This window comes from Hylobates moloch, unplaced genomic scaffold (genome assembly GCF_009828535.3).
Source record: "Hylobates moloch isolate HMO894 unplaced genomic scaffold, HMol_V3 SCAFFOLD_5, whole genome shotgun sequence".
Lineage (NCBI taxonomy): Eukaryota > Metazoa > Chordata > Mammalia > Primates > Hylobatidae > Hylobates > Hylobates moloch.
This window is the reverse complement of record NW_026652280.1, coordinates 20,565,583-20,824,804: the sequence shown is the minus strand read 5'-3', so window position 1 is coordinate 20,824,804 and position 259,222 is coordinate 20,565,583. Positions and strand designations below refer to the sequence as shown.

The 259,222-nt window shown below is 44.3% G+C and overlaps 2 protein-coding genes, 1 long non-coding RNA gene, 2 other non-coding genes and 1 pseudogene across 21 annotated transcripts in view; 4 read left to right on the top strand and 2 right to left on the bottom strand.

Annotated features, from left to right (window-relative positions):
* The first annotated feature begins 15,085 nt into the window (after positions 1–15,085).
* Positions 15,086–15,192, top strand: LOC116469980 (U6 spliceosomal RNA). The gene has a single exon (XR_004248427.1). It is a non-coding gene; the product is annotated as a U6 spliceosomal RNA (small nuclear RNA).
* Positions 15,193–25,573: 10,381 nt separating this feature from the next.
* LOC116468072 (uncharacterized) lies at positions 25,574–46,744 on the top strand. Its single transcript, XR_004247981.1, has 3 exons — positions 25,574–25,768; positions 44,129–44,230; positions 46,565–46,744. It is a non-coding gene; the product is annotated as an uncharacterized LOC116468072 (long non-coding RNA).
* On the bottom strand, positions 30,707–30,840 carry LOC116470043 (U8 small nucleolar RNA). Its single transcript, XR_004248474.1, has one exon. It is a non-coding gene; the product is annotated as a U8 small nucleolar RNA (small nucleolar RNA).
* A 31,496-nt stretch (positions 46,745–78,240) lies between the features above and the next one.
* ZNF532 (zinc finger protein 532) lies at positions 78,241–201,902 on the top strand. 17 transcript variants are annotated; one of them, XM_032152142.2, is made up of 11 exons: positions 78,241–78,484; positions 80,788–80,869; positions 80,954–81,063; positions 134,759–137,121; positions 150,337–150,518; positions 155,240–155,416; positions 163,905–164,067; positions 169,308–169,589; positions 195,026–195,138; positions 197,434–197,581; positions 199,933–201,902. In XM_032152142.2, exons 4-11 carry the CDS (start codon positions 134,776–134,778, stop codon positions 200,425–200,427), a joined length of 3,906 nt encoding a protein of 1,301 aa, XP_032008033.1. In that variant the 5' UTR covers positions 78,241–78,484; positions 80,788–80,869; positions 80,954–81,063; positions 134,759–134,775; the 3' UTR covers positions 200,428–201,902. The 17 variants fall into 17 exon arrangements, with proteins under 17 accessions (XP_032008033.1, XP_032008039.1, XP_032008035.1 ...); XM_032152144.3 differs by lacking the exon at positions 78,241–78,484 and adding an exon at positions 78,992–79,169; XM_032152143.3 differs by lacking the exon at positions 78,241–78,484 and adding an exon at positions 78,992–79,233.
* Positions 142,514–142,681, bottom strand: LOC116470135 (U2 spliceosomal RNA; annotated as a pseudogene).
* An 11,484-nt stretch (positions 201,903–213,386) lies between the features above and the next one.
* The window catches only part of LOC116467778 (O-acyltransferase like protein), a 73,756-nt gene continuing 27,920 nt past the window's right edge, over positions 213,387–259,222 (top strand). The window contains 8 exon segments of the mRNA XM_032151465.1: positions 213,387–213,537; positions 236,120–236,259; positions 237,873–237,951; positions 244,039–244,180; positions 246,719–246,945; positions 252,582–252,708; positions 252,710–252,750; positions 253,847–253,949. Of these exon segments, the coding sequence (XP_032007356.1) occupies positions 213,387–213,537; positions 236,120–236,259; positions 237,873–237,951; positions 244,039–244,180; positions 246,719–246,945; positions 252,582–252,708; positions 252,710–252,750; positions 253,847–253,949 (1,010 nt within the window).

Here is a 259,222-nt window from a genome sequence, read left to right as displayed (position 1 = left end):
AACTGTGATTTAGAAAACAGCAGCATCATTAGCCTGGGCAACATGGCAAGACCCCATCTTTATAAAAAATAGAAAAATTAGCTGGGTGTCATAGCACACACCTGTAGTCTCCAGCTACTCAGGAGGCTGAGGTGGGAGGATCACTTGAGCCTGGGAGGCAGAGGTTGCAGTGAGTGGAGATAGTACCACAGCACTCCAGCCTGGGCAACAAAGTGAGTCCCTGCCTCAAAAAAAAAAAAAAAAAAAAAAAGGCAGCCGGGCACAGTGGCTTACGCCAGTAATCTCAATACTTTTGGAGGCCAAGGCGGGCAGAACACCTGAGGTCGGGATTTCGAGACCAGCCTTGACCAACATGGTGAAACTCCATCTCTACTAAAAACACAAAAATTAACTAGGCATCGTGGCATCCACCTGTAATCCCAGCTACTAGAGACACTGAGGCAGGAGAATCGCTTGAACCCGGGAGGTGGAGATTGAAGTGAGCCGAGATTTCACCATTGCACTCCAGCAAGGGCAACAAGAAGGAAACTCCATCTCAAAAAAAAAAAAAAGAAAAAGAAAAAGAAAACACTAGCCTCAGGCTTAGAAATTTTGCTGAAAATGAAGAATGAAGATTTTCTAGGCACTACTTAGACCTGTCAAATGAGAATCTTGGAGGCTTCGGGAGAGCCGAGGAAGGGTGTTCTTCTTTTGTTTTGTTTTTGTTTTGTTTTGTTTTTCTTAATTGAGACTGAATCTGGCTGCGACGCCCAGGCTGGAGTGCAATGGCACAATCTCAGCTCACTGCAACCTCTGCTTCCCAGATTCAAGCAATTCTCCTGCCTCAGCCTTCCAAGTAGCTGGGAATACAAGCACGTGCCGCTATGCCCAGCTAATTTTTGTATTTTTAGTAGAGACGGGGTTTCACCATGTTGGCCAGGCTGGTCTTGAACTCCTGACCTCAAATGATCCGCCTGCCTCGGCGTCCCAAAGTGCTGAGATTACAGGCGTGAGCCACCACACCTGGCCCAAGGAAGGTATTTTTTTTCAACACCCTCTGCAGGCAGTTCTAAAGTAATTTGATCCACCTGTTAGGGACTAAATGTTTGTGTCCCTCCCCGGCAAATTCAAAGGTTGAAATCCCTACCCCCAAGGTAATGGTATTAGAAGGTAAAGCCTTTGGGAGGTGATTATGTCATGAGTGGAGCTTTGGGAATGGGATTAGTTCACTTATACAAGGAAGACCCCAGAGAAGTCAGCATCTGCAACCTGGAAGAGAGACCTCACCGGAACCTGACCACGCTGGTACCCTAATCTCAGACTTCCAGCCTCCAGACCTGTGAGAAACAAAATTCTGTTGTTTTATAAGCCATGCCATCTATGGTACTTGGTTATAGCAGCCTGCACCATCTGAGTGGATGTTTGCTTTCTTTAAAGTTTCTTTGGCCGGGCATGGTGGCTCATGCCTGTAATCTCAGTGCTTTGGGAGGCCAAGGGTGGTGGTGGATCACTTGAGGTCAGGAGTTCAAGACCAGCCTGGGCAAAATGGTGAAACCCTGTCTCTACTAAAAATACAAAAATTAGGCGAGTGTGGTGGTGCACACCTGTAATCCCAGCTACTCGGGAGGCTGAGGCAGGAGAATCACTTGAACCCGGGAGACAGAGGTTGCAGTGAGCCGAGATTGTGCTGCCACTCTCCAGCCCAGGTGACAGAGCAAAACTCCATCTCAAAAAAAAAAATGTGACCACTCAACCCCTCTGTCCCAGCCTTGCTGTCCCTGCTGGTCCTTCCCCACTCCCTCCTTCTTATATGTGCCCAGGAACCAGAAATAGCCTATCAACCCTGAAGGAGTCTAGCAGGCCTTGCCCCTTACCACCAGTCCCCAGCAGATCTTCCCAGAATCATTGTCCTCTCCCTTCCCCTTGTTCTGTTTTCTCTTTCACTTTCCTAAGCTCTTTGGCTAGGACTGGCTGCAGAAGTTGATTTGCATAATTATTTAACCCTGGTAAGAACGAAAGCTGTAAACCAAATTAGGTATGCCAGCAGGTAGCAGGTATACAAGAAGAATCACGGGGTACATGTGACCCTTGTCCTTGCTTCTCGTGATCCTAGGTAAGTTATGTTATTTAAACTCTGTAAGCCTCTGTGTACTCAGCTGTGAAATGGGGATAGTCACACCTGTTCATGGAGTTGTTGTTAAGAAGTTTAAAAATAAAATCAGCTTTGGGAGGCCAAGGTGGGAGGATCACGAGGTCAGGGGTTCAAGACCAGCCTGGCCCACATGGTGAAACCCCATTTCTACTAAAAATACAAAACTTAGCTGCACGTGGTGACAGGCACCTGTAACCCCAGCTACTCGGGAGGCTGAGGCAAGAGAATTGCTTGAACCTGGGAGGCGGAGATTGCAGTGAGCCGAGATCGTGCCACTGCACTGCAGCCTGGGCAAAAGAGTGAGACTCAATCTCAAAAAATAAATAAAATTAAAAATAAAGATGAAATCCATATCTATGCAAAGCACCTGGTGCCTGTATGGTAGGCACCATGGATCACATGGTTGCTAAAATAGCTATTACCAACCTGAATCAAATAACCCTTAGAAAAAAAGATCTGAGGCACAGTCTCAAACTCCCCCATTAGTAATAATAAACTTAATATTAAGTCTTCTCCCCAGATTTTCCAAGTTAGTCCCTCTCAGGTTAAGGCCCAGGAAAGTGACGTTTGGCAGCCACTCGAGATAACTCTGATCACACTTTGAGAAACTCTAGTCTAAAGCTTTGATGAGCAAGACAGAAATAACTGCAGTTACTGAGTTCTCCTACTTAGTTTATTACTAAGCAATCAGCCATTTGTATTGCACAACATCGCAGTTGGCTAAGGTTTGGTTGATCTAAGCTGGGCCCAGCCAGGCTTGGTTCCAAGCTGGGGTTTGCCTCCAGGTGTGTTCCATATGTCCCTCATCCTTCCTGGACCAGCAGTTCCCCAAAGCACGTTCCTCTCACGTCACCACTGCTAACATTCCACCAGGCAAGCAAGTACAAGCCATGCCCAACATCCATTGGGAGAAGGAATGAATATTGTAACATACCTCAGAAGCATAAAGAAAAATTGGCCAGGCATGGTGGCTCGTGACTAATCCCAACACTTTGGGAAGCCGAGGTGGATGAATCTCTTGAGGCCAGGAGTTCAAGATCAGCCTGGCCAACATGGTGAAACCCCGTCTCTACTAAAAATACAAAAATTAGCCAGGCATGGTGGTGGGCGCCTGTAGTCCTAGCTGCTCAGGAGACTGAGGCAGGAGAATTGCTTGAACCCGGAGGCGGAGATTGCAGTGAGCCAGGATCACGGCACTGTACTCCAGCCTGGGCAACAGAGCGACACTCCGTCTCAAATAAATAAATGCTTGCTTCTGCAAATCAGGAATCAGCACGCTATAGCCTGCAGGCAAATCTGGCCTGCAGCCTGTTTTTGTACTATCCACAATTAGGAATGGCTTTTCCATTTTTTACGGCTTGTAAAGAAAAACAAAATGAACATGCAGCAGAGACCATATGTGGCCCACAAAGCCTAAAAAATTTATTACCTGGCACTTTAAGGAAAAAGTTTGTTGATCTCTGCTATTTGCCATCAAAAAGTCAAGGGTTTTTTCTGTCCTTTGCCTTCCTGCACAAATAGAGGTGGGTGGTTTCATATTTTTGTTTGTTTTTAAGTTAAAGGGGATTTAAAGATGTTTCTAAGCATGGAACAGAAGCCAGTGGCGATAAAGGATGGGAGCAGTTGGAAAAACAGAAGAGAGGGATGTTAATTAAAGGAGAATGGTCTTGAAGAAGAATGGTTTGAAGAAGCAAGTGGAGGGGAGGAAAAATGTATTTTCCTCTGCCATCTTACATTCATGGCAGCAGCCCCTATAACAAAAGAGAAAAGCATACAAATGTATTTAATGTAACTTTACCATGGCATGAGGCCTTCAGAAGAAAACAAAAACCCAGGGCGGGTGCAGTGGCTCACGCCTGTAATCCCAACACTTTGGGTGGCCGAGGTGGGCGGATCACGAGGTCAGGAGTTCGAGACCAGCCTGGCCAACATGTGAAACCCTGTCTCTACTAAAAATACAAAAATTAGCCGGGTGTCGTGGCACGCACCTGTAGTCCCAGCTACTCGGGAGGCTGAGGCAGGAGAATTGCTTGAACCCGAGAGGCAGAGATTGCAGTGAGTCGAGATTGCGCCACTGCACTGCAGCCTGGCAACAGCGAGACTCCGTCCCAAAAAAAAGAAAATGAAAACCTAACGAAACAGTTAAACCTGAATATTTTAATGCTAGATTTGATGAAGGGTATAGTCATGGAGAAATATGAGGTAGCAAAAAAGTGTGATCTAATGGCAATAAACTGGCGAAGGCTTGGCAAGCTTGTTCAGATTCTCTGCCTCCCTGGGTCTTCAGAGATGAAGATGCTCTTGTTCTCTGTGTAGAAGGAGGGTACCTGTTACATGAGGATTTCATGACCTGCTTCGGGGAAAGGTCAGAAAATCCTTCCTAGGTGTTACATAACCTGCTTCAGGGAAAAAGCAGAGAAAGTCAGATCTTCCTGCACAAACTCTTTTTTTTAATTAACTTTTTTTTTTTGGAGATAAGGTCTTGCTCTGTTGCCCAGGCTGGAGTGCAGTGGCACCATCATGACTCACTGCAGTCCCAAGCTCCTGGGCTTAACCCATCCTCCCACTGCAGCTTCCTGGGCAGCTGGAGCTACAGATGCACCACTGTGCCCAGCTAATTTTTAAATTTTTTGTAAAGATGGGCATCTCACTATGTTGCCCAGGCTAGTCTTAAACTCCTGGCCTCAAGCAATTCTCCCACCCTGGACTCCCAAAGCACAGGGATTACAGGCACACACCACTGCACCCGGCCCACACATTATTTCAGCTTAAAATATTTGAGGGTAGAATGTCCTGAATCCCATCAAAGGGACACCTCTTTCTCTAAGGCTGGTGGAAATGGCTTAGGATCTCGTCCAATGGAGAAGACGCTGGGATGGGAGGAGTGGGATAAAGGTGCGATGGGCATGTCAAGAAGAAAAGGAAAGCCGGACGCTGTGGCTCATGCCTGTAATCCCACCACTTAGGGAGGCCAAGGCGGGCAGATCACCTGAGGTCAGGAGTTTGAGACCAGCCTGGCCAACATGGTGAAACCCCATCTCTATTAAAAATACCAAATTAGACCAGCCTGCACAACATCGTGAAACCCCGTCTCTACTAAAAATACAAAAAATTAGCCTGGTGTGGTGGTGAGCACCTGTAATCCTGGCTGCTCGGGAGGCTGAGGCAGGAGAATCGCTTGAACCTGGGAGGCGGAGGTTGCAGTGAGCCGAGATCGTGCCATTGCACTCCAGCCTGGGCAACAAGGGCGAAACTCCATCTCAAAAAAAAAAAAAAAAATACAAAATTAGCTGGGCATAGTGGCATATGACTGTAGTCGCGGCTGCTTGAGAGGCTGAGGTAGGAGAGTTGCTTGAACCCAGGAGGCAGAGGTTGCAGTGAGCTGACATCACGCCATTGCACTCCAGCCTGGGCGAGAAGAGCAAAACTGTCTCAAGAAAGAAGAAAAGGAGGGGAAGCCAACAAAGGCAGGCAAAGACAGGACTGTCCATGGGGCAGTGGTGCCCACCTACTGGGGGTCAGGAAAACCTGCCAAAGACTTGCAAATGGGCAAGAGAATCCTGGTGACCTTGTAGTAGAGTGCCGGGTGTTTCTAGAGGGCCTTCCAGGAATGATCTGACTCCAGAGGCATGTGTCTTGGGTTGTTTGTGATTGGCTAAGCTATTTAACAATTCTGTAGGGATAAAGTTGTAGAAAACTGACAACATAAATTTTCCTTGACCATCGGAACGCACAGATTCCTGTTCATAGCAATGCAAAGGAATCATGTCTTTACAGAATAAAAATCTCTAAATTAAATTCTCAATTGAACCAATTTTAGCAGCTTACTGGTTTCCACATTCACCAATGAATTAAAATCTTTGACACATGTTCATTTTATATTTGCATGAGTCAAGATTTTACTTTTTTGAAAACTAGAATTTAGCATAGGTCTTTTAAAAACAACAGTAGGCCAGGTGCAGTGACTCACGCCTGTAATCCCGGCACTTTGGGAGGCCGAGGCAGGTGGATCACCTGAGGTCATGAGTTTGAGACCAGCCTGGCCAACATGGTGAAACCCCGTTTCTACTAAAAATACAAAAATTAGCCGGGCATGGTGGTATGCACCAGTAATCCCAGCTACTCGGGAGGCTGAGGCAGGAGAATTGCTTGAACCTGGGAGGCCAAGTTTGCAGTAAGCTGAGATCACACGACTGCACTCCAGCCTGGGCAACAGAGCGAGACTCCATCTCAAAATAGAAAATAAATAAAAAATAAAGAGAAAACAGAAAAAAAAAATTAAAAAAAGACAAAGAGTCTTGGAGATTAAAAACAAAACACAAAAGGTAAGATGGGGCCAGGTGTGATAGCTCATGCCTGTAATCCCAACACTTTGGGAGGCCAAGGCAGGAAGATCACTTGAGGCCAGGAGTTTAAGAGCAGCCTGAGCAGCATAGTGAGACCCCATCTCGGCTAAAAATTTTAAAATTAGCCAGATGTGGTGGCACGTGCCTGTTGTACCAACTACTTAGGAAGCTGAGGCAAGAGGACTGCTTGAGCACAGGAGGTCGAAGCTGCAGTGAGCCCTGATGGTGCCACTGCACTCCAGCCTGGGTAATAGAGTGAGACCCTGTCTCAAAAACAAAAAGGTGGCTGGGCACGGTGGCTCATGCCTGTAATCCCAGCACTTTGGGAGGCCGAGGTGGGCGGGTCATGAGGTCAGGAGATCTAGACTATGGTGAAACCCCGTCTCTACTAAAAATACAAAAAAATTAGCCGGGCGCAGTGGCGGGCGCCTGTAGTCCCAGCTACTCGGGAGGCTGAGGCAGGAGAATGGCGTGAACCCAGAAAGCGGAGCTTGCAGTGAGCCGAGATCGCGCCACTGCACTCCAGCCTGGGCGACAGACGGAGACTCAGTCTCAAAAAAACAAAAAAAGCAACAACAACAACAACAACAACAAAAAAACATGTGATTTATTAAGGTTTAATAGGCCGGGCAGCCTCCTGCCACAAGCACTGTGTGTGCCACACATTGCCTAGGAATTAAGAAAACTACAATTTAGGGCTGGGCGCGGTGGCTCACGCTTGTAATCCCAGCACTTTGGGAGGCCGAGGCGGGCGGATCACAAGGTCAGGAGATCGAGACCACGGTGAAACCCCGTCTCTACTAAAAATACAAAAAAATTAGCCGGGCATGGTGGCGGGCGCCTGTATTCCCAGCTACTCGGAGAGGCTGAGGCAGGAGAATGGCTTGAACCCGGGAGGTGGAGCTTGCAGTGAGCCGAGACTGCGCCACTGCACTCCAGCCTGGGCCACAGAGCGAGACTCCGTTTCAAAAAAAAAAAAAAAAAGAAAACTACAATTTGCACATTGCTTTCTCAGCCGTAGGAGCTGTTTTTCAACCCTGTGAGTTTACAAAACTGATAGTAATGATTCCTGCACAGACATGCAAATGAATTTTGTCCAGTTGAGGTGCAATTGATCCCAACCTGCTACCACCACCACCTCTGAAGCCAGTTTTGCCTCTATTAATAAAGGCACTCAACGTTCCTAATTGACTATATATTTATGTGTCTTGCTGTTCAGCGTCTCCTTCGAATTGGTTTTTAAAGCTTTACTGGCTCCCCCATTAATTAATGAGTTAAATAAAATCTTTGACACATACCTATTTTATAGCTGTATGAAACTCATTTCATTTTTTAAATGATTTTACAATGTTTTTAAACAAAGAATCTGTCAGGAGTCTCTCTGAACCTATTCTGGTTCAGGAGGCTGCCTGATTCACAAATTTAAAGAAAAAAATTCTCTGTTGGCCGGGCGCAGTGGCTCATGCCTGTAATCCCAGCACTTTGGGAGGCCGAGGTGGGCGGATCATGAGGTCAGGAGTTCGAGACCAGCTTGGCCAACATGGTGAAACCCCATCTCTACTAAAAATACAAAAATTAGCTGGGCATAGTGGCGGGCGCCTGTAGTCCCAGATACTCGGGAGGCTGAGGCAGGAGAATCGCTTGAACTCGGGAGGCAGTGGTTGCAGTGAGCCAAGGTTGCACCACCGCACTCCAGCCTGGGTGACAGAAAGAGACTCTGTCTCAAAAAAAAAAAAAAATCTGTCAACTACATCTAAGGTATCTCATTAACGAGTCACTACAGCCTTGTGAGGAGATCTCGACTGCCATTGTTATACCCCCATTTTGAGGATGACATAATTGAGGCGCCGAGATCTTAAGGTCACATTAGCAGAGAATAGCAGAGTCAAGGCTGGGACTTGGGAGTTTCTGACTCCAAGACTCCTGTCCTTTCCACTGTTAAGTTAAAAAACAAAAACAAAAAACCACCCCAGGGATATAACTTCTTGGCCTGCCAAAAGTAGACAGCATTGGAAATTAATAAGACTGCAGCTGAGGAAAAGTACCAACAAGAAACTGGTATCTACTTATTTTTTTCTTCTCTAATAGGTTCACCAAACCCAAATTCTCAAAACCTGAATGTCTCACAAGTACTTTCCAAAGTCTTTTTTTTTTTTTTTTTTTTTTGAGACAGGATCTTGCTCTGTCATCCAGCCTGGAGTGCAGTGGCACATCATAGCTCACTGCAGCCCTGACCTCTCAGGCTCAAGCGATCCTCTCACCTCAGCCTCCCTAATAGCAGGGAATATAGGAGGATAATTTTTTTTATTTTTGTAGAGACAAGGTTACGCCATGTTGCCCAGGCTGGGCTCGAACTCCTGGACTCAAGTGATCCCTCCTGCCTCAACTTCCTAAAGTGCTGGGATTACGGGTGGGAGCCACTGCACCTGGCTTTCAAAGTCTTACTGTTTTGTTTCCACTACAAATAAACCCTCCTCCGATGTATGTTAGCATTTTGGGTTACTTCACTCAGAAGGGCTCTGCATTTTTCTCAGTGTGTTCACTTCTTTTCCATGAGAAGCCCAAGATTTAATGAGCACCTTAGGAGGATAAGCCAGACATTGTGCAGGACAAACACTTCACACATCCCATCTACAGGACAGCCCGTAATCTCTACTGCCCTTCAGTCAGCAAATATTAATTACAGAAGAGTAATAATGTTAGCAACCCAAATATGAAAACGGGCTGGGTGTGGTGGCTCACATCTGTAATCCCAGCACTTTGGGAGGGCGAGGCGGGTGGATCACTTGAGGTCAGGAGCTCGAGACCAGCCTGGCCAACATGGTGAAATACTGTCTCTACTAAAAATACAAAAATTAGCCAGTCGTGGTGGTGGGCACCTGTAGTCCCAGCTACTCAGGAGGCTGAGACAGGAGAATTGCTTCAGCCTGGGAGGCGGAAGTTGCAATGACCCAAGATCGCACCACTGCACTCCAGCCTGGACGACAAAGCAAGATTCCACCTCCAAAAAACAAATATGAAAATGAACAAAGCAACAGAGGAGCTCTCTGTCAACTCGCAGGGTTTAACAGAGAGCCTCACAGACGACTGCAGTCCACTAAGCCAACCAAGGGTTGGTGGGAGCATGAGGGATCTCATCATTGAAAAGAATCATGGAAAGCTTAATAGAGCTAGAGTTTATGTTGAGACTTGAAGAATAGGTGGAAATTTGCCTAGTAAATAAGGAGATGTCAGGCTGGGTGTGGTGGCTCATGCCTATAATCCCAGCACTTTGGGAGGCTGAGGCAGGCAGATTACCTAAGGTCAGGAGTTCGAGACCAGCCTGGCCAATATGATGAAACCTCGTCTCTACTAAAAACACAAAAATTAGGCCGGGCACGGTGGCTCATGCCTGTAATCCCAGCACTTTGGGAGGCCGAGGCGGGCGGACCACAAGGTCAGAAGATCAAGACCAGCCTAGCCAACGTGGCGAAACCCTGTCTTTACTAAAAATACAAAAATTAGCTAGGCATGGTGGCGCACACCTGTAATCCCAGCTACTGGGGAGGCTGAGGCAGGAGAATTGCTTGAACCAGGACCCGGGAGGTGGAGATTGCAGTGAGCTGAGATTGAGCCACTGCACTCCAGCCTGGGAGACACAGCGAGACTCCGTCTAAAAAAAAAAAAAATTAGCCAGATGTGGTGGCACATGCCTGTAATCCCAGCTACTCGAGAGGCTGACACAGAAGAATCATTTGAACCCGGGAGGCAGAGGTTACAATTGCACTCCAGCCTGGGCGATGAGCAAAACTCAGTCTCAAAAAAATAAAAATAAAAAAGAAAGAGGAAGAGAGAGCACAGGGTATTTAGGAGGCAGAAACAGCCCAGAGTGGCTGCAACAATTGATAGGTAGGGGAGACTCTGAATGTGAAACTAGACATGTTCAGGAACAGGTCATGGCAGGCCAAGAGGAGGAAGCGTCTCTGCAGACAAACATGAAGTGAGGCTGAAGCAAGGGCTGAGCATACGTCCTGCACAAAAGTTCACACAGGATACCTGCCAAGGAGGGAAAGGTGCCTTCAAGAATACAGTCATGGCTGAGCGCAGTGGCTCACGCCTGTAATCCCAGCACTTTGGGAGGCCGAGGAGGGCAGATCACGAGGTCAGGAGTTCAAGACCAGCCTGGCCAACATGGTGAAACCCCGTCTCTACTAAAAATACAAAAATTAGCTGGGTGTGGTGGCGCTTGCCTACAAACCGAGCTACTCGGGAGGCTGAGGCAGGATAATTGCTTGATCCTGGACCCCAGTTGCAGTGAACCGAGATCGCGCCACTGCACTCCGTCTCAAAAAAAAAAAAAGAATACCGTCATATCCTGTAACTGAATCAACACCAGGCCATCTCAACTTCCCACCCACACCCAAACCCACGATAGGTTCCACGGTACTCAGGGCAGATATGCAGGTGAATGGAAGCTAAGAAATTGATTTGTACAGTTGTAAATATTTTCTGTCACTGGATTATTTCTTTGTGATCTGAGGTCTCCAATCTTTTTTTGAGACAGAGTCTCGCTGTGTCACGCAGGCTGGAGTGCAGTGGCACTATCTCGGCTCACTGCAAGCTCCGCCTCCCAGGTTCACGCCATTCTCCTGCCTCAGCCTCCCGAGTAGCTGGGACTACAGGTGCCCGCCACCATGCCCGGCTAATTTTTTTGTATTTTTAGTAGAGACGGGGTTTCACCATGTTAGCCAGGATGGTGAGGTCTCCAATCTTTTGCTATGATATTTTAGGTTGGGAAAGAAGAGGGAACATGTTCTGTGAACCTGAAGGAGAGATATTGTCCTAACAAAGCAAACTGGTAAATGTAACAACATTAGTCTGGGCAAAGTGGCTCACACCTGTAATCCTAACACTTTAGGAGGCCAAGGCAGGAAGATCGCTTAAAACCAGGAGTTAAAGACCAGCCTGGGCAATGTAGCATGACCCTGTCTCTATAATTTTTTTTTTTTAAATTAGCTGGGTGTGGTGGTGCATGCCTGTAGTCCCAGCTACTCGGGAGACTGAGGTAGGATTGTTGCTTGAGCCCGGGAGGGCAAGGCTGCAGTGAGCTGTGATCACACCACTGCACTCCAGCCTGGGTGACAGAAAAAAAAAAAAATAAAATAAGGGGAATGGATGTTTTTGCCATCCATTTATCAAGGTCTTTGGGATGCTAATTGGCGGGATGCAGACGGCCCCCTTCTGAGCAGTGTTTCTGGGGACCTCTCAGGCCATAGTTCAGTGAGCAGTGCTTCTTTGCTTCTTTTCCCTCCGCCCGTCTGCCATTGCCCAACCTCCCTGCCATCCCTCCCCACCTCTCACCCTTCAGAGAGCAGAGAAGTTGATAGTTGGAATATTTTCTTCGCTGACATCCTCATCTTTCGGAGGTCCTGGGGAAGCATGTGCAGAGATAAAAAGAAGAAATTAATCTGTTCTCAAGAGAGGGTCTGCCTCAGCTAGCTGACAGCTTAATCTCCCCAGGGTTCTTAAACATTCCTTTTATTTTAATGTGCTGGCTTTTTATAAAATACTGTTGAAAAGAAACAGAATTTTGGATAATTGGGCAGTAGCAACATCTTTTAAAGGAAAACGGATACAGTCTATTAAAGGTATCTGTAATCAACACCTTAGGGAACAGCTCATTAATTTTTAGCAACAGGAGCCATTTAGTCCTATATCCTCTCCTTAACCAAATTCTTGCTTCTTAATTTTTTTTTCTCCCATTCATTTTGATGTAAAAAGGAAAGGGAGGACTCGCTCTTCTATGCGTGCCCATCTCTCTATAGAGCATCTTTGGGGGCCCAGGACCACCTAAATGTTGGGGGTTATGTTATAATTGGAGCCACCAAGCTCATCCCTGATGCTATCCTTATCACCACATCCCATTGCCCCTTGTCTTTTTTTTTTTTTTTTTTTTAAGATGGAGTCTCACTCCATTGCCCAGGCTAGAGTGCAGTGGTGTGATCTCGGCTCACTGCAACCTCTGCCTCCCGGGTTCAAGCGATTCTCCTGCCTCAGCCTCCCAAGTAGCTGGGATTACAGGCACCCGCCACCATGCCCAGCTAATTTTTGTATTCTTCATACAGGCGGGTTTTCGCCGCATTGACCAGGCTGGTCTCAGACTCTTGACCTCAGGTGATCCACCCACCTCGGCCTCCCAAAGTGCTAGGCGTGAGCCACTGCGCCCAGCTGCCCCACATCTCTTCTCAGAACATCTCTGAAGTGATTTTTCAGTGATTTTCCATGCCCCACTCATCTGAACTTTAATCCTGCATTTCTCTGTGCCAGCCTACATTTGTTGTCCTCACAAGATTAAAGGTTGTTGACTGCACCTGCTATGTCTCTATTTCATCCAGCCCAATGTCTGACTCTCAGAAGGTTGTGTTAATTTTCCATTGCTGCATGACAAATTATCACTGCCGGGCATGGTGGTGCGCACCTGTAGCCCCAGCTACTCAGGGTCTGAGGCCAGAGGATGTCTTGAGCCCAGGAGTTCTGGACCTTAGCACGCTATGCCAATCATATGTCTGCACTAATTTTGGGATCCGTATGGTGACCTCTCGGCAGTGAGGGAGCACTAGGTTGCCTAAGAAGGGGTGAATCAGCCCCGGCCAGAAACGGAGCAGGTCAGAATTCCCATGCTGATCAGCAGTGGGAACGTGCCTGAAAATAGCCACCACACTCCAGACTGGGTAACATAGTGAGACCCCTTCTCTGAAACAAAATAAAAATAAATTACCACAAACACCAAATAGGTGTTGAAACCGGCGCCTATTTTAAACTCACAGTTTTGTAGGTCAGAAGTCTGGGCAGGCCCATCTGGGTTCTCTGCTCTGGTATCACAAGGCTAAAACCAAGACGCTGGCTAGGCTGGACTCTAGGGAAGAAGCTGCTTCCAAGTTCATTCAGCTTGTTGGCAAAATTTAGTTCTGTGCAGCTGTGAGACTGAGGTCCCTGCTACCTTGTGGGCTGTCAGCCATGGGTCACTCTCATCTCCTAGAAGCTGCTCTTTGGTCCTTACCTGTGACCTCCTCCATCTTCAAGGTGCTTCAAATTCTTATGCTTTCAATCTCTCTGACCTCCCTTTTTGCCATCAACTGGATAAAACTCTCTGTTTGTAATGGATTTGTGATTAGATTAGCCCCCCCACACGAAAGTCCCCCTTTGATTAACTCTGAATCAACCGATTAGTGACCTTAATGACATCTGCAAAATCACTTTTTGCCAGATAATGGAGCCTAATCAGGGTATTCCTAGACCATGGGATGAGAACAGGACATTTCATGAATGGGGTCACTTTAGGATTTTTCCTACCACAAGTGTCTCGGAATATATGCAAGAGCAAGAATTATTGGGGTAGAATGATCTCCACCCAAGCAATTTCTGTCTACTGTCCTTTCTATGACAAATCCTGACCTGGCCCATGACCGGCTGACAACTGTGTAGACTTAACTGGATGCCATGATCCCAACTGGGTACCTCATGTACACAGTAGAGGGAGCCAAGTGACACCAACACTCACAGCTGGTTCCCTCTGGGAAGTCCAAGGGTTATCTAATGCACTAGCCCCTCACGCACACTCAGAAACTGCTCTCCTAAATTGGGACAGAGATCATTCGTGATCCTTTAGCTTTAAAAGACACCATTTCACCTTCCCTAAACTCATCCCCTAGAGCCTAGACTCTAGACTGGTCTAGGGTCCTTTGCTTGATAGTAAATCTTTTCCATTCACCCCTCAATCCTTGGTTTCTTAGTCTTTTAATTTATATTTTGTAGCTGGGTGTGGTGGCTCACACCTGTAATCCCAGCACTTTGGGAGGCTGAGGCTGGCAGGATCACCTGAGGTTGGGAGTTCAAGACTAGCCTGACCGACATGGAGAAACCCCATCTCTACTAAAAATATAAAATCAGCTGGGCGTGGTGGTGCATGCCTGTAATCCCAGCTACTCAGGAGGCTGAGACAGGAGAATTGCTTGAACCTGAGAGGTGGAGGTTGTGGTGAGCCGAGATCACACCACTGCACTCCAGCCTGGGCAACAACAGCGAAACTCCAACTCAAAAAAAAAAAAAATTATATTTTGTTTGTTGGACCAGAGATCTCCCTGCTCTTGGATCTGGTGTCCTTACCCATTGTTGCATACCCTCCCCTGTACCCACAGCTCCCTTCCTTCTCCTCTCTGCAGATCCCAAAAGCCTTTCTTCTTCTCTACCTACAGGTGTGAGAACCTCCACTCCCCACCCCAGATGCCCCTATTTCTGTATCTTGCCACAGATCTCTCTTGCTAACTCTGTATGTCAAATGCCTGGCACATGGCGGCCTTCAGTTTATATCCTCAAATTGACTAAATGATTGAATGTATGAATGAATTGGTGAGTTGGGTCATCTATTACTCTATCAGCACCACGGGACTGCCTCTCTGTTTATAGGATCATTCATTCGTTTATCCCTAGGAATACGAAGATAAATGTGAATAGGATAAACATTTTTCCTAGGCTGTTGAAGAATTTGTGCTCAGTATAAGATCTGGGGCATTTCATCCCTTTGGGTTAAGTTTTCTGAGCCCAAAAATGTCTTTAAAAATCAACTTCTGTGCTTGCTTTGGCAGCACATATACCAAAATTGGAACAATATGGAAAAGATTCGCATGGCCCCTTTGTAAGGATGACACGCAAATTCATGAAGCATCCCATAGTTTAAAATAGTAAAGTAAATCAACTTCTAGAAGCACAAGCTACTGTCAAATTTAATCATTAAGACTCCAGGTCTGCCAATCCAAAGAGTGATCGAATTTCTTTCTTTTGTGAAATACAGCATTCTCTTTGTTTTTCACTAAAAGAGACACTTAAATTTGCTTCCCACCAGGTCTGAAGCTGGTGCCTAATGTGGCTGAAAATGTTATTGAGCCCAGTGAGGAAATCCAATGCCCTCGGGCTGCCGGGCTGAATGGCAGCCCTGTTTCCAAGGGCATCCTCCTTTGTCTGCCTGGAGTCTCAAATGACATGTTTGGACACAAAGCCTCTTAGGTAGAAATTACTACATTTGCAGGCATTCCTAATTTGCAGCTAGGTTTATTATTTCAAAGTCTTTTATCACGATTAGACTTCAATGAGCTTTTACAGCTGAGCGGCAACCCTCGTTTGGAAATGTTTTATTATGCTGTTTATTGGTTTTCTCGTTTATCTTTCTTTTTTAAGGTCTCCTCTTTGAAAGACAGCCATCTGCGTTGAAATTTTCCAGGGAGGATTTTACTCTCTTCCCATCAAAGTCATTTTGTAACCTCTCTGAGATACTTATCACTATGAGTTTAAAACCTTTCTATGTGAAGACAGCAGAGAGGAGATTGCTGACAGGGCCTAGGAAAGCCAGAATCCTTGTGGAGCCGGGGGAAAGAGAGGCCATTTTCCTAATGATTATTATTCTTAGGCTGGAGGTTAAGTAGTTCCTTATATAGGCAGCTTTAGGCCAAGGAACTCTGGAGCATAGGAATCATAGGAGAGCAGGTGTGTTTCCCCCACTCACTAACTGCATTGACTATATTTTATTATGATTATGATTATGATTATGATTATGATTTTTTTTAAAACTGAGTTTCGCTCTTGTTGCCCAGGCTGGAGTGCAATGGTGCAGTCTCGGCTCACTGCAACCTCCGCCCCCTGGGTTCAAGCAATTCTCCTGCCTCCGCCTCCTAAGTGGCTGGGATTATAGGTGTGCACCACCACACCCAGCTAAACCCCACATGGAGACGGGGTTTCTCCATGTTGGTCAGGCCGGTCTCGAACTCCCAACCTCAGGTGATCCACCCGCCTCGGCCTCCCAAAGTACTGGGATCACAGGCACACCTGGCCAATTTTATTATATTCTTTTTTCTCTCTTTCTCTATTTTCTCTTTCTTTCTTTCTCTCTCTCTCTTTCTTCTTTCTTTCTTTTTTTTTCTTTTTTTTTTTTTCTTTTGACAGAGTCTCGCTTTGTCGCCCAGGCTGGAGTGCAGTGACCCGATCTCAGCTCACTGCAAGCTCTGCCTCCTGGGTTCACGCCATTCTCCTGCCTCAGCCTCCCGAGTAGCTGGGACTACAAGCGCCCGCCACCACGCCCGCCTAATTTTTTGTATTTTTAGTAGAGAGGGGGTTTCACCGTGTTAGCCAGGATGGTCTCGATCTCCTGACCTTGTGATCAGCCCACCTCGGCCTCTCAAAGTGCTGGGATTACAGGCGTGAGCCACCACACCCAGCCTCTCTATTTTCTATATTCTTGATGCTCTGGTATCTGGGGGCTCGCTGATTTGGAATAGACTGCCTTTCCCAGGGTTAGCCAATTTTTAGAGACAGCAAACTCGTCCCCTGGTAGTGGGCCATTCATATGCAAACTAACGGATCCAGATCCCATACTCCAAGCCACCTTCTTTACCTGGCTCTTACACTCCAGGAGGCAAAATTCTTTTGCCCCAATCATCCCAGGGCCAGATACCAGATGACTCGAGACACCCTCTAAGCCCCAGAGCCTGCAGAAATTATTCCAACTGGCCAGTCCTAAACCTGCCTTCTCTGTTGACCCTGCCGTGCCCAATCCCTCCTGTGAAAACCACAGTAAAGTTTCTCACCCTCGATTTCCCCTGGCCCTTTCTGCCTCCTGACCCACCTGGTGTTACTCGATAGGCTCCTGAATGCTGGGCCGAGGCTCCTGTTTCTAAGGAACTCTGAGTATAAAAGCTATCTTTTCAATGGTAGTCACCTCCTGATCTGTTGGCCTCACCATACCTGAATAATAATAAAACCTACGTCTTAAAACACAGCTCCAATCTCACACTCCCAGAAAGTGAGAAACAGAAAAAAAACCAAAACCTATGATTACCAATTCAATCCAGAACACTGAGAGACAGAGGAGGCTCTGATGGAGAAGGGCAGGCGACCAACATCTTCTGACTGTGAACACTGTCCAAGTCAGCTTCATCAAGAGCTTGGAAAGTGGACATTTTGTCATGCTCATTTTGCCAATGGGCAACTATTGTTATGGGTGGTGAGTCCCTACCGGTCTGCAGCAACCTCACTTCTTGCCTCCTCAGATAAAAGAATTCGACCCAGAGGCATAAGGCAGAGGAGAGACCCAGGCAAGTTTTAGAGCAGGAGAGAAAGTTTATTAAAAAGCTTTAGAGCAGGAATGAAAGGAAGGAAAGTACACTTGGAAGAGAGCCAAGTGGGCAACTTCAGAGATCAAGTGTGCAGTTTGACCTTTTGACTTGGGGTTCTATACACTGGCATACTTCCGGAGTCTTGCATCCCTGCTCCTGTGATTCTTCCCTTTGGGGTGGGCTGTCCACATGCGCAGTGGCCAGTTAGCGCTTGGGAGGGGAGCATGCGCAGTGTGTTTACTAGAGTTGTACCCATGCTCACTTGAGGCGTTCTTCTCTTACCAGTTAAATGTCCCTATTAGGTTATATACCAGTTAAACTCTGCCATTTTGCTTCTTTTTTTTTTTTTTGAGACGGAGTCTCGTTCTGTTGCCCAGGCTGGAGTGCAGTGGCGCGATCTCAGCTCACTGCAACCTCCAACTCCCGGGTTCAAGCTATTCGCTGCCTCAGCCTCCCGAGTAGCTGGGATTACAGGCACCCGCCACCGCGCCAGGCTAATTTTTGTATTTTTAGTAGAGACAGGGTTTCACCATGTTGGCCAGGCTGGTCTCAAACTCCTGCCCTCAGGTGATCCACCCACCTCAGCTTCCCAAAGTGCTGGGATTTCAGGCCTGAGCAACCAAGCCCTGCGTACCATTTTGCTTCTTAATGCGCATGCTCAGGCCCACTTGCCCACCTCCTGAGATCTTATCGGGAAGCTGCTGATCACCAGCTTTAGGTATTTCTGTTTATTGGGAGGCTGCCTTTCCCTGGTGCTGGCTGGGACCAATTATTATTTCGAGAGACGGCTAACAACCACCTGCCCATCACCTGATGGTTGCCTGACATTCCTGGTGTGTGGGTGGGTGGGCAGCACTCTCTGCCCTGCTCATGCCTGACTAGCTACCTACAGTAACAGTATGACTTCAGGAAGTTAAATAGTTTGTCCAGGGCCACAAAGCCACACTAGTAAGCACTACAGCCAAGATGAAAACTCAGTGTTACTTAATCGGTACTCAGTGCTAGCCCAACTCCAATCTTTATCTCAACTCCTACCCTCTGCACCTCTTACTTCATATGGGAGCTTCTCCTGGGTTCTATTCCTGAATAGCTCTGCTGTCTGTCAAATGCCTTAAAATGGAAGAGATGACTACTTATGGTCTTACGTCTTCTGCTAATTGTATTTCAGACAATCAGTGGTTTTTCCTGATATCTGATGTCCTACAGTGTAGACTTCTTTGAGCTACATGCAGCAGGGGAAGAGGAGCGCTGGGCATGACTTATCTGCATAGAGGCAGTTTAAAATTGAATCAAGGACACACAATGAACACAACAGAAGCAAGACTAGATAATACAGGGGAGCAGGCCAGGTGCGGTGGCTCATGCCTGTAATCCCAGGACTTTGGGAGGCGGAGGTGGGCAGATCACCTGAAGTGAGGAGTTCAAGACCAGCCTGGCCAACATAGTGAAACCCCGTCTCTACTAAAAATACAAAAAAATTAGCTGGGCGTGGTGGGCACCTGTAATCCCAGCTACTTGGGAGGCTGAGGCAGGACAATCTCTTGAATCTGGGAGGCGGAGGTTGCAGTGAGCCGAGATTGTGCCATTGCACTCCAGCCTGGGCAACAAAAGTGAGACTCTGCCTCAAAAAAAAAAAAAAAAAGATAATACAGGGGAGCATTTAGTCAGCTGCCAAATTGTGAGGTACAAAATATACAAGTAGAAAGAGTAGAGGAGACCATTGAGGACTTCCTGGACTAGATCAGGACTTTAAAGGATGGGAAACAGTTGGGTAAAGAAAAGATAGAAGGATTGTTTTCGGACGATATGGTGGTTCTTCAAAAATTGAATTACCATACTATATGGTTTGGCTGTGTCCAAAACCATATATTTTCGGTACCTCATATAAGTGGAATCATACAGTATTTGTCTTTTTGTGACTGGCTTATTTCACTTAGCATAATGTCCTCAAGGTTCATCTATGTTGCAGCATTTGGCAGAATTTTCTTTTTTCAGGAAGAATAGTATTCCATCATATGAAATAATGTTCCATAATATTCCAAAATATGTATGTCACATTTTGTTGATGTGTTCATCTATCAGTGGATGCTTGGATCGCTTCCACCTTTTGGTAATTTTTAATAGTACTGCTATGAACATGGATGTACACTAATCTGTTTGAGTTCCTGCTTTCATTTCTTTTGGATTATATACCTGGAAGTAACATTGCTGGATATATGGTGTATTAGTCCATTCTCATGCTACTAATGAAGACATACCCGAGACTGGGTAATTTATAAAGGAAAGAGGTTTATTTTATTTATTTATTTACTTATTTTTGAGGCAGAGTTTCACTCTGTTGTCCAGGCTAGTGTGCAGTGGCCCCATCTCAGTTTACTGCAACCTCCGCCTCCCCGGTTCAAGTGATTCTCCCACCTCAGCCTTTGAGTAGCTAGGATTACAGGCGCCTGCCATCACACCCGGCTAATTTTTGTATTTTTAGTAGCGACAAGGTTTCACCATGTTGGCCAGGCTGGTCTCCAACTCCTGACTTCAAGTGATCCGCCTGCCTCAGCCTCCCGACATGTTGGGATTACAGGCATGAGCCACCACTCCCGGCACTAGGGGCTTGTTGAAGGCCAAAAATCGTTCAAGGCCTGCTCAGAGAAGCAGTTTCCTAATTGCCATGAGGCAAGTACCTCCAGGCAGAAAAAGGATTTTAGAATTAGAATTAAAATCAGATCCTGGCCTGGGGTGGTGGCACTCACCTACAATCCCAGCTCAGGAAGCTGAGGTAGGAGGATCCCTTGAGCCCAGGGGTTTGAGTTCAGCCTGGGCAACATAGTGAGACCTGCATCTCTAGAAATAAATAAAGCAGGTGGGGCGTGGTGGCTCGCTCCTGTAATCCCAGCACTTTGGGAGGCCGAGGCAGGTGGATCACTTGAGGTCAGGAGTTTGAGACCAGCCTGGCCAACACAGTGAAATCTGGCCTGTATTTTTTTTAACATAAAAAATAAATTAAATTTAAAAAAACAAAAAACAAATCCCAGTGTGATTATTTGGATGTACTGTTTCTTGAGCTAGATTGCTTAATTCTCTTTTTTTTTTTTTTTTTTTGAGACAGAGTATCACTCTGTCACCCAGGCTGGAGTGCAATGGCATAATCTCGGCTCACTGCAACCTCCGCCTTCTGGGTTCAAGCGATTCTCCTGCCTCAGCCTCCTGAGTAGCTGGAATTACAGGTGCCCGCCATCATGCCCAGCTAATTTTTGTATTTTTAGTAGAGACAGGGTTTCACCATGTTGGTCAGGCTGGTCTTGAACTCCTGACCTCGTGATCTGCCCGCCTCGGCCTCCCAAAGTGCTGGGATTACAGGCATGAGCCACGGCGCCTGGCGCTTAATTCTCTTTATTATTATTATACCCTTGTCTCAACACCCATTGCTGGGCTCATTAAAACCCTCAGGTCATCCTAAAACCACTTTTCAAAATTTCTTGACCAGTTATTTCTCAAAACCCCCTAGCAAGAAGCTAAAATAGACTTTCTGGTCTTCCCTTGTTTCCTTACCAATCCCTGAAAATCCAGCGACAGAGGCCAGTAGCAAAAATGAGGAAAAGTCAGGATGCAAGCAGAGAACCCATCTGGGATTTTAAATTAACTGAGAGTTATTTATATCAGTTTTTATTCCAGAGAGTTCCTGGTATCTTGTTAGCAGATGATGAGTATGCAGTTTGACAATTTTTTTTTAATGAGCCTGTTTTTTTTTTTTTTTTAAATTTTTTAAAGATAGGAGTCTCATTATATTGCCCAAGGTGGCTTCGAACTCCTGTGCTCAAAGGATCCTCCTGCCTCATCTTGCTAAGTAGCTGGGAAAATGGGCCTATTTTGAAAACAGTCAATTGTACTAATGAAGCTTGATAACTTTATAATAGATTTTCTTTTGAAGTTGCTTCTGCCAAAACATGGTGAAATAATAGGCACATTTATCTATTAGTCATATTTATAGTCTCTACCCCAGGTAATCCGGGATTCTTCGTGAGCAAATGTCACTCTCCATTCAGGCTGCTGTGGAATATCACCTATGTTTGCAAATACTTACTTTCACACCTCCCATTTCAAGTGAGTTTTCTAACAATTTAAGCCCTTGTCCACCCTTCTTTGGGTGATCCACCACACCTGGCCCCACTGCAGGTTTCATAATTTTATTTTATTTATTTATTTATTTATTTATTTATTTATTTATTTATTTATTTATTTTTCAGAGACAGAGTCTTGCTCTGTCGCCCAGGCTGGAGTGCAGTAGTGTGATCTCGGCTCATTGCAACCTCCACCTTCCAGGTTCAAGCAATTCTCCTGCCTCAGCCTCCCGCGAAGCTAGGATTATAGGCGCACGCCACCGTGCCTGGCTAATTTTTGTTGTTGTTGTTTGTTTGTTTTGAGACAGAGTCTCACTCTATTGCCCAGGCTGGAGTGCAGTGGTGCAATCTTGACTCACTGCAACCTCCGCCTCCCAGGTTCAAGCAGTTCTCTTGCCTCAGCCTCCTGAGTAGCTGGGATTACAGGTGTGTGCCACCACGTGCAGTTAATTTTTGTATTTTTAGTACAGACAGGGTTTCACCATGTTGGTCAGGCTGGTCTCGAACTCCTGACCTGGTGATCCACCCACCTCGGCCTCCCAAAGTGCTGGGATTACAGGCGTGAGCCACCGTGCCTGGCCAGATTTCATAATTTTAAAGCATTAACTTAATCCAAACATGAGCAAGAGAGGATAGTAGTCCCCCATTATTTGCAGGGGGTACACTCCAAAACTACCAGTGGATGGCTGAACCACAGATGGTACCAAACCCAACTGCCATCAATAGAAACATGTTTGATACTATGGAGACAAAGTGGAAAAAAAACATAATTTTTTTTTTTTTTTTGAGGCAGAGTCTTGCTCTGTCACCAGGCTGGAGTGCAGTGGCACGATCTCGGCTCACTGCAACCTCCACCTCCCGGGTTCAAATAATTCTCGTGCCTCAGCCTCCCAAGTACCTGGGATTACAGGCACACGCCACCACACCCAGCTAATTTTTGTATTTTTAGTAGAGACGGGGTTTCAGCATGTTGGCCAGGCTGGTCTTGAACTCCTGACCTCATGATCTGCCTCAGCCTCCCAAAGTCCTGGGATTACAGGCGTGAGCCACCGCGCCCAGCCAAAAACGATAACTTTTTTCTTTTTTTTTTTTTTTCAAGACAGAGTTTCACTCTTCTTAGTCAGGCTGGAGTGCAATGGCGTGATCTCGGCTCACCACAACCTCTGCCTCCCGGATTCAAGTGAGTTCTCCTGTGTCAGCCTCCTGAGTAACTGGGATTACATGCGCCTGCTACCACGCCCGGCTAATTTTGTATTTTTAGTAGAGATGGGGTTTCTCCATGCTGTTCAGGCTTGACTCGAACTCCCAACCCCAGGTGATCCACCCACCTAGGCCTCCCAAAGTGCTGGGATTACAGGCGTGAGCCACCACACCCAGCGAAAAACCACAATTTAAAACAGAATATTATAAATAAATAGTAAAAAAATATGTATTTTTTATATATATATATATGTTTGTTTTTTTTTTTCATGAGGCTGCAGCCAGGTGCGGTGGCTCACAACAGTAATCCTAGCATTTTGGGAGGCCAAGGCAGGTGGATCACCTGAAGTCAGGAGTTTGAGACCAAATGGCCAACATGGGGAAACCCTATCTCTACTACAAAAAAAAATACAAAATACAAAAAAATCAGCTGGCCATGGTGGCGGGTGCCTGTAATCCCAGCTACTCGGGAGGCTGAGGTGGGAGAATTGCTTGAACCCGGAAGGCAGAGGCTGTAGTGAGCTGAGATCATGCCACTGCACTTCAGCCTGGGCAACAGAGTAACACTCCATCTCATAAAAAAAAAAAAAAAAAAAGAAAAGAAAAGAAAAAGAAAAAGAAAAGAAATGTTTGAGTTCATATCTTCCACCTACAATTTTAATGCCTTTTTAAAATCTTAACTAAACATTTATCAAGCAGTGTGGCCATAACTTCTGCAGTTTGAGGTGCAACAGCAAAACTAGCATGAATTTCTTTTTCCTCCTTCACAATTTCATGGATATAAGATCAGCAATGGCTTTTTTCTTTCCTTATTAAGTCAAGAACTTTCACCTTTTCACTTAAACTAGCACTTTACAACTTCTCTTTGGCATATCCAAATTTCCACCATCACTATTCTTTTCTTTTCTTTTCTTTTCTTTTGAGACAGGGTCTCACTCTGTTGTCCCAGGCTGGAGTGCAGTGGCACGATCTCAGCTCATAGCAACCTCCACCTTCTAGGCTCAAGTGATTCTCCTACCTCAGCCTCCCAAATAGCTGGGATTATAGGCATGCACCACCATCCCTGGCTAATTTTTCTATTTTTAGTAGAGACAGGATTCTACCATGTTGGCCAGACTTGTCTTGAACTCCTGGCCTCAGGTGATCCACCCACCTCAGCCTCCCAGAGTTCTGGGATTACAGGTGTGAGCCACCACGCCCGGCCAGCATCAGTATTCTTGCTCTATGGGGCCATCATGAAGTGAAATAAGAGTGACTTGAACCCAAGCACTGCAATACAGAGACAGCCGATCTGATAACTGAGAAGGCTCCAGTGTGGCTCATGAGTAGGGATATCTATGGCATGGAGATGCTGGACAAAGGGAGGAATCCCGCCACAGGTGCAAGACTTCATCACACTACTCAGAATGGCAGGTGCAACTTAAAGCTTATGAATTGCTTATTTCTGGAATTTTTCATTTAATATTTTTGGACCTTAGTTAACGGAAGGTAACTGAAACCGTGGAAAGTGAAATCATGGTTAAGTGGGGCTATGGTAAATTATGACCACCAAAAACAACAGAATTCATAACTGGCACGATGCAGCTATTCCTCCACTAAGGGCCCTGAGTGTTCTTTGAGTGTAAAATTTGTGTTTCTATTTTGGTGGTTATCTAAAAAAAAGCTAGCATCTGTGTGTTGCAAATCATCTGGCTGATTACCGCACAGCTCGAATTCTGCCTCATGATGCCTGCATTCACATTTTGTCTTGGATTCCCAGCTGTACTGGCACTACTGAGATGCTGAAAGCTCGGGATCCCCTATAACCATGCCTTCTTCCTCACCAATCCAAGAGTAGGACTGCAGCATTGCAAAGCCAGTTCTTCTGTATAACATGCATATTTGATGATCAGTGTCCACCAAATTACAGGCTTTTATCTTTTTAATCTTTGGGAGTGAGAGTAGTTGACTTTTAATTTATGAATTTGTAATAAAAGCAAAAATGTCTGGAGAAAAGCAGTAAACTGGAAATTATGATTGGTGTAATTTACAATAGAAATAGGCAATTTCGGCCAGGCGCGGTGGCTCACGCTTGTAATCCCAGTACTCTGGGAGGCCGAGGCGGGTGGATCACGAGGTCAGGAAATCGAGACTACGGTGAAACCCCGTCTCTGCTAAAAAAAATACAAAAAATTAGCCGGGCGTGGTGGCAGGCGCCTGTAGTCCCAGCTACTTGGAGAGGCTGAGGCAGGAGAATGGCATGAACCCGGGAGGCGGAGCTTGTAGTGAGCCGAGATTGCGCCACTGCACTCCAGCCTGGGTGACAGAGCGAGACTCCATCTCAAAAAAAAAAAAAAAAAAAAAAGAAATAGGCAATTTCGAATAAAGAGCAGAAAACCATACCTAATTTATGCATGAGGACAGAATGCATACTGAAATTAAGACAAGATTGACACTGAAAGTCTAGGCAGAAAAAAACAGGACAGAAAAAGAAGAGAAAAGTGGTGGAAATGTCAACAGATTCCTAGTGGAAATATTTGCTCACAGCCATCAAGCTGTACAAGTTTGAAAAAGTAAGATCAACAAAATATATTACAAGCATCTTTCTGAACTGGCTCTCAACCTTTTCTTTTTCCCTCCTCCCGTTCTATTTATACACATCACAGTCCCAAGAATAACACAAGAAATTCTCCAAGTTTCCAAGAAGGGAAGATGGAGTGGAGGGCGCTCACCCTATCTCCAGTGGACAGCCCCTGGGCTACTCCTCTCCAGATGAGAAAATGCTCACTTCAGCCAACTGCAGAATGGTCCCCTTTATTTTCTTGGGTATCATTGGAGAATGAGTTCCTTCATGTAAGTGAAATTTCACTGTCACTCATTAGGATGGCTAATATCCAAATAAACAGAACAGAAAATAACAACTGGTGAGGACATTGGGAAATTGGAATCCTTGTACGTTGCTGGTGGGAACGTAAAATGGCGCCATTGCTGTAGAAAACAGTAATGACGTTCCTCAAAAACTTAACCCTAAAATTACCATATGATCTAGCAATTATGCTTCAGAGTATGTTCCCAAAAGAAATGAAAGCAGGCACTGATATGGCATGGCTCTGGGTCCCCACCCAACTCTCACCTTGAATTGTAATCCCCACATGTCCAGGGAGGGACCTGGTAGGAGGAGGTGATTGGATCATGGAACCAGTTTCCCCCATGTTGTTCTCATGATAGTAAGTTCTCACGAGATTCGATGGTATTATAAGGGGCTTTCCCTTCACTCACACTCTCTCCTGCCGCCTTGTGAAGAAGGTGCCTGCTTGCCCTTTGCCTTCCACTATGACCATAAGTTTCTTGAGGCTTCCCCAGCCATGGGGAACTGTAAGTCAATTAAGCCTCTTTTGTTTATAGATTACCCAGTCTCAGGTAAGGTATCAGGCAGTATCTTTACAGCAGTGTAAAAATGGACTAATACAGGGACTCAAACAGATACTTGTACTTCCACATTTCTAACAGCTAAACTGTGGAAGCAACTTAAGTGTCCACTGATAGACCAATGCAGAAACACAATGTGGAACATACATACAGTGGAATAGAGTTCAGCCTTAAAAGAGAAGGTCATTCTTTTTTTTTTTTTTTTTTTGAGACAGAATCTTGCTCTGTCACCCAGGCTGGAGTGCAGTGGCGCTATCTTGGCTCACTGCAACCTCTGCCTCCTGGGTTCACGCCATTCTCCTGCCTCAGCTTCCCGAGTGGCTGGGACTACAAGCGCCCGCCACCATGCCCGGCTAATTTTTTTTTGCATTTTTGGTAGAGACGGGGTTTCACTGTGTTAGCCAGGATGGTCTCGATCTCCTGACCTCGTGATCCACCCGCCTCGGCCTCCCAAAGTGCTGGGATTACAGGCGTGAGCCACTGCGCCCAGCCTTTTTTTCATGACTTTAATACTGTAAGGAATGGCACAGCTCCAAATCCTCACAAATATACCTCATTCTTCGTAGTATATGTTTCTCTGCCTTATGAAACTGTATGCTCCTCAAGTCCAAATTAATTCCAACGTCACCTTGGTTGGTCCCACACTGACCTCTAGCCTAAATTAATCACTCTCTCCTCAGGAGATTCAGCATATTTGTTTCTACTTTGGATGACCTTTGCATAAGGAACCAACCGGCTGTTTGCTCAGAAGGAGGCTGTGGCAGCATAGGCACTTACACTGTCATATTCAACACACTAAATTCTAGACACCTGCCTGGCTGTCTCTTCTGCTACAAGATCAAGTCTTATTTAGTTTTCTGTCCCAGTGTCTAGCACAGTGCCTTGAATGGGGAGACACTCAGCCATCATTTACTAAATTGAAATGAATTGTTGAGAATGCATTGCAGATGCACCTGAATTGGGAGTTACCAAAAAGAGAGAGAAGAGGAAATTGTACTGGAGCCAATGATAAATTTAATGTAATTCATAGTTATGAACACAGAGATCGTGTCAGCATGTGAAACTCTAGTGAATGAATTAGGGCAGCAGTCCCCAACCTTTTGGGGACCAGGGACCGGTTTCATGGAAGACAATTTTTCCATGGACCAGAGGTGGGGAAGATGAAACTGTTCCACCTCAGATCATCAGGCATTAGATTCCCACACAGAGCACGCAACCTAGATCCCTCACATGCGCAGTTCACAATAGGATTCCTGCTCCTATGAGAATCTAATGCTGCCGCTGATCTGACAGGAGGCGGAGCTCAGGCAACAATGCTGGCTCACCAGCCGCTCACCTCCTGCTGTGCTGCCGGTTCCTAACAGGCCACAGGCGGGTACCTTCACAGAAGAAACAACCTGGGCCCCTCGCCTATTGTTGGTGTGTCCCTTCCCACAGTCACACCCTCTTTCTTGTACCTGTCCCTGGGAGGAAAACACAAGGTGTCAGTAAGTTTGAAATTTCCCGGCCAGGCGCGGTGGCTCAGGCCTGTTATCCCAGCACTTTGGGAGGCCGAGGCGGGCGGATCACGAGGTGAGGAGATCGAGACCATCCTGGCTAACACAGTGAAACCCCCGTCTCCACTAAAAATACAAAAAATTCTCCGGGCGTGGTGGTGGGCGCCTATAGTCCCAGCTACTCCGGAGCCTGAGGCAGGAGAATGGCGTGAGCCCAGGAGGCAGAGCTTGCAGTGAGCAGAGATTGTGCCACTGCACTCCAGCCTGGGCGACAGAGCAAGACTCCGTCTCAAAAAAAAAAAAAAAAAAAAGAAATTTCCCATCCATGAGTTTTTCATTTTTCCATCTTCTTGGTGCAGGGAATTCCAAGTATTTAAGAAAGCAAAATGAGGCTGGGTGCAGTGGCTCACGCCTGGAATCAATCCCAGCATGTTGAGAGGCCGAGGCTGGTGTATCACTTGAGGCCAGGAGTTCAAGATCAGCCTGGCCAAAATGGCGAAACCCTGTCTCTAATAAAAAATACAAAAATTAGCTGGGCATGGTGGTACGTGCCTGTAGTCCCAGCTACTGGGGAAGCTGAGGCAGGAGAATCCCCTCCTCCTTAAACCCAGGAGACGGAGGCTGCAGTGAGCCTAGATGGTGCCACTGCACTCCAACCTGGCGACAGAGCGAGACCCTGTCTCAAAACAAAACAAAACAACAAAAAAAAATTCCGTACACATCTCTTTTGTACTGCATGCATACAGATGGATGGATGGATGGACGGACAAGTATTTTACTTTGAATAATTCAAAAGAAGTATTACCTCTGTTGCCGAGCACGGTGGCTCACACCTGTAATCCCAGCACTTTGGGAGGCCGAGGTGGGCGGATCAGAAGTTCAGGAGTTTGAGACCAGCCTGGCCAATATGGTGAAACCCCATCTCTACTAAAAATACAAAAATTAGCTGGGCGTGGTGGCGGGCGCCTGTAGTCCCAGCTACTCAGGAGGCTGTGGCAGAATTGCTGGAACCCGGAAGGCAGAAGTTGCAGTGAGCAGGGATCATGCCACTGCACTCCAGCCTGGGCGACAAAGCGAGACTGTCTTAAACCAAAAAAAAAAAAAAAAAAAGAAGTATTGCCTTTCTTATATCTCCCACAGTCCAGAATGCTGTAGCTCCATTTCTAGGCTAAACAGAAAGATGGGTCTTCCTGAAAAAATGATTTAAAAATAATTTCTTTTTAGGGCTGAGCATGGTGGCTCACACCTGTAATGTCAGCATTCTGGGAGGCAGACCAGCCTGGGCAACAAAGCAAGACCCCTTCTCTACAAAGTAAATACATAAATAAATTAGCTGAGCATGGTGGTACACACCTGTAGTTCCAGCTACTCCAGAGGCTGACGTAGGAGGATCGCTTGGGTCCTGGAGTTTGACACTGCAGTGAACTACGATCACACTACTGCACTCCAGCCTGACAGCCTGGCTCCTCCCTAGTATTTCTAACGTGCATCCAAAGTCAAGAACTACTGCATATAAACAGTTCTGCAGCTTGTATTTTTGTTTTGTTTTTGTTTTTCTAACAATATGTCTTATAGATCCTTGCATAGGAATATATGAGTGCTCTCTTTGTATTTTTTTTATTTTTTATTTATTTATTTATTTATTTATTTATTTATTTATTTATTTTTGAGACGGAGTCTCGCTCTGTCGCCCAGGCTGGAGTGCAGTGGCGCAATCTCGGCTCACTGCAAGCTCCGCCTCCCGGGTTCACGCCATTCTCCTGCCTCAGCCTCTCCGAGTAGCTGGGACTACAGGCACCCACCACCACGCCTGGCTAATTTTTTTTTTGTATTTTTTAGTAGAGATGGGGTTTCACCGTGGTCTCGATCTCCTGACCTCGTGATCCGCCCGCCTTGGCCTCCCAAAGTGCTGGGATTACAAGCGTGAGCCACTGCGCCCGGCCTGAGTGCTCTCTTTTTAATAGCTGCATAGTATTCCACCAGATGTTAGAGTATGAAGGCATTTATGGACATCAGATAGTTCTCTTTTTTTCTGAGATGAAGTCTCACTCTCTTGCCCAAGCTGGAGTGCAGTGGCACAATCTCGGCTCACTGGAACGTCCACCTCCCGAGTTCAAGCGATTCTCCTGCCTCAGCCTCCCGAGTAGCTGGGACTACAGGCATGCACCACCGTGTCCGGCTAATTTTTTTTTTTTAGATGGAGTCTCGCTCTGTCGCCCAGGCTGGAGTGCAGTGGCGCGATCTCGGCTCACTGCAAGCTCCGCCTCCCGGGTTCATGCCATTCTCCTGCCTCAGCCTCTCCGGGTAGCTGGGACTACAGGCGCCTGCCACCACGCCCGGCTAATTTTTTGTATTTTTAGTAGAGACGGGGTTTCACCATGGTCTCGATCTCCTGACCTCGTGATCTGGCCGCCTCGGCCTCCCACAGTGCTGGGATTACAAGCGTGAGCCACCATGCCCGGCCTAATTTTTTTTTTTTTTTTAGTAGAGACGGGGTTTCACTATGTTGGCCAGGCTGATCTTGAACTCCTGACTTCATGATCCGCCCGCCTCAGCCTCCCAAAGTGCTGGGATTACAGGCATGAGCCACCACACCTGGCCTGATAATTTTCAATATTTTGCTCTCACAAGAAATGCTGAAACAAATCACCTTTTATATCTATTGTTTTGCACATATGTATGTACAGCTGTTAAAGTCCTACAAATACCATTGCTGGGTGAAATAATAAGATCACTTGTAATTTTGCTAAATATTTATAAGTTTGCTATTTAGTTAACTACTTGTAATTTTGCTAAATCTTCCATGATAAACATTTGATAGACATTATTAAATTGTGCTATGAGGTTTAATTTTTTTTCATGACAAATCAGATACGAACAATCAGAGTTTGCAAGTCCTGATTACACAGAGACATTAATCATGGATCATGCAAACTCCAATTATCATGTTCTATCTGCCCTCCATAACGAGGAACAGGTAAGGATTATCCCACCTGATGATAGGATTAAATTATTAATCCAGGTTTATAAAAAGTTTTTAGAGTGACAAAGTGTGATTTTATTTTAGAGACACATATGTGAAGACATGATTACTGTGTTTGGTTTAAATTTCAAAAAGTGACAAGAGATTGCAGAAGTGGATCGTTTGTCATTCATTGTTACGGTTACAGTGTCTTTCCTGATAGGGCTGGTTGGCGGCTCAGTTTCTTGTTCTTTCTTGTCATTAAAGAGTTTTGTTCTCAGAAAGGAAATAATCTGTGCTCTTTGATGTGGTTCAGAAAAAAGAGACCAACACCACATTTTAAAACTCTTTGTGGCAGATCGTCCACAAGCAGCTCTTTAAGAGAAGCAGCTCACAGAGCTTTGGCTCAAACAAGAGAATTTTTTAGAGAACATGGAGAATGTCTGACTCTGGAAGAATTTCCTCAAGAAAACACAAAAGCAAAGAATGGAAAATGCAAACACAATTATTCTTCCTCTGATGGGAATAACTTTCCAGCTCAAATGAATATTTATTTGTTTTTGTGTGTGTGAGAGACAGGGTCTCACTCTGTCACCCAGGCTGGAGAGCAGTGGCACGATCTTGGCTCACTGCAAACTCCACCTCCCAGGTTCAAGCAATTCTGCCACAGCCTCCCGAGTAGCTGGGACTACAGGCACCCGCCACCATGCCCAGCTAATTTTTGTATTTTTAGTATAGACAGAGTTTCACTGTGTTGGCCAGGCTGGTCTCAAACTCCTGGCCTCAAGTCACCTGCTTGCCTTGGCCTCCCAAAGTGCTGGGATTACAAGCATGAACCATCTCCCCCGGCCTCAAGTCAGTCTTAACTTTGAGGCTATGCCAGAAGCTGAAGACAGTAAATCAAGCACTAAATTAGAAACACACTCTTCAGATGGGCACAGTTGCTCATGCCTGTAATCCTAATGCTTTGGGAGGCCAAGGCCAGAGGATCGCTTGAGTCCAGGAGTTTGAGACCAGCCTGGGTGACACAGAGTGTAGAGACCCCATCTCTACAAAATAAATAAATAAATAAATAAAAAGTAAAAAAAAAAAAAAATCAGCTGGATGTGGTGGTTCCCTCCTGTAGTCTCAACTACTTGGGAGGACTGCTTGAGCCCAGAAGTTTGAGGCTGCAGTGAATTATGATCGTACCACAGTACTCCAGCCTGGGTGACAGAGCCAGACCTTGTCTCTGAAAAAATAAATAAATAAAAAGAAACATCCTCTTGTACAAAAAAGTGTTTTGCTTTAGAGCAAAAATAGACACCATTTGGACGTTTCCACGTTTATATACGATTGAGGATTCCACTCTATGTCTCTCTTCTCCTTCCTTCTTGAATTCTCCTTTCTCCTCCTCCTCTGAGAGAGAGACAACAGACAGACACAAAGACAGATACATGGAGATACAGAGGGAAACAGAACAGATCTTCTGGCATGACATGTTTTTAAAATAGCTGTCAGGATGTGCTGAGAGAAATGGACCATCATAAAACAGATCATTTTTATGTCAAACGAGTGTTACGATACGTTTATATTTCTGTTTTTTTTTTTTTTTTTGAGGCAGAGTTTCACTCTTTCACCCAGGCTAGAGTGAACTGGCCTGATCTCGGCTCGGTGCAACTTCTGCTACCTGCGTTCAAGCAGGTAGCAGAGGTTGCCTCCTGAGTAGCCTCAGCCTCAGCCTCAGCCTCCCAAGTATCTGGGACTACAGGCATGTGCCACCATGCCTGACAAATTTTGGTATTTTTAGTAGAGCTGGGGTTTCGCCATGTTGGCCAGGCTGGTCTCGAACTCCTGACCTCGGGTGATCCACCTGCCTCAGCCTCCCAAAGTGCTAGGATTACAGGCATGAGACACCATGCCCGGCCAGATATTCATATATATATATATACACACACACACACATATATACACACACATATATATACATATAAACACACATGTATATACACACACACACATATATACATATATATACACACACACACATATATATATATATTTTTTTTTTTTTTGAGATGAAGTCTTGCTCTGTCGCCTAGGCTAGAGTACAGTGGTACGATCTTGGCTCACTGCAACCTCCACCTCCCGGGTTCAAGCAATTCTCCTGCCTCAGCCTGCCGAGTGGCTAGAATTACAGGCACATGCTACCCTACCAGGCTAATTTTTGCATTTTTAGTAGAGGCGGTGGTTCACAATGTTGGCCAGGCTGGTCTTGAACTCCTGACCTCAAATGATCCACCTGCCTCGGCCTCCCAAAGTGTTGGGATTACAGGCGTGAGCCACCGTGCCCGGCCTCCTATATTTCTTGAAGAAATTTGAGCATCAGCCTTTGAATTGTATCAGTTGAAGTTCTGTGATAGAAAGCAATAGAAATTGACTCATGAATCTAAGCCAAAAAAGGTTATTTCAGTGACACTGAGAAGCTCACAAAATTAAAAGCAGGAACCAGGACAGGTCTGGGAACCATAGTGGCAGAGGCCTGTAGAAGCTTCTGTTGAGGATCTTGCTATCTAATGATTTATTCAAATTCCCAGGAAAAGTAATCTGATTGCATTAGCTTGACCACGTGCCTACCTCTTTTTTTTTATTATTATTATTTATTTATTTATTTATTTATTTTTTGAGACGGAGTCTCTCTCTGTCGCCCAGGCTGGAGTGCAGTGGCACGATCTCGGCTCACTGCAAGCTCTGCCTCCCGGGTTCACGCCATTCTCCTGCCTCAGCCTCTCCGAGTAGCTGGGACTACAGGCGCCCGCCACAACGCCCGGCTAATTTTTTGTATTTTTAGTAGAGACGGGGTTTCACCGTGGTCTCGATCTCCTGACCTCGTGATCCGGCCGCCTCGGCCTCCCAAAGCGCTGGGATTACAAGCGTGAGCCACCGCGCCCGGCCGACCACGTGCCTACCTCTTGTGATCAGGGGCTGAGTCTGACACCAGCAAGGGGAGAGGGAAGTTGAGAAATATGATGGCCAGACTGCAAATGCTGCCCCCCAAATCACTCAGTAATTTATAACCATACATATTGGATCTGGGTAAATAAAAGTGTTATATTGAGATGCTGATCACAGCTATGACTTTGCTCTTCATGAAAATGGGTAGAGGCTGGGTGCAATAGTTCATGCCTGGAATCCCAGCACTTTGGGAGGCCAAGGTGGGGGTATCGCATGAGGCCAGGAGTTCAAAACCAACCTGGCCAAATTGGCGAAAGCCCATCTCTAATAAGAATACAAAAAATTAGCCAAGCCTGGTTGCACACGCCTATAATCCCAGCTACTAGAGAGGCTGGCACACGAGAATCACTTGAACCCAGGAGGCAGAGGTTGCAGTGAGCCAAGATTGTGCTACTATACTCCAGCCTGGGCGACAGAGCAAGACTTTGTCTCAAAAAATAAAAAGGAAAAGAAAATGGGTAGAAATCTTGATTAGGATTAGACCTGGACAAAGATATTTCCAAAAGTCCCTTGTGAAACTGAAAAGTAATAAACATGTTTCAGTCTTCAGACTGTGTCTATCATTTTTTAAAGTGTTTAAAAAGTAATGTGCCAATCTTTGTACTCCTGTGTTCACAGTAGTACTACTCACAATAGCCAAAGGATAGAAGCAACTCAAGCGCCCCTTGTTTCTTCCATTCATGAATGAATAAACAAAATGTAGTGCGTACATACAATGGAACATTCAGCCTTAAAAAGGAAGGAAATTCTGACACATGCTCCAACATTGATGAACCTGGGAGACATGACGCTAAGTGAAATAAGCCAGACACAGAAAGACAAAGAGTGCACGACTGCACTTGTATGTGGTATCTATGATAAAATAGTCAAATTCATAGAATCAAAGAGTGGAATGGTGGTTGCCAGGGACTTGAGTAGGAGGCAGTGGGGAATTATCGTTTGATGGGTACAGAGTTTCATTTCAGTCGTTGTTGTTTTTTTGTTTTTTGTTTTTTGTTTTTTTTGAGACAGAGTCTTGCTCTGTTGTCTAGGCTGGAGTTCAGTAGCGACATCTCGGTTCACTGTAACCTCCACCTCCCAGGTTCAAGCGATTATTTTGCCTCAGCCTCCAGAGTAGCTGGGATGACAAGCGTGCGCCACCATGCCCAGCTAATTTTTGCACTTTTAGTAGAGACGGGCGTTTTGCCATGTTGGCCAGGCTGGTCTCAAACTCCTGATCTCAAGTGATCTGCCCACCTCGGCCTCTCAAAGTGCTGGGATTATAGGCGTGAGCCACTGGGCCTGGCCACATTTTTTTTTTTTTAAGGCAGTGGGCAATAGTAGAGATGCCTGCAGCACAGCTAAGGAGGGTGAAAAAGGAGGTGGGAGGACTATTGTCAGACAGCCTTCCTATACCACGGATTTCTGCAATGGATTGGCTTGGCTGATTCCAAGTATCATAGTTGGTCATTCTTTAATTTATAGAATAAAAAATCCATGAGTTCTAAAGGAACATTTCGAAGCCAGGAAAAGACTTTTATTTTATGTATGTTACAAGTCTATCTAGCTGGTAATCCAAAGCCCTCCTGCATTGACACGGGCTTTCCTCTCTTGAGTTGCTCTGCAGAGCCCAGGAAAATAATAAAACCTTTATGACCAAGAGTACTATTTCATTTCCTTTCTAAACGAAACCCATGAAAGGCCACCCATGCTGGCTGGTGTGGATGCAAGCGAAACTTAACTGTGAATTGAAGCAACTATATTTCTTCTGCCTCTATGTTGAAAAAGCAAACAAAAAAAGAATAAAACAATAATGAATATAATTTAAATATACAGCAACTACTGGTTTTCATCTTAATAATTTACAATTGATGAAGCTGGGAGATTAGCTATTGGTTTTTCATGTGGTTAGTTTCAAAATATGACTTATCCTCTCCAGGCCGTGGCTTTCCGGCTGGTTCAATTTACTTCCCCCAGTTCTTTGGCCCCTCTTCTGCACAAATGCCCTCCCAGCCCTCAAAGGCCCTCCCCGCTTCTGAAACGATCTCCCACAACCATCAAGATTCTTTCTAGGCCGGGCGCGGTGGCTCACGCCTGTAATCCCAAGCACTTTGGGAGGCCGAGGTGGGCGAATCGCCTGAGGTCGGGAGTTTGAAACCAGCCTGACCCACACAGAGAAACCCCATCTCTACTAAACACACAAAATTAGCCAGGCTTGGTGGCACATGCCTATAATCCCAGCTACTTGGGAAGCCTGAAGCAGGAGAATTGCTTGAACCTGGGAGGTGGAGGTTGCAGTGAGCCGAGATCGCACCATTGTACTCCAACCTGGGCAACAAGAGCAAAACTCCGTCTCAAAAAAAAAAAAAGATTCTTTCTAGAAAGACTTCTATAGAAAATCTTTTCTAGGCTGGGCATAGTGGCTCACACCTGTAATCCCAGCACTTTAGGAGGCCAAGGCGGGCAGATCACTTGAGCCCAGGAGTTTGAAACCAGCCTGGGAAACATAGCAAAACCCTGTCTCTTCAAAAAATCCAAAAATATTAGCCAGGCATGGTGGTGCTCACCTGTGGTCCTGGCTTCTTGGGAGGCTGAGGTAGAAGTATTACCTGAGCCTAGGAGGTCGAGGCTGCAGTGACCTCCAATTATTGTGTCACTGCACTCCAGCCTGGGTGACAGAGTGAGACCCTGTCTCAAAACAAAAACAAAAACAGAAAAAACACACAAAAATCTTTTCTGGAAAGTCTTCTTGGACCTCTTCAGATCTCTTCCTCCAGTGAATTCTGTAACACTAATTACTTTTTCCCCCCATGATACATAGGGCTTTGGGCTATGAAAGTATAATTTTCAAAAAGATAAAAGCCTGACTCTCATACAAATGTAGAATGAACACATGTCAATTATGTATGTAACTAATTCACAAGGGTGCCAGGAGGATGTAAAACTAGTTCAAAGGAGAATTCAAAGAACAGAGCTCTATGTAGTCAGACAGGAAAGGCAGCCAAAAATAAGCTTTTTTTTGAGATAGTCTCGCTCTGTCGTCCAGGCTGGAGTGCAGTGGCACAATCTTGGCTCACTGCAACCTCCACCTCCTGGGTTCAAGCGATTCTTCTGCCTCAGCCTCCTGAGTAGCTGGGACTACAGATGTGTGCCACCACACCCAGCTAATTTTTGTATTTTTAGTAGAGACGGGGTTTCACCATATTGGCCAGGCTGGTCTTGAACGCCTAGGCTCAGGTGATCCGCCTGCCTCAGCCTCTCAAAATGCTGGGATTACAGGCATGAGCCACCACGCCCAGCCAAGAATAAATTTTCTAAATCACAGGCAAAATTGGTTAATGTCTTAACAGGCAATAGAACGGTAACCTTCTGAGTTATCTTGGATACTCTTGGAAATCTACTAGTTAACATGTAACTTGAGAGAATCTGAGCCTTCGTCATTAGTAAATAGCAAGAAAACAAAAGTGTATCTCCCAGTATTAAATAATCCTTGGGCGGGCTCTGGGCTAGATATGCTCCAGTATGATATTGAAATCTCCCAGTATTAAATAATCCTTGGGCGGGCTCTGGGCTAGCTATGTTCCGGCATGATATTGAAAGATATGCAGGAGTCCTTTCAGCTTATATCCAGGTTTTTGGATAATTTGCCTTCACTGGGTCAATCACCCCGTTTGATAAGAGGAAATACAAGTCTTGAGAGATTAGTTTACTTGATCACACAATTGGTAGGAGCTGAGCTAGAACATGAAACTAAGTCAGTGTGGTTATAGCTTATACTTCTCCAAATGCATACTAAAGGGTTACAGACCCGCAGCCAGTGGAGTTAGCAGAGAACACGTCTCACTTGTGTGTGCACATGGGAATCCAGGGGATATGAAATTTTTTTTAACCAGGGGATAAAAAATTGTTTGTTTGTTTTTTTGAGACAAGGTCTTGCTCTGTCACCCAGGCTGGAATACAGTGGTGTAATCACAGCTTGCTGCAACCTAGACTTCTGGGGCTCAAGCAATCCTTCCACCTCAGCCTCCTGAGTAGCTGGTACTACAGGCATGCACCACCATGCCCAGCTTATTTTTTTATTTCTTGTGGAGATGGGGTCTCAGTATGTTGCCCAGGCTGGTCCCAAACTCTTGGGCTCCAGCCACCCTCCCGCCTCAGCCTCCAAAAAGCTGGGATTACAGGTGTGAACCACCATGCCTGACCGACAAATGCTTATTGATTGTTGTGAAAGTCCAGTGGCCGGCCAGGCGAGGTGGCTCACGCTTGTAATCCCAGCACTTTGGGAGGCCGAGGCCGGCGGATCCCGAGGTCAGGAGATCGAGACCACGGTGAAACCCCGTCTCTACTAAAAATACAAAAAAAAAAAAAAAATTAGCCGGGCGTGATGGCGGGCGCCTGTAGTCCCAACTACTCGGAGAGGCTGAGGCAGGAGAATTGCGTGAACCCAGGAGGTGGAGCTTGCAGTGAGCCGAGATTGCGCCACTGCACTCCAGCCTGGGCCTGGGCGACAGAGTGAGACTCCATCTCAAAAAAAAAAAAAAAAAAGTCAGTCCAGTGGCCTAGCTAGACTACCTTTCAATACCACTGGTGAGAAACAACAGCTTAGTAACTAGCCGATCTTAGGTGCCATTTAGCAAAAGAGTTAAATGACGGTATGTTTTATTTTATTGGCTAGATTATAATTTTGAGGCCAGGTGTTTGAGACCACGTATTTGGAATTCACGCTTACCCAGTATTTGTTGAGTACCATCTGTGGCAGATTACATTCCTTTTTTTTTTTTTTTTTTTTTTTTTGGCTGGAGTGCAATGGCACAATCTCGGCTCACTGCAACCTCTGCCTCCTGGATTCAAGCGATTCTCCTGCCTCAGCCTCCCACGTAGCCAGGATTGCAGGCATGTGCCGCCACGCCTGGCTAATTTTGTAGTTTTAGTAGAGACGGGATTTCCCCATGTTGGTCAAGCTGGTCTTGAACTCCCAACCTCAGGTGATCCGCCCACCTTGACCTCCCAAAGTGCTGGGGTTACAAGTGTGAGCCACTTCACCCAGCAGATTATATTTTTTAAAGGTAGCCACACCTACATATTTATCCCACCTCACATGCTCTTCCTACAGTGGGAATGACACCCTTTCCAGGGAAAGGAAACCCGGGTTCCCCCACTGCTTGTATCTGAGCAGTGATTGCTCTAAGGGAACACAGCAGAAGTGATGCAGTGATGCTCCCTGATTTGTGAGGCTAGGTAGTAACCATGAGGGAGGAAAATAGGGTTTAGACAAAGGGAAACTAAGGCAGATTCACACTGACTTCCTGGAACTAAATCAAAAGGAAAACCCCAACTTTCCATACCTAAGTAATGAAAGGACAGGAGGCTCCTCCCTTTGCAAACCCTGCCCTCTTTTTTCTGTGATAGATGAAAAATCAAAAGTACCTCTGATTGGTTGCTTTTTGCAACCAATCAGCCTGACTGTGGGCCACTACTTCGTATACATAGAGTGTAACCAAGTATGTCTGAAATAATCCGTGAGTTCTTGGTCTCGCTGACTTCAAGAATGAAGCCATGGACCCTCGCGGTGAGTGTTACAGTTCTTAAAGATGATATGTCCGGAGTTTGTTCCTTCAGATGTTCAGAGGTGTCCAAAGTTTGCTCCTTCTGGTGGGTTCGTGGTCTAGCTGACTTCAGGAATGAAGCTGCAGACCTTCATTGTGGGTGTTACAGCTCTTAAAGGCAGTGCATCTGGAATTGTTCATTCCTTCCAGTGGGTGGTCTTGCTGGCTTCAGGAGTGAAGCTGCAGACCTTCGCAGTGAGTGTTACCATTCACAAGGGCAGCAAAGACTCAAAGAGTGTGCAGCAGCAAGATTTATTGCAAAGAGCAAAACAACAATACTTACACACTGCACAAGGGGACCCAAGCAATTGCCACTGCTTGCTCTTGCAGCCTGCTTTTATTCCCTTATCTGGCCCCACCCACATCCTGCTGATTGGTCCACTTTACAGAGAGCTGATTGGCCCATTTTACAGAGAGCTGATTGGCCTGTTTTGACAGGGTGCTGATTGGTGCATTTACAAACCCTAAGCTAGACACAGAGTGCTGATTGGTGCATTTACAATCCTCTAGCTAGACAATAAAGTTATGCAAGTCCCCACCAGATTAGCTAGACATGGAGCACTGCCCCTGGGGGAGGTGGGTGAGTCCCATGGAGAATTCCAGGGCGGTGTGGTAGGACCGGCAATGCTGGGGGACCCCGCGCACCCTCTGTAGCTGCTGGCCCTGATGCTAAGCCCCTCACGGCCAGGGTGCTAAGCCCCTCACTGCCTGGGGCCGGCAGCGCCAGCCTGTGGGGCCCGCGGAGCCTGCGCCCGCTCGGAACTCATGCTGGCCCTCGAGCACCACGCGCAGCCCTGGCTCCCGCCTGTGCCTTTCCCTCCCACACCTCCCCGCAAGCAGAGGGAGCCGGCTCCAGCCTCAGCCAGGCCAGAGAGGGGTTCCCACAGTGCAGTGGCAGGCTGAAGGGCTCCTCGAGCGTGGCCAGAGTGGACGCTGAGGCCGAGGAGGCGCCGAGAGCAAGCAAGGGCTGCTAGCACGTTGTCACCTTTCACAAGGAACCAATGGAAAACCTTTACAGGGTATTTAAACCCCAAAAAATTCCGTAAAGGGGCTCTTGAGCCCCTATGCTGAGCCGGTTCCCACCTTGTGGAGTGTGCTTTTGTTTTCATTTGCTTTTGTTGCTTCATTCTTTCCTTGCTTTGTGTGTTTTGTCCAGTTCTCTGTTCAAAACGCCAAGAACCTGGACACCCTCCACCAGTAACCAAACGGTTATAGTATCACCTGGTTCTCTATCTTTTCCTCTCTCCAGATGCTTGCCCTTTGAACCTAACCACCACATTGTGAGGAAGCCCACTTGGAGAGACTCTGTGGATGTTCTGTTCAACGTCCTTGGGCCCCCAGCCAGGAGCTCCATGTGATGAACCCCAGACGTGGGAGTGAACAGGGCTTCAGATTATTTCAGCCCACACCCTTCAAGTCTTTCCACGGAGGCCCAGACATCGTGGAGCAGAGGTCAGTTACCCCTGCTGTACCCTCTCTAAATTCCTAACCCACAGAAACCAAGACAGATAATAAAGGACTTTAGTTTTGTTTCAAGCTACAATGTTTTGGAGTCACTTCTTCCGCAGCAATAGGTAATTAATACACCAGCTATGTTCTTGGCAGTTTGGCATTGCTGGTTTAACTTTTCATCCGCAGTTCAAATGTAAGCGTCGAGGTTTTTTAATTTCAACTTCGCCAAGCCATGAATTTGACCCTTGCCAGGAGCAGGGGCTCACGTCTGTAATTGCAGCACTTTGGCAGGCTGAGGCGTGAGGATAGCTTGAGCTCAGAAGTTCAAGACCAGCCCGGGCAACATAGCAAGGCCCCTACCTACAAAAAAAAAAAAAATTAGCCTGGCCTGGTGGCATGTGCCTGTAATCCCAGCTACTTGGGAGACTGAGGTGGGTGATTTGTTTGAGCCAGGAAGCTGTGTTCATGCCACTGCACTCCAGCCTGAATGACAAAGAGAGACCTTGTCCAAAAAATAAAAAATAAAATAACAACAACAACAACAACAAAAAAATTCTGCTAAATGACATTTCAGCAACTGTTCCAGCCAACGCATAATGACATTTTATAGGGAACTGCTTTGCTAGAGGGGAGACATACACACTTGTAGCATTATGAAGGTCTCCAGAGGTATCCCTTTAAGCTCTCAATGGCCAACCGTGCTTCTTTATGTTTTCCCAAGGCTCTGAGCTCAGAAATTCCCAGCCTGTGAAGTATGAGAGTTTCCCAAGTCTTCTGCCAAAGAACCTCAGTTCAGGAGAAAAATAAACTCAAGAGTCCTCTGATCAAACCAGTCTTTATTGCAGTCTGACTTGGAGCTTTTGGCCTTAGTGGCAAAGAAGGTGATTAAGTAGTTTTCCCAGGAATAGGCCTAATTCAGCTAAAGTGGACTTTCAGGAATATTCTGTTTAAGAGCATGAGCACATAATACTGCAAAGAGCTGCTTTTTTTCTGTTTTGTTTTTGTTTTTGAGACAGGCATCTCACTATGTTCCCCTGGCTGGCCTCAAACTCCTAGGCTCAAGAGATTTTCCGAGTAGCTGGGACTTCAGGTGTGCACCACTGCACACGGCCCTAATCCCATTTTACTTACCCATGTGTTTATTTACTGTCTCCCCCACTAGGATGTTGTATTAGTCTGTTTTCACCCTGCTGATAAAGGCATACCTGAGACTGGGCAATTTACAAAACAAAGAAGTTTAATGGACTTACAGTTCCACGTGGCTGGGGAATCATGTTGGAAGGCAAGGAGGAGCAAGTCACGCCTTACATGGATGACAGCAGGAAAAGAGAGCTTGTGCAGGGGAACTCCTCTTTATAAAACCATCGATCTCATGAGACTTAATCACTATCACAAGAACAGCAGGGGAAGAGTTGTCCCCATGATTCAATTACCTCCCACCAGGTCCCTCCCACAACACGTGGGAATTCAAGATGAGATTAGGGTGGGGACACAGCCAAACCATATCAGATGTGAACTGCATGCCAACAGGAACCTCTGTGTTTTCACTTATGTATCTCTGGTGCCAAGAGGCTATCAAATAATAAGGGCTGAATAAATAAATGATCCATTTTCACATACTTTTAGGTCATTGTGTAAACATGCTACTGCTACTACTACTAATAATAATATCAATAATACCAACGTGGGCAACATAGCAAGACCTCACCCCTACGGAAAAATAAAAAACATTAGCCAGGTGTGGTGGCACATGCCTGTGGTCCCAGTTACATGGGAGGCTGAGGTGAGAGGATTGCTTGAGTCCAGGAGGTTGAGGCTGCAGTGAGCTGTGATCGCACCACTGTACTCCAGCCTGCATGACAGAGCAAGACCCTGTCTCAAAATTAATAATAATATCAACAGTAACAACTGTTTCATATGGTTAAAATAAAGAGATGGTCAAAAGTATGATTTCATGAATCACACAGCTTATTGCCATACAAAGTTTTTTTCTTTATCAAAACGCTAAACGGGGAAAAATAAAAATCTCACAGAGGCCGGACGCAGCTCACACCTGTAATCCCAGCACTTTGGGAGGCTGAAGCAGGCAGATCACCTGAGGTCAGGAGTTCGAGACCAGCCTGGCCAACATGGTGAAACCCTACCTCTACTAAAAATACAAAAATTAGCCAGGCATGGTGGTGGGCACCTGTAATCCCAACTACTCAGGAGGCTGAGGCAGGAGAATAGCTTGATCCTGGTAGGTGGAGGTTGCAGTGAGTCAAGATCACACCATTGCACTCAGCCTGGGTAACAAGAGTGAGACGCTGTCTAAAAAAAAAAAAAAAAAAAATTACACTTGATAGATGAAGTACATTAAAAAAAAATTACACTTGATAGACGAAGTCATATAGTGAGTAAGTTCCAACTTCGAGTCCAATTGTTAAAATGGAGTTGCCCAATTAGGATGGAGGCAGTCTTCTGTGGATGCAAAGTCTAATCAATTTTGAGGTGTAACTTTTTTTTTTTTTTTTTTTTTGTGATGTCGTTTCGCGCTGTTACCCCGGCTGGCGTGGGCGTGGGTGCGAGCTGTGCTCGCGGCAAGCTCCGCCTCCCGGGTTCACACCATCCTCCTGCCTCAGCCTCTCCGAGTAGCTGGGACTACAGGCGCCCGCCACCACGCCCGGCTAATTTTTTGTATTTTTAGTAGAGACGGGGTTTCATCATGGTCTCGATCTCCTGACCTCGTGATCCGCCCGCCTCGGCCTCCCAAAGTGCTGGGATTACAAGCGTGAGCCACCGCGCCCGGCCGAGGTGTAACTTTCTAGGAGAGGTTCTAGGAAGAGATGGCTTGACCAATGCAGCAGAGATCCATGACAACACATAGGCCCCTCAGTGCTGGGGGCGGGGACAGTTATTCTCACAGTTATTCTATGTAGATATTACTACTCTGCCCATTCTACAGTAAAGAAGTCGAGCTTTAGAGATAGTACAAGTTGGATATTCCTAATCTGAAGATCGGAAATTTGAAATGCTCTAAAATTTGAAACTTTTTGAGACTGACAATGCTCAAAGGAAATGCTCATTGGAGCATTTTGTATTTTGGATTAATGATGCTCAAGTGGTATAATGGAAATATTCTAAAACCCAAAAAAATCTCTAAAATCTGAGACATTTCTGGTTTCAAGCATTTCAGATAAGGGATGCTCAATCTGTATTTATTTTTCCTCAAGTCACATGATTGCAAGCAGAACTAAGCTCAGGCCTGACTCCAAAGCCGGTTTTCTTTTCTTTTAATTTCTTTCTTTTCTTTTAGATGGGATCTCCCTGTGTTGCTCAGGCTGGTCTCGAACTCCTGAGCCCAAGCGTGCATCAGCCTCCCTGTAGCTGTGATTACAGGCATGAGTCACCACTCCTGGTAAAGCCTATTTTCTTAAAGTCATACAATGCTGTCTCCCTGCCTAAAAAACAGTTTGGAAATCACTGCTCTGGACAGAGAAGCCATTAATCTTTGTTGGTTGATGATGAAGCACTGTACTTGGCAATGGCAGTACCATGTGATCTAGCTCTGGTTGTATTAATCCTTTTTTTTTTTTTTTTTTTTTAGACAGAAGTCTCGCTCTTGTCCCCCAGACTGGAGTGCGATGGCGCTATCTCGGCTCACTGCAACGTCTGCCTCCCGGGTTCAAGCGATTCTCCTGCCTCAGCCTCCTGAGTAGCTGGGATTACAGGCGCCTGCCACCACACCTGGCTAATTTTTGTATTTTTAGTAGAGACGGCGTTTCACCATGTTGGCCAGGCTGGTCTCCAACTCCTGACCTCACGTGATCTGCCTGTCTTGGCCTCCCAAAGTGCTGGGATTACAGGTGTGAACGCCCGGCCACATCTGATACTTTGAATTTTCCATCTGCCCAGCCGAAAAGGGGGAGGGGTTTGCAGTAGTCTCTGGTGCATTTGTTACTTAGGTGTGGAAAGTTGGGGTTTTCCTTTTGATTTAGTTCTAGGCAGTCAGCATTAATCGGCCTTGGGTTCCCTGACTCCAGACCCTGTTCTTCTGCCTCAGGACCAGGCAACTAGAGGCCACTGCTACAGACCCAAACCCTCTGGAATTATTTAAGATATCCAACCCTAAGCTGTTGACTCTGCCTGGCCTGGCCTTTCTCGAGGAAACTCCCGTACATGCCCTGGCTTCGGCTTTCCCCTCACTCCCACTTCCATCTCCTGACCAAAACCTGGAGCTTCTCCTGTGGCCCTGTGCGGCAGGGTATGCCCCCTTCTCTCAGGAAATCTCTCAGATAAAAGCCATCTGTGAATGACATTGGCCTCTCTGTGCCATCACTCAACCATGTCCACAAATTCTAATCCCACAGGTACAAATTTCAAAACACGGGACACCTGAGTTAATTGGGGGAGAAGCTGATTTAGGAGGCTTCCTGCAGAACTGAGTTGATGGTTTCCAAAACTCCTCTTTTATTCTACCACAGTAATACCTTCATAGTGATATGCACTCATTTATCTGTTTCAGCTCAACTTGGAACCTGTAAACTCTGAAATAAGATATTAAAATCAGTTTTGTAAATATGGAACTATACCCATCAAAGTATTTCCTACTCTATTTCTTGCCTTATTCAACATCTTCTTGTTGATTGATTCATGTAACTGCCAAAGCCCAGAGTATTTCAGGAGCAGAGACTCCTTAGTTTCCAGAAATATTTTTCTCATTGTTCCCAGTAATAAAATTTTAGTGGCGGCTGGGCACGGTGGCTCACGCCTGTAATCCCAGAACTTTGGGAGGCCAAGGAAGGCAGATCACTTTAGATCAGGAGTTCGAGACCAGCCTGGCCAACATGGCGAAACCCCATCTCTGCTAAAAATACAAAAAATTAACCAGGCATGGTGGCGCATGCTTGTAATCCCAGTTAGGAGGCTGAGGCAGGTGAATCACTTGAACCCAGGAGAGGCAGAGGTTGCAGTGAGCCGAGATCACACCACTGCACTTCAGCCCGGGTGACAGAGTGAAACACTGTCTCAAAAAATATATCTATATATATTTATTGGAGCACACAGGCACCCAGAGTAAACATTATATTCGCTGACCTCCCTGGCAGCCATGTGTGGCCATATGGCTGAGTTCTGACCAATAGGATGGATGGGTGCAAAGTCCATGTGGCTCACAACCCATCTCTTCTCTCTTCCTCATTGTCCCTTCTTTTTTTTTTGAGATGGAGTCTCGCTCTGTCACCCAGGCTGGAGTGCAGTGGCGCGATCTCGGCTCACTGCAGGCTCCACCTCCCAGGTTCACGCCATTATCCTGCCTCAGCCTCCTGAGTAGCTGGGACTATAGGTGCCTGCCACCACACCCGGCTAATTTCATTGTCCCTTCTTGCATCCTGGATGCTGGGAATGCTGATGCCACCACATCGGACCATAAGGACTGGTTCCTGAAAACTTCTGGGAGCAGATTGCTTATGCTTCAATTTGTCATCTTGTTAAACAACTGTTAGCTGGGGTTTTCTGCCACTCGCAGAAAAGCCAAATCATTACTAATTCAGTGGCAAATGGTGTAAGTGAAGCAAGCACTCGAGGTGGCAGTGAGTGACAAAATTAATAACTACATGGCTTAGCTGAGATTGCATCCTAAGGACAAGAAAAGCAATAGTAATAATGGCTTGCTTTTTATAGTGCTTTATAATTTTAACATACTTTCAAATGCTTTCTCTCTTTTGATTCTCATAATAACCTCCTTGGCCAGAGAAATAACAGGACTTTGGTGCTGTTGTCCAAGCTGAAAGCCGTCCTCTTCGGCCCTGAGGACACAGCTTTTTCTGCCATAGCCCACTGTCTCCACTGGCTCAATTGGCCAATTAGTGGCATGGTAGAGGGCTGAGATGTTACTTTTTAGGTTCCAATAAAATTCGCAAGTTGCTTTCAATTCTCCTTATAATGATGATAAAGTCAAAGCTCAGAGGAACTGAACGATGGCCTTAAAATTTATATTTTGAAGCCCTAACTCCCAATGTGAATGTAGTTGGAGATTGGCCCTCTTTAAAGAGGTAATTATGGTTAAATGAGGTTACAAGGGCGGGACTTAAGGCAATAAGACTGGTGTGCTGAAAAAAAGAGGAAGAGGCTGGCCGCAGTGCCTCACGGCTGTAATCTCAGCACTTTGGGCATCCAAGGCAGGGGTATGAGACCAGCTTGGGCAACATGGTGAAACCCTGTCTCTACAAAAAATTTAAAAATTAGTGTAGGGGGGTGCCAGGCGTGGTGGTTTACACCTGTAATCCCAGCACTTTGGGAGGCCAAGGCGGGCAGATCACCTGAGGTCAGGAGTTCGAGACCAACATGGCGAAACCCCATCTCCACTAAAAATACAAAAATAAGTGGGGCATAGTGGCATACACTTGTAATCCCAGCTACTTGGGAGGCTGAGGTGGGAAGATTGCTTGAGTCCAGGAGTTTGAGGTTACAGCGAGCAATGATTGGGCCACAACAGTCTAGTCTGGCAACAGAGTGAGACACCATTTATAAAAAAAGAAAAATAAAATTTTGAAAATAATATAAGAACAAAACATTAATAATTCCACCAGTGTCAGCAGATAGAGACCTAGGCCTCTCAACTTCCAATCCAAGATCTTTCCAGCAGCCCAATCTGCTTCCTTGAAGGTGTAAAGATAGGCCTCCCACCGTCCCAAATCCGCATCCCGTCATTTAGATGTTTAGGGGCTGATAGCATCCTATGTGTAGGCATGAACACAAACACATGCTTAATTTTGAACTATTATTAATCAGAAAAATAGTTTTTTTATAGAAATAATTGTAATCAAGGTGTGTTTGAAAGTCAATAAATTTGTCAAAATAAATGGAAAAGAAACCATGGGGGAAATCACAAGAAGATACCACTTCATACCCATTAGGGTGACTATAATTTTTTAAAATGGGAAATAAGTGTTATTGAGCATGTGGAAAAATCAGAGCCCTCAGACATTGCTGGTAGGGATGAAAAATGCTGCAGCCACTGTGGAAAACAGTATGGCAGTTCCTCAAAAAGTTAAACATAGAATTGCCATGAACCAGTGGTTTCACTCCCAGGTATATACCCAAAAGAACTGATAACAGAAACTCAAACAATTATTTTACATGAATGTTCACAGCATTATTTACAGTGGCCAAAAGGCTAAAACAACCCAAATATCCATCAACTGTCGACTTACTGGATAATCACAATGTGATATATCCATACAATGGAATATTACTTATCTATAAAAAGCTACAAAGTGCTGGGCACAGCGGCTCACACCTGTAATCCTAGCATTTTGGGAGGCTGGAGCGAGAGATCACAAGGTCAGGAGTTCGAGACCAGCCTGACCAACATAGTGAAACCCTGTCTCTACTAAAAATACAAAAATTAGGCCGGGCGTGGTGGCTCACGCTTGTAATCCCAGCACTTTGGGAGGCCGAGGCGGGCGGATCACGAGGTCAGGAGATCGAGATCACGGTGAAACCCCGTCTCTACTAAAAATACAAAAAATTAGCCGGGCGTGGTGGCGGGCGCCTGTAGTCCCAGCTACTCGGAGAGGCTGAGGCAGGAGAATGGCGTGAACCCGGGAGGCGGAGCTTGCAGTGAGCCGAGATTGCGCCACTGCACTCCAGCCTGGGCGACAGAGCGAGACTCCGTCTCAAAAAATAATAATAATAATAAAAAATAAAAATAAAATAAAAATAAAATAAAAATACAAAAATTAGCCGGGCATGGTAGTGCGCGCCTATAGTCCCAGCTACTTGGGAGGCTGAGGCAGGAGATTCACTTGAACCCGGGAGGCAGAGGTTGTGGTAAGCCAAGATCGTACCACTGCACTCCAACCTGGGCAACAGGGTGAGACTCCATCTCAAAAAAAAAAAAAAAAAAAGATACAAAGAGGCCAGCGTGGTGGCTTACGCCTGTAATCCTAGCACTTTGGTAGGCCAAGGTGGATGGATCACTTGAGGTCAGGAGTTCAAGACCAGCCTGGCCAATATGGTGAAACCCTGTTTCCACTAAAAATATAAAAATTAGCCGGGCATGGTGGCACACGCCTGTAATCCCAGCTACTCCAGTGGCTGAGGCAGGAGAATTGCTTGAACCAGGGAGGTGGTGGTTGCAGTGAGCCAAGAGTATGCCACTGCACTCCAGTCTGAGCGACAGAGTGAGACTTCACCTAAAAACAAACAAACAACCACCAAAAAAAACAAGTAAAAAAAAAGGTACAAAGAATTGATACATGTTACAATGTGGATCAACCTTGAAAACATACTAAATGAAAGAATACAGGTACAAAGGTCACATGTCATATGATTCCATTTACATGAAATGTCTAGAATAGGCAAATCCATAGAGACAAAAAGAAGATTGATGATACAGAGTGTCAGTTTGCAAGATGAAAAAGTTCTGGAGATTTTGGGCCAAGTGAGGTGGCTCCTGCCTGTAATTCCAGCACTTTGGGAGGCCAAGGCAAGCAGATTGCTTGAGCCCAGGCGTTCAAGACCAGCCTGGCCATCACAGCAAGACCCCATCTCTATTAAAAATAATAATTTTAAACAAGTCCTGGAGATCTGTTTGACAACAATAAGAACATACTTAATATACTTAACACTTGGTTAAGATGGTAAATTTTGTTGTATTTTTTCATCACAATGTTTTTAAAAAGTATGAAACCTAGACTTTGCCCTCTGTGTGGCCCCAATTTCTTGGGGGTAAATGGCAAGTAATTTAGTACTATTTACAAACTACTTTCATATACATGATATATCAGGTGCTCCAGGCAGTCCTTGAGATAGATAGAATAATCCCTCTATATCCATGGGGGTTGGTTCCCGGACCCCCGAGGATACCAAAATTCACAGAAGCTCAAGTCCTTTAAATAAAATGGCATAGGACAGGCGTGGTAGCTCATGCCTGTAATTCCAGCATTTTGGGAGGCCCAGGCGAGCGAATCACCTGAGGTCAGGAGTTTGAGACCAGCATGACCAACACAGTGAAACCCCGTCTCTACAAAAAATACAAAAAAATTAGTGGGCCTGGTGGCATGTGCCTGTAGTCCCAGCTATTCAGGAGGCTGAGGCAGGAGAATCGCTTGAAACTGGGAGGCGGAGATTGCAGTGAGCCGAGATCGTGTCACTGCAGTCCAGCCTGAGTGACAGAATGAGACTCCACCTCAAAAAAAAAAAAAAAAAAGCATGGTAATTTGTATATAACCTATGCATATCCTCCCCTATACTTTAAATCATCTCTAAATTACTTATAATATTTAATACAATGTAAATGCTATATAAATAGTCATTATACTGCATTGTTTAGAGAACGAGGATAAGGAAAGAAGTCTGTATCTGTTCAGCACAGACACAACCATTCTTTTCTTTTTTTCTGAAAAAAAAATTTTTTTTTTTTTTTGAGACAGAGTTTCACTCTTGTTGCCCAGGCTGGAGTGCAGTGGTGTGATCTTAGCTTACTGTAACCTCCGCCACCCAGGTTCAAGCAATTCTTCCGCCTCAGCCTCCTGACTAGCTGGGATTACAGGCACCTGCCACCACGCCTGGCTAGTTTTTGTATTTTTAATAGAGATGGGGTTTCACTGTGTTGGCCAGGCTGGTTTCAAACTCCTGACCTCAGGTGATCCACCCACCTCGGCCTCCCAAAGTGCTAGGATTACAGGCATGAGCCACTGCGCCCGGCCTTCTGAATATTTTTAATCCACAGCTGGTTAAATTCACAGATATGGAACCCATAGTTACAGAGGGTTAATATCATCAAACACTTTTTTTTTTTTTTTTTTTTTTGGAGACTGAGTCTCCCTCTGTTGCCCAGACTGAGGTGCAGTGGCATGATCTCGGTTCACTGCAACCTCCGCCTCCCAGGTTCAAGCCATTCTCCTGCCTCAGCCTCCTGAGTAGCTGGGACTACAGGCAAGCACCGCCACACCCAGCTAATTTTTGTATTTTTAGTAGAGACACAGTTTCACCACATTGGTCAGGCTGGTCTTAAAATCCTGACCTCAGGTGATCTGCCTGCCTTGGCCTCCCAAAGTGCTGGGATTACAGATGGAGCCACCGTTCCTGGCCTCATCACACACATTTGCATGAACTGAGGCTGGGATTCAAAGCTGGATCTTCCTGGTGCTCTGTACAATCCAGAATGTGACCTTGCCCTCCTGGACAGGGCTGTGTACATTCCATGTGTTCTGATGGGCTTTGGTCCCAGAGGGGTGACTTTATTTCCATATGACTGACAGTCTCAGGAGGACTCCCAGAATTGGCCACAAGCTGCTGCCCTGGGACACACCTCTCCTGAGGCTGGGGCAGCCCTGAGGGAGTCCACAGCTTCTGAAAGCTTCCCCCTTCCCAGGCAGCCTCTGGGCTAGCACTGTGCCCAGGGGCTAACTGCTCTGTCGTTGTGGCACCCCTCGCTCCTGCCCGGTGTAGGCAAGGACCTAGCAAAAAAAGCTCTTCCAGGCAAGAATCAGCCAACACCATTGGATGGCCCAGTAGCAGTTGTCCCAGTAGCAATTCTTGGCAGCAAGAGATGGGGAAAGAAAGGAGTCCAGGGACAATACATTAAATAAAGATATCACTTCTGCATTTAAATAGTGTGCTAATGAAGCCCATGGGCCAGACTCCAATTTCTGCAGTTTGGAGGATCTTTGTTCTGAGTGCTTAAATGGTGGTGTGTTTGTGGGCTATTAATGTAAACTGGTTCAGAGTTGAATGTCTACATGTTTGGAGAAAGAGAGGCCTCAGCTTGGGCACCAGAGCTCCAAGGCCCCCATTTCTCAACTAAACACTGCCTCTTTCTCACTGCTGCTGCCCCCAAGCTGAAAAGGATCCTTTCCCTTTAGCTTTTACTGGAGAAATGCAGGTGGGCCAACCATTCAGAGTACTTTGATCAGCAGTCCCATCAGAACCACACAGGGCCAGGGGAGAGTGTTTCCCAACAAAAGGAGGGGCTGTTCAGACAACAGCACCGTCTTCTTCCAGACCATCCCCCCTCCACCTGAGTCCTCATGGAGACTACGCTCCAGCCATGATACCTACAGTAAACCTTTTATTCAAGAGTCTGAGAGTCTGAACTCAGAAGCATCCAAACAATAGATCTATTCTTTTTTTTTTTTTTTTTTGAGACCGAGTCTCGCTCTGTCACCCAGGCTGGAGTGCAGTGGCGCGATCTCGGCTCACTGCAACCTCCGCCTCCCAGGTTCATTCGATTCTTCTGCCTCAGCCTCCTGAGTAGCTGAGTAGCTGGTACTACAGGCGCACACCACCATGCCCTGCTAATTTTGTATCGAGCTCACTGTAGCCTTGACCTCCTGGGCTCAAGGGATCCTCCCATTTCAGCCTCATGATTAGCTGGGACTGTAGGAGTGCACTGCCATCCTCCGCTAATGTTTTCTTTTTTGTAGAGACAGGGTCCCACTATGTTGTTCAAACTGGTCTTTAACTCCTAGGCTCAAGAGAGCCTCTTGCCTTAGCCTCCCAAAGTGCTGGGACTGTGGGCGTGAGCCACTGTGCCCAGCCATGATTCATTTTCTAAATAATACATGAGCATTCCAGTTGCTCCACATCCTCTCCAATATTTGGTGTTGTCAGCCTTTTAAATGTTAGCCATCTCTGGCCGGGCACAGTGGCTCACGCCTGTAATCTCAACACTTTGGGAGGCCGAGGTGGGCGGATCACGAGGTCAGGAGATCAAAACCATCCTGGCTAACACGGTGACACCCTGTCTCTACTAAAAATACAAAAAAAAAAAATGTTAGCCATCTGGTGGACATAAAATGATATCTTCTATGATTTTTTTTTTTTTTTTTGAGACAGAGTCTCGCTGTCGCCCAGGCTGGAGTGCAGTGGCGCGATCTTGGCTCACTGCAGGCTCCGCCCCCCCGGGGTTCACGCCATTCTCCTGCCTCAGCCTCCAGAGTAGCTGGGACTACAGGCGCCTGCCACCTCGCCCGGCTAATTTTTTGTATTTTTAGTAGAGACGGGGTTTCACTGTGTTAGCCAGGATGGTCTTGATCTCCTGACCTCATGATCCGCCCGCCTCGGCCTCCCAAAGTGCTGGGATTACAGGCGTGAGCCACCGCGCCCGGCCATCTTCTATGATTTTAATTCGCATCTCCCTGATGACGCATCACGATGGACACTTTTTCGTGTGTGTATCGGCCATTTGGGTTTCGTTTACTGTCTGTGTGGGCACAGCCAGTATATGTAGTCACTGTTTGGAGAACCATCTCATCACCAAAGCCTGTGATGTGAAAAAGAAATAAACATTTTTTTTCTTTGAGACAGAGTCTTGCTCTGTCGCCCCGGCTGGCGTGCAATGGCATGCTCTCAGCTCACTCTGCCTCCTGGGTTCAAGCGATTCTCCTGCCTCAGCCTCCCGAGTAGCTGGGACTACAGGTGTGTGCCATGACGCTGGCTAATTTTTGCATTTTTAGTAGAGACGGGGTTTCACCATGTTGGCCAGGCTGGTCTCTAACTCTTGACCTCAAGTGATCCACCCACCGTGGCCTCCCAAAGTGCTGGGATTACAGGCGTGAGCCACTGCACCCAGCCAAACTACTTTGTTAATCCACTGAAATGTGGTCCTGTTTCAAGAGTTAGAGCATTAAGTACCCTGAATAAATACAATCCCCTCAACTCTTTCTTTTCTCAGCATTTAGTTTGCCTTTGCACCTCAGTAGTAGGCCTTTTGTTTTCACCTCTTAGATCCAATGCACTTTCTTTCTCCCAAATCTGGGGGGGAAATGTGTTTAAAAAAAACCCATAAGAGGCCGGGCGCAGTGGCCCACACCTGTAATCCCAGCACTTTGGGAGGCCAAGGCAGACAGATCACCTGTGGTCAGGATTTTGAGACCAGCCTGGCCAACATGGCAAAACCCCGTCTCTGCTAAGAATACAAAAAAAATTAGCGGGTGTGGTGACAGAGTGAGACCCTATCTCAGAAAAGAAAAAACAAAAACAAACAAACAAACAAAAAATCCTCTGCTGCTCAGGTCACTGGAACATTTATTCTGTTTTATGGAATGAAGTGTTACCTGATTCTAGAATCGTAAATAAAGCCAATTAAGATCTTTCAAACTAAGTTTGTTGTAATTTTGTCATTTGACAAATGTAATGGTTATATCCTCAAAAGATAGACAGGAGTCAGGGACTGGCCAGAAAACTAAAAGTTTAAGCCTGGATTCAGATTATAGGGACCAAGGGAAACTTCCCCTTCAACCTCTGAAGGCTCACTGAAAAATCAACTCACAGAAGGCAGATTAATTGGAGAAAAGGCATACACATTTTATGAACTGTACACGGGGAGAAGCACAGAGTGACTGCCCAGGCCCCAGGGTGGTTCGGAAGCTTATATTCTATCCTGGCAAAACAGTTTATGGGAAGGGGAAGGAAGACGAATTCTGTTGAGGGGTTACTAGGAAGGATGAATGGATCAGGGAACAGAGATTAATTTGTACAGTATTTCGTGAAAGTTTCTGTTGGTGTGGCTGGATTCTTGGTCTTACAGGGAGGGGAAGAAAAAGCAATTGTTTATTTTGATGGGTCTGGTTCTTAGGCAGATAAAGGTTTTGGGAGAGATGTTGAGGGAGGATATCAGAAAGACCTTGAGGCTTCTTCAGTTCAGCATGTCAAAGCGCCACATTCGGGTGTATTGGTCTCTTTCTTTTCTTTCTTATTTTTTTATTTTTTTTAGACAGCCTGGCTATCTCGTATTTTTTTTTTTTAACTGTAGTCTCGCTCTATCGCCCAGGATGGAGTGCAGTGGTGCAGTCTCGGCTCACTGCAAGCTCCGCCTCCTGGGTTCACGCCATTCTCCCGCCTCAGCCTCTCCGAGTAGCTGGGACTACAGGCGCCCGCCACCACACCAGGCTAATTTTTTGTATTTTTAGTAGAGACGGGGTTTCATCGTGGTCTCAATCTCCTGACCTCGTGATCCGCCCGCCTCGGCCTCCCAAAGTGCTGGGATTACAAGTGTGAGCCACCGCGCCCGGCTGTCTCGTATTTTTAAAGTACTTTTAAAAAAGGAATTTTTTGGTAGGGTGAGATGTTTTGCTGGAGTGCAGTGGCATGATCACGGCTCACTGCAGGTTGGAACTCCTGGGCTCAAGTGATCCTCAGCCTCCCGAGTAGCTGGGTCTACGGGCTTGTGCCACTGCACCTGGCTACATTTTTGTATTTTTAATAGAGATAGGGTTTCTCCATGTTGGCAAGGCTGGTCTAGAACTCCTGGCCTCAAGTGATCTGCCCACCTCAGCCTCCCAAAGTGCTGGGACTACAGGCATGTGGCGCCACATCCACATAATTTAAAAAAATTTTTTGTAGAGACGAGGCCTCATTATGTTTCCCAGGCTTTAGGTTCAAGAGATCCTCCCACCTCAGCTTCCCAGTTAGCTAAGACTACAGGTGCGCACCACCACGCCTGGCTAAGTTTTTTATTTTGTAGAGATGGGGGTCTCACTATCTTGCTCAGGCTGGTCTCAAACTCTTGTTTTCAAGCAATCCTCCCTCCTTGGCTTCCTAAAGTACTAGAATTGCAGGCATGAGCCACTGTGCCCAGCCGGGTCTTGGTTTCTGAGCCTCATCAAGATGATAATCGTGAAAAAGTAAGACTTCATGAAGGCAAAGTCAACAGGACTTAGAGATTAGGATGTAGAGAATGAGGAAAAATAAAAACAAAAATGACACCGAGGTTTTTTTTTTTTTTTTTTTTTTTTTGAGACGGAGTCTTGCTCTGTCCCCCAGGCTGGAGTGCAGTGGCGCATCTCGGCTCACTGCAAGCTCCGCCTCCCGGGTTAACGCCATTCTCCTGCCTCAGCCTCCCGAGTAGCTGGGACTACAGGCGCCCGCCAACATGCCCGGCTAAAGTTTTTGTATTTTTAGTAGAGACGGGGTTTCACCATGTTAGCCAGGATGGTCTCGATCTCCTGACCTCGTGATCCGCCCGCCTTGGCCTCCCAAAGTGCTGGGATTACAGGCTTGAGCCACCGCGCCCGGCCAACACCGAGGTTTTGAACTGAATGATTGGGTGAAGTTAACAGCCCTTCCTTCCAAAGGAAGATCTGATTTGAGGGAAGGTAATTTATGGGTTGGACATGCTGGTGGGATATCCAAATGAGAATTGCCAGCAGACAACTAGAAATGTGGGACTGACGTGTGCTGTGTCTCATCTTCCATTTCTTCATTCCTGCTTTTGAATAAAACTAATCTGACTAATCAATTTGAACTAAGTATATTAAGAAATGATAAACTGGGCGTGGTGGCGGCTCACACCTGTAATCCCAGCACTTTGGGAGGCCCAGGCAGGCGGATCACCTGAGGTCAGGAGTTCGAGACCAGCCTGGCCAACATAGAGAAACCCTGTCTCTACTAAACATACAAAAATTAGCCGGGCATGGTGGTGGGCACCTGTAACCCCAGCTACTTGGGAGGCTGAGGCAGGAGAATTGCTTGAACCCGGGAGGCGGAGGTTGCAGTGAGCTGGGATCATGCCACTGCACTCCAGCCTGGGTGACAGAGCGAGACTCTGTCTAAAAAATAAAAAAAGCTCTATGTCCAAATATAATCACATTGAGGGCTAGGTCTTCAAGAAGATATGAATTTGGGAGGCAGATACAGTTCAGCTCACAGCATAACATTTGTTTGTCAAAACTCATAGAACTATACACCAAAAACGGGTGAATTTTTAAGCTGTATATAAATTATACCTCAATAAATATAATTTGAAAAGTAAAAAGAGGCCTGGTGCAGTGGCTCATGCCTATGATCCCAGCATCTTGGGAGGCCGAGGTGGAAGGATCACTTGAGCCCAGGAGTTCAAGACCAGCCTGGGCAACCTAAGGAGACCTCGTCTGTATTGCAATAAAAATAATCAGAAAAAAAATGGAAAGTGACAAAAATGGTGAAGGGGGAGTAAATCCTGAGAAGACAAGAAGCCAGACAGTGCTGAGCTGACCCTGGACTTCCAAGCATGCCTTCCACCTGGAGCGGGCTCTGACCCTGCCCTTTTGTGTAGGGATTTCATCCTACACAGTTCACTGGTAAAATTAACTAGATTGGGCTTCTTTCTAGAATGAGTTGCATGGATGTTTTTAGGCCTGAGGTGAGAAATTGAAATAGAGAAATTCAGATGGGTGGAATTACCTAACACTATCAAAAATCCTAGCTCCCATGCTGTTAATCCGGGAGACAGTCATAGGCTTTAGTGTCACCAGCTTCAAAATAGCTCGGGTCAGCGTTGCCTGGGAGCTGCTGATTCAGGGCTGCCTGCGCAACTGTCGAGGTCTCCAGGAGCTCTGTTGTGCAGAGGTATTCCAAACCCTCGGAACTGTCCTTGGCTGAACTGCCTACTCCCCCAGGCCTTCTGAGCTCTATTTGAAGAGCTTGCAATTTAAAGAAGTGAAGAACCAGCAAATACATAGGGGTGAAAATGAAAAACATTTTCTCCAGGGTTAAGCTAAGTCCTGGGGTTAAGACTTGTTAGTGGAGCCCACCTGCTATCCTTTTAAATAGATAAAAGACTTTTCAGTCTCTTACCGTGAAAAACTACATTCACTCCCCCGCCCCTGCCACTCTCCCACACCCTGCTTCCCCCACCCCCAAAACCCTATAATTAAAAAGGCTCTTTTCAGACTGGAACACAATTCAAGCACAATCATTATGAAAACCCTGCCCTGTTTCAGTGGTTACTGACAACTCCCTTTGTGTAAATCTCATTAAATCAAACCAGGGACTCTTATGTTTTTGTGTGTGACAATTTCTAGGAAGAGAAAGCTATGTGGATTTAAGAAATAATGTTGCAAATCTTAGGTATGAGACTTCTTTGGATTAGAAAGTAATATTATTTATCTCTCTGAAGCCACTAACAAATCAACCATGAAAAATAGATTATTGTCACCCAGCATCCTTTCTCTACCCTGGCCATGTTCTCTATGTTTAATAGGAAGGGGAAACAGAGTGCTTTCCTTGATGGGCTATTTTATTTTTCAGGCCTTTAAGAAGACAAATGAAACTACTAAAAATATTGCCTTAGAAAGTATTTTCAATTCATTTTCATGCTATACGTTTGGTACTTACAAGCTATTTGCTTCTATTTGATAAGAAAAATGATTCTTCTTCAAAACATACACGACAATGGATTTTCTTTACACCCTGAAAAGCTTGAAAAGTAAAATGATTCTTACATCAAATTGAAGACAACAGTGAGATTCCCCTGAACCTTACAGAATAGCTTACAACATAGACTACTTACACATTTTTTCTGGGCCTTGAAGTTGTGGTAGCTGTTAATTATCTTTTCTTTTCCTTTTAATATTGTTATTTCTTTTTTCTTTTTTCTCTTTTTTTTTTTTTTTTTTTTGAGACAGAGTCTTGCTCTGCAACCTCTGCATCCCAGGTTCAAGCCATTCTCCTGCCTCAGCCTCTCGAGTAGCTGGGATTACAGGTGTGTGCCAACACACCCGGATAATTTTTGTATTTTTAGTAGAGACAGGGTTTTGCCACGTTGGCCAGGCTGGTCTCGAACTCCTGACCTCAAGTGATCTGCCCACCTCAGCCTCTCAAAGTGCTGGGATTACAGGAGTGAGCTACTGCGCCTGGGCAAATTTTGTTATTTCTATGCCCATTCCAGAATTTCCAAAGTTCTTAGCTGTAAAAAGGTTCCTCTTCTTTTGTATCTTTTTCCATCAGTGGATATAAATGGCTTTGACACTTCCTTACCATCAAATTTCTAAATAGACTACATTGGGCACAACTGGGTACTACCAAAAAAAGGGCACTTGTACGACCTCGTGTTCTGGTTTCTTGAGCTTATAAATGCATGTGCCGGCCGGGCGCGGTGGCTCACGCTTGTAATCCCAGCACTTTGGGAGGCCGAGGCGGGCGGATCACGAGGTCAGGAGATCGAGACCACGGTGAAACCCTGTCTCTACTAAAAATACAAAAAAATTAGCCGGGCGCGGTGGCGGGCGCCTGTAGTCCCAGCTACTCGGAGAGGCTGAGGCATGAGAATGGCGTGAACCTGGGAGGCGGAGCTTGCAGTGAGCCGAGATTGTGCCACTGCACGCCAGCCTGGGCGACAGAGCGAGACTCTGTCTCAAAAAAAAAAAAAAAAAAAAAAATGCATGTGCCTTTCTTTGTTTTCTTTGGCTCTTTCTTGCCACTGTGCTAAGTCCTAGTGACTGGAACAAGCTCCTAGAGGGGGTTCATTTAAAGGATTAATGTCTGCTTACTCACACGTCTTATGGGGATCTTCCTCATACCTTGCCTCACCCAAACGCATGCTGATTTTCTAACTTTCCACATGGTTCTGCCGTCAATAACAAATCTTCAAGTTAAAAAAGAGGGGTATAACCAGGATGAGGAGAAAAGAGGTGCATAGCTAGAATGGAGCCTCTGAATGCCAAACAGCCCAGAGGTGCCCCTCTCTCCACATCTCCAGGCTCCTCCTGGTGCCTGCTCTCCAACCCCCCATGTTCTCCCAGGGCTTCTGCCTTGTACTTCTATTTGCATGGATTTCATTCCACCATTGATTTTTTTTTTTTTTGAGACAGAGTCTCGCTCTGTCGCCCAGGCTAGACTACAATGGCATGATCGCTGCTCTCTGCAACCACTGCCTCCAGGGTTCAAGCGATTCTCCTGCTTCAGCCTCCCAAGTAGCTGGGACTACAGGCATGTGCCACCACGCCCAGCTAATTTTTGTATTTTCAGTAGAGATGGGGGTTTCACCATGTTAGCCAGGCTGGTCTTGTACTGCTGACCTCAAGTGATCTGCTCATCTCAGCCTCCCAAAGTGTTGGGATTACAGGCGTGAGCCACCGCGCCTGGCCTCATTCCACATATTGTTGCGGAGCGTGTTTCCCTTGTCTTTATCCTGCACCAGACTATAAGGTGTCATCCTTCTGGGTGCTCGCTCGGCCCCAGCACACTGCTCTGGCCACAATGCCCATGCGATGAAGAGAATCTTTTAGTATCAAGGAAGTATTGATGCCGGAGAATCTGCAGCTGTTGAGCCATGGTCAGATACACTTTGCAGAAAAAAAATCACCTTCTGGTAGAATAATCTTCCAAGAGAAATACAGCAAGCATTAGATCAGAACCAGAAATATCTCTACCCTGAATGAGATCTTGAAGACCTAGGAAAACCTTAGGAGGCTTAGGAGTTGAGAAAAAAAGAGTCTCAGACAAAGGGAGGAGGGAGGAGAGGGCAGAAGGGTGCAGGATTACAGGGCCACACCCTCATGAGATTGCGTAGTGATTAGCACAGTGATGATGAATATTTATGAAGGCAGTACTGATTATTTTACAAGGATTCATTTGAATAATCATGAATATGTTTCCATGCATTTGCACCTAATGGGATGGTTTGCAGTCTTTAATGAGGCATTGGCGTGTGTTTGAAGAGCAAGGGAGGGCAGAGAGATGGGAAAGAACAATGCAGGTCACAACGTTCATGCAGCGTTTTCTTACTGTACTGACCTCTTGTCCCTGAAGTCCTGTCTGTAAAGAACGAGGTGGGAAATGTCTAAAGCATGCCTCGGGGTGCCTATCCGTGCATAGGCTAAAATGCTTTGCTGTTTCTTCTAAGCCTACTCTGTTCTTGAAGAGAGGGAAAACCTTGACACTTTCTTTGACCTCTCAGGCCTTCCAGTTTCAGGAATTTTGCAAGGTCACATGGCTATACAATGGCAAAACCTTTTACGCCGGGCACGGGACTCACGCCTGTAATCCCAGCACTTTGGGAGGCCGAAGCGGGGGGATCACGAGGTGTGGAGATCGAGACCATCCTGGCTAACAGTGAAACTCCGTCTCTAATAAAAATACAAAAAAAATTAGCTGGGAGTGGTGGCAGGCGCCTGTAGTCCCAGCTACCCGGGAGGCTGAGGCAGGAGAATGGCGTGAACCTGGGAGGCGGAGCTTGCAGTGAGCTGAGATCGCGCCACTGCACTCCAGCCTGGGTGACAGAGCAAGACTCCGTCTCAGAAAACAAACAAAACTTTTTCCAAGGTCACATGGCTATACATTGGCAGATCCATGCCTTCAGATCCCTGTCTCTTCCAAGCACCGGGGGTGAAGCGCCACCTTTGCCAGGGTCAGTGCTGGGTTGCGGGATTGTCCTACCCTAATTACTAATGGGCTGCTCCTTTCACTGGCAAAATTGTAACAGAGTTTTAAGTAATCTGTTTTGTTCAATGGTTTGAGGAGAGCAATAGTTTCTTTTCCCTTCAGTCCCTTGCAGGATGTTAGTTTTTAAGGGAGAACTGTCAGGAAGGCAGGGTGAGGGGGAGCAGGAAAGGCCTGGAGGGACAGGAGCATCTCTGTGACCTGGGGAGTAGCTCAGCGGGCGGGAGGAGCTGGGGCCGCAGGAGGACTCCCGAAGTGGATTAGTTTCAACCTTCACATACTGAGATGACTTGCATCGCAGGAAAGGCAGACCTGAAATCAGCCCGCAAAAGGCAGGGGCCTACACCGCAAGGCCCATTTAGTTAATTTCTACCAAGAGTCCCAAGCATGCTCGTGTGGGCGGGACAGGCAACGGGTAGCCAGCTGATCCTGCACCGGGAGCTGGGCCATTCCAGCTCTTCCCTTTCCGGTGTCTGCAATTTGACCTTGGACGTGCCCTCTAGCTCTGCAAGCTTCCCCAATTGGAGACTGGGCTGTGTGAGGCCGAAATGCAATTTAGGCTGTAGGCAAGTGCCTAGCCCGGGTGCAGACAAACACAAGGGAGCTATTATTAGGCAGTTTCTGTCGGCGGAAGCGGAATTGCAATCGGGTCGCCAGCTCCGCGGGAGAGGGAGCGGGGGCGGTAGGCGGCGGTTCAGCTGGCGGCTGCGTCCTTCCCCACGCGGGGATACACCTGCCACATCAGCTGGCACCTCCTGTAGGGAAAGGTTCTGGGTTCCTCACGGTCAAAGCAGGATTCCGACTGTAGTGTATTTTCCCAGGTTCTAAACTCACCGACCCCCCCTTGTGATTGACACATTCTTTCTTTAGATATGCTAATACCTTCAATTAGATTACTGTCTAGGCTTGCCTTGGCCGGCAGGCTTTGTCTCCTAAGGGGACTTTGCCCATCTCAGGCCTTTTACATTAGATTTTTTTAAAGTTCACCTCTAAGAAGGCACATAACCTTAATTCTTCAGTGGTATCTTAATCCGGATATTCCCAGCCCCGACCTCGGTGCATCCATTCGCGTGTTCATTCAACAAAGGCTTACTACTGTGACCTTAGGCTTTTTTTCTTTTTTTTTTTTTGAGACAGAGTATCAGTCTGTCGCCCAGGCTGGAGGGCAACCTCCGCCTCCTGGATTGAAGCAATTCTGTCTCAGCTTCATGAGTAGGTGGAACTTCAGACACACGCCACCACGCCTGGCTAATTTGTATTTTTGGTAGAGACAGGGTTTCACCATGATGGCCACGCTGGTCTCAAACTCCTAACCTTGGGTGATCCACCCGCCTTGGCCTCCCAAAGTGCTGGGATTACAGTTGTGAGCCACCTCGGCTGACCCAGCCAATTTTTTTACACAGAAGAACCTCCATCTAATTTTCCTAATCTAGGAACTGGGTTTTTCGGTATGTTGTTATGAAGATGAAATAAAGTAATCCTTGAAGAAGGATTAAATGAGAAAAGCTTGAGTACCATAGTGTATGGTGTCTAGCAGGCACTGGATAAATGTGTTCAATGGGTGAATGAATAAACTTTACCTGTGATTCCTGTCACTCCTGCAGGGTGCCTCTGGCACTGTGCTACTACTCTTTGGGGAAGTAATGGTGAACCAGACACAGGAGGTCCTGCCCTCAGGGAGCCTGTAATCTACTCTGTGAGGGATAGAGACAAATAAAGCAATCCCAGGGCTGGGGGATAAATGCCAACAACTTGCAAAATTCTGAGCTGACTGGAGCTCCCATCAGGAGGACCTAACCAGTGTAGAGGTCTCCACAGCTCCCAGAAGGAAGTGGGCTCTAAGCTATAACGCAAATGGTGAGTAAGAGTTAGCCAGGCAGAGGGGGAGGATCTGAGTGATAGTTAAGGGACCGCCCTGATGCAAAGGCCTCCAGGCAAGAAAGTCTTTCTTTCAACCAAAGAGACACTGAGGAACTATAGGAATGTTGCTTGCCAGGGGATTTGGGCCAAAGAGGCTGGGGAGGTAAGCCAGGGCTGGACTTTGGGGGGCTGGGTAAATCCTAAAGTCTTAGGATTTTATCCTAAGAGCTATGGAGTGTTTAGGAGATAGGGGTCCACAGGCTCAATAAAAATTGGAATATGGGGCCAGGCACGGTGGCTCACACCTGTAATCCTAGCACTTTGGGAGGCTGAGGCGGGCGGATCACCTGAGGTCAGGAGTTCAAGACCAGCCTGGCCAATATGTTGAAATCCCTTCTCTACTAAAAATACATAAAATTCGCTGGGCATGGTGGTGGGTGCCTGTAATCCCAGCTATTCAGGAGGCTGAGGCAGGAGAATCACTTGAACCTGGGAGGCGGAGATGGCAGTGAGCCAAGATCATGCCATTGTACTCCAACCTGGGCAACAAAAGTGAAACTCTGTTTCAAAAAAAAAAAAAACTGGAATATGGTAATCCCAGCTATTCAGGTAGCTGAAGAGGGAGAATCGTTTGAGCCCAGGAGTTTGAGAGTTTGAGTCCAGCCTGGGCAACATAGCGGGACTCTAAAAAATATATATTAAAAAAAAAAACAAAACCGGAGCCTGGAGGAAGAGGTAAAGGACTGCGATGACTCAGGGCTTTCAAGTTCAAACTCCAAATCCAGGAGTATGCAACAGATCAGGGCGCCAGACTGCCTGGGATTGAGAGTGACTCCTTGCTTGAAAAAGTGACCTAACCTCATTTGCAAACTTGGCTCATCACAGGCCCCAAGTCGTAGGTTTGTGAGAGACAGTGGGTGAAATAGTTACAGAATGAACTACTTACAACAGTACCTGGCATAGAGTAAGTGCTCCATAGTGTTGGCTATAATCCATTCAACTCAGTTCCCAGAAGTCACAGGTCCTGCAGACCCAGCTATTTTTATTTATTTATTTGAAATGGAGGCCGGGCGCGGTGGCTCACGCTTGTAATCTCAGCACTTTGGGAGGCCGAGGCGGGCGGATCACGAGGTCAGGAGATCGAGACCACGGTGAAACCCCGTCTCTACTAAAAATACAAAAAATTAGCCGGGCGTGGTGGCGGGCGCCTGTAGTCTCAGCTACTCGGAGAGGCTGAGGCAGGAGAATGGCGTGAACCCGGGAGGCGGAGCTTGCAGTGAGCCGAGATTGCGCCACTGCACTCCAGCCTGGGCGACAGAGCGAGACTCCGTCTCAAAAAAAAAAAAAAAAAAAGAAATGGAGTCTCTCTCTGTCACTCAAACTGGAGTGTAGTGGCGTGATCTCAGCACATTGCAACCTCTGCCTACCTGGTTCAAGTGATTCTCGAGCCTCAGCCTGCCAAGTAGCTGGGACTACAGGCGCCTGCCACCACGCCTGGCTAATTTTGGGTTGTTTTGTTTTGAGACAGAATCTTGCTTTTGTCGCCCAGGTGGAGTGCAATGGCACAATCTTGGCTCACTGCAACCTCCGCCTCCCGGGTTCGAGCAATTCTCCTGCTTCAGCCTCCCAAGCAGCTGAGATTACAGATGCCCAGCACCACGCCCGGCTAATTTTTGTATTTTTAGAGAGACGAGGTTTCACCATGTTGGCCAGGCTGGTTTCAAACTCCTGACCTCAGGTGATCCGCCTGGCCTCGGCCTCCCAAAGTGCTGGGATTACAGGCATGAGCTACCATACCTGTACCCGGCAGAGCTGGCTATTTAAAACACCGGGGAGGAATGCAGGGGGAGGGGGAAATTTACAAACGGCAGGATGATGTAAACTCCAGGAACTGCGAACTCCTTTTATAATCGTTTAGTCATGGTCCTTGCAAATTTGGTTGATTGATATCAGTAGCTGATTAGAAAGGAGAAGCTGCCAAGCAGGTCCACTAGGAATGGCAGAAGCAGTAATTCCTTCTTCTAGGAGTACAGTTCAAGGAAAACTGTGGAGGTACCATAAGGAACAGAGGCAAGACCCCAGAAGTATAGCAAACTAGCAGATGGTGGTCATTTAGAACAGAGGGCAAGGGTCTTATGCATCCAAAGTACACTGAAGACTTCACTGTGTTGTGGTACAATTATTGAGCACTTAAAGGCTCTGTTCAGATTCCAGCTTGCCCATTAGAGTAGGAGGATGTTTCACGAACTTGAGAAATAACATTATGTTGGACAATGGAATCAGACCAGGCACGGTGGCTCAAGCCTGTAATGCCAACACTTTGGGAGGCCAAGGGGAGCGGATCGCTTGAGGCCAGGAGTTAGAGAGTTAGAGACCAGCCTGGTCAACATGGCGAAACTCTGCTTCTATGAATAATACAAAAAAAAAATTAGCCAGGCTTGGTCGTGTGGGCCTAGAGTCCCAGCTACTCGGGAGGCTAAGCCGGGAGAATCACTTGAACCTGGGCGCAGGCGGAGGTTGCAGTGAGCCAAGATCACATCACTGCACTCCAGCCTGGGCGACAGAGTGAAACTGTCTCAAAAAGAAAAGAGAAAAAGGCATACCTGACAATTTATTTGTATGAAGTCAGATGTTTTCTAGTGTGTTCCCTCCCTTAGTCCCCTGGCGGGGGTGAGATTTGAGACAGGCAAAAGAAAAAGGAAATTTGGCTTCCCTCTGCATGAAAACTCTTAAAATTCAAACCTTGGCAAGAAGCATTTACTTTCTGCTGCTGGATAGAAAAGGGGTGCTTTTGGGGCTTTAACCTCCTTTCTGGCTTCCTGCCTCTGTAAAATGCCTATGAGAGGAATGCCAGGGGTCACAAGAGTTACTTAGCTGAGTAAATATACATGAGTGCTTGAGAGAGAATTACAAAGTCTCCTCTAAGTAATGGAGTCAAAACTAACAATACTCAGTTGTCAGAACATCTGATGGAGCTGCCCAAACTATCACCCTAGACACAGCCAACTATTTTTAAAGACGAGCCTTTGAGGACAATATCTGATGGATATAGTTTGGTTTTCTAGCTTATGGGAACTGAGCTCAATGGACAGTAACAGTGAAAGAAGTTGGAGGAAGGAAATGCAGTGATTATGGGTGGGGGATACTTGGCAAGACAAAGAATGAATAGGGGTATGTTTAAAAAATTATTTTTACTTCCAAATTTATGGCTTAATTTTGATTTGTGTTAGTAGGATTTGTTAGCTGTTATTTGCCCGGGGTTTGGCAGTTTGGTATGTACTGGTGGTCTTAATCTGGTATCTGGACCAGAAAGCAAATGTTTGCATCCTTGGAATCCCTGTTACAATTGAAAAATTTCCGAGGAGACAGCCAAGGCCAGATGGGAATGCAGCATGAATTGCCCCGTTTGCACTTAAATCCTCTGTTGGTGCAGTCTTGCTTTGTGCTTTCTTTCTTCATTCCTTAACACTTAGCAGTGCCCAGCCTGATAAGGACTCAGAACACTAGATGTTGGGGATTAGAGCAGTGAATCCAATAGACCACACCTTTGCTACATCTGCTGAGGGCTGTTTGCATCATAATATGTTGGAAGGCATCACATGGCGAGAGACTGACTGCCTGTGAGAGTGCAAGAGGGGACCAAACTCACTTTGTTTTTCTTTTTTTTTTTTTTGGAGATGGGGTTTCACTCTCGTTGCCCAGGCTGGAGTGCAGTGGCGAGATCTCGGCTCACTACAACCTCCACCTCCTGGGTTCAAGCGATTCTCCTGCCTCAGCCTCCCTAGTAGCTGGGATTACAGGCATGCGTCACCACGCCTGGCTAATTTTGTATTTTTAGTAGAGACGGGGTTTCTGCATGTTGGTCAGGCTGATCTTGAACTCCCTACCTCAGGTGATCCGCCTACCTCGGCCTCCCAAAGTGCTGGGATTACAGGCATGAGCCACCGTTCCCGGTCTGTTTTTGAGATAGTCTCTGTTGTCCAGGCTGCAGTGCAGTGGCACGATCTTGGCTCACTGCAATCTCCACCTCCCAAGTTCCAGCGATCCTCCCACCTCAGTCTCCCAAGTAGTTGGGACTACAGGCGTGCACCACCATGTCCAGCTAATTTTTGTATTTTTTTTTTCTGTAGAGATGGGGTTTTACCATGTTGCCCAAGTTGGTCTCGAACTCCTGGGCTCCCCCAAGGGGGGAGAACTGCTCGAGTCCAGGAATTCAGAAGCAGCCTGGGCAACATAGCAAGACCCCATCTCTACAAAAAAATGTAAAAATCAGCTGGGCACAGTGGCATGTGCATATAGTCCTGGTTACCCAGAAGGCTGAGGTGGGAGGATCACTTGAGCCCAGGAGTTCCAGGCTACAAAAATAAAAGAAGCCTGGCTGTGGTGGTTCACACCTGTAATCCCAACACTTTGGAGGCCAAGGCAGGAGGATCACCTGAGCCCAGGAGTTTGAGACAAACCTGGGCAACACAGTGAGACCCTGGCTCTCCAAAAAATTTGTTTAAATTAGCAAGGTGAAGTGATACACGCCCGTACTCCTGGCTACTCAGAAGGATGGCTTGAACCTGGGAGGTCAAGGCTACAGTGAGCCGTGATCACGCCACCCACCACACTGCTGTCTGGGTGACAGAGTGAGACCCCATCTCAGAAAGAAAGAGAGAGAGAGAGAGGAAGGAAGGAAAGAAGGAAGGAAGGAAGGAAGGAAGGAAGGAAGGAAAAAAGAAAGAAAAAAGAAAGAGGGAGGAAGGAAGGGAGGGAAGGGAAAAAGTGCATATTTGCTATTTAAAGGACAGTAATAAAAAGGTGTTTGTTTGTTTTTTTCCCCTCTGTGACGGGTTTCCTACAACAGAGACAGGGACAAACCAAGAAGTGTGGTGCCACTGAGTAACAGGCTGGTGGTGGAGGACAGAAGAGGAGGAACTACATTTTTGGACCTCCTGAGTTGGGAGTTGTTGTGGGACACAATGCAATTCATTGTGATCTAGAATTAGAGGAGAGATCTGATCTGGGAACATAGATGTGGAATCATCAGAATAGACCTGAGGCCCTGAGAGTGAATGTGTTTCTCCAAGAAATGCAGATTTCAGAAAGAAGAGGGCCAAAGATAGACCCTGGAGAACAGTCCATATTTCACAAAGGAATGCAGGAAAATTAGCCAAGGAGGAAGACTGAGAAGGAATGGCTTTATGGAAAGAGAGAAAGTTGTCTTGGAAGCTAAGGGAAGAGAATTTTAAGAATGGGCTGGTGTGCAGTGCTCCCTGCAGAATTCCCTAAGTAGGGGGAGTCTTTCAGTCTATACAGTTATGTAGTTTCCCTGAGGGAGACAGCCAAAAAAGGGGCTAGGGGCTTATCCTATGCCCCAAGAGAAAAGGCCTCTATTCCTTTTAACTTAGTTTGTATTTAAAGGATAGGTGTAGGATGGACTAGGTAAAAGAATGGACAGACGCCAGGCATGCTGGCTTACGCCTGTAATCCCAGCACTTTGGGAGGCCGAAGCGGATGGATCACTTGAGGTTGGGAGTTTGAGACCAGCCTGACCAACATGGAAAAACCCCATCTCTACTAAAAATACAAAAATTAGCTTGGCGTGGTGGCGTGCGCCTGTAATCCCAGCTACTTGGGAGGCTGATGCAGGAGAATTGCTTGAACCCAGGAGGCAGAGGTTGCAGTGAGCCAAGATCGCACCACTGCACTCCAGCCTGGGTGACAGAGTGAGACTCCATTTCAAAAAAATAAAAAAATAAATAAAATTAAAAAAAATCCCAGCTACTTGGGAGGCTGAGGCAGGAGAATCTCTTGAACTTGGAAGGCAGAGGTTGCGGTGAGCCAAGATCACACCATTGCACTCCAGCCTGGGCAACAGGAGCGAAACTCCATCTCAAAAAAAAAAAAAAAAAAGGAATGGACAGATGGACAGAACCTGCAAGGGCTTATTTAATGCTTCTTTTTCTTTTCTTTTTTTTTTTTTTTTTGAGATGGAGTCTTGCTCTTTCGCCCAGGCTAGAGTGCAGTGGCACGATCTCGGCTCACTGCAAGCTCCGCCTCCCGGGTTCACGCCATTCTCCTGCCTCAGCCTCCCTAGTAGCTGGGACTACAGGCGCCCACCACCGCACCCGGCTAATTTTTTGTATTTTTAGTAGAGACGGGGTTTCACCGTGTTAACTAGGATAGTCTCGATCTCCTGACCTCGTGATCCACCCGCCTCGGCCTCCCAAAGTGCTGGGATTACAGGAGTGAGCCACCGCGCCCGGCCTAATGCTTCTTTTTCAAAGTTACTTAGTACTACTATTATTTTTTTTTTAAAGGAAGTCTCTCTCTGTTGCCCAGGCTGGAGTGCAGTGGCGCGATCTTGGCTCACTGTAACCTCTGCCTCCCCAGTTCAAGTGATTCTCCTGCCTCAGCCTCCCGAGTAGCTGGGATTATAGGCGTGTGCCACCATGCCCGGCTAATTTTTGTATTTTTAGTAGAGACAGGGTTTCACCATGTTGGCCAGGCTGATCTCGAACTCCTGACCTCGTGATCCACCTGCCATGGCTTCCCAAAGTGCTGGAGTTACAGGCGTGAGCCACTGCACCCGGCTCAAAGTTAGTGAGTTTTTTGTTTTGTTTTGAGACAGGGTCTCTTTCAGTAGCCCAGGCTGGTGTGCAGTGGTATGATCACAGCTCACTGCAGCCTCGACTTCAGGCTCAAGCGATCTTCCCACCTCGGCCTTCCGAGTAGCCGGGACCACAGGTGCACACCACCACGCCCAGCTAATTTATTTTTATTTTCTGTAGATACGGGGGGGGGTCTCCCTATGTTGCCCAGGCTGGTCTCGAACTCCTGGGTAAATGATCCTCCCACATACCTTGGCCTCCGAAAATGTTGGGGTTACAGGCATGAGCCACTGCACCTGGCGCTACCTGGTTATATGCACAGTGCAGGGTGCCCAAGGCCTGAGGTGGCTTAACTGGTTGTAGTTTATGCTCTAGTTTTTTCACAGGCTACAGTCAAGTTAACTGACTGTTATGTAGGATGGCCTCGGTTGGACAAGATGGTGAAAGAGAAGAGGCACTGCCAGAAGGGGGTACCCAGGAACTCTTTTTTTTTTTTTTGAGACAGAGTCTTGCTCTGTCGCCCAGGCTAGAGTGTAGTGGTGTGATCTTGGCTCACTGCAATCTCTGCTTCCCGAGTTCAAGTGATTCTCCTGCCTCAGCCTCCCTGGTAGCTGGGACTACAGGCACCTGCCACCATGCCCAGCTAATTTTTGTATTTTTAGTAGAGATGGAGTTTCACTATATTGGTCAGGCTGGTCTTGAACTCCTGACCTGGTGATCCGCCCGCCTCGGCCTCCCATAGTGCTGGGATTACAGGCATGAGCCACCGTGCCTGGCCTAGGAACTCTTTTTTAATGGTGCAGTGTAGACTCTTGAACAGTTGGTCAGAGGTTGAGATGGAAATTCCAAAAGGGTGTGGCGAGAATATATTACTTGTGCTGTTCATGTGGCCTTGTCAAACATAGCATGGGTGTGATATATTTCCTTTTTTATTTTTCCTTTTTGAGATGGAATCTTGCTCTGTCACCCAGGCTGGAGTGCAGCGGCACGATCTCAGCTCACTGCAACCTCTGCCTCCTGGGTTCAAGCGATTCTCCTGCCTCAGCCTCCCGAGTAGCTGGGACTACAGGCGCCCGCCACCACGCCCTGCTTATTTTTTTGTGTGTGTTTTTAGTAGAGACAGGGTTTCCATATGTTGGCCAGGATGGTCTCGAACTCCTGACCTCGTGATCCACCCACCTCGGCCTCCCAAAGTGCTAGGATTACAGGCATGAGCCACTGTGCCCAGCCTTAGACAATTTTTCTAATCTAGTGACCTTTGTAGTCTTTGGATCACACCTCAAAATTTTTTGAGTATTCATCTCAATTATTCACTTATAATTTATAAAAATTAACTTACAGCTTAAATACAGTTAGTACTATCCTAATATGTACATTACAAAAGATATACAAAAATAGAAATTAAAAAACGTTGAAATGATGATGGACTAAACAATACCATTAACATTTAATTTTATTTACTAGCAGTAGAAAATAATTTGCTCTTACTACAATGCTTAATATTTGAGGTATGATTGAATATGCTTATCTTTTTTTTGAAATATTGGCATAATAGTGTGATAAAATGATTTGAGGATTTTACTCTGTTTAGTTTTTTTTCAACCTTGGTTGTTTAAAGGGCTGTCCTAGTGGGAAAGGATGCCTTGCAAAGTTTTCTGCCAGTAGGAAGAGATAGATTATTTTTACCATTTACTTTTTTATTTTTATTTTTTGAGATGGAGTTTTGCTCTTGTTGCCCAGGGTGGAGTGCAATGGCGTGATCTCGGCTCCCTGCAACCTCTGCCTCGCTGGTCCAAGTGATTCTCCTGCCTCAGCCTCCCGAGTAGCTGGGATTACAGGCGTTCGCCACCACACTCGGGTAATTTTTGTATTTTTAGTAGAGACAGGGTTTCACCATGTTGGCTAGGCTGGTCTTGAACTCCTGACCTCAGATGATCCACCTGCCTCGGCCTCCCAAAGTGCTGAGATTACAGGCGTGAGCCACCTCGCCCAGCCATTTTTACTGTTTACTTAATCATAATGCTCAGGCCGGGCGCGGTGGCTCACGCTTGTAATCCCAGCACTTTGGGAGGCCGAGGCGGGCGGCTCACGAGGTCAGGAGATCGAGACCACGGTGAAACCTCGTCTCTATTAAAAATACAAAAAATTAGCCGGGCGTGGTGGCGGGCGCCTGTAGTCCCAGCTACTCGGAGAGGCTGAGGCAGGAGAATGGCGTGAACCCAGGAGGCGGAGCTTGCAGTGAGCCGAGATCGCACCACTGCACTCCAGCCTGGGCCACAGAGCAAGACTCCGTCTCAAAAAAAAAAAAAAAAAAAAATCATAATGCTCATTGCTCAATCTCATCCATCAGCTATGCAAAAGGTTTTAGTTGACATTTGGGTGGTGAGTCGCTGTTTGCCAATATCACTCAATTGTTTCTGCAATGTAAATTGGAAAGTGTTGAATTTGCATTTTGATATTTTAACTGAATTGGTGATACATTTTGTGTGTGTTGGAATTTTTGTAATTTAACCCCAGAATTTTAAATTCCTGTATAGAAGCTATTCCATTCATGGTTACTGTTCCTGTTCTAAATAAAATGATATAATGTTTTGATTAAAGAGATCATTTATTGTTGATAATATACCTTCTCTGCTAAACACTTTTTTTAGTGGCTCATAAAAAATAAGTGTTTTCAGGTGTGTCATCGTGAGAACAGGGGCAAGCAGATACCTTAAGCAGAGGCATTCAACAGTTGCACAAACCTCCCACACTGTGTAATCTATTCTAACGTGTGTTTCTTTAAATCTACAGCAATATTTTCTTTCTTTTTTTTTTTTGAGGCGGAGCCTTGCTCTGTCGCCCAGGCTGGAGTGCAATGGTGCTATCTCGGCTCACTGCAAGCTCCGCCTTCCGGGTTCACGCCATTCTCCTCCCTCAGCCTCCCGAGTAGCTGGGACTACAGGCACCCGCCACCGCATCCGGCTAATTTTTTTTGTATTTTTAGTAGAGACGGGGTTTCACCGTGTTAGCCAGGATGGTCTCGATCTCCTGACCTCGTGATCCGCCCGCCTCGGCCTTCCACAGTGCTGGGATTACAGGTGTGAGCCACCGCGCCCGCGCCCGGCCTTCCTTTTTTTTTTTTTTTTTTTTTTTGAGACGGAGTCTCACTCTGTTGCCCAGGCTGGAGTGCAATGGTGCAATCTTGGCTCAGTGCAAGCTCCACCTCCTGGGTTCAACCGATTCTCCTGCCTCAGCCTCCCAAGTAGCTGGGACTACAGTCGCCTGCCACCACACTCGGCTAATTTTTTGTATTTTTAGTAGCCAAGATGGTCTCGATCTCCTGACCTCGTGATCCGCCCTCCTCGGTCTCCCAAAGTGCTGGGATTACAAGCATGAGCCACCACACTTGGCCTACAGCAATATTTTCTAAGCATCTTCCAACTGTTTGCTGACAAATGACTGTATTTTATGTTGCAGCCATATTTTCTGGTTATTATTTCCATATTTTAGCATTTGTTTTATATGTCAATTATTATTATTTGTTTTTAAACTTTTCCAGAAATAACCACTGTTTTCCCAGTGACATGTGACTTCTAGTCTTTTGATAGTAAATAAGAAACCTCAAAAGAGACTTCAAAATAGTCATCATTAAGTTTGGCAGAAAATGTTAAAGTATTTGATCATCTTTTATCTTTGTCATTGGAAAAAAAACCCCAAACCTTATAGGTGTTCTGAACACTTAACTTTCAGATTTTTTTTTTTTTTTTTTTTGAGAGACAGAGTCTTGCTCTGTCACCCAGGCTGGAGTCAAGTGGCGTGATCTCAGCTCACTGCAACCTCCACCTCCCAGGTTCAAGCAATTCTCTTGCCTCAGCCTCCCACGTAGCTGGGATTACAGGCACCCGCCCCCACACCCAGCTAATTTTTGTATTTTTAGTAGAGACGGGGTTTCATCATGTTGGCCAGGCTGGTCTTCAACTCCTGACTTCAAGTGATCCACCTGCCCCGGCCTCCCAGGATGCTGGGATTACACGTGTGAGCCACCGGCCTCCCAGGATGCTGGGATTACACGTGTGAGCCACCGCACCTGGCCAATACACAGGATTTAGATGAGGAGGTGGTGAAGGGTGAGGAGAGTCTTCCAGAAAGCGGGGCTGGCATGTGCGCAAGCCTGACGGTGACAGGAAGTAGGTGATATTCAAAGAACAAAAAGGCAAGCCTGGATCTTGAAATGTGAGGATGGAGGGGCAGGGATGTGGGCAGGCAAATGGGTCGAATCGTGAAGAACCTTCTAAGTCACAGTTATAATCTGGACCTCATTCTAAGGACAATTGAGTCATCTGGAAACATTTGAGCAGAGGAGTGACAAGATGGTATCGTTGGAAAGATTCCTCAAGGTTTAGTGTGCAGAATGCATTGAACGTTGGCCAGGTTGGAGGCAAGGACTCAGTGACCAGTTCCACACTGGGATGATGGGCCTGAGGTTGGGTGTGTGTCATGTCAGCTGAGAGAAGGGATTGGGATCAATAGACACTTGAGAGGTGGAACCCTCCCAGCCTGTGGTGATGGAGCAGATGAGAGGGAATGAGGGTCGTTTTCTGAGAGGGCAGGTACTGCGGAGATGAATCTGGTTTGGGTGGGTGTCTCGGGCTGTGGTGCTGGAAACAGATCCTGAATAATCTTTGGAGATACACTTGTGAGAGACTGAGGAAGGCAGGATTAGAAAGGAGGAGTTGACCCACAATGCTATGGTGATTGAGGCCTCGGCCAATTTACAGGGAGCTCTGGGGCTGGGATGACCCTTCAGAGTCGGCCCAAATAAAGGCAAGGGGGCCAAGTTTTTCTATCTCTACATCGGCCAGATGTTGGCTGCTTCTTGGAAGTGGGTGTAGCCTTGGGCAAGACAGTTTCCAAGAACTGTCACAAGACAGTGGCCAAAGCAATTTGCAGTGAGGGAGTCAGCTGTACGTAGTCAGCAGCCAATATTCTTAGCAGCTAGGGGATGAGGGTGTATGCTCTGAAGAGAGAACCTAGACAAAACACTACTGTATCCACCACGATAGCAAAAGAGCTTAGGTTTAATTGGGGACATATTTACTTTTAGGTGACTCTGGGTTCATTTTTTTTTTTTTTTTTCCGAGACGGAGTCTCGCTCTGTCGCCCAGGCTGGAGTGCAGTGGCGCATTCTCGGCTCACTGCAAGCTCCACCTCCCGGGTTCACGCCATTCTCCTGCCTCAGCCTCTCCGAGTAGCTGGGACTACAGGCGCCTGCCACCACGCCCGGCTAATTTTTAGTATTTTTAGTAGAGACAGGGTTTCACCGTGGTCTCGATCTCCTGACCTCGTGATCCGCCCGCCTCGGCCTCCCAAAGTGCTGGGATTACAAGCGTGAGCCACCACGCCCGGCCTGACTCTGGGTTCATTATCCATTCCTTAGTTCACTGATAATGTCAATTATGGGATGTACAAAGCATTGTGCCAAGTGGTGGCGATGGCAGGGATGATGAGGGCAGGATGGGAAGATGAAGTCAATATTAGTGCATGCATAGTGCTCAGGGTAGTGTCCGCACTGCAGGAGACCAGTGAGATTCCCTCTCAGGAGGAACTGGGTCCCCATTTCCTGTGCGTTCCCTTCTCCTTCAGGTAGGCCCTCAAAGGATTAAGCCTTTTCCTTTCTCAGATACCTCCCTAGGTTCTTCTTCTTTCTCTTCCCCTCCTCTAGGACTTGGAGAGCAGAGAACCAACCCAAACACAAGTTTCTTTTAAGGAAGCCCAGATATAATATAAAAAAGTTACAAAGGGTTAGGAAATCTTATAAAGTTCTCTACAGATTTCTCCTTTGACCCAGTTTCTGCAGATGAATCTTTACCAGGATCCCAATCCCCGTACTTCTGGCTCTCCTTTGACTCCTGAAGGGAGGGCTCATAGAAACTACCCATTTTTCTCTGTCCCTACCCTTCTCAACTATTTCCTTGGACAAGGCCAGCTTTCCAGCATTTAGGCCTACAGAGACAGCAGGAGGTAAGGATTAGTGGATTCATCCAGTAGCCAGGACCTAGGAGGTCATTCAAATATCGAGGGGCCTCCTAAATAATGCCCAGTGCTGAGCCCAACCCCCACCCGCTTCGCGTCTCTTGGTTAAAGGCCTTTGCAGGCATTTCCAAACTGAGGTTCAGAAAAGGAGAGGTGGTTTTGCCACAGAAATCTATTTACGAAATCACGAACAAAGGATAAGGGGAATCCTCTACAGTCTATTTCTGGCAGGCTAATAATAATTTAAACTTGGTTATGATTTCTTTCAAGGGTATGTTTTTGAATATAAAAAAAACCTGATTCTATCCATATTTTGATGTTCTCAAAAAGAAAAGGTAGATTTTTGTTTTTTCCTTTTTCTTTGCTGGCTACCCTGCTACAAATCTTTAAATTATGGTGCTAGGATTGAACGGTGTAATAATTTCTTTAAAAAGAAGCTAACACATTTAACATATTAATCTCTCTATAAACCCCCAGGCTTAGCTTGGTTTCAAGCTAAAAATGTGTAGTTCAAGGTATGAGACTGCTCGGTTTAGTAGTTAGTTCCACAGGGCCTCTGGATGGTGAGATAAAGAAAAGGTGTTTCCTTTTTTCCTTCCACTTTCCCTCCAGGAACACACCTTTTGTGCGCTCTACCTAACAAACGAATTTCCTAATTTCATAAGGGCATTTGGAGGGAAAGTATGATGATATTTACATGCTTCTGCAAAGCCGGCTTCCAGCCACAAAAGATTAAAGAAAAAAGCTAGGATTTTGCAATACACTGATTGGAGGAAAACCCAAGACATTGAGAGTTAGCAATAAAAACAGCAACAACAAAATCCCAAAGGGTTTGGAATTCCTTTAGTTTCTATTTGGCATAAGAATCATATGATTTCTTTGTTCTGCCCTTCCTTATCGACTGCACTCAAATGATAGTTTTATTTCATTCTTGCAGTCAAGTGACTGATTCTATTGTTGCTCAAAGCAGAGAGGTGCACAAGAGAGCCTTACATATGTAGAATAATAGAATGAACCTTTTTGTATTGTGTTTTTGGAAGAGGGGTAGTGTCCACTTTAAAAAAAAAACAAAAACCCCAGAATAAATGCTGTCTTTTCAGCTGTGAAATTTAGTGATTTTGCAAAATGGACTAAGACGGGTGCTTTGCTTTTAACTACTGGTCTACCTGGCAAAGGGGTTTCTCTGAAATTCTCTTTATAAAAATAGAACTGAGATAACTTGCAATAAAATATCTTTTACTTTTTGTTTATGATATTTAAAAGCAGATGCAATGTTATTTGTTGCCATTTGTGCAAATGATCAACTGTGCTTCTAGACCAAATTTCTTCCAGCCGAGGCTCCGGCTAAATCACTGGGCTCTGTACAAAGCCCTACTCAAAAAAGTGTTTGGCATGGTGAAGCCACAAGGCAGTTGTGTAGCTGAAGGCTCTTTATGATAAGCATGTCAGACTTTAGTTTTGGTAGTACAACTCTTGTAACCATTCAAATGCTGCTTTGCTGTCATTTCAACTCTTAAAAGAAGGGAATGGGGGAGGGGCAAGAGAGTCTTTTAAGTAAACAAAGATCCCAAATCCATGAAATCTAGGATTTATCATGGTATGTACATTATGAAATTCCATATATTGTAAACTGTGTAGCATGTCAAGATTTCAAATTAGCAGGTCCTAGTGTACTCTTCAATGCACATATGGTTTTTATATGCATATTAATAAAGGCCCATCTTTGGGAGAAGAAAAAAGGCTCCCTTTCAAATGAAATCAAGCCCAGGTAAAGCTGAAACCCAACCCACAAAGTACTGGCACCGTTTTCAGGTCAAAAGAAGACAAGGGTTTCAATTTCATCATCTTGTAATGCTGATAAATGGGATGCTGTGACTGGCAAAATTTGCAGATTACATAGGTCTTTCTAAACGTGTGTAAATATGCAAATATGTATTCCAATTTATGTGCAATTCCAAACAATTTGCTGTTTGAAATTAAAGACCAACAACTCTTCTCTGAGACAATAATTCGGGTCATTTACATGAAAAGTCTTAAACAGCGAAAATGCTACTTGCAATTTACATCATACAGTGCTCCCATTACAGAGAACAATGGCTTCCTCAATGGAAGTTAACGCGGTAGAGAGGTATACTGAGATTTTTTTTTAACTTTTCAGCCCACTTTGCAAATACTAACCAATGAATCAAATTTAAAATGAAACAGAAATGTTTCTTATGCTTGGAGTCATTACTGCTACTTGAGTGTTATTTTTGTGTCTTCAGATTCCGATCAAACAGGAGTGAACCTTTTTAACAGGTTATGGTGACATTTTTTCAGATCCTTCCATTTTGTCCTATTCCCAGTGTCAGCACAATTAGCTTGACTTGGGCGTTTCTGTCTGGTTTTAAAAACCTTTCAATGGAGTGCACGTCTGTGAACAATAAAGGAACGAGGACACGGGGCTGAGAAGACAGTATACCTCATCTGGAATGGAAATCTATCGTCTCTCGCCCTTGCACGGGTCACGATTGTACACCTTCGTGACCTTTAGCGGGCTTACATATGTATCTTTCTGTGTTCCGTAGGCTATGACCACCTGCTGTATGTACAATATGTGCTTGTTACATTTGTACACCATCTCCCTTCTAGAATTTAAAGACCTAGCTATTACATCTTGTTTACTCAATATCATTCCCCCATTAAGGAAAAAAAAAACCTACATGAACTGAACATGCCATGTTTCAATCTGGCCCCAGTGGCTTTTTCTCTGAAAGCAAACGTGTGTCTTTTACACCAGGGCTTTCTCCCCACCCCAGGGGGTGTCTTCCATTCTTTTGTGGCTCAGTTGAAGGCGAAAAGGGCTCCAAACCACTAACTAACCAGAGGAGAGCCCCTTCTTCCACCTCCAGGGAGAATTTCAGATTTAATTTGTCCGAAGATAGCGTGCTCTCTTCTTACTTATTTGCCACCATTACGAGGAGAACAAAACACCACCTTGGCTTCAAGATCCTGGGTAGAGGCTCACGGTCTTTTCAACCATCTTTGGCGAGGCCTTGCTTCCTTCCACTCGAGTAAGTCGCGGCTTGGGGCCACGGAAAGGACTGGGTGAGAGCCCGCAATGTCGTTGGAAAAAAGCAGCCCTCCCTGCGCCCCCTCACCAGCCCCACCACCCCGCTCCGCTCCCGGGACGAAGCCGCGAGCCAGCGGCCCCGTATGGGCGAGACTTGGCAGGTCCGCGGGGCGCCTTCTCGCCGCCGCCGGACTCGGGGATCCGCAGCGGCCGGGCGTCGGCGCCCGCCGGCCGCGGGGCTTCGCGCTGCCGCCGCCCGGCTCCCGGAGCCTCCCTTCCCCCATCGGCCGCCCCCTCCCCCTCGCCCGCGCTCCCTTTTGTTCGCTCGCCGCCCGGGCCGAGCCGCCGCCGCCGCCGCCGCCCGGGCCCGCACCCCCAGCCGTAGGCCCCGGCGTGGCGGGCCGGCCGCCGCCGCCGCCGCGCGGCCTAGAGCGCGGTGCCCGGGGAGGCGCGGGGCCCGGGCCGGGCGCTGGCGAGGCCCGGCGGCGGCGGCGGCGGCGGCCGGGGAGCCCGGGAGGCGGCGGCGGTGGCGAGGCCGCTCCACCGCACACGCACACACAGACCCCGGCAGCGGGAACGCAGATGACACGCCCGTAACATGGAAGCCGCCGCCGCCGCCGCCGCCGCTCCGACGACAGCAGCAGCAGCCACAGCAGCAGCCGCCGGCGGCGCCGCGCTGAACAAAGGTCATCCGAGCTGCGGCCCAGACGCCCGGGCTTGACCGCCGCGAAGGCCAACCCCGGGAAGGGGGTGGGTGTGCGCCTCTGGGGGTGCGGGGCGGCGGGAGGCGGCCGGGGCGAACGAGGGGCGCAGGGCAGCCGGACGCAGGGGCGCGGGTGGGCGCCAGGCAGAGGCGGGGTGCGGCCCCTCGTGCCCACTCCTGCGGGCCGGGGTGAGCGCGTGAGGCTCAGGCCCCTGGGCCTGCCCGCAGTGGCCTGTTCCACCCTGGCCTTGGGGACAGCCGGCCTTCGCGCCCCGCCAGCTGGCTTGGGGGGCCGAGGAGGAACCGCCCGGGCTAGGCCCGGCAGGTTACGAGAGGGGGGCCACGTGAGCGCGGCTCTCCTACTCCCCCCGCCGGCGCCGGCCGGGCACAGATGCGTTTCCAGAGGCCTCCGTGCCCCCTCTCCCACTGGCCCTGCCTTCGCCCCCCGCCCCCTCCCCAGACAGCCCCAGTTTTCTTCCCCCGAGGTGAAGGGATTTGGACTTCTCCCCCCAGGTGCTTGAAAGAAGAGAAGGTTGGAGGAGGAGGAGGAGGAGACTGGGGGGCTGCTGGTGGTGGTGACAGGGCTGGGAGAGAGAGGAGAGGGACGGAAGGGAGGAGGGGGCTGGGTGGGGTGGGGGTGACAGCAGAGAGGAGCCTGGTCAACAAGCCAGCACCACTGTGCTAGGAGGCCAGGCCGGCTCTGCAGCCGACGCATCCCGTGTGAGCAGACACACATAGCTCGCTTTCTTGGGGGCTCTTTGTCAGCCACCAACAGAGAGAGCACACACTGACACACACGTACACAAAGATCTGAGCCAGGTTGTGGGAGGTAAGTGGGGGAAGGAGAAGGAGGGGGAAACAGTGTCTGCGGTGGGCTGTGGGGTGGAGGGGAGGGGGGATGGGCCCTGAGGGGCTCTGGGGTGCTTGCGAGGTGAGCATTTCCAAGGCTGTGTGCTCGTGGGGTGGGGGGACACACGATGACCTTCTCCTCCTCAGGAAGACCTAAGAGGGAAGAGCAAACCCCAGCGAGATCCCCCCTGTGCTGATGATTTTCAGGGACTTGTTGGCAACTCAGCGAGGGTTGCCATAGCTTTTTTATGTAGGGTGACCAGAACCGGCTGAAACTGGTTTGAGGCAGATCAGCTCCTGAACACAATGCAGTCACTGAGCTACTACAGTAGGATAGCAGCTTCCTCCCTTCATGGCAGCCAAAAGCAGAGGAGCTTGCAGGAAGGTACCATCCCTACACAGTATGTGAATGCACACTTAGACACCACACAGCACTGGTACGTGACTAATGGAGCCCTAAAAGATTCTGGGTAGAGAAGATGGAAAAAAAGGTGCAGGTTTGCAGGGTCTGAGATTACTTGGGCTTTTCCTGCCTTTTTCTTTTGCTTAAGGGATGGACAAGGAGCTGAGATTTATGACCCTTATTAGAGAAAAAAATGTGCCTTGCTAGGGTGGGGACACTTGGTTGATGCAGTCTCTCTCTCTCTCTTTCTCGGTGTTTATAACAAAACAAAACCAAACTGAACTGAGGGGTTTGTAATGGTACTTTGTTGCTGGAGAATGCTACTTTGCATGCTTTTTTTCTCTTGCAGGCTATGTTCTGTCTTGTGCTTTTTCTTTTAGAAGCTACTAAAGGGTGTTGGGGATGCTTCTGACTATTATGAAGGCCAAAAGGTAACAATATTGTTCTAGGAAATGAGCATAAATGCATTCCAGTGATGCTGTTAGCCATACATGCTGTCTTTTTTTTCCTTGTAGGCCTGTTGACTGGGGCTGCTTTTAACCCTTTCCTATTTGCTGAGAATGCAGCCGTGTGACAGTAACTGAACATTGGTCTAAAGTCTTTCCAAAAGGTCAAGGTTCACAAGGTGAGATACGCTGTTTTGAGCATGAATTTAAATATTTATTTCAGATCCATTTAGACACAGACGGACCGTGGACTGCTACCCAGGAGATAAAATTGGGTTCAGAGTGGAGAAGAAATGCTCTTAATGTTATCCCAGTTTAATGGGATTAGAGTGACTTTATGATGGTGTTGCGATCAAGGCGAAATCTGAATGCCTTCATTAAATCGCATGTGTCTGGGCAATTGGGAGAGTCAGGCCTGGAAGGAAGCGAGTGTGGAGAATGGTAGGCGTCAGGGCCTTGTGGAGAATGTGCTGTTTTGCATAAGACGAAAGCAGTACACATGTGGCATTTTCCCGATGATTATAAGACAAGGAAGGGCTTCACCAAATCGAGGCAGCCTAGCCACCTTTTTAGGATTTGAGGAGTCTGAAGGTAGATTTGCCTTTTGTTCATTCATCACCTTTCTTTTACCTTGCTCTCTTGTGTTAACCTGAAAGGTTTTTCACTCCGACTCCAGTGGTGGAATGTCTTTTATTGATTTTGGGGGCTGTTGACGGTGAGTTCGCCATTGGATTCTTTGTGGCATATGTTTAATGTGGAATACTAATGCAATACCAGGAGGAAGCCGGGTAGTCTGGCTTCATCTGTGAAAAGATGCCTGTTAACTCAAAGCTGTACTGGAATGGGTGGTAGAAAATGTCTGATGCCTTTAAAGATCGCAATTAGGTTTGAGCAGGCATTTTAATGCACCTTCCAAAACCAGAGGTTGGAGAGGAGAGGAGAGAATGAAGGAGTAAGGAGAGTAGCAAAGTGAAGAACAAAGGCTGAGGGGGCTTACAGGAGAACACTCAACATTTTGCCTTGGGTTCCTTGTGAAAAGAACTGCAACTTCCCCAAACAGGAAACCAGCAGCTCCAGAATGGGATCCAGTGTGATCTCAACAACAGATAGAACTGGTCCGGCCTTTCTGCTGGTTTTTGGTAAAAGTACAGTCAAGAGGAGCCCATAGAAGACATGACTGAAAATAAAATTTTCCCCTACTTCAAAGTGGGCATTTTGTTCCTCTCCGTGTTCAGCAGAATAGGGGCTTTTCAGCAGTGCCGAGGATCTTAGAATTGGTTAAGTTGTGTGCTGGCAGTTGGTGGGCAGGATATCTGCAGTGAAGGACGTCAAGTATGCAAGGGTTTTGTTGTTAAAATGTTTTTCATTTGGCTACAGAACATCCACTATGTGATAAAACTGGCAAAAGGGAAACAAGAGTGCATGGTTAGCTCAGGATACTTTTATGGAGTATTTAATAGAGATAAATGTAATCTCGGACGGATATACCAGTAAATAGCTTACATGATGGAACAAAATTCTTTACAAATCACTGTGCTAAAATTGGTTTTCATTTCTCCATCATTTCTGACTGCCAGAGGTTCTGTGTATGAGTGTGGCAGGAATATGCTTGCGAAGCAGATCCGAATCCACGCTGCGCGTGGTGTGCTGCTTCTGCGTTTCTGATGTCAACTAAAACTCAGATGGCTAATATGATAAACCTTAATTAGCTTAATACAATAAGCTGTTTTATTATTTAGTCCTTCATTCTTGTCTTTTGAGAGTCAGTGATTTTTGTTTAACTTTGACAGCTAACCCCTTGCCACGGCTATACAGTGCGAATATATTAAAAAAAAACCTCTTCATAGGGCATTGCATGTCATGGAATGTTCTGGTTTTCTGTCTTGGTGGTTTTTAGCTTTGTTCCTCTCCCTCCCCCTTGAAGTCTCCTGAAGATAGCATTTGTTTTGCATTTAGACCAGTCTTTCCAGCTGCAAATGCTGCTAAGGGTTGGAGAGCTGGTTCTCTGGGGCGGGAGTCATGAGCTCATCTTGGATTGGAGCTTGTCTCAGGTGTTGATCTCATGCTGAGGTATAACAATGTAGCAGGCCCAGGCCTCCCTGGAGTGGGGAGAGTCTTCTGGGCTGGGGAATGTGGATGTGAGTGTGCAGGATGAGCTAGGGCATGTTCCTTCCTGGGAGAGCCAGGGGGGACCCGGTGCCTGCAGTTCCTGTCACTGTGGAGCCCAGAGCCCAGCCCCTGGTCGGCAGTGCCTGTAGCAGGCTCTAAGGATGACCTGCGGTCCATCCCCTCCGGAGCAGGAATGTGTGGGTTTGGCTGAGGAGAGCACACTGGAAAGAAAGTGTAACTGGGTGTTGAACCCTTCTTGTTTTTATCCTTTGCCTATTCAGTCATTTTTTCCATGTTAAAGAACATTGGAGCCAGGGCGTTTGGAACTCTCAGCGCAACCTGGTTCAGGAGCACACACGCTCTCTTTTTCTTTTGCTCTTTTTTCTCAGCGATTCCCTGCCCCCACCCACCTTGACTCATTTTAAGGAAGGTCTAGGAAGGAGGTTGCCAACTTGTCAGTAGAATCTTCTGATGCCTTTGACTGTGAGTTAGAATTTTAGGGTTTGTGTTCTCCGATCTTCCATTTATTTCTTCTCTTGAAATGTTCCCTTGGACTTTTCTGTGCAATATAGTCGCTCTGCAGTTGGCTTTGAACAACCTTTACTGTATCCTTGGTAGAACGCCAGCTGGCTGTTCACAGCTGGAGCAGAAGTTGCCAATACAAGGGAAACTGACTCCTTCATTCCCCGTCATCTACTCCTAATCCCAGGACCATCAGAAGAAGAACTACAGACTTGATAAACATGGAAACACACACCTTTGTGTTCATTTTATTTTAGGGCTGATCTTTAACCAAGTCATGGTTAAAGAATTAGCTTAGAAAAATTTAAAATTTGTATACAGGAAAATTTACTCTGTGGTGTACAGTTCTGTGGGTTTTGACATATGTAGAGGAGTCACTTATCAACCACCACAGGCGAAGCAAAACAGGCCCATCACACCAGAGCATTTCCTCTTGCCGCCCCTCTGTAGTCAGCCTCTCCTACCCCTGGCATCCACTGTCTCACTATAGGGACATGGTTCTGTCTTCTTAGAGTTTGGGCTTTCTAGAATGTCAGATAGCAAGATGCGTTTCAGATTCATCCATGTTGCTCTGTGTTTCGATACTTGATTCTTTGTCATTGCTGCTGTATGGATGTACCACAGTTTATTCATTTGCTGGGTGAAGGACATTAGGATTGTTTCCAGTTTTTGGTAATTGTGAGGAAAGTTGCTGTAAACATTTGTGTGAACAGGTTTTTGTGTGAACGTAAGTTTTTATTTCTTTTTGCTAAATGCAGTCACGTGTTGATTAATACAGGGGTACATTCTGAGAAATGTATCATTAGACAGTTTTGTCATTGTGCAAAGGTAGAATGTACTTACACAAACCTAGATGGTGTAGCCTGCTATAGCCTACTGTATACCTAGGCTATATGGTGTAGCCCATTGCTCCTAGGTTGTAAACCTATACAGCATGTTACTGTACTGCATACTGTAGGCAGTTTTAACATAATGGTAACTATTTGTGTTTCTGACCAATCTAAACATATAAAAGGTACGGGAAAAATATGGTATTATAATCTTATGGGATCACTGTGTATGTGGGCCATTGTTGACCAAAATGTTGGTTTGTGTTGCATGACTGTTCTTAGAATTGGGGTGGCTGGATCATATGGTACATACATAAGAGTTAGAAGTTTGAATGAAAATAAATCCAACTTGTAACTCACAAAAAAGATCTAGCCTTGACAGCTGCAGTTAAGACTCCTCGAGAAAGAGATCGTAGTGAACATTGTCTGAAGACACGCGAGAGATGATCACGATAATAGAACACTCTCTAATGGGATGACATGCTTTATAACCCTGAACTAATCAGAATTAGCCAAAAGTGGAAACAAAAAACTGCAAGTGGTAAAATATCCCTTATTTCCTGCAGCAATTATTTTTAATCTCTTCAGAAACATTTGGCAGTCTAATTTTTACATTCAGGTTCAATAAAACACAAAACAACAATAGAATAGAAATTTTGGAAAGTGATACCACAGATCTTTGTTGAAATCTTAGTTGTGTGTAAACAACTTCTGAATTAGAATTTGATTTATGGACTGCCAAAGTATTGGGGTCATTTTATTAATAATATTTGCAGTTACTCAGCTTTTATGTGTTTTTAGGAACTGAAAATGTTTAATCAATATTCAATGAAAGCAGTGAAGAGGGGAGATTTTGGAAGATCCGGTTTTTTTTGTTTTTGTTTTTGTTTTTGTTTTTTTTGAGTTGGGGGTCTCGCTTTGTTGTCGAGGCTGGAGTTCAGTGGCATGATCTCGGCTCACTGCAACCTCTGTCTCCCAGGTTCAAGCGATTCTCCTGCCTCAGCCTCCTGAGTAGCTGGGATTACAGATGTGTGCCACCATGCCTGGCTAATTTTTTGTATTTTTAGTAGAGACGGGGTTTTCACCATGTTGGTCCGGCTGGTCTCGAACTCCTGACCTTGTGATCTGCCCGCCTCAGCCTCCCAAAGTGCTGGGATTATAGGTGTGAGCCACTGTGCCCGGCCCAGATTTTTTTTTTTTTAAGGATAAAATAGCTTTCAGGATTGGAAAGAACAGACACAGGTAATGGTGGTACAGATGGAGGGGAGCCCAAGAAGTGGCACATGATGTTAACCTGGGGATCGCCTTGTCATTTAACAAACACTTACTGAGTGTTTAAGCACTGGGCATTGTGCTAAGCATGGGAGTGCAGAGGGAAAAGGGCCCCAGGGAGAAAAATCTAGTGGAAGGAGCCCCCAGAAGCTATGATAGGAATGTGAATAGGCCACCTCATGCCAAGCGTCCACAGAGGAGCTGTGAAAGACCGGTAAGAATATGTGAGGCAGTCAGAGCCTGGGAGAGCATGTAAGTCCATGCAGCACACGTGGAAAGGCCTGGAGAGAGCTTGGTGTTTCGAGTGGGGTGTGGGTGTGCGAGGGGATGGAGCTGGAAGGCAGTTGAGGGCCACCTAATGAGGCCTTTTGGTGCAGTTCCTTGAGGGTGGACTTCTGTGTAGGCAGAAAAGACGGACCTTTCGTTATAAAGGTCCTGTGGCAGCCCCATGGAGGATGGAATAGAGGCTGTACAGGCTGGAGGTGGGGAGGCCAAAGAGGGAACCAGCAATCCAGGAGAGAAAGGATGAAGGTCTTTCATCCCAGGTGTTGTTTGTGGGGATGGAGTGGTAGGTGGGGGCTGCTTCAGGGGGCCAGGTAGTGCCTGATTGGAGGAGTAAGGCTGCTTCTTAGGTGGCTGTCTGGGGGTTGCTTGGAGACTGGGTGTTCCTGTCTTTGAGATAGCAAATTCCGAAGGCAGAATAGATTTGGAAGAGTGGAGGTGGAAGGACTTGATACAGTGAGTTCAGTTTTGGGCTCCAGTTGCCTCTGGCTCTGTGAGTCTGGAATTTAGGAGGGTTGCTTGGGCTGGAGGTCAAGATTGGTAGAGCATACAACAGACAGGATAGAAGAAAGGTATTTTAAAAGGGGTTGGGTTTGGGTCCCCTAAGATAATGGCTTACGTAGTAAAAACCATAAACGAAGCAGCAGGGGTGGCTGAAGAACTTAGAACCTGTGCTTTAGCAAGTTGGAGGGCAGAAGATTCCCAGGTAGTAAAACCTGCAGATGCAGTAGGTAGGTGATGGATTTGTCTTTATCCCTTTTTTTTTTTTTGAGGCGGGGTCTCGCTCTGTCGCCCAGGCTGGAGTGCAGTGGCGCGACCTTGGCTCACTGCAAGCTCCGCCTCCCGGGTTCACGCCATTCTCCTGCCTCAGCCTCCCAAGTAGCTGGGACTACAGGCGCCCGCCACCGCGCCCAGCTAATTTTTTGTATTTTTAGTAGAGACGGGGTTTCACCATGTTAGCTAGGATGGTCTCGATCTCCTGACCTCGTGATCCGCCCGTCTCGGCCTCCCAAAGTGCTGGGATTACAGGCGTGAGCCACCGCGCCCAGCCCCATTTTTCTGATTTTTAAACCTTTTCTTAGAGATGGGGTCCTGCTATGTTGCCCAGACTGGACTCAAACTAGCTGGACTTGAACTCCTGGGCCCAAGGAATCCTCCTGCCTCGGCCTCCCAAGCAGCCAAGTAGCTTCACTGTAGGCATGCACCACCCCACCAGCTATTACGTTACCTCATTCGATACCGAAATGATGAGAGGAGCTGTACGTGTTTATCCCTGTGGTACCAGTGGGGAAACAGACAGAGACCCTCCCAGCTCGTAAGTGGAAGTGGAAACAGGATTTGAAACATGCTCCTTCTCACTGTGCTGTTCTGCCTTGGGGGAGCACAGTTGGTGGACTGAGGGGTGAGCATGGAAGCTGTTTCAGGGTGTGGAGGTGCCCAGAGAGGGCACAGCAGGTGCTAAACAGCAAAGACACTGACGCCGTTCACGTTGGAGGTGATAGCTGATGACTGCCAGCGTGAGAATATGCAGTGGAGAAGTTTGAGGTACACTCAGGGCCTTTGTATTTAGCCAGATTTCCCTAATTGTAGTCAGCATAGAGAGCAGAGCATCTGTATTTGCACCAGAGACAGCTCTAGAAATAGCATGTTGAAAAGACTTATTTTATTGGGCACTGGGGTGAGGATACAGATTGGAGGGGAGAAGGGCTAGAAAGATGTGTTTGTTTTATGTATTCTTTGAAAAGGCTGAGAAAATCAAAGCAAATTGAAAGTGGTGCCGAGAAGAATCTTTTGTTCCAACAATAAATAAACACAGTTTAAAGAATTCTTTGAATCATCTTCTACGGCAGGAAGTTCTATATTCTGGCTGTTTTATAATGAGGGAGAGCAAATTCTGTTTAAATCTGGAGACTGAAATAAGTAATTTTTAGACAGACGCAGAGTGGCTTTTTTAGCTGTCTCACATATTCCTTACGAAGGATCACTCTTTAAGGATGGTCTTCAGGGGCCCCAAATGCAGATTTTGTATTCTTCTGTTTTCAGTCAGTTATTATTACAGCTTTACATAATTAGAGTTTTTAGACATCTTGAGTGATCCATGGAGACCTAAAGATAAAATCAGGGCGTTGTGGTTCTTGAACTGTTTTCTTACCATCAGCTTTTGCATTTTGGGACACAAACTCCTCCTTTCCCCAAGGCTGACTCCTGGGGCTAGTAATGGGTATTGATTTTATCATTTTCTTTTGTGAGGAACAAATTCTTTCTAGGGATTTGAATAGTAAGAATTAGATCATTGAAAAACCTAATAAGGTTAGAAAATTCAAAGCCCTCTGTTTTAAAGGACCTCATAGCTGGAAGTGCTTCACACATTTGTAGTTATCTCATTTTCTACAGCGAGCCCACATTGGAGGGTGGGGCCATCAGGTAGCCAATAGCAGGTTTAGAACTGCAACCCAGCACTATAGTCCTAGCCCAAGACTGCATTCATCATTACCTTCTCTCTGCTTTCCAACATTTATCTTTTTTTTTTTTGAGACTGAGTTTTGCTCTGTCGCTCAGGCTGGAGTACAGTGGCGTGATCTCAGCTCACTGCAACCTCCGCCTCCCAGGTTCAAGCGATCCTTCTGCCTCAGCCTCCTGAGTAGCTGGGATTACAGGCATGTGCCACCACACCCAGCTAATTTTTGTATTTTTAGTAGAGACGGGGTTTCACCATGTTAGCCAGGGTGGTCTTAATCTCCTGACCTTGTGATCTGCCCACCTTGGCCTCCCAAAGTGTTGGGATTACAAGCGTGAGCCAACACGCCTGGCCTAAAATTTATCTTATGTTTTATTTTTTTGAGGCAGGGTCTCACTCTGTCACCCAGACTGGAGTGCAGTGCTGTGATCTTTGCTCACTGCAGCCTTAACCCCCAGGGCTCAAGTGATCCTCCTACCTCAGCCTCCCACCTCAGCCTCTTGAGTAGCTGGGACCACAGGCACATGCCACCACGCCCGGCTGATTTTGTTTATTTTTTGTAGAGATGGGATCTCTCTATGTTGCCCAGGCTGGTCTCAAACACCTGGGCTCAAGTGATCTGCTTTCCTTGACCTCCCAAAGTGCTGAGATGAGAGGTGTGAGCCACTGCACCCAGCTATCTTATGTTTTGATGGTATTTAATCCACCTCCTATTTATAATCTTTATGTGAACCTGAAAACATTAGTTGATTAAGTTAAGCTTTACCCAGGTACTTGTTGAGAAGCTGGTCTTTAATGGTTTTGCTGATTTTCTTTTTCTTTTTTTTTTTTTTTCTGGGATGAAGTCTTGCTCTGTCGCCCATACTGGAGTGCAATGGCGCAATGTTGACTCACTGCAACCTGCCCTGGGTTCAAGCAATTCTCCTGCCTCAGCCTCCCAAGTAGCTGGTATTAAAGGCGCCTGCCACCATGCCTGGCTAATTAATTTTTTGTAGTTTTAGTAGAGACGGGATAACACCATGTCTCTGTCTCCTGACCTCAGGTGATCCACCCACCTCAGCCTCCTAAATTACAGGTGTGAGCCACCGCACCTGGCCAGTTTTGCTGATTTAACCTAGCAGGAATGGGAGAGGTAATTTTAAAACTGATTTTGTTTTGTGTTCTAGTGAAATCTGGGTGATAAAGGCCATGGAGATTTTCACTTGCCTTTGCCCAGCTCTCAATGATATAAACCTGATTACCTAACTGTCAATGATGTAAACCTGTGTTTTGCCACTTACTAGCTGCGGGACCTTGAACAGGTTATGTAAGTTCTAAACCATACGTTTCCTGAGGGTTGGTTGTTAGGAGGATTAAATGCATATAAAGTGTTTAGCAGAATATGTGTGGTAAGTCCTTCCTACAATCTTAGCTGTTGTTTTGTGGTCTTTGGTCTCTGTTTTGGGAGAGCAGCCTTAGTCCCAGCACTTTTTTTTTTCTTTCTTGGAGGGTACTGTCTCCTGTCCTGCCTTACCTCATTGGCAAGTATATTTGTTTTTGACCACGAAAACAGACTGTGTGTCTCCTCCTTGTCTCTAGAGCTTTAGTTACAGCTGCCCTATATCAGGTTAAAAGTGGGTGAAGTAGGCACAAGGGTAGTGTATTTGTTCCTACTTGGCTCTACTTTGATTTGTGGTTGGAGAATCTTGTCTGAATTTTGTATTTATTTATTTATATTTTATTATTTTTTTGAGACATAGTTTTGCCTTGTTGCCCAGGCTGGAGTGCAATGGCACGATCTCGGCTCACTGCAACCCCTGCCTCCCAGGTTCAAGCGTTTCTCCTGCCTCAGCCTCCTGTGTAGCTGGGGTTACAGGCGCCCACGACCATGCACAACTAATTTTTGTATTTTTAGTAGAGACTGGGTTTCACCATGTCCGTCAGGCTGATCCTGAACTCCTGACCTCAGGCGATCCACCCGCCTCGGCCTCCTAAAGTGCTGGGATTACAGGCGTGAGCCACCGCGCCTGGCCTGAATTTTGTATTCGTAATGTAGTACTTGAACATTTTTTTGCTCCTGGAAAAATTTTCCACTGAGTGGCTGTACTTTAGCTTGTCTGTGGGTGCAATTTACGTTGACCAAAGTTTAAAACAAAACAAAACTTGATTGTGAAAATATGCCAGGTTAGCAAAAGCCTATATTCTGACCCTTTCCCCCGGCACTTCGCTTCCCATGTTTGTTTGACCATGCCTAGATACTTACATTCTGCACACTGGGATTTGAGGGTGATAGAAGGGTGAGTGGAGAAGGATCTATGAATAATTATTTTATTTCTGGAACTACTCTGTTCAGTAGAATGGTAGCCACTAGCCACATATGACTATTGAGCACTTGAAATATGGCAAATCCTAATTGAAATAAGCTGTAAGTATAAGATATGTATCAGGTTTTGAAGATGTAATGAAAAAAAAATCAGAATATCTTGTTAGTTTTTTATATTGAGTACGTGTTGAATTCATAACATTTTGGCTATTTCACCTTCTTCCCCCCTTTTTTTCTCCTTTTCAAAAAATTGAAACTTTTTTTCCTGGAGATGAGTGTCTTGCTATGTTGCCCAGGCTGGTCTCAAACTTATGGACTCAAGTGATCTTTCCCACTCAGGCTCCCAAAGTGTTGGGATTATGGGCATGAGCCACTGTGCCCACTCCTTTTTTTCCTCTTTTTAAAATATGACTGCTAGAAAATGTAAAACGATACGTGGCTTTCGTTATACTTCCCTTGGACAATGCTGTTCTGGAATGGTGGGTGGACATTTAAATAAATTTAGCAATGAAATTTTTCTGGTGCCCTACAGTAGTCATATTTGTTGATAACATTGAGTCTCTCCTCCTGTTAACAAAGATAGTGCTAGTTTGGGCCCTTTTTCTCTCTCAAGTGTTCCTAATTCACCTGTCTCCATCACAGGTCTACACAGCCACGCTGGGTTGGTGTTTGCTTCGTTATGGAAAGGGAACCAGTATTGATCACAGGTTTGCTGTGTGCTGGATGCCTTATACTTACTGTCCCCTGTAAGGTTATACTTCACATCCCTGTTGAGATTCACAGCTTGAGTGACGAGCTGAAGAATGCTCCACTAGTAGGTGATGAACCCTAGATTTGAACCAGGGTCTGGCCAGCTTTGAAGTTCTTTTCTGTTTCTACCACTTTGTGCATCTTTTCCGTGTAAAAGCTCTGGCTTGCTGCTGGTGTTCTGTACCTCTCGGGAGCCCTTGTTGTCTAGAGTGTACTTCTCACACTTTAGTTTGCATACAGATCACTTGGGGATCTTGTTAAAATACAGATAATGATTCAGTAGGGCTGGAATGGGCCCAAGACTCTGCATTTCTAAGTAACCTCCTGGTGCTGCTGACCCTGTTGCTCTCCGCTCCTTCCTTGGTCTCGGACCTGCTTCCTCTCTGCTTCCAAAGTGATCAGATTCTCCAGGCCTTCCCTGATACCACAGGGACTTACGCTCTAGCTTGGCATGTGGTGCTAGCAGTGAGCAGACATGGGGGCCAGGACTGTTTTTTTGATCACAGATGCCCAGTTCTGGCATGAATGCTAATTTCTGAGTACTCAGGATCTGACTGGATCCTGGGTTTATTCCTCTTCCTACGTTCCTGCATTACTCCACCTTTGATATTGTGATCGCTTTGACACTTGTAGTCTGATAAGATGGAAGATAATTTTAATATTGTGATTGCATCCATGAGATGTGGCAAAGGTGCCTGTTATGACTTCATGAAGACTGTCAGGCCTTAGATCAGCACAGACAAGTGACTTTGGGCCTAGTGCAATGGCTCACACCTGTAATCCCAGCACTTTGGGAGGCTGAGGCTGAGGTGGGAAGATCGCTTGAGGCCAAGAGTTTGAGACCAGCCTGGGCGACATGGTGAGACCCTGTCTCTAAAAGAAATAAAATTAGCTGGCTGTGGTGGTGTGCACCTGTAGTCCTAGCTACTTAGGAGACTGAGACAAGAGGATCACTTTAGCCCAGGAGTTAGAGGCTGCAGTGAGCTAGGATCACACTACTGCACTCCAGCCTGGGCGACAGAGTGAGATCTTGTCTCAAGAAAAAAAAAGCAGAAAAGAAAAGTGACTATGCCATGTTTGGTTCACGGATTCAGTATCCAGTGAGAGATGCAGACTGAAGGCAGTTAGCCTGCCACCGTTTCTGCCCCCCTTGCCTGATGAGGAATAGAGGTGACTTGGGAGTTTTCCTTAGAATGGGGGTTAGAAGAGCCACTTCGTGTAGCAGTGTTGGAAAATGGCTAGTCACATCACCTCTCCAGCACGTGATGGAGACAGCCACCATTGGGTCCTTGGGTGAAGCTGTCCTGGGGAAGGTTGCCTTGGGGCCTGGACCAAACAGGAGATTGAGTTGCAGGAAGGAGTTCACTGTGTTATGTGTTTAAACTCTTAGGTAAGAGACTGGAGAATTTTATTTAGTGGGTTTATTTTACTTTGGGAAGGCACATTGATTAAATCAGCTATAGCAATAAAACAATGTCTGTTGCATGAGGTCAGTTACCTTCCCCATCTCTCTACAAGAAAGTCTGCCATTTCACAGAAATTCTAGTTGAAATTTAGATCTTATTGGACATCTGGGCACTGAGAGTTCTGTGTTATATGAATCTGGCATATTGAATTGGATTTATTAATCATTGGCCAAGTCTGTCAGCTCCCTGTGCTGTGCAGAATCCTGTGCCTGGCATGGTGACAGTATCTGCTGTGGGCCTGTGAGTGTGGCCCTTATGGAGTCACAGATTGTTGGAAGGGGAGTGGAGTGGGGTTTGGAAGAATAGGGACAAGGTTGGGTGTGTCCTAAGGATGGTCAAGGCTGTGGGGCCAGCCATGGAGGAAGGAAGTGGAACTATGGAAGTTAGTCACAGTTGGGGGTGAGTTCAGAATGTAGCTAGGGCGGAATGTTGTCATAGCGTGCCAAGAGTCAGGGTAAGTTAGGAGTCAGAGACTGGGCAGGTTGGCTGGGCACAGTGGCTCACACCTGTAATCCCAGCACTTTGGGAGGCCGAGGTGGGCAGATCAATAGAGGTCAGAAGTTCGAGACCAGCCTGACCAACATGGTGAAACCCAGTCTCTACTAAAACTACAAAAAATAGCTAAGTGTGGTGGCATGCACCTATATTCCCAGCTACTCGGGAGGCTGAGTCAGGAGAATCGCTTGAACCTGGGAGGCAGAAGTTGCAGTGAGCTGAGATTGAGCCACCGCACTCCAGCTTGTGCGACAGAGCAAGACTCCATCTCAGAAAAAAAACGCTGGGCAGGTAGACCTTCAGAGGACGTCAGAAGGCCAAAGATGATGGGCACAAGTCTGGTGAAATAGGCAAGGACAGGAACACATACAGATGCAGGACAGATGCCTGTGCACAAGTGCAGGATGGCAGGAGTCGGCAATCTGAGAGATCTGTGATCCGTGGTGCTGACAGGAGAAGCCCCCTGCAGGACGACCATGGAATGAATGAGTGAGTTGGTGAATGAATGAAGACTATATGAGCTACCAGTTCCAGTGATCACTGGATAACTGCAGCCTGAAGCGGAGCCAACTTCACCCAGCTTTCATGTGGAGTGGTAACTGAGGGCCCACCTGGCCCAGGTGGCTGAGGTGAGGGGTGTGCATTGGGAGAGGCAGTAGCTCCTTGCCTGGCAAAGTTCATATGAGAAGGCTCTGAAAGACTAGATTGTTTAGAGTGCATGATTTGTAGGACATGATCAAGCTATGCAGTAAGAAAGGCAGCTCATTCTGAGGCCCAGGGTTAGCAGCTGTCAGGAGGACCTGACATCAAGAACTCAAGCGTCATCTTGCACTAAGCTTACTCCACATTCTTTTGAGGACCACATACCCTTGGTTGTCTCTTTTGCTTCTGCTTTAGAACTTCTTTCCTATACACATGGCCAAACAATGCTGTTCTACAGCCCCTGTGTCTCCATGTCCTCATTTGAAATACTAGTGGACATCATCCGTAGTCCTCTGTCCTACTTGCAGTTCTCAAGGCCAAAAATCTCACTGGGCCTGGTCTAATCAGCTGTGGAGGGCAGGTTGTTCTTGTTCTTAGCCCTAAATAGGCGACAGTAGCCTTCAGTGAAGGTGGCCAGTGGGCTTGTGAGACACGCCTGGCGGGGCCAGTAGGAGCCATAGAGGCAAATCTGATACATTAGCGTCTCCTGTGTCTGGCCAAGGCATTCCTTATTTTAAAATGCGATGCTTTCTAGAGAATGTCATTGTGAGAAAAAAATCTTTGTTCAGGCATTGGCAAAACAATTAAGTAAATGAGTAAAGTCAATGAGAAATGAGCTGTGCATGTTTATTGGGTAAGTGTAACAAGCTGGCGGCAAAAAGGCAATGCAAGTGGCGGCTGCCTTTTTTATTGTTTCGAGAGGGAGTCTCGCTCTGTTGCCCAGGCTGGAGTGTAATGGCACAGTCTCTGTTCACTGCAGCCTCCGCCTCCCAGATTCTTTTGCCTCAGCCTCCCAAGTAGCTGAGATTACAGGCGCTTGCCACCACGCCTGGCTAATTTTTTTGTATTTTTAGTAGAGACTGGGTTTCACCATGTTGGCCAGGCTGGTCTCAAACTCCTGACATTGTGATCCACCTGCCCCTGCCTCCTAAAGTGCTGCAATTACAGGTGTGAGCCACCACACCCGGCTGTTGGTGACTGCCTTTTTCTATAGCATGTACTCTAGTTCATACATTAAAAATAACTCTGTTGGCCAACGATTTTTTTTCAGTGGTAGGGATGTATTTTCCTTGGTTCATTCCATCTTTCATCTGTTCTCCTTACAGCCTTCAGCACAGAGTTGTTACTTGACTGTACTGTTTTGGGGGTGCAGTTTGTAGCTTTGCTTTAATTCATTATTGTGAGAAAAGAACTTACCCGTAAGTAAATTGGATTTGTGTCCTTAACTTTTAACACTGTTTTCTGACATGCTTACGTGGATTCTTTTTTTTTTTTTTGAGATGGAGTCTCGCTCTGTCGCCCAGGCTGGAGTGCAGTGGCGCAATCTCGGCTCACTGCAAGCTCCGCCTCCCGGGTTCCCGCCATTCTCCTGCCTCAGCCTCTCCGAGTAGCTGGGACTACAGGCGCCCGCCACCACGCCCGGCTAATTTTTTGTATTTTTAGTAGAGACGGAGTTTCACCGTGGTCTCAATCTCCTGACCTCGTGATCCGCCCGCCTCGGCCTCCCAAAGTGCTGGGATTACAAGCGTGAGCCACCGCGCCCGGCTGCTTACATGGATTCTAGGGGCAAGGACAGGATGAATACAAAAAGGAGAAGGATTGGATCCTAATAGAGGTTCTGAAAAAGATGTTTTGGTGGAAGTGTGAAAAAAGAGAGGGATGGAGTTGGACAAAAAAGAAAGGTGATCCAGAGAGGGAATGGTGGAACACTTACTTAGCAGGAGAAGAAAGTGTGCAGAGGCCGCTGAGCATAGCTGTCTGGCTCGATAGACATTTGTTTGCTAAGAAATGATGAAAAGCAAGAGTTGCAGTGAAGATGAGCTAACGGGTGACTTGGTCACCTTGGTAAGATAGATGCAGCTAAGGAAACTCTGTTTATTTGGAGCCATTTTGAGATCTAAGTCGTTAGGCCTCAGAGCAACGCTGGGAAGTGGGTCATCTTATTATCCCACTTTATTCCTGAGAAACTTGAGGCTCAGAGAGGTTAATGGATATGCCAAGGCTAAGTTGGATTGGCATTTGTACCCGGGTCTTTCTGACCCTGAAGTCTATAACCTTTACTGTTCTTTAATACAATTGCCAGAGTGGATGAGCTCTTTTGAGTGTGGAAAGTGAATCTTTTTTCTGTTTTCTGTTGACTCAGAAATCACAAAAACAGTATGTCTAGCTTGCAGTATTAGCTCCATAAATGCATAGCAAATGCTGGTTGTCTGAGTAATGTATGGACTGAGACATTGAAGGTAGGAAATTTGGCCAAATGACTGGTGGAATTGTTCAAACCTAAAGTTCAGGGTCTTTTATAGGTACATAGATGTATATTTGAGCCCTCTTATAGGCGTGCGGGCGTGTGTGTGTGTGTGTGTGTGTGTGTGTGTGTGTGTGTGTTTGGGGCCCCTCAGAGGTATATATCTGGCAAAATGCAACTCTGGTTTATCTGGCCAATGTTAATTTTGGAAAAGATTAAGCACATAGTTTAGCACTTGATGTAATACTGTGATTAGGCTTTACTACTTTTGATTTAGATGGCTCAGGATTTTAAAAAAATTCTCTTCTAATCTTGAGTGTTAGGATATTACTGACTTCAGCTGAAGTTTCAAATTGAGCTATAACATCTTTGGTTACACAGTGGTCTAATTTCAGGTCACTGAGGATAGGAAAAATCTGTTCTGCATCTGTTTTGCTTCTTTTTTTTTTTGAGACAGAATCTCGCTCTGTCGCCCGGGCTGGAGTGCAATGGTGTGATCTCGGTTCACTGCAGCCTCTGCCTCCTTCAAGTGATTCACTGCAACCTCTGCCTCCTGGGTTCAAGTGATTCTCGTGCCTCAGCCTCCCGAGTAGCTGGGATTATAGGCTCCTGCCACCACGCCCAGCTATTTTTTTTGTATTTTTAGTAGAGACGACAGGGTTTCACCATGTTGGCCAGGCTGGTCTTGAACTCCTGACCTCAGTCGATCCTGCCTTGGCCTCCCAAAGTGCTGGGATTACATGTGTGAGCCACTGCACCCAGGCTGTTTTACTTCTTAAAAGACCTTGCTGGGTTGTGTATCTGCAAGGGGCACGTAAGTTGAGGATGCTATTTATCATATTGCATGTGGTTGTTGTAAATTTTGAGGACATCTATCTTGTTATCACCTATGGAAGTTAAGTCACTTGGTTAGAATTTTGTAACTTCTAAAAGGCAGAGCTCATCTCAGTTTGTCTTACTACAAAGTAGCCCACGCTTTTAATCACCTACAGTGTCCTGTGGTTTATAGGTGTCAATTTTATAGCTAATTGGTGGCAGGCTCAGATACCTTTGAGGTTCAAAGCCACTGCTAGGTCAACCAGTATTTCTCCTATTGTCAAGAGCCATGAGGTATTTCTTGCTTCAGAAGACTGATGTGGCTGTGGCTACTCAAAAGTCCATAAACATTAAGAGATCTTGTGCTTTTATTAATTGTTCTTCCTTTACAGTATATATGTGTGCCCACTTGTGTGCATTTTACAATACAAATAGCTTCTTTTTGGAAATACTTCTGGAACCATCAAACAAGGTTTTTTTTTCTTATTTTTCGAGACAGGGTCTTGCTCCGTCGCCTAGGCTGGAGTACAGTGGTGCAGTCTCAGCTTACTGCAACCTCTGCCTCCTGGGCTCAGGTGATCCTCCCACCTCAGCCTCCTGCGTAGCTTGGGACTATTAGGTGCACGCTGCCACGTCTGGCTGATTTTTCCGTTTTTAGTAGAGATGGGGTTTCACCATGTTGCCCAAGCTGGGAACATAGTTTTTATGATCATTTCTATGGCATGAAACTTTAGGTGGTGTCTCTTTAGAAATACTTCTTCATTCTTGCTCTCCCTCCATATTTGGCGATTTGTTAACTTGTTCTTTCCTTAAGTCATCTTGGGTTAATGCAGAGGTGTGTCTGGAGAGGAAGTACTGCCAAGAAAAGCTTGGAGTTAGAGTTGTCAGGAAAATGGGCTCGAAGCACCTCCCTCACATGATAACTGTAGGATGCATGCCTGTTTCCTAAAACCAGTTCCTAAAGAGAATATATTTTTAAGAGGCAGGGTCTTGCTCTTTTGCTTAGACTGGAGTGCAGTGATGTGATCTCCACTCATGGCAGCCTTGAACCTGTAGGCTCAAGCAACCCTCCTGTCTCAACCTCCCAAGTAGCTGAGACTGCAGGCGTGCAACACCATTCCTGGCTAATTATTATTTTTATTTTTTGTAGAGATGGGGTCTTGCTTTGTTGTTCAGGCTGGTCTCAAACTCCTGGCCTCAAGTGATCCTCCCATCTCGACCTCTTAAAGTGTTGTGATTAGAGGTGTGAGACACCATCCCCAGTCTCCAAAGACAATAATTTCTTAAACCTGGCTTCACGTTTGTCCCAGAGATATCTCATCCTGAAAGATTCCAGCATCAGATAAGCTTGGGTAACGCTAAAGCCCTGGATCCCCACTTTGAAGATTCACATTGGAGGTTCATGTTAGCTCTGGAAAGTTCTGAGAAGCCTTGAGGAAAGAAATCAGGCTGTGTGTGTGTGTATTTGATCTAACAGTTCTCAAATTCCTAGACTGTAGAACCCCTTCTTCCCCTTTCTTGGGTGGAAAGTTTAGTAACAGGAGAAACATTCCTGGGTAAATATTCTTCTAAGCTGTTGGTGTCTTTGATGAAATTAATGAAAACTGAGAGAGGGCCTTGTGAGGAAGACTCAGAGAGTTTCATCCATCCTCTTCTCAATATAACATAATGATTGATATACCGATATAATTAATTTTCTTTCTCTGTGTTTTTTTTCCTGTTTTCTGTCTACTCCAGGAAGAGAACTTTTAAATGAATTGATTTTTAAAATCAACGGCAGTGGGCATTCTGTGGGTGATCACTGTGGGGGATGCTCTCAGACATATTTTTTAGATGAAAGGACTGTGTTTCAGAATTCCAAAAGTGTTTTAAGTGAATTTGGTATCTAGTGAGAATTGTTTCATGATTAGCCAGTGGCATCATTTTGGAGGATGAGAACAGCTGTGATACATGTGCAGGGAGCCTATTTGTCCACTCCCTCAATTCGTGGGAGAGGGCCAGGGTCAGGGTTGGCTGGAACAGGGAATTGCTACTGTCTGTATACTAGGACATGGCTCTGGCATGAATGACCGAAGCAAGCAGGTTTATTATGATTCCAATAGGATTAAGTATTGGTGGGAGGAGGATAGGGTGATATAGGGAAGGTGTCCCTGCTCACATAAAGCAGAGTTTTTTAACCTCAGCACCGTTAGCATTTGGGGCTGGATAATTCTTGGTTGTGGGGAGGGCTGTCCTGTGTGTCTTAGGCTGTTTAGCAGCATCCTTGACCTCTACCCACTATATGCCAATAGCATGCCTCCTCCCCCAAGTTAGAACAACCAAAATGTCTCTGGACATTGCTAAATATAATTGGTGATAGGTCATCCCAGTAGAGAGCCACTGCTTGAAGCCTTGTAGTAAGAACAATACTTCAAAACTTCAGGGGATGAAAATTGCAAAAGAAAGACCTCTGTTGAGGGAAGCAAGCCAGTCAGCCTCGTGGACCTGTAAAATCCCCAGAGAAGTACGTTACCTTCAGCTACTAGTTTTCTCTTCCATGTTTTCTAATGCTGGAAGTCTCAAAAAGTGTTTGCAAATGTTAACATTTTAAATTTAGTGCTTAAAATTAAAAAATTTGGCTGGGCACAGTGGCTTATGCCTGTAATCCCAGTACTTTGGGAGGCCACGGCGGGCAGATCACCTGAAGTCAGGTGTTCAAGACCAGCCTGGCCAATATGGTGAAACCCCATCTCTACTAAAAAATACAAAAATTAGCTGGGTGTACTGGCACGCTCTTGTAATCCCAGCTACTTGGAGGGGTGAGGCAGGAGAATCACTTGAACCTGGTAGGTGGAGGTTGCAGTGAGCCAAGATTGTGCCACTACACTCTAGCCTGGGTGACAAAGTGAGACTCCGTCTCAAAAAAATTTTTTTTTAATTGACAAAGTAAATCAGAAGAAGCAGCGACTATTGCTGATAGTTCGGAGCATTTCAGGGACAAAAGCTGCTGTGCAGGATTTAGGACTTACGCACAAAAATGTAGAAGGCTTATTCAGGTGACAAAGGAAAATTACTTTGAAGTTATTCTTTTCCTATACTCAAAACATCACTTCTAATGTAGAAAATCAATATTTTGAAGCTACAGTTTTTAGAGATGCTACTAAAAAGCATGGTACTTACAAAATGCCAAAGGAATGCTTCTAAAGTTGGTATGAGTTTTCCTCCTAAACCAGGAATCCCTTGTTACTAGTATTCACACAGGTAAGTAACTTCTTAGTGGTTTTTTTTTTTTTTTTTTGAGACGGAGTCTTGCTCTGTCGCCCAGGCTGGAGTGCAGTGGTGCGATCTCGGCTCACTGCAAGCTCCGCCTCCCGGGTTCACGCCATTCTCCTGCCTCAGCCTCCCGAGTAGCTGGGACTACAGGTGCCCGCCAACACGCCTGGCTAATTTTTTGTATTTTTAGTAGAGATGGGGTTTCACCGTGTTAGCCAGGATGGTCTTGATCTCCTGACCTCGTGATCCGCCCGCCTCGGCCTCCCAAAGTGCTGGGATTACAGGCTTGAGCCACCGCGCCCGGCCCAACTTCTTAGTTTTGAAATACTAAAATTCATCAAACATGCTTCATTAAGGGAAAAAAAATGGCAGTTTGTATCTAAACAGTAAAGAAATTTATAAATTTTTTCTTGTTTTCTCATTGTGAAGCTATTTGAATAACCCGTTTCAAGCAGAAGTTATTATGGATTTTCCTGAAGTTTATTAAAAGTGACAGGTTTAGCCTAGACCCTTTCAGTATTTCTATAAACTCACTGATGAATCAGTAAGCTAACCAGTACAAGGGTTGTGTTTTTTTTTTTTTTTTTTTGAGATGGAGTTTCACTCTGGTTGCCTAGGCTGGAGTTCAATGGCGCAATCATGGCTCACCGCAGCCTCCGCCTCCCGGGTTCAAGCGATTCTCTTGCCTTAGCCTCCCGAGTAGCTGGGATTGCAGGCATGTGCCACCACGCCTGGCTAATTTTTGTATTTTTAGTAGAGACGGAGTTTCTCCATGTTGGTCAGGCTGGTCTCGAACTCCCGACCTCAGGTGATCCGCCTGCTTCAGCCTCCCAAAGTGCTGGAATTACAGGCATGAGCCACAGTGCTCAGCTGGGTGTTCTTTTTTTTTTTTTTTTTTAAGGTTAAAAGAATGTATATCCAGTGGAAAACAGAGCTTGTACGAAAGTACTTTTGACAGAATTGCCAGGATTGATGATTGTGGGAAATTTATTATTATCTTCATTTACAGATACACATTATGACCTTCAAAGTTTGTAGGAAATTTAAATTTCCACCTCCTGCCTTTTGTGCACATATGAGATTTTGAAAATGTAAACCTATACTTACGTGAATTTTGAAAAAATTCTTTTTAGTGTTAGAAGAATACAGTTGGGACCGGGCATGGTGGCTCACGCCTGTAATCCCAGCATTTTGGGAGGCCGAGGAGGGTGAATTACTTGAGATCAGTAGATCGAGACCAGCCTGGCCAACATGGTGAAACCCCGTTTCTACAAAAATACAAAAATTAGCTGGGCGTGGTGGCAGGCTCCTGTAATCCCAGCTACTCGGGAGGCTGAGGCAGGAGAATCACTGGAACCTGGGAGGCGGAGGTTGCAGGGAGGCGGAGGTTGCAGTGAGCTGAAATCGCATCATCGCACTCCAGCCTGGGTCGAGACAATGTCTCAAAAAAAGAAAAAAAAAAAAAAGTTGGAAGTAGAGAGTAAAAGCTCAAAATTTCCCTCACCCCGTTTCATAGCCTTTTAAAGCTGGGGGTCAGGATCTGTGGTGGCATCCTTCTGAGCCTTCCTATGAATTTTACTTTATTTATTTGTTTATCTTTTTTGAGACGGAGTCTTGTTCTGTCATCCCAGTGGCACCATCTCAGCTCTCTGCAGCCTCTGCCTCCCAGGTTCAAGCGATTCTCCTGCCTCAGCCTCCTGAGTAGCTGGGACTACAGGTGTGTGCCAGCACACCCAGCTAATGTTTGTATTTTTTTAGTAGAGACAGGGTTTCACCACATTGGCCAGGCTGGTCTCGAACTCCTGGCCTCAAGTGATCCTCCTGCCTTGGCCACCCAAAGTGCTGAGATTACAGGTGTGAGCCGCCGCACCTGGCCCTTTCATTCGATTTTATGTATCTAGGAATTTTACATGTCTATATGCTTAAATATAAAAACGTATGCTTATCTTATTTTAAGGTAGTGTATGTTTTGTTTTGTGACCTGATTTTTTTTTTTTTAACTTAATGTTCAATCTTGATTGTTCCACTTCAGTACTTACAGTGACTCTAACCTCTCTTTTAATCAGGGCATGGTACTCCATAAAAAAGGAATGTGCCAAAAATGATGTGAATGCACTTAACACTGTTGAACTGCGCATTTAGATATGGTTACGATGGTAAATTTTATGCTATGTGTATTTTTACCACAGTTTGAAAAGTAATGTACCATGATTGTTACATAATCGTTTATGTACCATTGTCATGGATATGTACATGATTTCTAGTGCTTTGCTATGTTACAAATAACTGCATCAAACGTTTTTGTACATGTGATCCTCAATTTGGGAGATTTTATTTCTGTGGTTTAAAACATTGCCCCTGTGCCCTGAGATCAATGACGTGTTACCCAGATACAGCACATAGAGGCCTTGCCCATTTTTCTTTAGGAATAACTAGGGGAAGAGTAGGTTTTTTTCTATGTGGATTTTGAGAATTTATTGGTTGTGGGTATGTTATTAGAGAGAGACTATCCTGTAGTAATCTCCTTAGTTGGAGATGTTCTTTCATTAGCTTGTAATCTCAGTGAGTTCCTGGGCAAGCCTGCCCAGAGCTCATTTTCACTTGTCCTTTACTAGATACCTGCAGGGATGGTCAGCTCCGGTAAATTACCTGGTTCCTAAGGCTTTCCTGGCGGTGAAATGAAGAACACCCTGAGGGAACACAGGCAGATGATGGAGTTCTGATAGCTTTGTTAGGTGGCTTATTCCATAACACAGTTGTGTAGGGGCCTGAGGGGCCTGAGGGGCCCTGGGCAGAATCCAGGCCTTCTGGTCTCCTGCAGTGGTTTGGTATTTAGTAAACTCTTCTGTGTTTGAATTTTTCTGTGCAGAACCATGGTTTTGAAATGCTAACCTGAGGGCAGTCTTGCCCTTTAAATGTACATTTTGTTTTCTGAAGAGAAACACGGGGCAGGTATTTTTGGAGGCTTTATATATTCAGTAAGTAGATATTCCACTGTTCAAGAACCTTAACGCTCACAGCAAGTCAGCACAATTCTATTTTTGACTTTTGAGCAAGAAAAAGAAAACACTGGTCACGTGAATTGGCTGGTGTTGCTTAATTTGGTTATTGTTCGATGCATATGTACCTCCGGGGTGATGCAGCCCTTTGCCTGTCATGTGTTTGGGGTCAGTTGGGTGGTCTGGTGGGAGAAGAGGGAAAGAAAATGGGTAGTCTGCTGCATCATTGTGTGACCTGTCATCTTCCACCTGGGCTTAACACAAAACCACAAACCAAAACAGAACCCCCACGCTCACAGGAGGGACCGTCATGCAGGACTAGGCAGTATTGCTGGTTGTGGTTAGTGTCCTCTTCCCAATCCTAGGGCCTATCTGAAGGCTGGAGACCACACCAAGTCAGGGCGAGCTGCGGTCAGTGCCACTTCCTGAGGAAGTGACTGAGGCAGCTGGGCTTTGTGAAAGCTGCTTTATCCCTGCGTCTCCCGGGGCGGAGGGGAGCAGAAATAATATGCCAATGGCTTTTCTTGCGGAATTAAAGGAGCCCTCCCCAAACATCTTTTTATTACGTTAGAGCTTTGCGTTCATAAATTATTTCTAACTGCTGTCCTATTCTAGTTCTCAGAAAATGGAAAGAGCAGAACTTCATATCTTTAAGGATTTTCTGGGATTATGCTGTAATCTAAATTATGAAAACAATATATTTTAAAGGAATTTACTCAGTTGAATAATAAACCACAATCATCATGAGTATTTTATTTTATATAGGCAGACAGCATAAAACTTTTAGATAGTTCATTAATAGAGGAAAATTGAGCATTTTGGAACTTTCATGTGATTTTAGCAAACTGCAAATCAGTCAAATATTAAATCCGCTAACTCCATGTGAAAGTAAAGAATCGTTAAGAATGTACAACGTTGGCCGGGCACGGTGGCTCACGCTTGTAATCCCAGCACTTTGGGAGGCTGAGGTGGGCGGATCACGAGGTCAGGAGATCGAGACCACGGTGAAACCCTGTCTCTACTAAAAATACAAAAAATTAGCCGGGCTTGTTGGCGGGCGCCTGTAGTCCCAGCTACTCGGAGAGGCTGAGGCAGGAGAATGGCGTGAACCCGGGAGGTGGAGCTTGCAGTGAGCCGAGATTGAGCCACTGCACTCCAGCCTGGGCAACAGAGCGAGACTCCGTCTCAAAAAAAAAAAAAAATGTACAACGTCATGTTTTCTAATTTTATAAATATAAAATCAAATATTTTCATTTTAAGTTTTCTTTTTAGAAATGAAAATATGGCCGGTGCAATGGCTGATGCCTGTAATCCCAACATTTTGGGAGGCCAAGGTGGGCGGATCACCTGAGGTCAGGAGGTCGAGAGCAGCCTGGCCAACAGGGTGAAACCCTGTCTCTACAAAAATACAAAAAATTAGCTGGGTGTGGTGACGCACGCCTGTAACCCCAGCTACTTGGGAGGCTGAGGCAGGAGAATCGCTTGAACCTGGGAGGTGGAGGTTGCAGTGAGCCAAGATCACACCATTGCACTCCAGCCTGAGCGACAAGAGCGAAACTCTGTTTCCAAAGGAGAAAAAAAAATGTATATATATATAATTCATACAGGCTGAGTATCCCTTATCCGTAATGCTTGGGACCAGCATTTAGGTTTTCTTGTTCCAGATTTTGGAATATTTACGTTATATTCACCAGTTGAGCATCTCAAATCTAAATATCCAAAATTTGAAAGTTCCAAATGAGCATTTGAGTGTTAATTCGGCACTCAAAAAGTTTAGGATTTTGGAGCATTTTGGATTTAGAATATTCAGTGTACTTCTCCCCCAAACCCCTTACAAATCATGTTTTCTCTTTCCATGATTTTCTTTATTTCTCTGTCTTTTCCAAGCATTTTAGATATGTATGCCTAAGTAGTTAACACATAGAGTTAAAAAGCTCTGATGTTAGCTAGATAGAGGTGAATAAGCCCTCCTTGGGCGCTTCCTGTTTCCAGGTAACTGCCACAAATAAAGAGGGATGCTTGTTCCAGGTGTACCTGAAATTTATCAGGTTGTCTTTCTTGAGCCATATAACACATATCCATGTACTTTACTTTTACTTTTTCTATAAAATACAGTTAGTAAGAACACAGCACTTACATTAACTTGTACTTTCTACTTAAAAGGATATTTTTCCAGAGTGTTTAAGAAATATAAACTCTTGGCCGGGTGTGGTGGCTCATGCCTATAATCCCAGCACTTTGAGAGGCTGAGACAGGCAGATCAGTTGAGGTCAGGAGTTTGAGACCAGCCTGGCCAATATGGTGAAACCCCCTCTCTACTAAAAATACAGAAATTATCCCAGCTACTCGGGAGGCTGAGGCAGAAGACTCTCTTGAACCCAGGAGGCGGAGGTTTTAGTGAGCCGAGATCACGCTACTGCGCTCCAACCTGGGCGACAGAGTGTGATTGCATCTCAAAACAAAAACCAAAAAAACCCAAAAATTTGGCTAGGCGTGGTGGCTCACGCCTGTAATCCCAGCACTTCGGGAGGCCGAGGCGGGATCACCTGAGGTCAGGAGTTCGAGACCAACCTGGCCAACATGGTGAAACCCTGCCTCTACTAAAAATAAAAAATTAGCCAGGTGTGGTGGCATGCACCTGTAGTCCCGGCTACTCAGGAGGCTGAGGCAAGAGAATCGTTTGAACCCAGGAGGCGGAGGTGGTGGAGAGCCGAGATCGCGCCACTGCTCTTCAGCCTGGGAGATGGTGAGACTCCGTTTAAAAAAAAAAAAAAAATTAGCCAGGCATGGTGGCACACATTTGTAATCTCAGCTACTTGGGAGGCTGAGGCAGGAGAATCACTTGAACTCAGGAGGTGGGGGTTGCAGTGAGCCGAGATTTGGACACTGCACTCCAGCCTGGGGAGGTTAAAAAAAAAAAAAAAAAAAATATATATATATATATATATGAAATACTTATATAAATATATTCTATGTATATATATTTATATATATATATAAAAAAAACTCTTAAGTAAAATTAAGTACCCTGGTCAGTACTGAACTGTTACAACCTGGCTTTATCAAAATATTTGCTTTTCTTCTACCCAGAGGGCCGTTATTGTGCCTTTGACTCCAGTTTGATCCTTATTCTTTTTTTGATACAAAGGTGGTTCCATCATTATCTCCTTAGTGACTTCTGGGTTTTTTTTTTTTTTAACCTTAAACTGTATCTGGTATCTCCTTGCGAAAATCCCAATGACCTCGCATTGCTCTGTTACAGGAATTATTTTCCCTCTGTCCTCGCAGTCACCTCCCCCGCTTTTTTTTTGAGAAATTTAAAATGTAAGGAAGGACATGTGAATTAGTTATTAAGTACTACCTGTATTCTCACCAGTCACTGTAATGTGACTCTGTATGCCTGGTCTGTTCCCTCTCCCCTTCTTCTTCTCCATCCTGCCCTCTAGCTTCTTCCTCCTCCTCTTCCACTCCAGCTCTTCCTCTTCCTCAGACCTCTCCACCTCTTCTTCCCTGTAGGTAAATGGTTCCTCTCCTTCCTTTTTTTTTTTCCTTTTTAAACTATTTTTTTAGATACAGGGTCTCTGTCATCCAGGCTGGGGTGCAGTGGTGCTATCACAGCTCACTGCAGCCTCGACCTCCTGGGTTCAAGCGATCCTCCCACCTCAGCCTCCCAAAGTGCTGGGATTACAGGCGTGAGCCACTGCGCCCGGCCTCTCTCTTTCCTTTTAAAAGGAACCTGGAGGCCTGGCCTGGTGGCTCACGCCTGTAATCCCAGCACTTTGGGAGGCTGAGGTGGGCAGATAACTTGAGGCCAGGAGTTTGAGACAAGCTTGGCCAACATGGCGAAACCCTGTCTCCACTAAAAATAAAAAAATTAGCTGGGCATCGTGGCGCACGCCTCCCAGCTACTTGGGTGGCTGAGGCACGAGAATCGCCTGAACCCAGGAGGCAGAGGTTGCAGTGAGCTGAGATAGTGTCACTGCACTCCAGTCTGGGCGACACAGAGAGACTGTCTCAAAAATGAATGAATGAATGAAACCTGGGACGTTGTACTTATGAACATTTAAAAAATCAGGTAAAATGGATCATGCTTTGTGTGATTAAAAAGACTTTTTACTGTTGGTTTTGGTCTGTGTTCTTGCATGTGTTTTAAGCTTTTTACCTAAAATAGGAATTTATTTATAATGAGTTTGACTAAGGACCTCTTAGAAAGTTGGTTAACCTTCTCTGTTCTGACCAGCCCTCGTTTTGTTGTTGACCGTGCCATCCCCTTTCCCACCCTGGTGTGATAGTAAGGGCCAGCCTATGCCAGTCTGCCCTCCCACCTAAAGCTGGATAAACTCCTGGGTTCACGTTTACCTTGAGTTGGGGGAAGTAGTTTATTATTTGGAATAGAACATTTCCTTCAGGCCAAGATCCTTTAGGAAAATGAAAGTAAAAGTGCTAAAATACCAGCCCCCACTCACCCATAAGCAAGGCTGGTTTACTGTGAAATCAAGAATATATAGTATCTTGATGGATAGAGTGACAGAAGGTATTCTTTGAGACATTTTAAACATTAAAAATTATGATTTAGGAGCATGAGTAAATTATTTTAATGTCTCCATTTCTCTCATCTTTCATTTTATCGTGAGTTAAACATATATCTTCAGGATTTTAAAGCAAAAGAGTGAAACACTGTGTCTCAAAGGGTTTTTTTGTTTGTTTGTTTAAGAGTTCTTATTTTTGTAAGAATTTATGAAAAAAGGTTGTTCTTGTGGTTACTTGCTTTGGCTTTAAATTCTCTTTGGAGAATATTACAATCTAAATTTAAAGAGTACTCTTGAAAACGCTGTTGAATTGACACGGAGTGTCTGATTTGATGGAAACCCCGTAGAACTGGAACGGTATCTGTGATATGTTGCTGAGTGTGAAAATGCCTGTGTATGTGTATGTATATTTATGCTTATGTATGCATTTAGAAATCTGTATTCCAAATGTTACCAGTTGATCTCTGGTGAGGAGGCCTGGGCCTTTGGTTTCTGTTGCTTATACTTCTGGGTGTTACTCTTATAATAAAATCCAGGAATGAAAGAGGTACATTTGAACAAAGGGCAGCCTGTCGTCTAAATAAAGCGCTTCACAACGATGCTACTTTGGCATTCAAGTTTGAGCAGTTGTAATGCGGAAGCAGTGTTCGTGTAGAGATTTTGAATCTAAGAGGTTCTGTTGGCTGAAGGTTCCCCAAGTGGGGGTGTGGCAGAGACAGGAGGGGAACCGTCATTACTGCAGAAGAACTCATAGAAGAGAATTCAGTTTTCTGCTGCTGGTGGGTGAAATGATGAGATCTGTGACTGCTGTTTCTGTAGTACTCTGCAAAGAAAGTCCCAAGGAATGCTTGTCAATTAACTGAGAGCAAATACTCCAGATTATCAACTCAGCAATTTCTGATTTGTACTTTTTTTTTTTTTTGAGATGGAGTCTTGCTCTATTGCCCAGGCTGCAGTGCAATGGCGTGATTTCAGCTCACTGCAGCCTCCACCTCCCAGGACCAAGTGATTCTGCCTCAGCCTCCCGAGTAGCTGGGATTACGGGTGTGTGCCACCACGCCCAGATAATTTTTGCATTTTTAGCAGAGAGGGTTTCATGTATTGGCCAGGCTGGTCTTGAAGTCCTGACCTCAGGTGATCCGCCTGCCTCGGCCTGCCAAAGTGCTGGGATTACGGGAGTTTTGAGTCCCTCTGAGTTGATTTAGAAATCAATGAATCTCTTGCTATTATTATGTTAATAGTTTGCTTTTAGAAATGAGATAACTAAGGCCGGCGCGGTGGCTCACGCTTGTAATCCCAGCACTTTGGGAGGCCGAGGCGGGCGGATCACGAGGTCAGGAGATCGAGACCACAGTGAAACCCCGTCTCTACTAAAAATACAAAAAAATTAGCCGGGCGCGGTGGCGGGCGCCTGTAGTCCCAGCTACTCGGAGAGGCTGAGGCAGGAGAATGGCGTGAACCCGGGAGGCGGAGCTTGCAGTGAGCCGAGATTGCGCCACTGCACTCCAGCCTGGGTGACAGTGAGACTCCGTCTCAAAAAAAAAAAAAAAAAAGAAATGAGATAACTAGTTGCCTGGTGCTTGGAGTGGCGGCTCACGCCTGTAATCCCAGCACTTTGGGAAGCTGAGATGGGGATCACTTGCCCAGCCTGGGCAACGTGGCGAAACCCTGTTGCTACAAAATATCAAATATTAGCGGGGCGTGGTGGCTCGTGCCCATAATCCCAGCTCCTCGGAAGGCTGAGGTGGGAAGGATCGCTTGAGCCTGGGAGGTTGAGACCACAGTGACTCATTATCACGTCACTGCACTTCAGTTTGGGCGACAAAGCAAGACTCTGTCTCAAAAAAAAAAAAAAAAAAAGAAATGAGATAATTGGGAAGCTATGTGAATTTTGGACCCACATGCTTATTATATTGATCTGTTAGGACTGCTTAAGAGCTAACTTGTCACCTGTGAAATGGTTGGCTTGATATTTTGATATTTAAAGGTTTGCATTTTGCTTCTCGGGGGTACAAGCCAGAGAGAGCAGTGGTTACACGGGGGCAGAATGGCGACTTGTTTTTACCTAACTGTGGATCAGCTGGGTGGTTCCTGAATCTCCTCACTGGGCTGATTGTGGCTGGTCGCTTGTCCTGTATTTACTGTCTGTGGTAGTGAGATAGAACCACCATGTTCTTCTGGTTCTAGACTCAAACAACGGAGAGAAAGAAGAGATGTGTCTGGCATCATTTCTGTGTTGGAGTAACTTTGTGGTAGATTGCTGTGGCCTTTCCTTATGGCCTGTCACTTGTCTTACATTCTTCAGAGCATTTATGCACAGGAGCATAAATATATGATTTTCATCTTGCCATTGAAAGTAGACTTTCCAGCCGGGCGTGGTGGCTCATGCCTGTAATCCTAGCACTTTGGGAGGCTGAGGTGAGCAGATAACTTGAGGTCAGGAGTTCGAGACCAGCCCGGCCAACATGGTGAAACCCCATCTCTACTGAAAATCCAAAAAAAGTTAGCCGGGTGTGGTGGTATGCACCCGCAATCCCAGCTACTCGGTAAGCTGAGACAGGAGAATCGCTTGAACCTGGGAGGTGGAGGTTGCTGTGAGCTGAGATCGCACCACTGCACTCCAGCCTGAGTGACAACAGTGAGACTCCATCTCAAAAAAAAAGAAAATAGACTTTCCTTGGTCTAGGAAGAGTTTAAATAATGGAATAAGTGAAAAGGATGTTCTTACTAATCAAATCCAGTAAACCATGGCTCGTTGTGCGTATTAATTTGCTAGGCTTTATGAATATTGACCTCCTTATTCTTCCCTAAGGAAGTAATTAATCATTTGCCTTTTGTGTGGTCTTGAGCTTCCTTTTATGCACCTTGTTTTCATTAGACTTGAAGTCATCTTCGATTTTCAGGCATTACTTGGCCTTTTACGAACAAACTACCCTGTCAATTTTTCTAGTTATTTTAGCATATTTTCTAGGTTAATGTTGTTGTCTACTTGGAATATTTAGAGATTAATGTACATGAACATTTTGGGAGCTGGACATGGTGGCCTGTAGTCCCAGCACATGGGAGGCTAAGGCAGGAGGATCATGTGAGCCCAGGAGTTTAAGACCAGCCTAGGCAACATAGGCCTTGTCTCTGTAGTTTAGAAGAAAAAGCATTGTGGAACTCAGAGAAAAGTTACTATCCCACAGGAAAAGCCAAAAGAAATTGTGCCTGAGCCATTGTCCTTCTTTTCCCCCATCCCTGTGGCACAGAGCCATTGGCAGAGGCTCTAATTGGGCTTTTCTGTGTAAATTGTTGCTAAAGTTTGACCTAAATCGGCTTGCCCAACTTCAATTTTCTGCCAGGGTGCCAGTCACAGATGGTATTGGTGGCCCTCCACTGAGCAGTAGCTGTGTCGTCTTCTAGATGCTTGCAGCCTCTGTCTCACGTTTGGCTGCAAAGGAACAGACCATGTCTTTAAGGCAGTATTTCCCAAAAGGGCACGTACACCTCCCAGATGCTGTTAGGGAAAAGAGAGTCCAGAGGTCAGATAGATTTGATAAATATTTTATGCTCTAGCCCTTCTTGGGGATTCAAAATGTGCTTTAATATATTAAAGCTCTCAAAGTGGGTTGGGGATAAAGATTTGGGGAACTCTCGTGGCAAAGAAACCAGTTTAAACTTTGTTTAACCATTTGACCCTAAGATCTCCTTTGTTCCTAATGTCTATAAACATTCTGGGAGACAGTGACGGATGTGCCTGCCTGTTGGAGCCGGCTGAGGCTGGCTGCCAGTCTATATCGTATGTGTCTCTTCCCAGCTCCACCAGGACATCTTATTAGTAGCTTGAAATGTATCCCAGTGGGAGGATCTAAGTCACAGAAATGGGCAAAGCCTAAAAATCAGGGCTCCCCACCCCTCACACTCCTTGTTGCTAAAGGTTGCTAGCATGTTGCTGATATTTATCAGCCCATTTCCCTAAAAGTGTCACAAGGGATGCCAGACATTAGAATACAGTGCATTTCTCAAATCTTCACTGTCTTTTTTTTTGTTTTTTTTTTTTTTGAGACATTCTCACTCTGTCTAGGAGGCTGTACTGCAGTGGCATGATCATAGCTCACTGGCAGCCTTGAGCTCCTGGGCTCAAACGGTCCTCCTATAACTTAGCCTCCCAAGTAGCTGAGACCACAGGTGCATGCCACCACGCCTCACTAACTTTAAATTTTTAAAATAGAAATGAGGTCTCACTCTGTTGCCCAGGCTGGTCTCAAACTCTTGGCCTCAAGCGATCTTCCCACCTTAGCCTCCCAAAGTGTTGAGATTACGGGTGTCACCCAGCCAGATCCTTGCTTTTCAGTGCAATGCAACTTTCTTCCCTGTTAAATCTAGCAGTGTTTTTGTTGTTGTTGTTGTTGTTTGTTTTTTAAGTAAAATATACATAATATTTGTCATCTTAACCATAAGTGTACAGTTCAGTGAGATGAAATATGTTACCCTTGGTAAAACTTTTTCATCACCTTCAAAAAAAGCTCTGAACCAAATAAATAACTCTCCCTTCTCACCTTCCTCCTGCTTGTGGTAACTTCTCGTCTACTTCCTGTCTCTTAATTTGCCTATTCTAGGCACTTCAAGTAAGTGCAGCAGTTTTTATCTGGCCAATCTGCTGTGACCCAGTCAAGCCACCACCTATGTCTGGGCTGGGAAGGTGGGGAAAGAGGCTGCTGCACATGCTGGGGATGTCTTCAGCCATGTGCATCTGTCCATCTGTTCATCCACCCATCCGTCTGTCCCTCCGCCCACTCATCTATCTGTTTATCAAGGTATAACAATACAGCTTTTTTATTCCTCTCTCTCTGTACCCTATTTGGGCCTTATTTATGTTTCTCTTCTTATAAACCACCTCAGATCTTTCTGTAGAGGTATTTATTAAGTAAAACAACAATACCACATGATGAATATAAATATTGAAAAGACCAATCAATTAGAAGGATTAATTAGTAAAGGGAGGTGTTTTCAGGGGCTTTAGACAGGAGGAAGATAGCCTAGACTGACAAATGGAGCAGATGAAGATAAATCGGCAAAATAAGTAGGGAGACAAGATCCCTGTCCCATGTGACCATGCATTTGAAAGCAGGCAGCCCAGCGAGGTAGAGGCATGAAAGGCTGTATGGACTGCGCTCTTCAAAGGGCTGTGGTTTTGTTCTGGGGTTTAGTCTTAGGTTGTAAGCTTTTTTCTCTTCTCTTTCTGTTTTTTTCCCCCGGGGCTTGAGCAGAGTCACGAAATATTCTCAGGGTTGGAATTTCTCTTTGATTCTGGTCTTGGTTAGCAGGGGTTGGGGGGATTGTTATGAACATTTCATTTGGTGTGTGTGCTCTTAGATATGGTCAGTTTGACAGAACAGTTGCTCTGTTTCTGCATTAAGAACATAATTTTGTAAGTTTTGTAGCCTTTTGGAATATAAAGTAGTTGAATACTTAAAGCTCCCCCTGTTGGGGGGAAAAAGACCTATAAAAGAAAAATACACTGAATAATACTTTCGACATATACACGAAACCTGATTTTGCAATCTAAAATGACTGTTTTTGAGTTTTCAATTATGGAACATTTTCTGACAAATAATAGAATTTGCTGTATTTCACTGTAAGCAGTTTTGAGAATGCACTAAATGCAGCAGTAACCTTAGGATTAGTTATCACGACAGATTGGCATTAGGAAAAATGATGACTATATTTTATGTTCTGGAGGAATGCGACTTGAAGAGCAGAGCAATTTTTAAGTTGTTTACATCGAGGGAAGAGATGTAGAGTTAAGATTGGCTGGGCGCGGTGGCTCATGCCTGTAATCCCAGCACTTAGGGAGCCCGAGGCAGGCGGATCCCCTGAGATCAGGAGTTTGAGACTAGCCTGGCCAACATGGCGAAACCCCATCTCTACTAAAAATATGAAAATTAGCCAGGAGTAGTGGCAGGCGCCTGAAATCCCAGCTACTTAGGAGGCTGAGGCAGAAGAATCGCTTGAACTCAGAGGTGGAGGTTGCAGTGAGCCAAGACCATGCTACTGCACTCCACCCTGGGTGACAAAGCAGTGGGACTCTGTCTCAAAAATAAATAAGTAAATAAATAAATGAATAAAGATTATTACTTAACTCCTGTCAACAACTTAAAATTTTTTGTCAAAGTAATACATGTACATAGATTAAAAAAATAGTACTTTACATCATAATTCCCTTAGGCAGTGAATTTGAATTATTTGGTTTGTTCTGTTATTTCTAAATAATGTGCTTACACTGCTAAACTTGGACTTGTTCATTTGAGATAGTACCTGCTGACTGTGTGTGGTCAGAGAGAAGGTGACAGGCCTGGACTGTGGAGGCAGAATCCTCTTGCTCACTAGCCATGTGTCCTTGAGCAAGACACTTCTCTGTCTTATAGAATAGGAATAATTACCACCATCATCATAATGGCTCCGAGGCCTACCTTTAATGTTTGTAGGGCCTGGGGCAAGGGTACTAATGGAGACCAGATGGCTAAATATTTAAAAGGTATATTTAAATATTTACAAGATATATATGATATGCCTGAATATTTAAAGGGTTCAAATCTAGCTCTGTCTATGGCCTGGCCCCTGTGTTCACCCAGGGCCTTGCAGCCGACTCTCCCTCAAGACCAGAGGCTAACAGACAACCTCACACTTGGACCAGCCCTGAGCCAGGCCCCGGCATCTGCCCCGGCAGCCCAGCCTGGATGCCGCGCTAGACCCACTGATCCCAGGTGTAGTCTTGGCAGCTCAAGCTTCCCAGGAGCCTGTCTCCATCTAGGGTGATTTTATCGTATTCCCTCCCACCTTGATGTCTGATTTGCAGACACTTCTAAGCACCTCCCCAAAACTGTACCATCTGTGCTGGGGAAATCAGGGAGCCTGTCCTGCCTAGACACCCACTTTTTCTCTGGTACCCCAGGGCAGGGGCTGTCATCTGCACATACATGCCCCCCCCTTCCCCACTCACCTGTCTCTCCCAGAATTCCTCCTTGTTCAGCCAGTTTCCAAAATTAAAAGGGAATGAAACAAAACTTTCCCATGAGACTGAGAAGCACAGTCTCTCTGGCTTTCAGCGCTGGAGAGAAACGGGTTGTCTACCACGCAGGCTGGGGCAGAGCCCCCTTTGTCTGGAGGCATAGGTGCTGAGTGCGCGTAGATTGCTGTGGGGATCCATGCGCTCACAGCGGCAAGCCTCTTAAAATAGAGCCTGGACACAGCGAGACTGTGTGATTGTTGGTTCTGCTGCTTCGCTTTTTGGAGCTCTGTAATTTCACTCCAGTGTGGACTTCTTTCCACCTCTTATGCTGGGCCAGCAGAGTAGAGAGTTGTCAGACTTAGCAAATAAAAAATACAAGATGCTCAGATAAACAGTGGAACATCCTTACACTACAAGATGATTTGTTTATCTGAAATTCAGATTTAACTTGGCATCCTCTATTTTTCTGGCAGCCTAATGAGGTCCTTTCTTTTTTTTTTTTTTTTTTTTTGAGACGAAGTCTCGCTTTTTCACCCAGGCTGGAGTGCAGTGGCTCAATCTCGGCTCACTGCAAGCTCCGCCTCCCGGGTTCCCGCCATTCTCCTGCCTCAGCCTCTCCGAGTAGCTGGGAGTACAGGCGCCCGCCACCACGCCCGGCTAATTTTTTGTATTTTTAGTAGAGACGGGGTTTCACTGTGGTCTCGATCTCCTGACCTCGTGATCCGCCCGCCTCGGCCTCCCAAAGTGCTGGGATTACAAGCGTGAGCCACCGCGCCCGGCCTATTTTATCTTTTATTTCCGTTATTAATACTTATAATTTCCAAAAGTTCCTTCATAACTTCCTGTCCATTTTTCTCTGAGGATACTAATTGTACATATACTCTTTTCTTCCTCTCCTTGTAGCATCTCTGTCCTCTTGATTTTTGATTTTTGTTTTGATTCGGATCTCTTTGTCCAGAGGCTTTCCCATGCATCTGGCGATCGTTTAGGGATAAGGCTGTGGAGAGCTGCTGGGGAGCTCTGTCTGCGCAGCTGCGGCCTGTCCTCCAGGGGCTTCTCTGATTCCTCGTGGAGCTGGACTCATTGGAGGATCACAGCAGTCAGCATCCGGAATCTTTTCACTGGAGCTTTTGTTTTCCTAGGAGACTTGTCCATGCCTCTGCCTGGGGGATGAACTTGGCTTTAGGCTGTAAGGCTGGAGGAAATGGAGGCCAGGCTCTGTTTTGGTTTCTGTCTCATGCTCACCCTGTGGTCCTGAACCCTGCACTTCCACGGCTTTGATAGCCCAGAGATTCTCCTCTCCCTCCTCCCTAGCTTTCCCAGCTGATGCAGGGTCAGGGGCTCCCTGTTTCCAGCCCTGCCCCGCTCCCTGCTTCCTTTGCTGGCTCCAAGGCCTGGGTGTCTCTGCAGCTCTAGGACTGACTGTCCCCACCTCCATGGCAGCCTCCTACCAGACCTTAGGACAGAGCTTCATGATCTGGCGGTCACCTGCCCCTCCCTGTCCTCCTCTTCACCAAACTTTGTTGATGCCTCACCTTGGCTTTGACTCCATTCTCACAGCGTATTGTTTTTGGTAACCATTATTGAGATATAATTCACTGCCGGGCGCGGTGGCTCACGCTTGTAATCCCAGCACTTTGGGAGGCCGAGGCGGGCGGATCACGAGGTCAGGAGATCGAGACCACGGTGAAACCCCGTCTCTACTAAAAATACAAAAAAATTAGCCGGGCGTGGTGGCGGGCGCCTGTAGTCCCAGCTACTCGGAGAGGCTGAGGCAGGAGAATGGCGTGAACCCGGGAGGCGGAGCTTGCAGTGAGCCGAGATAGTGCCACTGCACTCCAGCCTGGGCGACAGAGCGAGACTCCGTCTCAAAAAAAAAAAAAAAGAGATATAATTCACATACCATGTCACCCGCCTCTTTAAAGCACACAGGTCAGTCATTTTTAACATGTTCACAGAGTTGTGCAGTCACCACTAGTCAATTTTAGGACGTTTTCATCACCTCAGAAAGAAACCCTGTATCCTTTAGCTATGATGTCCAGTTCCCAACCCCCAAGCCCTAAGCAACCACTTACTTCCTGTCTCTGTTTGCCTATTTAAATTAAAAAAAAAAAAACTTTTAATGCCATCTTTGTAGGGTTTCAGGAGAGAAGGGAAAGAAACTCGTGAATTCACTCAGCCTTGTTTCATGGGCAGTCCTTACCATGTATAAAATATTAAAATTCAGAAACCATTCTACCTGTTTCTATTTCTGCCTTCAGAGTATTGACCCATGGCCGAGATGGGCCCTTTCCTCTGGGTCTCTTTCTTTCTTTTCCTTCTTATGCCCTTGTTTAATGTCTTTGCTTGACCTGAACTTCTCTTTTCTGGAGCTGGGAGTTGCGAAGCCCACATCAGTGGCCTTCGTCTCCTCTTGGCTTCTAGCACTTTTCTTTTTTAGAGACGGAGTCTAGCTATGTTGGCCAGGTTGGTCTTGAACTGCTGACCTCAGCCCTCCTGCCTCAGCCTCCCAAAGTGGGATTACAGGCGTGAGCCACTGCGCTCGGCCTCTGGCAGTTTTCAGGTGTCTGTAGAGCTGTTGTGCAGAGGAGTTGCCTTGGGGAGCTGGAAGACCAGCTTGAGTCCAGGCCCCTCCAATATCTTCTTGGTTCAGAAGTCAAGGCTGTGGGCTGTGTAAAAATAGATAGGACTTTTAGTCACTTAATGTATTTTACTATGATGCATTTGCTCTTTAGCCAGCACCTGCTCTTTGGAGAGCGCTGCTGTGGGTAATTTTGCAAAATGGAATCTGGAACTCTAAACCAGCGAGGGAGAGAAGACGAATATACAAGCAGACAACAGTACTTATTACAAGTGACGATGAGTGCACCTGCGGGGGTGGAGTCACCAGTTAGCATGGCCTAAGGATTGCCCTGAATGGGTACTGGCCTCTTATCATCCTGGCTGCTCCTGGGGAACCCTGTCCCCATCTCCTCTGGAGCTCCAGGATTTCTGTGTTGGCTTTGCACTCCACCCTGCTCTCACAGCCTGCCTGGCTAGTGCTGACTTGCTGGTGGCCTGGCCAGTGGGTACCCACTGGCTCCCCTCCCTGAGGCTGCCTCCCTTCCAGAGAACTGGACAGCTAGGAGTAGACCCCTTAACAGCATGGTGAGGACTTCTTAGCCCACTTTCTCTTTGTCTTCTCTTTAACAGCAGTTTCTCCATGCCTGTTCTCCTCCAGCTTCTCTTAGAGTGTTTGTTTCGGCGCATGGGTACCACTGCTGTGGTTTGGGGTTCCTGGCCCATGTCACATTGTGGCTGCGCATCCCCAGTGCTCTGCTCTGTGTGGGGCCTGGTCTGTGAGCCCGGCCGTGTGCAGCGATGTTGTCTGTGTCAGCATGGTGTGGAGGTGTGGGGTGGGCAGGGTTAGATGGGGGTGGTTGAGATCATAGCCCATCTTTGGTTAGTGCTTGATGGGGAAGACACAGGTCTTAAAGTCAAAAGCAAGAGTCACAGGGGACCCCGAAATGCTGAGATGTTTTGTGGATTGATGAAATTTTGTTGCCCTTTTTTTGAGATAGGGTCTCCCTCTGTTGCCCCAGACTGGCATGCAGTGGTGCGATCATTTTGCTGCCTTTTAAGAGAAACATGTGCATTCTTTTTCGTTTCTGAGCTCCAGGTGACCCTTCTCCTTTTTTTTTTTTTTTTTTTTTTGAGATGGAGTTTTACTCTTATTGCCCAGGCTGGAGTGCAATGGTGTGATCTCGACTCACTGCAACCTCCACCTCCGGGGTTCAAGCGATTCTCCTGCCTCAGCCTCTCGAGTAGCTGGGATTACAGGCATGTGCCACCACACCCAGCTAATTCTGTATTTTCAGTAGGGACAGGGTTTCTCCATGTTGGTCAGGCTGGTCTCGAACTCCTGACCTCAGGTGATCTGCCTGCCTCGGCTTCCCAAAGTGCTGGGATTATAGGGGTGAGCCACCACGCCTGGCCCCAGGTGATCCTTCTAGTGGCCGATACCTAGAGTAGGACTGGAGGCACATCCACATTAGGAGAAAGGCTGTGCTTTTGGAAGTGAATGAAATGCACTAGGGAACCGGTGCCAGCACTCTGCGAAGTACCCAAGGATCCCCTCGTTTTTCTTTTTCCTCTGATCATACCATCATCACCTCACAACTTCTTCACTTTCTCTTCTCAAGAATATTAATGTAGTTTTTCCTGTTTGATTTTTAGAACAAATAAAGGAAGAAAATAGCCTTTTAATGTCTGTGTGCTTGGTGCTTTCCATGTTACTTGTTTCCATTTGTAGAATGACCCTGTGATACGGCTGTTAACTATTAGTTCCCCTTTTGGAAGATGAGGAAATTGAGGCTCTTCCTTCAGTAGAACCTGAAGAATGAGTTCTTCATACTTGGCTAATGGAGATAAGTGTGTGTTGGGGGAGGCATTCCAGGTCAGAGGCTATCCAGAAGGGCAAACCAAGAAGGAAAGCTGGGCCTGCGAAAAACACATGCGGAACCGCAGCAGCTCATGGTTGGGGGCAGATTGTATTGGGAATTTGGTGTGAGGCCAAGGAGTTTGGACTTAATTTGGAAGGTGATTCCAGGATTTTTTTTTTTTTTTTTTTGAGACCTAAGACTAAGGCCCCCACCACCCCGTAATTTTTTGGATTTTAAAAGGGGGTTACATGGTCTCGATCTGACCTCAGATCCCCCCCTCTTACAAGCGTGAGCCACCGCGCCCGGCCAGATTCCAGGATTTTTAATAGGAGGAGTGATAGCTATAATTAAAAGGAATTTTAGAAAGATTTATCTGGAAATTCTGAATGAGAGGCTAGAGACAGGGAGAACAGAGCATTGGTCTTGGTGTGAGGTGAGATGGTCAAAATGGAGGACTGACTGATTACAAAGAGAATGAGGGTGCATCTGCAAAACAGTGCCAGGGAAGCGGGCAGGGCCCAGGGAGAAGAATTGGAGGTGAAATTCTTAGTTTTAGAAAATAATGGTATTGAAAGAGAGGAGTCTGATATTGAGTAAGAGATGACGAAGTTAGTTTAAGAAAGCTGAAATGGTTGTGGGATATCTGATTGTAAATACCCGCAAGGCACTTGAACTAGATATCTCAAGAAAAACAAAAACCAGATTTGAACCTCTCTGAAGTGAAGTGACTGTGGTTTGATGTGGGGGTGTTTAGTGAATACAGTTTTAAAAAATCAGAAGTCTGAAGTTTAAACCTTGTACAATGTGTGCATTTATAGATTGCCCTTTAGAGATTTAAAAAATTTAAGAAATTTTCAGCATACATTGGGAACGGTTGAACTAATTTTTTAAAACTTCCCCTGCATGTCCTCCCTTAGTAATAATAGGTGGCCTTTTTGCTTTTATTGTTTAATATGTTCTTCATATAAAAATTAAATGCGGCTGGCCGTGGTGGCTCACGCCTGTAATCACAGCACTTTGGGAGGCCGAGGCAGGCAAATTGCTTCAGCTCAGGGGTTTGGGACCAGCCTGGGCAACATAGACCTTGTATCTACAAAAAATAAAAAATTAGTCAGGTGTGGTGGTGTGCACCTATAGTCCCAGATACTTGGGAGGCTGAGGTGAGAGGAATGGCTTGAGCCTGGGAGGGGGAGGCTGCAGTGAGCCGAGATCACGCTACTGCATGCCAGCCTAGGCAACCTAGCGAGACCTTGTCTCAAAAAAAAAAAAAAAATTAATGTATATGGTTAAGATGGTAAATTTTATGTTTTGTGTGTTTTACCATGATTAAAAAAAGTTAAATATACACCTGGCTATATTTTAAAGGGAAACGGTAGTTCCTATTTATGGGTGTTAATTTTTAGAATTGAAAACCCAGTTATATTGCTGTTGCGGAAGGAAAGGCTGGCATTGTTAGAAGATACCTGAAGGATGGAGAGAGAGAAATATTTCTTTCCTTGTGACCCTTATAACCAAATTCTTAGGAGGGACCTATTTTTTTTTGATAAGCTGTTATTTCATATATTAAGTGATCAGTGATCCAATTGTTGTGTTGCCTACCATTGGACAAAAAGATAAACCAAATAAATCATTTATCATCTCCGGCTATGGACTGGGGCTGGCTGTAGTCGTGGAAGATCATCTCAATGATTTTGTGTGCAGAAACCATAGAGAATTCAAACTTTTGAAATTCTATTTTTTTTGAGACTGGGTCTCACCGTGTCACCCAGGCTGGAGTGTAGTGGCACGATCTTCGCTCACTGCAACCTCTGACTCCAGAGTTCAAGCAGTTCTCGTGCCTCAGCCTCCCGAGTAGCTGAGATTACAGGTGCGTGACACCATGGCCGGCCAATTTTTGTATTTTTAGTATAGACAGGGTTTCACCGTGTTGGCCAGTCTGGTCTTGAACTCCTGGCCTCAAGTGATCTACCTGCCTCGGCCTCTGAAAGTGCTGGGACTACAGGCATGAGCCACCAAGCCCGGTCTGAAAATTGTGTTTCTAATAACCTATGGTTTAAAAGTTGCTACATTATTTTGATTAGTCACTGACCTTGAGGCAGTTTACTGGTGAGAGGAGAAAATGGAAAGCCAATATCTACATATCCAGAGCTGTTAAACACTGTAGGAATTACTTCTTTTTTTAGGTTGCTTTTCGCCAATATTCTTTGGAAGTAAAAGGATTTTAGTATGCAACGTCTCATCCCAGCTCTCCCCTGCATTTTCACACTCCCAGGTTCTCCTTTTTTTTTTTTTTTTTTTTTGGAGACAAGGTCTGGCTCTGTCACCCAGGCTGGAGTGCAATGGTAAGAACATGCTCACTGCAGCCTCTGCCTCCAGGGCTCAAGCCATCCTTCCACTCCAGCCTCTGGTGTAGCTGGGACTATAGGTGCACTCCACCATTCCCATCTAAATTTTGTATTTTTTGTAGAGATGGAGTTTTGCCATATTGTCCAGGCCAGTCTCAAACTTGTGAGATCTTGGCCTCCCAACATGCTGGGATTATAGGTGTGAGCCACCATGCCTGGCCAGTTCTCTTTAACTGTTCACTATTTCTATCTTACTTTAAAAACAGCCAACCAACCAACAACAACTAAAGTCTGTGCCTTATTTGGATTTCCTTAGTTTTTACCTATTGTCCTTTTTCTATTCCAGGAGTCCATCTAGGATATCACATTACATTTAGTCTTCAGACTTTACTTGGCCATGACCGTTTCCCAGACTTCCCTTGTTTTCGACGACCTTGGCAGTCGTAAGGAATACTACTGGTCAGGGATGTTGTAGGAGGTCCCACCGTTGAGATTTGTCTGATGTGTCTCCTGTGGTCAGGCTAGGGTAGTGTGTCTCTGGGAAGAAGGTCTCAGAGGCAGTGTGCCAGTCTCATCACAGCCCGGGGACATACTGTCTGTGTGACTTACCGCAGTTGATGCTGACCTTGAGCACCTGGCTGAGGTGTTCATCAGGTTTCTTTCTCCACGGTAAAGTTGCTTTTTTCTCCCCTCTCCGTACTGTCCTCGGAAGAAAGTCATTGAAGGGGCGGGGAGTTCTTCACTGCATAAGGGTGGGGCGTCTACATAAATTACTTTGGAACTTCTGCACAGGGGATGGTTTGCATATCCAGTTCAGTTATTCCATCATTTATATCAGTATGCATTCATGGGTATTTATTTAATATTTTGGGTTGTAACACAACACTACTTTATTTTGTTGCTCGGATTGTTCCAGTTTTCCATGGGCTTCTATGTCCCTTTGACACGCCCCATCAGTGTAGTTTTTTTGGTTTTTTTGGAGGCAGGGGGACATTCAGCTCTTTCTTACTTTCTGACACTATAAGATTCATTGGTAGGTGCATGTCCTACCCATTCCTAGATCGGTCATTTCTCCGAGGAGCCCTGGCTTCGTTCAGTGGAGAATGGTGTGGGAAATGCAGCTCCGGGCAGGTTGTCTTCCTCACTTTTGGTTGTTGTCAGGCACCTGCACCGGTGCTGGGTTCACCTTCTCCCATGACCTCACTTTCTTCTTTTTCCTATCTAATCTTGCCATAGATTGCCCAGCTCTGATTTTTACAGCTGTCAGATTTTTAGAAGACGAAGCTAAGACAAAATTATTATTACTTGAATGAGAAATTGGCTGCTTCCTTATGTGATCTGAATTCCAATATTAATACTACATAGGAATCTGGCTGTAAAGATTGAATTTGGATTGATAGTGTTTTTGGACTGTCATTTATCTTTTATTACAACGTCCAGGAACTTTACAGATTTGTGAACCATAGTGAAATAGTTAAAAACTTATTAAAGTTAAATTTTAACAAAGACCCAAATCTCAGAATTTTGCATTTCTGTGTAATTCTTGGGGTTCCCTTGGGAAAACTCACTTGCAAGGTTCCTGAGGACCTGGAAAAGATGGCTCACAGGTCTCACCTCCTCCTCCACCTATCTACAGAGGAGACAGCCTCATGTTTTGCAGGGCGCAGAGAAGCATGGGTCCTTTCAGATATGACCATTAAGGCTGCTGCTGCTGCTGCTTATGAGTTTTTTTTTTTTTTTTTAAAGACGAAGTCTCGCTCTGTTGCCCAGGCTAGGGTGCAGTGGCATGATCTCAGCTCACTGCAACCTCCGCCTCCTGGGCTCAAGCAATTCTCCTGCCTCAGCCTCCTGAGTAGCTGGGATTACAGATGCGTGCCACCACGCCTGGCTAATTTTTGTATTTTTAGTAGAGATGGGGTTTCACCGTGTTAGCCAGGCTGGTCTTGAACTCCTGACCTCGTGATCCCCCTTGCCCACCTTGGCCTCCCAAAGTGCTGGGATTACAGGTGTGAGCCACTGCACCCAGCCGAGAAGTTTTTTTTTTTTGAGATGGAGTTTCACTGTTGTTGCCCCAGGTTGGAGTGCAGTGGTGCGATCCCGGCGGAGAAGGTTTGTACACAGTGAAGTGTTGTGTGTGTGTATATTCATAATTTTGTTGTCATTTGGGGGCTGCAAAGATCAGGAGGGTTCAGGAGACGATGGTCAGGTAGCTGTGCTTCCGGTCAGCATGTCTTCCATCTGCCTTCCAGGTTCTGACCTGGTAGATTGGTCATTTGTGCCTCAGCCTCTTATTCTGATCTCTCCCAAGGCTCACTCCCAGCCACTGAGTTCTGTTTTTGACAAGGTGAGCCCCTGAGCTTCCCAAAAGACTTCTAGCACCAGCCGTTCCCCGTAAGGATGATGCCCACTTACCTTCTTTCTTTCTTTTCCTGAAAGCCGCGGTCTGACTAGGAAGGTTAATAAATAAGATGAACACAGACTTTCCTGAACGTGATTCTGGCCAAATAGGTCTCCTGCCTGGTTGTAGGTCTCTTTTCTGTGATTCTGAAATGAAAAGGGTAGGAATATTCTTTGACATTCTCTAACCACTGGTCACTCATTGTTTGAATGTTATGCTGTTTTGTGCTGTGTGTTTAATTATGACAAGGCTCCCTCTAAATATCAGTAGCCCCTTTCCGTATCCCTGGGGTTGAGTGTATGCTGTTATCCTCATTTTTTAGGTGGAAAATTTTTGGACACAAAGAAGCCAGGAACAAAGGGAATGCTGGTGCTGGAATGGAATCATGTTGCCAGGGGTGTTGTGCTCTCCCACTTATTGTTTGTGTGTTGTGTAGCTGAGATGTTAAATGCTCTTTTTCTTCATGAAGGTTTGTCCATAGACAATTTATTTCAGGGAACTGTATGGATAGGCTTTGTGTGCCCTTGCTTATTAATAAATGACAAGAGTATAGATTGGTAAGTTGTTTCATAGAGCTGAAGAAAGAAATAAACAGGAAATTCATCAGCTCCCTGCATCCATTCATTCATCATTCATTGATTTATAACTAGCAAAAACATAGGAGAAAAAAAGTAAACATTCAAATAATAGGAAAAGTGAAATACAGTAAGGCATCTTTTTGTTGCCTTTGATATTAGCTAATAATGACATTAGCTTATGAAGTTGGGGGACAAGATGCAGTAAAAGTAACTCTAATGCATAATTTGCTACAATAAAAGTTTCTGCAGCCTTTTGGGAAATCATTTTGGCATTTGTATTCATGGATCAGAAAAAATGACCTGCAGTTAGATCAAAATTTGGTGACTATTGACATCCCTGTTTTTGGAGATTTGTAATACTCATTAGCATAATAGTAGCTCTTGCCTGAAAGAAATCTGTTTAACTTAGGAAAATCCAGCATTTGCTATGTGCATTTCAGTCTTGTCTTTGTGAAAGACCTAATAATATCCTACAGAACTAGTATCTGTGTTTTATGGTTTGTGAAATGCTGCCTGAAGATGTTTTTTTTGGAGATGGAGTTTCGCTCTTGTCCCCCAGGCTGGAGTGCAGTGGTGTGATCTCGGCTCACCGCAACCTCTGCCTCCTGGGTTCAAGCAATTCTCCTGCGTCAGCCTCCTGAGTAGCTGGGATTACAGGCTTGCACTACTACGCCTGGCTAATTTTGTATTTTTAGTAGAGATGGGGTTTCTCCATGTTGGTCAGGCTGGTCTCAAACTCCTGACCTCAGGTGATCCGCCCACCTCAGCTTCCCAAAGTGCTGGGATTACAGGTGTGAGCCACCGCGCCCGGCCTGCCTGAAGATTTTTAATGTTTTCCTAGAGAAGGTGAAGGTCGTTGACAAAACATAGGATTTAGAGGAACGTGTTGGGAGGGAATATGAGGGCTTTAGTTTTAAGTTTGACCTCGTGTAGGGAGAGCCAAGCAGAATATCATCCCAGCAATTGAAAGACGACTCTTAAGGCAGAATTAGAGCTAAAGGTATCTACCTGTTTGTTCTGACTGTTGTGATCATGGGAGTTGCTGAGGTTGCCTTTGAACAAAGGTAGATAACAAAAGAGAGTCTGAAGGGACTCATGAAAGGAGAGAAGAGGAAGAGCCAGTGAGTCAGGAAAAGCCGTGAGCTTGAGGCAGTGCCGTGGGGTCCACGAGAGGAAAGGATGACCAGAAAATGAAATTCTGCAGAGAGGTCACAGGCAACATGAAAGACGATTAGCAGCAAAAGCAGACACGTGGGAACACAGATTGGGAATGGATCATTGCTGGAGTGTTTTCTGGCTGTGAGACTACACTATTCAGCGAGGGCATGCACTTTCATTTGGACCCAGAAGGAAGGGCCACTCAGGGAGGTGCCGTGGCCACCTCGCGTCACTAGCTAATAGTAGTAAATAGGGCAGCAAGGATTTCATCTCCAAAGCTATCTCCTTTGTATTATGTCACATAGCCTGGGTTTTCCCTTTTTAACTTTTATGTTGAAATAATTTTAACTTAAAGTTTTGGCTGGGTACAGTGGCTCACACGTCTGTAATCCCTGTGCTTTGGGAGGCCAAGGTGGAAGGATCACTGGAGCCCAGGAGTAACCAGTCTAGACAACATAGCAAGACCCTGTCTCTACAAAAAAAAGAAAAAATAAATGTTGCAAAAATAGGACAGAGAATTTCTGTGTACCCATTTACCCAACTTTACTTAAAGTTCACATCTTGTGTAATTCTAACACACTTGTGAAAACTAAAAAATTACCATTCGTACAATACTACTAACTAGATTTCAGCAGTTTTTTTTACTAGAGGATGGTGTTTGTGCACGGTCCTTTTTCATTAGCCTTACAGTGTTCAGTCATAATTTTGTTTTCTGAGTTGTTTAGGTTAGTTTTTTGTTCTCTGCACCCTTCAGTGTAGCCATGTTATTCATTTGTATGAATGACCAAAATTACAGTTGGTCTTAATTTTGGATGCCCCCTCCCATTCCTGGTTTTTATTTTTTAATTTAATATTTACACACAGTGAAATTCTCTAGTTTTTTTTTTTTTTTTTTTTGGGAAAGAGTCTCACTTCGTCACCCAGGCTGGAGTACAGTGGCGTGATCTCAGCTCAATGCAACCTCTGCAATGCAGGCGATTCTCCTGCTTCAGCCTCCCGAGTAGCTGGGATTACAGGTGTGCACCACCAAGCCCAGCTAATTTTTGTATTTTTAGGCGGGGGGGGGGGTGGGGGGGGGTTCATCATGTTGGCCAGGCTGGTCTCGAACTCCTGGTCTCAAGTGATCCACCCGCCTCAGCCTCCCAAAGTACTGGGATTACGGGCATGAGCCGCTGCGCCTGGCCTGAAATTCTCAAGGGTTTGACAGATGCACAGAAACATGTCTCCACTACCACATTTGTGATACAGAACTATTCCATGAGCCCTAAAATTCTCTCCTTCAGCCTGGATTTTTTTTTTTTTTTTTTTTTTTGAGACAGGGTCTTACTCTGTTGCCTAAGCTAGATTGCAGTGGCGTGATTGTAGCTCACTGTAGCCTTGACTTAATTGGGCTCAACCAATCATCCTGCCTTGGCCTCCCAAAGTGTTGGAATCACAGTCATGAGCCACCACGCCCAGCCCCGCCTGGATTTCAATGGTGGTTTCCAGAGAGTGGATTGTCAGAGGGCTGGGGAGATACTGGGAGGAGGAGGATATGTCCCAGTACTGGAGAACTTGAGCCATGAAGGCTGCGTGGCAAGAGGACAGAGCACCAAGGGTTCCAGGGTAAGGCTGGGGGGGGATCTCTCTATGCCACTAGGCAGATGGGATAGGAATTACCCAAAATAGAAGGGACAGACCAAGCTCACTGTGGAGGATCAGCTTGGCAAAGCCAGCAGTGAAGGTACAGGCAAGATTTGAAGGAAGGAAGCTGTGGGAGACCTCTTGACTGGTGACTATGGTTTTTTTTTTTTTTTTTTTTGGAGACAGAGTCTCGCTCTGTCACCCAGGCTGGAGTGCAGTGGCGCGATCTGGGCTCACTGCAAGCTCCGCCTCCCAGGTTCCCGCCATTCTCCTGCCTCAGCCTCTCCGAGTAGCTGGGACTACAGGCGCCCGCCACCACGCCCGGCTAATTTTTTTGTATTTTTGGTAGAGACAGGGTTTCACCGTGGTCTCGATCTACTGACCTCGTGATCCGCCTGCCTCGGCCTCCCAAAGTGCTGGGATTACAAGCATGAGCCACCGCGCCCGGCCAACTATGATTTTTTAAACTAACCTCAGAAACAAAAGGGGAGATGGAGTTTAGAAGAGGGAGAGATTAGTAACATCTGCAGGCCACAGCCTTAGGCCAGGCAGGGTTGCTCAAGCCTTTAATCTCAGCACTTGGGAGGCGAGGCTGGAGGATCACTTGAGGCCAGTTTGAGACCAGTCTGGGTGAGAGCGAGACCCCGTTTCTACAGCAAATAAGAATTAGCTGAGTGTGGCGGTGCTTGTAAGGATTGCTTGAGCCCAGAAGTTCGAGGCTGCAGTGAGCTATGATCATGGCACTGCACTCCAGCCTGGACAGCAGAGCCAGGTCCTGTGTCAAAGGGAAGAAGCAGCCCTTGTCTCTTGGCAGGACAGGAGTTAATAAGGAAAAGCAAAATTGCAGTGCTAAATGACGCTGAGGACCTGCTGTGGAGGGCCACAGGCACGCCCTGAATTTCCCTGGAGCTTCTCTCCTGGAAAAAGCAAAGGAGCTCTCACTGTAGCGGAGCTTTCGTTTTGACCCAGGAGAGCTTGGAGTTGGGGAGCGAGCTTCCTTAGAGAGCTGTGATGTGAGAAGTAGGCCGAGTTGGGGAGGTTGAGCTTTCAGAGAAGGCTGAGGTTTGTAGGGACAGGGACTTTCCCTTAGTTGCCCCTGATGTGCGAGGGGGGAATGGATGGGGGTGGGGAGGCTACTTTTATAACCTTGAGGGAGGAGTGTGGAATAATTGCAGCAAAGGGCTGGGGCTGGCTTCACTCTTCTATTTCCCAAGGTCGTGCCCTGGTTCGTGGCGTTAGTGACTCCTGTGTTGGTATTTCCAGAAGCAGTTTGAATTTCAGATCAGGAAATCTGTTATATTTCAGATCAGGAATATCAAGTGTTAGCTGAAGAAGAAAACATACTAACTTGAGCAAAGTATTTGTATATCCATGATTGGTATCGTCAGGTTTAAGGAAACCAGTAAATATCTATTTTGGATAGTAGCAACTATATTTGCTAATTTCTTGGTAACTCACACAGAATTAACAAAACATGCATTTGTTCTTTGACTGCGCATATAAACTGTATTTGTACACTATGTGTTACCCTGGTGCAGGCTGCTTAGAAAATGAAGCTCTTCTGCTGAGAGGGGGCAGAGTGTGATCAGGGTGCCCAGCAGTGCTGACAGGTCAGAGGGTCCAGGCGAGTTGTTGGTGTCCCATTGTGTCAGCTTTCTTCCCTGTGGCCAGAGAGGAACCTTTAGACCTGCAAGGTACTCTGGGCTCGCTGTCTCGACTTAATGAGGGTCTGACTAGTGTGAAGGCTAAAGATAAAATGAAACTTTTCTGTGGCATTTGTCACTGGCGTGGGACCTTCAGATGGCAAGTAATTAAGAGATTCCATAGCTTTTTTCATAATTGCTTATTTTTCTTTTCCACATTTTTTCATGTGTGTGTCTGCATGTATGCTATTTTTTTGAAATCTAAGAATCTGCCATTTTTGGGGCCCAGTCTCTCCCACCCCTGCCTGCACTTTCTAGAGAGAGGCAGTGAACGATGGCAGCTGCTCCAGAGGTGCGGCTGATCAGATTTTTTAAAAAAACTTGGCTCCCAAACTGACCCCTGTCCCCAGCTGGTTTAGGAAGAGTGAAGAAGCATGAGGTCGACCTGCGTAGCTGAACCGACGTGGTGTTTGGAATGGAAATGCAGTGAGAAAATAGGTTTCCCTGATACGCAGTCGAGATTGAAGTGGGATAAAAGCGGCAGAAGATCAGTTGGAAGAGAGGAGAGAAGGTTTTTTTTCTTTTCTTTGGTGGAAGAGATACAATGTGCAGAGCCTTGGAAATTCTAAAGATGTAAGAGATTGGTGATGGAGGCAGAGCTAAGGTTTACATAATGGGATAATGGGAAGAGCAAGAATTTGAATGTAGGCGGCCAAGAGAAGTCAATCCCTGTGTTTCTTGAACATGTATAAAAACTGGGGATGCTAGCTAGATTCATTTTCTAAGAGGAGGAAATTAAATTTGAAACATTACATAATATAAACATATGTTATAAGAACATTTTATATTTGAAGGAAAGATAGGAAAGATGAAAACATGCTAGATCCATTCATTTATTGAATTTTTTTTTTGGGCGAGGCACAGTGGCTCACACCTGTAATCCTGGCACTTTGGGAGGCTGAGGCAGGAGGATTGTTTGAGCTCAGGAGTTCGAGACCAGCCTGGACAACATAGTGAGACCCCGTCCTAAAAGAAAGGGAAAGGAGAAAAAATATATATAAAAGAATTATTTTAAAAAAAAATTCAGCGGAATAAAAAAGATACAATGAAGGGTCTCAGTGGCCAGATAGTGCTAGAAAATAAGACTGGGAATCCTAAAGCAGACCTTGTATTATTACAGTTGTTTTATGGGAAGCCTTTATAATACTGTCAAGATGGTCAGTAGACTTTGATTTGTTTTTCTCTAAGTAGGACTGTTATGATTTAGAGGGTGTTGATCTTCATTAGGGGAAATGTTAGTTTCTTTATTAAATAGGGAACCAGCATTTTCACAGGTCAGAGGAGGCAGACCTTGGCTGGATTTAGGCGTGCGTCTTTCTGTTTCAGGATTAAAGTTGGGATTCAATGGTTAGGCTGTGCTGTGCCTTTAATACTGACATTCTCTAATTGGAAATTCGGAAACCAACAATTTTTTTATTGCAAAGGAAGAAGAATTTTGTTACAAAGTATGAAAAGTATGATTAAGGGGTGAATAGGTTTCTCTTACGTTTTTCTTTTGACTTCATAACTTTTGACTTCTGCCAACAAAGATGAAATAGCTTTTCATAATTCTCAGAGGCTTTGAGTAGGAAAGGAAATGTTTTGTCTCTGTGTCATAGGAGAAAATACAGTGATCATGTGACAGACCTGAGTTCTTTCAATTTCCTTTTTTGTAAACAGGTCTAATTCCCTCAGATATTGTTGATGTCTTTGGGTGAAAGAACATTATACCTTAAGCACAAATGCCATTAGTGAATTATAGGTCATTTATATAGGGTTTACTTTTAAATTAAAAGATCACTGGCCGGGCGTGGCGGCTCACGCCTGTAATCCCAGCACTCTGGGAGGCTGTGGCGGGTGGATCACGAGGTCAGGAGCTCGAGACCAGCCTGGCCAACATGGTGAAACCCCGTCTCTACTAAAAATACAGAAATTAGCCAGATGTGGTGGCAGACGCCTGTAATCCTGGCTACTCGGGAGGCTGAGGCAGGAGAATTGCTTGAACCCGGGAGGCAGAGGTTGCAGTGAGCCGAGATCATGCCTCTGCACTCCAGCCTGGGTGACAGAGCAAGACTCCGTCTCAGAAAAAATAAATAAATAAAATAAAAGACTATTATTGCATTTGAAGGGAGATGTATTTTATAGGGCATAAGTGAAAGACATTGTTAAAATAACTAAAGCTAATTCTGTTTGAAAAGCAAACCGTTGAGGGAAAGGGAAGCTAAAATGAGATCGTTCTATTTTATCTTTTAAAAGAGAGGACTGAGATTTATTTTTGTAATGTTTTTAAGCAAAAGAATCTATTTTTAAGACAGTAGTACTTAGGAATTGGGGTGGAAAGTGAAGAAAACTTTCAGACATAAACATTCCTCTTTGTATTCAGTATAACTGAGAAATGAAGTGGGAGTTATACATTTTTTTCCCCTCCAAGTGGAATGGAACACTTGCTCTTGCCTTCCAGAATGTGGGAAGGGAAAGGGTAATAGGACAATGTGATTGTGGGTATGAAAAACATTCCTATAAACCAAAAAAGAAGGGTGAAGTTACAGAGAGTGGTATCCATTCCATTAGTTATACAACCCCAGAGAGGGGAGTCCACGCGCCACAGTGATCTCGGGTTTCAGATGACATGATGCGCTTTCGGTTGGCCACTGCACTCAGAAACGCCCATTATGCATTTTCAGCTTCTAGTCGGCCTTCCTGCAGGTGAACTAGGATGACTGATCACTTTTTAAAACTACCATCAGTTCACTCTGACTTCTTACCACACACCACTGCTTCATGCTGGGCTTCCCCCCCACCCCCCCGCCCCCCAAGAGAAGAGTATAAACCTTAGGTGGAGTAGAGGGATGGGGACAGGGTGAGGCTGGATCACTGTGGAGAAAGAGTTGCTTCTCAACCCCTTGGGGGGTTTGCAGGCATGGGAGTTCCTCTCTGGGGCCTTCTAGACCTTAACTCTGCTTTAGCTGGGCAGATAGGAAAAGATAGGGGTGGTGTGGAGGGCAACAAGTTTAGCATTAACTCAGTGATTCAATACGGCTGCTGTGCATGCATTTATAAATCAGGAGGTTCCTGTACGTATAACAGCAGAAAAAGGTGAGAAGAGCCATATTAACCTTCCCAGGGTTCATAAGAATGTCAGACAGTTGCACTGCCGACCACTCAAGTTTGGTTTCATGTGGCGACCTTTCCTCATTCTTGTGGTTGTATGTTCTGGGCCTCCCACCCACAGAGTATTTGAATTATCTCTCATCTTCTTTTTGTTCCTGAACCGACTGCCCTCTGGGATGAACAGTGTGAAACTGTATAAAGTCTTTTGCTCACCAAAGTCATAAAGAGAGGGCAAATGACATAAATCCTGTGAAGCTCGAAAGAAAAGGTGGAGGGACTAGGGCAGAGCCCTGCTACCATGGGGACTTCCAGAGCCTGAGCCCAAGCTTTGCATCAGTTAAAAATCTACTTTTCAGGCCCTTTCAACCCTGGTGGGGCAGGGGGTGGTGTCTTGAGTTTTCTAATCACAGTGACCTCTAACTTTAGATCAACGTGGTTGGTAAAGATAGATCACAGGGATACTCAGCTAATGGCAGCTTTATTGTGAGTATTCCATTTACAACACTAGGATGATGAATAGAAATAAGAGTGGTGACATTCAGGGATTATTTGTAAGTGGGTGGATTCTTTTGTGGATATAGTGCCTGACAGATGGCTTTTTCATTCCCCACATTTTGCAGTTTAAATGTTCAATTTCATTTAAAAAACAAAATCATAATCACAGACTTTCCTACTGGGTCTGACTTCTCATAGTTATTTGTAGGTCAGTATCCCTTTAGAGACGTTAATGTTTTATTTCCTGTGTACGTTTTGCATTGGTGGTAGTTTGGTGCTGGGGGTATGTTATTCCCCCTCTGTTTCCGCAGGCGCCCCTCTGAGAGAAGAGTGGTCACAGAGTGTTTTCTCTAGGCTGAGTAAGCCATCGAAAGAAAAGCACGTGTGACTTCTTCAGCTCGGTATTAACCGAGACAGGTGTGAATAGAAGCGGATTTATTCTTCAGCTGCCATCGAACCCTAAGTGTTGATTTCGCCTTCAGCAGTAGTTTTTTCTAACCAAATTCTTCAGAGTGTTTGGATGTGTCCCCAGAGTGAGTTAATATGCTGAGGGTCTTAGCAGCTGTTGATAGATTTGTGGTGTATATGAGTTTTCTCAGGCATGTATATTCTGAGTAGAAATTCTGTCTTGACCCTGGAATGGTTACTTTTATTAGGAATGTGTGATGTTTTCTAGATTGTACAAGAAAAAAAAAAAATCAAGTGCTTCAGTAAGATGTGGAAGGAGACAACGTGTCAGGGACCACTAAAGCAGATTTGAAGGAAGGATAATAACACAATAAATACTGAAGGGCAGAGTCTGTCTAGGAATATGCATCTAAATTGGCTAGGTGAATTCTTCCACTGAAAGTTGCCTGAAGTCAGCTGCTACCCTCTTCCGTTCCGACTGACTGCTGCTTGCTTCATTCTCCTTTCTCTTCTCTCACTCTCTCCTCTTCCCTTTCCTTCTCTTCCTGGCTGTTGGCCTCTACTGCAGAAGGAACAGATCCAAGAGATCCCCTCACTTCCTGAGGGCCCCAGAGCTAGTGAGTGACAGAGCTGGGTCCAGCCCTGTTCTTCTGTTATAAACCCAGTGCCTGTCTTGGTGTTGCATTAATTATTTGACATTTATGCTAGAAAGATGAGTGACACTTTGCCTGTCCTCAGGCAGCTTACAGGCCAGTCTGTAAGAGAAGACAAGTACACACAGACTGGAGTAGAGACCAGGAAACAGTAGAGTCCCAGGATGGAAGGCTGGGGGTCCAGGGAGCAGAACATGCCCCCTGCAGTGGAGGCTTTATCGCCCCCTGACAATCACGTGTCCTCTGCGGGTGGGGGGAAGAGCCCCTTTTAAAGATCCCTCCAGCACTGCATGTATTCATATATCCTTCATGTTTAGTAATGGCTGTGACCATCCATTACTCCTGTCATCTGAGCATGTTTCTTTTTTAACAAACTTAATAGGGAAAATTAGGGTTAAATAAAAATGGACGGAATCAGCTCCTTAGGGTTTTTTTTTTTTTTAAAGTCCCAAATGGAATTTATTAGCAGATACCCTGCGGTGGCTGTGGATGCTCGTTTCTTTTTTCTGTGGATGAATACTGAAATCTGTACTTGGCTTTTTTGATTGTGGCATGTTTCTTTTAATAAGGTATCCCAAATCTGATGGTGACGATGATAGTGATAATTTTGCCAGCGGAATTAAATGCTGTCAAGATCAAAATATGTTGGAAGTAGCTTTTTATGAAAGGGACACATTTTCTAGTTGCTACACCAGAACCTTTTTTTCTAGGCTACAGCAGTTTCAATCAACTTCATTCTTGTTAGCTGGGAGCCACGCTGGTAACACCGTATAGCAGTATGGAGGGATTACTTTTGAAGCTAAAATTATCTAGGTCTTACATGTATTTTCTCGATGTTTGTCCACTTGGACTCAGAGTTTCCTGAGTCCTGTGTGCTCTTTCTTGGTTATCGTTACATTAGTGTGAATTGTATAGGGGTTTTATCTCATCGTGAGGAAATACCAATTACTGATGAAACTATTTTCTGCTCATTTAACAGAACATCTGCTCAAATTCATGACCATGGGGGATATGAAGACCCCAGACTTTGATGACCTCCTGGCAGCATTTGACATCCCAGATATGGTCGATCCTAAAGCAGCTATTGAGTCTGGACATGATGACCATGAAAGCCACATGAAGCAGAATGCTCACGGAGAGGACGACTCCCACGCACCATCATCTTCCGACGTGGGTGTCAGCGTTATCGTCAAGAACGTTCGGAACATCGACTCCTCCGAGGGCGGGGAGAAAGACGGCCACAACCCCACCGGCAATGGCCTACATAATGGGTTTCTCACAGCATCCTCCCTTGACAGTTACAGTAAGGATGGAGCAAAGTCCTTGAAAGGAGACGTGCCTGCCTCTGAGGTGACCCTGAAAGACTCGACGTTCAGCCAGTTTAGCCCGATCTCCAGTGCTGAAGAGTTTGATGACGACGAGAAGATTGAGGTGGATGACCCCCCTGACAAGGAGGACGTGCGATCAAGCTTCAGGTCAAACGTGTTGACGGGGTCGGCTCCCCAGCAGGACTATGATAAGCTGAAGGCACTCGGAGGGGAGAACTCCAGCAAAACTGGACTCTCTACGTCAGGCAATATGGAGAAAAACAAAGTTGTTAAGAGAGAAACAGAAGCCAGTTCTATAAACCTGAGTGTTTATGAACCTTTTAAAGTCAGAAAAGCAGAGGATAAATTGAAGGAAAGCTCTGACAAGGTGCTGGAAAACAGAGTCCTAGATGGGAAGCCAAGCTCCGAGAAGAATGACACTGGCCTCCCCAGCGTTGTGCCATCAAAGACAAAGTCGTCCTCCAAGCTGTCGTCCTGCATCGCTGCCATTGCGGCTCTCAGCGCTAAAAAGGCGGCTTCAGACTCCTGCAAAGAACCAATGGCCAATTCGAGGGAATCCTCCCCATTACCAAAAGAAGTAAATGACAGTCCGAGAGCTGCTGACAAGTCTCCTGAATCCCAGAATCTCATCGACGGGACCAAAAAACCATCCCTAAAGCAACCAGATAGTCCCAGAAGCATCTCAAGTGAGAACAGCAGCAAGGGATCCCCGTCCTCTCCTGCAGGGTCCACACCAGCAATCCCCAAAGTCCGCATAAAAACCATTAAGACGTCTTCTGGGGAAATCAAGAGAACAGTGACCAGGGTATTGCCAGAAGTGGATCTTGACTCCGGGAAGAAACCTTCCGAGCAGACGGCGTCCGTGATGGCCTCTGTGACATCCCTTCTGTCATCTCCAGCATCAGCCGCCGTCCTTTCCTCTCCCCCCAGGGCGCCTCTCCAGTCCGCGGTTGTGACCAATGCAGTTTCCCCTGCAGAGCTTACCCCCAAACAGGTCACAATCAAGCCTGTGGCTACTGCTTTCCTCCCAGTGTCTGCTGTGAAGACGGCAGGATCCCAAGTCATTAATTTGAAGCTCGCTAACAACACCACGGTGAAAGCCACGGTCATATCTGCTGCCTCTGTCCAGAGCGCCAGCAGCGCCATCATTAAAGCCGCCAACGCCATCCAGCAGCAAACTGTCGTGGTGCCGGCATCCAGCCTGGCCAATGCCAAACTCGTGCCAAAGACTGTGCACCTTGCCAACCTTAACCTTTTGCCTCAGGGTGCCCAGGCCACCTCTGAACTCCGCCAAGTGCTAACCAAACCTCAGCAACAAATAAAGCAGGCAATAATCAATGCAGCAGCCTCGCAACCCCCCAAAAAGGTGTCTCGAGTCCAGGTGGTGTCGTCCTTGCAGAGTTCTGTGGTGGAAGCTTTCAACAAGGTGCTGAGCAGTGTCAATCCAGTCCCTGTTTACATCCCAAACCTCAGTCCTCCCGCCAATGCAGGGATCACGTTACCGACGCGTGGGTACAAGTGCTTGGAGTGTGGGGACTCCTTTGCACTTGAAAAGAGTCTGACCCAGCACTACGACAGACGGAGTGTGCGCATCGAAGTAACGTGCAACCATTGTACAAAGAACCTCGTTTTTTACAACAAATGCAGCCTCCTTTCCCATGCCCGTGGGCATAAGGAGAAAGGGGTGGTAATGCAATGCTCCCACTTAATTTTAAAGCCAGTCCCAGCAGATCAAATGATAGTTTCTCCGTCAAGCAATACTTCCACTTCAACTTCCACTCTTCAGAGCCCTGTGGGAGCCGGCACACACACTGTCACAAAAATTCAGTCTGGCATAACTGGGACAGTCATATCGGCTCCTTCAAGCACTCCCATCACCCCAGCCATGCCCCTAGATGAAGACCCCTCCAAACTGTGTAGACATAGTCTAAAATGTTTGGAGTGTAATGAAGTCTTCCAGGACGAGACGTCGCTGGCTACACATTTCCAGCAGGCTGCAGATACGAGTGGACAAGTAGAGTATCATTTAAATTTTTGTGTTTCAGTGATGAGTCTGTAGGCATGAGTGCTTGATAAGATGCCCTTGATTTTAGGGTGGGAACACAGTGAAATGGACGGGTGTGTGTGTGTGTGTGTGTGTGTGTGTGTGTGTGTTTGGAGGGGGCGAATGCCTGTGCAGCCAGGCACATGATCCAGTAAGGATTGTTTTCATAGAATAGAAACAATTAGCTGGGGATGTGGTGGTGGCAGTGGTGTTGGAGGTGGTAGCAGGAGTCGTAGTGGCGGTGGTGGTTGTGGTTGTGGTTGTGGCAGCAGTGGCGTGTGCCTGTTGCCCCAGCTATACTCGGGAGGCTGAGGTGGGAAGATTGCTTGAGCCCAGGAGTTCGAAGCTGCAGTGAGCTGTGATTAAGCCACTGCACTGTAGCCTAGCATTGGGGCGAGATCATATCTCTTTAAAAAAAAAAAAAAAGAATAGAAGCAATGTTGAAACATGAATCTTATTTTAATAAAACGAGTTTTTTGAGGGAAGGATAATATATATGCACTAGTTGAGTTGTGGAACTTTAGATTTTGGTAATCGTTTGGTCATTGAAATGTATATTGAAAGTCTGAGATTTAGCGGATTATAGTGTCATCCCATTGTATTAGGTATTTGAGCCTGGCTTCATCATCAGAGTTCCTGAGTTAGTGACAATTTTGATATTTAGAAAAATACTTACTGTTATTTATTTATCTATCTGCTGGCAGCTCTACTGAGCTTACTGTTGTTATTTATAATGCTGATCTTTCTTTTATAGTTAAATGCATTTATCAGTACCCACTTCTGGTGATCCAGAAGTGTGTTCAGTAATATCCTTCACTGCAATGAATTTAAGCCACAAATGGCAAACCCATCTCCAATTGAACAGAATACCTTTGTGTGTGTTTGCAGCTTTTGTTTTGTAGTGAAGTGCAGGTCGATGTTGGTGAATTACATTTCACAGTGGGCATCAATCAGCCTTTTATCTCCATCATTTGCTACTTCGTGAGGCAACTTTTAGCTGATAGATAAATGTATTTATCATAAATACATAATACTAGTATTTGGAAGTAATTAGACATGTTGAATGAAATAAATTTGAGTTAGACCATGTGACGTGTTGTCCAAACCAGAAAGCTTGTGAAATTTCACTGGGCACAGTGGCTTATGCCTGTAATCCCAGCACTTTAGGAGGCCGAGACAGGTGAATTGCCTGAGCTCAGGAGTTCGAGACCAGCCTGGGCAACATGGCGAAACCTCATCTCTACCAAAAATACCAAACATTAGCCGGGCTTGGTGGCGCATGCTGTTGGTCCCAGCTACTTGGGAGGCTGAGGTGGGAAAATCACTTGAGCCTGAGAGGTGGAGGTTGCAGTGAGCTGAGATCATACCACGGCACTCCAGCCTCAGGTAACAGAGCAAGACCCTGTCTCCAAAAAAAAAAAAAGAAAAAAAAATTGTGAAATTCAAAGGGAGCACTAGTTTGAGCTAATATACTCTGCCCCTCAAACATCTCTATAAAGATTTAACATTAAACTGGGCTTTCCTTTTTTTTCTCCCTCCAATATTTTGTTAATTAGGATGTTTATGCTGCAATTCAGAAGTTTGGTACTATCTTGGTGATTAGTTCCTCAAGGATAATTACTGGTTTAAGTTCTTTGTAGCATTTTGAGTTTGCGGAACAAAAGATCAAGAATACCCCGGTAATTTTTTTCTCTGGTTTTTCAGTTCAGTGGAAATGGAAGCAATAAAGAGTTTTGACAGCATTCTTGCAGGTTTGAATGTTAAATGTTTCATTGGCTCCGGCAGTAAAATGCTCAAAAAGCAGGAAAGCAGCAACTTAGTTCAAGAAGGCTGTGATGGCTCCAGCTGTTAACCTAGCCCGGTGACAATGCCTGGGTTCTGTCTACATGGATGTCCTCCCATCTTGACACCGCTTCATCAAAAGGATAATATTTCTTTTCATCCTAACAGGATGCAGTAAAAAAGGGAAAAAAGCCAAAAAGCTCTTTCTTCATTTCTGTTGTCCTCGTGTCTGTGTCTGCTGGTGGGCTGTGTAGAGCGGTCGACTCTGTCCTGGCTTAGGAGGGTTCTCACTATGAGCTGTGTGCTCTGTATCTGGCCTTTGGAGCTACCCTCACATGTGTCTGTCTGAGACCTCCTTCTCTGAGAGCAAGGAAGGGCATGAGCAGGCGGGTAGGAATGTCCTTCTTCCCTGCGTTTCCCTAATTTTTGTTCTTTATTAACCTTTTAGGCTCAACAGCCAAAGTAGGGTGAAACGGGTGAAGCTCTGTCCCCAGGGGGAGAGATGAACATCTTTTCTTTTGTGCGTGGTTGCTTTGGCATCACTTTTGTATCTTGCTGGGACGAGTACGTGGGTCACCTATTTGACGCGGAATCCCAAGGAATGAATCAGGGCAGAATGTGTATTTAACTCTCAGACCAGATACACACAAGCAAAACACTCACCTCCTGATCTGTTTCTGTTTTGCAGCCATCCACTCATCTATGTAGGCCACTCAGCTCACCAGTGAAGGGTGTTGGTTTGTAGTGAGCTTCAACCCACTGCATAGCCAAGCACTGCAGGACCAGCAGTGTGAAAAGGCCCCATAGCACGCTGTCCTCCTGTTCCTTGTCTCCCCTTTCTCACTGGATCCAGAATGCCTCTCCGCAGCTTCCCATTTTCCCAGACTCAGCCAGACTGTGTCACTCAGACCCAAGCGGGGAGTGTGGCTTCTGCCTCAGTAGGAATAGCTGCTGTGTCTTCAGCATTCATGGTTTAACCCAACCTGGAGTCTCTTCCTTGGTTCTAGGGGCTCAGTAGGATGCCTGTGGCTGTTGCCATCCTAGCCTCCACATGTGGCCATGGGAGTTCTCGACCATTACTGTTGCCTGGGGTGCCATCCAGCAGCCATGGGAGTGGGAGGTGGGGGCTGCAGTAAGACAGAAAAGAAAAGAGAAAATAGCCTTTGTTTCATCCTTCTCGTTTGCCAGTCACATGACTATCGGCCAGTTTACAGTTTGTTCAGCTCGAATGGGAAAAAATTACACAGAACTTGGTTTCTGTCTGAGGATGGCACTTAAAACACACATGACTGCTTACAAATCTAGAACTGGACACAGGGGAGCCTGAAGTACTGGCAGCTGTGCCAAGCCCCTCCTTTCCTCTGTTGTACAACATATTCCATACATATTTTTTTGAGATGGAATCTCACTCTGTCGCCCAGACTGGAGTGCAGTGGCACGATCTCGGCACATGGCAACCTCTGCCTCCTGGGTTCAAGTGATTCCCCTGCCTCAGCCTCCAGAGCAGCTGGGATTACAGGCACACATCACCACACCCAGCTAATTTTTGTATTTTTAGTACAGACGGGGTTTCACCATGTTGGCTGGGCTGGTCTTGAACTCCTGACCTCAAGTGATCCACCTGCCTTGGCCTCCCAAAGTGCTGGGATTATAGGTGTGATCCACCCTGCCTGGCTAGCATTCCATGTATTTTAACACTTTAACTCCATTTCCCCATTGACCTCCACATTCCTGGTAGCTCATGGATGAACTGGAAGAGTATACCAGTCCACATTGTAACATTTTTCTGGTGCTCACACCCTGGCCTGTGCTTTCTGGGGTAGGAACCTAGTGCAGTTTAAGCCTGTGCCTGTGGCTCTGGGGCAGGATGCCCCGGGTCTGCACATTAGTGTCTAGTTAGTCTAGTCTTGTCACCCGAAGTGGATTCCTGAACCAACCTTGCTGCCACTGTTCATGGTTCGGAAAGTGTAAAGGGTATGGCCTCTGGGGTCCTTGCTAGACTGGCAGGTCCATCACCCTTCACTCAGTGCCTTTTAGCTCCTCGGTTTACCAGGTCTGGAGAAAGGTATGACTTCATTAGCAGAGGGACCTCCTTCCCTTTTTCTTTTAATTGTAGATTAATGTAAGAATAATACAGAAAGAACTTGTATACCCTTCATCCAGTTCCCCACAATGGTAACATCTCACAAAACTGTAGAACAGTATCACAACTGGGATATGGGCATTGACTCAGTCATTTATAGCCACCCACACCCTCTCCTCACTCCTTAACCCCTGGCAACCACTAAGCTATTTCATTTCTATAATTTTGCCATTTCAGGAATGTTACATAGATGGAATCATATAGTATGTAACTCCTTAGGATTGGCTTTTTTTCACTCAGCATAATTCCCTGGTTGTTGCGTATATCAATAGTATATTCCTTTTTATTGCTGAGTAGATTCCATTGTATGGTTGTACTATAGTTCATTTAACCATTCACTTGTTGAAAGACATCTGCATTGGATCCAGTTGGGGGCTATGATGGATAAAGCTATTATTAACATTGTGTACAGGTTTTTGTGTGGACATAAGTTTTTATTTCTCTGGGATAAATGCTTATTTATCAGCTGGCTTACATGGTATTTGCACATTTAGACTCTTAAACTGTTTTTCAGAGTGGCTGTACCATTTTATATTCCCAGGAGCAACACACGAGGGATCCAGTTTCTCTGCATCCTCCAGCATTTGGTGCTGTTACCATATTTTATTTTAGCCATTTAGATAGATGTGTGGTATTATTTTATTGTGGTTTCAATTTGTGTTTCCCTAGTGGCTAATGATGTTGAACACCTTTTCATGGGTTTAATTTGCCATCTGTTTTTCCTTTTTGGTGAAATGTCTCTTCATGTCTTTTGCCCATTTCTAATTAGGTTGTTTGCTTTTACAACAAATCATTGAGTTTCACAAGTTCTTGATAGAGCCTAGATACTAGTCTTTTGTTGGCTATGTGGCTGCAAGTGTTTTCGCCCAGTCTATAGCTTGTCTTTTCATCCTCTTCTTTAGCAGAGCAAAAGTTTGTAATTTTCCTGAAGTCAAGTATATCAGTTTTCCATTTTATGACCTCTCCTTTTGGTGTCAAGTCTAAGGCATAGCTCTAGATCCTAAACATTTTCTTCTGTGTTTTTTTCTCAACGTTTTATAATTCTGTGATTTACATTGAAGTCTGTGACTCATTTTGAGTTGATGTTTGTATCAGGTGTGAGATTTAGGTGGAGGGTCACTTTTTTCACCCATACATGGCCATTTGTTGAAGATGCTGTCGTCCTCCAATGAATTGCTTTTGCCCCTTTGTCAAGTGTCAGTCAGGCATTTGTGTGGGGCTATTTCTGGGTTCTTTATTCTGTTCCATTGATCTGTGTGTCTGTCCCTCTATCAGTATCTACAGTCTGAGTACTGTAATTAGGTAGTCTTCGAGTCTGGTAGATGGATGCTTCCAATTTATTTTTCTTTCCCAAAATTGTTTTCACTCATCTAGTTCTTTTGCCTTTTCATATAAACTTTAGAATAATGTTGTCTGTTTCTGTAAAACAGCTTGCTGGAATGTTGATAGGAATTGTATTAAACTTAGATATCAGTTTGGGGGAGAATTGGCATCTTTACTATATTGAGCGTTTCAGTCCATGAACATGAGCACAGATTCTTCATTTATTTATACTGATAAGAACAGACACTACACTTGTTCTTAGCCAAAAGGCCGAGAAGTGATTCTTCATTTATTTATATCTTTGATTCTTTGTTTTGTAGTTTTCTTTTCTTTTTTTTTTTGAGACGGTGTTTCGCTCTCATTGCCCAGGCTTGAGTGCAATGGCGCGATCTCAGGTCACGGCAACCTCCTTTTCCTGGGTTCAAGAGATTCTCCTGCCTTGGCCTCCCGAGTAGCTGGGATTACAGGCATGCACCACCATGCCCGGCTAATTTTATATTTTTAGTAGAGACAGGGTTGAGATGGGGTTTCTCCATGTTGGTCAGGCTGGTCTCGAACTCCTGAGCTCAGGCGATCCGCCTGCCTCAGCCTCCCAAAGTGCTGGGATTATAGGCGTGAGGCACTGCGCCCAGCCTTGTAGTTTTCATCATATAAGTCATTGTGCATGTTTTGTTAGATTACTTTTTTCAAACAATCGTAAGTGGTATTATATTTTTTGGTGAGGACATATTCATTGCTAATATATATAGAGACAAATACTTTTTATATTTTTTTTGTGTATCCTTCGACTCTGTTGAACTCAGTTATTGGTTTCAGGGGTTTTTTTTGGATAGATGATATTGATTTTTCAGATATCAAAATAGCCTTGCGTTTCTGGAATGAATCCCACTTGGTCAAGCTGCATATTTCTTTTATATATTTTGAATTATAATTGCTGCTATTTTGTTAAGGAGTTTTGCGTCTATATGCATGTAGGTTTCCTTTTTTGTTCTGTTCTTGTTTGGTTTGAGATAGGTTGATACTCACTTTTTAAAGAATTGAGAAGTATTCCTTCCTCTTCAATTTTTCACTCCACCTTTCAGAGTCCTTTTATGTTTGTTTTATATATAATGTTCAGGGTTTTGAGTTGTACTTAATGGGAGGCATAGGGAAAGTTACTTTTATTCCATTTTCATGAAAGTGGACGTTTTACTCCATGTTTAAAAAAGATCCTAATGTAGCTGTCCTGTCTTCAAGGAGAGATCTTGTAATTGCATTATTGTGCTCTACTGGAGACTTTCAGACCCCAATCTCTGTTTTTGCAATTAGGCTTCCTGGGAGGGTGACTTTCCATTTGACTTCCTGGGATTTCTGTTGTCTCTGAGTCGAAGACATTTTCTCCACCCAGTGTAAACTTCCTTTCTTAGCCCTGTCTTTAAAAGCAGTTAGGAGTGAGAATTGCTTCTTTTTCCTTTCCCATCTGGTGAGCTGAGCCTCTTTGAAGACCTCAGCCTTTCTCTTAAGAATATACTTCTCTTGATTTAGCTCAGTCACTATCCCCTTTTTTTATCTTTCATTTTATATTTTATTTTTCCCTTTCTATTATTTTGTATTTTGACCTCTGTTTATGTTTTGAACAGAGCCTGTCTCAGTTTCCCCAGGGTGCTTCTCTGCACCTAGCAAAGGGTCTGTCTGCCTGTGAGCACCAGCTGGGGCTGTTCCTCCCACGCCTCTCACCACCTCCCCTTACACATGCCTTTAGCCTTCTGAGACTGCCAGTATGCCATGGGTTAAAGGAAGGTTTGGGTGGCCTTTGGTGCATTCTCTTTGCCAGTTGCTGCTGCTGCTCCGAGTGTTCTGTAGACAATCTATGCAGAAGTAACAATTGCCAGAGAGACTCAAAAGCACCACTTCCTTATAAACTGGCCTATGCTCAGTGACCCCAAGAGCAGGTCTCTGGTAAGAGCTGTGTTGGAATATATGGTTTTAGCTCGAGGCCCTCTTTGCCATACGTTCCCAAAGCTGTCTTGGGATTTGATCACACTCTGGTACACGATCTGGGCCAGGAACGGAAAGCCTGCTAGGCTGAGGTTAGACTGCCTGCGTGCATCTCCTTACCCCTTGGAGGAGACAGTGGCAGAGGGAGAGAGCCTAGAGGGCTGAGGGCCTTGCGGGGATTACTACTTTCTAGGGAGCATGGAATCAAGCAGTAAATAAAAACAGTTCTGAGCAGCTGACTCTTTAGCCATTAAATCTGCCCCGGTTAGGGGGTTTGTATTCTAATCTATCTGCTTAATAATCCCTGCTTCGGGGTATGTTGAGAAAAGGTAGTGGGCAAGAGACCAGAGGAGCTTTCCTCTTCTCCATGAAGTATTTAAGAGCTGAGGACTGTTGTTTGAATAATTGATATTTTAATGTGTTGGGATGTCATTGCTTCACCTCCTCTTAAAACCATGTCTAAATTTAACCAACTACAGACTGGAAATGTTTTCTGTAACCCCTTAATTTTAAAAACCTGTTTTCTTCTTGTGGAATTTATATCAGCTATAGAATCACAGAATGCTATAGGTCTTTTGGCCAGCCCTTTTATTTTATAATTGAAAAAACAAATGCCCAATTGGTGGCAGAGCTGGGACTCAAGGCAAAGTTTCTGTATTGCTGGTTCATGCTTTCTGCTTCTCTAAGATGTCGAAGCATAGGCTCTTACAGCCGGAGGGACCATAGGAATCACATAAGGATGGATTCTTGGGGTTACTTCCGAGTCACCTTCAAGAGCGTGGATAAAGGTGACACTTGCAGTGGTCCTCATTTTCAGGGATTGCTGGTTCACTTTAGTTTCAGGAACTTTCTGGGCATCGTTAATACAACATACTAACTGTATTCTCGTGAGCAGCCTCTGCTGGTTCTCATTTCTAGATTTCGCTCTGCTCAGACAGCTTCCTCTGGAAACCAGGGAGCTCACCTGAATTCCTCCCCTCTGCCGTCTCCCAAAATACCCTTATTAGCTGAAGACTCGTGACCCTTGGCTTTTGGTCCTGCTCTTCTAAGTGTTTAATTTAAATTTTGGTCAAGACTAGTCCTGTCCTAGTTTATATTTTAGTGTTATCAACCTTTGATTTACCCATATTCTTCAGTAATAAGCATCTAAGTAGATGATATGTGTTGGCCATGTAGCTTTGTGTAAATTTGTTAATTTAACTGTCAACTCTTATTAGGGAATTTTTTGTGTAGCAGAATGATTTGAGGACAAAACCAGCACAACCAACTAGCTCTGTGAGCAAAAGGTATATAAAGCCAGTTCTGCTGTATTTGCTTGGTATGACTTCCATTTAAGTGAGATCTGAAATGAAATGCTTTCTTTGTGTTCTCAGTGTGAAATTGGACAAAAGTGAAAGCCACAAAACACACTGGTATACTTTTATTATTTTTGGATAATTATACTTTAGGCAGAAGATTATGGAACTTCTTTTAATGAGGTGAGAGTAATTCACTTAGGATCCGGGCTGACTGTTAAGCTGGTATTGTTTCTGCCTTTAGCTCCAATGTTTCATGTTGGTGTAGGCTTTTGGTCTGTTTGAAATTTAAGCATAAATATACAGCCATAAGTTTCTCTAGCCTCTCACTCTCATGTACGTCTCCCAGGCTATTTTTCTGCCTAAAATATGAGCAAAAACACGTAGAATTATTTTTCTTATTACTCAGCTAATTCCTCATCTATAGAAAGAGGATGTCAAGCTTGAACACTCTCTGATTCCTTAACTGGCCACAATGTACCTGGTTCCCCCTTCCCTGTAGCCTGCATTTGCATGCCATTGATCAATTTCAGTGACAGGATTGGATAGAAAAGGCTCAGTAAGAGTACAGTCGGCCGGGCACAGTGGCTCACGCCTCTAATCCTAGCACTTTCGGAGGCCGAAGTGGGCGGATTGCCTGAGCTCAGGAGTTCGAGACCAGTCTGGGCAACATAGTGAAACCTTGTCTCTACTAAAATACAAAAAAATTAGCCGGGCATGGCGGTGTGTGCCTGCAGTCCCAGCTACTTGGGAGGCTGAGGCAGGAGAATTGCTTGAACCTGGGAGGCAGCGGTTGCAGTGAGCTGAGATTGTGCTGTTACACTCCAGTCTGGGCAACAGAGCGAGACTCTGTCTCTAAAAAAAAAAAAAAAAAAAAAGGAGTACAGTCATCTCTTAGTTTCCTCAGGTGTTGGTTCTAGGACCCCTTTCAGATACCAACATCTGAGAATGCTCAAGCCCCTGTTATAAAATGGCATAGTATTTGCATATAACCTAAGCACATCTGCCTGTGTCCTTCAAATCATCAAGATTACTTATAGTATCTAATAGTGTAAATATAAATAGTTGTTATATGGTATTTTTTATTGTTGTATTGTTATTTTTTATTTTTTTTCCCAAATATTTTTGATCTGTGGTTGATTGAATACATAGATGCAGAACCTCAGGATACAGAGAGTTGATTGTAATTGCAAAGCGTGGAATATGGGTGCTTTTCAGCTTTATTTTCCTATAGCTTTCTGGTATTACCTATTGAAAAGTAATGTTTACTTTAAAAAGTAACAGTTTAACTGAGCAAATAAGGCTGCCCTAGAATAGAAATTAACTGTTTATTACCTAAATACCGAAAACATTTATCCATTTTTAGATGACATAAGTAAAATGTCAAGACACACATAAAACCACTTAGGTGCCCTTTATTATGCTTTCTTCTATTGACAAGGCAGTTACTGTCACATTAAACTGCTTTATCCTCTACTAAGTAGCTTCAGCTTGTGTAGTAGTAGAGTGTTAGAATTTTAAGATATATTTTAATTTACTTGATTAAAAAAAGTAAGGAAAGTCAGTCATTACAGGCCACAAAGAAGTCCTTGTCTGCTCTTATGCTCAAATACATCCCCCAAACCCAGAGGATGTTCATCATTTTCATGAATTCAAAGCATTCCAGAAAAGCTAATAGAAGATACTCCTTTGTGCTGTGAAAATGCATCACCACTATCATGGGAAGCAGGGATGACAAGTTTTCTGTAACAGGAACAGTGAATACAACTTGAGGGAGTACAGTTAAGCAAATGCTGTCATATGAGTTTAAAACTATTGATACCGTGCAAACATCAAGGAGGAGGATGTCTCCAACCAAAATAGCGTGTTTTTTTTCTCAAAATGGAATAGAGCTGGCACGGTGGCTCACACCTGTAGTCCCAGCACTTTGAGAGGCCAAGGCAGGAGGATCGCTTGAGGCCAGGAGTTTGAGACCAGCCTTGACAATATGGTGAGACCCTGTCTGTACAAAAAAAATATGAACATTGGCTGAGTGTGGTGGCATGTGCTTGTGGTCTCAGCTATTGGGGAGGCTGAGGAGTGAGGATTGCTTGAGGCCAGGAGGTGGAGTCTGCAGTGAGCTGTGATCACACCACTGTACTCCAGCTTGGGCAACAAAGTGAGACACTATCTCAAAACAACAACAACAAAAACAAAACCCAAACCAAATGGAGTCAAGGAGTAGAGGAGGCAGGTAAATAAAGATAGAAATGCGGGAGTAACTAAGTGTCTGTACATGGAAATGCATGCATCTACAGAAACTAAAGGCAAGGTCTCTAGTGTCCAGCGTGATTCCCCAGAGACCATTTTCTCCCACTTCAGGAATTGCAAAGTATGAAAGCATTTTGATTTGAGGCTGTAGTCCCTATGACTCCCTCTTTCTCCTTGTGCTTCTGTATCAATAGTGGGCGAGGAACCTCAGCTGATGGGAACGAGTGAGCGCAGAGTGCTACAGTTGGGGTGGAGAGACATGATGATGATACATTCCAATGAATTTAAGTAATTCCTTGTGCGTCTTATATGTATTGTGAAGGATAACCATATGTAGTATATCGTGATGAAAATGTGAAAATTTTTTTCAGAGAACACTGTGCTTTTTAGATTTTCTTTCCATTTTCTACCGTTCTAAAAGTAGTGCAATCACATTACTTTAGATAAAAGAGAAGAAGCAGGGGAGGGGACTCACCTCTACTCTGACATGCCACGGTCATTGTTGGCATTCAGGTATATTTGCTAATGGTTTTCCCTGTGTGTTTTTGTTTATTCATTCATTATATCCCCACCCCACTCCTAGACTCCAGTTCAAATCCTGGTTCTTCCACTTAATAGGTATGGAGCCTTGGGCGAGTTTCTTAACTTTACTAAGCCTCATTTCCTTATCTGTAAAATGGAGGTGTTATCTGCTTCATAGGTTATGAGAATTAAATGAGATGATGTACTTTAATTTACTTAATGTATTTAAAATACCTAGCTTACCATTTGACTCATGGTAGGATGGGACCAATCTATATATTTTAATATATATATACCCACACATGCATGTACATGTGTATGATATATGTATGTATATAAATGTGTGTGTGTATACATATATATATATATATATAAATGTTTTTTGACTTCTTTTAGTATAGAAAATGCTAACTTTATTCCCAAGTAAGTGCAAGACATTTTAAGATGCCTGTGGAAGTTCAGACGTCGTAATTCCCTGCCTGGGACTGTGTGAAGGTAGATAGAAGACTTTAGTTCACAGAAACAAATGGTTACCTGTGGTAATGTAGATGTTAACTGGATCTGTTATTAATGAATCTGTTGACTGGTTTTCCTTGCTGTGGCTTGTTCTAACCTTTGAAATATGTGTTATGAGAAAAGGAGTGCTATTTTTTTAATGATGCTAACTTCATCAAAGCTACCTGTAATGTTCCTATTTTGTGATTATAATAAACATTTTATGGGATAAAATTTGTATTTTAGTCCTTTCAGGAGAAAATCAAGAAAGAATTTTCAAGTGAGTTTCCTATTTTTCTTAGTCTAAGTCACTTGGAAGTTTAAACCTTAATTTTTGGACGTGCTTCAAAAACTAGAAGAATAAAAAAAGTCTTTTTAAAATTTCTTAACTGTTGTCAATATAAACAAATGCTTTAAATCTTACCAAGAATCTATATTTTGAGGCTTTCTTTGGCTTTAATACAAATTGTACATTTTAGAAGATGGTAGATAATTTGTCTTTGCATGAATGTCTGAAAGTATTTAAACACAGTTCATGTCATATGCTATGTGAGGTTTATTTTTGGGGTGGAAGTAATAAGTCCTCAGTTTATGTTTACTTGAAGTGTTTTTGGTTTTGTGTTTTTAAAAATATACCATGTTTAGTGCCGATATCTAAGAGGATGAAAAATAGTGTTTTGGGTTTTCCTGGATAGTTAATGATATAGAGCCTTTTCCAAAGACGATTTCACCCTTAATTTTATTTTATACATAATCAGATTTTAAGCTCTATAAAATTTTAATTTAATGTCTAAATTTATATACTCGAACTTGAGTTCCTTGGTTTTAATTATAAATTATATCATGGCCAGATCATCCATTTAAAGGCCAATTTAAGTGCAAAAAGAACAAATAATTGCTGTAGCCATTCTTTTGCATTCCTGTATTTCAGATTTCAAATAACTGATCGGGGAACAATTGGATTAGCTTCTAATTAATTTTTATTATTTTGGAGAAAGGTTTTTATGAATTGTGAGGTCTGTGACTACTGTCAAGATACGTATGCCTATAAACTTGTTACTATATATTGAAGTCATTTGCTCACATAAATTTGTAAGAATACCTCTTTGCCCTAAGCAAAATGCAAAAGTAATGGAATTGGAACTCTGCTAAAACGGGTGTTTTTAGCTCATACTTTGAGATGAGCCTGACTACATAGCACATACTGTGATTTTACAGGATAAAGAATTGTACGCTGGACATGTAACTTTCAAGTTGGCTTTTCCCTTGGGCTTAGAATCAATTACTGTAGTGTTTGAAATGAAGGCTGTATAATTATCTGGAGGTTTAACCAAGGTTCTTTGCATATTAGAAAGTACTTAGTAGGACCAACCCTGTTTCCCCCTTTGGTTTGTTTAGAAGACTTGCACTATCTGCCAGATGCTGCTTCCTAACCAGTGCAGTTATGCATCACACCAGAGAATCCATCAGCACAAATCTCCCTACACCTGCCCTGAGTGTGGGGCCATCTGCAGGTCGGTGCACTTCCAGACCCACGTCACCAAGAACTGTCTGCACTACACGAGGAGAGTTGGTTTTCGGTCAGTATATCATTCACTTATGTGCAAGTAAAACTCGTTCACTTACAACTGCACAGCATTTTGAGTGGTTTGCACACATAGTTTTCTGGGTCATATGGTGATACCTCGATTAACAGATCCTCTGGGAACCTAGCTCGTTTGTAGAGTCCATCTGTTTGAATCCTCTTAACGTAATATTGGCCCTGCTGGTCCACACAAAGTGGAGGGTCATGGGGCCCGTCCTTTTAGGCACAGTCTTGCATGTGTGCAGGTGTGGCTTTGACTGTCAGCTTTTTTTGTTTCTGTACCCTTTGTAGCAGACTTTTGTTATCATACTCTTTGCATTTTAACCCCTGCAAGAAAACTATACATTCCGCACCTCTTAATATTTCCCCTTCTCTAATGAAAACAGAAATAGTGCGATGGTCTTTTACTTTTATTTTGTCCACATTGAAGGATGGGGTGTATGTCCCAGCCTTGCACTCCAAATAACCTCCTCCTCCTCCTCCCCACTCGTCCTCCTCCCCTCTCCTCTCCCTCCTCCATTTCTCCTCCTCCCTCTCCCCCCTCTCTTCTCTCCCCTTCTCCTTCCCTCTCCTTCTCCTTCCCTCTCCCTCCTCCCCCTTACTCCTCCTCCCCTCTCCTCCCTTCCTCCTCCCCCTACTCCCCCTTCCTCCTACTCCCTCTCCCTCTTACTCCCTCTCCCTCCTCCCCACTCCACCTCCTCCCTCTCCCCTTCTCCCTCCTCCGCATTTCCTCCTCCTCCGTTCTTCCCCCTCCCTCTTCCCCCCTTCCTCCTCCTTCCTCTCCCCCTTCGAGTTCTGTCATTCCTCCCTTGTCTCTTCTGCATATCTTCACTGTGGTCCCTTTTACTGTCCCTCAGGATTCTCAGATGTGCATTGTACAACATCTGGCAAATCTAATGTTAGCTAGTGATGAATGATTATACATTTGAACTTTTTTCTCCATCTTATGACCTTCCTGTGCCTTTTATATTTTCACTGATTCCACCAAGAAAAACATGTCACTGATACACAGTGTCTTTGTTAATAGAGGTATTACTGTATTATATGTTTATCTTAACATTAAGTATTTGCTTACCTGGTAACTTTGTTAGATTGTTACTATGCAGTGATTTTTTTTTTTTTTTACCTGTAATAAATTATGTTTAATAAAAATGAAGTCCAGTTGGCATGATTTGATGGTTTTATTTAAGTTTAGGTTATGGTATCATCAATTCCTAGGTGGTTCTGCCCAGTTTTGCATTAAAAACACTAAGCTATGAGACTTAACTTCACATTTTATCTCATGCCTCCAAACTTGTAATGCACAAATGTTTTATGGATTGAGATCTAGCCTGGTGGAAACCTTTGGCTTGGAAATCAAGAAACCAGTTTTCTTGTACCACTTCTGCCAGTAACTAATTATGTGGTAATTCACATATTCTTTCTGTGCTGTGGTGCCTCTGTCTGTAAAACTGGTGCATGGTCTGCCTCCAGCTCCACTGGGATGTTACTGAGCAAAACAGGATAATCAAAGGTGCCCTAGATCTGCAAAGTCCATGCAGAATAATACTTTTCGTTCTTGCCATCACGTTTTGAAACTATTATTAATGGATTATGTGTTTAATAATAGAAAGCAGCTCTGCAGCACTTCCCAAGTGCTCTTCTTTGCACTGATGTCAAATTTTTCTCAAATGTTTAGTTTTTCTAATATAATGAAAGTTGGTATGATTAAAGGAAGTATGACTTCTTCAATTTTAGCTATTGCTGATATCTTTCCTAAATTAAAACAGAAGCTCCACATGCAAGCTGAAAGTAATCAACTCACTTGGGAAAAGACCATCCTTGCTCTTCTGTTCTTTTGCCCTACTCACAGAGTTGTTCAAATTTGGTATTTTGAATTGCAGATTTCAAGTTGTTAACCAAAAATTTTGTGTTAAATGTAGATTTTTTTTCTCCCTGGACTTGAGGCTATATGGGGCTGGTAAACAATGATGTGTTGTGAAGTTTAGTTCATGTTGACTGCTCCTTTAGAAGAGAGGAGCATTTTTAAATGTAATTCTTTTCCTCTGCCACTTCATATAATGGTCTACGTTCATGTTTAAGTGGGGCTTAGTAGCCCCGTGGCCTTGTCATGTTTTTTGCTCTCTTTGGCTCTATAGTTACTCATTTTCAATATGTCTTTTCTTTAGCCAGAGGAGTGTAATGTAGCAGCATGGTTCCCATGCATTACTTTGTCTTGTCTTGGTGCAGTGTGCCTTGCTGTCTCTCCTCTTGCTCATATTACATCTCCCAAATATTGATGGGTCATCCCTGGCTCCTGGTTAACTTAGTAAAAGTTATATATTGATACAAGTCAAATATTTTTTCTGAATTTTCCTGCCTCTTGATTCACTGGACTGTATATCTAGAAAGGGGAATGGTTATAGGATTTTATACTGTAAACATTTTTTTTTAATTCAAAAAATAAAGAAACTTTATTGCTCTCCAGAACAGGACTTCAGGGTATTACATATTTCTTAGTAGACAGGATTTTTCATAGCATTAAGATACTGTATGAGTTGTTCGAAGTCTGCCTCTCTTTGTCTTATTTACATCCCCCATTGGCCTCTGTTGCCCCCTGAAACTCCTCTTCTTCCTGTAGGCAGATGTTTTATGACTTTTTAAAATACCCTGCTTTCATTTCTTACATTAAGGAGGGTTTCCCTTGTCCTCCATGGTGTTCTCTGGGTTGAGTCATAGCCACTTCCTCTTGCTTCAAAAAATTCCATCTTTATTTTAGATACTTCCTTTTTATTTGCTGTACATTAAACCTTCCTCTCACTCCGAGTGACTTTAGGTAATTATTGCTTTTCTCTGTATTCCTTTTTGTCCTTCCCGGGTCTTTTGCCCTTTGAACACCATCTCTCTATCCTTCATGGGAAAATCTTCTGTTTATAGTTTATGGTGTGGTGGGTCCTTCAGTTTCATTAATTACTCATCTACTTTGGTTTTACATAATCTTCCTCTTTCATGGGAGTTGTAGGCTTCTAGGTTTGGGAAGAGCTAAAAATGATCTATTTTAACTCTTCTCATTTTACAAAATGAGTAACTGGCCCAGAGAGGAGCATTAACCTGTTCAAGACAACCCAATAAGTTAACCCAAAATAGTTTCAGTATGCTTGGGTGGCTCTATTGCCTGAAATACCAGTTCAAGTAGATAGGCTAGAGAGGCTGTCCTTTTATTCTCCTATTGTTATTTAGTGTTTAAACATAGCTGTTGCTGAACATAATGCCTTAAGTCACTGGAAATGCTAATGCGTTAGTTATGATTTTTAACAGAATGTTTGCAAAGCCTAAATAGAATGCATACAATCCAGAACATGCCACTCCTGTGTAACTTTGGAAGCATCTCCATGATTCAGAAGGGAGGTTCTAAGAATAGAAACATCTTAGATTGTCATAGAAGTCTTTGGACACTGCCCCCTGGAAACCAGGCCCTGTCTGCAGTCTTCCTTCCCTGGGTAGCTCACATCTGGGAGCACGTATGTTCAATTATATTAGAGGTATATTTCTGGAGACTTTTGTACCTGCAGAGAGACCACTCTTAAATAGTTTTCAGGTGTGAATAAGGAAGACTTGGTCATCAAGTGGAGGTGTTGTAAGTGTTGCTTAGAGTCTTTGTGTGAAAAAGACGAGATAGAGGAGAAATGTATCTTAGATTTAAAGTTTGTCTTCGTTGGATTATATTTGAGCAAGGAATGAGCTAATTGTGAGATTATTAGAAATTTAGAAAGTAAGGAGGTTAGCTAGACAATTTTTTTTAGAGATGCTGAATTTTCAGAGGTTTATAATAAATGCAATTTCTTAAACAAATGCAAGTGTACTTAAATTTATTTTCTAGGAGACAAAACACCTAGGTGGTTGACCTTCTCTATCCTGTGGACCACCATGAACCCCACATACACTGACCACATCAGTGTGTACCAGGAAACAGTGGGCCGAGGCCTTGGAGCCAGAACTTCTTTGTTCCTCTCTGCCCCTCTGTTCTTGGCATGTAGGTTTAGACACTGAAGATTTCTTCCATTAGAAATGCTATTTGGGTTCTGGAGATGGGTAGGAAACTCAGGGCCCTGGTGCCAGAATCCAGCATATGTAGGCCTCTCCAGAAACAGTGGTCTGGAGACTTGACATCCATTCTTAAAAATGTTAAAGATACTCCAGAAATAGACCATTTGAGTTTTATTTTTCGTCTTCATGATCTTTTCTCTTAAACATATAAAAATAGGCTGGGCATGGTGGCTTACACCTATGATCCCAGCATTTTGGGAAGCTGAGGTGGGCGAATCACTTGAGGCCAGGAGTTTGAGACCAGCTTGGCCAACATGGCAAAACCCCATCTCTACTAAAAATACAAAAAGTAATTGGGCATGGTGGTACACACTTGTAATCCCAGCTACTTGGGAGGCTGAGGCACGAAAATTGCTTGAACCTGGGAGGTGGAGGTTGCAATGAGCCGGGATCATACCACTGCACTCCAGCCTGGGTGACAGAGCAAGACCTTGTCTCAAAAAAAAAAAACCCACAAAAAAACATAAAAAAATTCAGTTGATTTATAATAGGAAAAAAACTAAAATATACTTCCGAAGGGCCGTTAAAAACCTAAAAGGGCTATGAAAGTGTGTTCATCTCACCCAGTTTTTGCAGTTACACGTGTGTTATGGTCTTGTGCTAATGACCGTGTGTTTATTTTTCTAACAGATGTGTGCATTGCAATGTTGTGTACTCTGATGTGGCTGCTCTGAAGTCTCACATTCAAGGTTCTCACTGTGAAGTCTTCTACAAGTGTCCTATTTGTCCAATGGCGTTTAAGTCTGCCCCAAGCACACATTCCCACGCCTACACACAGCATCCTGGCATCAAGATAGGAGAACCAAAGTAAGTCATACCGACTTTCAAGTTTTACTCCACTGCTTTATTAGCAATTTAGAGGCAAGGTAGTAGTTGTTCTATTGAATAACATTTACCAAGATCTGAAAAATTATGTAGCTATGCCAATTTTGATGCTTTATGAAATATAGTTCATAGCTCATCCAAACCTTTCTGTTCTTTCCAGGTAAAGACCTTGTCCAAAAATGTTACCTATTTATGCTCTTGTCACGAATTTTTGCTCAACAAGTAAATATTTATATATTTTTTCTTAAGATGAATTTTTTTTTTTTTTTTTTTTTTTTTGAGACTGTCTCACTCTGTTGCCCAGGCTAGAGTGCAGTGGTACAATATCTCGGCTCACTGCAACCTCTGTCTCCTGGGTTCAAGCAATTCTCCTGCTTCAGCCTCCTAATTAGCTGGGACTACAGGTGTGTGCCACCATGCCTGGCTAATTTTTTGTATTGTTAATAGAGATGGGTTTCAATATGTTAGCCAGGATGGTGTCGATCTCCTGACCTCGTGATCCGCCTGCCTCGGCCTCCCAAAGTGCTATGATTACAGGCGTGAGCCATGGCGCCCAGCCTCTTAAGATGATTTTTAACAACTCCTAGGAAAACTATTTTTTAGAAACCCTGTCATCTTTAAATTTTTCCATAGTTCCTTTTTTATAGGGTACACTTTTGCTTAAAAAGTAATATTTTTAAGATGAAGGCAACTGAAGACACTGGTTACTGAATTTAACTTCATAGCCAGTATAAGTCCCTGATTAGTAAATTTTTTTTTTTGCCTTAATCTTGCTCTTAATTTGATTGATTTTTGCTTTGTGGAGTATTTAATAATGAAGTGGTTCTTTAGCAAAAAGGGGCTGCCTGCCTGCAGTACGGGCAGCTTAACAAAGAGGAGGGAGTGTGGGCACTGGAGCCAGTCGGAATCCTGCCACCCACTGGCTTGGTGACCTGGGACCTGCACTGTCTCAGCGGCCATCTTCTCCCCCATGAAGTGAGGATCCTGCTTAAGTGAGGATGAGATGAGATGATGTATTTAAAATGTGTAGCACAACAGTGCCTGTGTCTGGAGCATGGAGGGCTCTGTCAGCATTAGTTCCTTCCTGTGTGTCTTCGCTCCCTCCTTGTGCACACAGAACTGAATTAATGCTCCTGGTTGTGCTCATTTTATTCCTGGATTAGTTATGGCAACATAGAGTTTGATCATTACAAGAAGCTAGATTTGCTGTCCAAATCTGTTGGTGTGTTTTTGCCCATAACTCCATAATTAAGGAAGTATTAGGGAAAAGATACGCAGATATGCCATATTTTAGACACACAGATGCGCGCACACACACACACACACACACACACACACACACACACACTCTCCTTCTCTCTCCTGGCTTTTGTTGAAACATTTAGTTTTGGGGAAATGTGATTGAATATTACAGAAGTGACTGTTTTATCAAAAAAAAAAAACAAAAAAAACCATGTTGAAGTTTAATTTTACTTTAGTAGGACCTTCATTCTGATCTTTGTAGGCTGATTCCAAAATGAAACACATTACAAATTAAGGAATCTATACATGTCTTGATGTCTTGACTCTGAAGATGGGGATCAGTGAATTTTAGTGTCTTCAGTTTTCAGGACTGTTAGACTTCTGGGTACTAATGCAGCCTTTCCTCCTGGGATGAATACAGTTTTTATTTGGTTCTTTATTAAAATAAATAAAATTTGATTGTCAGAAATGTGTGTGACATCTGGAACAGTAGTTGTTACCTCAGAATGTAAGGAAGCAAATGATTAAAATAGGCTAAAACAGTTTTCTTCAAATTTGGGTATTGTATAGAAAACAATTATTCCAGTGTTTTCTTTTCTCTCTCTCTCTCTTTTTTTTTTTTATGAGACAGAGTCTCATTCTGATCCAGACTGGAGTGTGATCACACCTCACTGCAGCCTTGACCTCCTGGGCTCAGGTGATCCTCCTGCCTCAGCCTTTCTAGTAGCTGGGACCACAGGTGCACATGCACACCACCACGCCTGGCTGATTTTTAAGTTTTCTGTAAAGATGGGATCTTGCCGTGTTGCCCAGGCTTGTCTTGAACTCTTGGGTTCAAGCAGTCTTCTCAAAGTGCTGGGATTGCAGGTGCGAGCCACTGCACCCGGTCCCAGTATTTTCTTTTCTTTTCTCTTTTCTTCTTTTTTTCTTTGCTTTTCTCTTTTCTTCGTTTCTTTTCTTTTTTTCTTTTCTCTCTTCCCCTCACCTCCCTTCCTCTTTCTTTCTTTCTTTTCTTTCCATCTTTCTTCCTTCCCCTTCCTTCCTTCCTTCCTTCCTTCCTTCCTTCCTTCCTTCCTTCCTTCCTTCCTTCTTCCTTCCTTCCTTCCTTCCTTCCTTCCTTCCTTCCTTCCTTCCTTTCCTCCCTCCCGTCCGTCCGTCCTTCCTTCCTTCCTTCCCTTTTCTTTTCTTTCTACTCCCCCGCCACCCCCCGTCTGGCTGTGTTGCCCAGGCTGGAGTGCAGTGGTGCGATCTCAGCTCACTGCAAGCTCTGCCTCCTGGGTTCAAGACATTCTCCTGCCTCAGCCTCCTGAGTAGCTGGGACTACAGGCGCCCACCGCCACGCTTGGCTAATTTTTTGTATTTTTAGTAGAGACGGGGTTTCACCCTGTTAGCCAGGATGGTCTCGATCTCCTGACCTCATGATCCACCCGCCTTGGCCTCCCAAAGTGCTGGGATTACAGGCGTGAGCCACCGCGCCCGGTCCCTCCCTCGCTTCCTTCCTTCCTTCCTAAGTGCAAGCCTAAAAATAGGTACTGTATTTTAAATTATAAAAGTGAAACAAATTTATGGAAGAAGTGGTTAACAAAAACTCCAAAGCCAGTGAAAGATAAGTTAATCGCATGGATTCAGTGTGAGGGCTGGTCTGGCTGCCTGGAGCCCTCACCCGCAGCGTGACTGTGGCAATGAGGGCTGCTGCACCAGCTCTGTTGGGCCCAGTAGGCCTGTACTGCAGTGTTCCCGGAGATAACCCTCCCTCACCCCCTTTTCCAATTAAAGCTAAGGTAAAAGCTTTCATTCTCTGGCTGTTTGGCCTACATTTGACCCAAAGGTTTCTTTTGGCATTAAATCCATCTCTATTCTGTTTACATCAGTCCAAAATGACTAAATAGTCCCAGCTCAGGCAGTGAAATTCCCCAGCAGTATTTGTTTAACAGGTGGTTATACAAATGACGTAAATGTATGCAAATGATTTGCATTAATGTTTTAAATGATCAGTGTTAAAATAACCTCTCACCCGTTTTTCTTAGAGAACATATGGATGTGTGAAAATATACCCGTGAAGTCCTATAGTCCCAGCATCCCAGTTCAAAAAGCATGGCACACAATTTTTGTTTAATTTACTGCGTTTACTGTGTACTGGGTACTGTTGTAAGCACTTTGTTTCTTGTTTTCCAGTGTGTGGGCAGGCATAGTACCCTGCTGTTTAAAAGGAAACTTTGAGTACACCTTAATCTTTTCTGGATAATTTGAGATCATTTTGAATGTCCATTACTGTATCTTTTTTTTTTTTTTTTGAGACGGAGTCTTGCTCTGTCACCCAGGCTGGAGTGCAGTGGCGCGATCTCTGCTCACTGCAAGCTACGCCTCCTGGGTTCTCGCCATTCTCCTGCCTCAGCCTCCTGAGTAGCTGGGACTACAGGCTCCCACCACCACGCCCAGCTAATTTTTCTGTATTTTTAGTAGAGCCGGGGTTTCACCATGTTTGCCAGAATGGTTTCGATTTCCTGACCTCGTGATCCACCCGCCTCGGCCTCCCAAAGTGCTGGGATTATAGGCATGAGCCACTGTGCCCGGCCTTTTTTTTTTTTTTTTTTTTTTTTTTTTTTTTTTTTTTTTTTTACTTTTTTTGAGATGGAGTCTCGCTCTTTTGCCAGGCTGTAGTGCAGTGGTGCAATCTTGGCTCACTGCAACCTCCGACTCCCTGGTTCAAGTGATTCTCCTACCTCAGCCTCCTGAGTAGCTGGAATTACAGGCACACGCCACCATGTCCAGCTAATTTTTGTATTTTTAGTAGAGATGAGGTTTCTCTTATGTTGGCCAGGATGGTCTCGATCTCTTGACCTTGTGATCTGCCTGCCTCAGCCTCCCAAATTGCTGGGATTATAGGTGTGAGACACCACGCCTAGCCTATATCTTATGGTAATAAAGTTTTGTGTCTGCTTCTATTTTTTCCTTGACTGCTGATTAACAGCAGTTTCTTTTGCTGTGCCTTCCTTTTATTTGCAATTTCTAAATGTGTATAAGTGGAGAAATGAGAACTTCAAAATAAGAATTGTATAAGAGACAAGAGTTTTTGAACATGTTCCTAAGAAGTAAAACATGCAAAATTAGAATAGCAGCATGAGAGAGGAGTATGGAGTCAGAGGAAGCTGAATTTGAACTTTGGCCCTAGAATCTGTTTAACACCAAGCAGATTATCTAGTCTGCTAAGTCTTGGTGTCACATCTGTGAAATGGCAGCAGTGTCATCTACCTAACTGTGGCTGTGGGGATTAGGTATATGACACGGAGGGTGGTGCTTTGCCCCTAGTTGGATTCAGTTGATGGTAATGTAGGAGGTTTATGGCAGCAATTTCAAAGCTTGGAGTCTTTTATTTATTTTTTGTGACACCTGTTTGAAGTATTCTGGAGAGTTTGTTGCTGTAAATTTGACCTGAGTATGGGTATTTGGTTTTAGCTTTTTATTCTTTTCTCTTTCTCGCTCCTTTCCCGCTCCCCCTCTCCTCTCTCTCTCTCTTCCCTCTTCTCCTTCCCGTACTGCCTTTGTTGTGTTGTAGTCACCCTGCTACTCATCCAATCTTGCATTTAGGATTAGGTCCAGACTTCCAGGTTTGGCTTTCAAAGCCCTGCACAACTCTAAAGCACCCTCTCTGGGCACTCCCACACCCCTGGGAGTCCAGCCACACTGGGGTTCTCACTGTTGCCCAGCAAACTGTGCCCAGTAGACCCCTGCCTTTGTGCAGAGTGGTCTCTCCATCTTGAATGCTGCCCCTCCTCTCTGCCTGGCAGCCCGTCTCCCTGGGGATTTTCCATTTTCATTGGAGAGTTTGCTCCATCCTCAGATTCTCCTCCTAAAAGACATGTCTGTGAGGTTTGTCGTATTTGGACTTTAAAAAAAAAATCAGCTGCAGTTTGTAATGGATTTTATCCTACAAAAAAAGCTGGAAGAACATGGAGAGAATGCGTGCATCTTTTCCCCCCAGATTCCTCAGTTGTTAGCGTTGCAGTCATTGGTCTGTCTCCCTCTCTGCTTTGTATTTAGGAGGAAAGGGGGACCATGATGTAAATACTTTGGTGTGTTTTGCTCTCTTCCATAAAAGGAACTTGTGTAAGTAACCTCCATGCAGCCCCCCAGTCAGGAAGTCATTGTTGATTACAATACCATCCAATTCATTGACTTCATCCAGATTCCTCCCAGTTGCTACGTGTGTCTTTCTCCTCTCTGGTCCGAGATCTTATCTGGGTTTAAATTTTGGATTCACTTGTGCTGCCTTATCAGTGTCCTTCCGTCTGAAGCAGTTGCTCAGTGTCCCCTGTTCTCATGTCTTTGGCCGTCCAAAAGGGGACCCAGGCCTCTCCTGTGGCTGACCCTCACTTGGTCTGTCACTGCGCTCTCATTGCTGGACTCAGGCATGTGCTCTTGGCGGCAATGCCTGGGCCGTGATGCCATGCTTTTCTCAAAGGATCACTCTGGGGGCAAGGGCGTCATCCACCTGTCCTACAAGGTAGTGGTGATGCCGCCCTTCATCATCGAGGCAAGGCAGTGTCTGCCCGGTTTCTCCATTATAAAGTCACCATTCTCTCTTTTATATGTTAGTATTTTGTGGGGAGGGATTCTGATATTACACAACAACCTGCTCAGCCTCCTCAGAATGATAGCTACGTAAATAGATGGTCTCCTGTTTTACACTTTGTTATTAAGACAGCACACCCAAACAACAGAATCCCTCCGCAAAGGAATGTAGCATGAACAAGATGAGCTGTGGCGTAGCTGTGAAATAGTGATTTCTCAAAATGTGAAAATTGAGTTCTGAGCAATTTCTTAGCCTAGCTAGTAAATCTGAGTTCTTTTCTTGAGGCTATCCTTATTATTATTATTATTATTATTATTATTATTATTATTATTATTATTATTTTGAGACGGAGTCTCCCTCTGTCACCAGGCTAGAGTGCAGCAGCGTGGTCTCGGGTCACTGTAACCTCTGCCTCCTGGGTTCAAGCGATTCCCCTGCCTCAGCCTCCCAAGTAGCTCGGACTACAGGTGCACGCCACCAGGCCCAGCTAATTCTTTTTTGTATTTTAGTAGAGACAGGGTTTGACCATGTTGGCCAGGTTGGTCTCGATCTCCTGACCTCGTGATCCGCCTGCCTCGGCCTCCCAAAATTCTGGGATTGCAAATGTGAGCCACTGTGCCTGGCCAAGTCTGTCCTTTTTAAAACAATTGTACTATGCCAATTACAGAAAAAACAGGAAGTAGAGACAAAAAAAGCAATAAAAATACATATACTATCATCCAGCAGAGATGCTGACAATCCTATGCCTTCTCTTTTCTATGCCCTTTAAAAAATGTGATCATATCATACATTCTATCTTGTTATCTTCTGTTTTAATTTGCATGAAAATCTTTCCATGCCATTGGTATAGGTCTGTGACATCATTTTAAAAAATCTTCATATAGTTTTTTTTTTTTTTTTTTTGAGACATAGTCTTGCTCTGTTGCCCAGGCTGGCATACAGTGGCGTGATCTCAGCTCACTGCAACCTCCGTCTCCTGGGCCCAAGCAATTCTTGTGCCTCAGCCACCTGTAGCTACCACACTTGGCTAATTTTTTGTATTTTTAGTAGAGATAGGGTTTCGCCCTGTTGCCCAAGCTAGTCTCAAACTCCTGAGCTCAGGCAATCCGCCTGCCTCAGCTTCCCAAAGTGCTGGGATTACAGGCATGAGCCACCACGCTGGCCTAGTTTTCTATTTAACCATTTATTTATACTCTTGGACATTTGGGCTGTTGACAACACTAAGCAGTTTCAAACAGGGAGGAAGTGAACATCTTTGTCACACCTGCTACAGTTAGTGATGACAAATGATTAGTATACAACATTGTGTTGCATTGTACGGCCCTCAAAGCCTTGTCTGCTCCTCAACACCCCCTCCCCCAAGGGTACTTATGCTCTGCAGTAAAGTAACTAACATCTCAAGACCTTGTAAAAACAGGCCAATCCAGTTAAACTTATAAATCTTATGGGGAAAAAGAGAAAAAAATTACATCTGTAACTTTGGACAGAGAATTGCACAGTGAGGTTTGAAGCTACATGGGAAGTCCTCTCTCAGGGCCCTGAGAGAGGGAAGGCAGGTGGTTTTAGGAGGCATTCCGTTCTTCACCTTTGCCGTAGGAATACCAGGTAAAACCTCAATTTCTCTCTTCTCATTTCTGACCCTCACATCCAGTCGGCTTTTCTCTGACCTTTTCCTAAGCGGCTCCTTAGAATTCTTTGTGCCCATTCTCACAGTTCTCCAGAGGAAATAGAGATGCCCATAGGCCCTCTCCTATGCGCCAGGGTGACCCAGAGCAGTGACTAAAAAATGGTGACCTGCTGCCATCAGAACCGTTCTCAAATGACCGATCACACATCCATTGGAGGCAGAGGCCGGCGGCAGGGTAGATGCAGCCCTTTACCCTCTCAAGACGTCTCCTGCCCTCGTTTCAGTAGAGAGTGTGGATGGGCAGGAGGGATTATGTTCAGAAGGTTCAGGTCTACTGAATTCATTTGAGGAGGCTGCTTGTTAGTAACATATTCGTCATGGAAATAGTTTGTAGGAGACAAGTGAATATTTTAAATCATTTAAAGCATAAGAAACATTCAAGCATTGTTGAAATAACAGTGGTATCGATTTTATTTTGTTTCTTGATTTTATGGTGTATTTGTTTACTGGCGTAGGGCTTCCTGTGTTAAGAACAGGTATAGAAATACTGACATTCAAATGTAAAATTGCTACTGACTCTAAATGAAAACTTTGGAGTTGAGTAGGCCTATTTAGTTTATTAATCAGATTAACATTCTTTTCTAAGTCAGAGTATCATCATTGCCTTGTCTGATCTTAAAAAAAAATCTTTTTTTAAAAAAGGATGCTTTTGCTCTGTGTTAAAGTAACATGAAGACTTTGTACAAACATGTGCCAGTTATAGATTTGTGAATAGTAAAATGGTCATAATTTAGATTTCTATGTAAATGTACCCGAATGCATCTTTACTCAAAATGTTAAGGTTGATCTATGATTGAGTGATGCCAGTTGTCTTCAAAAGTTTGTTTCAAAGCTAATCGTTGTTCTATTTATTGTGTTTGTGTGTTCTCAATGTGCCTCTGCCTCCCAAGTTCTTCAGCTGTAAAGTAGCAGATCCTTTGACTTAAAGAGGCTGACTGACATGATCTCGCTGCACTCTTCTATTTTAGAATAATATATAAGTGTTCCATGTGCGACACTGTGTTCACCCTGCAAACCTTGCTGTATCGCCACTTTGACCAACACATTGAAAACCAGAAGGTGTCTGTTTTCAAGTGTCCAGACTGTTCTCTTTTATATGCACAGAAGCAACTTATGATGGACCATATCAAGGTGTGTGTGCATCTATCCTCTCCTTTAAATGAATTGCAGATCCATTCATTGGTCATAAATCAAGGCTGAGCTGCAGGTGACTCTAAAGCATGCCTCACTGTTGAGGGAAGGGATGGATGCTGGTCGTTGTCAGTGAGGAACTTACATGCTGTCATCATGTGTTCACTTGACTGTGGTGCTTTTCATTCAGGAGTTCTGATCTGCCTACTAAAGATTAGTGAAAAGGAGCCAATGTCTGCCCTGATTTTAAAAGAGTAAAAAAGTCTAAGTTTTTTGTTTTTTTTAATATGTGAAAATGATGACTGTGAAGTTTTCCTTTCCTTTCCTTTTTTTTTTTTTTTTTCTTTTTGAGACAGTCTCCCTCTGTCTCCCAGGCTAGAATGCAGTGGCACGATCTCAGCTCACTGCAACCTCTGCCTCCCAGGTTCAAGTGATTCTCCTGCCTCAGCCTCCCGAGTAGCTGGGATTACAGGCGTGCACCACCACACCCGGCTAATGTTTGTATTTTTAGTTTCACCATGTTGGCCAAGCTGATCTTGAACTCCTGACCTCAGGTGATGCGCCTGCCTTGTCCTCCCAAAGTGCTGGGATTACAGGCATGAGCCACTGCGCCTGGCCGAAGTTTTCCTTTTCTTGAGAATTCTGTATTGTGTAAGACTTAGAAACAGACAAGGGCTCTGAGGAATTAGCTAATTCATACAAATATTGGTATATTTAGAAAAATGAAGGTTTTTTCCCTTGAAATTATTTAAGCAGTTAGGTTTGCATTGTAATTAATGCCCTTAAACCTTTTAGTTTCTTTTTTTTTTTTTCCTGTAAAGATTGCATTGTAAATGGACTGTTAAATATCTAGGATATAGTATGGTACCTGGCACCTGGTGGTGTTCAGTTAATGAAATGAATAAATATCCGGTGTGGACTGTTTTACTCTCCAACCCCCAAAAGGGGCACAGAAATCTATTTATGGCCTTTTAAGCTTACTAAGGCCAATGCTTAGTTCTAGCTGCTTAACTGTCCACTGTAATATGTTAAGCATTTTTTTTTCCTTGTGTGATTAGGAGATAATATCCATTGGCTTTCAGAGATTAAAATTATTTACTTTTTAAACAGAGAAACAAGAGACCCCATATTATCAGGAACTCAATCTCTTTCTTTTAGTTTTGCTCTTTTAAAAATACATTATACAGGCTGGTCACAGTGGCCCACACGTGTAATCCCAGCACTTTGGGAGGCCAAGGTAGGCGGATCACTTGAGACCAACATGGTGAAACCCTGTCTCTACTAAAAATACAAAAATCAGCTGGGCTTGGTGGTGCCTGCCTGTAATCCTAGCTACTTGGGAGGCTGAGGCAGGAGAATCACTTGAACTCAGGAGGCAGAGATCGCAGTGAGCTGAGATTGTGCCACTGCACTCCAGCCTGGGCGAGAGAGCAAGACTCCGTCTCAGAAACAAACAAACAAACAAAAAATTATACAAAAAAGGTCAGTTTGAAGCGCAAATAAAGTCCCTGAATTATTCTAGTCTCATGTCGGCTAAATGCCTGGATTATGAATCCTTGACATTTCCTGTATTGAACATATGTGAGTTCATATAGAGTAATTGCTTAATGCAAATGAACATCTTGGAGATTCTCTTCTTCCAGGCAAGGTGAAGATAGTGGTGGTGATGGCATTACTTGGGTGAATAAAATGCATGGGAGATGCATTTCATCATTCTCATTTGAAGTACAGTAAAACCCTCTTAAGATACTTTAACTGTTTTAGCTAAAATTACATAATTATTTTGACAGTAAATATCTATTTAATGAAACATCAGGAAGAATTTAAAACTGCTAATAAAAATTTAGGGACGTTGGAGTTAGACCAAAATATTTTAATTTACTATATGTGTGCCAACAACAAAGAAAAGAACGGTTGCTTCTTAAGAGGCTTTTAAGGTATTTGGTTTCTGGAACTCATCTTTGCATCTGGAAATCGGATCATCAACTTTGTGGTTAGGGTCTTCCTTGTGTTAATAGTGAATTTGGAGGAATACAAGGTTCCAAGAAATAGAAACTGAAGAGGAGTGGTAAAATCCTGTGGCCACAAGGAGGAAAGAATTGTTTTTATTCACCTGAACCTATGCAAGACTACATGATACAAAAACAGTGGGAATAATCACTTCTGCTCTCATTTCACATAAGTTCTGTGCATTTAAAAATATTATCCTGCATTTATATGTTTGGGGTTGGGTAAGCATAGTTTTAGGGGCATACTGTTTTGTTTTTTTTAATTTTTAAGATAATCTGTTTAGCTGTTGTTATTTATTTACATTGCCTGTGCCTGTGCTATGCAGTTTTTCATGAGGAAGGAAGAGGAAGTGGAACAGGCACAAGTTTTCTCCACATACATATTCACTTAAAGATGGGCTTTTATTTGCCCAGTTTAATCCAATTTGTGTCATTTTCTTCTCCTACCAAAATATAAACTTACATTGTAGGACCTCCATGTTGACATTTATATTTAAACTTTCAAGTTACCAACATTCAAATTAATTATTGTTATAGGAGCTAAGGAAAAATCAATTTGAAAAGAAATAAGTTGTTTCTTTATTTAAAAATGACAATATGAATGAATGAATGAGGCTTGCTATGTTGCCCAGGCTGAACCTCTGGTCTCAAGTGGTTTTCCCACCTTGACCTTCCAGATCGCTGAAATTATAGGTGTGAGCCACCATTGCCAGCTGACATTTGCTTTTCAGAGTCTTTTTTTTTTTTTTCTTTTGAGATAAGGTCTCACTCTGTTGCCCAGGTTGGAGTGCCGTGGCATATCAGGGCTCAAGGCAGCCTCCACGTCCTGGGCTTAGGTGATCCTCCAACCTCAGCACCCCAAATAGCTGAGCCTACAGGCATGTGCCACCACGCCTGGCCAATTTTTGTATTTTGTATTTTTTGCAGAGACAGGGTTTCACTATGTTGCCCAGGTTGGTCTCGAACTCCTGGGTTCAAGTGATCCTCCTGCCTTGGCCTTCTGAAGTGCCGGGATTTACAGGCCTGAGCCACTGCACTTGGCCTTAATAGTCTTAATTTTACTTAGAGTGTAACTTGTTGCTTCTTTTCCGTAATTTCTGTAGCACTTTAAGGTTATCTTACAGAAGAATACTTTAATATTTTATCCTTTCTTCAGCTTATCAGTTAGTAAAAATGCATTTGCCTAGAAACTTATAAAAAGTTGCTAGAGGGTTTTAGGTTTTGTTTTCTTTAGGTTTTAAATAGTTAAAAATGGAAAAACTTAGCTTCTCTTTTGAAAAAGAGCAATGAAACACAGAAGCCTTCTGCCCTGTGTGGTGGCCATGAAGCAAGGCATAGCTTTTGGCTATCAAGAAATCATGTCTTGCTCCATATTTTCTCTTTGCAAAGAACATGGTTAGAAAATCACCTCAGCCCCTGCCCTCCCACCCCTCCGCCACACCCCCCCCCCCAACTTTTTTTTTTCTTCGAGATGGAGTTTTGCTCTGTCACCCAGGCTGGAGTGCAGTGGGGAGATCTCCGCTCACTGCAAGCTCCGTCTCCCGGGTTCACGCCATTCTCCTGCCTCAGTCTCCCAAGTAGCTGGGACTACAGGCATCTGCCACCATGCACGGCTAATGTTTTGTATTTTTAGTAGAGACGGGGTTTCACCGTGTTAGCCAGGTTGGTCTCGATCTCCTGACCTTGTGATCCACCTGCCTCGGCCTCCCAAAGTGCTGGGATTACAGGCGTGAGCCACTGTGCGTGGCCCACCTCAGCACCCTTTTATGGGCCACTTTCATTGTTGCCTGTTTGGGTAGACCTTGTGACTTCAGCCAATGAGAAAATGATAGAACCCCTGTTTCCCTCTGGGGAAAAATGATGTTGAAGAAGGTTAGCTGGTTCTTGGCACTGTTTAGAGAAGCCCTTGCCTTGAGAAAGTGTGATGGAGAGTGTCCTGAAGGAATGGCTTCTTTCTTAAACATCCAAGAAGGAATGTGGAGCTGAGGTCTATCAGCGTGAGTCTCTGTGACCCAGGGGAACTCGGATGTGTGAAAGCCTTTTAGGAAAGATTTCTCATGTTGTCTTTCTGTAGATTCAGGAATGCAAAGATTTTATTTTTTGCTCTCCTCCACCCTCTTTTTTTGTTTTTACTTTTTGAGACAGGGTCTTGCTCTGTTGCCCAGGCTAGAGTGCAGTGGCGTGATTGTAGCTCACTGTAACCTTGAACTCCTGGGCTCAAGCAATCCTCTTACCTCAGCCTTCTGAGTAACTGGGACTTCAGGCATGCACCACTATGCCCGACTAATTTATTAATCTTTTTGTAGAGGTGGGGTCTCTCTGTGTTGCCCAGACTGGTCTCAAACTCCAGGCTTCAAGTGATCCTCCTGCCTTGGCCTCACGAAGTGTTGGAATTATAGGCGTGAGCCACTGCATACATCCCACCCCGCTGTTTTTATTCCATGCTTTTAGAATGCAAAACAAAAACCAAAGTGAGCTGGTCTTTAGAATCAAATTGCATTAATTTTACCCTTTTCAAATTTGAAATCCAGTGAGTTTAAGTGGAAGATGGCTGTTGTGGCTATTATGTTAATGATAATAGTTAGCTAAGCAATTTAAAAAGACATGAGTATCTAATGTGTGTAGTTCTCAAGCCTGGCTGCCATCAGTAAGAAAAGATGGGTTGGGATAGGATGTAAGGAGAGGAAAATTACTGACAAAACCAGAAAAAACCCAGACTGTTACAAGTATTCCAAGAATGTGAAAGGCATGAAAAGAAAAAGGCTTGCTATTTACTAACATATTGATCTTAGATGTTTGCTCAAGTCAGTTTGTTCTAGTTCAATTCCTAATAATGTATTAGCCTATTTAAACATTTCCAGGCTGATGGGAAAGGAGAGAGTTGTTCTGAAATGGTTTGTTGTAGAGAGACCTCACTCGGGGATGTTACAGGAGGATAAAGTACCAGGATTAATTTGTGTTCAATACAGAGGTCTTTCTTTAAAGAATTTTAAAATGGTACAAATATATAGGCCTTTAAAAAGCATTTGGAAAGAGAAATGCATAACATAGCAGACTTTTATCTCTTGAAATGTATATTTAGCTTAGGTTTTTTTCTTTATATATTAAGAAATATTTCTGAATGAATATAAAATGGTGTTGAAATGTGTACCACGTGTTAAGATAGCATACTTGTGCTTTCTTTTAGTGTTGTGATTTGTGATAGATATTTCTTCTCTTTTTATAATGTAGTCTATGCATGGAACATTGAAAAGTATTGAAGGGCCTCCAAACTTGGGTATAAACTTGCCTTTGAGCATTAAGCCTGCAACTCAAAATTCAGCAAATCAGAACAAAGAGGACACCAAATCCATGAATGGGAAAGAGAAATTGGAAAAGAAATCTCCATCTCCTGTGAAAAAATCAATGGAAACCAAGAAAGTGGCCAGTCCCGGGTGGACGTGTTGGGAGTGTGACCGCCTGTTCATGCAGAGAGATGTGTACATATCCCACGTGAGGAAGGAGCACGGGAAGGTCAGTAAAGAATGAAAGCTGCTCTGGGTGAGTGCAAGAGAGGGCACTGGACTGGCAAGCTTCCAAGATGCGGGCTCTTGGCTTGGCTCTATCAGTAATCGGTGGTGTGACCTTAAAATTATCACTTGGTGTCTCTCTGCCTCACTTCTTTATCTGTAAAATAGACCTTTCCAAATCCTTCAGTCTTCAGTTTTCCTGGTCATTGCCTTCACATGCACTCCTTCAGACTGGTGTGCATGAATGTGGTAAGTTACCTACCACATTCATATTTATAGCTTAGGAAAGAGAAAAATAGTAAACCAAGGTTAAAGGCATTTGAATTTACCTCTATCCCTGTGCCAGCTAAGGAAGAAAGGAGCAGAGAAAGACAGTGGAAATGTTGAACATTGCCAGTAGCACTTGTATGACTTACATGATTCTTCCTTGAGTTTGGTAGTGGGAAGAGGAACCTTTAACTTCCAGTAGAAGCTCTGTAACTCAAAATCACTGAAAAATCTGAGTCACATATGTATATCCTTTCTCTTTTAAATAGTAAGTATATGTCTCCAACTGATAAGGAGTTTAAAAAATACTTATTATTAGACCTAATAACATTAGCAAAATTATTTTTCAGTATTATCTAATACTGTATAAAATACAATATTAGGCTGTATTCACATTTCCTGATTGTCTCAAAGTTGGTTTGTTATGGTCAGGATCCAAAAAGTCCGTATATTACATTTGGTTATTGTATAATTCTTTATTTTACGTAGTCCTCCTTCCATTTTATTTTTTAATGTACGGTTGATTTGTTAGAAAAATTGGATTGTTTGGCCTATATATATAGGTTGTCCCTCACTTTACTAGATTTGGGTAATTGATACTTTTTTTTTTTTTAACTTGTTGACACTAGGAACCAACATGGAATTTGCTACTTTTTTTTGAGAAAGAGTCTCACTCTGTCGTCCAGGCTGAAATGCAGTGGCATGATCTCGGCTCACTGCAACCTCTGCCTCCTGGGTTCAAGCAATTCCTGTGCGTCAGCCTCCCAAGTAGCTGGGATTACAGATGTGCACCACCACGCTCAGCTAATTTTTTAGTATTTTTGGTAAAGATGGGATTTTACCATGTTGGCCAGGCTGGTCTCAAACTCCTGGCCTCAGGCAATCCACCCACTTTGGCCTCCCAAAGTGCTGGATTACAGGTGTGAGCCACTGTGTCCAGCTGGAATTTGCTACTTTTTGACACTGTTTAACTTGTTCCCCTTTATCTTATATTCCTGGAATATTGATTAGATTTGAATTTTTTAGGTAAGCCCTTGTCAGCTGGGCATGGTGGCTCATGCCTATAATCCCAGCACATTGGGAGGCGAGGCAGGAGGACTACTTGAGCCCAGGAGTTCCAGGGTGTAGTGAACCATGATCATGCCACTGCACTCTAGCCTGGGCGATAGAACGAGAAACTAAAACTAAGAAACAACCAAAGAATATGTCATAGGTGCTGTATTCTTTTTGTATTTCATCATGAGGAACATAATACCAGCTACCAGCTTGTCTCATTTGTAGTCCTAATACTGAGATTGATTAGTGGGTTCAAATACACGATGTTTTTAAAGAAAGTCATCTGACTGCTTTAACTTAAGCCAATAGAACAAAATAGTCATCCGTAGCGAGACTATATAGAGAGTACATAGGAATTGTTTTGTAGTTAGTATACACTACATCTTTGAGAAGTTTGTTTATTAAATGTGCTAAGAACTATTCTGTAATCTCATTTATTTGTACTATTTGTTTGAGCTGCTCATGAAACTGATATGTTTTACTTTGTGATTATCCCAAATGGCCTGTGAACATGGCTGGATCACAATATTCACAAATTGCAAAAAGATGTTTTTATTGTATTTGGTCGCACTACAGTGTGTCTTGATATAAAAAGCAGTTACTTACAGAATATATTTGGCTTTAGTGGCACATTGCTTATTTAATCATTTAGTCTCAGGCTTTCCTACTAGCATTGTACAGTATTCATTGTAAATACTGGGTAGTTTTTAAGGAGCAATACTTTAATAATCTATGGTATAAATACACTGCCAGGGTGCTGTCAGAGTCTGATGTGGTGGTTCTAGGGAGTCTTCACTTGGCACCCATACCAGATTGCAGAAGAGTCAAACAGGAGCTGGCCTTCGTCATCATCCGGTAGTCCAGTCCTTTCATTTCGTGAGATTTCTGTAACTATCTTGTAACATTTCAGAACTCTTTTCCTTTTTTAAAAAACTATCTTTATCTTACATATGAGATAATGATTAGATCTAGGATATAAGAGGAGGAGATGGTTTCAAAAAAGGTTGGTGGGATGAAATGTACCACTGATTGAAAGCCTTTGCTCAGGACCTGCAGCAGAGAGCCCACTCTGAATTGGATGTGTGTGCACGCATGTGCCCTTGGTTTTGATGGAGATGTTCATCCGAATGGAAATGTCTGGCTTAGTATGATTTTAGGATTGGCTTTGAAGGAGTTGAGGCCCTGCCTTTGGAACGAGGCACATCAGATTAGATTGTAGTTTCAATCCTGTTTCCTCAGCCTCCTGAGAGAATGAAGGAGATGAGTGGGTGAGGAGAGGGGAGGAGCGTCTTCATAAGCTAGTGAAATGAATGATGTTGAGTGCGAGAGTTCCACCATGCCGAATCACACTGGAGCACCCATTTCCAAACACCCCCCTACAAGCATCTTGTGTCTATCTCCATTCATTTCTCCTTTCCTAGAAAACTTAAGTCACCCAAAATTCAAAGCCCCTGTGCTGTCTTTTCTCCGTCTTCCTTCAGACAACCAGGCGAGCACCTTGCTGTCTATATCTTTCCTTCCTATTTACCCTAGGCTTGCCACCTTATCACTGAACCCAGTTCTCTGGTGACCCCTTTGTTGTTAAGTCTGTTGGACATGTTCCTGTCTTTACCTCCACTCACCCCATAGCAGTATTTCACACAATTAGCAATTCTTTCTAAAAGCATTTTCTACCCTTACTGTGGAATACCACTCTCTCCTGGGTTCTCTCACCATTACCAGAACACCCATCAGGTTTCTGCCCTAGAAACATTAACTTTCTCTTGGGAAAATTCAACCACTCTTACAACTTTGCTTCTCGTGTACAGTATATATACAGATAGCACCCAAATCTGTGTCTCCAGTTAGTTGAAAAGTATTTCTTGAATTAATAGACCAAGAATGAGTTCTGATTTGGAAGACCTCTAACTCCCCTTAGACTTAACCTCCTCTTCTTTAAAATGGGTACATGTTTAGTGATCTTCCAGTGTCCTGTGTTGTAAGTACCTAGAGAACTATATATGAGGTGATAAGTATTCTCTAATCCTTATGGGTTTAAGATGAGATATCAATATGAAATACGCTATACACATATAAGAGATCAAAAATTGTATTCAGCTAAAGGTCTCGGGAGAGAATACATTTTTACTTCCACCAGCCCAGAAGTTATTGGAAAGATCCAAATTTATTGGATTACCCAATGAAATATTACTATGCATTATGATAAATATGTCAGTGTTCTGAACCAGTGAACTTTGAATGTATACTTGATTTTAGTATCATAATTATGACTTAAAATACATCTATATAGAAATAAAATAACTTGGGAATAACCTGAACGTATTCTGCCAACCACAGTACAGTCATTACCTTAGTGTTACTGCTTCTAGTATGATTATTATTTTGATAAGATTTGGAGTAAATATTTCAGGTTAGGAGTAAATTTAACTGGCATAAGTTAAAAATTTATGTCAAAACATTATAATTCACTGCTACTTATTTTAGATGGCCATTTTGGTTTCATTAATTGTTTTTGACCTTTCTTCCCCTTCTCAGTTCCCATCCAGAAGAACTTTACTAAAAATAAATATTCTGTATACAGTTCCATTTATTAAGTAAAGATATTCAGTAGCTTTGTTTTTAGGATTCAGAACTGGCCAGGCATGGTGGCTCACGTCTGTAATCCCAGCACTTTGGGAGGCCAATGCAGGTGGATCACTTGAGGTCAGGAGTTTGAGACCAGCCTGGCCAACGTGACGAAACCCCATCTCTACTAAAAGTACAAAAATGAGCTGGGCATGGTGGCAGGCGCCTTGTAATCCCAGCTACTTGGGAGGCTGAGGCACGAGAATTGCTTAAACCCAGGAGGCGGAGGTTGTAGTGAGCCAAGATTGTGCCACTGCATTACAGTCTAGGCAACAGAGCGAGACAATGTGTCAAAAACAAAAAAAAAAAAAAAAAAAAAAAAAAAAAAAACCTAATTCTGGCTCTGCTAGTTATTCAGTAGCTTTTCTGTGTCTCTGATGCTCTTTTTAAAAAATGAATTGTCAGTATCCACTTGCAGTGGTTTTTAACTTTTTTCCAGTTATTCGTCGTAATCTGATATCATCAAATACTTTAAAAAAATATTGACAGATATTCAGTACATATTTATTAAAGGCGTAATCATCTTAAAACCTACAATTTGCTGAATTACTGCTTTAGCTATTTAAAAAAGAAAAACAGTTAAAGCAGCAGCATTTTAAGAAGTTCTTGTTACAAATTCTGTATACAGAAAGCAGTAAAAAAACTGACCAATTTCTCTTTTTAAAGTTTTTTCTCAAATGCTTATGTATTGTCTAATTTTTATTGGCTTTCTAAACTTGGTATTATTGTTTTGTTATGGCCGAATTTTAGCTGTCCTTGTAAATGGTAAAGTCTTTGAGGGCAAGTTGTATGTCCATTTTATTATTACAGTCTTCTATGGTTTACAGCATTGTGCCTTGCAGAGTATCTCTGGAGTCACTGATTGAAGCAGTTCTCTTTGGATTGTTACTTGCACATATGGGAAGGGGCTTTGTGTTAGTCACAGACACACACAAGTTGCAGTCTAGGTTCAGGTACCTAACTAGCTTTCTAACCACAGAATCCCACCACCTTTGTAGTCTCTATATTCTCAACTATAAAATCAGGAGGACGGGCGTGTCAGTGTCACATTAACCTGATGATCTCATCCCAGCCTTGAGCCTTTCCTCAGATCCATGTACAAATGCACAGAGTTTTACATACAATTTTAGGCAGGTGATGGATCTCTTGCTCTTCTTTTTTGTTGTTCTAGAAGGCCTTTTAGGAACCAAACTAAGATCCTTTGAATGAGATAATATCTGAGGTCATTCTTAGAGATCAAACATTCTGTAATTATGTGAGCCAGTATTAAAATTAAAAAGAAGTTACATGTTATATATACCTGTTCAAATCTAGAAAATTACGACACAATCTGTGATAATTGTAATCATTCTCTCATTTGCTTTTTTGTTTTGTTTTGTTTTTGTTTTTGTTTTTGTTTTTTGACAAGGTCTCACTCTGTCGCCCAAGCTAAAGTGCAGTAGGGTGATCTTGGCTCACTGCAACCCCCGCTTCCCAAGCTTAAGCAGTCCTCCCGAGTAGCTGGGACTACAGGTGTGCGCCACCACACCCAGCTAATTTTTGTGTTTTTAGTAGAGACAGTGTTTCACTGTGTCACCCAGTTGAACTCCTGGGCTCAAGTGACCTGTCTACCTCGGCCTCCCAAAGTGCTGGGATTATAGGCATGAGCCAGTGCACCCGGCCTCAAGATTCTTCATGATGTAGATAGATGTGGTCCAGTCCTGTGTCTGTAACTTGGGAAGAGCCTGGGAGACTTGGGTGTATATTCTGGCACCACAACTACCAGTGTGACTTTGTGAAAAAATAATTAACAACCACCATCTTCCAGCATCAGCTTCAGTTTGCATAGGTCTAAAATGGAAATATTTACCACCTAAGAGTCTTTCGAAATTAAATAAAATGAGAGCATGTAGCACAGTACGTAATAGATATTTTCTATACTGTATTTCCTCTCTGAACACTATAGATTTTTTTAAAATTAAATTTTGCTAGAAAGAAGCTCACCAAAATGGAAGGTTCTTCATACAGAGACGTTATACATTTACCACTTCTAAGTAGATTTTTCTTTTTTTTTTTTTTTCTTTTTTTGAGACAGGGTCTCACTCTGTCACCCACACTGGAGTGCAGTGTCACGATCTTGGCTCACTGCAACCTCCACCTCCCAGGTTCAAGCGATTCTCCTGCCTCAGCCTCCTAAGTAGCTGGGATTACAGGTGTGTGCCACCACGCCCAGCTAATTTTTGAATCTTTAGTAGAGACAGGGTTTCACCCTGTTGGCCAGGCTGGTCTTGAACTCCTGACCTCAAGTGGGATTACAGGCATGAGTCACTGCGCCCGGCCTGCTTGACTAATTTAAAAAAATTTTTTGGTAGAGATGCCTTCTGATGCCCAGGCTGGTCTTGAACTCCTGAGCTCAAGTAATCCTCTCATCTTGGCCTCCCAAAGTGTTGGGATTACAGGTGTGAGCCATTGTACTGGGCCACTTTTCCATCTTTACATGGGGTGAAAGGAGATTGCAAATATATGCACGTCATGGAGAATGAGCTGTGGCCAGATACCCTGGTTGTGTGAAAGGAGAAGGTTGGGCAGATTTGGAAGATTTCAGATAAAGTCTGTCTGACCTTACTGAGCACAGCCATTTCAGAGAACAGATGGTGAAGTAGCTGGTTCCTGCCTGAGCACTGGGGAAAAGAACTAGGCGAAGACTAAGAACATGTGATTGCAGATCAATCTCCTTTTCTTTACAGAGGGACCGGTTGGTAGGTAGAATAACCCTCTAGACAGAAACTGGGTTTCAGCAAAACTGTTGACAGATTCTGTCTGTTTTGATACTGTTCTGTACAGTGTAGTGCGGGAGGGCCTGGGTGAAATATTGCATGGATAGCTGACTCATGGCTCATTGCCTTGTTGGAGAGAAAGCTTCCATCTTGGATCAGATTTTCCTCAGTCTTTCTATCAATGACTTAATTATAGGAAGAGAAGCTAGGAGGGATTTTGCAAGGCAGGTCTTAAATGCAGAGCTTTTCACTTAAAAAAATAAAAGTACACAGATATTATGTGAGGTAGGTAAGGCTTAGCTAAGAAGTTCTGTGAAAAAGTATTCTGTCTTTATTTGACTATCTTGCTACAACCCATCCTTCTTTGTGGCTGCTGAGGTAGCATTCATACCAAGGAAAGCTAACACCCTTCCTTTGAGTTGGCACCGTAATCTAGCTAGCGGTTCCCAAAATTGGAGTGTGCATCAGAATTAACTGGAAGGCTTGTTCAGCTAGTTGCCTGCCTCCACCCCACAGCTTCTGATTCAGCAGGTCTGGGATGGAACCCGATCATTTGCATTTCTGACAAGCCCTGGCTGATGCTGATGCTGCTCATCTTGGGACCATGCTTTGCGAACTACTGGCTTAGTCTGTGTGGCAGTACAATCCCCCAAAGCCCATTGATTTATCCAATAAAAGTTCATTTCTTGCACATACAGAGTTTGCTATGCAGAGTTTGCATTTCTCCGGGGCAGTCATCCCTTCCGCTGGTAACTCAGTGATCAAGGCTGTTTCTTTCAGCCCCCTTGTCTCAACGTAGGTGTCACTGAAAAAAAGACTGGCGAGTCCTGCCTGGTCTTTACACGCTCGTTATTCTGGATGTGATGCACAACACAAGTCATTGGCCAGAATGAATTATGTGAGCAGCCCAAAATATATTCCCCCATGTACCGCAAAGGGGAGGGAATGACAAGTAGTATTTGTCACCTGCAGTAAGGTGGCCACAGTGAATCTAAATGGGGGGAAAGGTTCCATTGCACCGATTTAAGATGGATGCTGACAACTAGCAGAGGAGGGTAAGCAGAATGCTGAGTCTAGAAACAGTGGCAGGAGGAAGAGGGAAGTTGGGGTTAAAGGGAGCTTTGATAGCTGTCTTCAGATAGATGTCCTCTGTGTGAGGACCAGCATGTGATAATTCCAGACCGGCTGGGGCCATGCGTGAGTGAAATGTCTGCCTATCTGTTGCTGGAACTATTCAGGTAGTGGCCAAATGCTCATCTGTAAAATAATGGAATAGAATGGATTCTAGGGTCGGCTGGGCACGGTGGGTCCTGCCTGTAATCCCAGCACTTTTGGGAGTCCGAGGTGGGTATATCATTTGAGGTCAGGAGTTTGAGACCAGCCTGGCCAATATGGTGAAACCCCGCCTCTACCAAAAATACAAAAATTAGCTGGGCATGGTGGCGGGCATCTATAGTCCCAGCTACTCGGGAGGCTGAGGCAGGAGACTTGTTTAAATCCGGGAGGTGTAGGTTGTGGTGAGCCGAGATTGCGCCACTGCACTCCAGCCTGGATGACAGAGCGAGACTCTATCTAAAAAAAAAAAAAAAAAAAAAAAAATGGATTCTAGGGCCAATGTGACCTTTCTCCTTGGACACTGGAATGAAAGTAAACTACCAGTGGTAATCTATGTAGTAGCCATTGCTAGTGTGAGGTAGATATTTTAAACCAGTCACAGTCTAAAAGTCATTCCATGGACTAACCAAGTTTCTGTAGAAAGCATTTGGTTTCACAGTTAATCTAATTTGTGGATCGAAACAGAAGTCCTTGTCAGCAGGAAGGCTGCAGGGAGAGCAGTGAGTCTGACTCGGTGGCTGCACACAGGAATCACCCAGAGAGCCTATGGCCCAGCACACTTGTGCTCCCCAGACCAGCTAATTGGCATCGCTAGGGATGGGACCTGGCCCTGGCATTCTTTTTTTTTTTTTTTTTGGAGATGGAGTCTTGCTCTGTCGCCCAGGCTGGAGTACAGTGGCGCGATCTCGGCTTACTGCAAGCTCCCACTCTGGGTTGAAGTGATTCTCCTGCCTCAGCCTCCCGAGTAGCTGGGACTACAGGTGCCCGCCACCACGCCCGGCTAATTTTTTGTATTTTTAGTAGAGACTGGCTTTCACCGTGTTAGCCAGGATGGTCTCAATCTCCTGACCTCGTGATCCGCCCGCCTCGGCCTCCCAAAGTGTTGGGATTACAGGCGTGAGCCACCGTACCCAGCCAGCCCTGGCATTCTTAAAGCTTCCAGGTGATTCCAGTGTTGCGGCAGGGCCGGGAACACTCATACCACCTGGGATCTGCTGTGCACCTGCCCTTGCTGCTGATGCTCATTGCTGTGGCCCTCACTGTGTGACTTCTGCAGCACCAACACACCTTTGTTGAATTTATGTTTTGGGGAAGGTTGATCTCAAGTGTATTTGTTTAAAGACTCCACCCAGCGTTCACTCTTGGTTTAAAGACTCCACCCAACGTTCACTCTTGGTGGTGAAGGCAGGGGACATAACTCTCTGGGTGTTGGATTTACAGCATTAGTAAGTCTGTTCAATATAATTTAAAGCCTGATTATAAATGATTTTAGGATGTCTTAATGTTTCTGTTCCTAAAGCCTTTAAAAAAAAGTCCATAGATTTCATCTGCATTTTCCATATAGGGTGCAAGGGATTTGGATACTTGCTATTTTGTAGCCTTTCCCATTCTGAATTTCACTTTCAGTTCACTCAGAGATGTAGGTGAAAGACAGCAGTGGCAGTGAAGGAAAGTGGGAGAATGAAAGGATCAGAGTGTGGCGAGATGACCACAGCCACTGAGGCAGGTGTGCTGTTGTTACTTTTGAAAAGAATGGCAAGGCAATCAGCTTGCATTTCCTAGTTTGGGACCACCATGCTTAGAGTCAGATTCACTGTGGAGCTTTGCAGAGACTGTCACTTGCACAGTATTTAAAAGAAAAAAAGTGTGTGTGTGTGTGTGTGTGTGTGTATGTATATATATATAAATTTTTTCAGTGCCCACCTGGCCGGGTGCAGTGGCTCACACCTGTAATCCTAACACTTTCAGAGGCTGAGGCAGGAGGATCGCTAGAGCCCAGAGCTTGAGGCTGCAGTGAGCCGCAGTCCTGTCACTGCACTCCAGTGTGGGCAACAGAGTGAGACGCTGTCTCAAAAAAAAAAAAAGAAATTTAAAAAGTGCTCACCCACACAACCTGGAACCTAGCCATGTGTATGAAATGTGTGGTAGGGCATAATTTTCCCCCTTAATCTCCCTGAAACTTGTTTAGAGAACTTTGTGAAATAAAACATTACATCTCCATGTTGTTCCTGTCTTCGTGCTGTACTGTGGTGATGGCCATTAGTTAAGGGGATAAAAATACTGAAATACTGTCTAGTTTGCATAGTTCATTGCCAGATGGTTTCATTTTCATTCTTTTACTGTTAGAGTTCATCCTGTTGTCATTAGGCATGCCTTACTACAAAGTCTCTTATTTAATCTAAATGTAGGGAGATAATAGATTTTTATCCTTCTAAAACTCATCTTTTAGCTATGGCGACTTTGACTTCCTGCCAAAATCCTGTTACCCTAGCAACAGGTAAACATTTTTTTAAAAAACCAGTTTCTCCTATGTTTTTTGGCTTAGAACTTATTTGTGATCTCAAGGTTTTAGGAGAAATATCTTTAAATCAGTCACATGTTCTCTTCTATCTCTGGTTGACTGTTACAGAATGATGGCTTCTCACTTGATTCTGCATTTGTGTCAGATGTGATTAAAAGGCACATTAAGAGTTTGTATATTCATGCTAGAAATGTATATCACTGCTGACTTTATGAAACTTATTTTTCATTAGTTTTGGCCACTGGAATTGATATTTTGTTAGTGTGTGTGTGTGTGTGTATGTGTGTATATATACACACACATTTTTTTTTTTTTTTTTTTTTTAAGATGGAGTCTCGCTCTGTCGCCCAGGCTGGAGTGCAGTGGCGTGATCATAGCTTAATGCAACCTCACATTCTTGGTCACGAGCAATCTGCTGACCTCAGCCTCCTGAGTAGCAGGGACTACAGATGACCACCACTATGCCTGGCTAATTTTTATTGATTTTCATTTTTCTGTAGGGAGTTGGGGGCAGAGGGAGTTGTCTCTCTTTGTTGCCCAGGCTTGTCTCTAAACTCCTGGCCTCAAGTCATCCTCCAGCCTCGGCCTCCCAAAGTGCCAGGATTACAGATGTGAGCCATCACACCTGGCCTATAATTTTATTATATTCTAAATATTTTTACTTTATATATTTCTTATATATAATTATATATTTCTATACTATATATCTTATATATAATATATATTTCTTATACTATATAAATCTATAATTTTTTAATACTAATTTTATTTTTATTATAATTTATATTTTATTAGTTTATTTGATATTTTATTAGTATGGTTTACTATATGTAGTTTTCTGAAGTCCTCCACTTGATTTAATAAAAACTTTTTTTAATGTAAGGCTATAAATGTGTTGTAAAAAGGATGTTGAATATTTTTGGTTCAGAGCATATTAAAATACATATTGAACTATTGGTGATTTTGGTAGCTTGTGGCTAAATTGGAAGGTGTGGTGTTAAGGATACTGGGGCTAACACTGAGGGCGGTTCAGAGTATATTAAAATACATATTGAACTATTGGTGATTTTGGTAGCTTGTGGCTAAATTGGAAGGTGTGGTGTTAAGGATACTGGGGCTAACACTGTCTGAGGGCGGTTCAGAGTATATTAAAATACATATTGAACTATTGGTGATTTTGGTAGCTTGTGGCTAAATTGGAAGGTGTGGTGTTAAGGATACTGGGGCTAACACTGTCTGAGGGCTTACCCTACTTACTATCTCATTGCAGCAGGCTCCTGAGGGGAGGCAGTTACGAATCCCACTTTTAGGTGAGGAAATGAAGCCTGAGAAAGGTTCAGTAACTTACCCCGGGGTTTTGCAGCCTGCCAGAGGCAGGTTTCTAGCCCAGACTCTGCAGTTTGCACAAAACGAAAGCTGACATTTCAAAAGCTGCTTAATTTTAGTCTCCTTGAATCTTTCAGTATAGATGTGGGACAGTTAGCAGATATGTCTTTCCATCCAGTTTTTACTTCTGCTTTTGATTGGTCATTTTCATTTCATTTAGGTGTTCAATCTTGGTTAAAGTTGGTTATGCCATGGTTAACTGGACATGTGTGTGTAGTTTTGGAAGACTGAGTGTCGTGGTTTTACATTCCTTAGCTGGGGCCTGATGCTTTACTGGAATTACTTGCAGTTGCTGTTAACAGCACCATGGTGTTGTTAATTAATTGGGCAAATCTTCCTACAGAATTATGAAATGTTTTAGAGTGGCTTGAATTTAGCAGTTGCCTGGGAGGTATCTGGGGGCTGCATGGATTGTAGCAGGGCCTGAGCCTTATGGGGGACAGAGCCTCTTCCTGCAGAGTCTCAGAAATCTGGAGAAATGCTCAAGAGAGAGGCCCCTTTTTGACTCCAGGAGTTATCTTAAAGCAGAGGCTCTCGAGGGAGAGAGCACAATTAGAATCAGGGTTTTTTTGAGTCTGGTTGTAGGGGTTTGGGATGTGGAGAAGTGGGTAGGACCTGGGTAGGAGTGAAGTCTATTTTTAAATTTCTCTAGATAATTGTGTTACCTTCACACTTACATACATTCCCTCCTACTCTCCTACCCTCTCTCTTCTCCTTGAGAACTTCTGCTGTAAAGAGATTAAGCTGAGAGATAAGCTATTTAGGGGATTTTGCTCTTAATGCTGGAGAGTTTATAAAAGCTGCCTAACAGGAAGATGAGATTGGAGAATAATTTCAGTTTAGGAGTTATATATTTTTAAGAATAGCTAGAAAAACCATGAGTTTTTACTTTGGGAATTATCTTTCATTTAAAATGTTTATCTTAAAATTACTTGCCTTGGTGTTTATAATTTTCTAAATTATATTTTATAACTATTATGTGTTTTAGCAAACCTGTTTATTTTTGGATCATGAACAAGAATCTGGAAAGCCCCAAGCTTGCCCCAGTACCAGGCAATTTTCACTGAACTGAAACAAAGTGAAAGATACAAAGAAGGAACCATAAGGTTTGCCCTCTAAATTGAAAGAAAATGAAATGACAAGCGACCAGATTCCATTTCTAAAATTTACTGATTATTTTTCCATTAGGGACAGAAAAATAAATCCTTTCAAGAAAGACTAACACGTTATTTTGAAAATGTGACACAAATAAGACTGTAAAATATTAGTCCACATCTTATGTATAGCCAGAAAAGGCGTTTTTTTGTTGTTGTTGTTGTTGTTTGTTTGTTTGTTTTTTTCAGGTTCTTAGGAAGATATGCTCTTTAGTGTGACATGTTGGTGCTTGGTCAGATGTCTGTCTGTTGGAGGCATTTTTCTGTAAACTCACCCGAGGTTGCTATAAACAAGTTTGAAGGGCTATAAATGTGTATTTATGTATGTCCTGTTATGTGGTCTAAGGAAAAAGCTGTGGCTTTATTAACTCTTGTTATTGTTACGGTGTGCATGTTTTCTCATGACACTGCATGAGAGTATATTAATGTACATCCCACTGGATATTAAGTATAAAAACCCCACATCGAAGGATGTGCAATGAAATTATTAAAGTAATAGTAAGGCAAAGGTGTTGAGTCCAGTAACCAGGTCAGTGGGCTTCTTTCTGAAAGTCTGCTAGGATTTAGGGGCTGGTAGGCCTAGAGTTGGAATAGCTGGTGGTCCCAGTGGAGGGTCCCCAACAGAACCAATCCCCCTATCATTAGAACCGATTGCCAGATAACAAAGCTTTCCCCGATAGACCCTACACAGCTGCCAGAGCATCTCTTGGAAATGCGACTGTCATAGGCAGCCCTGGAGCCCTCCATGATCTTACCCTGCCTCCTTTTCCACCTCTCCTCCCCCTGGACCCTTGCCTGTTCTTGTTCCAGCAATACAGAGCTGCTTGCAGTTTCCTGACATGTGCCACATTCTTCCTTGTCTTTGTTACTTTCTGTTCCTTTTGCCTGGACATACCTTTCCTTGGTGCATTGCCTGCCTGTGAGCTAGTTGTTGCCAGTAGGTCTCTCCATCCCCACTCTACACCCCCGTGCACCCTTCTGTGCACCTGTGGTCGCCTCCACCATACTTTTTTTTTCTGCCGTTGTTCAACAGATTATAATCTTCTCAAGGGCATGGAGAGCCTGGCAAGTTAGAGTCAGAGCTCAGTAAATACTGTGGAAGGAATTAATCGAAACGCACGGCATTCGGTCTCCCACGGCCTGCTGGGTTGCTGAGGCTGCTTCAGACCTCAGTTTGGCTGAGGACTGGCTGTGGCTACTTACTCTCACCACTTTTTATTACTATAGATTTGCCCCTTCTACCTTGTCGCATGGCAGTTGCAAGCCTTTGGCCAGAATTGCCGGCCGAAAGGGAGTGGTTCAGTGCAGGCTCATTAAACGTGTTAGAAAAAATCATTTACAGCACTTGAGCTGTGGATACCAAGCTGTATCTTTGCACATGAAGTACAGCACATATGGTACTCGTCTCTGAAAAGTCAGTACCCTACAAGGCATGCAGGCAATAACGGGTTAGAACATGGTGCTTAAGAACACCACAGTGACTAAGATGTTTACAGACACTTCAGACATTTGTAGTTCATTGCCTACCAGGGCTGCTGTTATTTTGGAGGCCAAGGAAGATATTTCCTTCCCTGGCTTTTCCTGTTTATCTCTAAGGGGCCCAGAAGGTAGAGGCTCCCTTGACACTGGGCTGGTACTGTTGCTGAGACAGGAAAAATAGGAGACTTGTTGCCTGTCTCTGTCTGCTTTGGGAGAATATACCAGGACTTCCTGGCCAAAAATATTTCAGATTAAAAACATTCCCATAGCCAGAGACTAAGCTCCCTCACTGTCACAAACAAGCACTTTTCCTTCCACATAGCCAGAGACTAAGCTCCCTCACTGTCACAAACAAGCACTTTTCCTTCCAGCTCGGCTTCCAGTGCCCATGGCTGCAGCGAGTGTAGCTCATCGCCCCTCTCTTCCTTTTGGCTTGGAGATTGGGTTCTGCTGTCTCATCATGGTGCTCCCATACCTGGAAGCTTACAGATGGCAAAGCCTTGGCTTCTTGCAGACCCAGGCCAGTGCCTCCCTGAACCTTCTCCCTTGTCCTCTCTCAATCTCAAGTCCCTTCTTGTGACCCAGGGTTCCCTCCCTGTCCCTGGAATCCATGGCAGGTAGAGCGTAGACATAGATCCTTTGGGGTGGTGGGAGTGGGAGGAGTGTCATATCTCTCATGCCTTGAAGAGCCCAGATTTGTGCTGGGCTTAGGTTTCTTCGTTGAATCAGTGCTGAAAAGGGTGGTTTGTCTCTGTTGCATTGGTCCAATGTTGTGATTCTACTGCAGTGCCTGGTGAGGCTGTTACGGACTTGGCCTAGAATGTAACTGTCATTTGTAATTTCTTTAGGAAAATGTGTTCCTCAATCCAATTGGCAGACCAGATTTTCAGATTTTAAGAATTTAGGACATGATTCCGTCTGTAAATTGACATTACCTTGAAACCTAAAACAACTAGAAAATAACTTAGCCACAGATGGGGACATCAAAGGAAATAAGAGGCCATTCCTGAGCATGGTTGAATGAATAAGGACTTGTAAGATAGACAGCACCAGAAGGTAACTGGGAGGTAGGAGATACTTGCTCGCTTTAGTTTCAAGTTGGGAAAACTTCAGACCCAGAGGGATTGCAGGACTTTTTGCAGAGCACTTTAGCCCTCGTGCCTGAGCCTCGGGGTGTGAACTTTTCCGCAGCCACCTCGAGTTGTGAGTGAGAACGCAGTCTTACTGCTTGGCAGGAGGAGAGCTGGGGCCTAGGGTGAGACCAGCACAGAGGAAAGTTCTGTCCAGTCTGCCAAATCCAGCAAGTCCACATTAATGTCCAGTTGGAAGGGTGGTTCAGGGAGGAAGACAGGCTCCACTCTCATACCCTTTCTTCATGTCTCCTCAAAACCAGTCATTGCAACACCACAATCAACAGCGACACAGAGCACAGAGGGGCATCTTCATCGCTGCCCGGCAGCTTGGTCTCTCACCTGGGTACACAGCACCTTCCTGGGACACTCTTAAGGGGTCACTTGTGCACTGCCCTTTTTCTGTTACACCTTCAGATATGATGGTTGATTATACCTACCAGTGGGACCTTATTAAAGTGGTCATTCAGGCAGTTGGAAAGTTCCTATATGATGTGGGGCTGGGACTGTGGAGAAAGGGACATGTCATCGTTAGGTTTGTTAGCTTTTTTGACATTTGTGTTTGCTTGTTTACCTTTTAATGTTGTTAACACATTTTTTATTGATCTGATAAAACAGCAATTATCTTTAAAAGGAATGATTAGTTTCTTTTGTCTTTTGATTTGTGGAAATAAATACTAGAAAGATTCTATGTAAGTCTTCAAGCGGTATTTAATTTTTATTATGTAGCAATATTTGTCCCCTTTTTTTTTGCCCCGAGATGGAGTCTCGTTTTGTCGCCTAGGCTGGAGGGCAGTGGCGTGATCTCAGCTCACTGCAACCTCCCACTCTGGGTTCAAGCGATTCTCCTGCCTCAGCCTCCTTAGTAGCTGGGATTACAGGTGCATGCCACCACTCCCGGCTAATTTTTTTGTGTTTTTAGTAGAGATGGGGTTTCACTATGTTGGTCAGGCTGGTCTCAAACTCCTGACCTCGTGATCCACCTGCCTCGGCCTCCCAAAGTCCTGGGATTACAGGCGTGAGCCACTGTGCCCAGCCATATTTGTCCTTTTATAAAATACTAGCTATTATATGGGGAAAAAATCTTTCACAGTGACCTTTTTCTGTTTCAATTGCTTTGTGATTAAAAAGGGCCAAAAGATTCTATAACTACTGTACTAGAAGAAAATATTCTGTGTATTCCTGCCAGTGGTCTCTTTGAAGACTGGATTCTCTGAGAACAGGAATAATAAGAGAAATAACATGTCACCCATCTGTAGATGGACATCTTGGGAACCAGGGAGGCTTCAAAGGTAGGACAGATGCCTGCAAGTAGAAGAAGGGGAATGAAGTTGAACCAGATCCAGACAAATAGGGCAGCAAAGATTTTTTTCATAGTCAGGTGGTCTCTCGTGAATGTTTCAGAGTTTATGACCATGGCAATGCACACCTCAAGGCACCTGTCAGCCCTCTTTCCAGGGCATCAATCATTGTGAAGGAGAGGCAGTAAAGATTAGTCAGGATTTATTTTGTCAGCTTTTTAATGAGGATTAATGAAGATGTACCCAGTGGATGGCACGAGGGTATTGACCCAAGAGTCCCCTGACAGAGAAGAGATGTGAGGTCTGTTTAGGGTCTGCAATGAGAGTCCCAAACCTCTGCTGCACATCCCCACTGGCCAGTGGAGGTGGACGCAGAGGCCCCTGGCAGGCGTGTACCCCTGGTAGCCCCACCGTGCCCTGGCAGGCATTTCTGGGTTTCATTGGCATGATGGTGGCAGCTTGTTAGAAAGTTAGGTAGCCTTCCTTCAGCCCTTTTTTTCTCTGCCCGAGTGTCTGACATTGCTCTAAGCTCAGAAACTATGGTGCGACACGTTTCTTTGCCATCTGCTCCGGATTTGGCCTTCTGTTCTTGTGCATTTGTTACTGTTCTGCGTCATTACTTTTCCAGTTGTACAATGTCATCAGCAGACCAGACAGTCTTATAACCAGAAACTTCGGAGACTTAGTTTTGTTTTTGTTTTAAATAAGCATAGTGGTAAGCACACGTTGGTTTAACCCTCTTTATTTCAAAGTTGTCACCTCGGTAATCTAGGCGCATGACAGTGATAGTGCTGGTTCTCAGAACCTGTTTAGAGCATGGCATATGAAAAAAAAGCATTCTTTTCACTTTGTAGTTATGACTGGCTTTAGATTATCTACATAAATTTACATAAATTTGGTTCTGAGTGATTGAGACTTATCTCTATTTTCTGTTGAATGTGAAACAGTGGTCTCAATCAGGGATCAGCAAACTGCGTTTCATGGGCCTGCCACCTGTTTTTGTAAATAATTTATGAGAACACAGCCATGCCCATTCATTTAATTATCATCGTCTATTCTTGGTTTTAAACTACAAGGGCAGAGTTCAGTAGTTGCAACAGAAACCTTATGGTTTCTGGCCTAACAACCGTCTGGCCGTTTAGAGAAAAAGTTGGTCGACTGTTTTACCTATCACTTTGGTAGAGTTGAAGACTAGAGCTGGTGTTGGAAACTCCCTTGGTGAACGTGCTAGTGGTGGTAGAATGAATCTTTTTTAGTGCAGTTTGGCATTTAAAGAGGCTTAACATTTTTCACAACCTTTATATTGGAAAGACTGCCTTTAATAGCTTATACAAAGGAAATAATTGATTACAGAAATTTGTATCTGTAATTACTAAGAAGTTGAGACAACCTGAATCATTAATAGAAGATAAACAATTCATGGTTCATTTGTGCAACAGAATACAATACACTTGTTAAGAGTGCAGAACTAGCTGGGCATGGTGGCTCATGCCTGTAATTCCAGCACTTTGGGAGGCTGAGGTGGGTAGATCACCTGAGGTAAGGAGTAAGGAGTTTGAGACCCACCTGGGCAACATGGTGAATCCCCGTCTTTATTAAAAATATAAAAATTATCCAGGTGTGGTGGTACACACCTGCAGTTGCAGCTACTTGGGAGGCTGAGGCACGAGAATCACTTGAATCCCAGGGCAGAGGCTATGGTGAGCTGAGATTGCACTACTGCACTCCAGCCTGGGTGACAGAGACTCTGTTTCAAAAAAAACAAACAAAAAAACAACTGTCAGTGTGTGTAGATATGTGTGTTTTACAAGTGAAGGAGAGTCAGGTTAAAAGCCAATATGTATAATATAGATCTGTTTTATAAATATAAATACACGTCAGTGTGTATATTCAGAAAAGAAATGGGAAGGCTGTGTCATTAGAAATTGACAGTGGTTATTTTGATGGGTGAGATTGGAAGCAATCTTTTCTCTTTTACATTGTGCAATAAGCATTTGTTACTTTGATAAAGAAGTAAGAAAATGAAGGCCACAGTTATTTGAGTCTGAAGTCTAGATGCACACCATACGTGCATCACTTTGAAAATGGAAGCTGCTGGGCAGGAATTCCCTCAATATCTGGGCCCCTTCGTCACCCACCCACCCCTGACTTTAATAAGCATCACACCTGTCCCCGGATGACGCCTTGGCTCTGGCCATACAGGAAGAGCTATTCTTCCTGTGTCTGAATCCCTCCCGGTCTCCCTGCTCATTCATTCATCTCTCGCCTCTATCCTCAGTCTCTTCATTTATTACAGGCTCTTTCTTATCAGTATTTAAACACCGTCATGTCTCACCCATCTTGCAGGAAATAAGCAGAGTTCCTCTGTGTCCAGCACTTTATCCTAAATTCGTTACTCCGTGATTACTTCGTAGAACCTGCTGATATTTTCCAAGTAGATAATTGTGTTCAGTTAATCTTTATTTATTCGTTCCCACAGTATTTACTATTTTCTGATGCAAAGATGAACAATTCACAGCTTCTATTGCTCAAGGAGCTTATGGGGGAGGGAAAATGCCCCCAAACATCCCTTTAATAATTAAAAAACAACAAAACTTTGGTTGTAGGCTTTTTCTTTGAAGAGGCTTACCGTAAGTTGGTGTTTTACCTACTAATTGAAATATATATATGTATATATATATTTTGAGACAGAGTCTCACTTGCTCTGTCACCCAGGCTGGAATGCAGTGGTGCTATCTCTGCTCACTGCAACCTCTGCCTACCGAGTTCGAGTGATTCTTGTGCCTCAGCCTCCTGAATAGCTGGGATTACAGGCATACACCACCATGCCTGGCTAATATTTGTATTTTTGGTAGAGACAGGATTTTGCCATGTTGGCCAGGCTGGTCTTGAACTCCTGGCCTCAAGTGATGCATCCGCCTTGGCTTCCAAAATGCTGTGATTACGGGCGTGAGCCACCGCGCCTGGCCAGAAAGATGTTTTTGTTACCCTTAATAAGTCATTAGAGAAATGCAAATTAAAACCACAAGAAAATACTACTGGCCACCCTGTAGAATGACTGAACTAAATGAAGTGGTAATGCCAAATGTTAAAAGATGGCAGAACGGTGGGAGTTCCTCTCCGCTGCTGGTGGGCATGCAGGGGACAGCTGCTCTGGAAAACAGTTGGACGGTTTCTTATTTAACATATGATTTAGTAATCCCACTCCTGGGTATTTACCATTTACCCAAGAGAAATCATATGCACAGACGAATGTTTATAGTAAATGTTTATAGTGGCTTTATTCATAATATCAAAAACTAGAAACAACCTAAATGGCTTTCACTTGGCAAGTGGATAAACACACTTGGGCACATCCACACTGGAACACTACTCAGTAGAGAAAAGGAACAAATACCAATAGACCCAACAGCATGGAGGAATTATATGTGTATTATGCTGAGTGAAAGTGTATTATGTGTATTATGTGTAATATGTGTATTATGCTGAGTGAAAGAAGTGAGACTCAAAGCTTCACGTGTGCTGTATGTCTCCATTTACATGACAAATGGAGTAAGCAAAACCAGAGATAGAAAGCAAATCCCTGGCTGCCAAGAGCGGGGTCGAGGTGGTGGGGTTGATTATAAAGGGCACGTGGGAATTTTGGGGGATGACACAACTGTTCTATATCTTGACTGTGGTGGCACTTATTCATAGAACTCTACTTTTTAAAAAGTGATTTTATAAACTATATCTCAATAAGCCTCAATTTTTTTTGCGGTAATTTTTTTGGATATGTGCTATATTTACACAGTTTAAAAATTTAAACAATATGAAGGAATATAGTGAAGTCTTAACTCCTAAGTTTCTTATCTTGAAGTCTCTTTATGCAAGTATTAGCATATATGCATATATTCTCATTCTTCTAATACAGAACACAGCTTCCGTCTATAATTTTGTGTACCAGTACTTTCTCCGCTTAGTAGTTATGGTTCTTTTCGTATCAGTGCATTGAGATCTTCTCTCCATTTCTATAGCGGCACGGCGTCTTATTGTATGAGTGCATGCATGTATTTAGCCAGTTCTCCTTTGATGGACCCACTGTACACAATGGTGCAGTGAATAAACTTGAACACAGTCACTTCTGCTATAACGCTTATGCTGAAACAAACAAATTTATTCCAGTACCACTGATCTATCAGAACAATGGGAGCTTAACCTGAATTTCATGTTTGCTTATGTGTGATTTCATCCCTGAGAAATACTAAGTGACTACAGAATACTGTGGAGTTGTGTAGGAAAACACAAAACACACACACACTACAAACCTCCGATTTCACCAGGGCCTTCCTCTCAACTGTGGGTCACACCCATCCACAGCTGCTGTTGCAAGCTTCCCTTCCACTAAGATTGCCCTCCTTCCACCACTTCACAGTAACTCACAAGCTGCAACCCTCTGACCTCTACAAGCTGACTGCAGGTCTTTTTCAAGGTAAAGTGCAGTGTTTTTTGCATTTCTTAACCATTTGACGTAGTTAAAACAATGTTTTCATTCGATGTGTCACTGACAAAGTCTTGAGTGTTGTCTCCGTGACTCCCTTTTTGCTAGAGGCCCTGTTGTTTTGTTGAATTTTTGCATAGTGCAGTGATTTTTAGGAGCACCGATGTTGCATTACAGCAGAAACGGGCTGTAGTAAGTATGCAGGTCTCTTCATAGAATAGATTGCCCAGTGGAAGGGGTCAGAGCTTTAGGAGTGAATTTTGGAGGAACTGTCTGCTGCTGTGCTATATTTAAATCATGTAATTGGTGTGGTTTTTCCTTTTTCATAAAAGGTGTGAGCTGAAGGGCATGTGTCAGCAAGGGTTGAGGATAATCCTGTACCCTGCAGTCTTAAGTTTGTGGGAGTTTCTGGCTGCATGGTGGTGGTTAAGGCAGTTTCTGGCTGCATGTTGGTGCAAGGCAGATACCTCATGGAGGTAGGACTCCCAGGACAAGGTGAGATGTGGATGCCTTGCCAGATCTGGGTATGAAGTTATGACTTTTCTCCCTCTAACTTCCCCAAAGTTACCTGAAACAGAGACCCATAAGCAGAGAAACAGAAAGGACAAGTTATTAGAATGGGAAGTTTCTGATTGTGAGGGAAGCCCTGTGGCAAACCGAGACATGTCTACCAAGTGCTCTCCGGGAAGAATGGCCTGCCGAGGCCGTACCATCCCAAGCGCAGCAGCAGCATGGGGTAGCGCACGCCTAGCACAGTCACTGGAGAAAAGGAGGCGGGATTAATGCTTTCCTGAAGCTGTGAAGATGAAAGTCAAAAATGAGAGAGGAGGAAGAAAGTTCAGGAAGTGTACCCAAGTGTTTGATATTTTACTCAAAAAGTTTTATGTTAAAAACTTTGGGAATGCTGCCAGCTTATTAGTTCACTATTTCTTTAAAGAATTCTATTTAAAAACAAAGTAACTCAGAACTGAGTAGGAAGACATGTTCCTTTTCTGATCTTAGTTAACTATTAAAAAGTCCACTCAAAGCCCTCAATCTCAGCTTATAGTAAAGCCAGGAGGAAGCAAACAGCCTGAAGTCTTAGAATGATGATGGTGGGCTTTACACTGGAATGCTGTTTTCCCACTTTTTAAACTTATAAAAGCAGAAGAAGCTAGTAATATTGAGGAACAGAAGTTACGAAAATAAATTTAGCAAAGCTCCTTTGAATAAGTTTGTATTTAAAATCTAACAGAGGAAGAAAGTCGTTTGTTAGGTAATGTGACCAGGCAGGTTTGATCTGGAAACAGGTGTTTTAAACCTCATTTTCTTGTCACCAGTGAATTGGAAACCCTGCTTATTTTTGAATTGCAGAGTTCATTTCTGCGTTTCATAAAGATGCTGAAACAGAAGGATGTCTCTCTCACATTGATTAATCTTTTCAAAAGAGTTACTGATTTGCTAAGCTGCTCTTCATTTTTTAGGGTTTTCTTATTGGCATTTCTGTATTAAAATTTTGTTTTGATGTTAATATTACTACACAAGAAGAAATAGAATATTAAATAAACCTGTCACCTTAGTAGGAAATCCAATTTTCCTTTCTGTGGGGTCTCTTGCCCTATTGTATTGTTAGAAAGACACATTTTTCTTTATAATCTGTTATGATTTGGTGAAGCAGTCTTGCTTTTAGAAAGATGACTTTCAGTTGATTTTTTTTTTTTTCTTTTGATATGGAGCCTTGCTCTGTCTCCCAGGCTGGAGTGCAGTGGCATGATCTTCTCGGCTCACTGCAACCTCTGCCTCCCAGGTTCAAGCAATTCTTCTGCCCCAGCGTCCGGAGTAGCTGGGATTATAGGCACCCGCCATCATGCCCAGCTAATTGTTGTATTTTTAGTAGAGATGGGGTTTCACCATGATGGCCAGACTGGTCTTGAACTCCTGATCCTCCCAAAGTGCTGGGATTACAGGCGTGAGCCACTGCGCCCAGCCTCAGTTGATTTATATATGTAGAAAATGTAAAAAGCATTAGATACTAGATTTTTAAATATCTTTATTGAAATACAGAACTGTTGTTCATGACTTTAAAGCTTTAAAATAAATAAAGACTTGTTACCTCTTAGTCACTCTTGCTGCATAAATGCTAATCCAAGGTTAGGGATTGCTGCTGGCCTATTTTGTGTAGTCAAATCTTTATGAGAATATTTTTGGGGGGCACCAGCTTGTTATTTGCTTTGTTCTCTCTTTGGTTGTTTCCCCCAGAGATGAACAGCATTGGTATAACTTTTAACATGGAGAAGAAATTTTCTCCTTTGTCCTTGTTTGGATTCAAGACCCTTTTGAATATCTACCAGACTGATTTGGTTTATTTAAAAGACAAGACAGTATTTTTCTACTCTTTTAAAGTGGAAGTTGGCTGCATAACTTGACTATTACAAGAGCATTTCCTGAGTGATGTGTCCATGCTGCCTGCGCCCTTTATTAATCGTCCTGGGAGGCAGGCACTGTTGCAAGCCCACCTCAACAGGGGTGGGAGTGGACATTCATGTGGGTTGAGTGGCTTTCCCCAGGTCCTGTGATTCATGAGGCAGAGACCGGGTGCCAGCTCATCTTAGGTGCTGCCGGCCAGACTCAGCCACTCTGATTTGCCTCCCGGTTTGAACGAGGACATGTTTGTCAAGCAGTTATGGGAAAATGATTACATTTTTTAAAATCAGTCTGGGCACAGTGGCTCATGCCTATAATCCCATCACTTTGGGGGGCTGAGGCCAGTGGATCACTTAAGGCCAGGAGTTCGAGACCAGCCTGGCCAACATGGTGAGACCTTGTCTCTACTAAAAATACAAAAATCAGCCGGGTGTGGTGGTAGGCACTTTTAGCCCCAGCTACTCGGGAGGCTGAGGCACGAGAATTCCTTGGAGGCAGAGGTTGCAGAGCCAAGATGACACCACTGCACTCTAGCCTGGGCAACAGAATGAGTCTCAGTCCCCAAAAAATGTAATCATTTCTTTATCACATAGCTTGCAATCACTTCTTAGTGTTATCTCACATGAAAACTTCTTCCCACTTCAGTCTTTAATGAGTAGAGCCAGATTCTGTTCCACTCATGAGGCTTGACAGCTCTTTAATTTCCTTGTGATATGACATTGTTTAGTTCCAGACTGCTATGCATGTCATAACCAAAGAATTTGTTTTAAAGTTAAGCCACTAATTTACTTCAAAGGTTCCGCATGGAAATATATTCAATTAACATAATATCTCAGCCTGAGTGGGAAACTTTTAAATATAAGAAAATTCAGCTTACCTACTTGACAGTGTGTTTGCTGTCTCTCTCTCTCATCCCCTAAGTATTACCAGCAGGCAGCCTCTTTAAAGTTGTTTCAAAGTTCTGTGTTCTTGAGATGATCAAGTGATATTATTCAAACAAAAATCCTTCTAGAAAACTTCCCTTATATAATGAATAATTACTTAGTCATTAAAGGGTAGCCAGAGATTTCATTTAACATGGCATACTGAATAAAATAGCATATTCTATCTACCACAAATTAGGTAGTGGCTTTACTTGGTATTTACTGATGTATGTTTTCATATATTATCTTTTCAGTAAAAGATTTACATAATGTTATTTCAAACACCTGGATGTTTGTGTTGAATCAGAAACCTGTGTGTTTGAGAGAGAATTTTTTTTTTTACCCTTTTGATAGTTTAATCCATCCTCCTAAAATTAGCCCCATCATGGTTACCTGAGCCATGTCCTCATTTTTATTATATATTTTTGTAAAGTTTTCTGGTTTTCTTACTATATTCCTAAATACAGGTTGAGTATCCCTGAATTGAAATTTTGGGAACAGAAGTGTTTCAAATTTTAGATGTTTTTGGATCTTGGAATGTTCAAATATACATAATATCTTGGGACTCTAATTGTGATATTTATTCATATTTCATACATACCTTATATATATAGCTCGAAGGTACTTTTATAAAATAATTTTAATTTTGTGCATGAGACAGTTCTGACTGTGACCCATCACATGAGGTCAGATATGACATTTTCCATGTGTAGTGTCATGTCAACCCTCAGTTTTGGATTTGGGGACCTGTAATAATGATTTAACTTAAGCTATTACAAAAGAGTTCTTAATTGAGTGCATCTATTTTCATTCCCTTAAGTGAACTTTCTCTCCTTCCTCCAGCAAATGAAGAAACACCCCTGCCGCCAGTGTGACAAGTCTTTCAGCTCGTCCCACAGCCTGTGCCGGCACAACCGGATCAAGCACAAAGGCATCAGGAAAGTGTACGCCTGCTCGTAAGTCCTGGTTTCTAACGGAACGCAGTGAGAGGACTCAGGAGGAACCTCTGGAAGGTTTTTAGTGTAGTACCATGAACTTGCTGTGTGCTCCACAGTTCCTACATTACATTTCTTAATTGTATTATTGTTTTGGCTTACAGTTTTTGGATTGGGTTGTCACACTTAAATATGAAAATAAAAAGGAGCATTTTCTTGCATATCCCACATACATTGTGTGGGTTTTTTTTTTTTTCCTGAGACAGAGTCTCACTCTGTTGCCCAGGCTGGAGTGCAGTGATGCAATTTTGGCTCACAGCAACCTCTGCCTCCCAGGTTCAAGTGATTCTCCTACCTCAACCTCCTGAGTAACTGGGATTACAGGCGCATGCCACCACACCCAGCTAATTTTTTTATTTTTAGTACAGACGGGGTTTCACCATGTTAGCCAGGCTGGTCTCAAACTCCTGACCTTGGGTGATCCACGTGCTACCTCCCAATGTGCTGGGATTATAGGCGTGAGCCCTGGCACCCAGCCTGATCCCTGAGTGTCTTGGGGGAGCGACTGATTGGCAGTACAGGGTCTCTCTGCACACGTCGAGTTGGCCGAATTGGTGAGGTGATTTGGCTAGCTTGTTTACTCAGGGCTGGTCACAGATTCAGTCCTCGGCTGGGCCCTTTGCCCGTTGGCTGCAGTCACCACCGAAGGTGGGGCAGACTGTGACCAAATGCAAGGGACTGGGTGGGCCAACATCAACCCAGACTCCAGTGGACAGTCATAAGCTGCTACTTCATACGTGAACACCAGCACGTATTTCATCATTAGTGAAAGTCTGTTCACTCAGCTGGAATGTACCTGGAGTGGGTTGATAAGAAGAAAGCATGTCTCGAGAGAGAGACAAAGGACCCTGAGGCTAAAGCACTGAAATGTTACATGGATGTCAGTGCTGGCCAGATGGACCCTATGGATCAGGAGACTCATAAAGGTTGGCTGTCAGATTCGCAGGGGGTTATGATAACTGGGTAGGAATCATCTGATTCAGTGAAATTGAAGCTGTTTAGTGAGATAAGAATGATTATGAATAAAGCACATGTTGAGACCAAATCAAAAGAATCAGAATTTAAAAGGATGCTCTGGGCCAAGAAGACGATGGGAGATCTGGCCCATAATGCTTCACTGATAGGTTTTGTTTATTTCCCCATGAACTCACTGTAAAGCAGTAAAATGCTGGGATTGTTCCACTAACTTACGGCCAACAAAAAATTCATTCTCATGGAGAGCCCTCGTCCTTTGGGGGTGGTGCTGGCTCCTGCCACTGCCCTGCAAGGGTCTCTAATGTGAGGTCATCAGGGTTTAGGGCCAATCAGTATAAATTCCTCCGAAGCCATTTTGAAGGCAGATTTGAGACCACAAGAGACTTTTTGTCCTTCCCTGCAGTAGCATTCTTGATACCTGGTTTTATAGCATACATAATAACGAGGGCCATCACCTCTTTTTTTTCTTTTTTTGAGATGGAGTTTTGCTTTTGTTGCCCAGGCTGGAGTGCAATGGCATGATCTCGGCTCACCCTACCCTCCACCTCCTGGGTTCAAGCGATTCTCCTGCCTCAGCCTCCCGAGCAGCTGGGATTACAGGCATGCACTACCATGCCCGGCTAATTTTGTATTGTTAGTAGAGACAGAGTTTCTCCATGTTGGTCAGGCTCATCTCGAACTTCCGACCTCAGGTGATCCACCCGCTTCGGCCTCCCAAAGTGCTGGGATTACCGGTGTGAACCACTGCACCCGGCCAACCTGTTTTCTGAACTATCTTTGGCCTGCTTTACTAAAATAAGTTTTTCTTTGAAAAATAATCGACCTATTTTTGATCTGCTTATCATCTACTGAGTGACCATACACACTCGACTGCCATGAGTATAAACATGCATGTTGCTTTTGTGCTTGGAGGAATTTGGCAGTGGACACTCATGTCTTTGTCAAGGCAGAGGATAGGAATAATTAACAGCAGCACGAAGGAGTCAAGGAGGGACCTTATACTAATGTGTTCAGCATGGTGCTCATTCTGAGGGAATACTGAGTCATTGTGAAAACTTTTGAAATGCAATATTTTCCGTTTAAAATTAAAGCCATCTAGACCTGTAAATTAAGGGCCACTCCTAGCAAAATTGCCGATTGCGTGTTGAACCATGGTGTGAACTCAGCTCATTGGACCTGTCTGTGTGAACTGACGGCTAAGGAGGACCTTCGACCGTGAGTTCTTCCACAGTAGCTTATTTTGTCAGCAAGTGCGTTATCTCCTTGCCTTTCACCCCACAGGCACTGCCCAGACTCCAGACGTACCTTTACCAAACGTTTGATGCTGGAGAAGCACGTCCAGCTGATGCATGGCATCAAGGACCCTGACCTGAAAGAAATGACAGATGCCACCAATGAGGAGGAAACAGAAATAAAAGAAGACACCAAGGTCTAACATTGCAGATGTTTGCTTTACAGTGAAATTGTGTTGACTTGCTTTTCCCATTCATTTTTTTCCATTCAAGTTTTTGTTGCATAGTTAGTTTTAAAAATTCAGACTGTCTGGGCGCAGTGGCTCACGCCCACCACTTTGGAGGCTGAGGCGGGCAAATCACGAGTTCAGGAGTTTGAGACCAGCCTGGCCAACATGGTGTAACCTCATCTCTACTAAAAATATAAAAAATTAGCTGGGCGTAGTGGCGGGCTCCTGTAAGCCCAGCTACTCGGGAGGCTGAGGCAGGAGAATCGCTTGAACTTGGGAGGTGGAGGTTGCAGTGAGCTGAGATCATGCCACTGCACTCCAGCCCGGGCAACAGTGCAAGACTGTCTCAAAAAAAAAAAAAAAATTCAGACCATATAAAATAATGGTTAATCTCCCCATAGACCAATTCTGACCTCATCGTCAGGAGTTCGAGACCAGCCTGGCCAAAATGGTGAAACCCCATCTCTACTAAAAAATACAAAAATTAGCCAGGCGTGGTGGCAGGTGCCTTAATCTCAGCTACTTGGGAGGCTGAGGCAGGAGAATCGTTTGAACCCAGGAGGCGGAGGTTGCAGTGAGCCGAGATAAAGCCATTGCACTCAAACCTGGGGGACAAGAGCAAGACCTTTTTTTTTTTTCTTTTTTTTTTCTCAGAGAAAAGTTTAAAGAAATAGTTTAGGCCGGACACGGTGGCTCATGCCTGTAATCCCAGCACTTTGGGAAGCCGAGGCGGGCGGATCACTTGAGTCTAGGAGTTCGAGACCAGCCTGGCCAACATGGTGAAACTCTGTCTCTACTAAAAGTACAAAAATTAGCCAGGCGTGGTGGTGCACACCTGTAATCGCCAGCTACTCAGGAGGCCGAGGCAGGAGAATCGCTGGAACCTGGGAAGTAGAGGTTGCAGTGTGCCAAGATCACGCCACTGCACTCTGGTCTAGGAGATAGAACGAGACTCTGTCTCCCAAAGAAAAAAAAAGTTAGCAGATACTTAAAAAGCCCTCCTGTCTTCGGTGCTATGCTAGATCTGGAATGTACCCAGGTAAAAGCTTGTATGTGCTTTCAAGGAGTTAATCATTGAGTAAAACCTCCTCAGAATATAAGTCAGACTGGTGTGGCATTAAAATGCAGTACCTTCAAGTGCTCCTGGTGGTGAGTTAAAGAATATGTGTGAAGCCAGGCGTGGTGGCTCACACCTGTAATCCCAGCATTTTGGGAGGCCAAGGTCAGGAGTTCGAGACCAGCCTGGCCAATATGGTGAAACGGTGTCTCTACTAAAAATACAAAAATTAGCTGGGCATTGTGGCGCACACGTATAGTCCCAGCTACTTGGGAGGCTGAGACAGGAGAATCGCTTGAACCCGGGAGGCGGAGGTTGTAGTGAGCCGAGATTGTGCCATTGCACTCCAGCCCGGGCAACAGCGCGAGACTCTGTCTTAAAAAAAAAAAAAAAGAGTGTGTGCAAAGGTAGCTTCAGGTCATGGCCACGTGTGAAGGTGCACATGAACAGAGCAGAAATGCTGGGGCACAGAGTGCGGAGAGGAGGGGCACGTTGGCTTGGGGAGGGGATTCAGAGTGGGATTTAGAGCCCTGGAAGGGACAGATAAAGGCAGACGCAGTAGAGGAAATGGTGTGAAGGTGAGGAGGCAGGAAAGGGTGGGGAAAGCTTCCAGAGGCTCTCAGTCCAAAAGCAAAATCCTGACGCTCTTTCCCACAAGGGGCATTACAGTCCACCTCCTGCGGTCTCCCTGAGCACTCCTTCCTACTGGCTCTGGCCCCTCTTCTGTTCCCCACTCACAGGCCTGTTCCCACCTTGGGCCTTGGCACTCACAGCTTCCTATGCCTGGACTGCTTTCCCCACACTGCGTCAGGTCTCTTTTCAAATGTTACCTGTCACCAGGCCATCCCTGACCGTACCATATCACTTAGCCGCCACACATACACCCCCCTTGTTTCCCATGGCCTTCATCCCACCCTGCTTGGCTGTCCTGGGTCTGACATACTGCATATTTTCTCATTTGTTTCTGTTCATCTAACTCCACTGCCACAAATTCCAGGAAGCTAGGAGCTCATTTGTCCACTGCTGTGCCCCACTGGCTGGAGCACTGCCTGCCAACAACAGCTACTAGGTTTCTCTCTGGAGTGGAAGAAAGGCATGGGCCTCTGGAGGGGGTGGCAGACACAGCTTTAAAGCCCCTAAATCCCAAAGCGTTCAGCACATGTTTTCCTGGCAGCTCTAAAGTAAGAGAACCGATCATTTATCAGCCACTGTGAAGGATGGTTTTCAGTCGTGTCATTTGCTTTCTTTCTTTCCCTGAAAGGTCCCCAGTCCCAAGCGGAAGTTGGAAGAACCAGTTTTGGAGTTCAGGCCTCCCCGAGGAGCAATCACTCAACCACTGAAAAAGCTGAAAATCAATGTTTTTAAGGTTCACAAGTGTGCCGTGTGTGGCTTCACCACCGAAAACCTGCTGCAGTTTCACGAACACATCCCTCAGCACAAATCGGATGGTTCTTCCTACCAGTGCCGGGAGTGTGGCCTCTGCTACACGTCTCACGTCTCTCTGTCCAGGCACCTCTTCATCGTACACAAGTTAAAGGAACCTCAGCCAGTGTCCAAGCAAAATGGGGCTGGGGAAGATAACCAACAGGAGAACAAACCCAGCCACGAGGATGAATCCCCTGATGGCGCCGTGTCAGACAGAAAGTGCAAAGTGTGCGCAAAAACTTTTGAAACTGAAGCTGCCTTAAATACTCACATGCGGACACACGGCATGGCCTTCATCAAATCCAAAAGGATGAGCTCAGCCGAGAAATAGCCACAGATGCTCCATGAGGAAAATCCCTGTCCACATTGGAATAAAAAAGACATTTTTGTTACAAAAAGTTTGCAGTATAATAGAGTTAACAGTACTGTCTAGGCTGTTGCAATATATTCTCTTTCAACGTACCTTCCTTCACCTCGTCGTATATATCCTCGATAAGTATTAAAACAGTATTTGAGTTTAAAAGAGTTTGTATATATTTAAATGAATAACTTTTTATACTCTTTGTTACATGTTTGTATCAGTATTTAGTGGAAAACCATTTGAGTTGTTTTGGGTTAGAATTTTTCTTTTTGTACCGTTTCTTTAAAACAGAGTTCTTAGTAACAGGGGCAGTTCCTGAATTCAAATACACCATTTTGTATGTTTGGATTTTGAATGGGTTAACTAATTACAGGCTAAAATAATGCCTTTTTTAGTGTTTTTAATTTTTAGAATTCACTACGTAAATTGTAAGTAATTGTGGGTCTCAAAAACACTAGGAACTTTTAAGTGTCTTAGCACTTCCTTGATGTGCCTGCCCTGAGGGAGTGAGTTCACATTTGAGACAACTGCACTCCAGTGTGGGCGTGCCTTTGTCTTCAGGCCACGCCAAAGGGTGTTTAAAGCAGTGTTGCAGGTTGCTCCTTTCCCAGCCGTGGATAAAAACTGAAGCCAGGAACCTAAAAAGGAATGCTGATTTCCTCAGTTCCATTTTGAGGAATGGGGAAGGCTATTCTAAAGAAAAAAATGGGACTTGTTTTCTCGGCAGATCTGCAAGGCTGGCTTTAAGAGCACAAGGAGGGAAAGTAACGAAAGGGCTGGACTACTATAAAAGTTACAAATACGTAGTTAGACCAATAGATTTATATAGTCAGGTTTTTGTCATGTAACTTATTAACTATTACAGAAACACAACTAAGAATATCAAGTATTTCTCTGGCTCTTGACAGAAAAAAATCAGTTGACTTAACCCTTTGCTGTCAAAAGAGTTGGCGTTTCCTGTTCTGGGTGCTACTGCCAAACGTTCTGGTACTTAGAGTCGGGATGCACAACTTCAACCACCGACTTATCAATGCAGCCGCCTGTGTATTGCAATTGGCCGTTACCTTAAGCACTGAGCCACCTGGGTTTAGTTCAGCCATTTCAAGAAGTATATTTAGCGTCGGTAGTTCTGCTTTATTAAACTGCAGCAGAGGTACTCTTCTGTCCCTTCCGTTTATAGTTCTCTGAGAGAGTTCTATTTTTTGGTTTTGTTTTGTGTTTTCTTTTGCATTTTATATCTTGTATTTATCCCTGAACATGTTTTGTACTTTTTTTTTTTAAGAAAAGGCATTCTTTTGTGTATATATAGATACTTGCATGATATACTGTAGTCAACGTTCAGTTCCTCGAAAGGTCTTGCTGCTGTCAGGTGTTATGCACTCCATCCATCATAACTGTATGAAACACATTTCATATGTAAATAAACGTGGGACATTTGGCCCTTGTGCTTCTGTGAGAGAGTTATTGATGGTGGGTCTCTGACATCTTTGTGAAGTTTGGGAAGTGATTCATTGCAGGGACAAGCTACAGGATGTTGCAGAATTCTTCCCACTCAGAAGAATGGCATATTCGTTCTCATTAGTAATCAGCTATTTTGTCACTTTCTCGTTGACTCCATCAGTACATCGGTACAATCCGAGGGTGTGAATTTCAGCTTGAAATTCCATTGCTGTTACTTGTTATGTTTGTATTGCTCTAAGTTGTATTCATAGCACTTTCATATGTTTCTGCATTTGAACCTTGCAATAAGCCTGTGTGTTGGCCACATAGGTCCGAATAACCTAGTTTTACAGTTGAGGAAGCTGAGCTCAGATTCAGTTCTTTGCCGAAGCCCTCATAGCTGGTAAGTGGCTTAGCATATTAGAACCCAAATATTTTGCTCTCTAAATCTAATGCTCGCTCTGTGTGGTTATGTACATATTGACAAATATTCATTTATTCAACAAATAAAAAGTATGTACAAAACATGATACAGAATTTTTGTTTTTGGCACTATGGCTTTATAAGTGACCTGAAAGTCTTTCTACTCTTAAGTACCCAGCGATGCTTAATATAAAATTAACACCTATTAAATGCATAGGTGAGAATACAAGAAAGTTTTAAAAAATGCCCAGAGGTCCAAAATGAAGAAACTAAAATCTAGATTCTAGAAAAATACTAGACAATGCTGTAACCCTGGGGAAAAACCTGGATTGTTCAGCTGAAGAGGGAATTGGTAAACTGGAAGATAGCCCATGAGAAAATTAGCCTCAGCGCAGAGATAAAGTGATGTTTCCAATATGAAAGAGAGGTTAGGAATCAAGGACAAAATGAGAAGATCCAGCTTCAGTTTAATGGAAGTTCCAGAAAGGTGGACTAGAGAGGACTGGGAAGGTCAGTGTAGAAAATCTTAGCCATTAATGAAAGACATTAATACTTGGGTCAACAGCGAATGCTCAACAAAAATCATGCTGGGACATCATAAATTCTGCCCATTGATTAGTTGTAGATGCTGGGTGTGGGCATTTGAGGAGGATAACATGAGGTATGTTTAATTCTTAGGAAGTCCACATACTCGAGTGCAGAAGTGAGAGCTAAGCCTGGAAGCATAGGCTTAGGCCAAGTTGTAAAAACCCTTCAATGAGGCTGGGTACGGTGGCTCACGCCTGTAATCCTCATATTTTGGGAGGCCGAGGTGGGTGGTTCACCTGAGGCCAGGAGTTCACAACCAGCCTGGCCAACATAGTGAAACCTCATCTCTATTAAAAATGTAAAAAATTAGCTGGGCGCAGTGGCAGGTCCCTGTAATCCCAGCTACACCAAGACTGAGGCAGGAGAATCACTTGAACCTGGGAGGCGGAGGTTGCAGTGAGGGGAGGTGGTGCCACCGCACTCCAGCCTGGGCAACAAGAACAAAACTCCATCTCAAAAACAACAACAAAAACAACAAAAAACCTCGAATGATAGAATGAAGGGGTTTGTATTGATAGAGATAGTCATTTGGACAGGGGAGTGATAGGACCAGATTAATTGGTGGCAGTGTTTAGGATGGAGTATATCAATCAGGATAGATTGTGTTATGCTGTGGTTATGACCTTAAGTCTAAATAGCTTATCACAAGACATTTCTTGTTCACATTCAGTGTCCACTGTGGGTTGGCTGGAGGCATGGCTCCGTATCTCCTTGTCCCATTACCCCACTATCAAAAAGTTGCCAGTAGCTGTGGCAGAGGGAAAATGCAATGAAATGCTGTGGCCCAGAAGTGACAGATGCCACTTCTCACAAGTCACTGGCCAAAACCAGTCATACGGAGCCACCTAGTCACAAGGAGGCTGGGAAGTGCAATCCTCCCACGTGCCCAGGAGGCTGAAAATATTTGGACATCACAGGAATAAAGTTTAAATTGGCATAGCTATGGTGCTAACACAGTAGGAACACTTGACCTAGGGTAGTGGGAGTAGGCTTGGAAAGAGGCTTCAGTTGTAAGCAGCATTTCGGAAACAGTTTCCAGAGGGTTTCTTAATGTGGAATACAGAGAGTCTAATCTGAAAGTTCAGGCTTATGTGATTCCTTACATTTTTTTCTCAAGGTTTAGGTTACTTAAAAATATGGAAGTAGACTGGGCACAGTGGCTCACACCTATAATCCCAGCACTTTGGGAGGCCAAAGCAAGTGGATCACCTGAGATCAGGAGTTCGAGACCAGCTTGCCCAACATGGTGAAATCCCGTCTCTACTGAAAATGCAAATGAGCCAGGCATGGTGGCGCCCACCTCTAGTCCCAGCTACTCAGGATGCTTAAACCCAGGAGGCAGAGGTTGCAGTGAGCTGAGATGGTGCCACTGCACTTCAGCCTGGGTGACGGAGCAAGACTCTGTCTCCAAAAAAGAAAATTTTATATATATATAATATATAGTACATATATATAAAATACACATATAATATATAATACATATATAAAATATATAATACATATATAATATCTAATATGTACTTTATATATATATATATATAAGTAAAAATTAGCTGATTATCAGGAAGATGATCTTAAGTTTCAGGTATACATACAAATTATGCTTTTGTTTTTATGTGTTTGGGTGATATATCAATAGCTGAGTAACAAATGCATACAAAAGAATGCCAGCAAAATGTTACTTGCAAAATGAGAAAAAGGAAAATGTAGGCTTACACTGCATGGCAAAGACCACTTCTTCCTCCCAAACACATTTTCTGCAAATTCCTTACTCCTACCACAGCAAGTAGTCCAAAGAACAGCTGTTCTACCCTGAAGCTCTGGTGGGCATGTCTCACCAGTGTCAGCAGGCTAGTGAGTTTCCATCCTAGGATCTTTGACCAACAGTGAAATTTCCTCTTGAAATTTTTGGGCAGCCAAGAAATTTATAAAATATGACTCAGAGGAACCCTTCATTTATCCCAAAGGATAGTCTGAAAATAAAAAGTAATGTGCCACAGTGAGATACCATCTCACACCAGTTAGAATGGCCATCATTAAAAAATCAGGAAACAATAGGTGCTGGAGAGGATGTGGAGAAATAGGAACACTTTTACACTGTTGGTGGGACTGTAAACTAGTTCAACCATTGTGGAAGTCAGTGTGGCGATTCCTCAGGGATCTAGAACTAGAAATACCATTTGACCCAGCCATCCCATTACTGGGTATATACCCAAAGGACTATAAATCATGCTGCTATAAAGACACATGCACACGTATGTTTATTGCAGCACTATTCACAATAGCAAAGAGTTGGAACCAACCCAAATGTCCAACAACGATAGACTGGATTAAGAAAATGTGGCACATATACACCATGGAATACTATGCAGCCATAAAAAATGATGAGTTCGTGTCCTTTGTAGGGACATGGATGAAACTGGAAAACATCATTCTCAGTAAACTATCGCAAGGACAAAAAACCAAACACCGCATGTTCTCACTCATAGGTGGGAATTGAACAATGAGAACTCATGGACACAGGAAGGGGAACATCACACTAGGGGGTACCATTGGGTGTTGCGACCAGGGGGGAGGGACAGCATTAGGAGATACACCTAATGCTAAATGATGAGTTAATGGGTGCAGGAAATCAACATGGCACATGGATACATATGTAACAAACCTGCACATTCTGCACATGTACCCTAAAACCCTAAAGTATAATAAAAAAAAAAAAAAAATAATGTGCCAAATGTAGGATGCTATTTATGCAATTTACACACACACACACGCACACGCACACACACGCTTTGCAAATATCAGATGCTGTAAGGATTCCAGATTGTAGCTCTTAATTTTAACATACATCTAAATAAAGAACCTACCCTTAGTTACCTTAAAAACTTGGCCCCTACTCAGGAGGTGTAACTCACTCTGCTTAAATGGATCCTTGAAACTTCTTGTTTTCTTTGACAATTTTTGTTTTCCTTTTCTCAGTTATGAATCTCACACCCTTACCGAGTTAGTTGTAAGCCTTTGGAATATGACAATATGAATGTCTTTCTTTATAAAGATCATGGTAACCAGAAAACAATCTATAGTGGATGCACAGAACATAAATAGAAAGGATTTTTCATAACATCCCACTACAGCAAACCGTCAAGCCACAAACCATCCAGCGAGACAGGGAGAAACAAAATACATCCCCAACAACCAGAAAACAAATTACAAAATGGCAGTAATAAGTTCTCACCTGTCAGTAGTTACTTTGAATGTAAATGGGTTAAATTTTCTAATATGAGGACAGAGTGGCTGAATGGATTAAAAAAAAAGACCGAAGTTCCCGACTGTATGCTGCCCACAAGAGACTCAACTCTCTTAAGGATGCACGTAGACTGAAAATGAAGGGATGAGAAGATACTGTATGCAAATGGAACCAGAAGAGAGCAGAGGGTAGCTATACCTACATCAGACAAAACTTTAAGTCAAAGGCAATAAAAGAGACAAAGGACATTATATAACAATGAAAGGGTCAATTCATCAAGAGGATATAACAATTATAAATGTATCCAACATTGAATGAAACACCTAAATATATAAAGCAAATATTAATAGATCTGCAGGGAGATAGAAACTATAATACAATAATAGTAGGGGACATCAATACCCCACTTTCAGTATTGGATGACCATCCAGACAGAAAATTAATAAGGAAACACTGGACTTGAACTACACTCTATGACCCGACAGACATATACAGAACATCCCATCCAACAGCAACAGGATACACATTTTTCTCAAGTACACAGAACTTTCTCCAGGATGAATCATATGTTTGGCTGCAATACAAATCTAAACAAATTTCAGGGGATCAAAATTACATCAAGTATCTTTTCTGACCACAATGGTATGAAACTTGAAATCACTAACAGGAGAAATCTTGGAAAATTCACAAATAAGTAGAAATTAAACAACATGGGTCAAAGAAGAAATAAAAAAGAAAATCAAAAAAATCTTGAGACAAATAGAAACAACATACCAAACACCTATGGGATGCAGCAGAAGCAGTTCCAAGAGGGAAATTCATAGCAAAAAATGCCATATTTCTGTGAAAAGTCTCTCTTCATGCTACTAGAAGTTTCTGTAGTAGCCAATTGTCATTCTATAGTCACTGTTACCCCCAATCAACCCATTCTGAACAGCCCAGCCTCAGTTCACATGGTTTGAGTATAAGGCTGAATTTAAGACTAGGCTACTGTGTCTTTTCAGAGTATTTTCTTTTCACATCCATTTTTTCTTCACAGTCCCAATGGATTTTGAATGTTTTAGCAAAGATTCAATACATTGGATAAAACTTTAATGATCTTAGCCTACATTTTTCTAGTCATTTGCTCATTTATATTTGCTGCCTTTCTTTGGAAATCTAGATTTGGGAGTACCCTAGATCCTGTTTCAATTAAGGTCCCAGCAGAATGCAGTGCGGCACACTGCAAAAGGTTTAACTTTAAAGAAATTAAGGAAGGGACTACACACAGAGCTGTGTGCTGGAACAAGGCCTGAGAAGCCTGAGTAGGGGTAGGAGCTGGAGCTGTGAGAAAAGGGCACTCAGGAAGAGCCACTGCCAGAGCCACAGTGAAGCCAGGAAGATGTGGGGAGCAGAATCACCAGGAGGCTGTCTCATCACACTCAAAGATTTCCTGCCCACACCTCCAAAGCTAAATACAAGCTAGACGACAAGGCAGCCACAGTAATAGTCTATAGATGTCCGTGTGTTGGGCACAAAACAGGACAAAGAAGAGTGGATGAAGGATAAGGGTTTCCGAGTGGGAGGTTATAATGATCACCGACACATGGCATGCGCTTTCAGGAGTGCGTGTTCTATGCCTGTTTTGTCAACATGCATTTCGTCCCCTATACGCAGGCTCTCCGATGGAATACGGTACTTCAGATTCTACATTTACCCTTTCTAATTACCTCGCCAGGTTTCTCCTGGAATTATACCTTTTCCCTAGTGTTATTTTTATGCAAGGAAACAGAATCGCATTTTCCCAGAAGATATTCCTTACCAGTTTCTAAATTCAATTTATGAGGTTAGTTCTGACTCATCACGTAGCGCTATTTATAATGTTTCCCAGTATTTAAGGGAACTGATTATTAAATTTGCTGTGCTATTTTACTGCAAGCTGCTTTATCCTCGAGCTTTTCTTATAGTTAGAACTGTACATTACATGACCATGGCACATCTGTTTGCAAACACAATCCTTGGCAAGACCATGTTTTCACCCAGGGGAGTTCTATAATTAGAGTCCACCATAGCACACCTCCAAGTCCAACTCAGTTCCAGAAAGTGTGGGTTTCGCCCCTGAGTCCATGAGTCATTTCCTGACCTTCAGGTCATGTCATGCTTAATTGGATTGGTTATTTTTGGAGAACAAATGCTATTTATTTTTTAAAAAAGAACAAGGTAGGCACAGGTCCGCTGATCAGAGAGGATGGTGTGATGTTGACAAGAGTTAATGAAAAGTAGAGCAACATCTTCCACCCTTTCCAAGGTGAAAACAGATACATCTGTAAGCAGGAGTAATGAATGTCTCTACTTTGCCAGTTCAGCACCTGAACTTCCCTTTCCAGTGTTGGGGGCACCTGCCATCGTATGAATCTTGGCAAGAGATAGATCTTACCTCCCACTGCAGAATCCAGGTCACTCACCCTGACTCCCAGCAGCCTAACTTCAGGCACGGGATGACCAAAACTATGCTCCTGCTCGACTCTTCAGTAGGTGATACAAAGGAGTGGGCTAGTTAAACACCATTTGTCTGGTGGCATGATGGCAGCATAGTGGCAATGGCTGTGGTGACTCTGAATTGAGAGTAGACTTGTGAATTGCTTGTCAAGATGAGGGAAGTCAGTTTGTCTTTAAGGAACTACTGAACTGTCTTGGACACAAGCAGTGCCAACATCATGGGGAGAACCTAAAGTTTAGACTCTTGGTTCCCTCTGAATAAGACACCAGCTAAACAACATGCCAGTATCTGTTGTTTCAGAAGAGACCAACATAAATGGAAGCAAATGCCTTTCAATTGCTATAAGACCAGCCCCAGAAGACCTCCCCACTCCCATCACCATACCTAACCTCACCTCCTATCACTTCCCCCTACTCCCACGTCACTCTCTATTTTTCGTTCCTATCCACGATTCATATTCCTGTTACAGGACCTCGGCACATGCTCTTCCTTCTCCTGGAATGCTCTTTCCCCAGTTCTCATGAGGGCTTTTCACGTGTTTCACATCTGGTCCACGCAGAAGTCCCCTGCCTGGAGAGCCTTTCCCGAGTCCCTTACTGAAACGTGCCCACCCCACTGAGCACACACCTGCTTTGCCACTCTCCATCTCTGCTTCCCATTATTTTTCTCCCTGGCACTTATCACTGCCTGACATGATATGCTTATGTGCTAAGTGTCTGCCATCCCCTGGAAGAATGTTCTAAGGTTTTTCATGAACTCTCTGCTTGCTTTCTAATCTGAAACTGCCACCTCCTCTCATTGCAAGAGGCATTCTTCCTTTCGCAGCCTGAGAGCAGTGGGTGTTAGTTATATTTTCCCCTTTGATCCTTATTCTGGACAGTCAAAACTGATCCTTGTTTTCTCAAACCCATTGCCAAGTGATGGGAAGCCAGATGCCCTTTCCTTTTCAATAGTTACTTGAATAAAGTGACCGTGTCGTAAATAATAGCACCAGCCGGTTGATTGCTGCTGCTTCTGGAAACGTTAGAGGCCTGCTTTCAGGAAACGAAGGCATTATTTATTTTCATGTCCTATTTTTACGCCCAGCAAACTGCTTGCAAAACACAAAAAACAAAACAGGGACCTAAAATATTTTTATAAAATGACTGAGCTTCCTTGAGCCTTGATTAGTCATAATTTTTTTTTCTTAGGGGTTGGGACAAACAGAAGGATCTTGAGCTATTAATTACCCAGCAGTAAGATCCTCTTTTTCCTTTTTATTTAGGTAGTATTTTTAAACCATCGTAAGTGGTTTTTATTCCTAATGATTAAAATGTGGAGGTGGGTTCTGCTCATTATATTTTTTCTCCACTTGAAAAAAGATGAAGTATTTAATGCTGAATTCTAAAAGCAATGTCATTCTTACTTTCAGTGACTACATGACATCAGCAACTAACCCGGGAATAAATCCAAGTTTCAGAGATTTTTCTGTTTAATCATTCATACAGACTTCCCTTGGTATTGGCAGTGGAAAAGTTCCAGAACCACTTCCTGTGGATACCAAAATCCACTGATATTCCTGGATATAAAATGGTCTAGTATTTGCATATAATCTATATTCTCCCCTATACTTTAAATCATCTCTACAGTACATACAATACCTAATACGATGTAAGTACTTGTTACACTATATTGTTTTATTTGTATTTTTAAAAGTTGTTTTTTCCCCTCTGAATCTTTTCTTTCCACCATTGATTCAATCCATGGATTTGAAACCAGCAGACTGTGTTCAAATTATCTAAACCTCTAGTTTCTTCAATACCCTCTCTCACCCTTTCCTAAGGTAGAAAGACGGTTAAGCAAAACAAAACCCAAAAAGCAACTTGGCAGTGAGAGCTCTAATGCTAACAAACATTTATTTAGGACTTGGGATTCTATAAATGTTTTTGTATCATGAGCTTTAAGTTCATACTACAACGCAACTGTGTGAACTAGGCTGAGTTCATAATTTTACAGATAGGGAAATTGAACCTGCTTCTGTGAGAGCCAGGACTTAAACCCTGGTTTCTGGCACCAAAATTCGGTTTCCTTTTTCCTACAAGTTGTTGATTTATCTATATATTCCAAGTTGGATGCTTTCATTTTTATATTGAAATTTCAATGTCTACTTCAATTAGACAACACTTCCAGAGGTGTTTAACAATAACCAACACATTAATGGTAAAAAAAAAATTCCTTTTTGTATTTTTGTTTTTTGTAGAGATGGGGTTTTGCCATGTTGCCCAGGCTGGTCTTGAACTCCTGAGCTCAAATCTGCTTGCTTCGGCCTCCCAGAGTGCTGGGATTAGAGGCGTGAGCCACTGTGCCCGGCCGAAAATATTTTTGAAGGTAGATGCAGAGGATTTCAAAGTTAGAGACCTGAGAGTTAATTTGTACAAGGACCATCTGAGGCTTGAATCTCTCTAATGCCTTCATTCGTGGTCAACAAACAGCTGAGCACCTCCAAGGCTGGAGACCGTGATGTCATTTGAAAGAGCCCCAGTTCATCTTTGAGTAGTTTTGACTACTAGAAAATTATTTGTTTTAAAGCTGCCCCCTTTGTAACTTGGATCTAAATTATCTGGTTTTTTTTTTCCAAGGAACTATTTACCTGATAGTGTGTTAACTACTTCAGCTTGTGTGCCTGAATGTTTTTTTTCTTTAAGCCAATAACAAAAAAAATATCCTAAATTGCCACAGTACCTACTGTTTATTAAGGGTCTACAAATGGTCAGATACTATAATGTCCCCTTGTAGATACATTATCAGGATATCTGGTATATATATTATCTGCCAGGTATGTAGTGGGCATTTAGAATATAAGGACAATACATAGTATTTCTTGAGTATTTATAATAGGCCAGGAACTCTTTCAGTACCTTTTGTTTTTTTTGAGACAGAGTCTTGCTCTGTTGTCCAGGCTGGGGTGCCATAGCACAAACACAGCTCACTGCATCCTCGACCTCCTGGCCTCAGGCAATCATCCCACCTCAGCCTCCCGAGTAGCTGGGACTACAGGTGTGTGCCACTATCCTTGGCTAATTTTATAAAGTTTTGGTAGAGACAGGGGTCTCACCATGTTGCCCAGGCTGGTTGACCTCCTGCACTCAAGTGATCCTCCTGCTCAGCCTCCCAAAGGGCTGGGATTATAGACATGAGCCACTACACCCAGCCTCTTTCAGTACTTTTAAAATTTTTGTTTATATTTTTAGACATAGGATCTTGCTCTGACATGCAGGCTGGAGTGCAGTTGTGTAATCATAGCTCACTGTAACCTCTAACTCCAGGACTCACGCAATCCTCCTGCCTTGGCCTCTGAGTGCTGAGATGGCAGGAATGAGCCACCACACTTGGCCTTCTTTTAATACTTCATATTAAATTTCATATTCCAAGGTGTAGAGACTATAATTGTCTTCATTTTCAAGATAAGATCAAAGATCAATGAGACAGCACAATTGCTCTAGGTCACACAGCCAATAAGGAACAGCTTTGGCTCTTAATCACTACCCAGAAGGCCTGAGAACATTCCAGGATGATTAAAAGAGTACAGTGCCTAACTCCTGGAGCTTCCAGTCTATAAGAGAAAAGGAGGCAGAAATAGATACCTTCAAAGTGAGGGGGTAAAGGGAGTGTGCAAAGCAATTAGGCAGCAGAGGGAAGAGGCTATTCTCATAGCCTACTCTCAGAGGAGAAGCCCAGAAGGGCTTCCTGGAAGAGCCAACACCTACTTAGAAGAATAAGTAGGAATAGATGAGGATGCCCAGTAGGAGGGGAGCTGGGAGAAGGTCGCTCCAGACAGAGGGCAGGGCATGAACAAAGGAACAGAAGTCAGAGTCGGTGGGGTGTGTGCATAGAAAGGGGTGGTCTGGGAGGCTAGAAGATGCTCTGAAGCCAACTGGCAGCAGGAAGCACAACTGAGTCACAGCCACCCACAAGTACAGATGTGTTCCAGCAGTGTAAACAAGATCTACAGAAATTGATTCCCATTTTAAATGGAAATATGGAAGTTACTATTTAAAGCAAGCCTTTCTGGAAAAAGAATATTTACACCGTGAGAAATCCAGATCGACACGTTTTATGTTTTCTCAAAGTAGTTGCGTACCATTCCCATGGTCCTTCATCAGTGTCTGACTTCCCAGGATGTGTTTTCGAAACTCCCACATGTGGATGTGTGTGCATATTTGTCCTACTGCAACAACTTCCTTCCCACGGGGCAGTTCAACACTCCCACGCTGATACCACTCTCAAAGTCCAGCACATGCTTCAGCAGATGCATACCCTATGCAGACCATCACGGAGAAGCCCTTCTTTGTTTATCATTCATCCAAATGTTTTATGAGTTCATCATCCTTCTTGGACAAAAGCCAAATATCGCCACTTAACATAGTCACTGTATTTTTGAAACCCAGAGACGTACACCAGGCCATCTAGCTAGAGAAAATCCAGCATTATCCATGTTAACTGGAAATGTTAATCTGCATAACTAAAGGAAGCCAGGTGGTCAGCAGCCCCCACATCCACAGTGCTGTGTTACTCAACAAGTTGTATATAAATTGGTTTCCATGGTTTGTTCGTCTCTGCCGCTTTGCAGGTGGCTGGGAGATACAGCTTGTCTCTCCGCCTGTTAAGGAGCGAGCATGTCCCATTTACCCGCGACATATTATACACCAGTGTTTCATAAATATAAGGCTGTTTGTCCAAGATGTGAGGCTTATCCTAACAGGTTAGGAGACAATGATGAGCCTGACTCTACTATTTTGCCTGCTGTCTTTTCAATTTCCTTTTGTTTTTCCTGCAAGAAACATTTCTCTGAAGTGCATGCAAGATACTGATGAATTCCTTTCCGATCTGAATTCAGTGAAGCCCAAAGAATACGCTCTAAGAAGTAAGTAGTTTTCCCTGGCCCATTGTGTAGGTGAACACAGGGCAGTGGAGGTTTGTGCTGGCAGCATTCTAGACAAACTCTTGAGAATTAAAGACACAGAACCAGAAAGGAAAGAGAAGATGAGCCTTAATTTGCATTTTGCCAGGAATCAAAGAGGAAGGAGGAATTTTTAGTGTAGGAGGCTCTGTCAGTCTAGCCAGCAGAATCTCATGAAGACCAATCTCTCGAGATGAGAGGCCGGGTATGGGGGCTCACATCTGTAATCCCAGCACTTTGGGAGGCCAAGGTGGGTGGATCACTTGAGGTCAGAAGTTCGAAACCTGCCTAGTGAACATGGTAAAACCCCGTCTCGACTACAAATACAAAAATTAGCCAGGTGCAGTGGTGCACGCCTCTAATCCCAGCTACTTGGGAGGCTGAAGCAGGAGAATCACTTGAACCTGGGAGGTGGAGGTTGCAGTGAGCAGAGATCATCCCAGTCTGGGCAACAGAGCGAGACTTCTCAAAAAAAAGAAAAAGATAAGAATAGTTTATACACTGTATGATGCTGATTATTATTAACATCATTGATGTCATCAATATGGATAACATTTCACTGTTATATGAGATATCTTGGGTTTTTTTTTTTTGTTTTTTTTTGAGATGGAGTCTCACTCTGTCACCCAGACTGGAGTGCAATGGTACGATCTTGGCTCACTGTAACTTCCACCCTCTGGGTTCAAGTGACTTTCCTGCCTCAGCCTCCTGAGCAGCTGGGATTATAGGTGCCAGCCACCATGCCTGGCTAATTTTTGTATTTTTATTTTCACCATATTGGTCAGGCTGGTCTCAAACTCCTGACCTCGTGATCCGCCCACCCTCACCTCCCAAAGTGCTGGGATTACAGGCGTGAGCCACTGTGCCCAGCTGGCTTCTTTTTCTAGACATTTAGTTTGCTTTTGGTAATGAGTTGCTTCCTTATTCGGGGAAAAAGTCTTGCCCATTCCATGCTTGATAGTAAATGCTAAGGAGTGTGTTGGAAAATGCACGGACTCAAGCTGGAAGGAGTGAGACTGTAGCCACGCCTCTTGGCATGTGATATAGATGGACTTCGGATGGTCAGAAGTTTATTTGTATTTCCCAAAATCATTCCCACAACTAAAGACACACATACTTTCCTGCCGGAAAGGGACAAAAAAATCAGATGTGTTTTCATTGGGGTAACCTCCTTTTCAGAAAAATGATTCATAGTTGATGCTGATGGAAACCACTAACAAGGGAAAATGTAAAAACTTGCTTTTTTCAAAGCCAGACAAATGAACATAGCAATTTTCATTCACATTTTGAATGCATGACTAATGTACTTTGTGTTGAAAAACGCTTAGTAGCATAATATCCATCGTAAAGGTAATCAAAAGCTTTCATCTGATATTTTGTCGTTCAAAATAGCACATAATTTGAAGCAGTTGCCGTTCTACATGGGATTAGATGTCCGGATACTTAATGAAATAGCGAGAGAATACAAATCCAATTGATTTACTAGCCATCTTCTTCAAGTCCCGTTTTGAAATCGATTGTGTTTTGCTACAACACTTGGTGATGTTGATAGGGAACATTCTGACAGACTGGGGCCAAATAAGCGGGCCAAGAAAATCCAGAAGGTGCCATGGCTGGCTCAGATTCCTGGTGATGAGGTGGTGGCACATATTGTCATCATTAGTCACAGCCATGTTAATGCTATATTTGCCTTGTAAGTTGCTCTAGTCATGCACTGACCTTGTTCCATCTGTAGGAGCCTGAAAATTGAAAATCTTTTAAGTTAAAAAGATATCTCCAGGATAAATTGTTTGGGAAAGAATTGAATGATTTACCTAAGTGGATAGATGACTTAATTTATTTTAACAGATGAATACAATAATCGGTAGTTTTTTAAACTGATTTTCATTCTAATGTACCGGAAAATACTTGGCGTTGTTGCTCTGACATTTTGCCTGAGATTTTTGAGCACAGCATGTCGTTCTGACCTTAGTTCTCAGCTTGGTTTTCCTGGCAGTCATGCGGATGGAAAAAGAGTAAGAGTCACTGGTGAGTGAGTACTTTTATACGGCAGGCATCATTCCGAGGCTTGGGCGGGAGCGGTGCCGTTTAGTTCTAGCAGCCACTATGCGGGGGAGGACAGCGTTAGTATCATCTCTTTTATAAAAGAGGAAATGGAGCCACAGAAATGCAAAGTATCCTGCCTGCAGTGGTAGAAATAGGATTTGAGCTCACATCGTCCGATTCCTGAGTCTGCACTTTTAACTGTTGAATAAAATAAGCAACAACAGGGCCGGGCACGGTGGCTCACGCCTGTAACCCCAGCACTTTGGGAGGCTGAGGCAAGCGGATTGCTTGAGCTCAGGAGTTTGAGACCAACCTGGCCAACATGGTGAAACCCCGTCTCTACTAAAAATTAAAAAGTTAGCCTGGTGTGGTGGTGCATGCCTGTAGTTCCAGCTGCTCAGGAGGCTGAGGTGGGAGGATCACTTGAGCATGGGAGGTGGAGTTTGCAGAGACCCGAGATTGCTCCACTGCACTCCAGCCTGGGTGACAGAGCAAGACTGTCTCAGAAAAAAAAATAAATAAATAAATAAGTAAATAAATAAAATAAGCCACAACAAGAGAAACAAGAAAAACAGAATAAAACCCAATAGCAAGAAGAGTGAAGCAGAGCTACACAGATCAATATGGAAGGATCGCACGGAAATAACATCGAGAAGAAAAAAACAAGCTACAGAAAGTTGTATACATATATAAGTTTAAAAAAATGCAATTTAAGGTGCTATCTTGCTCTATGTGGTTCTACATATGTAGTACAAATGTTCAGAAATGCATGAGGATGATAACCTCCAAATTCAGTCCACAGCTAGCCTTGGTGGGGATGCAATTAGGAGCACACATTTCAAATGATCGGTCAAGTTTTATTTTTTAAGCTGGGTGGTGGGAACATAGGCATTTGTTTTATTGTTTATGCCTTTTTAATGTATTAAATATCACACAATAGCTTTTTTTTTTTTTTTTTTTGAGACAGTTTCACTCGTCACCCAGGCTGGAGTGCAATGGCGTGATCTCTGCGCCTCTGCCTCCGGGATTCAAGCAATTCTCCTGTCTCAGCATCCCAAGTGGCTGGGATTATAGGCATGCGCCACCACGCCTGGCTAATTTTTGCAATTTTAGTAGAGACGGGGTTTCGCCATGTTGGCCAGTCTGGTCTCGAACTGCTGACCTCAAGAGATCTGCCCGCCTCGGCCTCCTGAAGTGCTAGGATTACAGGCGTGAACCACCACGCCCAGCTGCATGATGGCATTTTTAAATGCCATCTCCAATCCCCAAACACAAAGATGGTGGCAGACATGGGCTGTATAGGAGCTTGGATAATCGGCCAGGGCCTAAGGAATAAGGTGGAGAGAGAGTCCTTGAGTCATGGCTGTTCTAGAACAGGAGAGAGACTGATATTTAGAGAGACTCATCCAGCAGTGGGTAAGATGGATTAAAGAGGGCAGGCATGGTAGGAAACACTGTAGAAATCTAACTCTAAAAGGAGACTCCGTTTCAACCTTTCCACCATCTTTTTCCATTTGCTTTCTAACATTCTCATATCCACCATCCTTACAGAAACAAAATCCACCAAGTACTTTTGTGTGCTTTGGTTTTGCCACCCTCCTAGGATCTTGGGGTTTTATTTTATGGCTCTTTTCGCTGCTGAAGTCCTTAGCGAGTGTTCTGGACTCACTGTTTCCGGTTTTGTTGCTGTTGTTTTAAACTCCATAAACCTCAGAAGTCCTACATTCAACCTCTTATCACGTACAAAAACCACATCCAGGCCAGGCACAGTGGTTCATGCCTGTAATCCCAGCACTTTGGGAGGCCCAGGCAGGCAGATCTCTTGAGGTCAGGAGTTAGAGACCAGACTGGCCAACATGGCGAAACCCTGTCTCTACTAAAATTGCAAAAATTAGCCAGGCGTGGTGGCGCATCCCTGTAATCCCAGCTACTTGGGATGCTGAGAACATCATGAAGTCCCATCTTTACTAAAAATACAAAAATTAGCTGGGCATGGTGGCAGGCACCTGTAATCCCGTCTACTCGGGAGGCTGAAGCAGGGGAGTTGCTTGAACCCAGGATGCGGAGTTTGCAGTGAGCTGAGATCACTCCATTGTACTCCAGCCTGGGTGACAAGAGCTAAACTCCATCTCAAAAACAAAACACAACAAAAACCACATCCAAAAAGATCACTGGTATCCTCTCTCCTGGTTATTTTTAAATGTTCTTTCTCCTTAATGTCTACAAAGAGTCGAACTCAGTAAAATACTTGAAGAGATTTATTCTGAGCCAAAATGAGTGACTGATGTCCTGTGACACAGCCCCAGGAGATCCTGGGAACATATGCCCAGGTGGTCAGACTGCAGGTTGGTACATTTTAGGGAGATATGAGACATCAATCAATCCATGTAAGATGTGTATTGGTTTGGTCTGAAAAGGTGGGACAACTGGAAGGCAGTGGGGTGGCTTCTAGGTCATAGGTGGATTCAAAGCTTTTCCTATTGGCAATTGGTTGAAAGAGTTTATCTAAAGACCTGGAATCCATAGAAGGAAGTGTGTGGGTTGAGATAAGGGATTATGGAGACCTAGGTTATTATGCAGATGAAGCCTCCATGTAGCAAGCTTCAGAGACAATATGTTGTCAATGTCTCTTATCAGACTTAAGTCTGTTCTGTCAGTCTTACGTTAACACTGGCCGGTTGTGCCTGAATTCTGAAAGGGAGGAGGCTATAATGAGGGATGTCCCCCCTCCCTTCCCATTGTGGCCTGAACTAGTTTTTCAGGTTGACTTTAGAATGCCCTTGGCTGAAAGGAGGGGTGCATTCAGATGGTTGGGGGTCTTAGAATTGTATTTTTGGTTTACATTAACTACCACAGAATGAGCTGCCTTCCTCTTTCTTCATACTTGTCTATTTCTATTGTAATTCAGGGTCGGTCCCCTGTCTGGGCTGTCCTTCTATGCTGACAATTGGTCTCTTTTCTCCTTCTCTTTCTCTCTCTGCCTGACCCCCTGAACCTTCCCACAGGCACTTTGTTCCTTTCCTCATTGTACTTCTCTTGTAAACGAATCAAGGTTTAGAGACAGGATACTAAGCAGTGGAAATTGTGCTAGGCTGGCAATGGTAAGGCCTGGGACCACCTCTTGGTTAGGCCAATCACCAGCTGTGTGGCCTCACCCAAGCCACATCACCTTGCTTAACACATCACCTTTAACAAAGTTCCTCACCTATAAATGGCCAGGCTGTGTCCTCAATTCTGGAAATCTACAGCAACTTTAAGGAATTCCAACCAAACCCTCATGACACACAGTTTACCTATAACAAACATGCACATATACCTAGAACCTAAAATAAAAAAAAGGAATTCCGACTCCTAAGCCCAGCAGTGTGCTACGGGCAGTCTGTGCTGGCTTGAGAGAGCCAATTGTTAAGTGTCAAGGTGGTTGTTAAATATAATTATTTTTAGGGGCTAACTCATGCAAATTTACAATTAAATTATATATTAAGAACAAAAGTAATAATTTTTTTTTTTTTGAGACAGAGTCACTCTGTCACCCAGGCTGGAGTATAGTGGTGCAATCTTGGCTCACTGCAGCCTCCCCCTCCTGGGTTCAAGCAATTCTCCTGCCTCAGCCTTCTGAGCAGCTGGGATTACAGGTGTGCGCTGCCATACCTGGCCAATATTTGTATCTTTAGTAGAGACGGGGTTTCACCAAGTTGGTCAGGCTGGTCTCAAAACTCCTGACCTCAGGTGATCTGCCCACCTTGGCCTCCCAAAGTGCTGGGATTACAGGTGTGAGCCACCATGCCCGGCCCAAAAGTAATATTCAAAACTCATCACTTCCTAATTATTTTACTACATTAAAAAAACTATTTGTAGGCCAGGTGCAGTGGCTCATGCCTGTAATCCCAGCACTTTGGGAGGCTGAAGTGGGCAGATCACGAAGTCAAGAGATCAAGACTATGCTGGCCAACATGGTGAAACCAAGTCTCTACTAAAAATACAAAAGTTAGCTGGGCATGGTGGCATGCTCCTGTAATCCCAGCTACTCGGGAGACTGAGGCAGGAGAATCGCTTGAACCTGGGAGGCAGAGGTTGAAGTGAGCCAAAATCGCACCACTGCACTCCAGCCTGGCGACAGAGAGCCCGTCTCAAGAAAAAAAAAAAAGGAAAAAAAATCTATATTCTTAATGCTATTTACAGTTCTCGTGTCTGTATAGTGGAAGTCACTGCTATGTTACTGTGCGTGGCCTTCCAAGTTCATGTTCAGGGACGTCACCTTGAGAGCTGGGGGTCAGCCACGGGGGCTGTATCTTCATCAGGGAAGTCAGCAATTGCTACAAGTCAGGGCTTGATTTATTGTTTTATTGTCTAGACTGAGGAAATTAATGGATAAAATGTTGAGTGCAAATTAGAAGTGTGTAATGTCTAACCATTACATTATGAATAGCACAAAAAGATAAGGAAGTATCTTCAGTACTCCAACTGTTACAAAATTCAGCAAAAAATTTGCTCACATCATGGACAAATAAGTTCTGACATACATCTTGTTTCACATCTGTATTATTCATTAACTTGAATGAAAATATCAACATTCATGTTGGAACGATACTTAGTCAACTGAAACCATAGATTGGCTATGGATACAAGAGTTGGGCAAAAATCAATGAAAGTATTCCAAGAGAATCAATTCATTATATGTGGAATTGATACTAAGGACCTCATTATTATACTGTAGGCTTCATTATTTGTAATTTGTGTATGTTATGGGCTGAATTGTGTTTCTCTCAAATTCATATGTTTAAGTCCCAGTACGTCAGGATGGGATTCTATTTGGAGACAGGGTTTTTAAAGAGATAATTGGGCCAGACGCAGTGATTCACGCCTGAAATCCCAGCTCTTTGGGAGGCCGAGGTGGGCGGATTGCTTGAGCCCAGGAGTTCAAGACCAGCTTGGGCAACAAGGTGAAACTCTATCTCTACAAAAAATACAAAAAATTAGCTGGGCATGGTGGCACATGCATGTAACCTTGGCTACCCAGGTGTCTAAGGTAGGAGGATCACCTGAGCCTGGGAGTTCGAGGCTACAGTGAGCTGTGATTATGGCACTGTACCCCAGCCTGGGTGACAGAGTAAGACCCTGTCTCAAAAAAAAAAAAAAAAAAAAAAGATTGATTATTAAGCCCAAATGAGATGAGTTGGGGTGGGGGTTGTTTTAACCGGTAACTGGTACCGTTATAAGAAAAGGAGCTTGGGACATAGACATGCCTGGAGGGAAGACCACATGGGGACACAAGAAGGCGGTCTCCTAGAGGACAAGGAGAGAGGCTTCAGAAGCAGCCAACCCTGCTAGTGCCTTGATCTCAGGCATACAGCCTCCAGAACTGGGACAAATGAATTCCTGCTGTTTAAGCCACCCAGTCTGTGGTACTTCATTATGGCAGCCCTAGCGAACGAATCCAATGTCTCGCATGGTTTTTACATCAGTGTAATCGATACTAATCCCCACCCGGCGAGTGTTATAGGTTGAATGTGTCTCCCCAAAAGATATGTTGAAACCATAACCCCCCTGGTTCCTGTGGATGTTAAGTTACTTGGAAATAAGGTCTTTGCAGATATGTAAGAGGAGGTAATACTAGATCAGGGTACACCCTAATCCCATTATTGGTGTCCTTATAAGAGGGAAATTTGGACACAGACACAGAGGGAGAAGGTTCCATGAGGATGGAGAAGAGATTGGGGTGATGCCTCCTGGCCTAGGGCTGCTGGCAACCTCTAGAAGCTAGGAGAGCATGGAACTGGTTCTTCCTTGGAGCCTCCAAAGGGAACCAATGCTTCTCAGCCCTTGATTTCAGATTTCTAGTCCCCAGAACTGTAAGATAATACATCTCTGTTGTTTTAAGCCACCCAGTTTGCGGAAAATTCTGAAGACAGCACTAGCAAACTATTACAAAGAACTGTGTATTAATGCCTCTCAAATACACTCTAGAATCAAAATCAAAAGCATGCATTTATCATCCAGAATGGGGGCGGGGGAGGCGGGAAAGGAAAGCACTGTGTCTCAGGTAGGTCCAGGGACTCATTTTCCTTGAGATGTAGCAGAGCCTTTTTTTTTTCTTTTTTTTTTTTGAGGAGTCTCATTCTGTCGCCAGGCTAGAGTGCAGTTGCACGATCTCAGGTCACTGCAACCTCTACCTTACCGGTTCAAGTGATTCTCCTGCCTCAGCCTCCCAAGTAAGCTGGGACTACAGGTGCACACAACCACACCTGGCTCATTTTTGTATTTTTTCTAGTAGAGATGGGGTTTTGCCACGTTGGCCAGGCTGGTCTTGAACTCCTGACCTCAGGCGACCTGCCTGCCTTGGCCTCCCAACGTGCTGGGATTACAGGTGTGAGCCACCCTGCCTCGCCTCAGAGCATTTTCTTAAAGTGCACCCGGTCCGTGTGTGTCTACAGCAGAGGACTTGCAGGGGAAGCTACTGGTGTGGAATTTTAACTTTGCTGGGCAGATCCTGGCTCCTCCCCAGGTTTCATGTGATTGCTGCATTTTGCTGTACTTGATTCCTTTGGGACAGAATGAGGAGGGAGGAAGGGAGGCCTCTGGATCCCAAGCAGCCTGCAGGGCTTTTCATTTCCTGTCTCTCTAATCTCATCACATTCTTGAAATTGTCCCCAAGCAGCTACTTCTGCTCTGAGACATTCTTAACCCTTCAAGTCCCTCTTCCCTGGTTCCTATACCAAGACCTGAGCCCACCCTGATGGCCAGGGCACTGAGCTTTCTACTCGGGTCACTTGCTCCCTTTGGCTTCCTCGTTTCCCTCCTGGAGTGCTTATTTCATGTTTCTAGTCCGTGTGCCTCATCTTCTCTCCTGGAAGCCAAGGCCACGGCTGATGCCTTGTTGGAGGCACGGGTCTGCAGGCAGACACTGAATGGACCAGCACCCATCACAGGACCCTGGCCAAGCCTGGGTCCCCTGTCGCCAGGGCAGGTCTGGTCATCTTGATTTTCAGTCTCTGAATGTTGCCTCTTTTCCCGCCCAGCTGTTAGTCTGGAGGGCATTTTACTCAAGGCCAGACCCTCTCCTGGTGCTAGAGCAAGGGACGGAAAAGATGCTGAAATGAAGCAAATGTTAAGATAAAGGGTGAAATTGGGCTTCACTGAAATTCCGGGTTCACTGGATACCAAATATCCATGCTGCGGTAGACTGAAACAGGGTCCCCCAAAAGACATCCCAATTCCTGGAGCCTGTGAATGTTACCTTATATGGAAACAGGGTCTCTGCAGAGATGATTAAATTAAGGATCTTAAAATGTGGGGGTTGTCCTGGATTATCCAGGTGGGCCCTAAATGCAGCTCCATGTATCCTTAGAAGAGAGAGACAGGCCGGGCACAGTGGCCCACGCTGGTAATCCCAGCACTTTAGGAGGCTGAGGCAGGTGCATCACTGAAGGTCAGGAGTTCGAAACCAGTCTGGCCAACATGATGAAACCTCATCTCTACTATAAATACAAAAATTAGCCAGGCATGGTGGCAGGTGCTTGTAATCCCAGCTACTTGGGAGGCAGAGGCAGGAGAATTGCTTGAACCTGAAAGGTAGAGGTTGGAGTGAGCTGAGATTGTGCCACTGCACTCTAGCCTGGGTGACAGTGAGACTTCATCTCAAAAAAAAAAAAAAAAAAAAAAAAAAAAAAAAAAAAAAAAAAAAAAAAGGGAGACAGGAGGAAATATGCATCCACCACACAGGCACACGCAGATGATGTGACCACAGAGGCAGAGTTTGGAATGCTGTGGCCACAATCCAAGGGAGGCTGGCAGCTGGAGGAAGGAAAGAACAGATTCTTCCCTGCAGCCTCCACAAGGAGTGCAGCCCTTGCTAATGCCTTGGTTTCAGTCCAGTCTTATTTATTTTGGATTTCTGGCCTCCAGAACTGTGAGAACATAAATTTCTATTGTTTTAAGCCATGAAATCTGTGGTAATTGTTACAGTAGCCACAAGAAATTAATATGCATGCTATTCTTGTTCTTTTGGTCTAAGGTTGATAGCTGACCAGACACAAGGGGGACTGCCAGGAAGTGTCTAAGTGCCTGTCTTGGGAACTAGGCTGTGAAATGGAGAGCACGTTCAGCTCTTTCTTTTACCACAAGGAATCTCTAGCACCAGATAGTTAGCATTTTACTGTATGCCCTGTATCATCAACTATAAGGCAAGGACTATTCTCGTTTTTAAAAATCTCCAGTGTAACAGCAATCTGCTAGGTGCTTAATAAAAGCTTCAAGGTCATAATTCCTTTCAGGATTTGTTTCTGGCCCGGCATTCCAGAAGCTTCCACTGCCTTCAGCTTCATGATTGTCAATGCATATTTAAAAACTTAAGACTGTAGACCAAGCTCTCCTTTTTCCTCTATTCAAACCCAGAAATTATTCAGCTGTGCATTTTAATATCCACATTTCATTGCCACCAAGTGAGAAAGAAAATTTGCCTGCCAATTAGCACAGAATTGAAATAAGTTGTTTTTAATCTTTTGAAAATGAAACTTGGAACAACTGCCATATGATTTGACGTAGCAAGTGCGATTAATCATTCATTTATTCTATTTCTCCCTCCCATGACAATCACAATGTATTTTGATTTGGAGGGTGCCCGTGCCCTGGCATCTCTTAGGTCCTTGACAGAAGCTAATTAAGCATTAGTTTGGAAAAGGGCAACTTGTCCATTTGAATTCATACTCAGAAAGGAAGCAAATGCAATTTGAAAATTTGCGTAGCAAATAATATTAGCTCAGCTAGACAATCATAAATGCAATGAGTTTAGAAAGCAAATACCAACTGGAAAGAAAACAAGAATCTTCTCAAATGAAGAATGAGATATTCTTCATGTGCCCTTCAGGATTTACCTAAGGAGGGAGACAGCCTCAGTTTTCACATCTCTTTTGTTTCTGTCTGCTTCAAGGCTTATGGTTCCGGACCCTTTCTTACACTTTAGGCTACAGAATTGGGGCTACTCCGTGACAGAAAAGGGGATTTGAAAATCATTTAGTCTGTTACAGGCCGGGCGTGGTAGTGGCTCATGCCTGTAATCCCAGCACTTTGAGAGGCCGAGGCAGGTGGATCACTTGAGGTCAGGAGTTTGACACCAGCCTGGCCAACATGGAGAAACCTCATCTCTACTAAAAATACAAAAATTAACTGGATGCGGTGGTGCACGTCTGTAATCCCAACTACTTGGGAGGCTGAAGCACGAGAGTCGCTTGAACCCAGGAAGCGGAGGCTGCAGTGAGCCAAGATCGTGCCACTGCACTCCAGCCTGGGTGGACAGCAAGATTGTCTCAAAAAAAAAAAAAAAAAAAATTTAGTCTGTTACAGTAAATGCATCCAGTTTTTTGTTATTGTTTTGTTTTTCTGACACAAGGAGGACTTCAAAATGTCTCTGTGGAGCTGGATTTTGGGCATTTGAACTTAGATTTTTTAAAATTTAATTTGATTCAGCAAATGTTCACTGAGCTCCTGCTCTGAGAGATACATGAAGACACAGCATCTCCTCCCTCCCCTCACCATGGGAGACAGACAGGTACGCAGTGACAACATACCTTTAAGTGTGACGTGTAAGCAAGAATCTGGAATGCTTCTTAGGGAAAAACATCCTTCAGCCTAGACTTAAAGGATGACTCAACATTTGCCAGGCAGATGGAAAGGAGGAACATTCCAAGCTTAAAGACAGCGTCGCCTGGTGCGTTCTGTATCTCGGAGCAGAGGAAATGAGCGTGGGTTGGGAGGACGAGACCAGAGGGCCAAGCGAGGTTACGAAGGGCCTTTTAAACCATACGCAGGAGTCTGGAATTAATCCTAAAAGTCAGAGCAGGCAAGCCTGGCTGCTCATTAAAATCACCTGGGACATTCTGAAAACAAAGCTGAAGCCTCACCCCTGACCAATTAAGTCATTCTTTGTGGGGGTGGAGCCTGGGCGTGAGGATTTTTTTTTTTTTAAATGTCTCAGGTGATTCGAATGCCCACCAGAATTCCCACCAGAGCTGAGAATCACAGCTCTAGCTAAGGGGTCTGCAAAGTTTTTCCCTAAAGGGCCTGATAGTAAATATTTTCAGCTTTGTCAGCGATAGGGTCTCTCTTACAGCTACTCCACCCTGCCATTTTGTGGGAGAGCAGCTGTGACAATATGTAAACGAATGAGCATGGCCATATTAAAAATAAATTTTCTTAAAAGACAAGCAGGGTGGCCGGGCGCAGTGGCTCATGCCTGTAATCCCAGCACTTTGGGAGGCCGAGGCGGGGGGATCACGAGGTCAGGAGTTTGAGACCATCCTGGCTAACACGGTGAAACCCCATCTCTACCTAAAATACAAAATAAAATTAGCTGGGCATGGTGGCGGGCGCCTGTAGTCCCAGCTACTTGGGAGGCTGAGCCAGGAGAATGGCGTGAACCCAGGAGGCGGAGCTTGCAGTGAGCTGAGATTGTGCCACCGCACTCCAGCCTGGGTGACAGAGCGAGACTCCATCTCAAAAAAAAAAAAAAAGACAAGCAGGGTTATAGTTGGCCAACCCCTACTCTAGATGATGGGATGACATTAAGAATTTAAGAAGTGTATTGATTCAAATTTTCACAGATTACATACATAATACATGAATTTGTTCACACTGTAAATGAATCTAAATAATGCAGACAAAGTTCAAGGCCTTTTTATTCCCTCATTCAAATACCAGTCCCTTTCCTAGATAATAAGTGTTATCAATGAGGTATAAATTTTTCTAGAATTTTCTCCTTCCTCTTTTTGGTATGTACTAGAAAGACATAATTTTGTTTTGTAAGTTTAAAAAATATGTTTATTGTTTTTGCCAGGCACGGTGGCCTGTAATCTGGCACTTTGGGAGGCCAAGGTGGGAGGATCACTTGAGTCCAGGAGTCTGAGATCAGCTCAGGCAACATAATGTATAGACCCTGTCTATACAAAAATTAAAAAACAAAATTAGCTGGGTGTAGTGGTGTGTGCCTGTAGTCCTAGCGACTCAGGAGGCTGAGGTGGAAGGATCGCTTAAGACTGGGAGGTCAAGGCTGTAGTGAGCTGAGATCATACCACTGCACTCCAGCCTGGGTGACAGAGCAATGTTCTCTCTCTCTCTCTCTCTCTCTATATATATATATATACACACATATGTGTATATATACGTATATGTATATATACATGTATATACGTATATATGTGTGTGTATATGTATATATGTGTATATATATGTACACATATATGTATATATGTATATAGGTATATATGTACACATATATGTATATATGTATATATACGTATATATGTGTGTGTATATGTATATGTGTATATATGTACACATATATGTATATATACATATATACACATATATATACACACACACACACATATATATAGGACACAGTCTGTGTCCAATTTTTTGCCATTACAAGAATTACTGCCACAAGCATCTTGCAATGTGTGCTCATGTGTGTATCCCTGGGGCAGATTCTGAGACGTTGACTTGCTGGGTCACTGTGCTTAGCAGTTAGAAAGGAGTCTTTGGTTAAACCCCAGACACGGACTCCGGCAAACTTCAACATAAAGGAAAGCTATTGGCGAAGTATGGGGCAGCTCAGAGGAGGGAGGGAAAGGCCAAACACCTGCTTCCTGGCAGATGAGTGGAGCCCAAGCTTGGCTTTGGGCCCTGTCTAACTTCACTAAAGTCCTGGCAGAGGGTTGACCGTGTGTCACAGTGATGAGGAGTAAGGCTGAGTGTGGCTTCCAGGGATCCCTTTGGGCTCTCTAATGAGAGGACAGACCACCTTGATTTTTTGGTCAAGATTGTGCACAGTTGGGGAGTGTTATTCTCTAAAAGAAAATCTAGTTGCTTACTAAGAAGAGAGAATGGCTTCCAGGAGACCAAAAAAATTTCTTCAGGCAGGGTGTAGTGGCTCACTCCTGTAATCCCAGCATTTTGGGAGGCTGAGGCAGGTGGATTGCTTGAGCTCAGAAGTTCAAGACCAGCCTGAGCTACATCGCAAAACCTCATTTCTATCAAAATAAATAAATAAATTTATTCATATTCTTACTGTCTTAGTTCATTTTCTGCTGCTGTAACAGAATATCATAGACTGGGAAATTTATAAAGAAAAGGGATTTGTTTTCTCACAGTTCTGGAGGCTGGGAAGTCTAAGAGCATGGTGTTGGCATCTGGTAAGGGACTTTGTGCTGTGTTATCCCGCAGTGGAAGGTGGAAGGGTAAACGAGAGAGAAAGCATAAGGAACCAGGCTAGCTTTTATAATAACCCACTCTCTACACAAGTGACCCAGTCCTGCAATAATGACATTAGTCCATTATTAAGTCTCTTATTAGGCCTAATGAGCTCTTATTAGACCTCACCTTCCAATACTGGTACAATGGGGACTCAGTTTCCAACACATGAATTTTGGGGGAGACAGTCAAACCATGACACTCATCAACACTTAATTGTGTTAACTTTAAAAATTTTAACCAATACAGTAAGTAGAAAAGAGTGGTATCTAATTGTTGTTCACTGGCAAGGCTGAACAGCTTTCTCATATTTATTAGTCAGTTGGATTTCCTTCTCCAAGGGTTTCCTGTTCATATCTTTTGTGGATTTTAAATTAGTTTGACTTTTTAAAAATGTTTGCTTTGTGCCGGGCACAGCGGCTCATGCCTGTAATCTCAGCACTTTGGGAGGCCGAGGCAGGTGGATCGTGAAATCAGGAGTTTGGGACCAGCCTAGCCAACATGGTGAAACCCCGTCTCTACTAAAAATATAAAAATTAGCTGGGTGTGGTGGTGCACGCCTGTAATCCCAGCAACTTGGGAGGCTGAGGCAGGAGAATTGCTTGAACCTGGGAGGTGGAGGTTGCAGTGAGCCGAGATTGCGCCACTGCACTCCAGCCTGGGCGACAGAGCGAGACTCTGCCTCAAAAAAAAAAAAAAAAAGTTTGCTTTGTAAGGGTTCTTTATATGTTCTGAATGCAATTCTTTATCTAAGTTATAAATATGGTGACTGTGTTCTCTCCTTACCTTTTAACTACGTTCTTGGTGCCTTGAAGAGTTTAAAGGAGGGAAGGGACATGGTCAGTCTTGTGATTCAGCTCAGTCTAGAAGATCACTGATGGCTATAAACGGCCAAGTTGGACACCAGCTCTAATGTTCTGAGTGTGGTGAGAAACAAGGAGACTCAAACTCATTGGAAGAAAAATGGGAGGGTCAGTAATTCTTATTCCAGCAAAAACCTGGAATAATGAAAACCTATGGAAAAGAGGTCACTGATAACCAGCACCCACTGGCTGAGCCCAAGAGGTCTGATGCAGTGGAATTGGCCAAAGAAGAGGCGAGGGCTCCTGTCAAAAGCCAGTTAACCCGGTGAACTCAGCAAGTACTGTTCGTCAAGTTAGGACCAGGAGGTTTTCAAAATAACATATTCCTTTTTTTTTTTTTTTTTGAGACAGAGTCTCTCTCTTTCTCAGGCTTGAGTGCAGTGGTGTGATCATGGCTCAGTGCTGCCTTGACCTTCCCTGGTGAGGTAATCTTCCCACCTCAGTCTCTCGAGTAGCTGGGACTACAGGTGCAAGCCACCACGCCTGGCTAATTTTTTGTATCTTTTGTAGAGAGATGGGGTTTTGCCACATTGCCCAGAGTGGTCTTTAGCTTGTGGGCGCAAAGCGATCCACCCGCCTAAGCCCCCAAAAGTGCTGGGATTATAGGCATGAGCCACCGCACTCGGCCTACGTAGTTCCTTTTTTTTTTTTTAAAGCACACATGTAAGCAAAATGCAGTTCCTTCAACCTGATTTCCAGACTAAATCTCAGAAATCCAACTGTAGTAGTTAAGACAGAAATGTAGGAGGAGCTGGGTCATTTCACAAGCTCTATTGGGGTTTTCTCCCCACTCCTTCTAAGGAATACTATTATCTTTAGTTATGTCTAAGAATCTATATTCCAAACTGACAAGTAAAAACTGCGTCCTTGTGTCTATTTGAAAGAGTAAGAGGTTATGAATTCAGCTTAAACTGGGTTTGAACACACAGCTCTAATTCTTGCTAGCAATTAAAAGGAGGTAGGTTTATGTTGTTGTGTATATTACTTATCATTTCTGAGCCTCAGTTTTCTCACTTCTACTACCCTTTACTGGTAATGTGACCTTGAGTGAGTGACGTGACCTCCCTGTGCCTCAGTTTCCATATCTGTAAAATGGGGACTATAATGATTACTTAGCTCATAGCGTTACACAGTTGTGTGAGAGTTAAATGAGACAATGGACAGAAAGCAACTCAAAACATGCTTGGCACACACTAGGGCCTACATGTTAGTTGTTACTGTTACTGATGTCAAAACTGTGAGAAGCCTTTAGGGTCCTGAAGGTTGTCACCCGGTATGTAGGGTGTGTGTGTGTCTGTGTGTCTGTGTGTGCATTTGTATGTGTGCAAGTGTTACTGCCTACACAGTGGTCCTCAAAGTGTGCATCCGTATCACATGAGAACTTGATAAAACACAAGCTCAGGCACATGTTATACCTACTGAATCAGAAACTCTGGTTTTGGGGCCCAGCATTCTGTGTTTTACCAAGCCTGCAGGGACACTGAAGCACACTAGCCTATGAAAACCGCAGGCCACCATTGCCCCTGAGAAAGAAATCCACAGTTGCAGCCAGGGTAGCCTCTGTCCCAAGCATTCGCGGCAGGGCAGGGCTCTGATCCCACTCTCCTGCCCCTTCTTCTGCCTCCCTGGGGTTAGGGGCTAACCAATATTCCTGGTCATTCACTCATTCACCCTTCTGCCCTCTGCCTTCTGCCCTCTTTCTTCCCTAAGAAGCTGGGGGATCACAGTCGCAGGAGATTATGTCTTCTTGGCGCTGCTTCTTTCAAATAATTTGAGGGAAAATTCCAGACTGAGAGAGTTGCTTGGTAGGGCTGGAATTGCCGCTGATTCTGCGTGCCAGGTTTTCTGCCCGCCAGGTTTTCTGCCCTGAGGGTCGTGCTCTCTTCTTTACACTCTTTAAATTTCTGAGGTGGCACACACTCTGGGGGTTGGGCTGTCACATGTTCTTAAACACACACACTTCACCAGAGTGTAAGAGTGCACAAGCAAAAACTCCCAAATCCTTGAGGAGCAGGCACATAAAAGAGGGACATTGAATTGAATAAACATGTGTACTATGTGAAGCTGAATGATTGGAACAGGTGGGTCATCAGGAATTTTAAAAAGCACAATAAATATAATCAGAGATAAGGGAAAATATGACTGATACAAAGCACGAAAAAAAAACCATGAAAAGTCAAGAGGAACAGTTGAAATTAAAACAAAATTGATGGGATAGATAGTAAGATGGATAGAGGCCAAGAAAAATTAGTGAGCTGGAAGATCAGTTTGAAGATCTCTCAAAACAGTGCAGAAAAGGATAAAGAGATATGAAGGTAAAAGAAAAACCAAAGAATATTGAGGCTAAAGGTGCCAACAGTTGGATAATAGAAACCAAAAGGAGAAATGTAACAAAGCAAACGGAAGGAAGGCAATATTTGAATGCATAATGACAATACTTTCTGTGGAATTAAAGGAAGATTAAAAATATCAGATTGAAAGGGTTTACAGCACGCTAAAACAAATAAAGAAAATTTACACCTGACTACGTGTCAGTAGAAATAAAATTAAGAATATTAAAAGCAATGAGGAAATTCTAAAAACTTCTGGAGAGAACAGCAATCAGATTGACATCAGACTTCAAAATGACAGAAGAAAAGCTGAAAAAGAAACCTTCTCTGTGTGGAAACAAATATTATATTACCAGCTAACTCTGTAAAAGAAAGAAAGTGTACTGGAAAGTTGTACACACACACACACACACACACACACACACACACTTAGAGCTGAATGATAATGAAAACACCAGAGGTCAAAATTTAGATGCAGATTTAGCAGTACTTAGAGGGAAATTCCTAGCTCTCAATACATGTTATAAGGACACAAGAAAGGCTGAAAACATGAACTAAGCAATCAACTCAATACATTTATAAAAGACAAACAGATCGATCTCAAAGAAATAATAAGGACATAATAAAAATAAGGTCAGACCAGCCTGGCCAACACAGTGAAACCCCGTCTCCACTAAAAACACAAAAATTGGCTGGGCATGGTGGCGGGTGCCTGTAATCCCAGCTACTCGGGTGGCTGAGGCAGAGACTTGCTTGAACCTGGGAGGCAGAGGTTGCAGTGAGCTGAGATCGCACCACTGCACTCCAGCCTGGGTGACAGAGTGAGACTCCGTCTCCAAAAAAAAAAAAAGATGATTTTTGGTACTTGCATTTCCTGGAAGGAGGAGCCTGCCATGCCACACAGAGCCACCTGGGGAAGCATATGGTTGGCCAGGAGGCAGGAGGGTGAAGGAGAAGCATAGGTCACTGCCTTTATCAGGGTTTCTACAGGGAAGCCAGGCAGAGCAGGGTGAACAGTGCAGGACTGGCTGGTTTGAATACTGTAGGTGGCCTCTGGGTAACATGGGTGATCTCAGATTGTCTGGCACCTGGCCCTGGGGTGCTTTAGGGCAGAGGAACATTGACTTGGTGTGTGAGAGTTTGATAAAGGCGATAGCTGGGGTCATGGGCTCTGGATTGATTCATTTGCGTGTTAATGGTATGCTCTTAGGATGAGCCTTTGCTCCTTCTAAGAATTGGGTAGCCATGGGAGGGGCAGTCTCTTCTCAGTCAGCGAGGCCACACATATCAGAGCTTCACAAATACAGAAAATAAGAAAATATAGTTAACACAATTGAGTGATGAATGAGTCAATGCCAAATAGACAAATATAAAATCTATGAAAACACAGAACAAGAAGGGTTTCACATATCTTTCATCCAGTTTTCCCCAATTGTGTCAAACATAATTATAGCATTTTTTTTTTTTTTTGAGACAGGGTCTCGCTCTGTCACCCAAGCTGGAGTGCAGTGGTGTAATCTCAGCTCATTGCAACCTCTGCCTCCTGGGCTCAAACAATCCTCCTACCTCAGCCTCCTGAGCATCTGGGGCTATAGGCACGTACCACCATCCTTGGCTATTTTTTTTTTTGTATTGTAGAGACAGGGTTTCACCATGTTGCCCCAGCTGGTCTCGAACTTGAGCGATCCACCTGTCTTGGCTTCCCAAAGTGGAATTACGGGTGTGAGCCACCTCGCCTGACCTATAGCACAATATTTTTTTAAAAGGAAATTGACGTTGATGTAATCTGTGGATATAGTTCTATGTCATTATGGCATGTGTAGATTTACGTAAGCCACACTCCAACCAAGATTCAGAACAATTTCATCACTAGAACGTTCTCCTTTGTGTTACATCTTTACAGCCATATATAACCCACTCCCCTCAACATCACTAACCCTAGCAACCAATAATCGTTACAGCTGTTCCTGAAAGCAAAAAAGTGTGAAAGCTGCCCAACGCACTTTGTAAATTTGATTATAACTTTAATTCCAAAACTAGAAGAGGAAAAAAGAAGTGGTACAAGGATTAGAGAGGGAGAAATAAAACTGCGGATCTAGTAAGAAAGTTCAGCAAATTCACCAAATATCAGAACAAATTATAAAAATCAATAGCATATTTCTATGTCAGCAACAATCAATTAGAAAATATAAACTGAAGGCCGGGCACGGTGGCTCACGCTTGTAATCCCAGCACTTTGGGAGGCCGAGGCGGGCGGATCACGAGGTCAGGAGATCGAAACCATGGTGAAACCCCGTCTCTACTAAAAATACAAAAAAAATTAGCCAGGCGTGGTGGCGGGTGCCTATAGTCCCAGCTACTCAGAGAGGCTGAGGCAGGAGAATGGCGTGAACCTGGGAGGTGGAGCTTGCAGTGAGCCGAGATTGCGCCACTGCACTCCAGCCTGGGAGACAGAGCAAGACTCCGTCTCAAAAAAAAAAAAAAAAAAAGAAAATATAAACTGAAAATAAAATACCACAGAAAATAGCCAACTCTACTCTATTTAGGAGTTGTTTTATATAATCTGTTTTAAATTTACCAAGGAAAAAAAAGTAAAATTATAAGGACACAAAAAGATTTGCATAAATAGCATGGTCTCCAATGATGGCTTGGTATAAAAATAATGTCAATTCTTCCTCAACATTAATGTATAAATTCAAAGCAATTTTAAGTCAATAGTCTAGCTGGATGTTTTGAGGAACTCAGCAAATTTTTTTCTGAAATTTGTATACATGATTAATTGTCCACAACTAACTAGATCCACTTTAAAAAAAAACAAACAAAAAAAAACTAAAGGCAGAATACCTGATATAATACAAATCCATAATAATAAAAGCCATATGGTTTTGTTTGTTTATGCTTATTTATGTCTTTTTTTCCTTCATTTAAAAAATTCATTTCCTTTCATCTTTCTTCATCTCTTCCTTTCCCTTTGTCAAATTCCCCTCATTCCATGTATGTGTGCTGTGTATCCTCTCATTTGTAGGTGTTCTTGTTTTGTGTATGTGTATTTGCCATATGTATTAATGGTTTTATGCTTCCACTCTCCTTCTGTTTTTATATATGTCATACAGTGCTACATTTTTACAATTTTATATGTATGTAGTCCAGTGCTAGAATCAGGGCTGGCTCCAGGGCATGCAATTCCTGCAGTCACACAGGGACCTACTCTTAAAAGAGCCTCATACTTGGCTGAAGTGTGATTTGCTGTCATCATCTTCAAATTCTTAACCATTTTTAAACAAGGGGCCCTGCATTGTCATTTTGCGTTGGCCCTACATGCTCTGTAGTCAGTGTCATCTCAGATAAACAAAATAAACCAGAGAGCTCAGAGGCAGATCCATGTATATATGAGACTTGGATATAAGAAGAAACTTGCTCCATGAATCCATGATGAAAGGGAAAACTATTTAGAGGTGGTTTTGGGATAACTGGCCTACCTTTTGGAGGGAAAAAAAAATGCACCATGACTCAGATGGATTAAAGACTTAAATACAAAATGTAGAACTATAAAGATGGTAGGAGGTAATATTAGAAAATCCTTTTGTGACCTACGAATGGGGAAGAATTTCTTAGGAAAACACCAAAAGCACAATCGATAAGCAAAATATTGGTGGATTTCATGATACCAAAAGTATGGGTTTCTGTTCAATGAAAGACTCCACGGAAAAGCCAACTGACAGATAACTGCCAGAGTGTCTACTTCCAATGACTCAGACAGACAGAATCAAGATATAGAATAATAAGCAGCTCTGGCAAACCAAAAAGAAAAAAATCTATAAAAAATTGGCAAAGGACACATGGGTTCAGAAGAAAACATTTAAATGACTGATTAATCAATAAAAATACCCTGGCTCATTTGTAATTAGATAAGTGAAAATTAAACCAGTAATTAAATATCATTTTATATCCATTAACTGCCAAAAATTAAAAAGCTAACCAGTACAAAGCAAAACAGAAAAAAAAAAAAAGAGCCAGCATCCCTGGGGAATATAGATTGAAGGAGTCCCTCTAGCAAGTAATCTGGCTGGATTAACACAGACTAAGTATTTGCGTGCCTTATCATTCAGCAATTCCACTCACAGGTAGAATCTGAGCTCCATCTTCACGTTGCTCTATAAAGGGACACATATAAGGATGATCACTGTGTGTTTCTGTGGGCTGGAGTCATCTATCCATCCATCATCTGGGGAATAGTTAAGTCAAAGGTGGTAATGGATTATTATACAGAAGTTAGTGGCCCTCGACTAGATACACATAAAATTGTAAAAATATAGCACTGTGTGACATATATAGAAACAGAGGGAGAGTGGAAACACAAAACCATTCATACATATGGCAAATACACATACACAAAACAAGAGCACCTACAAATGAGAGGATACACAGCACACATATATGGAGTGAGGGGAATCTGAGAAAGGGAAAGGAAGGGATGAAGAAAGATGAAAGGAAACAATTTTTTTTTAAATGAAGGAATAAAGGCCATAAATAAGCATAAACAAACAAAAAAGACTCTGCAGGACCAGGGCTGAAAATGCCATGAACTGTGGAACTTGATCACTCTAATCTTCCACTCCTAAGTTTAAATGAAAAAAGAAAAAAATTAACTCTCTCTAAAGTAAGGTCCCACAAAACTGGATAAAATTTTTTAAAAACATGAGTATTTTCTCCTGGGTATATGTGGAGGAGAAAGAAAAGCTATCAAATTTTAGTTATACCTTTTCACTTCCCAGAAAGCATTTGTTTTTTAAAAGAAATCAAACTCTTCATCTTTTTCAGCCACTGTTGGCAGACAATGTAATAGCACGAAAATTCACATCATTGTTCTCCCAGCATGTTGAGAGGGACTATGTATGCAAAACATAGGCTCAAAGAGTAGCATCTGACTAGATCTGTTTCTCTTCTTTTTCAGTCATACAAGTTTGATAGATTCAGAAGGTAGAGCTGAGTACCTATCAATTTATTTAAAAGTGACTCCAGAAAGGTAATTCTGCAAACTTCTCTTGCCTTGCAATTCAGTGTATGACTCTCTAGGGAAGCTTGGGAGCAACATTCTCAATGGAAACATGGACAGGCTGGGATCATACAGCGAGTGTCTTTCCACCCATGCTCCCAAGGGGAACTTCTGAGGGCAGTACTGCAAGCTTCATATACTGCAGGTGAGTGTCCTGCACGCTTGCTCTTGCAGGACAAGTGAATGTCATGATATAGAACAAAATACAACTCCATTGATTCCTTTTCTTAATTAAAAAAAAAAATTATTACGATGTTTTGCAAAAAATAAAAACTAAGTTTTAAATACTTGACAGAAACCTGCTCAGCATCTTGAGTGTGGGACATTAAATGACTATTGTTCACAAACCACATAGGACTTGAGATATTCCTTCTACCACATTGTATGGGGCAAGACCTCTGGACAACTTTCACCGGGAATCCAAGGTCAAACACTGGCCAGCAGCTTCTACAGCTTCAAATGCTATTAGCTGTCTTTTTGAGAGCTATTTTGAGTTTGCTGGTAGCTCTCTTCTGCCCTTCTCTGCTGGGGTCCAGTAGGGACTCTCCTCTACTTCAGGTTTTGAGGTCCTTTACCAAAGGACCTCAAAATTTGGATTTGGTCCCAGACCAAATCCCCATTCTGTATCCTTGCTGTCAGGGAACCGCATCATTACTTGGTATGAGGTGGATTAAGTCAAGGAGCTTTAAATGCACTCCTGATTCATCAACAGCTTTTAGAATACCAGAGGCAGGGTGGACTTCCCATTACCCTTAACTCTTTTCTCAGAAACAGAGCTCTAAACATGAATTTGAGGTTATCCTAGCAGATGGGCCATGACTTTTATGAAAACATGACTAAATCAGTTGACCAAGTTTGCAGGGCTATCTTCAAAGCATGTTAATCCTTTTATTGCTCAAGAACAAAACAAACAAACAAAACAAAAACAAAAACAAAAAATAAAACTAGGAACAGCACAGCCTGTTATTAAATACAAAGATAGACTTTATGTGTGTCACACAGTACTAAAGGAAAATTACATTACAAGCTGGCTAATAACAATTGTATAAAGTAACAATAAGAAATCCAAGCTCTCTGATACTAATGCTATAAAATGATCTTAGAATGGTTCGCCATGGAGACAAGGAGATGACCACCTAGCTCCATTTGTCCTGCTGAGGGTTGGGATAATGATTGCTTGAGGGTATTAATCAGTGCATACAAATGTCATTTTCAAAGCAGATTAATGGTTTTGATATTGGAGAAAAAGGTCAGGCCTACACAATCCTCTAAATTATGTGTTTAAAACAATCACCTCAGAATTTTTTATTTATAATTTGATGTTTTCTTTATTGGGACAGGCATTCTAGTTATTGGCTTGATTTGTTAATAAAATCTTTATTTGATACAATGTGTCCTGCCACCAGGAAATGGCAACTTGGAAATTGTATTGAAAATTGCAGGAGATGCAACTCTTAATGACCTCTAATATGGAAGAGAGAGGCAATGGGGCAGATTATCCAAAACTAGTGGTTGCTTTTTAAAGAATCAGCTACAATAAGCCTTGAGGCATTTTTTTTAAATATGCATGTGTCCGATGCTCTGGAAATTCACTTGAACTACTCAGTAATGGGAAAGTCACCTTTTAAGAAGTTAGAACACTCTTCTTCTTTCAACATTCTTCTCTCCCACTCCCAATCTGATTATTTACTTGGGATGATCATGCATATATGTTTTGAATGCCAAAATGAAAGAACATTGTGATGTTGTGTTTCCCAGGATGGGGCTGACTACAGTGTGGGCGTGTGTGTCCCTGATTCTTGTGCTGAAGAGGATGTGACTCTGATGTCTCGGCTGGGTAGGTACAAAAGAATGTCCAGTGAAACTATCATCTCACAGCATAATGTTGGAAAAACCCTAGCTCTTAGAACCAAGAAAGGTAATTCCTTCAGGATTGAACCAACCTTTCATCATGATCAATCTAATAAACTGAGCCTAATGGAGGTTTGAGGGGTTCAGGGGTAAAGATGGTGGAATAGTAATGGAGTAGGTAGGAAGGGAGACAATAAGGAAGAGATAGAGCTGAATCTTTATGTAACAAAAATGTAAAGTTAAACAATCTTTCCTCACCCACCGCTGCCTGGTTAGGCTGAAGAAAGGAGGTGGGTGGTGTTTGGTTTCAGTATTGTGAGTGTTCTGTGCCCTGGCCCATGTGTGGCAATCTGCCACCTGCCATATCCAGAGGCCATTCTGAACGAGGACTGTGTGCGGTCAACATGTTGTAATGGATTAGCGTTAAGAGCCCAGCATTTGATCCTGGTTGTCACCTCCCAGCTGTGTGATCCTGGGCCAATCACTTAATCTCCCCAAGTTTAGTCTCTTCCTCTGTGCAGTGAGGGGTGGCTCTGCATGGCTTTCTCTATGGCCTTCTAATCACTTCTCCCTTAGCTATGCAGAAGGAATACATTTTAGTCTCCACAGAAACCGATTTGACTTCCCCTAAGTCTTTCAAAGTTTTCAAAGCAAGAATTTTAAGCCTAGATTTTTGCCACTGGTGTCTTTTATATTTATTCTGGTCATCCAGAGAAGGACTAACACATACTAAAGTTATACATTATTAGGAGTGAGAAGAACTAACATATAATAAAGTTATACATTATTAAGAGTTCTCCTGTAAAGTATTGATATTGCAGCTAGTTGTCAAAATCTTAAATGGTCCTTTGCATTTGTGACGATTCCTGTAGCTTTGGGTATATTATCTATCTAGCCAGGTATTTCATGTGCTGTTTAAAAAAGCAATAAATCATTGCAAATCAAATTCAAATTTCAATTCTTGTTGGATAAGCCATAAATATCCCAGAAACAAAGATAAATGTGTAGTTATTATTAAATTAGCATTTCAAGTGACTAAGTGACTCTGTAAGTCTAATGAGTTAATAGTCCTTATTATTTAAGAGGTTTGTCAATTAGCCTAATTTCTCAGACTAATGCCAAGCTTTCTAGCCAGAGTTGACATTAGAATAAAATAAAGTATTAGAAATAATTGCCATTGATAAAAAAGATATTTTGAGAAAGAAGCATTCAAAGAGAAACATTCTCTTTGAGGAACCAGGAAAAGAAAACGGCCTGGTTGTTGTGAGCTGAGCTGACGTGGGTGGATGGATTAGGGGAATTCAGTCTTTGCTGCCCAGGCATTTTTCCAGCTCTGGCACAGAGGCAGCAGATAGAAGTTGGAGGTCTTTGCCCAGGGTAAAAGGTTCCCATCTGGAAAGGATTTGTCAGCTATTCCTTAAAGCTCTTTGATGGAGTTGCCAATATTTCCTCTACAGATGTGAGACAACTAGCTCAACAGTACCAGGTGGAAACTGTTTGCACGGACTGCACTCACCCAGAGGAGGGGAGCAGGGAGGGCCGGTCTCATATTGGCTGAGAAAAAAATGCCCCAGTACTGCAGAGGGAGAGCAAGATCCTGGCAGGTCAGGACATAACTGCTTTTGGCCAAAGGCTAGGGCAAAACGCTGCACAGTTGTTGTCATAGAATGTTATAAAATTTCACCCAACAGACTTTACCAGAGTTCCGAAGAATAAAAATATGTAACACCAGAATGCTGAGAGCCTGGATGGAACTTGAATGTGGTGAATATGAAACCCAATTATGGGATATTTTCCTAAAAATCCAGACCCATGCATTTTGGTGTCATTAATAGTCCTTTCCCATTGCTGCTGTAACAAGTGACCACACACTGGGTGGCTTAGAACGACAGAGATTCATTCTCTCGCAGTTCTGGAGGCTAAACCTCTGAAGTCAAGGTGTTGATGAGGTTGGTTCCTTCTGGAGGCTCTGAGGGAGAGTCTGTTCCTTGCCCCACTCCATGTGCCTGGTGGCTGCCAGCAATTCTTGGCACTCCTTGGCTTGTAGCCACATCATTCCAACCTCTAGCTCCACCCACGTGTGGAGTTCTTCCCTGTGTGTCCGAACTTCCCTCGCATAAGGACACCAGTCATGCTGGATTTAGGGCCCACCCTAACCTCATCTTAAAGTTGATTACATCTGCAAAGACCCTATTTCCAAATAAGATCACGTATGCTGTACTAGGAGTTAGGACTTGAACCTTTTTGGAGGACACAGTTCAACCCAAAAGACTACCTAATACCTACTTCCTAGCCTGGCTAGATTATCTGAGTTCCTTTTAACAAAACAGGGAGTTGGGAGGATGGGGACTCACAGCCCCTTAGCTCAGGGCCCTGCTCTTAGCATATGCTTGACAAATGTTAGATAATCTTGCTGAAGTTTAATTGTGAGGCAGAGGCAATCTACCTGGTCACAGGGACCACACGAGAGCTGACAAAGAAGGGGCTTGGGTATTTTTGTTTTGGCTTTGTTTTTTTTGAGACAAGATCTTGCTCTGTCCCCCAGGCTGGAGTGCAGTGGCACAATCATGGCTCATTGCCGCCTCGATCTCCTGGGTCTAAGCAATTCTTCCACCTCAGCCTCCCAAATAGCTGAGATCAGGCATGCACCACCACACCTGGCTAATTTGTAAATGTTTTGTAGAGATGGGGTCTCCTTATGTTGGCCAGGCTGCTCTCAAACTCCTAGAGTCAAGCGATCCTTCTGCCTCGACCTCCCAAAGTGCTGGGATTACAGATGTGAGCCACTGCACCCAGCCTGGGGCTTGTTTTAAAGGTCTGTTTAACACTGAGTTGCATCCGATTTTATCCAGACACAACACTGAAGGGCTGCATATTTCCATTCTTGGGGACTCTAAGTCTAAGACTCACTCACTCTAAGTCTGTCCCATTGGAGACTTCATAACGTTTTATGATGATCACACTGTCCCAGTTTGCAGTGGCCAAAAGCAATGAGTTCCCAGCTGCTTAGCATCAACGTTTAACAGTCCTTTACAATAAGCTTTAAACTGTGCTCTTTCCTATGCTCTATTGGGCTAATTTCACCTTGCTTTGCCTATGAGAATCACTAGGCCTACATAGCAGAACAATGGTGCTAGAAGCACAAGGGAAGATTTTTCTCCTCGAACTCTCTCTTACAGATTCCCTGAGCACCAATGGAGAAAATGGAACTCTTTTAATAGTAACTCCTTGAATTACCCATAGAATTGCCTTTCTGGCTGAGAATTCAAAAGGAATCCAAAACATTTCACAGAATACCATTTTGTGTTCTCAATTCAATTCAGATAATATTTATTGAGCAATTTTCTCTCTGGCCTTTGTATGAGACATCACCTATCTATGCTGGGGAGGAGGGAGGGGATCAAAATGATTGGGAGTACTCGTTTCAAAAAAATGTACAATTTAGTTAGGAAGAAAAGTGTGTGTGCCTGAGCTATTAGGAAACAGTGTCAGGAAAGAGATGTCCAATCTCACATCAAGTGCTGAGGCTGGGCATACAAGCTGGAGGAGCAGAGCCCAGCATGGATAGAGTAAGAGTGGGGAATTTAGACAGGACTTGAGCGGACCTTGTGTTAGTGAAAAGGTCAGGGTGGGGGGCGGTGAGAGGTTGTTGGAAAACAGATTCAACAGAGGTTTCCAATAAAGGTTTCATATTCCCCTTGTAGATCTGGAGTCTAGCACAGCATAGACACTTAAGGCTGATTACTTAAGGCTGATTGGATGTGCGTGGGCTGCCGGTTGTCTTTGTTTACTATGGCAGGATTTAGAGCTGGGCTGTGGTTGATTGACAAAAAAACCAACCAACCAAAACAAAAAAACCAAACCAAAACAAAAACGCCAATCGATTCCTTTAAAATTAGAAATAGAACTTCCAAAGGGAACAGACGTGCGCTGGCTGGTCAGTACACTTCGTTTTCAGTGGAAGAGTTTAGTTTGGATACCCAAATACTAACAGGAAGTAGCTCCGGGGAGCATTGGTTCAGAGCAAATGGAATTGGATTATGAAAAATTCTGCTGCCAGGTCTCCTGTGGGAACCTGCTGGTAACCTAGATCAAGCACCCCAACTCTTGGCGAGGGCTGAGGACACACAGATGACCCTTCCTTCTTGTCTCTACCCTTACCATGCTACAATTAAGAATCACAGTTAATCACATATTATTAGTCTTTCAGCAGCATTTTTGGACATTTCAGAAACCCTTGGGTCACAGACTCATGGGAACCTTGAGGGTTAGAGATGGAAAGGACATTAGAATATATCATGTCCCTTGTGTTTATTGCGGCACTATTTACAATAGCAAAGACTTGGAACCAACCCAAATGCCCACCAATGATAGACTAGATAAAGAAAATGGGGCACATATACACCATGGAATACTATGCAGCCCTAAAAAAGAATGAGTTTATGTCCTTTTCAGGGACAAGGATGAAGCTGGAAACCATCATTCTCAGCAAACTAACACAGGAACAGAAAACCAAACCCTGCATGTTCTCACTCATAAGTGGGAGTTGAACAATGAGAAAACATGGACACAGGGAGGGGAACATCACACACGGGGACCTGTCACGGGGAGGGAGAGCATTAGGATAAATATCTAATGCATTCGGGGCTTAAAACCTAAATGACATGTTGATGGGTGCAGCAAACCACCATGGCACGTGTATACCTATGTAACAAACCTGCACATTCTACACATGTATCCCAGAACTTAAAGTATAATAATAATAAAAGAATACATCGTGTCTGACCCACCCTTCACTGTTACACAGATGAGGAAATGAGACCCAGAGAGATGAAGCGACTTGCTCAGGGTCACACAGCAAGCTAGCTCAAACTTGAGCCTCTTGAACGCAAGACTAGGCAATGTGGTGTGGTGAGATGAGGAACACTCAACATTTATTAAACTTACTGCCTGTCCTGCACTGCTCTAAGGGCTTTACAGTCATTGTGTCACTTAGTTCTCATGACAACCCTAGGAGGTAGGTACTATTATCATCTCCATTTTAAAGAAGGAGGAAAACCGTGTCCCCATCCTTTGTGGAGATTTTGGAAGTCCCCTGGTCTTAATTCTAACCGTGTGCTCCTGGGATTCACAGCAAGAGCACCTGTAAACTTGTCAGAAGTGCAAAGTCAGGTTCCACCTCGAACCTCCTGGATCAGAAGCTTGCAGGGAGGGGAGGCAGAGAGCCAACAGGCCCTCAAGGTAATTCTGAGGCTTGCTAAAATTGGAGACAACTGCCCTAGTCTTACCAGTAAGATCTTTACGCGCAATTTCTTCCAGTGCCCGTCAGCTGTGTCCTGACTGGCTGCTTCTTACCTTCAATTTCAGATGGCACCTTTCCCCAGACTATGGGCTGCAATTGTATATTTCCATCTCATATTGCATTTCTCTCTCGGGGGGGCTTGTTCACAAATAGATTTGAGCCAGCAATGGCACGTGTTTAGGTTTTTTGTACCCAGTACCGTGTGCTAGAAAAGGCCAGGAGAACAGACTGATTCAGGAGATCCGAGTTTACTTCCAGCTAGGCTAAGAGTTCCTCATTCTGTGAGTTTCCACATTTTTGTGTCCTGTTTCCCTCCAGCTGTAAATCAGATATATTCAAAACCAGCTGTCCCTGCCCTGTTTTTTTGGAGACAGTCTCGCTCTGTGGGCCAGGCTAGAGTGCAGTGGCATGATCCCGGCTCACTGCAACCTCTGCCTCCCGGGCTCAAGTGATTCTTGTGCCTCAGCCTCCTGAGTAGCTGCGACTACAGATGTGCACTACCATGCCTGGCTAATTTTTCTATTTTTAGTAGAGACGGGGTTTCACCATGCTGGCCAGGCTGGTCTCAAACTCCTGACCTTAAGTGATCGCCCTGCCTCGGCCTCCTCCCAAGTGTAGGATTACAGGCGTGCGCCACTGCGCCCAGCTCCAGCTGTCCCTTTTCACTGTAAAAGTTTCGTTTTGAAATAATAGATATGAAAACACTTGGAAAAATGTAAGGCATTATTACAAACTAAATGATTTATACAATCTCTTTTTCTTTTTTGGTAGATACTTTAAGATTCAGAAATCCTTCATTTTTGGCCCCTTCCCTCTTTCTTTTTACAATAAATTCTTCCTCCTCATCTGGTGGGAGTGTGGCCAGATGTGCTGCTGGCAGGTTCCCCCTGGACACATTTGCTGCCATGTGTCTGTGAGTATGGACATCCGAGGTACCTGGGTGGGTTGTGATCTGTCGGTACTGTTTTATCAACTTCCCCTCATCCGCTGCATTGCACTAGTAAATTTCATCCATTGCACGATGTCTGGCAAGTGCTGCCTGTTTCAGGATATTATTGTCTGAGTGTTTTTGTTTCCCTACAAAATTCATAAGTTGGAATCTCACCCACAATGTGATGATACCCAGAGATGGGGCCTTTGGGAGGTGCCTGTCATGAGGGCAGAGTCTTCACGAATGGGGTCAGGTAGTTTAGACCAGGGACCCCAGAGAGCACTCTCGCCCCTTCCAACATGTGAGGACACAGCTAGTAGGCGCCGTCTATGAACCAGAAAGTGGGCTCTCAACAGACACCGAATCTTCCAGCACTTTGATCCTGGGCTTCCCAGCCTCCAAAACTGTGAGAAATTAATTTCTGGGGTGTATAAGCCGCCTAGCCTATGGTATTTTGTTATAGCAGCCAAATAGACTGAGACACAGGGAGATCACTATTTACCTTTTTTTTTTTTTGAGACAGAGTCTTGCTCTGTCACACAGGCTGGAGTGCAGTGGCATAATCTCAGCTCACTGCAGCCTCCACCTCACAGGTTCAAGCAATTCTCCTGTCTCAGCCTCCCGAGTAGCTGGGACTACAGGCGTGCACCACCGCACCCGGCTAATTTTGTATTTTTAGTAGAGACGAGGTTTCACCATGTTGGCCAGGCTGGTCTCGAACTCCTGACCTCAGGTGATCCACCCACCTTGGCCTCCCAAAGTGCTGGCATTACAGGCATAAGCCACCATGCCCGGCCCACCATTTACCTTAAACAAGAAAATGCACAAGTGTTCAAGGGGAAGGCCGACCATGCCCAGTGTGATTGGTTTCAGGACCACTGAGAAATGTATTCTATCCCAAAACATTCCTGTTCCTTGCTGTCAGGTGACCACTGAAGATTAATCTTTTATTTGAGGCATTGCCTTGCCTACAGACATTACAGCAAGTCACCCAATACTTTTTGGGTGTTGCCCAGGCTGGAGTGTAGTGGCGTGATCTCGGCTCACTGCAACCTCCGCCTCCCAGCTTCAAGCAATTCTCCTGCCTCAGCCTCCTGAGTAGCTGGGACTACAGGCACATGCCACCATGCCCGGCTAATTTTTATATTTTTGTAGTAGAGATGGGGTTTCACCACGTTGGCCAGGCTGGTCTCGAACTCCTGACCTCATGATCTGTCTGCCTCGGCCTCCCAAAGTGCTGGGATCATAGGCGTGAGCCACTGCGCCTGGCCTCTTAGCATAAATTAAATAGAAGTACAATTGCTGGGTCATAACTCTTGAATCATTTGATGCTGTTTTCCTGAACAATTCATTTTTCCTGCCCCCAGTAGGAAACTCTCAAGTGTTCCTTTACCCTGTCACCAGCATCAAAAGCTACTACCTTTACAAAAAGTGGAACCAATTTGATAGGTGAATACATTGGTTTAATTTACAACTTCAAAAAACTGGCAAAGAGGGTTTTTCTTTCCTAAGTTTATCTGCCACTTGTATTTTTCTCTTGTAAATTCATATTTTTTTTTTTTTTTTTTTTTGAGATGGAGTCTTGCTCTGTCACCCAGGCTGGAGTGCAGTGGCCCGATCTCGGCTCACTGCAAGCTCCGCCTCCTGGGTTCACGCCACTCTCCTGCCTCAGCCTCTTCGAGTAGCTGGGACTACAGGCACCTGCCACCATGCCCGGCTAATTTTTTGTATTTTTAGTAGAGACGGGGTTTCACCGTGGTCTCGATCTCCTGACCTCGTGATCCGCCTGCCTCGGCCTCCCAAAGTGCTGGAATTACAGGCTTGAGCCACCACGCCCGGCGTAAATTCATATTCTTTACCCCCTTTTCCATGTGTGTGTTAGTTAGGTTCTTCTTCCTTTTTTTTTTTTTTTGAGACAGTCTTGCTCTGTCTCCCAGGCTGCAGTGCAGTGGGGCGATCTCAGCTCATTGCAACCTCTGCCTCCCGGGCTCAAGAGATTCTCCTGCCTCAGCCTCCCAAGTAGCTGGAACTACAGGCACACACCACCATGCCCAGTTAATTTTTGTATTTTCAGTAGAGTTGGGGTTTCACCATGTAGGCCAGGCTGGTCTCAAACTCCTGACCGCAGGTGATCTGCCCGCCTAGGCCTCCCAAAGTGCTGGGATTACAGGTCACCACACCCAGCCAGGTTCTTACTAATTTTTAAAGTTTATTATGTATATAAAGAATATTAATTCTTAGTCATATCAGCTGCAGACATCTTCCTCAGTATTTTGGTTGCTTTAAGATTTTAAAAATAATTATGACAAGTTAAGTGAAATCCATTAATATTTTCCTTTATATTTTTTCTTTTTTTTCATTAGTTTTATTCTTAGAGCATCATTCTCCATCCTTAAAATTGTTAAAGGTTTTTCTACATAAGTATGCAGCGGTTTGCTTTTCACAGGCCCGTTTTCTCGGCGACTCGTTTCGGTGCCCTGAGATGAGGGAAGGCGCAGCTGTTGTGTCTTCTTCCTGCAGGTTCATCAACTTGCTGGGTCTCACCCTCCCTCTGGCTGGAACAGTCTGCGTGGCAGCTAGGGAACGGGGGTCAGCCTGCAGGACATCGCGGGAACAGGGGGCACCTCTGGCCACTTACGGGAGTCTGCCATTGAGCAAGGCGGAGAACAATGAACAAAGAAGCGGAATCCCACGGACTCACTGCCCGGCACATCTGCCCCTGTCAGCAGCCTCGAGCAGAGGAAAAAGTAGGCATTTGAATGAAGCTAAGACCACCCAGGAGAGGTGACTTAGCCGAGTGTGCAGTTGGAAACGAATGCCTGCAGTGCTGGCTTCTAGCGAACGCCCGGCAGCTTCCAAATGTCAGTGTGGAGGTTGGATCTCTGCTCTCGACAGTCCCGTCTTTGTTTACCAGCAGCTTGCTAAGGTCAGGCAAGGTCGCTAAAAATGCTGCTTTATTTTGTGGGTACAATTATCCAGTGTGTTTTTGTGCTGATCAAAGACTAGAACAGGGCTTGGGGTTTCACTGCAGCAATTCTCTAAGAAACAATTCCATGACCACAGTGCCTGCTTTCAGGGTCACACTTACACACATGACCCGTAGAAGCTTCCTGACATCACCAGGAAGGTGAATGATTTACATAGAAACTGAAGGGAGGGTGTTGAGTGTGCAACATAAGCTAATTCACGCAGCACAGCATGTGTGAGCCAGAAACAGATTAATCCAGCATAGGTAGTGAGAGGCCGGATTTTGATGAGATAGACTGCATTGCGTTTTAGTGAAAAATCACGAGCATTGCCTTCATTTCTACCTGCCTGCCTATACAACAAGGCAAATAGAATATATCTCTCTCTCACACAAAAAAGCCTGGTCGCCCAACTACCTTCAGAACATGTGGAATAAGAGGGCTGGGCTCAGTGGCTCACACCCATAATCCCAGCACTTTTGGGAGGTCAAGGTGGGAGGATTGATTGAGCTCAGGAGTTTGAGGCCAGCCTGTGTAATGTAGCGAGACCCCCATCTCTACAAAAAAAATTTAAAAATTAGCCAGGCAACAGCGTAAGACCTTGACTCAAAAAAAAAAAAAAAAAAAAAAAGAACAGAACGTGGAATAATATTTGGCAGATTTATTTTAGGTCCACACAATTGTCCTTTCTTACTCCAACTAGGGGGATAAAAATAAAACGGAATGGCCGGGCTCGGTGGCTCACCCCTGTAATCCCAGCACTTTGGGAGACCGAGGCAGGTGGATCACCTGAGGTCAAGAGTTCGAGACCAACCTGGCCAACATGGTGAAATCTCGTCTCTACTAAAAATACAAAAATTAGCCAGGCATGGTGGTGGGTGCCTGTAATCCTGGCTATTTGGTAGGCTGAGGCAGGAGAATCGCTTGAACCCGGGAGGCAAAGGTTGCAATGAGCTGAGATTGCACCACTGCACTCCAGCCTGGGTGACAAGAGCAAGACTCTGTCTCAAAAAAAAAAAAAGAAAAGAAAAGAAATTTCAGTGAATGAACTACAAGGATATGAATGGATATGAATAAATGATAAGCAGCTTCAGGGAATATACCTACTGCGGAAGGTATAGAAATTATTTTCTCAAATCCTATTCAGATTTTTTTTTTTTTTTTTTTTTTTTGAGACAGGGTCTCCCTCTGTTGCCCAGGCTGGAGTGCAGTGGCATGATCTCAGCTCACTGCCACCTCCACCTCCTGGCTCAAATGATCTTTGTATTTTTAGTAGAGATGGGGTTTTGCCATATGTTGCCCAGGCTGGTCTCAAGCTCCTGGGCTCAAACGATCCACTCGCCTCGACCTTCCAAAGTGCTGGGATTCTAGGCGTGAGCCACGGCGCCCGGCCCTATTCGGGTCTTAAGGCAAAAACAAAAACAGTAGCAACACCAACAAAAAGCTCAACAATAAGAAAAACAAAACACATGTTTGTGTAAGCAGAGATATGATATAAGAAGGAGCCAAGAAGGCCTAGAGGTCCCTGGCACAATCTCCTTCCCAAAGCTGGAAGCAGCTCTAGCAGCCGGGTGGCTTCCTGTGGACCCATCTGTGATGGGCAGTGCTGGCTGTCAGGCTTCCGAATGAGAAGCAATCCCTGCTGTACTGTAATTCCCACCAGGGGCCCTGGTTTTGCCTTCTAGGGCCCAGAAAATAATCACGCTCTCTTGTTTCTATTGCAGCCCCATCAGATGTTGAGGGCAGTTATGACGGCCCTGTCCAAGTCTCAGAATCCCTCAATTACTTCACACGATGTGGTTCTAGACTTTCTGTCTCTGTGCCGCTCCCCAGCCCCAACCCCGCACTCCCACACGAGCAGCCTATAGACAGTTCCACAGTCAGTGTGGCAGAAAGAGCACATGATTAGGAATCCTGTCACCCAATCAAACCTGCTTTGATTGCTAACTCTGACCTTGGTCAGATTGTGTGACCTCTATGAACCTCAGTTTCCACATGTGTAAAACAGGGGCATAGAATGCGATCTGTGGAAGGAATTAAATGAGATCATGAGTACTTACCACCTCCTCCTAAATTTGTTCCTTGTTTCCTCATTCTCTTCGGTTAAGCCAGGAGAGGAAAGAAAGGGTAGGGGCTTAAATCTGCCAAGGCTACATGCTTGGGCTGCTCTGACCTCACTCAGTGAGCAGCAGGGTCAGCTGGATTGCAGGGACATGCCACATCCACAGAGCTGTGTTGCAGGGACATGCCACGTCCACAGAGCTGGGTTGCAGGGACATGCCACGTGCTTCCAACCCTCTGATGGGAGTGGAGCCCACGGTCATCAGAATTCACCATTGTGTTCATCTGTGCTAGTCTGGCCCTCAGAGCCCGACCTTTTAAGGCTGGATCACAGGATTTAGGCCAGACACACCTGGTATGGTGTTAGGGACTGAAACTTTAGGTTCCTCACCCAAAATGAGGCACCCTATGATCAGGACATTAAAGTTATGTTAGCTTTTTTTAGCAGGCACATTTAACTGTGGTTTCAAAATGGGGGTTTTCCATGTTCTGTTGCCATAACAACTTTTTAATTTTTGTACTTAATACCATTAAAAGATGCTGGGCATGGTGGCTCACACCTATAATCCCCACCTTTTGGGAGGCTGAGGCAGGAAGATTGCTTGCACCCAGGAGTTCAAGACCAGCATGGGCAATGTGGCAAAACCTCGTCTCTACAAAAAATACAAAAATTAGCCGGGCATGGTGGTGTGTGCCTGTAGTCCCAGCTACCCAGGAGGCTGAGCCAGGAGGATTGCATGAGCCTGGAGATGGAGGTTGCAGTGAACTGAGTTCATATCACTGCACTCCAGCCTGGGTGACAGAGCCAGACCCTGTCTCAAAAAGAAAAAACAAACAAAAACCCATCAAAGGTAAAATATCACATCTCTGAATGTTTGAAAATAAAAATGAATTCGGAGAGACCCAGAGATTCAGCATTTTTTTTCTCTCTCCACTTTTACGTTAATCAGTGAGTCAAATCAACATAAGACCACCGTGTCTTCTTGAAGCTTAGAGCCAAATTGGGTATTTGGATTCCTGACTCTTTATCCTCCAAATAACCATTGCATTTGCTTAGAATGGTTTCCTGTTACATGAGCCTGTCCTTTGCTCTTTAGATGAGAAAAATATGAGTGAATGTATAAGGAGGTTTTCATAACATACATACATAGCTATGGATTCAGCTCCTGGGCAACAGGGCTCTTACTTAATGGCCTGTTGCTTAAAGTGGGCTCACCGTGATTGAGCAAATCTGAAGTGGCTGCAAAGTATTTTAGGGCATTGTCACAACCAATGGGTCTTAAACTTTGGAGTGCATCCGAGTCACCTGGATGACTATTACAGCACAGATTCCTGGGCCCTGACCCAAAGACTCTGACCTCCTAGGTCTGTGGTGGGGCCTGGGAATCTGCATTTCTAATAAGTTCCCAGGTGATGTTGAAGCTGCTGGCTCTGAGACCTCCACTTTGAGAACTGGTGATTGCAAGCATCGTTTCATCCAATCCTCCCCACGTCCTTATTATTTATAACACTTTCCATTTACAAATGAGCTAAATGAGCCTCAGGGAGGTTGTTTTCCCTCTAGACCAGTTATCTTCAAAAGCCTTTATAAACCACTGATGGGTAAGTTCATGCACTAGCAGAATTTGGATGGAAAAAACATAGTAACAAAACATATTGAGCACTAGCTCGCCACAGTAGGCATCAAACCAGATATGTGATGTTCTAGAATCCCCATTACAACGCTGCCAAAAATTATACCCATTCTAAAAGCGAGGAAACTGAGGCTCAGGGAGGCTAAAGAAGTTGGCCAAACCTGACAGAGCCCGGGTCCTGTATCTCTCCACTGCTCGGGAAACTGAGGAGGAGCAGGTGAATCAGCTCTAGGAGGCCGCTGGTTGTGCTGTAGTCATGGCCAGTTCCTGAGTGAAAACCCCTGTGAATGAAAAGGGTGGGTGTGGTGACTTCAGACAGAGATGCAATCACAAAGAGTGGCTTAAATGGAAAAACTTGTATTCACGGCTGGAACTTAAAAATGTTAGGTAGTTAAATTCTTCAATTGAAGAAATTGATTTAGATTTCCAGAGCTTGGTTATGAGCCAGACCTCATTTGTGAATAAGTTTTAATTCTGCAAAGACTTCTTTTTGCCCACAATGTTGAAGGCACAGGGCTCTGTCCAGGAGGGAATGTGAGTCTCTCAGAGCCAGCTTGAGCTTGGAGGCCCCTGTTTTGCAATTCCAGACACTTGCTTCGTTCTCAGAGTAGGTAAACATTAAATTCTTTAAGAAAGGGAATGAATTAAGAAGATGGTATTAACCATTCTTAAAGTGATAGGGCTTAAAACAGTGGTAGTAGTAGCTGTGTTCTCACGAGTACATACTAGGTTGCTTCTATTTAATGTGATTTATAAGCATTATCTCATTGTTCTTCATGATAATCCTTTAAAATCTACTTTGATTATTTTGCAGATGTGGAAACTTAGACACAGAGAAGTTAATTCACTTGCCGGGTGTCACAGAGCTGATAAATGACAGAATCAGAGCCAGGAGCATCTGGCTATATGGCCTGTGCCCTAAGCTCCTGTGCCACTGGTCCTTCTGTTTTCATGCCTATACTTTGACCTACGTTAGGGTTGTTTTTCATTATTATTATTATTATCATTATTTTTGAGACGGAGTCTCACTCTGTCACCCAGGCTAGAATGCAGTGGTGCAATCTCAGCTCACTGCAACCTCCACCTCCTGGGTTCAAGCGATTCTCCTGCCTCAGCTTCCAGAGTAGCTGGGACTACAGGCATGCACCACCATGCCCAGCTAACTGTATTTTTAGTAGAGATGGGGTTTCATGTTGGTCAGGCTGGTCTTAAACTCCTGACCTCAAGTGATCCACCTGCCTCGGCCTCCCGAAGTGCTGGGATTACAGACGTGAGCCACCGCGCCTGGCTCATTATTCATAAGCAACCAGTCCTCCGGATTGCAGGGGTGTTCTTTCAAGTGAAAGGCTTGCTTTGTGGACCACATCAATTCTTACTGATGTCTGCATTCCCCTTCAAGCCTCAACTCTTCGTCAAGCAGGACTGGGGTCAGGGGTTGGCATCTCTGGGGCCTGAGCTTGGGCAGCGTATTCTGTGCAAAGCATGTGGGGCACCAAACTCAGGTCAATCTGTTAGGGAAAGTCAAGATTCAAAAGGGAGGGATACCAAGTATGAAAGTCCACAGATAGATCAAGATGGAACCACGGAGGCTAAGCTGAGAAGCCCAGGGTCAGAGCAAGAGAGCCTCCGTGTAACTGCCAAGATCTGTAGATTGCGCTTTGGTTCTCGTATGTGGATACCCTGGCGGTCAAGGTGGACAGTAACAACTTTGCTCTTGCCCGGGGTTTCTAGGAGCCGTGGCTCATGCTCTGGAGTGCTTTTCTTGGCAGAAGAATGTGCCAGCCATCTGGACTACAAAGACACCAGGTGGCACCTGCTCTGCACTGAATGGCATTCGTGTCTTGAGTCTTCTCCGGACACACCAGTCAGATGACTGCATAGCTGTCTTTGGGTGCAGAGAGTTGATGAGCCTTTACTCTAGGAGCAGTCAGGGAAGAGATAATCTTTGGTATGGCGGGATCATGTTGGCCAATGGATGGGAGGCTGGCAGCCTTCCCACGAGCAGCCTTCCTTCTGTTTTAGAGACACTGTGTGTGACCTCCCATCAGTAAGCTTTCCAGGCCAGTGTCTAGTGGCTCCTTTCACTCCCTCTAGGTATAAATCAGGCACCTGGCTGCCAGGTGAATACTGATACCTGGGTATTGTATTTTCGTTATCCAAAGAGCCGAGTTCTCTCTCATCGTGGTTAATGAAGCCAGGACCTAACACTTGTTTTTCCTTGAAAAGCAGACAAGCATAAATAAACATGGTCCACTAATATCAAATCAGTGTTTCTCCACCTTCTCCCTGCTGCTACCCTCCTGAAGCGCTCCTATCAATAATAGTGGTACTGTCTAAACAGGGGCAAACACAGCCCAGGGCAGATTGAAGAAGCCTCCCAGGTGGTCTGCACCAGCCCATGAATAGGTGGTGCTACAGTCCAGGGGGGCTGCGGCCACTGCGAGTGCACAAAGGAGCTCAAAGCTCCTGAACGACCGTTAGGGACCTCAGTCACCACCTTTTATTGCCAGTCTAACTTCTCCTCCTACATGAATTACAGTGATTCTTCTTCTTCTTCTTTTTTTTTTTTTTTGAGACGGAGTCTCACTTTGTCACCCCCAAGGCTGGAATACAATGGCACGATCTCGGCTCACTGCAACCTCCACCTCCCGGGTTCAAGTGATTCTCCTGCCTCAGCCTCCCAAGTAGCTGGGATTATAGGCGCCCACCACCACGGCTGGCTAATTTTTTGTATTTTTAGTAGAGACGGGGTTTCACTATGTTGGCCAGGCTGGTCTGGAACTCCTGACCTCGTGATCTGCCTGCCTTGGCCTCCCAAAGTGCTGGGATTACAGGTGTGAGCCGCTGTGCCTGGCCTATAGTGATTCTTAAAGCCTGCCCAGTACAAATGAAAGTTGAAGGTGTTCCTCTTGCTTTTTCTGAAAAGAGAAATCACATGATTTTCTTCTATGAAACAAAAAGACACGGCTTTTTAATGTTTGTTACAGATAGTGTGCTTGAATGGAAAAGCAGAGTGCTTAGAAACCCACTGTACGTTTACTCTCAGAGCGGTCTCTTCTGTCTTGGAGTTGATACATTTTTCCTGATCAGGTAATAAGGTTGAACTACATTTTCACTGCTGTGGGGCTTGTGGTGTTTGTTTTGGGATGTGTGTATGCGTATGTGTTACCATTCTCACTCTAATGAGAAAAGCTGAATGACCCACGTTTATTCACCGGAGCCTTTGTCCATTTCTAGACAGTACCGTTATCACAAGAGACTCTCCACTGTATCTTCCGTTTATTACATGAGTTAGGATGGCTCTATAACACAGGCCTTTTACAAACATTGATTGTATTCATCAAAATTGTTTATTTCAGTGCTTCTCAAATTCTGGCCCACAGAGTGGTACAGGTGCTTGATGAAGTTCCGAATTCTCACTATAGCGAAATGGGAAAAATTCAGAAAATGGCATGATGTTTCATAAAGTTATGTTTATTTATATGAGCTATTAAGAGGTAAAATGTCTTAATTGAGAAATGTCGGGCACTGTGGTAAGCACTTTGAAATAGTATCTCATTTAATCCTCATGAAAATTCTCATTTTTGTTTTTAAAAATTGGGGTAATATTTACATAACATAAAATTAACCACTCAGTGTAAAATTCAGGGCATTTAATATATTTACAATATTGCACAACCACTTTTTTTTTTTTTTTTTTGAGATAGAGTCTCACTCTGTCGTCCAGGCTGGAGTGCAGTGGCACAATTTCGGCTCACCACAACCCCTGCCTCCTGGGTTCAAGCGATTCTCCTGTCTCAGCCTCCCGAGTAGCTGGAACTATAGGCGCCTGCCACCACGTCTGGCTAATTTTTATATTTTTTAGTAGAGACGGGGCTTCACCATGTTGGCCAGGCTGGTCTTGAACTCCTGACCTCAGGTGATCTGCCCACCTTGGCCTCCCAAAGTGCTGGGATTACAGGCATGAGCCACGGCACCCAGCCTGCACAACCACTTTTGTCTAGTTCCAAAGGTCTCAGAAGGCTTGTCTGATGGATGAGGTGCTATTTCATCTGGGACCGGAATGGCAAGAAGGAGCTGGCCATGGGAAAATCTGAGATAAGAAAGTTCAGGCAAAGGATCAATTAGTGCAAAGGTGCTCAGGCAAGAGCCGGGGAGCCTTGTTAAGGAGAAGAAAGAAGGTTGAAGCTTAGTGAAGATGAGGAAGAGTGGCAGAAAACACAAGAGAAGGGCGAGGCTAGACCATGGGGGACCTTGTAACAACACTAAGGAGTTTAGACTTCAGTCTTGGTAGAACGGGAAGGAGTGAGAGAGCTTGTTTTAATCTGGACAGTGCTGTGATCTGATTTATTTGAAAAATGATCACTCTGGCTCCTATGTGAATAATGCACCTAAGAAGGGCAAGAGTGGAAGCAGGATTGACTAGGTGACCTTTGCCCTATTTTAGATGAGAAATAGTAAGGCTGGGGTGATGGTGGCTGGAATCAAGAAAGGAGGTCACATTCAGGATGTGTTTAAGATGTGGAATTGCTAAGGCTTGTTGATGCATCAGATGTGAAGTGTGAGAAAAGAGACAAGTTGAGGATGATTTCTAGATTTTGGTTTCAGTGTCTGAGTCGATGGTGATGGCCATTCATTAAGATGGAAAAGGTGGGAGGAGAAGCAACGTCTGGAGGGAAAACCAAGCTTTCTGTTTTGGATGAATTAAGATGAAGCGGCCTTTTAGACAGCCACGTAGAAATGTCAGGTGAGCAGCTGACCTATCATAAGTCACATCATAACTTGTGATATGGTAGCTGACATTCATAAGTCATATCATAACTTGTGATATGGTAGCTGACATTTGTAAGTCATATCATAACTCATGATATGGTAGCTGACATTTGTAAGTCGGGAGATCAGTGGAAACATCAAGGCTGGAGACATAAATTTGGGAGTCCTTGGGATATAGGAGGCATTTAAAGCCACAGTATTGAATCTGATCACATTAAGAGGCGAATGGAATGTCCGATGGGGACTGAAGGCCAGGACCTCTGGTGTTCCAACCTTTAGAAGCTGAGAAGAACCCACAAAGGAGTCTGAGAATGAGTGACCAGTGAAATGGGGCACAAGTCAGACACTGTGGGGACCAGGAAGCCAAGAGAAGAAAGCGCCTCAAGGAGGAACGCTGTGGTCAGCGGGGCCCAACGCTCCGGGAGTTGATTGTGTAAAGCAACAATCTCTGGCTTTGGCAACCAGAGGCCTTTTGGTGACATTGTCAGGAGCCGGGTCAGTGGCGTGGTGGACATGGAAGTCTGGTGGAGTGGGGTGAGGATGGGAGGATGTAGGCACAATGACTTTGGACAACTCTTTCAAGATGTTTTGCTGTTTAAGGGAGAAAAGAAATGGAGTGGAGCTGGACTCTGTCCGGGGCACAAAGGAAGGTTGTTAAAAGAGAAGGGACTCAAGACATACCTACGGTATGCTGAGAATCACTGAGGAGAAAGGGGCAAACTGATGGCTGCTGGAAATGCTGTTGTAGGTCAAACTACAATAGCCACAGAGCAATGTTTTCATAAGGGCCCCCGTTTTTTAAAAAAGGCCATCAAGGCCGGGTGTGGTGGCTCACACCTGTAATCCCAGCACTTTGGGAGGCCAAGGCACGCTAATCGCTTGAGGCTAGGAGTTCGAGATCAGCTTGGCCAACATGACAAAACCCCGTCTCTGCTAAAAATACAGAAATTAGGTGGGTGTGGTAGTCCCAGCTACTCGGAGGCTGAGGCAGGAGAATCGCTTGAACCTGGGAGGCAGAGGTTACAGTGAGCCGGGATCGTGCCACTGCACTCCAGCCTGGGCAACAGTGAGACTCTGTCTTGAAAAAAAAAAAAAGTCATTAAATTCAAATGTGTGTGACCCACTCAGTTAGGGGAGAACCAGCTCCCACGCTGCACAGAGCAACAGTTAGGGATTACTAATCACCAGCCACTTTCTGTGACACTTACCTCCCTAACAGCCTGGTGGCTTGATTCCTCTTCTCCTTCAAGTTTTTACACAGCAAAGCCTTCCTCGTCCCCTCTGTTTGAAGTGCAACTACCCAGGCTTCTTGACTTCATTTTTTCTCTTGATCCAACGTACTATAGCTGCCATTTTTGATTGATTAATTGTCTGTGTCTCTCCAGTGGAGTGTAAGGCAGAAAGTTTGTTTTTCTGTTTTGTGTACTGCTGTGTCACCAGGTCACTGAAGCAGTGCTAGCCACAGAATATTGTTCAATAAGTCATTGTTGAATGTTTTCTTGTCTTATCTCCAGAATCTGGTGTGATCGTTTCTTGTGGTAATGCTGAGAAAGAGGGATGCAGAATGAGCTCAGACCTGTCCATTAAGGATCATGCTAGGAGGTGGCAAGTAGCCCAGACAGGCCAGGCTCAGGGTCCACAGTATGCAGCAAACCCAGCAGTGATACCGGAACCCCTGGACTCCAGACTTTCCAAGATGGCGGCAGTGGGTCTCACCAGGCAGGGGAAGCCCAGTCGCAGAAGACCGGGAGTGGGCCCCTGGAGGACGGGGAGGGTCTGCCCACGGGGCAGCAGGCAAAGACCAGAACTCTGTTTCCTACAAGCCAGGCAAAAACGTCTGTATGCTGGGGTGGGACTGAGTGGCAGGGTCCAAGCCCTGGGAGGGACACCGGCACAGACAGATCAGGATGACAGGCACCAAAGCCAAATTCAATCTGGGGACTAGGAAAGCTGTCACTAGGATGGAAAGATGGAAGGCATGAAAGGCCACTGGTCATCTCTGGGCCATCAGTGGGAATCGGAGGCACCAGAGAAGCCACGAGGTCAGTCCTGAGATATCTAAAGCACAGGCCAAGGCTATTGAAATATGAAACAGCCCAGAAAACTACAAATATGTAGATGATGTATCTCCCACCTGGGTTGGTCTGGGGTCAGGGAGGGCCGTGCCTTATGTCAGTGGTCCTCAGAGAGCCGTCCTGGTGCAGTTTCACCAGCATCACCTGGAATTGGTAGAAGTGCAAATTCTTGGGCGCCACCCCAGACCCACTGAATCAGACTTTCTGGGGGCATGGGTCTAGCAATGTGGACTGTCACAAGCTCTCCAGGTTGTGCCTGCTGAAGCCTGAGAAGCTCTGTGTGAGCCCAGGCAGGAAAAGCTGAGGCCACCAGAGGTGGCGGAAGCCAGGCAGATTCTGACAGCAGCCTAGAGACAGAGAAGTACATTTCTTTTCTCTTTATCCCTATTTGCTTCCATTTCTCACCATCAGTCTCCGTGACTGTCTTTTTTTCCTTTTCCTTCAGTTTTTATTGTATTACTTTCAAAGGTTCACATTTTCTTTTATTTAAAATTTTCTTTTGAACAACGAAACCATTATTAATAGCGATACCTAGTATTGCCGTTATGCTAAGAGCTTGAAATCTTTTATCCCATGCAATTCTCACAATAAACCTATAAAACTGGTACCCATATCATCCCCATTTTTACAGATGAGAAACTTCTTGATATTCAGTAATGAGGTAATTTGTCCAAGTCTACACAGTTAGTAAGGTTAGAATTAGAGCTTAAGTATAGCTTGTTTCACAAGGAAACCATGTCTTACTCACTATGTCACTGATATTTACATAGTAAAAGCAAAGCCTTCTGATTATCTTGAAGAATAATTAGTTGGTGACTGTTTTGTAATCCTCTCCCACCTCCCAGGCTGACTTCATCCATCACTAGCGCGTGCTTTGCTCTGTTGCAGTGTGTTCAGGTGTTTGGGTCGTAGCCCCTTGGAGCTAGCTATCTTGCTCAGAGCCTGTTTTCCTGCCTGTCTTTCTCGTTGTCCTCTCCTGATGAACTTGCAGGCCGGGAGGTGCATGCCCACACACACAGCGAGGCCCAGGCTTTGCTTAGCAACCGTGTTGGCAGAGGGGGAGCCAGTCACTCTGAAAAGAAAGAATTGCCCTGATTTATCCTTTCCTGAAATTAAGAGGGGGCCGGAATCAGAATTGGCTGCCCTGCTTCCTCCTCTTAGCACTGTCTTTTAGATGTCTCTATAAATTTTGTTCCTATTTAATGAGTCCAACTTGCTGCTTTTCAAAGGAAAATCTGGCAGGCAGAGAATGGAGACATTCTCCAACCCTCCCTGATCCCTTCCAAGTCCCACCCAACACACGGCTTTGTTTTGCAATAGGAAAAACATTAGCTCCTTAGGGAAACACCCACAAGGATCACTGGTATAAATGTCAAAAGTCTGAGAAACTCACATACTTGCTTACCATCCAGTAGTAATTAAAAGGCATAACTTTGGTTTCTTTAGCTGCACATTCTGGGTAATGAATTTGTCATCAGGGTACGTTGGTTAAGAATTCTGTAATCTTGGCCGGGC

Bases quoted from the DNA above. Each gene is read 5' to 3' on its own strand.
- ZNF532 (XM_032152148.2), top strand. From the start codon at position 134,776: ATGACCATGGGGGATATGAAGACCCCAGACTTTGATGACCTCCTGGCA. The intron at 150,519-155,239 runs GTCAGTATATCA...TTTTTCTAACAG, and splicing joins ACGAGGAGAGTTGGTTTTCG to ATGTGTGCATTGCAATGTTG. The intron at 169,590-195,025 runs GTCAGTAAAGAA...TCCTTCCTCCAG, and splicing joins TGAGGAAGGAGCACGGGAAG to CAAATGAAGAAACACCCCTG.